We start from the raw sequence: 243,793 nt of genomic DNA, 5'->3' as shown, positions 1-243,793 counted from the left end.
ACTATTTTATGTATACTGTGTTTTTTTAAGTTTGTCTAAACCTTAATTGATAAAGGTTTGAAGCAAGTCTTGCAGGTGCAGCTGTAAAACAAAGAAGGGGGAGATGTGGGAGAGAGGCAAGTTGACATCGGCCTGTCAGCTCTGCGCAGCCCCTGAGAAGCAGCAAGGCTTTGATGAAAAACAGGCTTTGGGAGTAAGATAAGAAACTGCCAAGTTGTGCCAAGGTGGCAGGGAAAAACTGCAACACTGAGCTGTGGAAAAGTTACCGCCGCGTGAACAGCACGTGAATGAGAAGTTGATTGTCTGCACAGCGCGTGTTAGAGTGGTCTTATGCTGATAGAAGAAAGGGTAGATAGCTGTCTAATTGCTGATTTGCTAACTATGAAGTAAGAGCTTTAACCATAGCATAAGTATGTACTATTGTAATAAAAAAGGGTCTTTCTTTTTGCACTTCATGGAGAGTCCGTGCCTCAATTGCCACAGCTGTCTTCAATAAAAATAGTCTGATCTGTGGAAAGTCCTTCTAATGAACTGCGTCATTGTCTTAAGCAAAGTTGAGAACTGATTGCTGTTACACTGTCAAAACATGGATGTCTCTGTTGGCTGTCAGTGTACAGATAATTGCGGGAGTGTCAGCTCTGTGCAGCTGTGGGAGATTCAATACTTAAGAGCCAAATCGACATCGGCTGGTCAGCTCAGTGAGAGAGCTCAGCCAGAGAGCTCTGTTTGGGGAGCTCGGCGAAGGTGGAGAGCTCTGCCCAGAAGAACTCTGCTTGGTGAGCCAGGCAGGAGCTCTGTCCTGCGCTGGCTTGGAGAAGCGCCATCTCTACTCTGCGCCAGCCTGGAGAAGCAGCAAGGTTTGGAGGACAAACAGGCCTTTGAAGAGAGATACCAGGCTGTGCTAGTGCGGTGAAGAAAATGACGGGACCGAGACTGCCTGTGTGGTATGGAACTGTTTGTGGGATAAGAGTGTTGATGACCATCTAGCTGCTGATTTGCTTATGATGAAGTAAGAGCTAAGGTAGCGAGAGCATAAGTATGTACCATTTTAATAATAAAGGATTTTCCTTCTGCACTTCAATGGAGAGTCTGTGCCTCAGGTGCCACAGATAATATTATTCATATTAACATTACTGTAGCAGTTTTGGAGACCTAATCAAGAGTCAAGGCTGACTCATTTAAAAGGTGCAACATATGAAGTATATTTGCTACAAAGATCTAACCTAAGCATAAGGCCAGAGATAGATATGGATAGTTGGATAAGCTTGGATGATTAGTATGACCAAACCGGCCATCATCACAGCAAAGTGAATACTGGACCATATGTAAAAATATTAAATTATATTAAAAATCAGAGATGACAGGTAAGCTTTGAGGGTTGTGCAAGTAAGGAGAATATTTGGATTTGATATGGCAGAGAACAAGAGTCATGGACTGAATGAAACTAGACAGGTGACATGATTAAAATAATAGGCTAAGGAAATTATATCTACATTGAGAATAGATGCATAGAAAACAAGACTGCATCTTTCCGCTTCTCAAGGATGAAGAAAGGCCTTTTTAGCAACCAAGTCATAAACTGGGATCCCAGACAAGAATCTTAGCTGCATAAATAAATAGGAAAGGCCACAGATTAGAGATGTTGTATGACAAGATCTAGATAGATCAGAGAAGTAACAACTGAAAAGAGAGGTCTGAGTTGAAGAGTTAGCCCAGTTACCAGCCTGAGTAACACACACTGTGCTGATATTTCACAGGGACAGAGAAAAAAAGGTGGCAATGGAGAACCTGAAGGGAGATTGATGTTGTTTTACCTGCAGAGCTAACAACTAAGCAAACAGAAAGGGGAAAAAAAAATACTTAACCAGCTACATTTTCATTTGGACAGTAGAGAGAGGTCCAGAATAAAGAATTTTCTGTTGGAAGCAGTAGCTGAATCTGTGTTTGAGGATTTAGTCACTCGCAGAGAAACAAGGTGTTGAGAAAGAAAGAGGTGAATATTGTGGGACACTCCTTCCTTTACCTATTTTCAACCCGCTAACACATGCACACATGCACAAACACACAAGCTGATCAGGAGTTGAAGAGCCCAATGCTGAAGGAGTGATTGAAAAACAATAAATTCTTTCTCCCATTCTCCCTTATGCCTACTAAAAATCAGCCTTGCTGAATCTTATTTTTGGATAAAATCTTGTCTTCTGAATAGAAAGGACAAAATGCCCACTCTGTGAATATGCATGCTCTCTTTTTAAGTTGTAGGATCTCCAGTTTAACCTAACAGTTCAAAGAAAGTACTGAATGGAGTCACAGAAATACTGTGAAATTAAGTCAAACAGAAAGAATAGGGGGGTTTTATATATCTGCATTGGTTAGGAATAGAACAAAAACCTCATTTTTGATAACATCTCTGCACAAATTACCATAGAATTGCTTTAATTGGGCAATGCTGCTGAAATAAAGCTGACATCCTTTCTGGATATTTATTTTACGAAGATCCCAGAGCAGCTGATAAAGCACAAGAGAAGCTTTACATCAGTAGCAATAATCAAGTGTCGCCATCATTGCACAACTTTCTGCCGTGGGATCATAATTACAGTAACACCCAAAGTATAAGTTAGCCCATCATATGTCTCTCTGTGATATCAGGGGCAGTACTGGTCTGCATCCTAGGGATATACCCCTTATTAGAAGTTTAGCTTTGAATACAGTTTGAGATCAAATCCACTCAGTGATCCACACAGCATACCATAACTGATTTTCTTCTGCTTTCTTGAGATGTCTGGATGATGCAGATCATATAGCTCAACATGTTTTTGGTAACACAAGCTTTACACAGAAAGTCAGCCCTCATCTATGAAAAAATCATAGTAACATTCAGCTAGATCACATTATATCGAAAGGCATAAAACAAGCAGCCTTTTCATCTAGGCAATCCAATTCCTTTAAACACACCAATAATAAGTTTATCTACATGGCTGTTGCCAAAATCAAGAAGCAGAGTAAACTTGAATGGGTTGAACTCATGATAGATCTGCTACAAGAGCCAGACAGCATGATTCAAGCTTGTCTGGGCATCTTCAGGCTAAGGAAGCTATTGCTGTGCAGACATCCCAGAAGACAGGCTTCTCCATGAACCCTGAAGCAAGCTTCTTCTTTTCTAGTCTCCCCTGCCTGACAACACCACATTAATGGTCCCCAGTTTCTGCAGAAAGGCCCATGAATTGTCACCCTGGGATCCTGGCACACTAAAATAGCTGCTGGGAAAAACAAAACAAAACAAATCAAAACAAAACAAAACAAAACAGAACAAAACAAAACAAAACAAAACAAACATTTTACCGAGAAAAGCCCAGCTAAAGGGCCCAGAAGAGACTGATGAAGACACTTTTCCATGCCTTTAGGTACCTACTTAAGAAAAGAAGAGTAAATCCACAATGTAAGCATTCTCATGCCTTGGAATAGTTCTATTCAGGAGACAAGCTCTATACAGATTTTGAAGTTGCACACTTTTCCCTTTGTTCATCTTCCATCTTTTGAATGGAAAAACTTTTATCATAAAAATCATGCTTGTCACATCCCTAGACCTGGAAAACTCTTCTGCAGTTGAACTACTGTGAATAAATGTGGTTTATTCCCATTACCTCATCTGAAAACAAAGAACATGTTCTCTTTTTCAGAGAACATGGCTCCCTGCACAGTCCCTAGCTTACGTGCTCACCTGCACGTACCTTGCATTATTCAAAAGAGTTCTAGAAGACACATTCCTCAAAAAAATTGAAGAGTGAGAGCAAATGAGAAAATGTTATAGCCACTTGTGTGCCAATACTTAACGCTGCTGCTGTGGCTGAGTTTAGTTTAATGGCATTGCCACATCCCAGCAGTCTCACATGGAGGCAGCATGTGTGGGGCTGGCAAGGAGCCATGACTCTGTGGTGCAGACAAGACTGAATGACACATCCACAAATTAAATGCTGAAGGGCTTGGAGAGGGGATGTTTGCTTGTTTGTTCAGTATCGACAAGCATAAATGGAAGAGAGCACACACATCTCCTCCTAAGGATCATGATCCTGAGGCTCCTATGATAGCTGCATGGCATCTTAGTGCTGCAGTTTGTATGACTCAGTATTTTTATTACAAAATGGGAATGTAAATGAATGGGATTACCCAAAGATTAAAGTGAAGTCCACATTGGATGAGCATGTTGCTGTATCAGAGTTGAACTCCACATTGTTCCCCTATGTCTTGCAATTTTAAGTTTGAGATCAGTTTTTAATTGATTTTAAATCAACACAAAACAGAATGTTGCTGCTGTTATGAACAGCACAAAACACTTATCTAAAAAAGTCCAAGGCATCAGAGGGGATGAGTTACAACACACACTAGTAGTGAGTCAATTATTTACTGTATAGCAAAGGAGGAAACAGTACTAAGAAACAAACCATTGCTGAAAAAAAGATGTGAATAGAAGCATTTCTATGCTACATACAGCTTTTAATCAGGTTTTAGACTTAAAATAACGATAATTTCAATTGTAAAGTCACTGCTTTACTTTTTTACTCAGATGGAATTCAAAATAGGGAAGAATTTAACACTTTCTAACATTTCTTATTAGCTTTTTGTCAAAGGGACAGAATATGTTTGATTATAAAATGATTGATTGGAAATAACAGCAAAAATGAGCTTTTCCATGGTAGTAACTATATTTTGTGTGAATCCGAAAGAAATGTGTTAACAGTGTAAAGATACTGGGAGAAGACCTATTTCATTTAGAAACCTGTGTTATCAGAGAGAAAATAAAAGCAGCACATTTTATATTAGGTAGTACATCATCACTTAATAATTAATTACTTAATTACACAGTATATCATTACCCTGAGAAAGAAACTGTTTTTTCTTGATATGATAGCTGAGAGAAGGATACCAGATCTTCATATTCAATGGGTTTTTTCTCATTTTCTTTCAAACTGTACATGTTTTTTCAAGAGATGAGTGTTGCAGTGTGATACAAAGAGAAGGTCTTTTTGATACTGGATTTTCTGATTCTGACACGAAAATGAGCAGCCAGTGTCAGCTGTGAGCATTGCATCTCTGTTCAACAGAAGTGTACTGGGTCTGGCTGAGCCGGAATTGGTTTTCCCCTGTAGCAGCCCTCCTGGTGCTGTGTTTTATGCTGGGAGCTGGCAGGGTGTTGATAGCACACTGGTGGTGTGGCTACTGCTGAGTGGTGCTTACACAGCACCAAGGCTCTTTCCGACATTTCCCCCTTGCAGTGGGATGGGGTGGGCAAGATCTTGGGAGGGGACACAACCAGGACAGCTGACCTGAACTGACCAAAGGGATATTCCAGACCATATGACGTCTGCTCAGTATAAAGCTGGGAGAAAGGAGGAAGGGGGTGGGGTCACCCTTGGTCCTCCGAGGCAACCACTACATGTATTGGAGCCCTGCTTCCTGAGAAGGCCCGACATCGCCTGTTCATGGGAAGTAGAGAATAAATCTGTTTTCTTTTTTGCTTCCACGTGCGGACCTTTGCTTTGCTTTGCTTATATTAAAACTGCTTTTGTTTTACCCACAAGGGTTGGGGTTTTTTTTTCCTATCTTATTTTCTTTCCCCTATTTGCCCTGTTGAGAAAAAGAGGGGACAGGGGGGAAGTGACAGAGCGACTTGGTGGGTACCTGGCATTTAGCCAAGGTCAAACCACCACAAGAAGGGATTAAGGTAGTGGTTGAAAATGAATCACTAGAATCCGGAGCTGTCTAATCCTAATGTTAGTTTAGTCTGCTAGTTAATTAGATACATCATGTCAGCTGGGTAAGACTGCTCTCCTGGGGGGCCTTCCCACTACATGCTGTTGTACTGCTCAAAGCACAGATGAAGAGGGGAAGGTGACTTGACTCTATACCCCAGAAGATACTCCCACTCTCAGCCTAGGAACAACTACAAAAGCACAACCAAAATCCTGATGGAAATACAGCAACTAAAAGAACATGAGCCTACAGCTTTCATTCCCCGGAAGTGAACACCTCCTATTTTTTATTTAAAATACTTTTCTGGAGAAAGGAAAAAAAACCACATCTGACAACTAAAACACTGCACAGCACTCAGAGCATCAAGAACAAAGAGGTTACTCTTTACTAAGGGCCCTCTCCCGTGGTCAAGTATCTGTCTCAACGGAAGGGCAAAAAACTCAGAGTTTCAGACCAGATTGTGGCAATCCATTTCAGCAGGGAAAGAGTTGTCCCTGGGACTGTCAGCTTGAAAACTTCTTTAAATTAATCTCTTTCCTGCTTTTATTGAATCCCATTGTGTTAATTTGAGCCTATTTCAATTTTAATTTGGATTTATTCATATACTCCAAAATGTTCTTGTTTGATCCCAGTTTCATATTACTCACCAATTTGCTTAGAATATGTACCATGTAATGCTTCGAGCTGTTAATGAAAATAGAATATCATGTTTAGAACAGATGTTTGTAGTCTCCCACTCTTTTTCCCAATGTTACGCTCAATCATGACTCTATTTGCAGCCAGCATTAAATTCTTAAATGTAAAAATTTAAAAAAAGCAACATATCACACCTTCAATAAAAATCTATTTTATCTACATCGCTGTTGCTTCACTCATATTGTGGAAGTGGAAAGTCTCACTAAAACTGAAATATGTACTCTCAAAAAGACAATCTAGGTCCATTGCTTTCTTTTATCACATTAAACATTGCAATTTCAAAGGAAAGAAATTAATGACCACTTAATTCATTGGAAGTCAATAGAAGCAGCATGAGCAAAAGAACTGCAGGACTCGCCTTTTGCTTTGGGGAAATTTCTGCCTTTCTACCTGTGCTGCCTGTAATTTTTCGTGTATTTTCCACACACCTTTCGCTTATTATCCCTATGTGCTTTGGTGATTATGAACCTTTGTGCTTTAATGACACACTCTAACAGTGGGGCGGTGGGTATGTTCCATTACATCTAAAGGTATTCCTTTGTCAGCCAGAGCGGGTGGCCAAAATCCAGGTCCTGCACATCCATCCAGGATGGAGGAAGGGATGACGAGGCAGGCGGCTGGCTTATTTTTGATACACAACTCCAGGGCAACCGCCTCCACCGGCGAGACCTGCGAAGCGTTGCTTCTCACGGAAGGGAGGCACAGCTGGAGGGACAGAGGTCCGGGGGCACCTGGGCGCCCTCACGCAAGGACCTGCGGGCGCCACCTCCGCTGGGGGCAGGCCGCGGGCGGGGCGGGCGGAGGAGGGGGGGCGGGCGGCCAGCAGGGGGAGGCGGAGCGGCGGCGGGCGCTGCCTCCCGCCGGGCCGGGGCCGCCCAGACCGCGCGTCTTTCCGGGGCGGGCCCCGCCCGCCGCCCCTCGGAGGTCGACGGGAGCCCACGCCGCGCCCCTGCGGGGCGGAGGGAGGCGGCAGGCGGCCGCGGCGAGGTGGGTGTCCGCAGCCCCGGGCCTTGCCGCCAGCCTCGCCCGGTGCGCGGCGCCCGCTGAGCGCCCCCGGCCCGCCCGGGTTAAGGCCTGCTGGTGCCGAGCGCCGCGCCGGGCCGGGCCGCGGGGGCCTCCCCGGCGCTGTCGGTGCAAGCGCGGCGGGCGCTGGGCTTACGGGGAGAGCGGGGACACGGCCCCGCGCCAGGACCAGGCCTGAGGAGGCCGTGCCGGAGGGCGGAAGGCGGGCGGAGGGGGGCAGGGGGGCGGGGGCGAGCGGGCAGCCGGCACTGGCGAGTCTCTGGCGCCCTCTTGTCTTGTAGTGGGCTTTGGCTCTGTGTAGGCGGCATTACTGATTTAGAAAATAGTATCAAAAGAAAACATTCTCATTGCAGGAGCTAATAGGACGGCCTCTGGATACACTCTTTACCCGATTTGGCTCGCCCCCGGCCCTGGGGGGCGAGCGGATCATTTAGCTGAAATGTTTTCAAATGGAGATGTTTAAAACAGGCTTTTAAACTCTTATCACAGTTTTACTTTATGATAATGTCCCACTGTGTATGCCAGTTCTTTAGTCTTCGGGAATGGTCTCGTGGCCTTTACCGCAACCTATTGAATGTTTTCTAGATTGTCTGAAATTTGGAGTATGAGCCCCAGACCAGAGTCTAGAATGGATACCTCTGGAGGGATTGCTAAACAAAATTTGTTGCACTTTAGGATGAAATTATAATTTTAATCTTTTCTGAGATGGAATGCAGTGGGTTTGTGGCATTTACCCCAGATTACTGCAGTTTGGAGGAGAAGTTGTATAGAAATAGGCATTGATTGATATATAACATCACCTCACAAGTGGTATTGATGACATTTCTGAACTTTGAGTTGATGTAAAAACCTGATTCTTCCCTAAAGACCTTTACAGTTACGTGTGTTTGCAAAAGAAGTTCAAGATTTTCTTCTATTTTGCATGCCTCCTCTGAAAGGCTGTTGGTGTAAAAGCCTTGCAGGATCTCAACAACTACAGAATTTGGTGTCCCTACTTAAGCATGCTCCTTGGTCTCTTGCTGTGGCACTGTATTTCCTTGTTCAGCATTTCCCTGGTAAGTAATCAAACTGACAACAGCAGACTGCCAGCAGGTTTGCTTTCCTTGATGACCATAGCTGGTTTTGAGTGGGGGACAACAGAAGGCAGCTGTTTTAAACTACCACTGACTTGGGCCGTCAGCACATATTCTTACACTTGCATCTGCTTACATTCCCCGTTCTCTTTTAGTTGATATTCCTTTGTCATACTAGAATGAGGATCAAGTGGAGGGTAGGAGTCAGTTTACTAGACACTTAGAAAGTTTGTTTAAGACAAATAGCTATGAAAATGTCGTTTTCTAGCTCTTTGTCTCAAAGAAACTTTGTAAGTGTCTGTTAGACTGAATGTCTAGGACATGTTCATGTAACGTTTTCCGTGTTCCTGATGTGTTGCTTTTACCTTGGAGAAAGAGGTGTGATTTGTCCCGGCAATCCACATCATCTGTCAAACCCAGGTTAGGGTTCCAAAATCAAATACTACATGAATATAAATTGTATACAGACAAATGCCTGCAAGTTCATAATAATTTCATCTTTCTGTATATGCATACAAATCCATAGAAAACAGGACATAATCCTGTCCAATATGTTAGTGATTATGCATATAAAACATTCAGAACCATAGAGCAAGAGTATATTGGTGACTTGAAGCTGAGATTATTTAAGAGTAGCATTAAAAAGTACACAGTTGGAGAAAAAATCAGCCATGCTTGTCTTTCCTTTATTAGTGCTTAGATAAAGTTTATAAAGATAATTATCTCATCTAAGTAATGGCTAGTTTTAGTGTCACATTTTATTTTTCCAGCAGATGAGGATTTATTAGGTAATGGAAATTCTATTGACAGGAAATGAGTCCAGTTTGGCTTTGCAAAATACAGCATGGGCCAAGTCCAGACTCATATGTGTCATTTGTTAAATTATTCTGTAGCACTGTAGTATAGGGGAGGGTGAGTTCTGAAGTTTGCAAGCATCCTTCTTTACATTTACATATTAATTTTGTTCCTCAAACAAATCTTTATAATTACTTGGGGTAGGCTAAAGAGAGCTCCAGGGTAATCATGTTGAAAGATTTTGTGTGTGCTTTTAGTGTTTCAGTTTCTTCATAACAGAAGACATATATGATACAGATGTGAGCAGGATGTGAATGCCATGGGGCATCTGTGTGACACTTTCTGTCAGTGATGAAATTGGCATGGAAATGACCTCTGAGGTTGGAGCTCTGCATTCCAGAAACGTGCTCATCTTAGCACAGGCCAGTGTTTGGAACCCGCTTGTTCACACAGCAGTAGTGTGCGTGCACTAAACACCATGTGTCTCTGGGATGATGTTCAGACAAATCGAGCTGCTGCAGTAGAGTTTAGAGTTGCCTGATGAGTGATTGGATATTCACTTTCATCAGCTCCTGATCAATAACAACTATACTTAATCCTTCACAATATTAGAACTCTTCAGTGTTTGTGCAAAACCACTGCTATTTGGTTTTATCCAATAAAATAAGATTAGTAAATTCTACTGATTTAGAAGCAAATCTCTATGGGGGCAGAACCTTAGTTGTAGTCTGGTGAAGCTGAAGTTGCACGGTGTTTTAGCCCAGGTTAAATGCAGCAGGTCTGACTGATGATGCTGTCTGGCGACTTCAGGAGTGTAGGGAAGTCAAGCTGTATCATCTGTACTGATGATGCCATCTGACAGTGTCTCACCCTCCCTCAGGGCTAGATGTCCCAAGACTGCTTTATGGTGATGGAAGAGCAGAGCATGAGAGACTAGCATAATTTTATAGATCAGGATTAGTCCTTTGAGTCTTTTTGTAACTGGCATTACAATATGGCCTTAGTATCATTCTACGCAGGTGAATAAATTGACGACCAGAACTCTGTTTTCCTTATTTTTTTTATAAAAACTTTAAGCTGGTCTCACACTACCTCTGGAAAAAGCAGACTCTTACTTCAGTAGGAGTAGTGGTCAATGAAGATTTCCTCCTGAGTTCCAGAGACAGTGTTGCTTATAATTATTTGAAATTTGTAAGGAAGTAAGACACTGTGCTAGCTTGTTTCTTTTTGTGAGATCTTGAAGCCTAGGTACTGATATTGTCATATTCATTGCCCTTCAGTTAATGTTTTGGTAGGAGTTGTCCACAGGAGTCAAATTTACCAGAGGGTGGAGGGATCAAAAAAGGCAGTATAAAGGAGAGAACCAGACCCATTTTATACACGTATGTGTATATATGGGAGAATAAGATATGTGGAAATCTAGGCTTTATTCATTTCACTGTTCACAGAACAATTTGGGGACATTTTCCTTGTTTTGAAGGCAAAAAATTTGGCTTGCTAGGTTAAAAAAATTGCCAGAGTGCAAACTATTTGTTCTGGCATTTTTATCTTGCATGTGAGCAGTCCGACATGCTGCAATTTTTTTATGCCAAAAACGCATCCATTCTGGGCAGCTATTTACTGTGGACATAAAAATTGCTAAGTATGACTGAGTCTGTTTACTGTCATCCATATTTGCATTTTTCAAAAAGGTTCCAAGCTTATTTTTGTGCTTATTATGTAAAATCCCAGACAATTAGGCTTCCACCTTGCTAAGTAAAACCAATGTGGTAGCTGCCAAGGACTATGACCAATGTCAGTGTGTGCCGTGCCAGTCACCTGCAACTTTGCAGTGACAGCAAGCGTACCACTCCGCCCCTGCAGCTGACTCTTACTGGTATCAGGCCTGACAAGTGCAAAGGATGAATCCTTTCTGTCCCAAACTGAACAGTAAATCCAAAGCCTGTTTGTTGCAAAATACTGTATTTTAGACAACTTAATTTTTACGTGGTCAGAGAAAAAAACCCTGATTCTTTCCTAGCATCTAAAATTTTATAATTAAGGCTGTAATTTTCAAAGTGTAATACCTTTTCTTTGAATTTGCTGTGTTGAAACTTCTTCTGGAAACATGGCAAGTTACCCTTACCAGAGTCCTCTGGAAGAGAAAAAGGTGTCTGACGGTGCAGTAAGGCTGGTGGGGCAGTGTCATGTCACCCATTTGTTTTTTTCTTGTGGTTGTTGCTTAGAAACATACAGTTAAGTAGCTTTAAGTTCAGAGTCCGCTGCAATGTTTTGTTCTTCCTTAGAGGTTATGCTGGCTAAGCTGTCTCTCTTAAAAAAAACCTGTGTAATATTGGTACTGAGGAATGCACTAGGGTCTTTTTTTTACTGAACATCCTAAAACATGCTTATCAGTTGCAGTGTAGTTCTGCTCACACTTAAGTTGTTTAAACTTGTGCCATAACATTGTGTGTTTGTGGTTAACTGTAGTTAGTTGAACTACAGGTAAGTCGTGCCTGAACAGAAACTGAAGCATTTTGGCTTTATGTAAAAGGGACTTGATTTTCCTGGTGTAAATTCTGATGTCGAGTGTCACATCTGCTGATAATCTCCGTGTAGACACCCTTTTGCTTCTGCTTTTTGCCTTTCAGTCCTAAAATCCCTTGTAAAGGTCCCATTAAGACACAAATTTGGAGGAAGCAGTGTTGTTATTAGTGTTATTATGAATAGGTAACTTCAGGACTCCAGTATGGCACCCTTCAACATCACTAAATTTACTTTAACTCTACCAAAGAAATCAAATACCTATAAACGTCTTCTGTAAATTAATTTGCTGTTGTAGGAAGGACTCAGGGCAATGTGAATGCTTTTAATATTACCAAGTTAAATCATCTTGGATGCAGCTTTTTATTTACTGCAGAAAGCATTGTATTAATGTTCTGATTAGGTACAGATTAGTTTTTGGATGGAATAATTTTAAGTAAAATATGTCGAGCACTGCAGCAAGATTACTGAGGTTCAAAGCACAGCACTTCTTTGCTTTTTTTTAATATCACATAATTCTTACTGGCATCTATGCAGTTGAAACGGCATAATGCATTTATGTCAGAATTTGTGTTAGGGAATTTGAAAGAGGCATTTCAGCAAGAAAACAGGGTTTTTTCGAAAATGGAACTACACTTTTTGATCTATGCAGTGTTTCTGGCCTGCTGCATAGTAAACCATTTTTCTGATTAATGTGTTGATAACGTGAACATAAACATCCTGGAGGGATGGTTTGATTGTGTTTTAGAACTGCGATTGAAGTATCACGTCTTAACATTAAATTTCATGAGCTATAACTTGCCACAAAACAATTAAACATTTTATTATTGCTTTAACAGGACAATGGTGCTTTGTTTTCTGAGCAGAACACTGCAACTAGCAAGACATTCATCCAGTCCACTGGGGAGACAACTCTGTTCAGCCAGCACAAATAAGCCAGTGTTGACTTTATTCACTAAGGTAAAAGTTGTTTACAGAATAAAGCTAGGCAAGACCGTGTATTTATCAGCTTTGATATACGTGACTCCCAGATGAAATGGCTTGGCCATGCTTTTTGTCTCCTTTAAATTTGTGTAGTATTGGGCATTTTACTTTGGGGGTGTCTTTTACACCAGGCTTTGCAGCACAGTCTCATTGTAGCAAGGAAGTAGTTACAACCAACAAATGAAGGTTAGTTGTGGCTCAGTGATGCTGCAGTCCATTTACTAGTAAAAATTGTTCTCTAACTGCCAGTGTTTCATTCGGGAAATGGAAAACAAAGCTGAGTTGTTATACATAATCTGCCCAGGACAGGCATTGACAGCCAAAGTAGGCTCTTCAAAGTGCTTGTGTTTAATTTCAGCACTACCTGTGAGACGGAAGATATATCCAAGTAGTGCTAGTAGTGCACAAAGAAGTAGATTGTGCTTTATTGCTTTATATTTTTTTTGCTTTATTGGCCGTGTAACACTCATGGGGATAAAATGCAGGCAAAGGTTTGCCTGTGGCATGAGCAGATAGGATTCTTAAGTATGTTTGGAAAAGCAGGAATGGCCATTTGTGAACTCTCACCTTCCATGAATTATCATCAAGAGCCTATGTTATCTGCAGAGGTCTCCTGCACTTTTACATAGGATGGCACACAGTGAGCTGTGCTGCATTTATATGGTTGATGTAGCCTTCAAGAGGGGATTAACTAGAAATGCAAAGCATCGAGAGTGTTGACATCAGTATGGTGGTCCTGCACAATGTTTGTTCATTCCATCCCTAGCTGTAAAGGAGTGTTTAAACTGTGTAACTTATGAATAGGTTAAAAAATAGAAGGGTCACCATCTGTTTATTAATCAGAGCAATGCATGCTATAAGAACTGTACTTTAAAGTTACAGCTCTCTCTCCCTCTGCCTGATACAGCATCAACTCATTCATAATCCAAATGTGATAAGGTAGGGAATAATGAGCTTACCTTTGGGTTAATAATTGGAAAAAAGCTCTTTGTATGATTTTTGTGTCTTAAAATTTCTAACTAGTAAGACACTGTATGAAATCACATTTTCTAATAGCAAAGTTCAGGTAGTTCTCTAAAGTGGCGTCTTGTTGCATGTGTTTTTAACTTAAAATGTTTTTCATGACTGATATCACTGGCAATTGCAAAGCAAAATGCAGACTACTTAAAAATAAATCTAATCTGCACTCTTAGTTTAGGCTAACTCCTTTTTCCTTCCTTCCAATTCTTAAGAATAAGGAGAGAAGAGGAGGAGAAGGCAGGAGGAGGCTATGACTTCTGCAGCCACTTCAAACTGATAGAAGCTAGCACTGCCAAATGGCTTTCCCCTCACAGGCTCCTTTTATGCCAACACAAGCATTCATGCAACAACTGCTCCAGGTTAAAAGAAAAACAACTCTTTTTTTCTTTCTGCATGGTTACTATTAACTCAGATCAGTTCTTCTGTCTAGCTCTACTGTGCAGCTGTTTTGAGTGCTTATGCCAGCACAGAAGTGACATACAGCACAGTGACAGGAAGATGGGTCTGCTTCCTTCAGCATCAGTGCCAGCTTAAAATGACCACAAAACTGCAATTTAAGTATGCAGTGTAAATGGCAATTATCGGTAGAAATAAAACTGTTCCTTCCACCACATGTATTGTCTAACATAATCTAGCTATCAGCACAGCATATGTCACTTTGAGAAGGAACTTTTACTACGTCAGCAGTAGGAGTCCTTTTTGCCACTGCAGTATACACCTGAGAGAGGTTGTCCAAGACAGCTTTATCCAGGCAGCCCTATTACAAATGAACATAAAGCAAGTGATGACAGAGACCTACTGTTGCACTGTTCTGTGGAAAAATATGTCCTAATATAAAGTATTATTACTATAATAATATTGTAATGCTATTCTGTGTTTAAACAGATTTCACTGTTAGTTGAAATAGCTCCCTATCTGATTTTTAAACTAGTTCCAATCTTACTAGTACCGTGTAGTGCTTAAACTTGCCATCAGAGCAGGAGTAAAAACACATTCTTTGCTAAGAGTCAGCTTAGTTTGTCAAATGCTTTTATGTGACTGTTATGTTAGAAAGCTCTCCCCAGGCTAGGGGAACCGAGTATGTCCTACTTTAACTGTAAGAAGCCTGGCATGTTACAAAACTGGCGTTCAGGATTCTGGGATGTTCCTTTCAGTCCCTAATATCAGGCATATCAGTCCAACCAGAAGTGACAAGAACTAGCAAGAACGCAGCACTGTTGATCTTTAGCATGTTGCATAGGTTTTCAGAGCATAAGGACTTGTCTGTGTAGGAAAAACAGATTAGATGTGAATTAACATATTTAATCCAAATTAATTCACACGCAGGAAATAAGAAGTTCCTGTTTCAGATTAACTCCATGTTTAAACAAGCCTTAGGAAGACTTTAAGTGTGAGGGAGAGGAGAGGGTCTTTTCCAGCTATGAGGGTATTTTGTGGCAGACGGACAGAGCCATCACCTTCACCACTGTATACTTTGCTATGTGAATTGTAGGCCAAATTCTGCCATCACTAACACTGAAGGAATATGCCTTCATGTGAGTCACTTCCTCAGGTATGCACTGCTCTAGTGATCATGATGCATGATCAGCAGAAGTCAGCTGTATAACTGTAGTGGAAGACCAGGGAGTTTTCAAAAATTAGAGGTTTTCTTTGACCCCATCACAGGTCAAAACACTGCAGCTGTTTGCCAGTTCTCCCTGCAGGAGGTTACTGTTCTCCCAGCTCTGCCAGTTGGAGGATCATGCTTAATTCCTTTCAGGCAAAGTCAGCCAGGTTATCTTAAATCACCTTCTTTTGCTATTTGAACTGAACCAAGTGACTTGATCTGAAACAGATTAGAAATTACTCATGTGACTTCCTCATTCCCCTTCTATCAAGGGAAATTCTTCTATCAAGAGTGGTACCCACAGTTGTTTTCAGCTGGTGATGACTATGCATTGAATATTCATTGCTGCTGACCGAAAGAAGAAAGAAGTCATTGTGCATGACCTTCCACACCATGCCCTTGAATCAGCCTTTAGAAGAGATGTTGAAAACTGTTAATTTGCACCATGAGAAAAATAATAGCAAATGAGAAATTAATTTCTGTGGCTGAACAGTTTATTTTCTTTTCATCCATGCTGCACTTATACAGCAAAGATTTAGAAAACAGTAAGACAGGATGGTACAGGGGAGAGAACCCACATTTACAGTAACAATCACTCCTGTCTGTGTATGTTACTTTATAGTAGAAATGATCTGTGTGTTTTACTGTATGCTTTAAGATGGTCTGAATATTTTCCTTTAGAAACCATGCCCTCTGTGTGATGATGCAAAAGAAGTGCTTGAGCCATATAAGAGAAGGGTAATGTATTGCAATACTGTATACATTTTTTATATAGAAAGAACAGATAATCAGCATGCTTTCTTTGTAAAAGAAAATTGCTTGGATTTATTTGCATCCATTATTCTTTCAAGGATGACCTCTTCAAGATAATTTCAGCACTGATTTCCATAAAACTCATTATCCAAAAGCATTTTGCAATAATGCTACTCAAATAAGTATTGGCAGACTAAACCAATATACACCTCGTTCCAATAGTTTTTACACCCACTGCTTTTGTAAATAGTATTGCCTTGTCTGATAGAGGAGTTTGCAACTTTTATGAGGTAGGTAATGATATCATTTGGGAAGGATGTTAGTAAGTGGGACTTCAAATATACAAACTATATGTGCTTGAAATTTTTGCTGTTCTTCAGCCAGGTTTTGATCTCTTTCTTGAAGGAAGAGACTGTTAACAGAAGCATTAAGAGGTGTTGCATTCAGCTGCCTAACAGGCAGCTGTTGTGTTGCCAGCTGCATATTTGTTGTGGTTGGTGCTCACAGGAGAGTGGTTTTTCACAGAGGATCAAGAGTATTGTCCTGGACTAGGGAGAGAGTTCTTTGTGGACACGTAGCCAAGGATTGTGACTACATAAATTTTGTATCCACAAAATGAGCAATTGTCTACAACATGGAAGAACAAATCAAAAAGCACCAAACAGCCTTGCATTTCTGAAAAAAGTACCGATCAAAAGACAAGCAGGTAATTGTTTTTCAGTGTCCAATAGGTACTAACATTACTTTTCTGTCACAGTTTATTTTGCAGGAGGTGGATATTACCCTTCCAGAGAACTCGGCATGGTATGATAAATACAAATATGATATACCTGTTTTTCATTTAAATGGGAAGTTCCTAATGAAACATCGAGTAGACATTCAGAAGTTTGAGGACCAGCTTATGAAGCTGGAGTTGCAAAATGATGGAAACCAGTAAAGAAAATGCAGCTGCTCTCGTGTGGATCGGAAAGGACTGTGCAATATAAATTGTGTGAAAAAGTAGGATTTAATATCTGGCCTTACATTTCTTAGAACATACGGTACCAGTGTCCTAAAAACTTGAGTGACTTGTGTTCTATTTTGTATTAATCATCCACCAGCAGCAACATTTTCTGTACCATTCATTTGTTGCTATCCTAGGCTGGCTTTTCATTGATAGAATAAATGCTGCTCTAGAAGAGCAGGTAAACTGAAATGTGTTTGGATTGGCTTTGCATGGCAAAGTTTTGATAGCAGGGAGGCTACAGGGGTGGCTTCTGTGAAAACCTGCTAGAAGCTTCCCCCGTATCCGATAGAGCCAGTGCCAGCTGGATCCAAGACGGAGCTGCTGCTGTCCAAGGCTGAGCCCATCAGCGACAGTGGTAGTGCATCTGGGATAACTTGTTTAAGAAGGGGGAAAAAAGAGACCTAGGCAACTGCAGCTGGAGAGGAGTGAGACTGTGTGAGAGAAGGAACTCTGCAGACACCAAGGTCAGTGAAGGAGGTGCCGGAACAGAGATTCCCCTGCAGCCCATGGTGAAGACTGTGGTGAGAGGGCAGGCTGTCTCCCTGCAGCCCATGGAGGGCCCCACGCCAGAGCAGGTGAATGTCTGAAGGAGGCTGTGACCCCATGGTAAGTCCACGCTGGAGCAGGCTCCTGGCAGGACCTGTGGACTTGTGGAGAGAGGAGCCCACGCTGGAGCAGGTTTGCTGGTAGGGCTTGTGACCTGTGAGGGACCCACGCTGGAGCAGTCTGTTCCTGAAGGACTGCACCCTGTGCAAGAGACCTGTGCTGGAGCAGTTCGTGAAGAACTGCAGCCTGTGGGAAGCATCCACATTGGAGAAGTTTGTGGAGGACTATCCCGTGGAGGGACCCCATGCTGGAGCACGGGAAGAGTGTAAGGAGCCCTTGCCCTGAGGAGGAGGGAGTGTCAGAAACAATGTGTGATGAACCCCCATTCTCTGTCCCCATCTACTGCTGGGGGGAAGGAGAAAGAGAAAATCAGGAGTTAAGTTAAGCCTGGGAAGAAGGGAGGAGTGAGGGGAAGGTGTTTTTAAGATTTGGTTTTATTTCTCATTATCCTATTCTAATTTGATTGGTAATAAATGCCAATTTCCCAAGTCAAGTCGGTTTTGCCAATGATAGTAATTCATGAGTGGTCTCTCCCTGCCCTTATGTCAACCTATGAGCCTTTCATTATATTTTCTTTCCCCTGTCTAGTTGAGGAGGTGGAGTGATAGAGCAGCTTTTGTGGGCACCTGGTGTCCAGCCAATGTCAATCCACCACAGTGTTTCAAGACTGTTAGTACTTATAAGCTGTAAATCTGTAAGAGACTTCCTTGAAGAAGTCTTGGGGTCTATCCTAAGTGCTCATTTGAAATGGAGAAGAGGGCATTTACTGTTAATGAAAAGGACACTTGATTAAAGACAGCACACTCTCACTGAAGCAGAGTCATATCTGTAGAACAACATCACAACTCGATACAGCTGTTACATTAACCCTGAATAGTTTGTTTTTCTTCTAATGGGATGATCATATGTTGCACTTAAGTCTCTTTTATCTACTACAGCAGGCTTTGAGCTCTGTAGTACTTGAGTCACAAGAAAAAGTAAAAATAGAGTGAATTATAATTGAGCCAAAAGAACCAAATCTGTAATGAAAACAGCATTTATTAGCAAAGCATTTGAGTGTGATGCTTTCCCCATCATGAGAAAAAAAAAAAAAAAGGCAAAATTTGAAATAGCAAGATGCTTCTTGAATAGTATGTTGCAGCATAGCTTTCCCCTATTCACAGTGCTTTTCATCACCATTGACAGAACAGGACCCTAGAGACAAGAACTATACTTCCAGCAGTTCCTAATGCTACAGTCAAACTCTTAAGTGTACACAAGTTACTGTTAAATAATAGGTCTGAACTACCTCTGTATCAACAAGCAAGCCTTTTGCTTTCCTTCTATAATCTGAGATGGTTTCAGGAGGCCCAGGTTTTTCCTTACTGAGGTTTTGTAATAAAAGAACTGGCATACAGCACTTCTCAACCATAGTTCAAGTGCTTTTCTGAAATACAGCAATATTATCTCAAAGATATGGAGGACAGAGGTCATGTGAGCTTGCCCCATTTCCCAGTATACATCACTGACAGAGGCTGGAATAGCCACTAGAGAACGATTTGCCTTTGTTTTATTTTTAATAAGGCCTGTTTTGGGAAGAAAAAAAAAAAAGGAAGTTAAAAGCAAACTTCTGATCGTATAGGAGACGATGAATCCCTTGTTCCCTATTCATTCAGACTGTGGAGGTTTTCTTCCGTAGCCAGTGTCAGATTTTTTTTACCCCCTTTATTTTGTAAAGTGAATGATAACAGGGTTTTTATAATAGTTTTTGTCTATGGTGTGGCCTTTAACAGTGACATGGAGGTTTTACATTATTTCTAGCTGTGAGTGCTAGTTGCATATAATGTACAGAGAAGGAGTGGCTGCTTCTTCCAACTCTTCTGGTGTACAGTCAAACACAATCCTGCATTGTGCATGCCTCAATCCTATTTTCCTTGTCAACACAAGCAGCAGATTCATCTGTGTAAGAAATGTCATTGTAGACAAAAGTGCAAGCAACAGGCCTGGACTCCAGGGTGAATGTATGGAAACATCACTGACAGACACTCCTCTCCAAACACCTCCCTGTCCTTTCAAAGCGAAAACATGAGATATACTGCCAAACCTTCCAGTGGTATCTGAGAAGATATTACGGTTCTACTGTTTTAAGGGAGTGGAAGCCCTATTCTCATCAGTTTGGACACAAAGATAGGAGATGGAAACATGTCAGTATGGACTGTTGGCGGCACATCTCAAAGAAGGAGCTGTGCTATAATCATTTCCAGATAAAAGCACTGCAGGACAAGGTGATCAACAAGAGACTGACAGTTCATTTTGGACCGTAGGTGCTACTGCAGGTTTCTTGTTGCCAAATTAGGTTGTGTCAAGGTTGCTGAGGATTTTATTCCCTTCTCTGTGACCTTCTCTGAGGAATACAAAATACTGAAGTAAAAACTCCAGGAGGCCACCTTCTCTTCTGAAGCCAGTGGCTCTGCTCAGTGGAATAATAAGGCATTCAATGACTGTCTTCACATGTGAACACTTAAGAGTTCACATCTTCTAAGCAGCAGATCAGAGAAGTGTTTCAGCATCATCTTCCGTTTCGCTGCCATTATCAGTCCTAAAAATAGTCATATTAATTTTTGATCCCATAGGCAAAATAATTTATTAACCTCAATGGGATGAGAATTTTACCTCAAATAGTTAACTACGTTCCATTTCCTTTGACATGTGGGGAGACTGAACAAGTGCTTGTGTGACTTGGCATAACTAGCAGGTCTGCCACCTTCATTTTCCAAAAACAAGAAAGTATGAATCATAAGTAAATTTGAGGGTTTTTTCTTCTTTTTGAGTATAATAAATGCAGCGGGCTCCCAGCACATGCATCTCTCTAATCAAATGTGTTAAAGTATAACCTTAAAACGAGAAGGCATGTGCCCTGCTGAATATATATTTATGGAGGCATATGCAATTTTGTGAAAATTGGCAATTTACTCTTTTGACAGTGAATGTTGGCAGGAGTGCAAAGCTCCATAATGTACTATCCGTGAAATGTAAAAAGAGCTTGAATACAAGATGAACTTATCTCCTATTTCTGGCCAATTAAAAAGCACATACACAATGTCCTATCTTCTTCCAGTAACCATAAATAACAAATACACACCAAGCTTGCTTGCTTATATGTTCTACTTCTCCAACTATTTGTGCCTTTAAATTACACACAGTACAGAGAAGGGATTGTCTCATTTCTTTAAGCATAGCACTCCTAGCACAGCGTCTTCCCATCCAAACACACACACACACACACACACACGCAAGCACGCACGCATGCACCCCCACCCCCCCTCCTTCCTGTAATGAGACACAACTACACCCACTACTTCTGCGGAGAAGATGAAAGAACAACATGGGACATGTATTACTGGAATGTACCTAGATACTGTGGTGATCAGGGCATACCAAACTGTCAGCTTTAATTCAGGGCTTTACTATAGGCCATATATTTTCAACCTGTCTCCTGAAGAAATGAGACTTGGACTGTGTAATTATGTTATCAGTCCAATTCTTCCCCTTCCCTGCTCCACTTCCTCTCTGACTCCTTCCTAGGAATGTTTTACCTGGGGACCACTTCAACAAAGTGATCCAGCTGGTTGGTTGGTGGTTTTTTTTTCCACTATTACATTACTACAGGTTTCCTGAAGATCTGCTCCCAGGAAGGTGACAAATTTCTCCATCCATGTCCCCCAGTGGGGAAAAAACTGTGCTGAATGAAACCACCATGCATTTTGGCCAGCTGACTGCTCCCAAGCAAAGAGCAGAAGTGTAGCTCTGTACTGACTGTGACATTTAACATCTCTCATCCAGAAGGCATATGACAGCAAATATGCCAAGGAGCCACACTGCTGCAGTGGAAGGAAGTTTATGGGATAAAGGACACCAATCCACTGGTAATAAGTCTCTTTAATTTTGTTTCTCCCAAAACAGTCTGTTTAGTTGTAGACAAGTGCTTGATGAGCATCACTGCAAAGTTCAGGCACTTAAAAAAGTGGTCAGAAACCACCTTTATACACATAGAGTTGATGTCTGTATAGGTCTAGATGCATATTTAAGCTTTTACTTGAAGAGGTGACGCATCCATTGCAACAAAATCTCCATGGTGGTAAGGGTTGTCACTGCAGATCTGTTTGCAAGGCTAGGATCCAAGTGACTTTACTGATGTTCCCACTCCAGTGAACATCTACATTTCTGCTTAATTTAATTTGCCTGCCTTTTGTCAAGGTTTACTGAATGACTCCCAACAACCATGGCCCTAACCTTTTAATACACAGGTAGCACCTGTATGCAGCTTCCATTTCTACACGGAAGAGCACCTGTGTCACTGGGGGTAAACACACATCCAGGCGCAAAGATAGGTGGGGGTTTTTTTGCTCCACTGATGGGAAAGCAGATCAGAGGCAAAACTGCCATGTGATCAGGCTTCTAGAAAAATTTAAGTGTATCTTGGTGTTTTAATGTGCAGTTGTATGGAGAGAACACAGCAGTTTCACCCAAATACAGCAAAATCGATACTATCTCAGCCCTGCAATATTCATTTATTTTTGAACAAAAAAAGCAAGGTTGCTTGAGAAAGGCCATGAAACCAAGAATTAAACAAACAAATATATTGGCATTCAGGTTATTCCTTTAGGTTACTCGTTGCTATCTTAGGAACTTTAAGCTGTCATTTTAGATACAGCTTTAACTGATTTTCAGTGACTTTGACGTTTTCATTGACATCGGTGTGAGCTTCACAGGCACAAAGGTGCAGCAGGCTTCAGAAAAGCTGCTTCTCTCAGACTGCCGTGAAATAGGTATTTTGAGGTTCTAACTTGTGACAAGAAACTGATGAATTGTTTTTCCACGTTTGTTTTTTGTTTGCTTGTTTGATGTTGGTTGGGGATTTTGCTTGGCAGTTTGTTTGCTGTGGTTTTTTGTAGATCTAGCCTCGGGTCTCGCACTGTCCCCGTTAACACCAAAGACTTACCGGCGGTTTTCGCTCCCTGGCGGCTCCCCCCCAGCCTGGCGCTGGGCACGGGACGAGCCCCCGTTTAAAGCGGGCGCAGGGGCCGACCGCGGGGCGGGTGAGGCCGGAGGTGGCCGGGCCGGGCGGCGGCGCTGCCGGGCGGAGGCGGGACCGCGCTGCAGCCCCCGCCCGCCCGGCTCCCGGCGGAGGGGGAGCGGGAGGGGAGCGAGCGCGGGGCGGCGGGACGGGCGCCACTCGGGCGCTCCGGCTGCCTGGGAGGCACGTCCCGTGTTTGCAGGTGGCCGCGCAGGTCACGGCGGCGGGAGGCGGCGGCCCGGCCCCCCGGGAGCCCGTACACCCGCGGGAGGCGCGGTGCTGCTGGACGGCGGCGGCGTGACCGTGGCGGGGTGGCGGTGCCACCGCTCTCCGCGTTTCTGCCCGCGGATCTGCCGCCTCTCCGTGCAGCCATCCGCGGCGCGGCAGCCGTCCGCCTCCCCGCGCACCTGTCCGGTGTCCCGAGGGGGCGCGGCCGCCTCCCGAGAGCCCGGCTGCGTCCCTGAACTTCGCCAGGGCTCGCCTCGGCGCCCGTCCCCGCCGCTGCCTCACAGCGCGGCTGTGGAAATACGCCGCGGTCACGGCGGGGAAGGCCGGAGCAGAAGGAAAAGACGCGTCCCGTCCCCGCGAGGAGCGGGGCGCGGTGGGGCTGTGTCTGTGCGTGAGCGTCTGCCCGCGTGTGGATCGATGGCAACGAAGCCCCGTGCCGCCAGCGGAACCGAAGGCACGGTACGTGGGGTCGGTGGGGTGTTGACGGCTTCTGGTCGTGGCTTCTTTGCAGTTTGTTTGGCTGTTTAGTTTGTGTTTTGGAGGGACAGCTTGAGGGTCCGGGTAAATGAAGTAGGTGTAATTGGACACATGCAAATAGAAATGTCTGGCTCGGGGAGGAGGGCGTTAAGGTTTAATTTTAACTCTTATCATCAAAAAAAATCAAAACCCAGTACCAACAGTAAAAACGTCCAGCTGAAGTGATCTAGCTGGACTCTTTCAGCCAGAATTACCTTGAGGACTTTCCGGGATCAGGATCGGGGAAGAAGACAAGAAAGACAGTTTCTTTCTGTTACAGAGGTTGTGACAAACCCTAGCTATTTCTGAGATTCAGCCATGGAGTTTCGTATCTTTTTGCCTGGGGTTTTTTTTTGGTGTTTGGTTTTTTTCTTGTTTTAATAGTCACGTGTTGTATGGTTCTTTGCAGATATAAGGGATTATGAAACTGCTCAGTAATAATGCCTGCATATGTCAGAGGAGTTAAACTTCCAATGTCAACAAATTTTTAAAGTTAATTTTAACCCTGTGTTGCACTCATTTTCGGATGTGGGCTGTTGATAGTGCATACAGGAGGTATGCCGAGTAATGTCTCAACTCTGGCTGTACAGAGTAATTTAGCCATTTCAAAGTCAAGAAACCAGTGAAAGCAGAGAATATATATCTATTAGAAATTACTCGTTTTGTCAAGGATATTTACAGCTCATGCAATGCCCGTTGAAATAAACAGAAAAGCTCTCACTGCTGATGACTCATGTCACAGAATCACAGGTTGGAAAAGACCTTGAAGATCACCTAGTCCAACCGTAAACCTGAAGCCATGTCCATGGGCTTCAGACCAGGCTGCCAATGCACGATGTTGGACACCATCTGGTGCTGATCCTGGGCACAGCAGTCCTGTAGGTAACTCTCCTATGGTCCCCACGGTTTGTAAAGGGAGTGGGATAAAGTGGAGAGCGGCAGCTTGAAACAACTAGCGGGATTATGGCTTGCTTTATCTAAGTGTGTTTGCCAATTATAAATAGTCTGGGATGTGCGTTCTTCAGGGTTTTAAATGTCATTGACCTTTAATTAATTGCTGATGTCTTAGTCTCTTGCTGTCTGTTAGGCTGATGAAGCAGCCGACTTGCAATTTGTCTTTCCGTGTTAATGACTGTTGTGACAGTGTCTCGAGGTGTATGAGGTATGTTTTGAAACCTCCAGATGATGGAGTACTTGTGTGCGGTAGCTACAGGTTTACTTGGGCAGTAGACTCCTCTGGGAACATATGGATTAGCTGGTTGCCAGATTTCCTAGCCGGAAGGGACCTTGTCTCTTCTGATCTCTTGTGGCCTATTACAGGCCACAGGATTTCACAGGTAAATTCTGTATCAAGCCCATACTTCAGTGTGGTCTTCACTTGCCATTAAAGATGGGCTTCATCTGCAGCAGGAGTTCAAGCATGTTTCAAACTGCCTAGTGGCTCACAGGCTTGAGCTCTGAGTGGGTGAGTAATATCTACTGCTTCAAATGTCTGTAATTAGGATGAGAGCTGTTTTGGTCTATCAAAATGCAATTTTGCTTATTAAAACCCATCAGGGTAATTGTACTTCTTGTGGCATACTTACAGAAGGCAGAGCCGCCTTCTCCTCTTTGCATGACGATGAAACATTCTTGGGGGCTCCTCAAAGTGACTTTGGACTTGCCATTGGAATACCTTGGTTTCTGCTGGTTTCTTCTGCTTTCCTGAATTTGCCTGTCATGCAACAGTCAGATTCTGGTGGTGCTTTCTGTAGAAAGAGGAGAAAGTCCTTTGGGTCCCACTGAAACTCAGCCCTGCATAGGGTTGGGAAGGTGGGCTGCTTCTGCTATCCCGTGGCACGCTGCTGATGGCCATTGTGGCTTTCCGTTAGATGTAGTTTGTAAGGTGGTTCCCACAGTTTTCCCCCCTGGGATGAACCCTGCTGTAGAACATTCATCTAAGCAGACAGGGTGATGTAATACCACCTCTATATGAGCAGATAGTTAAGACTTATTGGAGCATGTGGAAATGGCATAGGGCAATGGGTATTACCGTACCCAAGAGAGCTCCTTCAAAGATAGCACAACTAATTAATGGAGATAGGATAGCACACTCTGTGTTGTAGCTGCAAATTTTCTTCTAAAATTCCTTCTTCCACCACTGGTTAGCAGCAGATACTGCGGATACTGGCCTTCAGGACCCTGCCTGCGACTAGTCTGTCTGCAGTGACTGGACAGTAGAGTGGAACACTATTTATTTTGCATCCTCTTTTGACACTACTGGAGCTGGATTAGCTTCAAATGTTTCATATGCAGTTGAAGATTAAAGAGGTAACAACAGCTGTGTAACACGGCCCTCTGGCAGAGTCCTGCCAAGCAAATATCACAACCTTGTGTCACGCTGTTGCAGGGGACAGCCCTGACTGTGTGAAACAGGAGGAGAAAACATGGAAAATAAGGGAGACATCAGGGAGACAATTCTCTAGCTTGCTCAGTTGCTCTTCTGCACAGCTAGGGGCCAGCATGGCATGTGGATGAAGTAGGACCTCCTGGAGAGAAAAAAAGCCAGTCCTGCTTTGCCAAACCTCTGGCTGCAGCACTGGGTAGAGATGGACAAGCTCAGGTACTAGCTGTGCTTTTACCATGGTCTTCACACATGCTAATTTATCCTCTGTATTAATGTGCCTACACTGTTTCTGGTGTCTCAGCTGACTCCTGTAACACTAGTTGTAATGTGTATGTTCACAACCTGCAGGGTTGCCCTGGAGAACATCAGAATGAGAAGCAGGAGAGAAAGAAAAAACAACACAGAAAGTGGGGAAGAGGAAATCTGGCATGTTGCTGCTGAAATATGTGGTTTATCTAAAAGGAAAATCAGCATATATCTGCTGTCTTCCAACACCTTCCTGAATTTGTACAGAGTATTACTTGTTCTTTCTCTGCAGTAGACAGAAACTCTTTCAGAGATGTGTGTAGTATTAGAAACTTCATCTACATTTGGAAACACAGCTAGCATCTGCATAGCTTGTTCTGTGCAATTATTTTTTTCTCCAGGTCCCTTGATACAAATTTTAGAAGGTGTGTTTTTGCCAACCTTCTGAATGGATTCATCCTCAGACTGTCATTGATTGAATGACATATTACCCTAAAGATGACTCCAGCTAGCCAGGGCAAGCCTGGAAGAGCCAGTGTGGGCATCCTTTGTTTAAAATAGAACACAGATTATAGACTGAGGAAAAATATGTGAGAGCATTACAGAGGTAGGCACAGCAGATTTTCACTGCTGAGGGGGATGTCTTCCTTCTGGAAGCTGGCAAGAAGAAATACTGCTGCTGCTTAGAGCCACAGTCTTAAAGGAAGGAAAAATATTAATGACACTGTTCAGGAAGGCTTGTCACAAAATCGAAGTACTGAAAATCACCAACGTGATAATACAAAGTAGAACGCTTATCAAGGAATTCTTGCCTTACCTGTATGTCATCCTTGCTCTGTCAGTCCACTCAGTGCTGTGCTATAGTTATTCCTCAGTTCCCTTACTATGATACACCAATTCCCACAGCACAGTGTCTTATATCTCTCTTTCTTCTGATTACTGAACCTGTTTTCAAATTAATCTAAAATAACAGGAAGGGGAAAGAATCTGGTATCTCTCGCTTTGCTCTCAGTTAAGCTTCATGCGAGGCACTATAGACCAGATTGAATTATTAATTACAATTATATTTTGTGTCTTGGATATATTGATGATATTTTCAATTCCAGATTGATGCCTCTCCAACTTCCTTTTTTTTTACTGCAGAAACAAAGACAGCAAAGCTCTTAAACACATGCCTATTTTTAAGCCTGCCAGCAGTCCCTTTGACTTAATTCAGCTGAATGGCCCAGTGTGGCCGAGGGGAATCGTTTAATATAAAATTCTCGCTGGCCTGATAGCAGTCTAAGTTGTGGTTATGTTGGGGTTTTGACAGAGGAGGAGGAAGGGAGAATGGGAGGAGCTTTTTCTTCTTAAAGACTCCCACGACTCTGGTACAGCTGTCCTGGGTAAACTCTCAAAATGGGGATTCTTGTTATGATAAAAATTCTATTTTGTGTCCTGGTTTAACCAGGATAGGGTTAAGTTTCCCCAGCAGTGGGGGGGGAGCTCTAGCCGGGTTATTCAGATACCATGCGGATGTCACATCCTGGCAGGTCACATTTTCCTGGCGCGGAGCGCGGTGCACTCGTGGTTTTGTACATCGTGCTTCAAACTGCTGTATTTGGTAGCTATTTTGCTCTGTTCATTGCTATCACTATTACTGTTATTGTTACTGTTGTTGTTTGTTGTGTTGCTATTGCACTGTTGTATTAAACCTTTCCTTATTTCAGTCTTGGGGCTTTGCATTTCACTCCCTTTGTGGGGGAGGGGCAGTGGCCGCGTGGTCTCAGACCCCGGCAGGGGCTAAACCACCACAATCTTGATACTTGCTTCCATCCTGAAATTAAAGTCTTTGGTAGGAGAGTAAAAAAATGTCCCCGTGGACATATCAGAACATTTTGGTTTGGCATTTCTAAAGTGAAATGTTTAGCTACCAAACTTTATGTTTGAGGTCACAATTAATCCCAGCACGACTCCATCTCGGCACAACAGGGTGCTCCTTGAGTCTCTTGAGTACCCTTGGTGTCCCCTCCCAGTAGAGCTCCCAAGGAGGACTGCCTTTCCTGTGGAACACTGGGATCTTACAGATTGATGGCTCCCAGAAACTAAATGCTTAGATTCAGGTTAAGACTTGAGATGAAATAACTCAGTAAGTTCTTCCCAATATAAGGATGTGATATCCTGTGGGAGGACTTCATGTTGAAAAAACCTCAGCTTTTGACATGAGACTCATTCATTCAAACTAGTTTTACCAGGCCTTGTTCATTCCCCTTGAAAAATCAGAGGAACAGCATTATAAGATGGAATTTAAGATGGTAACATCCACACAACACTTAATTGTAACAAAACCACATGTTAAATCAGTCTCAGGAATGTCTGCTTCTGATCTGGAGTATGTCTGCATCCCCAGTCTTGGCACTTCAGCATACTTCCACACTTCCTTCACCTTTTTTCTGCCTTGAGCTCTTGCGCTTTCCTGCTTTTCCATTTTGCTGGTATGTACCTTGCACTTTTTGTTTCCTTGCTAGCCTTCCCCTTCTAAAATGGAGGTGGTAGAACCAGTATATTTGCCAACATCATCATTCTGCCTTTATGTTTTCCTTCTTTTTTGCTCAGTGTCAGCCTGTGCACTCTAAACAATTCAAGACAAAGATTTTAATTGCACTTCTGTGTTTGTACAGTGCCTGGTGCCATAGGTCCCCATACTTGGACATCAGCATGCACTACTATAGTAATCATGGTGATATCTCTTTGATTATGTCAGGGAGATCAGTAAAGGAGATAAACTTCCATGTTCTGTATGTGTTTGCTATATTTCCCCTCATTTACAGATTGTTTTGCATTGTGTCCCCTTCTCAGAACAAACAAACAAAAACTTTTATTGTGTGGAGAAATGGCAAACACAAAGCGTGTTGTGCTTGGGGCTATTGAATTAGAGAGATTTTCAATGCCCAAGAAATTTGTACTTGTAAGATATGAAACAGGAATGAAACAATTTGGCATCATGAATTGACTGAGGTCAACATACCTGATTAATACGTGGCTCAGAGAATGGTGCCACCATCGGAATTTTGGGTTCTTTGATCATGGCAAGGTTTATAAGGCACCTGGTCTTCTGGCAACAAATGAGACAGGTGGGATGCAGCTGTCCCACAGGGGGAAAAGGATTCTGGGGCAGGAGTTAGCAGGGCTTATTGACAGGGCTTTAAACTACATATGAGAGGGGACAGGGAGATAACTGGGCCTGTTAGGAATAAGCTCAAGGGAAGCATGCCAAAACTTGACGGATGGTGGGCTGGTGAGGGCTCTCCCTCTGCCACTTCGTTTGAGAGAAGGGAAAGATGTTTAGGAACCATGGAAGCACCTGAGAAGGGTCTGGTAGGGAATGGGGCCCACACTAACAACAAGGTGTTGGATTCATTAGCTCATCTCAAGTGCATCTATACCAATGCATGCAGTATGAGCAACAAACAGGGGGAGCTTGAAGCCATGATGCAGTATGAGAACTGTGACATAGTAGCTATAACAGAAACGTGGTGGGATGCCTCACACGACTGGAGTGCTGCAATCAATGGCTACAAGCTCTTCTGGAGGGAAAGAGAGGGAAGGAGAGGTAGTGGAGTGGTGCTGTATGTAAGAGAATGCTATGAGAGCTCAGAAATCAAGTATAGTGATAACAGGGTTGAGAGTGTTTGGATTAGGTTAAGGACCAATAAAGCAGATCTTGCTGTGGGAGTCTGCTATAGACCTCCCAACCAAAGCAGTGAGGTGGATGAAGCCTTATATGAACAGTTGGGAGAAATCTCGCGGTCACCTGCCGCTGTTCTTGTGGGGGACTTTAACCTCCCGGGTGTCTGCTGGGAACACAACACAGCAGAGAGGGAACAATCCAGGAGGTTCCTGGAATGTGTGGAGGAAAACTTCCTCACACAGCTGGTGAGTGAGCCGACCAGGGGAGGTGCCCTCCTGGACCTGCTTCTTGTGAACAGGGAAGAGCTTGTGGGGGAGGTAAAGGTTGGAGGCTGTCTAGGGTGCAGTGATCATGAGATGATTGAGTTTTCATTCCTTGGAGAAACAAAGAGAGGGGTTAGTAAAACTGCCACCTTAGACTTCCGGAGGGCAAACTTTGACCTGTTCAAAAGACTGATTGACAAAATCCCTTGGGAGGCTGCCTTGAAGGATGTGGGAGTCCAGGAAGGCTGGACATACTACAAGAGAGAAGTCTTAAAGGCACAGGAGCAGGCTGTTCCTGTGTGCCGAAAAACAAGCAGGCGGGGAAGGAGACTGGCCTGGCTAAACAGGGAGCTTTGGCTGGATCTCAAGAAGAAAAGGAGAATCTGTGACCTTTGGAAGAGGGGCCAGGTCTCTCATGAAGACTATAAAGATGTAGTGAAGCTATGCAGGGAGAGCATTAGGAGAGCCAAAGTGCAGCTAGAGCTCAACTTGGCTACAGCTGTTAAGGATAATAAAAAATGTTTCTGTAAGTTTGTTAACAGCAAAAGGAGGATTAGGGAAAATCTCCCTCCTTTATTGGATGCAGAGGGAAACATGGTAACCAAGGATGAGGAAAAGGCTCAGGTGCTCAACACCTACTTTGCCTCAGTCTTTAGCAGTGGAACTGGCTGTTCCCTGGACACCCAGCCTCATGAGCTGGGAGATGGGGAGGGGAAGCAGAATGAGGTCAGCACAATTAAAGAGGAAGTGGTCAGAGACCTGCTACACCGCTTGGATGCACACAAGTCTGTGGGACTGGATGGGTTACACCCAAGGGTGCTGAGGGAGTTGGCAGATGTGCTCGCCAAGCCGCTTTCCATGATTTACCTGAAGTCATGGCTAACTGGGGAGGTCCCATTGGACTGGAGGGTGGCAAATGTGACACCCATCTACAAGAGAGGCAGAAAGGAGGATCCAGGAAACTATAGACCTGTCAGTCTGACCTCGGTGCCAGGGAAGGTCATGGAGCAGGTCATCTTAGTGCCATTAAAAGTCATATAATGGACAACCAGGGGATCAGGCCTAGTCAGCATGGGTTTATGAAAGGCAGGTCCTGCCTGACAAACCTGATCTCCTTCTATGACAAGATGACCTGACTATTGGCTGAGGGAAAAGCTGTGGATATTGTCTACCTGAATTTTTGAAAAGCATTCAACACAGTTCCCCATAGGATTCTCATAGAAAAACTGGCTGCTCATGTCCTGAATGAGTGAATGGTCTGCTGGGTCAAGCACTGGATGGACGGTGCCAGAGAGTGGTGGTCAATGGAGTTAAATCCAGCTGGTGGCCGGTCACAAGTGGTGTTGGGACCATTTCTGTTCAACATCTTTATTGATGATCTTGATAAGGACATAGAGTGTATCATCAGTAAGTTCGCAGATGACACCAAGTTAAGCGGGAGTGTCGATCTGCATGAGGATAGAGAGGCTCTACAGAGAGACTTGGATAGATTGGATCGGTGGGCCAACGTTAACGGGATGAGCTTCAACAAGGTCAAGTGCCCGGTCCTGCACTTGGGCCACAACAACCCCATGCATCGCTACAGGCTTGGGGAGGTGTGTGGAAGAGAAGGATCTGGGGGTTCTAATTGACAAGCAGCTGAACATGAGCCAGCAGTGTGCCCAGGTGGCCAAGAAAGCCAATGGCATCCTGGCTTGTATGAGAAATAGTGTGACCAGCAGAAGTAGGGAGGTGATAGTCCCCCCGTACTCTGCACTGGTGAGGCCACACCTGGAGTATTGTGTCCAGTTTTGGGCACCTCAATACGAGAGAGATATCGAGGTGCTGGAGTGAGTGCAGAGGAGGGCAACGAAGCTGGTGAAGGGCCTGGAGAACAAATCCTATGAGGAGCGATTGAAGGAGCTGGGACTGTTTAGTTTGAGGAGGAGAAGGCTGAGGGGAGGCCTCATGACTCTCTACAACTACCTGAAAGGACATTGTAGAGAGGTTGGTGCTGGTCTCTTCTCACAGGTAATTAACAATAGAACAAGAGGGAACGGCTTTAAACTGCAACAGGGGAGGTTTAGACTGGACATTAGGAAAACATTTTTCACAGAAAGAGTGGTCAGACAGTGCAATAGGCTGCCCAGGGAGGTGGTGGAGTCCCCATCCCTGGATGTGTTTAAGGGTGGTTTAGATGAGATGTTGGTGGATATGGTGTAGGGGAGAACTTGTAGAGTAGGGCTGATGGTTGGACTTGATGATCCCAAGGGTCTTTTCCAACCTGAATGATTCTATGATTCTGTGTCCTTTCTACATTGCAACAGAGCTGGGCTTCTGGGGGTGGGAAACAGGCTTCCTGATTTTCCTACATGAGGAGTGCCTTTTCCTGTTGTAGGGAAACATACACAGGATATAAGCTGATGGAGAAACTGATGGAAGATGCTTGTACCACGAGAGCAGACTATGGCTGTTCCTTAATCTGTTCCCCACAGACTCCCTTGTCTTGCTGTGATGGAGGCAGTCCTGCAACTTTGTGCGAATTTGAATGGAGGGTGTATGCCAGACTTCAGCTCCATGCTCTGAGTTTGTCTCCTCTCCCTGTGAGCCAAGGGAGCCTTCAAACATCATCCTGCTCCAGGACACCTCCACCACAGCTGCCTAGAAGGTGACCCTCCCTCCTTTCCGCCAGGTGCTCAGTGGGGCTGGAGCAAACTTGCTGTGCCTGAGGCTTTGCAGAGGCCAGAGGACTCACAGCATTGCTTGCAAGAAGCAAGCTGGCCCCTTATAAGAGGGAAGGAGCCTTGTCAAAGGAGCTGATCTGGAGAAATGGGCCAGGACTGGTGCTCAGCTGGCTTAGTGGTGAGCTGGTTCAGAGAGGTACGCCAGCAGAAAACTGCTTGTTTATTTTCTAATAGGACTAATTTGGGGATAATTCAGCACCCCGAGTTGGATCATTGTAAGTTACCAATGAAAGGGAGGGAACGAGAATCAGTACCATGGTTAAAGGGGGGGAGGGAAAGGAATGTAATCCTAACACGGCCATGATTTGGCTTAAAAAGGGGAACTGTAGCCCATGTGGTTTGCTGAATCTACCTAAAAAATTTTTCTCCTGGGATCATGGTGCTTTAATCTCTAGCTGCACCTTCCTATTCTTTTTTTCCTCTCAGTAGTGACGTTATTTAGAGTTGAGTTGGTGCATGCTGACAAATAGAAAGCCTGTTTGCAAATTTATATTGTGCAATGCAAAGTAATGACTAATAACATCATCCATATGGTATTCGTGGATAAGGTGGCTAACAACCTGACTGCTGAAACTTAACGAGCCTTGCCATTTCCACTTAGCTACAGAAAGCAAGACTGAGAGGTGACAGCCTCATAAGTCCTATGTATAGGTCACTCAGCTCTACAAACAGCAGCTGTCTAACGAAGTTGAACAAGCTTAGGCCCTGAGTTGGGGTTAGGCTGAAAGCGGCTGCGGTGTGTACATGAGCTCCTGACTTACTCCTCAGGCCAGTTAGATTTTATCTAAATAGGAGTGGAAATAGTGTTTATTTGCTGGTGAAAACCACAACTAGGCTTCAGGTCTTCTGCAAGGACAGTGTGTCTATAAGACTGGTGGGTATGGGTACATCCTCAGGTACCGGCAGGCATCTGCTCACTCTCACTCCCCGTGCTCAGAGCTGCAGAGAGACGCCAACTCTGTTTCAGAATCTGTATAGCTGTGCTAGCATGCAACCCAGCCCCATGTAATGGGTCCTCAGGGTACATTTAAGGATTTTTTGCAGATAGGGGCAAAATTGTTCTGCCTCTACTGCAGGCTGCATTGGAGTTATTACCTCATACTTGCCCACATGCCAAAAACCGGTCATACAGTTCTGGCTTGGTTGGGAGCATTCAGTAGAGGTTCCTCTTTGCCCTCAAAGCTTGTGTAAGCATAACCTCCTTTGTCATCATCCCTGCTGTGGTGTCCCACGATGACCCCAGACTGGAGATTTTCCAGGGTCCAGTAGCACCAGAGCAACAAGCAGGTATGCATATGCCCATGAGCACCATCCTACAGTTGGAGGTGTAGGGCATTTACCCTTTGGAGATCATGAAACCCTGCTAACCCTGTTGTCACATCTGGCTGGTCTAATGAAATGTACAGTAAAGAGATGGGGCAAAAGACAGCCCTGACCATAAACAGGAGAAGTGACCATTTTAACTGTAACCAAAATGTAATTTTCACATCCTGGATATATATCCAAGATCTGCAGCACGCCCAGCAACGTGTGCATATGGACACAACACTGAAATATGTAGACAGAGTTTTATAGTTGTCACAGCAGCATCAACATATTTGGAGAGGGTTCTCCTGCAGAGACACACAAGTTGGTGTCTCTGCACCTGGGACACCCAAGACTGGACAAAGCCATAAGCTGGTCTGAAGCATTTTTTGGGCCCTGCCCCAGCATACATAAATTGTTCTGTTATTGTGCTTTTCCTAGGGTTGTTTCACTCTGTTATTGTTGGTTCTTATGAGACTATTATAAGCTGATTTTTATTTTTAAAACAGGCCACAATTGTGTAAATGTTATTTGATATATCAGTATTGTAACAAATTCCTATCTAACAGCAATACATTCGTTATGTTTTGTTCTGAGAAGTGCTGATTATTGGCATGCTTGTTTCCTGAACAACCAGCTTTCTCTTCTAGTTGTCACTTAGTTTGATTTCCTTATACCACAGTTAATCGTTAACAATGTCAGACTTATTCCTGCTGACAAAACACAGTGCTTGACTTCATGATATCTCAATATAAACAGAAAGGACGAGGGATCTGTTTATAAAATAGATTATAGCCAAAAAATTTGTAACCAGTATGGACTGACAAAGAAAACAAGGCATACTTGAAAGAAGCGATGACAAAGGTGTCCACAGTTTATCAGTCTTTAAATTCAGTATTTCCATAAATGGAGATTATGAACAAATCTGTCCCTGATAGCTGCCACGTTTGGTAATACGCACAAATACCTGTTAGTCTTTTGGCTCATTTGTAAAATCATATTCAGGCCTGAACATTGAAGCTATCAACATAAGGTATCTGTGTTCATTTTAAGAATATCTCCATTCATTTTAATTAAATTAAAATGTTTTTTTGCAAATGGAAATTATTCTTCTGGGAACATTGTTCTTCTAGGCATGCAGATTTAGTGTTTTGCCCTTTTGTTCCACAATATCTAGCAGACTGAAACCATTTTTTGTGACAGAGAATAGCAAATGCATTTTTCCAAATCTTGACAAGTGGAGTATTTTCACTTCTCTCCAGGTTCTTGAGCTTGCTGCCAAAAATGATTGTATACTTTTCTTACTGTGTCTGTCAGAGCAGTTTAAGGAATGTCCTCTTCTTCATGAGGGTCATAATTCTGGGAAGACTGAACATAGGAGGAAGAGTTAGAGCAGATTGTCTCAACCACACATATTTTGTGTTCTGTGATGTTATGGTTTGAACTCAGCTGGCAGCCAATCACCACATGGCCAGCCGTTCACCTTCCCTCCCCAGTGAAATAAGGGAGGGACAAACAAAGAAAATTTGTAGGTTGAATATATAAAAAAAAGAATTTACTAATAGTAACAAGAAAAAACTGACAAATGTAAATCCAAAATGGGTAAAACGCAGCAGTAGCTTACCGAGCGTGGCGACAGGCACACAGCCCACCCCCCGCCAGCATCGAACCGACCGCACCAGAAAATCCCGCCATGCCAACGCGGAAACTGAAAACAGTGTGTGAGAGAGCACACGTCTGCCTATATACACTGAGCGTGATGTCACATGATATGGAACACTCCAGTGATCCATTGGGACCCAGCCCTTCAGCTGTGCTCCCTTTCAGCTCAAGGAAAGTTAACTCTATCCTGGCTGAAACCAGGACATGTGTAATGCATATTTCTTGCTTACCATGTTTTATTTGATATCCAGCTGTCACATCAGAGCAAGTTTAACCAAAGGGCATTAGAACTTGGTGTAATTTGTATAGGTTTCTGATCAGAATTTCCAGTCATTAAATATATTATGTGAACAGTTTTAAAACTCCATTTCCTCATGAGTTTTGTTAGAAAAGACAAATACTGGTGCACTGGTAAGAAAATGGTTTTCTGAAGAGGACGCCAGCCTCTATGTACATGTCTGCATTTCCATATCTGGTAAGATGGCCCTGTAAAGTTTGACAGGAAGGTGTTTTCACTTTGCAGCCTGCATGGGTGAGAAACAGCAGGAGCTGATGGAAAATGTGTAGCAGAAGCAATTGCAATTAGAAGGAATCCATGATGGTTACACACACATAGCTGAAGTAACACAAGTGAGTACTCTGCTGGAGCCAGAGCTCATCATGCGCTTTCCTGTGCGTGCACAGTGTGCTTCGAAAGCTCTTTTGTGATCCACAAAGGCAGCTGCTTTCTGGCAGAATTGGCCCTAGGTGTATTGCAAGCTGCTTCCATCTTGTTTTGAAGGTTTGTGAGAGTGGAGTTTTGGGAATGCATTTGTGCACTGGCAGCAGTGGCATGGGAAGTACAGTATCGCTACTCATTCACAGTGAAGTAGTGATTTCTCAGCTTGCTTAGGGTCTGCGGAAGAAAGCTAGCAATAAAACACAAATTTTGAGTAGGCTTTGCTAGATAAGTAATCAATATAACTTCAGCAAGTCTTCAGAAAGGTAATTTGCGTTCAACCAGGTATTTAAAAGAAGGGGAGGAATATTTCTAAACTACAGTTCTTCAGATGGCTCTGATAAAAAGTATTAGCATTTAATGCAGTCTTTTAATGCCAGTGATTAATTAAAATTAGTTTTTAATCTTGTCATTTTGCTTTCCAGGATTGTAACTCTTTCTTTTCTTTGTACTTCTGCCCCTTTGGATTGAATTTTGCTGTCTGCACTTCCAATGACTGCGCAAGGAAGTTTGCTTTTGTGCAGCCATATCTTATGTAGTCCCAAGGAACAATTTTAAGAGTTTAGAGTATTGTGCCTATAATACTTTTTATCAAAAACACGTGAAAATAACAATTCTGCTATCTCTGTGAGGATAATATTAGCAGAGTTCTCATTGTCTTTACATTGTGCCTACTTGAGTCTTAGCTTTGTGTTAAGAGCTCTTGTGGAGGCATTCCATACAATTGAATGGCGATTAAAACTAATTGGTTCCTGCATAAGCCACTGTAAAAATTTGAATAATAAGTTGAAGAAATTGTCTTTCTATATTTCTTTTTTCCTGCTGTTGAAAAACTGTCATGGAAGAGTTATTTTCCTCTCCCCTTTCTACAAGACTTTTCATAATAGCAAAGATCATTCATTATATGTTTTTAAAAAAATAAACAATGGGAATAAGAAGTGATGTGATTATTAAGCATCATTTATATCCCCAAAGTTTCAATGGTGCAAAAGCTAATTACAAGAGCACTTCCAGTATCTCAGATGAAAATTTTACTGAAACATACTGATACATAGTGGGTTTCTGGTCAAGAAGTAGAGATGATGTAAATTGCAGTTTTCAGATTCCAGATCTGAGCTTTAGGCTTTGAAAATCCCATGTGAATATTGAGCAAGGAGGTTACTCAGTAGTGTAACATGAGACAGAAAACGTCACAGCTTTTAGAAGCCAAACCAATGCATCTTGCCACCCTCGCTGTTGTCCACTGTGCATATCTGAAAGACTGCGTGGTCTGAATTTCTTAGTTTAGGAAGAACTTTAGGAACAGCTTTAGAAAGAACTTTTTGTTGTTGTTGTTCCCTGTTGTCTCCAGACAGCTCAATTCCATAGTGAGAAAAAATTAAAGAGTTGTGTAGGTTTGTCTGCTGCCGACCAACTCTCTATAGCAAAATCTTCGTTAGGCCCTCTCTGGTTTTAAGTCTTCTCATCTCTGTCTCTGTTTCCTTGTAGGACAGCTGAGCCTTAGTATTCCTATCTGAAAATACATTTAGAAGGAATTAGTTAATGCATGAAAGTCCAGACACTTTTGAAATGCATAGCCTTATCATTGGAAATTAATTCTGTGCCCGTTAGGAATAGTTTTTAATTTAATCTACCCATTATGAAAAATATGGAATATGGTATCAGAGGAAAAAATACTTACATCTAATTGCGTAAAACTTATGTAGCTACTTTTACTTAAATTCCCAGGTTGCCTGACATACTGTTTTACTTAACTGATCTTAACTGTTAGCCTTCTATTGCCCACCCCAAAAAGATGGCTCATGTGTTTAAGTTGAACATGATGACTATAAATAATTTGTCAGTGTTTTGTTTGCTCATTGTTTAATCAGAGAATCCCATAATTTTTTTCTGTTTTTTTCTTTAAGATGTATGAATCTGTTAAATGGAAATCCTTGCTAAAAATATTTTTATATTTAATTTCCATAACGGACTACAAATTGACCTGTGAGCCAGAAAAGGGAGAGGTAAGAGACACATACTTTCACAGATCCATGTGAATCTTCAACCTTCTATAGGAGAATCCTCAAGCTTTTATAGGAAGGGAAAAAAACCTGACTCATTTATCTTTGAAAATTGTAATTCTTAAAAAAAAAAAAAAAAAAAACAAGCAAGCTTGATATTAACTTAAGCAGAACTTTGGAGCAGAACAGAAAGCTTTTCTGCATCCTGTCTACTTACAGGAGTACATTTGCTAATGCCAGACTGAGACCTGGCTTTGGTTACTGACAGGAACCATCTCCTCATGCTAGATTAAGCAGTTGAATACATGCCCAAAAAGCCTAGGGTTTGGCTAAGTAGATAGGCTCATGCAGCGATGATTGAATTTGAATCTGTTAAGAGAGCAAGTATTCACTCACTGAAAGTCCTGAGCAGAAATAACCTAAGCTTTATAAATACAGGGTATACCATGCAGATGGCTGCTGCAGTAACGTGCAGAATCTTCTAGGCTCACATTTTCACGTACAGTTCTCTGGATTAAACACTTTTAACTTCAGGCAACAGGACTCAAATCAGTCTCTCACAGCCTTTTGAAAGGAACATTCAGGGGATGTTTTTCTTGTTGGGGAGCTTCCAATGGCATGAAGCTCTTTCGTTAAGTTTCAGATCCATAATCTTTGTTAGGTCTATAGGTGTGACCTGGAATTCCCTCCATCTCCAAGCAACAGATTTGTTTTAGGACTGTTAGATGAAGCTTGAGGTCCGACAGAAACAAGTGTGGTACAGGTCATAAGTGACAGTGGGATTTTGCTGCGTGTCTGTAGTAATTAGGCTTCTCTCAGAGAAAATAGGAAGCAGGTCAGTGGTGCTCTGCCCATGAAACTCATGTATGGACTGCCACTGCATTGTACCACTCCCTGTGTGGTGCAGAACTGTGGTGTGTGATACAGCAGTGCTCCCTGGACACAGTCATCCTAACTGAGATGGGGCCACTGTAATCACGTCTGTGGCTGGCCAGTCATCTGCAGTGAGGTTGTATGCTACTTCGTACTGCTTTTCATGTTTGTACTGGGTCTGGCTCAGATGGAGATAACTTTCTTCATAGCAGCCTGTAAGGTGCTGTGTTTTGGGTTTGTGGCTAGAACAGCGTTGTCAAGGCTTTTGCTCTCTTCCCCCGCTGCCTGCCCTCTGCCCTGGCCTTGCAGTGAGTAGGTTGTAGGTTTTTGGGGGACGGCTGACCTGAGCTGGCCAAAGGGATTTTCCATAGCACATAGTGTCATGCCCAGCAATAAAACCTGGTGTATGGGAGGGTGGAGTGGAGGTGTTGTGGTCCAAGGTGGCCATTGCTGGGCATCCGTCTGCCTGTGGGAGGTGGAGACTGACTGCCTTTGCATCACGTCTTTCTTTTTTTTCTTTTTCCCTCTTTCCTTCACCTATTAAACTCTCTTTATGTCTACCTGTGAGTTTTCTTGCTTTTGCTCTTTGTGTCCTCTCTCTCATGCCCCTGGGGGCAGGTGTGGTTGGGAGTGAACAAACCTGTATGGGCATGTGGCTGCTGGGCAGGGTCAGTCTACCACAATGCTGTACAAAGGGATTAAGAACAGGAGCATTGGGTGGGTAATAGTATTGGTCTCCCAGGAGGATGCCACTCTCTTTGCTGATGTTTTTTTCTTAATGGGACAGAAAGCAGTATGGATGATAATGTCATTTGGGTAAGGTAGAAGGCTCATAGTATCTCCTTGAATGCAGATGTGGAAGTCATTGGCTGGGGGTAGGAAGCACATGGGGATTTTTTGAGTCCTGTCCTATGATCCAGTGCCATCTAGGATCTTGCTGGCCTCTGCAGCACCTGGGAATCACCCTGGGAACATGAAGGCGAATTAAAGCTTTGACTTTCTTTGCTCTAAGTGCTACTGGCAAACACAAGCTAAAACCTGTTTCTGTTCTGTGAAGTGAGGTACTGGATGACAAGTAGTTACATAAATTAGTTAATTTGGATGCTGTCCTACCTAGTGTAAATATACATTTCCTAATGAGGAATAACTAAGTTCTCCCTTTTGTGTATACTGCAGTTACACTTATTATTTATAAAAGATACAACAGTTTTGAGTAACTGTGGCTATTTAATCAACTCATTTTTTGATTTCCCTATTGCAAATTTGCTTGGAATGCAAAAACCAGAGCCTTAATTCGCGTACTTTATATGAGGCTGCAATGAGAGAGTGACTGATTGAATCGGTGGCTTGGGCTGCATTAGTGATCTCTTTAAGCTTCATCAGTGCCTTCATTCTTCCCCAGTTTTTCAATGGGAAATTTCACCTTAGCTAGTTTCGTTGTTTTGACCTCCTAAAGCATTTGACATTGTCTCCAGTCCTAAAAACAGAGTTGCTATCATTAGCCAGAGGCATTTGTTGAATGAAAAATTTGTTGCACGGTAGATGAAGATGGCAAAGTAGGAGAACGAGTTAAAAACAACTGCTTCCTCAGATAAGGGAAGACTGAGAAGTTGCAGTTGTGTGCTTTTTCCTTTAAGAATATACTAAACCAAGAGATAACGGTTTGGTTAGATCACATAAAAGGAGTCCCCAAAGCTGAATTTCTGATGTTGGTGTCACCAAAGCCTAATGGAAATCACTCCATTTTAAACTAAGGTCTTAAATGCATTTTCTAGGCAACCCTTACCTTTTGGTCCCTCCTTGCTTCATTGAATGATATTTAGCTTCCTCATCATATTGATAGGAGTTTCTGGGGTCCTCTCTAGACATCCCAGTGTCTTCTCTTTTAACAGACTATCATCTTTCTTTTTCCCTTGGGTCTGTAAATTTGTCAGCACTCAAGGACAGACCTGGTTTCCCTTGAAAGAAAACTTTGCAGGCAGGAGGGGTAGTGCAGTGAGCTCCCAGAGGTGCCCCAGGGTGACTGGCCAGCGTGGCTGGACTATGGGTAGTACCTGTTTCATCATCAGGGTGTGCTAGTGCGTGTAGAGACTAAAACTGCAAAGCACAGAAAAGAGCAGTTCTGCCCTGCTCTGCAGACACACTCTGTTTTGAGTCCTTTGTGGTCCCATCCCTTGCCCTCCACTATCTTATTTTAGATGACCCCTGCAGTTGTCACTAATGAGTACCAATTAAACCTGTCTCTCCTTTCTTAGCATTTATCCCTCTGTTATTTCCTTATTAGCCCATCCCTCTGAGACTTTGTGAGTGAGGGTGTCTAAAAACTGGAGCACAAAAAATTAGACCACTTATCTTTTGCCTTGTATGTGAATTTGACTACTGATTTGTTTCTCCTTATTCTCAGTCTAGCTTGTCAGACTCGTAACCAAGACCTGTAATCTCCTGCTCAGTTGTACTGCATACTGAGAGCAGTGTTTTTAATTCTTCTTCCATGTTATCTGTGACTGTTCATTTTCTTTCTGACCCTGTCCTGCAGGCAATTAACTGTGGATTGCTCTAAATTTATTCTTCCTGATGTCCACAGCAGTCCTTGACACAGATTTGTCACCTCCTCTTTGGGTGTCTCCATGGAACTGAATTAAAATCCTCTTCAAAGTCCCACATAACTTTACCTCCTTGATACCTGTCTTCTGTAGTATGCTATAGCCACTTCTATCATCTGTTGACCATTCAGGCCTGCCTCATTACATTGTTTGACCGAGTCTTTTGTAGTCATGTCTGTGTTTTCATTGTGCTCCCATATGTGGGAAGCTGTTCATTACTTTGTCCTCAGAAGGTTCTTGTCTCTTTTCCTCCTGACCCTTCTGGAATATAAATGCCTGCCACAATGCCTACAAGGAAACTTGCTGACTATTAATGACACTTGAAGGGTAATTGTAAATAGTTAATATATTCCTGCTGGAACTGGGGGGATGGACAAGATGACTTCCAGAGGTCCCTTTCTACCGCAGCCCTTCTGTGATTCCACTTGGAAGAGCTATCCTCGACCACTTACCCAGTAGTTTTCAATCTTACCTCTACATAATTAGAGCTGACAGTCCATTTTAGTTAAGGAACAGCCCTATCTCGTGAATAATCACTGTAGCACTATAAAACATGAATTATCTAGATGTGAGCACATTTTACCTAAATAACTCTTCTTATTCTCCTCTAATTTACATTCTGTTGCTTTTTTATATTTGGATTATAAGTGCTTTAGGCCAAGGAGTTTACCTATTTTTCCTGTTTGGAAAGTTCTTCGTATATTAGCACAACTATTAACAAACAAACAGTAAATCATCTTTGATTATAAGGACACTATCAAGACAGACTAAGTAGCTGTGGCATTCCAGAGGAGTTTTGCTGTAATTTTGCGTGTGGTGTCCTTGTTATCACATGCTGATAGATTCTCGAAAGCCAACACAAAACTGCAGCTTCAGACCTAATCAAGGCTGAAGGTCTGCATGTGCACTGTTACCCACCATGCTGTCAGATAACAAACTGCTTCAAACCAATTGGGTATTTTGAGGCTCTGACTTCATATGTTACCAAGAGGAATGCCAAAGCTAACAAAGACTGATACACATTTCTGCAAGTGGTAGTTTCCTCTTACTGTCTAGAAATTTGAAAAGTCACGGAGGAAAAAGAGGATGTAGTTTAGGAAGAGTGACTTCATGTTAATGTATGTGTCCTACCCTAGGTGCCTAATGTTTTGGATAGTAAAAATGGCAGGATCTCATTTAACCTGAAAAAAGGATGATTGAGTTCTCTCTGAGCTGTTGATTAGTTGCTTTAATATTTGAGATTGTTAAGCAGCAGCATACAACAGAAGCATAACATTACTTAGAAATACAACTTTCGAGGCTATTCTGTTGACTTCCCAGCAGCCTGTTTTCATTAACTGTACTGCAAAAGGCTGAGATTAAAGTTTTTTCGCTGAGGGGGTTTGTAGCCTGAGGGTGTCTATAGGTGATCAACTGTAATATGAATATTCTCTATTCTGTGCGTATTCTGTAGAATATATATAGTGATCTATAAACATGCGAACACAGCTTTTCTTTTCTTTTTTTGGTTCACTTGCTTACTATAATAAAAAGATAAAAATCATTATCTATTTGCCTTCCTTTCTGTACTTGACAGTAATACTAAAATCAATTTTGACTTGGTACTGTTTGTACTAGATTAATTTTTGGAGGGGAATCCTTATGAACATAATGTTAGTACTGGTTTTAGGATTTAATATATTTCTCAGTTGCAGGCATAATGTTGAAGAATACTCACAGTATCCCTTGACTTTAACTTGAACTGTGGATCCCAGACAACTTCCAGAGCTGCACATTTATCAGAGTGTAATCAGCATTGTCAAGCAGAGATCAAGGGTTTTCTGGGCATTTGTAAATAAGGCAGAGGAGAGTGCTCTTTTATCTTACCTAGAGAGTTTGCAGTGGAGCCATAAAAATCTGTAAGAATTTCAGCAACAAACCTTTTCTGCAGTGTCCTTGCACGTGTGAAAAGACCAGTTTGTGGCCTGAGTTATAGATACTTTGAATTTACTGTCACAGCAGCTGCAAGTTATAATACAAATAGACTGATATGCCTCACCTCATTAAATGAGCAGTTTTGTGTGTTGTGTAATCCAGGTGGTCTATTAATCAAACCCTGAAACTTCTCCTCTTTTGTGTCAGTTTATTTTTGTGCATCGTATTGGAGCAGCCGCCAGAGAGTCTAGCACCAGAGACAATATGGGCTTTTAAAGTGGGATACAAAATCTTGTTCAGAGAAAGTCTTTCAGAAAACTGTTAATTAGTATAGGAAGAGGCTCTGTGAACAAAACAGCCCTATTCTCCAAGGAGAAGTTAAATTCTGACTCTCTCTGATATTTCCCACAATTTGTCATGGCTCTATAGATATGTGGAAAACAGCAAAATGTCGGCGTTTCTCCTCTAACCTGTGGTATATAAATATTCTCAGCCCTCTCTCTTTTCCTCTCTCTCTAACAAAGGAAATTGCCAGTATTGAATCTAAGCCTCTGCAAATTTCTTTTTCATACATGAAGTGTAGTGGTGGATATTTTTCTTCTCTAGCCTCTTTCAGTTCTGAAACTGAAGCTTCCTTTTGGGAAAGGGCTTCAGATCAGACATGTGTGATTTCATCCTGAAAGGAATCTGAGGAAGCATGTACAGACAGGCTGGCACGGAAACTGGAGTTTAAGCTTAGCAGCAGTGAACATGAACTGTGATCAGTAAAATTTCAGGTCAAAAGCAAGGCTCTGCCTATAGATGCTTTGAATTTGACTCTAACATTTGTTTCACAACTGATCTTAATGGGATCCTGTGCCAACATTTGGTTGTGGTGTTTGGAGCACAGTGCAGGATGTGTGTGGTATGTGGTGCTCTGAGGTGCAGCCAGTGAAAGTGATGCTAAATCGTCCTTGTAAGTTGAAACAGTCCTGCTACTGTATAAACTAACTTACTTTTACACTTCAGTTGTACTGACTATTGCTGCTGTGGCGGCCTAGCCTCTGGAGAGAGCAAGTTCAGCCTAGTAGTTAAAAGGGGAAACTTGGCAGCCAAGGCTTCCTATTTCTGCCATTCCCATTCATTCTGTGTGCAAGTGGGAGAAATCCAGGCAGTACTTCATTTCACCTTGGTTTTATTATTTGTAAAATGAAAATGACTGCTTTAAAATAATTATTTGAGTAATATTTTAGTACTGTTATAATTTGCTAGAAAGGCATGTTAGATTTGCATGCTGCATATAACTTCAGTAAACTGACAATAGCAGCGTTGTTTGTCTGTGATGGTTGAAGGATCAGATTCTGTCAGGATGTCTTCTAAAGTTGTACCAGCTATGCTGATTTACTTCAGGTAGCCTGTATGACACATCTGTTGGTAGATTATTCCTTTTGGCAGTGATCACCAATCACTAGATATTCCTTAATGATAGCCAAAGAGAATAGTGATTTGTCTTTTTTCGAGTTTTGCATTTTTGTTTCCTATGATGAAGCAGTTACGCACTTCATTCCGCTTCAAGGTGGCTTCAGTCTTCTACGTAAAAGATTGTGACTAAAGCTTCACTTCAGAAAGGAGTTTGAAAAGGTCATTAACAAGGACAGAATAGTGTTTCTTGATTTTGAAGCCCTCACTTTATTTTCATAGTCTTACAAATTTATTTTCCCGTCCAGAAAAAACTTTGTTTTTTTTTTTTTCTTCCCCTGAATTCTGGTTCGGCTTTTGTAATTGATGAGTTTCTAATGGTTGATTGCCATTTCTTTGTCGTCCGTTTCTCTCTGTATCTTCCTTGTTTTGTTACCTGCTTTCTTTACTGCTTCCCCTTATCTTCTTCTCTGCTATCCTTGGTGGTCTTTGAATCCACACTCCTCAGGGCTTCTTAGCATCAGCTACTACTAGCATCTTTCACTTCTAACTCCAGTAATGCATGTTGGCTAGGTGAGCAGTAGAACAAAAGGCTGTCTGCAGAGCCTTTGCACTGCGTTTTTCATGCTGACAAAGAGGTTCTTCAGGTGAACATGGCACTCACCCGTAAAGCTAGTTGCATATTCAATAAATAACAGGGGATAACACTGTGGTCTTAATGTCTTGGACTCTTGGAAGCAGAGCTCTGGAGCAGTATGCAAAGGCTGTTAAATTACACCTGGAAAAATAAATAAATGCAAGTTGAAATAGCTTATAATTTATCTCTGTTGTTAGCTGAAATGAGACAAAAAGTCTTTGAAGGTTGAGGAGAATCTGACAGTGAATATCAAAGGTAGCTGACACTAATGATCTGCCTCTTTAAGAACTCAAGATGCTCACAGAAGGGTATTGATGTGTTTTTTGGCTCCAATGTGCACACTTTGTGAGAACAGACTGGCAAGATGGAAACCTACTCTGGAACACTGAGTAAACCTTTTTTGTAGTATATGCTAGTGCCTTATCCTGTCAGAAACACTGTGGTAAGCAGAATTTATTTCATTATCCATTGGGGAAAAAAATTGTCCTCTATAGCTGTCTCCTTCTGATAAAATCCAGTTACGGATCTGTGGACCGTTCTAGACTGAGGAGTAGAAATATGAACACAATGTCTGCTTCATTTAATGTGGTCATAGATCTGGGCAACCCTCCATAGAGAATTCACTATTATGTATGTAAAACTCCAGCCATCTGCGGTAGGTCTGTTCACTTTGAGAATAGGTAAGACTCTGTTGTCACAGAGTAGGGATTTGGTCAGGTAGAGAGGAAGCCAGTAGATAAGGAAAGCTCTCCCAGCAGACCTCCTTTTTGTCAAGAGGGGCATGTTGCTTGTTATACCACCTTTGCCCTGAACTGCTGGTAGGCTCCAGAACTACGGGCTTTTTCACCTGAAGGGGGGAACGTTGCATGTAAGGAAGGAATGATATTCTCTCTCTAAGGCTGTCATGAGCATACACTGAATCCTTATATGAGAGGGTTAGGCTTTTGGTTTGTAGGTTTAATTATTTTCTCTCAGCACATGCGCAAGGTGAATTTGTCCCATTGCAGCATGCAAATGGAAAGCTTGGTGCAGTATTTGTCATGTTATCAAGGTCAATTATTTTTCTTACTGCATTTTGAATATGAATTCATAAAAGATGACATTTTAAGTAGTGAACTGATTCTTGAATCTCAACCTTACAGGCCTCTCCTCTTGTGTCACCGTCATGATGCATACTCCAGTACAGAGGGCAGGAGAGCAGAATCTCCTGCTCTAGCAGGTGTTACCAAAAGTATTTGGGTACTACTCTACTGTGATGCAGCTTGCCTAATGGTCATTCAGCACAAATTGTTGAAGTGTATGACTGATTATCCAAAGGGAGATGATATTTCGAAGAGGTCTTGAGTTGTTTTGAGTTATTTACAGGAACAAGAATAACACTTATAAATCCTAGGCTTTAGAGTTGTAAATAAGCAGTAGCATGCACATGGTGTTTGGTTACATCTGGTTATGGATCTCTGACTGGAAGTTTGTCGTAGCTCTATAAAGAGCCAAAAGTGAAGTAATTAGCCTTGCACCATGTGCAGAGGTAAAAGTATTTGCATGCTTGTATTGCCTGTTCTGGCTCAGTAGCAGGAATAGAGCCATTTCGTTACAACTGTAGGTGTTGGATGAGGAACCAATGCTTGCTCTTTTACACTGAGTAAACAGTTTTTCTAGAACCATTAGTGTTTTCACAGAAAGTTAGGTACATGGCTTCTCCATATTCCACATGACATGAATAAAATACCACTGGCAGAAGCTATAAATTAATTCAGAATGGTCATTAGTACACAGAAAAATCTAAGGGGAGTTATGCTAGTTTGGTGTGTTAAGGCTGCACTCTCCTAGGCACCTTGGTCCCTCTGGGGAATGTATTTAACACGGAACATAAGACAGCACTAATGAATATAGGGGAAAGCAATAATGGAAGTAGCTGTCAGCTGTTAATTTTTGTTATTTAAGAAAGACAAGTTTATATCATATTAAAGATTTTTAAAGTGTTATGCAATAATACAGGAGTGTTTAAAAGTGTACGTAAGGATGCTGTGCTGTTGCTGACAGCATTTCCTTAACAAAAGAAATATTTTTCTTTCCCTTTGTGTTACGTTTTATGGTTTGGTTCACTTTATCAGTGCTACTGGCAGTTCTCCAAACCCTGCACTCCATCCAGAAGAAACAGCCAAAACGAAGCTGTGCCAAACCAGAACTAATTCAGTGTTGGTTTGTTCAACTTCCTTACAGGTACAATTTACAGTATTTAGCAAGCACTCATTCATTGACATTCACAGCAGTGGCTTTCTCAGTATATATACTGAAATTAAAAAAAAAAAAATCAGGAGAGGCCTGTAGGAAAGTCTTGGACCTTAGTACTACCTGTGTCTTAGATATGATCTGAACCTGAATCTAATCCATGATTTTGGGTCTGTTCTGCTTTGCCAAGGGAGGAGAGATTTTGGAATTTTTTTTTGACCAGACTCCTTCCAAAAGCTCATTTTTCTTGTGTTTGATAAGATGGTATCACTTGTAATGTTGGGGGAAAAAGATATTGCTCCCTTAAATATCTTTTGTTCTACCCCATGTCTTCATCACCCTGCTGCTGTCAAAAAATAATAGGGTAGGAATATGGATCAAAGGCAGCATATAGTAAATTCTTTTTGTTATTTTTAGTAATAAAAATATATCTTGAAAAACACACTGACAGGTTTTGTCACAGTTTGAGAAACTAGTCAAAATATTTGTACATTCACATCTGAGCATTTAGTATCTGTGGATTATTATATTTTATTTATACAAAGCTGTCTGAGCTAATTTAAGGTAAGGAGGAAATATACTCAAAATGGATACATGGAACTAAAAAAAGTACCTCTAAATAAAAGTATGATACTTAATTCACAGATTGCCTGCATCTTTGTAATCACTGTGACAAGTGCTAAATGGCACTGTGTTATACCTACTTTTCACATAAAGGGTTATGCAGAGATGTGTCAATAGTGGCTCTAGTCCAGTATTTGTTCATATAGAAAGTAGCAATACTTATATGAATAATTAAAAACTATCTTCCAGCAGTGTGAAATAATTTTATTTTTAACCACTACTCAGAATTGTAAATTGATGCTGATTTTCTTGTTATTTGTTCCCCTCCTTATTTTTTTAAGTGTGTAACCTTCGATAAAGAATGAATCATTGCTGTTTCTAAAATGTTTTTTCTTAACACACACCCGCACCCCCACACACCATACCCCCCCCCCGCCCCCCCCCCCCCACTTATCTTTAAACCATACATCAAAATACTTTAAACTGATTTACAGGATGTCTCAGTGTAAAATATGGGGAATATTCTTGATTTCCCATGAAGTCCTGATCCTCATTGAGCTTATTTTTTTTAGAGGCATGGAGAGGGTGTCACGGATGAAAGTATTAACACGGTAATGATTTGACAGGAATTTTAGATTTATTAATAAATAACAGCAATTGATAATTCACAAAATAATTTAAAAGATGTTATGAACCTAGTGACTTATTTACAGATTCTAGGATGACAAGATTCACACTAACTTACTTCATGGTATCTTAATTTATACATATGTACATGCTCATATAGAAGCACAAAACGTACAAACACACATACAGAAACAGAAGTATTTGGATCCAGTAGAATGAACACAAAACGTACAAACACACAGAGATAAAAGTATTCAGATCCAGTAGAACAAAGTATGTACCCACACACCAGTAAGCAGAGAAAGAGCGGGTGAAAGAGAAGTTAGCCCAAAGTAAAATTTCCGTCTTCTCAAGTTTAGAGTAAATACTCACAATGCCTTGGCATTCCTCAACGGGCTTGAGACTCGAGTGGATTGACTTCGCCCTGGCCTTTGGTCAGTTCTGGCAGCAGATGACACCTGAAGGGTTTGGTACCTGAGAGGCGTCCCAGCTCAGGGGAGGTGCTGGTCACAGGCCTGCTGTGATCCAGGAGAGCTCACAGGGTCTCCCTTGTGGTCACAATTTATAGAGTCCAAGATAATTGACTTTTGTCAGATACCTTCTGGTGCCTTCCAGCAGTTGCACAAGAACTTGATGAATGTGCAACTCTGTTATTGTTCCCATTTGACCACATCCCAGGCACAGGTGTGCCAGGCCCTTAGGAGTTGATGGGCCATTATAACCGTTTCCGAGCAATCGGGATGGGCAGGAGCCAGGCTTGTTAACGTTATCAGTCCTTATCTCCACAGACTGGTGTATAGCTTGGGGGATGTGGGTGGAATCACACCTAGCACCAAGCAGCCCAACAAGCAGGGGTGAGGAGGGGTATGAATTGCACCACCACAGAGGGGAGAATAGCTTGGATAGTAGCAGATTTTTAGTACACGCTACCAAAAAAAAGTGGCATTCTCTCTACATGCAGACACAGTGTTAAAGGAGAAAAAAGAATGCATTTTGTGTCTTCCTCACCTCCTATGCCTGAAAATATTTTTATTAAACATCTGGGGAGTAGATGTGATATTTCTTTTTAGTCTCCTCTTGTATTTTTTATTGTCACTGAGGGTTCACTGAAATATTCGGAAATTGGAGTAAGAGTTTGGTCAGCCTCTGCTTGCAAGAACAGGGAAGAGTGTCTTTCATAGACCTTTCTGTGCCCTTTATTTTTCATTACAAGCTATTCAGATTTAAGAAGTGCAAACCCAGTGTTTAAAATCCTTCACCTCTTATTTGTTTGGGTTTCATCTTTAAAAAGTTACAGTCAAAGTAATTTGCTGAGGTTTCCTGATTCAGAAACAGAGAAGTCAAATGTCTAATATTTCTAAAAGCAGAGATAAATACTTTCACAGTGATAAAGCTGGGTCTCTCTGTGTGAAAAAAGAGACTGAGTGCACGAACACATTTTCCTGTCATTTGTGCATCTTTTTAATGGGCTGAAATCCATACTGGCAGCCTCGTGTGTCAGCCCAAAGTCTGGGTAATTTGTCTTGCCTCACCTCTGTTTTCCCTGGCAGCGTTAACATTTGTCATTACTGTAACAAGGGGCAGAATCTTTCAGTTGTGTTAAAAGTCTTCTGACTTTCACATGTAGCTTTTGAAAAAGAAAAAGCAAGGGGTAACTTTTTAACATAGAAAGATTTGTCAGAATGCTTTCTGTGTTTGCAGAGACTACTTTCCTTGTGTGATGAGGTCAGGCAGTTACATCTTTCAGAACCCAGCTCATTCCTTCCCAACATCTCTGTAAGATATTAACTAAGCAACAGTAAAGATTAACAGGAGTTGCATGTTAGAAACATGATGGCAGCAGCAAGCTTGACAAGAGGCTAGTCATTCCCCTACCTGTCCTTCCAGCTAATTGTGTCCTCCTCCAAGATGACCAGTGTGGAGCTACCATTAAGCTGAAATAAGATCAGCAGAAGCTGCAGAAGCTGCAAGTTTCATTGTTTTTAATCATTCACAGGGAGAATGATTAAAACCAGGCTGGGAAAAGGCAGCATGGTGGAGGCCTGTCCCCCCCCTCCTGTGGTGACCAGGAGATTTCCTGATGGGAAGGCAGGGCGGGGGAAAAAGTGGAGAGATAAGTGATCTGTGTTGCAATAGTCACAATGTCAGAGGTTTAATTTTTCCTGGGAAATTCTCCTTCCTAGCTGGAGGGTTATGGGAAAGAGATTTCTACAAAAAAAAAAAATCCTTGGATACAGTGTAAACTGAAAACCTATTTTTCTTTTTCTAGAACTAGATGGTGAGAAAGAGACAGCTTTACAAATGTTTTCAAACCTCTGTTTTCTCACTAGATGAGTTGATTGAGCTACTGTGTTCTTAGACGCCACCATTTGTAGCTCTTCTGTGTACAGCATGTATGGGAAATGGGTGGAAAGAATAGCTGGTTGAAGATCAGAGGGGAAGAGAAGATACTTACAGCAAACTGAGATGAAGTTTAAGCTTAAGATAGGAATGATCAGGGAAAAGAGAGGGTACAAAAGTTGTGTGTATCTAAAAGGAAAAGATGAAACACACTGAATTCAACTGGGAAAAAGCCCCCCCCCCCCCCAAAGTAAACCTGGGAGGAGGAGTGAGAAATGCCAAGGTGATAAATTGATAAATTACTTATCTCTTTCTGATTTAAAGAAAGAAGTTATTTACACTGTGTTGTTCAACAAGTTACGAAGAAGCCTTTAAACTTGGAATTCTTTTAAGGATTTTGACCATTAAATAAAGAGCAGGGAAGATGTCGATAGGAATGGCAACAGAGATGATTCTAGGTGCTTTCTGATCTTACTTTCCTGGAGTCATAAGTCTGAAGTTACTCAGTAGTCCTAGTCTTCCTGTTCACTAGTCCTGAGTATTGTATTGTTGATAGTACTTCGGGTTGTTTTTAAGTACGTTTCCCTTTCTGTGTGTTGTAGGGGAAGATTCAGGTGTGACAGTGCTCAGTGCTCCTCTCCACAAGAGATGAAACATCATTGCTTCATTTTTGCTCATCTGCTGGGTAGAGATGTTGTACAGAGCAGCTGTTTCACTGTGCCTTTAAATTAGGTGCTGACATTTACCAAGTGCTGGCCTATCAACATCAGGGGAGATAATGCTGTGTATGCTTACTATTCTTTAAAATAACAATTTTTTTTACCTTGTATCTGGGATTTTTCTCTCCTTCTTTCAAAGTGAGAGACAAAGAATGACACTGAGGATTATGGCTTGTTTTACAGTATAGACTTCTCATAGATATGCATAGCAACTTTTCATCTGAACTTTTTTTTTTAAATAAATAGCCACCTCAGAGTAAACCATTACTACTTGCTGTTCAGTAGCTTTTGCACTGCTTAACGTTGCAGGATAGGAAATGATTAAGAGTGCTATACCTGCTCTAGTCCTCAAGGTAGCTTATGGCAAGTGAAAATAGCTGTCTAAATTACAAATTAAAAACAACATAAAGGTTAACAACATATTCCTATGAAAAATTCTTTGGCCATAAGTAGTAACAACTCATTGTGTTGTCTGTTTGTTGTTAAATGACCTGTCAAAGTGAGTTCTTCTGGTTAAATTCCCATCATTCCCACCACTATACAGCACCTCCTGTGTTTAAATATATGAAAACACTTAAAATCAGGCTTTTAACAGCTGAAGCTATGTGTATTTCCAGTGCTTTTGGGATGTGTTCGCAGTGTGTGAGACAGCACAGATTCATTCAGTTGCTAGAAAATACACTTTGGAGCTTGCCCTCTAAATCATGCTCTAAGTTACTGTCATGTGTGCTGACTCAGTGGCTGGGTTATAAGGAAGGTAGAAGACAAATGCATTAAGTCCTAATGCATTCAGTAGTTTTCTGCCACTGGAAGTTATGCTGACAAACATGTACAGTAGGCAAGCTCCATACAGCAGGTGAGTCTCTCCATTTGCTGGAATGCATCTTTTATGGTCTCAGTTAAAAGAATAAAGGTTTTGCAGTCTTTTTCAAGAAAATATGTTAACTTTAAATTTCTTTTAATTTTGTAACTTGGAGCTGTCATGCAGTCATCTGTGTGATATGTACAGTCCTTAGCATGATAGATCACCTTGATTGCTACTGGATGAACAGTAGGCTGTAACAGTAGGTTCCAAAACGTGCTCTGAGGCTTTGGGGATGAGTTATGGACAGGGAAGAGACATTATGAAGAGGCTGAGAGAAAGCAGGGAGGACGGGTTTTAATTTGCTGTTCAGACTGGCTAACATGACTTGTTCTGTCGGGGTGGTATGACTTGAACAGCTCTGGTGTAATACTTTGGGTATGGTATGACTGCAAAATATCTAGTGATGAAGGGGGGATTTTTTTTTGTTTTTTTTTCTTTCTAGGTAGGAAGGAAAATGACCAACCTCTATAGACAATGATGCTAAGAGATGCACTTACTCTCTATGACAGAGAATGCTACATTTGTCTTTTGCCTTTTTATGGCACTCTTTCTGGTCATGCAGTTTTCTTAATGGAGTCACACATCTGATCCTTTCAGCTGAAAGAAAAACTGCAGTATTAATGACTAACAAGGAGGTAGGGCTTTGCATGTGCAAGTGAGAGCTTTAGGAATATAGTGGAAGACAGCTGTAAATGCTCAAATGATTGTGGCTCTACTAAAAGGATGAAAATTCTGTAAAGATGGAAGAGGGTAACAAAATTTGAAAGTGTTTAATGGAATAGAACAAGATTGCAGCTGACTTATGTGGGTGCATCACAGACATCTTTGGTTTATTTTTTTAAAATATTTTTTTAATACCAACACAAGCTAGGGATCCAAAAGAGCGTAAAAGTGCTCCCAGCTGGAAGAGTGTGCTCCATTGTTTCATCAATTCTGTCCTTTCTGGAGCACCTTATAACCAAACCCACTGAGCTGTTAGTTAAGATATCTGTGAGCTAGAAGTGATAGAAAAAGTTATATAGTAGTAAGCTGTTTCAAAATCCCGAGTTATTTGGAAGAGTGATGCATTTCACAATGAATTACTTTTTCTCTGTTTGAGTACCTCTGTGGGAATAAGTTTGCATGCTGTACAGTCTGTGTGCACAATTAGTCATTGCAGACAATTTAAAGGTACATTTTGCCAATTTTTTAAGGTACTTAATTTGTGAAGCAGTGTGGAGAAAGTTAAAAAAAAAAAAAAAAAGAATAAAGTTACCAGGGAAGCATATGTTTGTTTTATGAACTGCTAGCATCCAAAGGTCCACAGGGAGCTATAGCACAGGTATTGTCATTTTGGGTTTAGAGGAAAAGAAGAAAAATAAATCCAGGGTGATGCCCACTTCTTGATTTTGTTTTGCATGTATTGCTGTTCAGATATTGAAGTATGTGACTGTGGTTTGGAGAGCAAAGGATTTGTACACAGGATTTGTATTTGTTCTTTTAAAACTTCACTATATGAAAGAAAATGGGTTATATGCAGTCTACTAAGATATCTGAGAGAGCACAGGGTGCTGTTTCTGGAAGTGGAAGGTGCTCTGGTTTTAGGCATGCTAAACTTTGAAATCTCCTTGCGAAGTTTTCATACTAATTGTGTCAAGATTCTGTGAAAGTAACTGTAATAATAGCTTTGAAAGACAGAAATCACAGTTACTGATAGCTGCAGCATTTGAAAATTCAAAGCTGAAGACCAGACAGAGAAATAATAGTGATGTGGCTACATGGCTTCACTAAGGGGAAATCGTGCCTGACAAATTTGGTGGCCTTCTACAACAGGGTTACAGCATTGGTGAATACAGGAAGAGCAACTGATGTAATCTACCTGACTTGTGCAAAGCATGTGACACTGTCCCACATGACATCCTTATCTCTGAATTGAAGAGACTTGATGGATGGACCACTCAGTGGATAAGGAATTGGCTGGATATTCACACTCAAAATGTTGTGCTCAACAGCTGGATGTCCAAGCAGAGAGCAGTGACGAGTGACATTCCTCAGGGGTTGATATTGGGACTGGTGCTGTTTAACATCTTTGTTGGTGACATGGACAGTGGGGTTAAGTGCACCCTCAGCAGGTTTGCCAATGACACCAAGCTGTGTGGTGTGGTCGACACGCTGGAGGGAAGAGATGTGCCATCCAGAGGGACCCTGACAGGCTTGAGGGGTGGGCCTGTGCAAACCTCATGAAGTTCAACAAGGCCAAGTGCAAGGTCCTGCACATGGGTCAAGGCAATCCCAAGCACAAACACAGGCTGGGCAAGGAGTGGATTGAGATCAGCCCTGTGGAGAAGGGGGTATTAGTGGATGAAAAACTGACTGTGAGCCAGCAATGTGCGCTCACAGCCCAGAAAGCCAACCGTATCCTGGGCTGCATCCAGAGAAGTGTGGCCAGCAGGTCAAGGGAGGTGATTCTCCCCCTCTAGTCCGCTCTCATGATACCCCACCTGCAGTACTGTGTCCAACTCTGGAGCCTGCAGTATAAGAAGGACATAGACCTGTTGGAGCAAATCCAGAGGAGGCCATGAAGATGATGAGGGTGCTGGAGCACCTCCCTTATGAGGACAGGCTGAGAGAGTTGGGGTTGGTCAGCCTGGAGAAGAGAAGGCTCTGGGGAGACCTTCTAGCAGCCTTCCAGTACTTAAAGGGGGCCTATGGGAAAGCTGGGGAGGAACTCTTTGTCAGGGGGTGTAGTGATAGGACGAGGGATAACAGTTTTAAATTGAAAGAGGATAGATTTTGATTAGCTATGAGGAAGAAATTCTTTACTGTGAGGGTGATGAGACCCTGGAACAGGTTGCCCAGAGAAGTTGTGGATGCCCCCTCCCTGGAAGTGTTCAAGGTCAGGTTGGACAGGGCTTTGAGCAACCTGATGCCCCCCATGACAGGGGGCTTGGAGCTAGATGATCTTTAAGGTCCCTTCCAACCCAAACCATTCTATGATTCTATTGTATAATGTATAAGCCTATGTAAATTTGACTACCTATGTATCATCTAATCATTCTCTGTGTTTTGTAAAGGCTCCATTACACTGTGTCTGCTCATGCAATATGCAATAACTACAAAAGTATATTTCTTAAATGCTCAAAATTTGGGAGGGTGGATAGGGAAACAAACTTGGCATGCTGATTTTTTTAGTTCAGAGTCTCCATGGAGTTGTACATGCTCTCCTCTTGATTCTGTTTAATATGGGCAGGAAACACTTTTCCTGTAGACATTAATGAAAAACTTAAACTAAAATTCTCAAGATGCTTTTTCAGGTTTGAGGTGTCCTTTGTCACCTGGTAATTGGTAACCACCTCATCCGCTCAGAATTATAAAGAACTCCTGCTTGGGTATGTTTCTGAAGCTCATGTGAAAGGATTGGAGAGGACACATGCCCAAAGTATCAGACAAATGAGAGTATTAGATCCTCTCCTGGTAGAAAATGGTACCTCTAGGTAGGAGAGGATGGGTTTAAATTTTGTACATTGAGTAGTTACCTATGTGTTCACAACATAAATAGGAACTCTTTATTTGAGCTTATAATAATCTTGAGAAAACAGTATTTTGGGGGTGCAAAGTTACACAAATCTAAGTGAAGGAGAGATTTGTGCAATATTAGTGTAGGCATATGGCTCTGTACTCCTACTCAGACACAAACTTAATGCTTCAGAGTTTGGGTTGTCAGAAAAATCTTCTGGATACATTTTACTTGGTTTTAGTAAATAAATACTTGCTATAATACTGAACCACTTAATGCTTTCCTTGAGTGCTTGGAATTCAGTTAGTGGAAGAAGAAGCCCCCAAAAGGCAGCCCTTGTCCACAATGATTTCGCAAGTAACTTGACTATGTTTAGCCAACAAGATCTCTCTGCGGTTTTGTGGGAAGTGCTAAACAACCTTTTGATTTTACCACCATAAGTTCAGAGAAGTCATTTATCAAGGATGGGAATAAACAAATGGGTTACGAGTACTTGGTGCTTTCTTTTGCATCACACAGCTGAGTGCACTTAAGCTTCGGCAGAATTGAGTTGGGATGTTCTAGTAAAGCAATGCATTCAGAAAGAGAGGTACTGATAAGTTTAAGTCATTTCTGTTCTTTTCAAAAAGCTATGGTCAAGCAACAGTACAGTTCATAGTTTCCAATGCTATTCCGAAGCTCCATTATGATTTCTAAACAAAACCAAATATCAAAAAACTGTATGTCAGCTTTTCTTGTATTAAAACTTTAATAGTAAAAGGGTAGCCAGCTGTTCAAAAAATCTGTCTCTGTGGCTTCATGTTTAAATAGTTGCTTCGAGTGTGCTAGGGTAACGCGTCACACAGAAGTCTGTTCTTCCATAAGCTGGTCTAATGGTACGTTAAGTTATAACAAAACGTTCATCCCAAAGCCTTGAAATCTTGTGCCCTGTATCACATCATGATCCATTTCCTTCTTGCATTCACTCAGAGCTCTCTTATCAGTCTGTAACTTTGTAAAATGGTTGCAAGACTGTGATGTTTCAGGGTTTTTTCCTCGTGTGTCTTTTTTTTTTCTTCAGGCTTTTCTTCCTTTCAGTTCCTTCCTTTCCCTTTCCTTTCTTCTGGTATTACAGAGCAAAGGGTATGGAATTGGTCCCCTGAGAATGGAAATTTGTTGTCATTTAAGTACCCACAAAAGTTCATGCCGTAAAGCCTTTGCCAGTGGAAGAAATTATTTCTCCCCAACTGTATGTATGAATGTCAAGACATTACACTAAAACAGATTTCTCTTTTGGATCCAAGAAATCCAATCCTCAATGAGATGGAGACAAATAAAACTTGTACTTCTTCCTGTTTAAAATGCCTCTCATTTTGACTTTGAGTGTTTTATTTCTTTAGCTAAGAGTCAATACTATATTATAATATATTAATATAGTCAATACTGGGGAAGCTGATGGAGCAGCTCATCCTGAGTACCATCACACAACACATGCGGGACAACCAGATGATCAGGCCCAGTCAGCATGGGTTTATGAAAGGCAGGTCCTGCTTGACAAACCTGATCTCCTTCTACGACAGGGCGACCTGCTTATTGGATGAGGGAAAGGCTGTGGATGTTGTCTACCTTGGCTTAAGCAAGGCCTTTAACACCATTTCCCACAGCATTCTCCTGGCAAAACTGGCTGCTCGAGGGTTGGATGGGCACACACTTTGCCGGGTAAAAAACTGTCTGGATGGCCGGGCCCAAAGCGTTGTGGTGAACGGAGTTAAATCCAGTTGGAGGCCGGTCACGAGTGGTGTCCTCCAGGGCTTGGTTTTGGGGCCACTCCTGTTTAACATCTTTATTGATGATCTAGATGAGGGGATCGAGTGCACCCTCAGTAAGTTTGCAGATGACACCAAGTTGGGTGGGAGTGTTGATCTGCTCGAGGGTAGGGAGGCTCTGCAGAGAGACCTGGACAGGCTGGAGCGATGGGCTCAGGCCAACTGGAGGAGTTTCAATAAGGCCAAATGCCGGGTGCTGCACTTGGGCCACAACAACCCCCAGCAGCGCTACAGGCTTGGGGAGGAGTGGCTGGAGAGCTGCCAGTCAGAGAGGGACCTGGGGGTGTTGATTGACAGCCAGCTGAACATGAGCCAGCAGTGTGCCCAGGTGGCCAAGAAGGCCAGTGGTATCCTGGCTTGCATCAGAAATAGCGTGGCCAGCAGGGACAGGGAAGTGATCTTACCCCTGTACTCGGCACTGGTGAGGCCGCACCTCGATTCCTGGGTTCAGTTTTGGGCCCCTCACTACAAAAAGGACACTGAATTGCTCGAGCGTGTCCAGAGAAGGGCAACGAAGCTGGTGAAGGGTCTGGAGCACAGGTCGTACGAGGAGCGGCTGAGGGAACTGGGGTTGTTTAGTCTGGAGAAGAGGAGGCTGAGGGGAGACCTCATCGCCCTCTACAACTCCCTGACAGGAGGTTGCAGAGAGCTGGGGATGAGTCTCTTTAACCAAGTAACAAGTGATAGGACAAGAGGGAATGGCCTCAAGTTGCGCCAGTGAAGGTTTAGACTGGATATTAGGAAGTATTTCTTTACAGAACGGGTTGTTAGGCTTTGGAATGGGCTGCCCAGGGAGGTGGTGGAGTCCCCATCCCTGGAGGTGTTCAAGAGTCGGGTTGACATGGCGCTTGGGGATATGGTGTAGTTGGGAACTGTCAGTGCTAGGTTAACGATCTTCAAGGTCCTTTCCAAGCTAGATGATTCTGTGAAATTCTGTGAAAACCTCTCCTTAAAGTCAGTAGATTCAGACGTCTGCTGTAGGTGCTGGATCAGAGCTAGTATTTTATACCTATTCCAAGAGAAGGGAAGTTAATGATGGAAGATGATGAGGCCTCAGTGAGAGTTTTAGGAAAAAGCTGTTGCACAGGAAAAGCCAGTGAAAATTAAATACCACCTCAGTGGCTGGATCTAAAGGATAGGTGGAGAGCTTACCACCTGCAATCTAGATACTGCTTCATGTCCTATGGGGTAGAGCCATTTGAGCATGTGGAAACTTAATTAGTGCAGTAAAAGTGAAAACTTTTTTTTTATTATTACTTTTGGAGAATGTTTAAGGTATGTTAATGTGCTGTGCACCAAAGGTAACTTGAATGTGTAACTGGGTCTCTCACACCTGGCTCAGAATAGGGGCAGTGCTGAATCCATCATGTTAATTACAGGCCTTAGTGACAGCAATGTGTTTGCTAGGAGACTTATCATTTCAAATGCTCACAGTGGCAGATGTGCTGAAGAGTAATACCAGGACTTGATATCAGTGCCTCTTAAATTAGGAAAGCAAATGGCTGGCAGCTTCCTGCCGTGGTGCTCACACCACATCCCTACAGGAGCAAACAGCCATGAGTGGTGCTGGAAGTAGATGGAAGGCCTCCTGGTAAAATATCTAGGCTTTATATGCTGAGCTGGTCACCAGGAAAGGATGGTTTTCTTTCTTCTGCTTTTGTTACTGTATTGGATTTGCGCCTGACTAAACTCTCTACTGCTGAGCATGCCTCACTGTCTGCTGCTGTGCTTTGTTCCTGTCACACACTTTACAAAGATCTGGGGTTTTCCCAGTCTGGAGCTTTAAAAAATGCTGTCGTTGTTTTCAGGGGTTATGTGGCTAATGCTGTTCTTGGGCCAGTCCAACAGCATGTCACAGGACAAAGCTGCTGGGTCCCATTTGGTTGCAATAAACTTTGGAAGCAAACATGTCTGTTGTTCTATAACACATTTTATTGTATGGTGCCTAGGGATACAATTATTTAAAAATATAAAGTCTGAAATTTAAAATAGCATTTTTTTTATTAACTTCAGCCCTTGTGGAAAATAAGTAAATACATATTTTATTTAAGAGTTTAAGAGTAGAGTCAACATAGCGCTTAGGGATATGGTGTAGTTGGGAACTGTTAATGTTAGGTTAATGGTTGGACTGGATGATCTTCAAGGTCTCTTCCAACCTAGACGATTCTGTGATTCTGTGAAAAATTAGTTAACTGTGGGCAGAAACAGCCAAACCGAAATTGCCCGATATCAGTGGGGTTCCATATTACACTACTTTCTGTGTGTTGACATGCTTTAAAGTGAAATCTTGCAAAGTGTGTAAAGTTTACCACCCTCCTCAAGATGTAAACAAGTATTACATCTTCCTCTTGCAGCATTCAATTGTCTCTCATAGCACTTTGGGAGGGTTTGGTGGTGGTGATGTAGTTGTTACAAAGTAAATGCTGTTGACCAGGTTTTATGGATTCTTAACAAAGCTGTTCTTCAACATCCTTCTCCTGTCATCATGTCCCAGAACTGCTGTACCCCGATGCTGGTTCCCCTCTGCCTTTCTCACTGATGGCTTGGCTTGATGCCAGTGAGTGCTTTGCACCTCCATACTGTACAGGTTAGGCAGCATCCTATATGTCCTCCTGTATACTAAGCCACATGTAACTATCAGATGTAGGAGTTATTTCATCTTCTTGAGTTGCAGAAATTAATTTTTTCCTCTTGAGAACTTAAGGGTTTTATGTGCACCTCCTGCGGAGTTAAGATCTTTTTGCTGAAAGTTTCTATAACTTTTTATTTTCTTTATTTTTTAACAAACAGAGCAAGTGTACCAATTATACTGATCATTACATCTACCAAGGTTGTAGGCAAGATGGCATTTCCCATTTTGAGTTCTGGGCTTAGCTGCTGTGAAGTCTTACTTCAAAGAACAACCCTGGTACACACGAAGGATCACACAACAAGACTGGAACTGTGTCCAGAGAAAAAAGTAAGAGTAGCTGATGAGTTGAGGTCTTGGATAGTCAAATGCAGAACGGACAGGGCATGGCCAGATGCACGCCACAGGGAACAGGAGCAGCAAGTTGAAAGCCCAGAGGGTGCCCGCCCTTCAGGCATCTCCCATGGTGCAAGGTTCTGAAGCTGTAATTATCAGCTGATAGCTGCCAGCTGATTTCTAGAAAACATACTGAAAGAAGTACGGACCTATCCCCAGTGTTGGTGAACAGTGTCTAGGGCTACAGCTGGAACAGCCAGTTACTCCATTAGTTTCTTTATTCAGTAGCCTCAGTGGGATTGAAAACAGGAGGGGATCCATGCAGCTCTGTGTGGTGGAGTGTGAAGGGAAGTATCGAGAAACATTTAAAACAGTTCCAGCTATGAATGCCTTGGAACTGACGTACAGAAAACATCTTCACGAGACTCAGAATTAGTAAAATAAGAGTTTCAGGTGTCCCAGAGTGTCTTAGAAAGGTTCTGGTCATGCCATCTTCACAGTACCCTGTATCATTTCTTAATAGGTAAAAAGTTTAGGAAGTTTCACGGTACTCTGGAGTTGAGAATTTTGGTTCTTCTTTTGCATTTTTCAGTGGGAGGGTGAATATAAAAAATGTTTCTATAAATCCATTAACAACAAGAGGAGGATTAGGGAAAATCTCCCTCCTTTATTGGATGCAGAGGGAAACATGGTAACTAAGGATGAGGAAAAGGCTCAGGTGCTCAACACCTACTTTGCCTCAGTCTTTAGCAGTGGAACTGGCTGTTCCCTGGACACCCAGCCTCATGAGCTGGGAGATGGGGAGGGGAAGCAGAATGAGGTCAGCACAATTAAAGAGGAGGTGGTCAGAGACCTGCTACACCACTTGGATGCACACAAGTCTGTGGGACTGGATGGGTTACACCCAAGGGTGCTGAGGGAGTTGGCAGATGTGCTCACCAAGCCGCTGTCCATGATTTACCTGAAGTCATGGCTAACTGGGGAGGTCCCATTGGACTGGAGGGTGGCAAATGTGACACCCATCTACAAGAGAGGCAGAAAGGAGGATCCAGGAAACTATGGACCTGTCAGTCTGACCTCGTTACCGGGGAAGGTCATGGAGCAGATCATCTTGAGTGCCATTACAAGTCATATAATGGACAACCAGGGGATCAGGCCTAGTCAGCGTGGGTTTATGAAAGGCAGGTCCTGCCTGACAAACCTGATCTCCTTCTATGACAAGATGACCCGACTATTGGACGAGGGAAAAGCTGTGGATATTATCTACCTGAATTTTTGAAAAGCATTTGACACAGTTCCCCATAGAATTCTCATAGAAAAACTGCCTGCCCATGGCCTGGATGAGCGAATGGTCTGCTGGGTCAAGCACTGGCTGGATGGACGGTCCCAGAGAGTGGTGGTCAATGGAGTTAAATCCAGCTGGTGGCCGGTCACAAGTGGTGTTCCTCAGGGCTCGGTGTTGGGACCATTTCTGTTCAACATCTTTATTGATGATCTTGATAAAGACATAGAGTGTATCATCAGTAAGTTCGCAGATGACACCAAGTTAAGTGGGAGTGTCGATCTCCATGAGGATAGAGAGGCTCTACAGAGAGACTTGGATAGATTGGATCAGTGGGCCAACATTAATGGGATGAGCTTCAACAAGGCCAAGTGCCTGGTCCTGCACTTGAGCCACAACAACCCCATGCATCGCTACAGGCTTGGGGAGGTGTGGCTGGAGAGCTGTGTGGAAGAGAAGGATCTGGGGGTTCTAATTGACAAACAGCTGAACATGAGCCAGCAGTGTGCCCAGGTGGCCAAGAAAGCCAACGGCATTCTGGCTTGTATTAGAAATAGTGTGACCAGCAGAAGTAGGGAGGTGATAGTCCCCCTGTACTCTGCACTGGTGAGGCCACACCTGGAGTATTGTGTCCAGTTTTGGGCACCTCAATATGAGAGAGATATCGAGGTGCTGGAGCGAGTGCAGAGGAGGGCAACAAAGCTGGTGAAGGGCCTGGAGAACAAATCCAATAAGGAGCGATTGAAGGAGCTGGGACTGTTTAGTTTGAGGAGGAGAAGGCTGAGGAGAGACCTCATCACTCTCTACAACTACCTGGAAGGACATTGTAGAGAGGTTGGTGCTGGTCTCTTCTCACAGGTAATTAACAATAGAACAAGAGGGAACGGCTTTAAACTCCAACAGGGGAGGTTCAGACTGGACATTAGGAAAACATTTTTCACAGAAAGAGTGGTCAGACAGTGGAATAGGCTGCCCAGGGAGGTGGTGGAGTCCCCATCCCTGGATGTGTTTAAGGGTGGTTTAGATGAGATGTTGGGGATATGGTGTAGGGGAGAACTTTGTAGAGTAGGGCTGATGGTTGGACTTGATGATCCCAAGGGTCTTTTCCAACCTGAATGATTCTGTGATTCTGTGAATCTGAGAGGCAAAGCAGCAAGCCATCCAGTCACTGCAATGCCTGTTCTGGACTCTGGAGCATCTTAACATAGCTGCAGTGGGTTGGGGCTTAGTCAAAGGTAACTTAACTGCCTAAGTATTTAGCTTCTCACAGAGGTTTACCAACCAGTCCTGACTTCTGTTTTCCTGTAACTAAACCCCCAATAGTAGTTTAATTAAAACAGAGGTCTTTTGTGCATAGTGGTTTATCTCTATAAGGATCGTGCAAAGTAAGGATAACTGGAAGTTGGACATGTTCTATATTGAGAAACTTTATAAAAATGACTGCCTTAAGAGGTAGGATGGCATAAAAATAATGTCTAAACCTCAGTGATGGAAAGATGAGTTCCTGTTTTCCATTTCAAAAAACAAAGCATATTATACACTGTAATACTTGTTTAATAGGTTTGAAGCCAGTGAAGACCACCTTTTTCACACAGCCTCTGATAACTATATTAAAGACAACTTTTGAAACTGGTAATTTGTTCATTAGAGTGCAACAATTTGCATTCTGAGTAATGAACTAGGATTGATAGAAGAAATAAAGGTGGAAAATGTTTCTCCATGAGGTGCACCATTCTTCCAGATTGCAGTACAATGCAGAATTGTATCTATGCTCCAGATCTGCTAACCTGTCCTGAAGTAAAAATCTGTCCATGAACACAAGGCACTGGGGGCCAAACTGCTACAGTAATCTGCAAAAGTGATTGGTTTGTACCTGCAAAATCTGTTGGGCAGACTGAGGCGGTTGTGGGCCCATGTAGGAGACATGGTCCTATCAAGTCATGCAATATCACTACATGGCTTGGTTTCGTTTCTGGCCTTCAGGACTGGTTTGCCATTTCTACTTGGTACTGGATTGTAATTTTAAACACTGGGCTGTGGATAAAGTGAAAAAGAGAAATATTCTTCTGGCATGTGAAAGTACATAAATAGGAAACAAAAATGCATTTCCAAAAGCTGGGGCTTTTTAATAATGGCGGTGATTTTTTATATAATGCAGTATTTCTTGGGAAAATGTCTCCAGATGGTAGTGGGTTTTCATGCATGTTTTTTTTAAGTCTTGAAGCTGATTGATGCATGCTTGAGTTGCATTTCTTGAATGTAATAGAGAATCATGGGAATGTAGAATAAGAAAGGTGAATGGATTTCCAAGTTTGAAACTACATGACTATGAGACATGCAATATGTGCTATTCTTAGCAAAGATGCTGAAAAAAAGGAAAAGCGAGCAGTTCACACACAATCTCTACATGAATATTTGTTTAGCTTTTGGAACTCACTGCTTGAAGTGTAAGATCTTTTTGTGTCATGCACATCTAAGCCACTCACAGCTTCAGCAGAAAAGCACCAATGCTTAAAAAAGTCTACTGTGATAATTTAACTCATCAGCATGATAAAGCTTTATAGGTTTAAGAAATTAGGTCAGTTCACCACACTAGAAAAGAGTGCAACAAGGATTCCAGTTGTAGGTGCTTATTGTAAATGCAGATGGCTTCTTCTTTAAATTCCTTTGCAGGGCAGTAATGCTAGTTTTTAACATCTCAAATTTAAGTGTAATTCAATAAGACTAGCAGTGCCTTACTCACTGGCATTTGTTGAGTCTCATGGTTTCTCTTTGATACAGAAGTCTTAAATCTCTTGAAAAGAAATATAAGCATGGGAAAGAAGATATGCTATAAATACCTTGCAGCATATAAAGAAATATTTGTTGAGCTCAGTGGGGACATATTATTAACAATAATCAGCGGTTGATTAAGCCCAGAAGTAGCTTGTCTCTGAAACAAAGATTACAAGTGTTTGGTGGCATTTGTTTGTGGGGCTAAGCCACTTTTCCAAAATATTTTAATTAATTCATATAATGCTTCCAGATACCTCTTAACTATTGAAGCACTGGAAAGCACTCTGGACTTTGGAATTATTTTAAAAATGGGGGGAAAGGGCAGAGAGAGGCAAGATATTCAGATTATGTTGATTTATGTTTTAACACTGTGGGTAGCAGCCAACAGATCAGGAGAGGAAAAAGAGTGTAAGTTATTCCTAACATTTGCTACAGTAGCATCCTATAAATTACTATGGGGCAAAGGATGTAGGTTGCACTTGAATCTTCTACCCATCTCCAACATGACCCACAGATAATTTGCTTGAGTACACTGCATCTGATTTCATTCTGTAGTTTCTTGCTTCACAGTGACAGCGAGGTTTAATTTACTAACTGAATGTTTACTGCCTGCACCTTTTTTGAGGAAATAGCATAAATAATCGCAAACTGCTGTGATCATCTGCATCTGTAACTGTGTAAATTGAACAAGGGAGTAGACTTGTTATTATGAGACTTGTGCTTTTCATGTCTGTAAACCAGAGCTCTGAATGCAAAAGTAACAGGAACATATGTGAAACTTGCAGTGTTTGCTGAGGGATATTTACTCCATAAATCAGTGAATGAAGCGGAAGGCATAACTCACAACTAGGACACTCTAATCAGCAACTAATAGAATGCAGTTCCACTATGTCCTCCCACCAGGAAAATCTGCACTGACCTCCTCCCAGCATGGAATTTTAAATTTCTGAGGACATGGAACAGCTCTGAGAATTTAACAGCTTTTTTTTTTTTTTTTTTTCCCCACACACTTCTGGTACAAAGAAAATACATTCCATATCTTTACCTTTACTCTGATACCCATAAACCCATATATATATATATGTATAAACTGCTATATATATAACGCTAGAAAGTAATTTATTCTTACCTCAGGATTTTTCAATTTGTGATCATTTAACAACCCTGAAAATGGAATTTTTATATAGCTGATTGAAGTACTTGCACAAGAAAGTGAAGAGAAGAAACATACCAAGAACTATACACTTACCAGTGATGTTTGGAAGATAGTGCTGAAATTGGAAAGTAACTCTAAAAGACAGTTAGACTTTGCCACTTCCCATCAGAAGATCTCATGTTACGAAGGTGAGAAGAGGGAGTTCAGAGACTGCTACCACGGGCAAAGCAGAAAAACTAGAAAAAGGAGAAGATCTGGTTTAAATATTAAAATAGTAACACAGTCTTAAAATAGATTTTGGATAGACAAGAGACATGCAAGAGGAGTGGGTGTAGTAGCACAGAGAAGAAAAAAAGAGCTAATTACTAGATTTCTGCAAACATAGACACATCATGCCAAATTCAGCCACTTTTCTGTGAATTTTTGGGCATCTGAAATAAATGTTGATATTCTGGCTTCCCCCATTTAATAGTCCATCTCTTCCTAAATACCATCTAAACACATCTTCCTGCTTTTGTCCCTCATTTTTCCTCTTCTGTCAAGATATTTGTGACAGATTTTTCACCTCTTTCAGATGAAAAACCTTCTGACAGAGCATAATATGGGTAAATTGTGGTTAATTTTGTGGATATTAAGATTTACAGTTCCTTAATGTCAGCTTTGACATCAAATTTGCTTAGTATCTCTGTGCTTCTCAGGACAATTAATCTTCATTATTTACCACTGGGTTCAGTATTAAAGCATATATTATTTAATTCTTTAATTGTATTACTTTCACGCATATACACTGATTTTGTGTGAAAATGATTCTTCTGAAATCAGGAAAATATGCTGAAACTTCCAACTTTCTTTGGAAAAAAAGAGTTAGGTAGAAAGGTGTTACATATATTTGCTGTGTCAAAGTGGGATATCAATGCAGTACTGTACACAGAAATTTGAATTAACATCATTGCTGGGATACAGCTACATTATTCTGGTGTGCTTTAAAGCTTTGCACTTAGTTGCATCATCTGATGCATCAGCAAATGCTCTGAGCTCATCAAGTGGCTGATGGATGTGTTTGTAAAGGCTTGGACGGTCACTATATGCAAGGTAAACCCGCTGTTGTACTTATGAGGTCAGTGAAGCAACCAGAAAGAAAAATATAATTCTGTAGCATGGGTCTGTAAACATGGTGCTACCTAGGCTTTTTACGTTTAATGAAGCAGCTACTCAGATGCTGAATATTCTTGTTAAACAGTCTCAGCATGGATTTTAAAACTAAAATGCTGCTGATAGCATGGTCTCCTTGGAGAGTCGTGGCTCTTATTCTCTTAAAAAAACTGGTTTTTATGTGTTAATGGTTTTGAAATCAGCCATTTGCTTCATTTTCATTGTAAATGAGGGCCAGAGTCTGATTTCCTTCCCCATTCTCTGAACACTATATCCCCTGTGAGCTGTCTCATTGGCTTCCAGTTTGCTTTCTGGGGTATGCATGGTCTGAAAATAGCTGAAATAATCCTGTAAAACAAACACTTTACCAAGCATTTTCCCATTTTAGATGACTTTCTGAGAATATAAGTCCCTGTGTGAAAACTTGTGTGATACAAGTAGTCCAGCACTTGTATCCCCAAGTAGTAGTCCCCCCAAGCACCAGTAGTCCCATCACATCCTCACATGCTACAAAGTCTTACTGCCAAAGACATCCATTCAGGAGACTTCAGAAAGTTAGCACTGCCACTTGCTCAAATCCAGTGAGATCATATTACAAGATTTCTTTTAAAACCCAGAGTGGATTAATGTTTAATTTTTAAAGATTCTGTTTCCTGCTGCAGTACTGGTACTACACAATTAACAGAGGTGTTAGCACTTTTTTTGAGGGTTAAATGCAGTGCAGACAAACATGCCTGATTTTTCAACCTGTGAATTTTGTCACAGTAACCCATAGCATTTATGTGTGACTGTAGCCAAGTGTCTCAAGGCATGCTAGGAAGTCTTTCTCACCTTTTGCAGAGAGATTAATCCACCCCATACCTGTGCTGTTGGTGACCGACCTGGAGAGCAATCCTGCAGGCACATAGCCTGGTGTTCTGCCTGTTGAACCACACAGCCTCCTCTCACCAACAAGCACAACCAGTAAGGAGCATTGTACGAATGTATCAGGAATTTGTATTCCTCATCTCTTTGTTACCAGCATAACCCTTGCTTTCCAATTACTGTGGTTCAAAGAATCATACAAAATACACTGTAAGTGATGGGAGAAAGAGCAAAGCAGAGAAGACACAAGGCAAGCTGTGATTTCTACCTCACCTCCTGGCATAAATTATTACTGCATGGAGGCTATTATTAAGCAGGTCTGTGTGACAAAAGCCTTGCACAGGATTATTTGCTGGGTCCTTGCTCTGCTGTGGGTTGGTGATGGAAGGCATTTAGTAACAGTGGAGTGTGTTCACAGGGGATTTGGAGCTGATCGGCCACTTTCTCCTCTGATACATAACTTTTCCTGTTGGTGAACAGGGGCAGCCTTTAAGTTTAAAAGCACACAAGATGAAGATTGTATATTCCTTTGCAGCATTTGGCAGGGGAGAGACAAAAAGGTTCAGTCTTTCCATTTATCACACCTGACTTTAGGAGTCAGCGGAGAAAAAAAGCAGCGCAGAGCCCTGGCTTTCTGTTTCTGAGACATAGAGACGGGGGGATGTTTTTTCTCACACCTGCTATCAATCAATGCAGCAGAGTTGCAGACAGGGAGGGACGTGATATTTCCCACCACCCTGTCCTCCCTTCTCCCTAGATGGGGACCTGCTGCCCACCACCATGAGGATGAGCCGCTGCAGTCATTTGCCAGAAGTCCTGCCAGAGCGCCCACGCCCACCAGCACCTGACGGCAAGACCCTGCCTGGTGGCAGCGGCCCAGCCGGCAGCTGCCCGCAGTATGTCATGCAGGTGTCAGCCAGAGATGGGCAGCTGCTCTCCTCCGTCGTGCGGACGCTCGCCACGCAGAGGTACATGGGGGATGGTGGAACGGGCTGGGATAGGCCTCTTCCCTGTGTGGGCTCCAGTGCACCCTCCCCAGCTGCCATCCACAAGTCCCGTTCGGCTCTTGAAGGGAAGATGTAGCAGTGTGCTTTATGAAGGCTGACCACGGTGCACTTGTAATTAAACCCTCATCCAAACTTTATAGTGATAATGCTACATATGTAATTAAGCCCTCACCATTACTTCTTCACTTGGTGAAGAAGGGGGAAGGAAGCTGTCTAGGGATGCTGCTGCTCAAGTGCACCAGCTGCAATAATTTGCCCTGATAATTTAGCAGGAGGCTTCGGCAGGCACTGGCTGGTACAGGATGCAGTGTTTAGCCTGCGTGCTGCTGCCAGAACTTCTGCAGCACATTTCCTTCACACCTTTCCTTCACACTTCCCAAGCCAGCACACTGAGCAGCCAGACGAGCTGTTTGTAGCAGAGGTGCATGCACAAGTGTTGCTGTTTCAGCCGTCATCCAAGTGATTGAGAGTGGCTCTTTCTGCTGTCAGTTTAGAATGGCAGATTAGTGGTGAAACATACATTTAAACTATACCCTTCAAAACACTAGTCTGCTTCAGGTTTGCTTTGTTTCCATTAGAAGCAAGAAAGAGGTTGCTATGCCTTGGCCATATCCAGACTTGATACTTGGGTCAAAATGAAGTTCCAGTTCACTGGTATGAAGCTGGAAAGACTGCACGTGTCTGAAGTAGCCCTGGATTTTCACAAAGCAGCAAACATAAACTGATCCACTGCACCGATGTGAAGAGCGAGATAGTCAACTGCTGCTGCATGTGTTATGTGACAGCCTGAAAGGGCCGTTTCCCCTTTACTTGTAGCATCTTTTTTAAACCCTGTGCATTTTGTACAGCTCAGATGTGTGTGCAGAGCATGAAGCACAACTTCATACTGTTTCACCAGGCAGATTGAAAGGAGCAGACTGGCTTCTTTACACTTTGCTATAGTTACACTTAAGTGAGGTCTACGTGGGGCAGCCTGCAAAGAGCCAGAAGAGGAACAGAGGGAACATCTGTGTGCCACCATATACTATCTGCTAACAAGGTTTTTGTCAGTGACAGTAACAAAACCAGCTTTTCTGATATCACCTGAGGTGGTATATGAGGTAGGAAGAGTTTTTGTTTCCAAGACCTCAGCCAAGAGGCTGACCTTGTCAGCCCTGGCAGTTGGGGGGCTGAGTTGAAGCTACAGTGAAGTGGATCCATGGTTCGGCAGCACTGTGCTCACAGGCTGCTCCTGCTTTCTGCACGCTGCCCTAAGCCGAGCACCCTGGAAAGCCACATGACTGCTTTGCTCTTTCCCAAAAGATTCCTCTTTAAAATGGAGAATCTCAGTAATTAAAATCAGAGTCTTTAGGTTTTCACTGGCAGGAGGAGCATCTGTCCCCCTTTGCACTTTAGCACCCTGCCAGCAGGAAGGTGGGTGCTTTGGGAGAGTCAATACAGGAGAAATAGCCACAGGCAGCAATGCAGGAGGGATGTGTTTGGCACACTCCTCCTTTTCATTGCTGTTAATATCACTCATTGAGCTGCTTGTGGGGTGTGGTCCCAAAGAGAGTGAAACCCTCCCCAGGGACAGGAGCTTCCTGCCTGCACACACCTGCCTGAAGTTGCAGCCCTGCCTTCACACCGCTACAGGGCAAGGTGCTGATGTTTTAGATTCAGTAATCCTGTGCTGTTTATCACCAAAACCAGCTTACGCTATAGGTCAGGGGTTCATCACTAGCCTAAGAGATGCTACCCCATAGGTCAGGAGTGATGGCATAGATCATCACTAGAATAAGAGGTGCCCAGCTGAGGCAGGTTTAAAAATTCCCTGATGCATTTAGAGATTTCTTGAAGTGGCTGCTCTGCTGCACTTTGAAGAGGTGGGAAATACAAAGGTACAGGAGCACTTGGTTGTCTGTCTCTCATGTGCCACTCTGATGTTTTTCACTCTCCACGTTTTTCCCCCCACAGAAGAGGTATTTTAAACAAGAATACCAAGGTGCCTGCAGCCATTACCCCAGCAGCTTTGTGTACTAACTACAGAGCAATGTACACAAGCTGCAAACGTTTCCCACATTGTTAATTTGTGATATACAGAGAAAAAGCGAGAGAGACTACATCACAGCCCTGTATACTGACCAGCAATTTTCTCTTCTCCAGCAGTGCCTTCAATGACCGGCCGATGTGCAGGATCTGCCACGAGAGCAGCAGTCAGGAAGACCTGCTTTCTCCCTGTGAATGTACAGGGACCCTGGGAACTATTCACCGCAGCTGCCTGGAGCACTGGCTGTCATCTTCAAACACCAGCTACTGTGAACTCTGCCACTTTAGGTTTGCAGTGGAGCGCAAACCCAGGCCGTTGGTGGAGGTCAGTATATGGGGCACATCCTCAAAAGCTTATCTTTAATGAGCAAATCATGTTTGTTTTTATATAGGCATCGCAAAGCCTTTGCAGCTCTGCCAAAGCAAGCTGTGAGTTTTGGGCTTGGCAAGATGAGGGCAGGAGCTCAAGGAAAGGGCAGGAATAACAAAACCCTTATTTTGAACCAAATCAAGACAAGCGAGAAGAATGGGCTCAGTGAGTTTGCTTCACTGTAAATGTGAATGAAGATTTGAGGAACAGTGTGCAGCTAATTCCTAGTATACCAGCCAGCTTAGTAGAGGATGACAGAGAGGTAACAGTTTTTGTGGAATGTGAGACAAGAGTCAGTATTCAGCATGTTAAATATAGGTCAGGAATATATTTTTTTTCTTACTTTTGAGAGAGAGGTAACAAGCTGAGGAGCCTTTGAAACCTAGTTTCCATGTCAAGCCCACAAGAATGGATTGTTCTTGCTCAGTGTCTGGCATGTTCAGCCATTTGTGAGTGACCTTTTGGCCTCCTCTTGCCTGTGTACCAGACTCAACAGTGAATTGGACAATTGTTTCTCCCTTATCAATTAAAATTCAGTTTTTGCCAACTATAGATGCTATAGTGGCTGCATGAAGTTTGCCAGTAGGTTTTTTTTGTCCTCAGGAAACGAGGAAAAAAAAAAAGAAAAAAAGACAAAATCATTATCTTTATACTGTTAACGATCTTTCTCTTCTGCTATTTTAATTTGGAAAAACAAAAATTATGATTCGTGTTGGGATTAAAAGTGAATTACAAATAATAACATTTTAGAAAAGTAATGAGAAGCATCTTATTGTACCAGTTGGTGACACAGGTGCTTACATGCTGAGCTTGGGTTCAGGACAACATGTCTTTCCTGTGCATCTTCATTGTTTCTGTAAACTGTAGCAGAACTGTTTGAAGGAGATATGGTATTAAAAGTAAGGGAGCTGGGTTTGCATCTTGTTTTGCTCTTACTCACAGATGAGAAGATACAGGGTAAAACTGACTGCTGAGAAGTGGGTCAGGGACCTATGCAGAGAGAAAATGAGCAGTTATTGAAGGCTACCAAATTTTCTTTATGCTGGATTAAGTTAGGCATGTGCATTTTGTGTCTAGGCCTATCTTCAGCAAAAAAGAGATACATGACATGGTATTTAGCCCAAGACTGGTAGTCTTGTCAAGCCTTAACCAGCACAAGCCTAGGTCAGCTATGTTCATTTGCCTCTGGCTTGTTGTTTGGTGTTTCTAGGCAGGACTCCAGCCTCTCTCAAGAAGCTGCAGTTTGAGAAACACTGCTTTTGAGTGTTTTCAGGCTGGCTGCGACTGAGCATCAAAATCTTTATGACTGAGCATTCTCCAATGAAGATGATAACATCTTCATTCAGCCAGCTGCTCCAAGCCTGCGCCAAGCAGTTTTTGGTTGTGGTTTTGGCGTGAGGACGATGCCACTCTGAATTTGCCTTCTGAAAAGAAAGATGCTGGGACAGTGCAAAGTAAACTGTTCGATTTTAGAGTCCAGCTTCTTCAAGCTGTTCCCTTGCAACAGCTGCTCGTGAGGCTTGCTGTGCACAAATGGGACATGACATTGTTCAGAGCTAATAATGATTGAAGAACTTGAAAGCGAAGCTAACCCTGCCCATCATTCCCTGATCAATTGCGGCTTCTTTCTGGAAAAAGCAGTAGTAAATAGTAGCAACAACAACAATAATAATAATAACAGTTATAATGATAAAGCTGTCTTTTGTTTCTCAGCTGAGGACAAGTGAGAACCAGGTGCAAGAACATTTCTGAAACATAGTACACATTGTTAATTGATGTTTTTACTGCCTAATCTTTTCTTTCTTCTTGACTACTATACTCACAGTATTTTAGTGCAGTAATTAACAATTTAAACAAAAATTGCTGGTTGTTCAGCCATATCCCTTCCTCCCCTGTGTACATTATTATGGAAGTAGCAGAGGATTTCTTGCTGTGCTTCATGATTTGATCAGAAGAAGCTAGTGAATCCATAGGATATCTCCCTGCACCCCCCCCCCCCCCCGCCATGTTGCTAGTTTGCCATTAGTTCATTATGAAGTGAAAGCAAATGCTTCATAAAAATTTTTTGCAAGATGGCTTTTTGCCTTCTTTTAAGCAGTTGCCCATGTTCACACTAAGAATGCGGCCCCATACATTCAAGCAGGAGATCTTTAGCTCAGATACATCTCTACATATCAACAACGTAGATCTCTACATCTCTACATATCTATGCCTCCTGCATACATCATGCATAGGATGTAAAAATGCAGGGAGCTCACATTTGCTTTCTCTCCCTAACTTATGTTATGCACAGCAGCCTGTTTTTCCCTTGATTTCTTTTGCAAGGAAAAGCAAAGGAAAAATAGTATTCATCTTGACCTCCAGTTTGTCTTTTATCCCTCTTATCTTTTCTCCATCATAAGCTCCTCCCTGGTCAACTGAATTTCAAACTGTACTTTGCAAGGGAGACATTCCTTTATCTATGCCACAGGACATGTTTTTGTTTTCTGGGGGAGATGCGTCTCCCAAGAAATGTACAATCTGTTATTAACTGTTTGACACCCGAAACCCAACCAGAGAGGCAGAAAACAGTACAGTCTGTCAGACAGATCCATCCTCTCAACATTGCATTTGTGAAGCTTCAGACTTTCTTGATCCACTTCTTTTTTTTAACTCAGATTGTCTTCCCCAGAAGAACTTTGTTTCTGAACCACAAATCAGGCATTACAGTGGGGACTAAACCCTCCTTCAGTGTTTGAGGAAAGTGATTTGTCCATTGCCATCCACCATTTATGTCTTTTGCTTCCTAATGCATTGGGTGGAGGAGCTCTATGACTTGTTCTTTGTCAAGTCAGAGAAGGACACACCAGGGAATGCACACATTTCACCTCCTCCACAGGTGTTTTTCAGAGATTGGTCAGCCAAAAGGAGTGGTCCTCTTTACCATTTTTTGTCTCCATACTGTTGGCCTGCATGTGTCAAATGTGCCCTGTGTGATTTTACAGTTGTGGGTAAGAATTGCTTTCTGTTGAGTCTTCACAGAATTTGTTAAATGGGTGGCTAATGTGCTTCAGGTAAGTGCAGAGCCCACTCATGGCCTACCTCATTTTTGGCAGTTACACTGCCTTACTTATGGACTGAGCTAACTGGGAACTGTCACACTCCCTCCAGATGACCCTGCTTCTGGTGGGACTTATGCTCAGAGTCTGGGCTGATGCTCCTCAGCTCTGCCTTGGAACCTGGGACTTCCTCACTTCTCAGTCACTTGTGAACTTGTTCACAACAGCTGCACTGGAGAGAATGAGATATATTGTAAAAGAGCAAGAGATGGATTGTGATGAAAAAGGGTTTTTCATACCAAACATCACTGAGTCCTTCTGTTTGTCTCCCGTCTGGAGGGCACCCAGCAAGCTCTGGCACAAAAAATTGAAACCACCAACATAAATCAGATATAATCTCTTTGTCATAAGCTTTCTGTAGCATCTTTGGAACTGCCATTTGAAGTCACATTTTTGGTAGACAACATGTTGCTATGAGGCACTTGGCAGGCATCAGTAGAGGAAGTCTAGTCATTTCCCGTGATTTCAGAGCTCCTCCTTTAAATAAGGGGATTGTTTGGAGACATCCACAGCCCTGCAGTGAGTTAAAAGGAGTTATTTGCCAGTAATCCAAAAGATGCTGTCCATTTACACATTACCAATACATGCACATTCCCCTCAGTCCCAGGGCTCATGATAGTGCAAAATTCAATTCAAGAAGTACAGGCAAGGTCTGGAAGTACCTCTTTTACTGTGTGCTAGATGCACAGCAGCCGTGTACTGTCTGCTGGAAATTAGAGGTATGCAGGGCATGCTTGGGTGCATGGATGTCTCATTATGAGTGTGTATTAGGGATGATGCATCTCAAATTAAAAAGCAACTGCTACTGAGTAGCCCTTTTTCTCTCTCCCATGTCTTGGTGACCCCACTGCCAGTGAGATCCTGGCTACATTTGACACGGAGGACCCAGGCTGAAGCAGCAGAAACTCTAGACAGCAGAGGAAAGAAAAGTGCATAATATGGTGGTTGATATGCGTAGACATGATGTTCTTTGTGACAAAACTGGAAAGATCTCAAAGCAAACACGGTGAAGTCAAACTGCAGTAGTTTCAGTTAGTGACTTTTATAGACTTTCCACTTTTATATACGCTGCTTTTTTAATGCTGATAATCTACAGAAGGAAATCCACTCTAGAAATGTGTGACATGATTCATGTAGATGCTTTTGCTATGTTTCAGCATAAAGACTAGGCAAGCTTTATATGAGTATTATATGTCATCTTCATTTCAATTTCCATATTGCATCTACAGAAGCAGACACAAAACATGGCAGTACAACTGTATTTATGTGCAATAAAATGTCGTTAGAAAACAACTAGCTACAACATAAATATGGTATAAGAACATTATGTGACCATATAAGTCAGGCTTGTATTGCTTGTAAGTTATTTACATGTTTTAAACCAACCAGGATTTGGTATCTGTTGGTTCATTTTTTGCAGACAACAAACAAACAGAAAGCACTTAATTAACAATATAAAACTTATAAGGAAAACAGCAGAACTAGGAGAAGAAATAAAGTCAGGATAATCATCACAATATTGGGCAGAAATTAACTTTAGTTTTTCCTAATCTATTGCTGGTAAAGAAAAGTAAATCTTAAAAAACCCTAAAACCTACATCTATGCATGAAGTAGTTAAGATGAGCTTACATTATAATTTAAAACTTCCAGAAGCCTTACACTGAAAAACAAATTTACTTTTTGTGCAAGACTTTGAGTCATATTGGTTTTATCTGTTGGGATTATTTTTACTTATTTTCCTCTTCACTGATCAGTGAAGCAAGTCATTAGCATTAATTACTATAATGAAGAGACACACCAGATTTGCTGCACATAGTGTGTAGAAGGATCACTCTTACAGCCAGAAGGAAAATGGGGACTCTGCATAGTCACCACAAGGAAAACTTTCTGAATCTAAATTTGGAGTAACTGCAGCTGTCGATACAGCAGGTTAGAGCTGGGAGCAGATAACTTAAGTATGTACATCCCCCTGCCTTATGGACCCAAAAAGGGTAAAATAAGAAGGGCAAGGTGATGGAGATGCTTTTGTACCTTCAGCTGCAAAAATGCTCCCCCTGAGACCCAAGTCACACAGGAAGAATTTGAAGCACCCATGTAGATTTCCAGTAGAAGAATGAGTTAAGAAGGTATTGCAAAAATAATTAATAAACTCCCCAACACATACAGTTTTAAAAACATAACCTCTTCAAGATGCACCTTTTACACCTAGAATACCATATTTTATTCACAGAATCGCAGAATCATCTAGGTTGGAAAAGCCTTGAAGATCACCTAGTCCAACCATTAACCCAACACTGACCATTCTCCACTACACCGTGTCCCTCAGCGCTATGTCAACCTGACTCTTAAACACCTCCAGGGATGGGGACTCCACCACTGCCCTGGGCACCCCATTCCAACGCCCAACAACCCGTTCTGTAAAGAAATACTTCCTAATATCCAGTCTAAACCTTCACTGGCGCAACTTGAGGCCATTACCTCTTGTCCTATCGCTTGTTACTTGGTTAAAGAGACTCATCCCCAGCTCTCTGTGACCTCGTGTCAGGGAGTTGTAGAGGGCGATGAGGTCTCCCCTCAGCCTTCTCTTCTCCAGACTAGACAACCCCAGTTCCCTCAGCCGCTCCTCGTACGACCTGTGCTCCAGACCCTTCACCAGCTTCGTTGCCCTTCTCTGGACACACTCGAGTCATTCAATGTCCTTTTTGTAGTGAGGGGCCCAAAACTGAACACAGGAATCGAGGTGCGGCCTCACCAGTGCAGAGTACAGGGGCAAGATTACTTCCCTGTCCCTGCTGGCCACGCTATTGCTGATACATTCCTAATTCATTCCTAATTCTGATTCATTCCTAATGGGGAAAAATCCAGAGACCAAAACAAGCTGTTCTCGCTCCTTTGAAGATAAGTGAAATAGTTGTTTTATGTTCTTTACAGAAAGTTTTCCCAAGCACAAATCTTTCTCAGTACTGACAGCAAGAGTGCAAACAAGACCAACCTACCCACTGAAAAAAAAAAAAAAAAAAAAAGAAAAAATTACTTGTCAGTGAACAGACTGTGCATTCAAACCATCACATCTGTAACTGCTGTTTCCTCAATTTAAAGGACTAGTGATCAAGGGCAAAAAATGTTGAGGAAGGTTCTCAGGAGAAAGTAACTGAACAATCGGAGAGGAAATAGATGCTTTGGAAAAAGCCAAATGCTCTTTTTAAAGGCCTAGCAAGATGAGGGAAGTTCCTGTGGGTTTTCAAGGGTACAGCTATTTTTATTTTAGATAATGGTATTGGTGACTTTTCTTTGGATATCATGATTCTGCAATACATTTCTAAACTGCCTGGTTATTCTCTCTGCCCTGCTGGTAGCATTTCCTACCACCAGTAGGAGCCAGTCAAAGTTTGCTTTTTCTATGAAAAACAAAAAGTGCTAAGATAAAAGAGTTTTATTGCATCTTTTTGGAGAGCTGCTAAGGGTTTATTATCTATCATGTCTTTAGTTTCCATATATTTGAGCTTGTAGATAGGTCATTTGCAATGTGTTAAAATATGTGTTGCCAATAGCAAATCTGCTTTGCTTTTGATTTAAAATGCAAAACATTAGTTTTGTTGATTGATTTTCTTGAATGCATACATTTGTCTGCCTAATTGGGAATACATTAATCCAAAATAGAATGGGAGCTTTGATAAACATAAAGATAAAAGGAAATACTGCTTCTCCCAGAGTTCCACAAAATCTTTTTTCTTGACACATCTTGAAATCTTTTACCTGATACAAGCATCGCCTGAAATATAAACTAGAAGTGGATAGTAGCAAAACAGAATAGGAGTACAACAGACTAATATTAAAGAATACCATATTGTTTAATTGGACCTGCAAGAAATTTCATAGGTTTTTATAGCACAATTTAGCAAGCTTCATTGTTTGTTTTCACTATCAGAGAATTACTGATCCTGGCTTTAGACAACAAAGTTGTATAATCCAGAAGCTGAACACCACATCTACTGGCCACTGCATTATGGCTACTTGGTGGAGCATTCTGTACCAAACTCCTGTTTTTCAGCTGGCAAACTACCCAGGGTCTAGACTGCAAATTCAGTTACGGTGTGATAGCAACAGCCTGCAGTACTCTCCTTAACACTTAACTACCACCTAAGGTTGGTTCCTATCTGCACTGTGGTTTATTCTTTCTATAAAACAAAAAAAAAATTAAAGGTGTATCATACACCACACTTACAGTGAATAACATATTCTTTCCACTTACAAAAATATGCAGATAAAATTTATTTGCTATTTCAAAAAGTATCTTTGGCTCATTCAGACATCTACAATTAAAATATTCCCTGAAACCTGAGTTAAAATAAGGGTTAAACTTAAATAAGAGCAGACTCAGTTACAAAGAGTCCATAACATTAGCACTGTAAAGTTACAGAGATAGATCGTTTAGTTTCTAGCTGTAAAATTGACAGGCCTCTGTCTCAGGGACCAAAGGAACATCTCTGTGAGCTGTCGCTATGGCCTTTCTAAAAGCACCCACTGAAAACAATAACACTGTGCCAGTAACTGAATGTTTGATCTAAGCAGGAAAACAAAAAACTGAAAGATGAATATTTTTTCAACTGTAAAGTAACTATCAAATATTTGTTTTCCTTGACAAAACAGTAACCCAGAAAAGTTTTGAGTCACCTGAAATGTTTCATTGCACTGAAAACAAACATACATACCATTCTGGTCTGGGAGACTTTATTTTGACTTACATGTAGTTAAGCTTAGTTTCAAACCGTTTCACTGAAAAAAGTTAAAACAAATTTTTCAAGTAAAAAAATATTTGAACAGAACTGTTCAGATGGTTATTCTTTTTTTTTTTGACCAATAGATGGTCCTCCTGGTTCATTCAAGAGAAACACCCTAAAAAAAAAAGGCAATATCAGTCTTTCTTTGCTTAAAGCCCAAGGCAAAATGCTCCCATTGGTCACTGCTGGCATGAAACCAGAAATGACAATAATTGCTAGCAGTTTTGCTTGTGTACAGATTGCTTTCTTCAAGAATCACTGCAGAGCTATCAGCGTGAAAAGAGTGAAATGAACTGGTATGTTTGATGTGTAATAAGCTATTTTTAGTTCAAAGGGAAACACATTTAGGGAAGACAATCACTTTCATATCTCTGCCCCCCCCCCGCTTATCTTTAACTAAAAAGCAGTGTGATGGATTTTCTTAATACTGTGTGGAATCTTCTTTGCCGCTGGTATAACTTGAGCAACAATTATGTAAAATCAATTTTGCAAGGAAAATGTAGTGAACTGAAAAGGACTTCCCTGTAGAAACAGGTTGTAGCCTTAGGATCTGATCTGGAAAAAACTATGCACATACGTTACTTAGCATTTGTGAGTCATCTAATTGATGATAGACCTACAGAGGTAAGTCCTTCCAGGATTTGGCCTTTGGCAATGGTGAAGTAGCTTAAACCTGTGGAAGTGTCTTACAGCAGTTTTCTGCTGGCACCTCATTTTGGTTAGGTTAAATAAATTCTCAGTCTGAGCCTCTCCAGGGTGTTCTGACCCTTGGTTGCTGCTTGTTCTGATGATTTTCTTCTCCAAATGTAAGTCTTCGCTTTGCTTTGTGGATGCCTCAGCCTGTCTCCCCTTTCAGATGAGCAGTTCTCCAGTCTCCAGTTATGTTTGCTTATGCCAGATGAAGTAAACTAGTTAAAAGGAAACTGAGCCCATTTGCTCATCTCAGGAGTCTAAAGTTTCATATTATTTGACAACATCAAATAAAGATCTCTATACATTTGCACTGAAAGGGGATTTTGGACAGTTTCATAGATCTGGTTTTGCATGCAGTTTTAAATATCAGGCAAAATTTTGGAAGCCAGTAGTGGGCTCATAGACCAAAAGTCTCTCAGGGACTGTTGCAAATCCACATTAAGTTCCTGAGCACTAGAGTTTGTGTTCAGTTGAAGAAAGCATGGACACCCTCTGATGAAAGTCAAGAGATCAATTTAATCTTTCTAGGGCAGATAATTTAAATTCAACTCTGCTTTGTGAAACAAATCCTTGTACGTGTATTACACGTGTCAGCGTGAGGGGTGAAGGAGCCTCGGGTGTGTTAACAGTGTTTTCTCAGGTCCAACGTGGTACATCAAAAATCCCTTTCATAATGTAAGCAAGTTCCTTCATAAAACTGTCAGCTTTGGGGGTTTTAGTTTACACAGCTCTTCTTGGGAGGCTGTTCCAGAGCTGGATCCTCTGAAGACTGGCAATTTTTCTGATTCTTACCCTAAATTTATTTATGGCCAACTATTACCCATTTGTTCTTAAGCTTAAATGGCACTTTTCCTTCACCAATGCCCCCTTCAGTTCTCCCTTCTTTTGGCCATCCCCAAGATACATTTAGAGCATGACTTTGCTGGGATAAATGAGTCAAGCTTTTAAAATCCCCTCTTGTGGTGTGGACTTTCCGTTTTCCTGATGCCCTTTCTGTTTTCCAGCTGAAGTGATCCTGTCTGAGCACAGGAGGAAATCACCAGTGTGTCTCAGAGGGGCTTTTGCCACTGCCTGCAGGCTTAGGCACACATTTGCTGGGCAAAGATACATGTGGCCAAAGATGTTGCCCTGCCCAGACCAACTGCCACAGCTGCCCTTTGGGGAGTGCCCATTCCCTGGTGGACGGACAGTCTGGGTCATTTCAGCAACACCTGCCCCATTTAGCTGAGCTTGGCTGAGCGGAAAGCCCCTGTGCTGGAGCAGTGTGTATGGTCTGTACAACTGCAGCAGCAACACCCACTGCCAAAGAAATGGCGTAGACAGCTGAGGGAGCAGAGAGATATCATGCAGCCAGAGCCATTAGCTCAGGCTTTGGGGGGTGTTTTGCTTCTGGGCAGTCCCCATTTGGTATGTGTCACCGTGAGGGGCAAGGTGGAACCCCACGTTTCTGCAAGGGGCTGGATTCTCATCAGGTGTGTATTAGTTTCCAGACACAGGGTTCCTTTGCTTGTGTCAGTTATGTGCCAATATTGAGTTGTGTATCAGGTGCTGCACTGACCTGTTCTTGAATTCCTGCTTGCTGCCATTGCTAAAGTCAATTCATGACTTGTTACTCTGGCTCTCCACCTGGGCCATCCAGGAACAGGAATTACTGTTCACTGTAAGATAGCATTTGATAAAATAGTGCTTTGCCAGGCAGGTCAGCATTTTGCTTCAAACATAATCCTTTTCATGACCTCTTTTTTTTTTTTTTTCTTTTTCCCCAAAATGGAAATTATTACTGTGAGAGTCTCAATTTATTGCCGAAATAATTGAGCACATTGTCACATTTTAATAGGAGAGAATTCAGAGTGTCATAGTGCAGGTCTGACAGTTGCATCTGGCCTTACATCTCATTCTTTGCCAGCAGAGTAGTCCCTACTGTACTGCCACAATTAATCAGCTCAGCACTTTGTTGGGATCATTGTGTGGGTTTCAGTTTCACAAAAAGATTTGCTGACTTGTATATTCAGCTCTAAAGTAACAGTGCACATTTCCAAAACAGAAGACTGAAATCTAGAATCTAAACAGAAGCAGATTTAGAAACAGTATGCACTACTTCAGGAGAAAAATACATTCTGTGACTGAAATCCTTACAGACACTGAAATTACTTATTCATTGTTTTTGGATTCCACTTCAGAACTAAGTAATGAAATTTCTCCAGCTTTTAAGGTTAGACTGTAGAATGGTGGGGATTTTATTTGTTATTTAATACTACTCTTGTCTGTGCTAGACTTATCTAATATTTGAATGCTTGGGATTGATTCTTTGTTCATACGGGTCAGACAGGACATAAGGAGGACAGGGAGCCATCAGCCTGTGAAGCAGGATTTAAGACCATAAAATGTGGTCTTAATTCATGTGCATTGCACTGTGTATCATCAAAGTCATAGGACAGAGATAGCAACACATGCCTTAATGAGCGTGCTTCCTCACATGTATGTATTCTTGCTTCTTATTTAGGATCAATAAAGAGTATTTCTTGCACTAGCTGAGCTGCATGGATGCCAGAAGGACTCTGAAATGTTGCAGTGCACTCATCACTGCCCAGTTACAGGGGGGACAGCCACCACATAGCACTGAGATAAAGAGATACTGGCATTTTAAGGGCTGCCTGGAAAAGTGGTGAACACCTGCAATTCCCATTGAGATCAAGAAGTGCAGGTGCTTAGTTACTCTCTTGCAGGTCACCTTTTAAACAAATACTTTTCACAAAACCTTTTCACAGTCATCTTTAAAAGCAGAATCTCCACTACCAGGCACTTTTAGTTCTTCTCATTTTCCTGTCAGTTTCGCATTACAGGGATTACTGGAAGTTGAACAAGGTGAAGGTTGCCTGTCTAGAAGCAACCAAATATAACCTGAAACTGTTATGCATGCACCCTTGCGGATGTTTCTCTAAGTAAATGGAATGAAAGCCCAAGGAAAGTTGTGTGAGCCTTTCACATGACTTTATAGTGTTCTCTATAAAGTTACAATAAAATAAAAAGCTGTTCAAATGTGAACATATGTCTCCTTGTTTTGTACAAGCTCTACTGAAGCAAGCTCTGCTTGCAGCCTCTTCCTGTTCTCTCCCCCATACGAATGGGGTGGGGGGATGAGCAAGTGACTGTGTGGGTGCTTAGCTCCTGCTTGAGGTGAACGCACCACACCCGGTATTCTGGTATTTTAAATAATGTTGAGTTTGGGAGAATGCTTGAAAATGAAAAAAAAAATATTGAGCCTCCCTCTTTAACCAGTGTCTTCCATTACAACTTCTTGCTTATAGTAGCACGTAACAGTTATGAAGCACTTACCACTTTCTTAGGATTTTAGAAGTATTCAAGCAAATTAAAAGACTACATCCTGCAAAAAATGTTTATTAATATATTTTTGTGCTCTCCTAAATTTCTGAGTCATACATGAAAATGGATCTTAGGCTGCTGAGTTACTGTGTTGCAGTTAAACCTCACAAAAATCCTGTGAAGCAGGTAATTTATTATTTCCATCTGAGAGAAGGTGAGGCTGAGGCAGACTCATCTACTCATTTGTGTTTTTCTGCTAGTGCCAGATTAGTGACTACCTGTTCCTGGTTGCACTCAATTTCTTGACTGTTGTTTTACCCATATGAAGAAGGAGAAATAAATGCTCTATTTATTTTCATGGTGGGGGCAAAGCAGGAAAAGATGAAGCAGGATCTGAAAATAATAGAGGGGCAGGATACCTAGGTGAGAAATATTCATTAGCTGGCACAATGCTCTTAGCCTTACCTTCTCTTGTCAAAACTTGAGTCCTGCTGTTCCTCTGGGTCATTGCTGTAGCAGTGTAATAGGGAAGAAGGAAAAAACCTGAGGTATCTGGGAACAAAGGGCATTAACTGGTAAAGGGATGAAGTTGCCTCCCCAACCTTAGTTTCTGAAGCTAAAGAGACAGGACTTCTACTGCCCTGTATAATACACTGGAAGGAAAGAGAGTTTAAGGATGCATGAGTCTGTTACCATAAATTCGGTCTCAAAAGAACCCCCTAAGAATGAGTTTGAAGTTTTAGAATTCAGGCATTCTTTATTGCAGCACTGGAAGCATGGGGGAATCATTCCACTTAATGTGCATGCCGAAAGACAAAAGCACACTTGTTATATACAATAAAAGACATGAATATTCATGTAATTTCCGAGAAGTACACACCTATTTCCAGAGGATCTAATGCATCTGTTAATACATTGCGCAAGCCTACTAAAATTTGGGGAAGGGTCTCTGAGGGGTTTCCATGGGGGTTTTCGGTGGTCTGTGGTGGTCCCTAGTGGTTGTTGAAGAGGTGTCTTAGTGTCCTTTCCATGAACTCTGAGGTTTTTTTCATATAAGGCCTCATCTTGGCTCATTGCTCTGTCTGTAAAGTTTCTCAGCTTTGTTATCTTTGACTGCCACAGGTGTCTGTTGGTTTCTCTGCCCTCCCCAGGATGTACCCATCACAGCTGCACAAATTATGTCCTTGGGTACATTCTTGTCTGAGGCGCCTTACAGCAATTAGCACCAACTGCTTGCAGGCATCAAGCCTTATCCACATCCACTGGCACAGAGCTGCAGTGGCTTTGGTTTCTTATTGTGCCAATGACAAATAATGCAATAGCTCCATGGAGGAGCATGTTTTTTCTTACCTTCAGCATGGCCTCCGCACTCAGGTCCAGGGGCTTGGGAGGTACATGCCAGACTGAGAATTGATAGCCTGCCCTGTGCCCAGTTCCAGCTGTGAGAAATGCTCAGTTGCCAATTATCAACGGCTCAGACAGGATGCGGTGTGAAGCACTCTTTATTATGTTCTTGCAAGACCGGGTGCCCCCATCAAGTGAACGCGCCTAACAACCATCGTGCAATGGTTTATATCCCTTTCTCCCAACCGCCAGTTCCCTCCCCTGATTCCTCAGTGACTGAGTACTACAGGGTGTACAGGCTTCCCGAACCGCCTACCGATACGCCCCTTCATGTATGTGTTCATACGTCGCATGTTCATGGAAATGAACCTTGGCTTTCTCCAGGGCAGAGAAGTTAATATGCATGAGCTCATCACGCAAGCGTACTAAGATGGAAATGTTCGAAATTCAGGTTCACCGAGTCTTTCGGTATCTGCATCCATCTAAAGCCAGTTCCAAGTACCGGGTCATCACAGTTGAGGAAAAGACCACTTGTCTTCTAGCCCTAGGCCAGGGATTTCAATGGTTGTGAATTGCTCTCGTTGATTGCTTTGGTGAATCGCTCCTGCCCTTCCCATCAGGCTTATTATGCGAAAACAACATTCTTTCCCTTACACAGCCATGCCAGCAGCTGGGGTTATGACAGCCACTCTACTTCTGCTGTCCATTCCCAGCTTTGACTCCTCTGCTTAGATTGTGGACTGTCTGGGGAAAATGCAGTCCTGTGCAGTACATGGTGTGTTTGTCCTTAGTGGCTAGGGTAGTATGTACAGCTTCCAGGCTTGTTGCAGTTCCTAGGTGCCACAGGAAGAAATATTTGCTATTCTTGGTAGTACGATGCATATGGTTATATGCTCAAAGAACAAAAAAAATAAAAGGATGCTGCAGACCAGTTTCGACCAAATCCTATGGCTTATATTGGCAAAAATCGCAGGGCTTGGTGGCTTTCCTGTTCAAATATTGAGTGATGAGAGTTTTTTATTAAAAGGTCTCAGTTACTGAGTTTCTGTTGCAGGCTTACTTCTTTCACCTCTGCTATCTAAAATCCTGTTTATAGAAACACGGGCATGTTGGCTTGATAGATGTTCAATCAACCTTCATTTCAGCAGCTGACTTTCAGAAACTGTTTTGCAAAGTTAATATCCTTAGTAACCTTGTGTGCATTCAGCTGTGCTTTCATGTGGATATCTGAAAGCAAGTTTAAAGTGGCTTTGCCAATATTATAAGTAGAATGTAAAAAAAAATCTTAACATACAAAATATTAACAAACATTTTCTGCACTCCTGAGTTGTCAGGAGTGCATGTGATTCTTTCCACATTAAGAAGGGAGTTTCTCATACAGTTTGAATGCCAGGGGCTGTCTATGCAAAACACTTCCCCTTATCAAGCAACTTTTACCTCAGCTGAATAAATGATACAGTAGGTACGCATGGCTAGAGGTGCACGTCAGCAGACAGCAAGGGGGAGAATTTCTGGTGGGAGCTCTCTAGGGACAGCCAAAGCCATGTCCTGCATGTGGTCCATGTTCCCTCCTCAAAGGGGCAGGCCTCTGTTTTGCAAGCAAGCAGCTCATCTCGGGTAAAACATCCTCCCTGTGCTGACACTTGTTTTGTCTGCGTTTTGCCTGCAGTGGCTGAAGAACCCAGGCCGCCAGCATGAGAAACGGACTCTCTTTGGAGACATGGTATGCTTCTTGTTTATCACGCCGCTGGCGACCATCTCTGGCTGGTTGTGTCTACGAGGAGCAGTGGACCATCTGCACTTTAGTAGTAGGCTAGAAGCTGTTGGCCTCATTGCACTCACTGTCGCACTCTTCACTATTTACCTCTTTTGGACCCTAGTAAGTACTAGTTTTCTATTCAACCCACAGGAATAAGGGGAAAGAACTGTTATCGTAAATTCGGTCTCCAAAGAACCCCCTAAGAATGAGTTTGAAGTTTTAGAATTCAGGCATTCTTTATTGCAGCACTGGAAGCATGGGGGAATCATTCCACTTAATGTGCATGCCCAAAGACAAAAGCACACTTGTTATATACAATAAAAGACACACCTATTTCCAGCAGATCTAATGCATATGTTAATACATTGCGCAAGCGTACTAAAATGTGGGAAAGGGTCTGGGGGGGGGCTTCCATGGGGGTCTTCGGTGGTCTGTGGTGGTCCCTAGTGGTTGTTGAAGAGGTGTCTTAGTGTCCTTTCCATGAACTCTGAGGTTTTTTTCATATAAGGCCTCGTCTTGGCTCATTGCTCTGTCTGTAAAGTTTCTCAGCTTTGTTATCTTTGACTGCCACAGGTGTCTGTTGGTTTCTCTGCCCTCCCCAGGATGTACCCATCACAGTTACAAAAATTATGTCCTTGGGTACATTCTTGTCTGAGGCGCCTTACAGCAGTTAGCACCAACTGCTTGCAGGCATCAGCTAGCAGGCATCAATTCCCCCCTTTTCTTGAGACTTTGGACTCATAAATCCAAGGTCTCAATACTTAATATCCATGCCTTATTTTCATGTAGAGTTTGCTACAACAGCTACACCACTGAATCATAATGCGAGTTAAGATACAGATGCAGACCACTACTATTATTATTACAAACAGATTTTTAACCATACCCAATTCGGTAGCCATGAGGTAAGTTAGTGCCATGTATCGTCCTTGGTGGCAAAACCTTGGTCCCACATTTCTGCCAAATCTGTGGAAATTCTACCATTCTGATCTACATATACACAACAGCTTATGTAAATCACAGTTAATTAATCACAGACACCCCCTTGTGAGGCCAATAGAAAGTCAAGGTCATTCGATTTTGTGATATTACCTGAAATAAACTGGACACTTCAGTTTGTAACGCTTGTCTTCTATTTGGACTTCTTGTTGAGTAGTCATCTTAGCACTGCCCCACTGAAAGTCCGTACTCATTGTAATGTGTATGTAGCTCTGGCCTCGAGTAATGGTAATATTATCATGTAAGGGGGTATTGTCAGGCATTGGAATCCCCATGTACTTTGGTGTTCCTAGAGAGTGTTCTGATAAATGTGTATAGACCCAACAATCACTTCTATGTAGTATCCGAGTAATTTGTTGTGTCAAAATTAAAGAGAGATTCTGATTCCATTTTGATTCTGGCCAGACTTCACCCATGGCTATCATAATTGTCACAGACCAAACATAAAACTCTATCATGATCTCCTTAATTTCAATTTAAGAGGAGACTGCTGCTCCACTACCCATGGGGTGGGAGCTTTCTTGATTCTTGAATAATGAATCCAAGGGCCTTTGCCCCAAACCTTGACTGCCGTATAGGTAATTAACAAAACTTGAAACAGTCCTTTTTACTTTTCTGTTAGAGGTTCAGTGATCCATGAATTGACGTAGACCCAATCTCCAGGCTGGAAAGGATGTGCTGGTGTGTCAAGTTCCAAAGGTCTATTTGTCGCAACGTATTTCTGGAGCTTCTGTAAGGTATTCCCTAAAGATGTCCAGTAAGTTTTAAAATTTAGTTCTCCCATGAGTGGCGCATGGCACATGCGGAGCCTGGTACAGTCATCCATATAATAGCTCATATGGACTCAAATTACCCTTTCCATGGGGCTGGATTCTAATTCTCAGCAACACTAAGGGTAGGGCCTATACCCAAGTCATAGATGTTTCCTGACAAAGTTTCCGAAGTTGCTGTGGTTTATAAGGAGTGTGGTAATCCCAAATTGTTGCTCAACTGTTTCACAGTTCCATCAATAAAGTGAGGCCCATTATCTGATGACATACCCAAAGATGTAACAAATTGCGGGATAATTTCTTTTAGCATAGCTTTAATTATCTCTTTTGCTTTGTTGGTGTGACACGGGAAAGCCTCAGACCACCCAGTAAAGGTATCAACTAAAGCCAAAATATATCTATACCCACCTTTTCTAGGTTGTTCAGTAAAATCTATTTGCCAATAATCTCCATAAGAATTTCTTCCTTTGGTAACCCTGAATACTAGTTTATTGCTAGTGTTCAGGTTATTTCTAAGACAAATTTCACACTTCTCTGTAATGGACCGAACAATCTCTGTCATAGCTCTTCTCATAACCATTTTTTGAAGGTGTTTCACCAAATTCTCTGTTCCCCAGTGTACTTTATTATGTTCTTTCCTACCAGTTTCTCTCATCAAAGAGGGTGGGATAATTACCTGTCTGGTGGACAAAATGGCCCACCCATTCACCTGCTCCTTGGCCTGTAATTTAGTTATCAACTTACCATCCTTTTTATCATACTTGGGTGGTGTGTCTGGTAAAATTGTTTCTTTTTGGGGTACCAGGGCTAGGATGCCTTTTTCTGCAGCCTCCTTTGCAGCTTTATCTACCAATTGGTTACCCAGTTCTGGTGCTGTTTTACCTGTCTGGTGGGCTTCACAATGCATAACCTGCGATTGCCAATTGGTGTTGGTTTTTGAATGCTTTCCAGTAATGCTTGGATCTGGGGGGCATGTTTAATCAGTTTCTGGTGCTGATAACAACCCTCTTTCTTTCCAAATAGCCCCATGGGCATGGACTACCCCAAAGGCATACTTGGAATCTGTCCATATGTTGGGTCGTTTTCCTTCATTCAGGTCTAGTGCTCTCTTGAGGGCTATTAATTTGGTTTTCTGGGTGGACACCTTTGAAGACAAAGCTCGTGAATCTACTACCTTTGTCAACAGTGGTTATGGCATACCTGGACATTCGCGTTGCATCTTGAACAAAGCTGCTTCCCTTGGTGTACAGCTCCCAGTCCGGGCTCTCTAATGGGGTGTCCTTGAGGTCTGGTTGACTGGAGTAGATGTCTTCGATAGTCTGCAAACAGTAGTGCTGTGGCACTCCTTTTACTTGGTCAGTTGAGAGAAACACAGCAGAGTTAACAACTGAGGTGGTTTTAAGATGAATATTGTCCTGTTCTAGCAACACCACTTGGTACTTTAACATGCGGGTGGGATCCGGCCAGTGCCCCCATTTTTGTTCTAACACAGTAACCACCATGTGTGGAACATACAGATATATTTTGGCTTTAGTTGATACCTTTACTGGGTGGTGCGAGGCTTTCCCCTGTCGCACCAACAAAGCAAAAGAGATAATTAAATGTCTCAAAGTAAACTTGCGGGCTTCTGGGATTAGCAATGTGTTTTGCTGATCAGGGATATCAATTAAACTCAGACACCAGAGTGAAAAGAGCAGGCGTATTTTACTAGAAATAACTAAATAATATAACAGAATAATACAGAAAACATACAGTAAGAAAAGACAGAACAGTGCACTTAAACAAATAGGAAAATACAGGGTAATGCATCAAATCATTACTACCTGAGAGAGAGAGAATAGTGATTAAGAAAGATACATCACCACTTGCATACTTTACCATCATCCAGATCCGCAGTCGCTGGGGAGCCCCGGTTACAGCGAGGATTTGGAGAACCTTTCCCTGCAAGTGGGAAATCCTACGCGGTGCGTCCACCCGTAGGTGAGGCTTCCAAAGTCGCTGTGAGCGGGCCCAGCCTTATATACCTAAAAATCAGTAATCCAGAATAGCTGACACCTTTGTTTTAAGCGGAAATGTCTGGTTTTCATCTCACGTTAGGTTCCCCCCAGAGCCTGGCCAGGGCTTAAGGGAGAAGCTAAGGGAGTTTCCCTGCTTATCTAGTTAATTTATGAGCAAGGTCACAAGGCCAGACAACTGTTTCTGTGGCCTTGTTATCTTGCTCACACATAAAGAAATATAAGGATACATTCAGGATAGACATGTTTTATGATGTTTAAGCTACATTTTCTATGCATATTTCACTAATGACTACACACTGGGTTAGCAGTTTCAGTTCAGGGCCTGTTGCTCAGGCTTCAGTACTCCCACCTTTTATATCAGAACAGTTGGTTTGCTATAACTTAGTATAATACCTATTAGCACAATGGTTATCAGTTATAAAATGTACAGGATTCATCTATAGGTCAACTCTGGCGTGGGCTTATTGTCCAAGCCTTAGCACTTCACAATGCTGTTGCTGCTATCACTTTAATTGCTTAAATGTAGTTCTGTCGTTATCAGTTCAATCAAGATACTTATCGTGGGAATCTTTTAACATCTCATCTAGAGGTTTCACCAGTAATCCATAGTTAATGATCCATAGGCAGCACCATCCCACCACTCCCAGGAGCGCTCGTAATTCTCTCAGTTTTGGGCTCAGGTAGGTTGCAGATGGCCTCTTTGTACTGGATCCTAGCTGTCTCTAGCCTTCCAGGATTTCAATTCAAATCCTGGGCCTTGTCCTCTGACACTCGCTATCTGCTGATGCCCGGGAAATTCAAAAGGCTTATGGTCAGGGCAAGACAGTCTCTGCTGCAATCAAAATATCATCCACATACTGTAATACAGTTCTTTGGTGATTTTCTTTTCTCCAAATTTCTAACTCTTTTGCCAATTGATTTCCAAAGATTGTCAGGCTATTCTTAAAGCCTGGAGCTAAAACTGTCCAGGTATATTTTGATTTTCTCCCTGTTTCTGGATTTTCCACTCAAAAGCAAAGAGCTCCTGACTAAGGGGAATGCAGGAAAAGACATCTTTCAAGTCTGAGGCTGTGAACCAAGCATGTTCTTCAGTGAGGGTTGTTAACAATATATATGGATTTGCCATGACAGGATGAATATCCTGGGTTATCTGATTTATTGCCCTCAGGTCCTGGACCAACTGGTAATCCTTACTTTTGGCCTTTTTAACCAGCAAAATGGGGTGTTGTATTTTGACTCGCATTCTACTAATAACTTGTACTTTACTAATTTCTCAATTATTGGCACCAATCCGTTTCTAGCTTCCAGCTTTAGAGGATACCATTTAATTCTTACCAGGGATGATCTTGGTTTAAGGTCAATTCTTACTGGTTCTACTCTTTTGGATTTTCTTGGGACTCCTCTGGCCCATACAATAGGAATCACAGCGTCTTCTACTTCTGAAGGTACCTCCTGTAAGTCAGCTTCCCGCTGTAACATAAAGACTTGGGCATCCAAAGCTTTATTTTCAGGATTATGGATTTAGATTTTCCTTTTTTCAAAAGTGATTTATGCATTCAGTTTACTTAATATGTCCTGTCCTACTAGCAGCATAGGGCAATCTGGTATATAAAGAAATTGATGGGTTAACACCCTGTTCCCAATTCTAAACTTCAAAGGCTGGAAAAACAGCTGTTTTTCTTTCCGCCCTGTCGCACCAATCACTGACATAAAGAATTTGCTCATGGGTCTTTTACAACTATTTAGTACAGAATATGTTGCCCCTGTATCAACAAGGAATTTGACCGTCTCATTCCCCAGCTTAACTGAAAGTGGGGAGTTTTAATTCCTCAACATCTGGTCCCTGTCAATCCAAGTCTTCTGTATCAATCATAAATAAGTCTGCCTCCAGAATGGGTGCAGACAGGGATATCCAATTAACTGATTGTCTCTTTGGGCATTCATTTTACCAGTGTCCCTTTCCCTTGTAGATCACATACTGATCCCTGCCCACAGGGATTCTATTTCTCATATTTCTTCCTATTCTTCATCCTCTCAGGAACCCTATTCTTCCAGAGGAGCTTTGTGCTTAAGCAAATGCAGTTGCTAAAATTGCAGCATTTTCTGTTAACTGAGGTGTTGACATTCCAGACATGCCCTCCACTTTTTTTAACTTTCTTCTTATATCTGGTGCTGACTGACCTACAAACAAGTAGTCAACTACTGATACTGTTTATTCATCAATCTGCCTGCCCCTGTATTTAGATTCCAGTCTGGCTCTTGTGCTGACATAAAATGATCTGGACCATCCCTTGTATTTAGCTTCTCTTCCTCCTCCTGAGCTTTTTCCAGCACCACTCTCTTTTCCTCAGGCAGGACCCAGCAGATTCAACCAATCTATCCATTCCTACTGCTTGTTTGAGAGGGGCTTGTATATTCTGAGCATTTAATCTCATTTCATTTTCCTTCATGTCTAAAAACCAACATCAGTTGCAACACAGTATTATAGTTTATACTTCCACTTTTAGGCCATTTCTCCTGATCATTTAAAGTATATAAGGGCTATCAATGATTACAATATTCAATCAGTTTCTTTCAGGTCAATGATTCTCCCTCCAGATCTCCCAGTGTTTCAATAAGCAGCCTAAAGGACCAGTCTTTAGAATTCTTCCATTCTGTGATTGGACAGAACCCATCACAAAAATAACACACGAAACAAAACAGTACAATAACAACACATAAAATAGTACAATAACACAAAACAATAACCTAACACAGAATTACAATACATGGCTTAGTGTATTAACCCAAATGGTACTCCGCTATTTGTTTCCAGTTCCTTAAAATACATCCTAATGAAGACTTTTTTAAAAGATTATTTTTAGTTTGTTTTCTGCCCATCTTGGTTAAACCTTATCAATATACAAAGCCAAAACCCGTAATCCAATACACAAAGTCAGAAACCATGATCCAGTAAACAAAGCATGCAATCCAGAAATCATAATCCAGTAAACAAAGCACGTCATTCGAAATTACTAACATTAACAGGTGGGACTCAAACCCACAATTCTCCCAAAGGGGACTTCAACCCCTATACCAGTTTCAGACCAAGTGGGGCTCAAACCCACAATATTTTCAGACCAGGTGGGACTCAAACCCACAATATTTCAGACCAGGTGTCCTCCAAACTTTTGTCTGGTAGAACTCATCCAGGGGACTCGAACCCCTTGGGTACCCTTCTGGCCCAACCCTGCGAGGCTTTCATCACGTCTGACAGGCAGGCAACTGGAAATCCCAAAAGAATGCCTTTAATCTTACCAGGGGATTTGCTCCAAGCTCTTAGGTTTGGGGATCAGAGGTTCTCCCTGAGAATCCCTCGGTGCTGGCTGGAGGTCCTGCGATCCCACGGATCCATCGAGATTCAGAAGCAGGGTCCCATCTGGGGTGCCAAAATGTTACTGTAAATTTGGTCTCCAAAGAACCCCCTAAGACTTAGTTTGAAGTTTTAGAAGGCAGGCATTCTTTATTGCAGCACTGGATGCATGGGGGAATCATTCCACCTAAGTGCATGCCGAAAGACAAAAGCACACTTGTTATATACAATAAAAGACATGAATATTCATGTAATTTCCAAGAAGTACACACCTATTTCCAGAGGATCTAATGCATATGTGTCCCGATCCAATGTCAGGGGAGGTTTCGATATGATCCCATGAGCGAGATTAAACGAGGTCAAATGCCGTATACCCAAAACAGGTTTTTATTATTAAAAAAGTGAAGAGGGGTAGCAATAGGACAGAATGGAAGGAAAAGACAGAAATAAAGCAAGGATGTGGGATAGGGCTGCAAGAATAGTCACCACCATGAATCCAGCGGCATCCCATTGGTCCTCAGTCTTCAGTTCTTTGGTGGTGGGTGCACACAGATCTGGCTTCGATGGTGGATGCACACTGAGCAAAGTTTTCTGCTGCCTTTTTAAGTTTTAAGTTTTGTTGCATCTGGCTTCAGGGCAGGAACGTTTGCCTCTTGTCAGTTCACTGGCAATGCATGCATGGGGTCTGGCCTACACAATAGAGCCACAAATGGCTACAGGATGGGGCCAACTCAGCACACCTCTGCCCCTTTGAGGCTTGTCTAAAGAGTCTAGCAATGCAACCTCAAAGAAGTGGGGGTTGCATCCTTCAATACACTCCCGCTTCTCTGGGAGACACTCCCCAGACCAATTCACAGGCTGCAGCAGCTTCTCTTGGAGGTTTGCACAGACACAAGCAAGCTTTCAGACAGTCACATGGCATTTCAGTCTCTCACAGTATGTTAATACATTGCGCAAGCGTACTAAAAATTGGGGAAGGGTCTCGGGGGGGGGGGGGCTTCCATGGGGGTTTTCGGTGGTCTGTGGTGGTCCCTAGTGGTTGTTGAAGAGGTGTCTGAGTGTCCTTTCCATGAACTCTGAGGTTTTTTTCATATAAGGCCTCGTCTTGGCTCATTGCTCTGTCTGTAAAGTTTCTCAGCTTTGTTATCTTTGACTGCCACAGGTGTCTGTGGGTTTCTCTGCCCTCCCCAGGATGTACCCATCACAGCTGCACAAATTATGTCCTTGGGTACATTCTTGTCTGAGGCGCCTTACAGCAATTAGCACCAACTGCTTGCAGGCATCAGAAGAAATCAGAAAATTAGAGTGCTGTTGAGCAGGTGGATTACTGTACAAAGTATTGCTTACATTCACCTTCTGTACTGATAAATTTAAGTTACATCTGCAAGAAACCTCTTGGTTCCACACCATTCAAGTTCTCTGGAAAACCAGAAAGACTGTTTGTCTTTGGGGTCAGTAACTCCCAAATCCTAAACACCAGAGGGGAGAGCAAGAGAGAGGCAAGGAAGTAACATGGAAGGGTTCAAGACATACTACAGGAGAGAGTTTCATCAAAGATAACGTGCAAAAGTTGAAGGCATAGCCCACAAAAAAGCTTTAGGTGAACATCCTGGCTGCCACAGAGGCTTCAGATTTTATTCTAATCCAACAACTGGCCAGTTTTACAATTCAGAAACCTTGCTTGTGGGTGCATCCCTTGCTTTCGTCATTCCTTGTGCTCGTGGCACTATGGGAAGTCCATGGCAGAACATGCCTTATACCAAAGTCTGTAGAAATGTAGCTGCCTTTGCAGGGCAGATTAAATCGCTGCCTTATTCGCATCCTGTACCCAGGTGTGCTGTCACCTGTGTGCCAATCCATCCTAAAAGCCACTTGTTTTGTGCCAGGTTAAACTGAAATCAGTTTCTGGTCCCAGCGCACCAACAGTTGGCCCAGCAGAAATGAAGGGAACTTAGACAACAGCTGCCAAAATAAGTGTTTATCAAGCCCTGGTCTGGCAGTTCACTGAACACCAGAGGTTACTGTTGAGTTTGACATTTCACACCTCTAGCTTTGCTGGGGGAAGGAGAACAGAACTACAGATGCAGAGAGGGAACATTCACACTAATGCTTGTGCCATGGTGCAAGCCTTTGCTGCTGTGAGAGGAAGAGCTCATCTGAGCCTGTGCTGCCCTGAGTGGGAGCAAGACCACCCTCCCAGAGGTGCTGGTATAACCACTAATCCCACAGGGCCAGCACCCAGCTCTCCCCATCAGTTAAGGCCACACTGTATGGCTGACTCCTTCCAGCAGTTTTTGATCAGTGTAAGCTGCTGAGGAGGTGACACTTTAAGAACTGCATTAGTAGACCTATCCCACAGCAAGAAACCCCTATGCTGAGCCCAGAGTAAACTTGGAAAGAGGGAGGTGGTGGGGAAACACAAAACCCCCACACTATCTAACAACTAGCTCCAAGAAAGCAATGAAAGGCAACATCTTATTTACTTCACTCATAACAGTGAAACCTGGTCTCATCCATAGAGGGCTGCAGGCTAATTTTAGCAGTGCACAACAGTAGGGTAACTTGAAATTTCTCCTCTTGTTTCTGCTTCTGTTTTTTGTGACACAGCAGCACTCCCCTTTGACAGGATGGCCATTTACCCCGGCAGTGAGGTGGCACCTTTTTTCCTGCAGTACTATGTGTCAACATGTCTGTCAGGTATTCAAGTAAAGGTTCAAATTTCCTTTATGTGTGACTGTCTTAGAAACCCAAATGCTGTTCAATTTACCTAATATACATAATTTACAAGCTCCAAAATTGTTGGAAGTTGGAAAGGGTAGCCTGGCTAAGTAGTTGAATTTAATTACCCATGACATACAGACATAGACATATCTGACCTTGCTCATTAAGAGTTCTGCAGCATCTCAGTTAGTCTCTAACACCATCTATTGTATTTGCATTGTTAAGTGGCAAAACCCCCTTCTATCCACTTCATAACTTTTACCCCTTCAAAAGCATACAAGGAAATGTGTTATTTGCACATGAAGAATACAGTGGAAGTGAGCCTGATGTAAATGCATGCCTTGGTTGATTTAGTTGAAATACAGTTTAATGTCCACTGAGTTGGGGAAGGTATTCTACTTTAATCTATTATTCAGACCAGCAGGACGTGGATGGGCTAATGAAGCTGATGTACATTAGGGAAAGGCAAGGCAGGAAGCATTTCAAGGCACAATAACCCTCCTGTCCAGTATGGGGTTAATTCAGTGGGCAAAGCAGAGAAACACAGTGGGAAGGACTCTCAGCCTCTCTTTAGAGTACACAAGGTGTCCACATTGTTCTGACAGCAGTAGTACTGCATGGAAGAGGTTTAAGTATATCTGCAGATTAAGTCAACAGGTTTGAGTGACAGTGTTTTCACACACTTTCTCAAAGGGCAGATCTGCAGTGTCAAGGCAGAGATTTAAAGCAACTACTTCAGAAATAGCACTGAGGACCCTACCCTCAGCAGCCGGAGACTCATCAGCCATGCAAGAAAGCCCCAGCCTGTATTTGCCTTGGGGAGGCTCCACCTCCTCTTGCATGCAGCAAGGAATGGACCCACATGCAGAAGTGCTAACCACAAGTATTTCAGCAGCACCTGCCCTTTAATTTTTAGAAATGGGAGAATCCTGTACCACTTGCTTAGTCATGGCTGTGCAGGGAATATATTGAGTGCCGTGGGGTAAATTACACACCACGTGATATAATGCTCCTTTAGGCCCTAGTGATGTCTCTAGGAAATTTTCTACTCTGCTCATTCTAAACTTGTAAATAGAACAATGACTGGGTAAGTCACTGATTTAAAAAAGTTGTGATCAAAAGAAGGAACCTGGAAATAAGGTAGTTACTTCAACTTAGTATAAACAATACATGTCTGGTTAATGTTAAAAAGACTGATAGGAGAAGATCATCCTGCCCCAGGTGTCACAAAATGGATGATTTGGCTCTATAGCTTCCAGTATAACATAACTGCTGGTTTAAAACAAAGGCTAGCCCAGATTAATTCAGAGTAAGTTAGAAAGATACACACCCCCCTTGCTATCCTGTTGAAGGGGCAAACAAAGGAGTTTAGTGTGCCAAGGACCAATGTAAGTCTGGCCTTTGTTTAGTATCTCAAGAGTTTTGCATCTAGTGTAACAGTTTAGGGTGAGTAACCACGGCTCTGCTGAAATTCAGTGGCTGATAGCACTTGGAAACCACCTCCAGGCAAGAACCCATTGTAAACAAGCTGTCAAAATTCACTAGGATATGCCATGAAAATGCCTTAAATACACAAGCAGTTAAAGCCTGGTTTAACACACCCGTTCCTCAGAGAATCTCATGTGATGCTACTTGAAAACTCAACCTAAACTCTAGCTCACTCCAAAGCAGTCACTGCATTTTGCATGGCATTTGCCTTTGCAGGTGTTTTGGGTTTCCCCCCCGCCTCTTCCTTCTACCATTGCTGATACTGCAGGGCCTTTTTTTTTTTTTTTTTTTTTTTTTTAAGAGGTTTTTCTTGTTCTTTCATATACGATCTTCCACAGAAATGAAGATGCAGACTGCTTTACCTTCGGGGGAGCAGAGGAGATTGATAGGTGGTGAGTCAATTCATCTATCTGTTAGAAGAGCTGTCTTTGGGCAACTGCTTAGTGAACAGAAGCTCTATAAGTTTCCCTCATTAACAGCAGACAGCTGTATAAAAAAACCCAGAAAGTCTTTTTTTGTCCCTAGTAGGATTTTATGGAAAGGTAAATAATTTATTTAGTTAAAAGTACCCTTTTTGCAATAAGGAAAGGGTTTTGAAGGAATATACATTCATAGGCATGTATATTACTTAATATTCCTCCATACTTCACTGGCAGCCAGCCTGTTATTGCTGTACGGGTAGGAAAGCAACACAGCCCCTTTTGACAGCAGCATGCACAGCCACTTCTCTGCAGTCAACAGCATCTTCCACCCACCTGTGCAAACCAAGCATGTTGCTTCCAGCCTTTATGGCACCCTCCACCCTCTGAACAGCAACCTACAGAAGTGGCACAGGTGCATAAAAATCAGTGACAAATGGCCAGTTGCACATGAAGATAGAACAACTAACAAAACAAGGTTCCTCCTGTGCTCACTGTGTGGGTCCCTCCCGCCCACAGCTCGAGAACACAGTAATTGTCATGTGGCGCATTTCACCCAAAAGGTCCCAAGCAAGTTTACAGTGTTTTTGCTTTTCTTTTTTGTTGTTTTTTTTTTTTTTTAAAAGAATCTGCACATGTACATCATCTTACACAGACATAACTCTCACTGTACTTGGCTGTTACCAGAATAAGCAGTAAACTATTTTTAAAAAATGTAGGGCCAAGGCTATCTTTTATCTCTGTAGCAGTCAGTCATTTCTCTTCCACTATTAGCAGAACCACACTGAGGCTGAAATTGGTTAACTGGCAACAATAAGAAAAATTCAAAGATAATCTAAATTGAGATACACACATGTTGGCAGATGGCTCACAGTCACCTTGTTGCGTCTGTGCAATCTTGAATTTGATGCATTCAGCAATAAAGAATTACAATGTAGAACATACGACCCTGTTAATGTTTGCACACAGCTTAGCTACCTGCAAGCATTCACCATCCAGCCAATTACATTATTTGTCAGTTTAACTACTTGCAGCATGATAGTACCCCAAACTCTTCACATGGTAAGCAGCTGCCAGTAATTCTAGTTCTTGGGAAAGACAGAATGTCCAATTTTTCATGTTACAAAAAGGGAATGAGAGGTAGGCAACAGCAGAAGGTAGAGCACAGGCTGCTTTTCTTTGCTGTGGCAACTTGGGAAACAAGCCATCTGCATGGTAGGTCTCATCTTTGCTTGCCCCTTTTTGCTTATTTTTATCCCACCCACAGTCAGGCTGCTTATCAGCTTTTTGTACCACTTGAAGGCATTTCTCCCCAAACCTGATTCCTTGGAGGACCACTCCTTGGAGTGACTCTAAACACAGTACATCTCTCTTCTCTCCCCAGGTATCCTTTAGGTATCACTGTAGATTATACAATGAATGGCGTCGGACCAATCAGCGGGTGATACTCCTAATCCCAAAGTCTACCAATGTCCCCTCCAACCAGCAGTCCCTGCTGGGACTGCAGTCCCTCAAAAGGAACTCAAAGGAGACAGTCGTCTGATTTGGGCAGTTTCTGCACAGGTGCCGTGCACTAAAAATACTTTCCTCAAACTCACTGGGGCCAGACACTGTCCAGAACTCAGGAGCATGCTATTCTGATTTACAAACTCTTTGCAGAGGAATAAATCACTATTTCAATTCAAATCATGGATGCTGCAATCATGAGATCTGCTAAACTGCCAAACTTGTTTCTTTAGCAGATAAGTATGTATAATTTCATACAGTGTGCTACTTCTTGCATCATCAAGTGATGCAAATTTTTTTATTGTTTAAAATATTGAACTGTGATAATTGACAATGCAAAACAGGTTTAAAAAAATGCTTTGTTTTCATCATTTCTTGTTCCTACAGTGTTATTTCTTTAGGTAGCTGGACAGTAACGAGTGCTGCTTTTTCATTCCTAAAGCACAGCAATGGCATTCCCCCAGTTGATTTTATTTGAAAGTCCTTTATACCAATATTTTGGATTATTAAAATGTGTGTAATTAGTTCCACAAATTGGTATATTAATTAAACACTATAAAGGGACTAGAAAATTCTCTTAGTTGCCTATTTGGCAGGGAAGTTCCAACAGGAAAATTCTGCAGTAATAAATTTAACATGTGCAAAAGAAAGAAATTATACAAATTGCAATAATCTTCCTACTCAAAAGGATTCCATTACACAGCACTCAAAAAAATAACTGTACTTTTTCCACTCGAAAGCAACAAATTAGGCACCACATTTTGCGCTGAAGTGCACATTCTGCTGGTGTGAATTCAACCTTAGCCAATTTACTTTGCATTTACACCAGTCTGATTTTAACCCTAATTCTAAGACTTATTTTTGTAAGGAAAACTGCATACATAATGAGATCATTAGACATGTTTATGGAAGCTGGAACTTGTCTCAAAAATTAGCAATATTTTAAAGCTGCAGAATTTTCAGCTTGACAGGTAGATTTAGCAGACTAAGTAAATCCTGACCTCTCATTGTAGCACTGAGACTAAGACTCTTTTTAAGAAATGTAATACACAGCCTACTATGGTAACCAAACTGAATTTGAAGTGTAAAGACTAGACTTTATTACTGGGTGATACCTATTTCCCCTTGGTTTTATGCCCATTTCATTCAGCAATTCTTCACTCTCAGAAGACACACACACTTACGTACACAAAATTTCATTAACAAATGCTGCTAGAATTAGAAATTGATACATAGCCCCTTTGAACAGATGAATATTTTAGAAATGTGCACAGATGGCAATGCCACCATGTGCTTTGTTTTCCAAACTTTACAGGAACTGAAAGTAAAGAGAAACACATATTAAGAAGGCTAATAATTTATAATTCAGATAGTTCAAGGTATTATGGGTGTTTACCATCAGACAAGAGCTTATTTGATGTTGTGTGTGCTCTATGGGAGAAAAAGCTAAGTACATAAGACCAAATCTGTTAGCTTCTTTATTCTGTCTTTGAACCAGTCTAGCTGTAGTCATGTTATTTAACAATATTCTTTGTAACTGTCAGTTTCATGGGGATATAAGAATCAGCTACCTGTATAAATCAATAACAGCGCTATTCAGACATAGAACTAGTTTCACAGCAAGCCAATATATGTAAGAAAATCAAACCTGCAGATCTATACTCATTAGTCTGACAGTAAGGTCAGGGGATTGGTCATATGTTTGGCAGTGAATACTGGCTTCTCTTCCAGAGAAAACTGTACAAGATTGAGAAGACATGGGTATCACAAACTCTGTGATGGCCTAAAACCCATAGTGCCTTTTTTTTAAACCCCTTCCCAAAGGCAATTATCTGGACAGAAAACTAAACATGGACATAAGCAGAGAGTTCTAGGTTAAAAGAAAACCTACTAGCCAGTGAATGGCCCAGAAATAAAGCAAGTCTAGCTGGGTCAAGACACTGCCAGACACTGTTTTGATGCCTACACATTTGCTTTAGGTAAGCTTTCTTCAGAATTCTGTTACTACTTTTGCTTCTTTAGGAGGTGACGTAGAAAATTGGCCCACAAAAGAAGTGTTCTTCTTTGTTTTGTTTCATGAAACAAAAAACTAGGATGATGATATGGAATTAAGTAGCAACTAGGAAAACAATTATTCAAATCAAGCTGCAAGGTATTCAAATCAAGCTGCAGACAGATTGAGTGACTTGGCCCAGCTCATCTATGTTATGTAAAATTTCACTTTTTGTTTAAAGATGACTTAATCTGAAGAAGGCATAGTGAAGCAGACAGAAGAAAGAATGGTCCAGTTTAGCAAATACATTACTGCTATATTTTCTCTGCTTGCTGCAGAAGTACAGCAAAACTGACTGGTGAAGTCACTAACAATAATCTACCATGCATTTTCTTGAGAAAGAAGTGCCAGAAGAGATCCAGCCACACACTGATCCTTTTGCATTAAACCCATGGAAAAAAGCAGACTTCGTATTCTTCCTTGTTTTCCCTAAAACTTAAGAACAGGAAGGTGGGTGATATTCTTATTCCCATTTCTGTTCTGAACTAAAGACTTGCAGACAGAAGGCTCCTCCTGACGAGCATTACTTTTTCTTCCACTAGTTGAGGCTGTTGTTGCCACACCAAGTCCAAATATTAATTAACAATTTTAAAACTGGGTCATTGCAGCAAATACTCTACAACAGCAGCAATACTCACTTTCATTTGAATAGATGTGAAAGACAAAATTAACTGCAGCAGTAGCTACAGCTAGCAAAGCTCCTGGCAGTACAATGACATCTTTGTTACGTTATCTTTAGAGTTATCAGTTAAGCAAAAGTTAACTAATGAAAGGATAGAGAAGGTCTTTTTTTCTTTTTTTAAAATAGTGTCACTCAGTTTCCTTTTCAGCAACATTATGCCTTCTTCTCATAGAGCTGGTCTTGCCATTTACATTCCTTTTCCATGTAAGAAGTTATACAGAAGGAACAGTATTCAAGTCGGTATTTTAAGCTGCCAGTGATAAAAGCTGCAGCAACTTAAGTCACCCCAAAAAAGCTTCTAAGCTGCAGACATAATATAGTTTTGTTCCTTTCTTTCATGTCCTGCTTACTGATTGCCAGCCTAAGCATATAGATTTAAACCCACACAGAGTCCACTACTACTCTTTGTGAACAGAGAAGGACTGTGGTGGATGATGTGGCGGTTGGAGGCCGACTAGGGCACAGGGATCATGAAATAATAGAGTTCTCTATTCTTAGAGAGTCCAGGAGAGGGGGCAGCAGAACTGACATCTTGGACTTCAGAAGGGCTGACTTGGTCTTGTTTAGGCACCTGCTTGACAGGATCCCATGGGAGGCAATCCTGAAGGGTATAGGGGTCCAGGAAGTCTGGGCACTCTTTAGGAAGAAAGACTTAATGGCACAGGAGCAGGCAGTCCCCAGGTGCTGTAAGAGAAGCAGGTGACAGAGAAGACCACCCTGGCTAAACAGGGAGCTTTGGCTGCAACTCCAGGAGAAAAGGAGAGTTTATGGCCTTTGGAAGAAGGGGCTAGGCACTCACAGTGATTACAAAGATGCTGTGAGGCTATGCAGGGTGGAAATCAGGAGGTCTAAAGCCCAGCTGGAAATTAATCTGGCTTCAGCAATCAAGGACAACAAGACATGTTTCTGTAAGTATGTGAGCAGCAAAAGAAAGACCAGGGAGAGCCTCCATCCCCTGCTAGACGCAGGAGGAAACATGGTAAGAAGTGATGAGGAAAAGGCTGAGGTGCTTAATGCCTTCTTTGCCTCAGTCTTTAATAACAAGACTAGTTGTACTGAGGGAATCCAGCCTCCTCAGCCAGAAGACAGAGACTGGGAGAATGACCCCCCCGCAATCTAGGAGGGGATAGTCAGTGACCTACTGCATCACACAGACACACACAAGTCTAAGGGACCGGAGGGGATACACCCGAGGGTGCTGAAGGAGCTGGCTGGGGTGCTCGCCAAGCTGCTTTCCATCATTTAGCAGCAGTCCTGGCTGACCGGGGAGGTGCCGACAGATTGGAAACTGGTCAATGTGACGCCCATATATAAGAAGGGTCAGAAGGATGATCCGGGAAATTACAGACCTGTCAGTTTGATGCTGGTGCCTGGGAAGCTGATGGAGCAGCTCATCCTGAGTACCATCACACAACACATGCGGGACAACCAGATGACCAGGCCCAGTCAGCATGGGTTTATGAAAGGCAGGTCCTGCTTGACAAACCTGATCTCCTTCTACGACAGGGTGACCTGCTGATTGGATGAGGGAAAGGCTGTGGATGTTGTCTACCTTGACTTTAGTAAGGCCTTTGACACCATTTCCCACAGCATTCTCGTGGCAAAACTGGCTGCTCACAGCTTGGATGGGCACACACTTTGCTGGGTAAAAAACTGGCTGGATGGCCGGGCCCAAAGAGTTGTGGTGAATGGAGTTAAATCCAGTTGGCGGCCGGTCACGAGTGGTGTCCCCCAGGGCTCGGTTTTGGGGCCACTCCTGTTTAACATCTTTATTGATGATCTAGACGAGGGGATCGAGTGCACCCTCAGTAAGTTTGCAGACGACACCAAGTTGGGTGGGAGTGTTGATCTGCTCGAGGGTAGGGAGGCTCTGCAGAGAGACCTGGACAGGCTGGAGCGATGGGCTCAGGCCAACTGGAGGAGTTTCAATAAGGCCAAATGCCGGGTGCTGCACTTTGGCCACAACAACCCCCAGCAGTGCTACAGGCTTGGGGAGGAGTGGCTGGAGAGCTGCCAGTCAGAGAGGGACCTGGGGGTGTTGATTGACAGCCGGCTGAACATGAGCCAGCAGTGTGCCCAGGTGGCCAAGAAGGCCAATGGTATCCTGGCTTGTATCAGCAATAGCGTGGCCAGCAGGGACAGTGAAGTGATCTTACCCCTGTACTCAGCACTGGTGAGGCCGCACCTCGATTCCTGTGTTCAGTTTTGGGCCCCTCACTACAAAAAGGACATTGAATTGCTCGAATGTGTCCAGAGAAGGGCAACGAAGCTGGTGAAGGGTCTGGAGCACAGGTCGTACGAGGAGTGGCTGAGGGAACTGGGGGTGTTTAGTGTGGAGAAGAGGAGGCTGAGGGGAGACCTCATCGCCCTCTACAGCTACCTGAAAGGAGGTTGCAGAGAGCTGGGGATGAGTCTCTTTAACCAAGTAACAAGTGTAGGACAAGAGGGAATGGCCTCAAGCTGCACTAGGGAAGGTTTAGACTGGATATTAGGAAGCATTTCTTTACAGAACGGGTTGTTCTTTGGAATTCTTTGGAATGGGGTGCCCAGGGAGGTGGTGGAGTCCCCATCCCTGGAGGTGTTCAAGAGGCGGGTTGACATAGCGCTTGGGGATATGGTGTAGTTGGGAACTGTCAGTGTTTGGTTAATGGTTGGACTAGGTGATCTTCAAGGTCTTTTCCAACCTAGACAATTCTGTGATTCTGTAATTCAGTATTAATGAGTGCAAAGTGAGGAAGTTATACTACTTCTCCATAGCCTTTTCACTGCAAGACTAATCTTACCACATTACGTGAAACAACAAAGATGACAAAATTAAAATAAGGTTAAGTACTGGTATTTAACAAAATGATGATGCTGAAAAGGTACAAGATTCAACAGCAGGAAGCTATGTGACTGCTCAATTCTTATTGTGGTGAGGAGAATTAAAGAGGAAGCAGCAGTATAAACCACTTAAGAAATGGAGAAACTGATACAGAAGGATGTAATTGAAAATTTAGAAATACCACAACATTCTCTTCAACTGGAAGGAAGTCACAGCACAAGTAGGATTAAAGATGCTTCAGGTTTATCAGTTTGGGTTGGGTTTTTCTTGACTGTATAGTTCTGCAAGACTGAGATTTCAAACTCATTTACATTTCATTTATTAAAAACAGCTTTGCATCAGTTTCACAGTAGAAAGGCTCACAGGGCAATACAACTCAGTACATAAAGCGTATCAGGGCCAATATATGCAACTGGCCTTTGATGCGATGGATACCATCAGAGATAGGAAAAGCTACTGTGAGAAACACTTGAGCACTAAGAAAGCTAAAACATCTCACCCTTTCAAGTGAACGTTAAGTTTTTAAAAAAACTTAATTAAGCTCTTAATGTTACTGTTTCTGAGAGCAAGCTCCATTTAACACACATCTGGTTAATTAAACAAGCATCTTCCTTGGAAGCAGAATTGAGTATTGCCTATTTACTGGTTTGGGGTATTCAAAAGTATCTTTATAAACTGTTAGACAATGCAAGATGTACAACAGAGGCCCCTAGGCTTTATAAATATCTAGCAGGCCCATAAAACAAGCAAGCCTATAGTATGGGTATATAGTATGTAACATATCATGTAACTACATGATGATACCACACTGCGTACTAATTCATTGCTGTTATTCCCCATTTTGAATTTAATTTCCACATAAGAAAGCTTTTTCAAAAATCAAAAGTTACATCTCAACAACTGCCAAGTTTGTTAGTACTTGTGACTGCTTTCAGTTCTTAAATTTTTTACTCTTACACCTCATTTTGGCAACACTACAAACATCTTTTCCTCCCTTTGATGTTGAAAGGTTATAGAACTGATTGTGATTTTAGTTCAATTCTGTTGTAAGTGTACAAAATACTTCCCCAATAAAACTTGTTAATACAAAAGCCATGTTGACATTCTATCTACAACATCCCATTAAAAAACAGCACAAAACACACTGCCTTCAGAAATGAAATGCTACAGTTGCAGAGAAAACCAATTCCATGATTTACATTATGGAGGTCATACTTGCTTGCCAATAGTATTTTCTGTTCATAAAATGCAACAGTCAAACCAGCTATGAAAATTCACGTCCAAGAGTTAATTGATAACTGTAGGAAAATCCTATCAGTCAGCTCAAGCTGAAGTATGTCTTTATTGATGCCACCAAATGTAACTTCTCTTTCTTCAGGGTTAATCACACAGAGAACAAATCCTGTGTTTACACAAACCCATAAAGGGAAACCAGAGGAGAGCAATAAATGCACACTAAGCAAAGCATGAGACAAAACAGCTAGCTTTTGCCATAGCCTATGATGGTTCTAGTTGAATATTATAAATAAGCGCCCCAGTATTTCCTTGCGGTTAACCATCATATACCAGGAAAGGCTAAATAAGCATTCACATCCATCATACAGAGCCTCCATTCACTTTATAAAAATCATGTTAGTACCAGTTGTCCTATTTGGGACAAGAGCTTTAAAAGCTTTTATTCCCCATCAACTTCTTTGCCTGGAGAAAATATTTCCTAGTCAGTTACCATGTGGCTATTTGTGCAAAAGCTGCATTTTTATTTCTACTATACTGCTATCACCTAGACTATAGTACCTATACTGCTTACAGTACAATAAGAATATAAAAGGCACTGTTTCACATATCTGGAGTTTCCCCATAAAATACCCTTTTCACCCCAGAAACCCTCAAATTAGTATCGAAATGATACACTGCTAAGACAGTGAAGTGAGAAACCTTAACAAAATGGATGCAGGCCTCTCAGCAGGGTGGGCTCTCAGCAGGATGGGCTCTTGAGATAAGGGAGGAGCTGCAACTACTGAGTCCCAAGATAAGGAAGGGGGATTCAAAGAATGCTAAATTGACATGCTGAAGAGACCTAATTGGGTGAAAAGTCACGAGAGGAAGAGGACGCATCTTTAATCTTCATCCTGAAGACCCCCGCCCAAGACCACCAGGAGACATTGCGCAGGCACAACAGGGAGGGACTTGGGGCGGGATTTATGATAATGATTTCTCAAAACTAATTGTAATATCTCTCCCTATTCTCGGGATCATCATGAATATGTAAACACTTACGCTATAGAAAGGAGCTGCTTTTCGCTCCAAAATGTGCACATTTGTGGAGGAGCGATCCCCCGTGCACCCAGCGCTGAATAAACATACCTTCTTTATAACCTTACTGGTTGTAAAGTCGTGACTCCGCACGTCAACAGTTAAGTTCATCCATGGAAATTTAAGACAAAATTGCTTTTTACAGAAGCAGACAATAATTAGCATCTATTGAACAGAAAAGGTATTTACATTATTTATGTATTTATTTCTCTTTCTATATTTTGCTGTCTCCTTGGGCAAATACAATGTAGGTATACACAGCAGGGATTAAGAAGCCAGAGTCATGAGACAATTTGCAGCATAAAGCTACAATTGACTACACTGTGTAAAATAATTTGTACCACAGGACTACAGTTGATTACACTGGGGTTTATTAATGAACTTGTCCACTATAAGCAAAGAATGCAGTTTACAGGTTTACTGCTTTTGCTGTGAATCAACCCAAAAATGAAACTCTAGAGAAATAGGACCAGCTGACAGGAATGTGTACCTTGCCTCAAGAGTGTTCATCATTCGATACTAGTGCTGTACAAGCCAAACCACTTATTTCCTAAACAGATTCTTATTCTGGTTTTCACAGGAATGAATGCATTTGAGCAGGTACACTTCTGGTGAAGTGTTTTTCTAGTTGCAAACAGTAAGTTACTGAACAGTTTTCACCTGCCAGGATGATACAATTTGTATCTCTTGTCAACTGTGTAACAGATCATTATCAGATAATGATAATCCCTATCTGTTACCAACTCTACAAAGGACTGAATGTACCTAAAAACAATCTTCGTGTATTACTATAACAGCAGTAATAAAGACATACCAAAATTTTAATCACAAGTTGAACATGTCTACAGAGCTAACTAAGATATGATTTGCTTCTCTGGCTCATTACCTAACAATCTTCAGAAAACATGAACACATTTCATGTAACATTGCATATAGCCATTTTTCAGTGGTCAGATACCTTTACCAAACCCAGTGTGCCTCTGTAACAGAGACTGGTGTATATTATGGCAGTAATGGCAACAACTCAGTGTATTTTGAATGCAGTTCCAAACTAACAGGAACAAGAGCTCTCCTAGACATTGTGTGACAGAGAAGAAAAAAAATTACGATTTGTCATAAAAATTTGCATTTGTTGCATACAGTGGCACCATGCATACCCCTCCACAAGTTGGTGTTTTGCAGTACAGCAATGAAAAAACCACCCCACCTTGTGGTAATCAAAATGCACTTCTGGATTTCCATGCGGGAAGATGGGGAAAGTGTAGAACAGAAGCTGTTCTGTTCAATAAAGAAGAAACTTTCAGAAGTTATTATGGAATTCACAGGGAAGTGTAAGAAGTTTTGGGTTGCTTGGTTTTGGTTGGGGTTTTTTGGGTTTTTGTGGTGGTTGGTTTTCTTTTTTTTAATATTTGAGTAGCAAGATCTCCACCTGGTGGTAGGATGTTTCAGCTCTAAAGGTTAGAGTGAACACATGCACACACACTCCCCAGAAGGGTCATTTCTGTTTCCCATCACTATGCTAGTTTACAGAAGTATGTGTAACAGCAAAATAATTTTTCTAAAAATCGGCATTTCTCCTATTGTCATCCATCACAAGAGTGCTGATTTGCCAGAATATTCACAAGACTCATGTAAAAGCTCTCTTTAGAGAGAAAACTAGTTTCAAGTAGCAGCTCCTAGCTACACATTCAGGTACTGACAGAGCACTGATCATCACCCTGGTGACAAAAACCAGGGTCTACAAAAGTTATAACCAAGAATGCTTGATTATACTGGCAGGTTCCTACTATGAATTAAGAATTACGTTCCCAATGTCTACATACAAAGTATTTTTCTTTATTACTGTTTGAAGATACTAACAGTCCTATGGAACTGGCCCAGTCAAGTCTTTATGGGAGTAAATTGCTAGCCTGTGCTATTAGTTTTGAAAACAATAAACAAGGAATGGAATTAACCCTTTCCTACAACATACATATTTATATGGTATATGCCTACAGATACGTGAGACTACAATGAATAGAATGCCATTATTCGCACAGATCAAATTGAGGAGTATTCAAAATGTTACAGGATACACAGTAATGCTTAAGTCATGAAAGTATTTATACTATGTAAAATAGTTCAAATATAAACAAGAAATTAGATCAAGTATTACATTGTGGTTTAATGCAGTTTAGTCCAGCATTACTGTCAAAAGCAGCAGTCCCCCTAATCCTCATACTTCTGCATAACCATTGGCCACCCCTGCCTCCCCTTCTGCTGGCACAAGGTTGAAATGCCACCCTGTAGTTCACCTGAAAAGGGAACTTACTCAAGGTGAAAGACATATTAAAAAGTCTTAAATTTGTCATGAGGCTAATGCTAGAAAAAAGCTCAAATCAACTTCCAAAATTCTGGCCATACATTTAAAAGTACTTCTAGACTAAGACAAATATTCACAGTATTTCTGAATTTCTATTTATGTTATTATGCCATGCTTAAACTATTCAGTCTGGTACTTGTATGATGTTGTAAAACATATGTATGATGTAGTTAGTTCTTACAGTCCAGTAAGAACCAACATATCAGCAAAGATGCAGAAACAGTTATGCAACAGTTTGAATAAACCTCTAAAGAATTAGTTTTCCAAACAAATCTTTACAAGTCAATCGCCCTCATTCCATATACATGGACGTTTCGCCAGCTTCATTCAACTTTTAACTTAGTTCTAGGAAGAAACAAATTCCAAAAGCTTTACTTGATAGAAGATTTTATTCAAAGCTTTTTCAAACATTAAATTAGTGCAGAAGGGACAGAAAAACTTTCGACATTGACAAAATTACAGTTGTTTTCCATAAAAGTGCTGACTAAACCCCTAACACACTTGGTTTGTTCCTACAAATTGTAAGCAATTGAGAGAATCCACATTAAAACAGCCTTCTATTTGGTAAAAAAAAAAAGTAAGAAAATTTAAGCTGGTTACACTATCTTAAAAACACAACTAACATGTTGAACCCTCCTCCAGCATAAGCAATCTGAAAGGAAAGGAGTAGTACCAATAAGTTTTACTTCATCCTTCATCCTCTGAGTGCTTACATGATCAGCTGGACTATGTTTTTTTGTGTGTTGTTTTTTGTGTGTTTTCATTTGGTTTTGTTAGTGCACTCTAGGAAAAAGTATAAGAGAGTTAGAAGCATCGAAAATGCTTTCCCCTTCCCCAACAGCACCTAAATATAAAGAGGTCAGCAGCAACTGACTAGTCTCAAGTGGTGTAGTCTAAGAAAATTGATCCCCAAAACACAGCAGAATGTTTCTATTCCAGCTAGGTGTCAACAAAAAGAAACTAGCATATAAATCTGAGGGACAGGGACATCTTTTTTTAAACAGTACATTGGTCAGTTAGCAACATCCTGCAAGAAAGTTAGAGACTTTTACAACCTTTCAGTGGCGAAGGATATTAAGGCCATCAAAATCGCAGGTTAAAAATTCACAAACAGAAAAATATATTGTGCTTTTGAGAAGGCTCTGTTCCATAGCAAGCATTACCATGATCTGAGGAACCTGGCTGCTGAAGTTTACATGATCTCACAGTTTGTCAGATGTCCTTGGGCCTGCCTGTTGTGAATAGGAAGAGTCATATTTGAAAAAATATCTAGCAGTAAAAGATTTAGCAACTCAAAGTGGTATACTGTACATTTTTAATATATGAAATTATTAGCCTGGTGTGGTCTAAGCAAGAGTGAGCATACAAAGCTGTACAACCTGTTGTCCCCTGTAAGTAAAAGAATGCTATGAGAGGTAACAGAGGACAGGTACCAGAAAAACACAACTTAATTACTGTATTTGAATCTCAAGTCAAAAAGCATCGTTGATTTTAGACAGGTGGTGAATACTGCAGGTAGCATATACAAGTACTTGGACAGTTCTTATCGGAAGAAATCTAATCTAACATTTTTGTAAGTAAAGCTACTAAGACACACATTTTAGCTGAACTACACGATTCCAGAAACCACAAGAGCATCTGGATGCACTTCAGTACTTCTGCGTAACTGCAATAAAAACCTCTGTATTAAATGCCACAAAGTTATGATTTAGTTATAGGCCAAAACCCATGGTTGCCAAAAAATGCAATTTCTAACACAGCCAACTCTTCTTATTTTTTATCTGTTTACATACGCACACTCAATTACTGTTCTGTATTACCTCTTCTAACTGACTTTAAGATAGGTACTAACTGAAACACAGCAAAGTTTTAGGCAAAGTAGCAATGAATGTTGCCTTACAGGAACTTATGTCTGTTACATTTCCTTTTTTTTTTTTTAAGAACTGGTCAAAACAGTAAGGTAATGGATAAAAGTCAGAATGGGAACAATCAAGTATGTTATTACCTCAGTATTTTCCCTTATATTGCAAAACATTTTACATTGTCACTGCAAGTTCACACCTTTCCACTGACCTGAGTTGCATTTCTTCAGCATTTTCTCTGATAGTATCTTCACTGAGAGTGAAGGTCTCAAAACTTCAGGTAAATTTAAGTGTTCCTGCTTAAGCCAACTTTATCATAAACAATTGGCCTGGGGGAAATCTTATCAGGAACAGAGTTTAAGAAAAAAAAATGCTTACTTTAAGAAAACCTTGTTTTAAGAAAAATCTGTTTCTCTCCATCAAGGGAATACATGATGTAATATTTTTTATACTGGTTTTAGTAACATGGCTTATGCTTTCAATAAATTACTGATTAAATAAAACAAGCCACACCCAAATAGGTATGGTATTTTTTAAAAAAATTAATGACTTATATGTCTGTTTTTTCAACCTAAATAACCTTAACCTAAAACAAGATACCTGCTCTTGGTGGTCATTTTCCTCCTCAGATTCAGCTGGTTCTTCCTCAACTTCCTGCTCTTCCCCTCCATGTCTAGTTTTTTTAAAGACAGTGCTTCTCTGAGCAACCTCCTGCAACAGAGTTTCATTTTTAAGATGTGACACCTCTAAAGATCTGGTGCTAATCTACTCAAATTTTGAGAAATGGGGAGTTCTAGCTGTTGGGAAAGCTACTTGTACTGATTTTGTCTCTATACTTTACATGTACTGCTGTGCATAAACAGCATTCAAAACACCTTAGGATTAAATTTCTTAATGATTAAAAAAAGTCTAATGAGACTCTCATTAAGTTCTTCCAAAATTTGCTTTTTAATATATTTAAATACTTTCTTTCAATTGCAAGATATCTTAATGACTGTCCTACACAAAGTTTTAACTCTCGTCTTACCAGAATTAATGCCTCATTGCTTAAAGTGAGTTTCATGGTAACATTCCCCACCCCACCAGACACAATTTTAAGCAAAACTTATTTAAGAGGCAAATCACTGAAAAGCTTACTAAAACTTTTTCTTCGCAGAGCATTCTAAGGCACTGCCCAATTCCTGGCATGAGGGCAGTGTCTGAACAAGTCGTTCTTCTACTACTTAGGTTCAACATGGGGAAAAAATTTCACACGCTTCAATAGACTGCATTCCTAAATTGCAGTTAAGACAGACAGGAGTACAGTATGCTTAGTTGAAAAGCAAAAGAGAAAACTTTACTAAACACTCATGTGCATTCACATGTAAAGTCCTAACAATGGTTCTACCAGCATCTTTATAGGGGATGGCACCACAGAAAGGTAAGTTTAACCACATCTGAGGGACTTTACCTCTCCCTGAGAATTTTTCAATACAGCTTTCACATCTTCACCAGTGCCCCAAGAATTCTGGTTCTTCCAGATGAGGTCAGTGGGAAGGCTAGCAGTTACTCCAGCATTTGCAGCCCAGATCTGTTAAAAGAAGTCACACATGAGCATTATTTGCTAGTCTTATACATTTCCATGTTATTTATTGAGTTAATGTATTCCATTTAAGTGATACTGGTGAATCTCCTCCAGTTAAGAAAATACAAGTCTCTGCCTACCTACTTCCAAAGTTTCTTACAATAAAACATACCTACATTTTTTAATGCAGAAACTTTCAATTATGTAAACACACCTGTTTATGGTCAAAATTATTCCTCCATAGAGAAAGTAAGTTTCTGAAAAATCGTGGCTCTGTCTAACTTCCACCCAGTAAATGATACAGCTAATGCCCAGTACAAATATAGGAGATTATTTTCTGAACATGTACACAGAAAGAACAAAACTAAAACCCTTGCATCTTACTGACACACACAAGTTATCCTAAAGTCTACTTCAACTGAACAGCTGAAGCTTGACAACTTACTGTAACAGTTTGGCCTGCCTTTAGTATATATCGAGGTATATCTGTAACTAGCAGAAGTGTCTCCCATTTTTCGGATCATCTCCCAGCCTCCCATAGGTTGATCCTAATAAAAAGGAGAAAAAATTCTATCAGTAGTGATTTTGTTACACATGTAGGGTATTTTACATATAAGGCTGTAAGGCACATAAAATGTTCATTAAAAAGTTTTTTATCGCACGATCTTCAGCATGCAATTAGAATAATTTTAATTAAATTTGTCTTACCTCTTATTTCAAGTGAAAGCTTAATACATCCAGCCTGGTGTTATATTAGCTAATGTTTACCATTTGCATCATTTGTTATAGATCCCCTTATAAATATATAATACCTTTTTTGAAGCACAGAATGACAAGTAGGCTTCTTAGAAAACAAAATATTCCTGTCAGTCATTTTAAAATGTATCTCTACATACGCACACCTCCCACTACATATTCCTTTGCAAGACCTACATTACTTTCCCTTTCAATTATTCTTTTGCCCATCAACTACTTGAAAAGCACTAGGAAAATCTAATAGAAAAACACATACAAGTCATCATTACAGAATGGCTACTTCAAAACAAGAGTAGATCTTTAAATTGTCCCACCAACAGTTTCCAAACGTTAAACTGTTGCCACTGGAGTCTGAAAACAGACAGTTAAGATCATCTAACATAAACAATCTTATTTATCTTAATGGATGCTGACATTCAGTTGGTCATTGCAACAAAACCTACCATACTTAAAGAGAATTTTACATATTTTCTATCTATTTTTAAATACAAACTGTCAAACACTTGTGAAAATTCCCCAAGTATACCTTATTACACTGCACTACAAACAGTTGCTCTTGCAAAGTGCTATGTATGTCTATGCTATAACCATAAGCTATCCATGGCTATTGGTAACAGAACTCAAGGTCCTTCCATGGACGAATGAATGTGTAGTTAAATAAGAGGCAGGGAAATCCATGTGGTACACAAAGTAGGGAGGGAAATCCCATAAGCCTGAAAAACTCAAAAAGATAAAAAATGGCAGGTTCTGACTCACTAGAAGTAGTCTTTGATTTGCCTGAATTTAGTCATCTGAGAGCTTAGCTGTCTAGACTAAGACAGTTGTCAAGGTTTCTTCCATTCAGTAAATGAAGTCAGCACTCTCAGCCAAAAGCCCAGGCAGATAATTAAGATACATATGTATTACCATCTGGAGCAGTCTGTCCCTTCAGTGATTGGAGGAGACTGAAACACTTGGAATCAGACCAATCTTTGTCATCTAAAACATCAAGATGAGCTGGCTTTTAGTGAAGAATCTGAAGACATTAGACAAAGCCTATGTGTCACTGGAAACAAAGAACGCAGCTAACACTTCTACACACAGATGAGGTGCAGACAGCACAGGAGAAGGCAAGAATTACTTAGACCTTCTCTGAAATCAGGGCTGTCTGTGAGAAATTAGGTCTTGTAATTCTGGTGTCCTAATGAGACAGTGCGCAATTCTCTCTTCTCTCAGACAAGGCTCTAAGATATTATAGTCCCCACTCTCCAACCCCTCCTGTGATGACCTGCAGAACTTCATATAGTATAAGGCTTTTTTTCCTTAAGTAGAAGTTATAAGTCATGGGGGGGGGGGGGGGGGCGTGAGGGGCAGGGGGAAAATGTAGTGAATATAACAGCATCATTCTGAGGGCAACATAAGGAAAAAACTTTATTATTACTCAAATGAAGTACCACTTGGTAAATAGATATGTGTTTCCCACAGTACCAACTCCAACCTATTCACAGAATGAAGTAATCTGAGTAGCCATCATAAAGGTGGCTTTGACATGGGAACTGAGGGCTCCTAAAAAACTGTGGATGCAGCCAAGGAAGAAGGAAAACTCTGATTTAGAGAGGCTATATAAAAGTACAAGGGACACTGGCAATTTATTACATTCAGACATTTATTTTGCATCAGCATGTATTTCCTTCAGGGCTTTTTAAGGCAAAGAAAGTTCTTAAAAGGCTTCTGAAGTAGCCTAATGTTTGCTTGCACTATTTCCTATCAGTGACAACGTTAATCTGTAAAGCTTGACAAGGCTTTCGCTTGCAAGGCAGAAGTCTTCAGAGTGTTTTAACATTCTGGTGGATGGGCAACCTAGCAATAAAACAATTGATACGAAAAGCATTAAAAATCATTAGGAAGAAGTCATCAATGCAGATAACTGTATGAAAGCTTATTTTATGACACACTAGTTTCTTAATACCATCTATTATACAGTGGGTTTTAGCTCCAGGGTCAACATGAAGCCTGAAGGCTGAAAGGGTGTGAAGGATGTCTTCTACCTCTAATTGTAAATTCATGATATGTGTGCATTTTCAAACCTGTTTAGAGGTGTTCTTCAAGTGGATAAATTTTCCATCAACATCTATCTCCTCAATAGAGACATTTCCAGTGGCAGAAGCTGAGTGGGAAATGCAAACACTACAGCTGGCCTCAGATTCCTCCACGTCAATCCTTCTCCTCTTCCCTCTGGTTGTACACATACTACAACTCGATGAAGCCCGTGACGCAGTCATTCAGGAAGATGGGCTTGAAGAAAGTTGCAACCTATATTGAAGAAAGGAAGAAATACACATACATCATGCTTTGGTTTTATTTTTTCAACCTTTTTTTTTATATAAACTTTCTTCCGCTCTTCTCTTCTTCCCATAGAATTATACAGCAAACGGGTACAGGAATACAGTAAACAAAGCATGTTACATGAAATCAAGTGAAGCCTTTGGTACTTTTTGAAGAATTGAATAAAATGTTAATCAAACAGCTAATTACTGCTTTTGGACCATAGAATACTGATGGACTGCTACATTTAAGACTGTAAAGACATCTCTATGCATTTGTCAAAGACTGCATTCCTGGGTAGATGGCACAAGTAGGGAGACTTAAGCCATTGTAGGAAATTTTTGCAAAACCCAGTGGCACAAGAGCTTTTGCTGTTTCATCCCCACACTTGAGAGGAATGATCCTGGACCTGAAGGATGTTATTCAGAAGGCACTGAAGTATCAAACTACTTTAAGTGACACCTGCAATTTATCAGGCAAAAATTCTCAACATTGCTAAACTCTGGGGTCAGATGTGAAAAATGTAGCTAGCTGATAACCTGGGCAATCATAACAACTATTACTTTACTAAAATTATTCCATACATGAAGAAATTTGGCTAACAATTAAATAACACTGAAAAGAATATTAACCATGGCACCAAACAGATCTACAAATGACAATTCATTATGTCCTCAGTGCTGAATCTTAATAGAAGAATGGTATTTGTTCCCTTGAGAGCTCTTGGTCTGATACTCAAGCAGCTTGGTCTCCTAGAGACTTAGAAGTGTGTCAGACAGGAGGGGGCAAAACCAAACAGTGCCCTGGAAACTGTAGTAAAGCACCTAATCAGTGCATTCTCAGTAAGAACTGCCTTTTAACAGAATGAGACAAGTAAGGGAAGCACACAGATACCAGCATTTGTTGCTACATTATTTCATACTTCCTCTCTTCATCCTCCAGCAATTTCTGGTATACATTGATTTCATTATCAAGTCCCAGTTTAACATCCAGAAGTTGTTGGTAGTCACTCAGCTGCTCCTGCATCTGATTTCTCAACTCTGACATTTCTTGCTCATTCTTAGTGTTTTCGGATGGTTTTCCTTTTCCTTGGCCAAGTTGTCCTCAAGCTCACGCACTCTATCTTGCCATGCTCTAGTCTAGAAAGCATTGAAAACATCAGTGATGCAGAGAAAAGCTCACCCAAACCTCCATGAACTCTGCTATTCAGGTGACATGGAATTCAGAACACTAGGTAAAGCATCCTCCCCCCTTTCTGAATTCAAACTTGCCCATATTCAACTTCCTGTTCTCCACCCCATCTACTAACAAACATAACACCTTAAATTCGAATGAAACTTACAACATACTTTGAAAGGGAACTACCTGTTCCATTTTTTTGAGATCTAAAGATATGTTACTACACCTGAATTTACTCATGTCAAGAAAAATTGAGCTTAAGAGTCAAAGCGTTTAAGATGTGCTGGACAGGACACACAGAATCAAAGTGCAACTCAGTGTACTTCAGATCCTGTGGCAAGTCTCAGAGCTCAGTGCTGGTAACTCAAACCAAACCAGCAGTGGTAAGAGTTGTCTTCTTCCAAGAGAACAAAGCAAATGGAAAACAAAACTCTGCTAGTTGACTAGCACTAAAAAAGCCCCCACAGCACCAAAATGGGCTTTTTGGTGGACAATTACAGTCAAACTGGCAGAAGTTGATTTTGACAGCCCTGAAGTTAACAAACAGCACCTCTGCAAATTCAGAACCAAGTTCTCTTAACCTAGCTGTCACTCCTAAATAAGCAACAGAACACAGTTAATTAACTAAAGAATGAAAAAACTCCTCAGAAATGCCTGTTGACTGAATCACCAAAAGAAAGATGATGGCTATGTAAAGGCAGAAATAAGATCTAGACAAAACTCTCAGTCCAATTCTTGTGTAACCTCAGGCACATTTATTACATCACCTGATTTGTTCCAGAGACTAATTTGCCTATGTAACAGGAAAACTGGGAAAACTCAATACTAGTCTCTGCCAAGTTATTTGGAAAATTTTGAAATAATGTCCCCTGCATTTATATTCTTCACTTGAAATACACATGATTTTGAAGTCCTACAAGAGTTTGCTGTACAGGAGGAATACAATTCGAAGTGTATCACAGAAAGGATCAAAGCCAAATGTTACTCATATTTTTAAAAAAAATGTTTTGTTGCATTTTCAACTCATTAGTAAGTTACAAAAGCTCACTTCAGAACCAACTCCTAACATTTCTCATTTTCACTCTAGACTTTCCACTGCAATGCACACAACATTACTCCCATCAAATAAACTAGTACTGAACATTCAGCATGTCATAGGTCATGTCATACTTTTTTAGGTGTGAGCTATGTGCTCTGTGATCTAAGTATAACTAGTTTCTGCTCAAAACCCTGCTCTACAAATGCTCAAGTAGAGTTATTTGATATATTTTCTCAGTCTCACATTTCATCCTAATCTGGTAAAATCACTCTGTTTTGAGTGTTTGTTGTTTTTTTGGGTGGGTTTTTTGGGTTTTTTTTCGGGGGGTTTTGGGGTGGTTTTTTTGTTTGTTTGTTTGGGGTTTTTTTAAGAGCTCTAGATGCTAACTGGATCTAGGATGAAAAAAGACACCAGACAGAGACCGCATATTCCAGGTCTGGCTTTGAACGTTGCTTTGTGGAATCCTATGCTAGGCTGTCCAATTGCTACAAAACAGAACTAAATTGCTTAGAATGTCAGGAACTTTTAATACAGCGCTCTAGTCTAGAATTGTCCCATCTATGAGCAAAAGCTTCCACAAAAGCCAGTTAACAGTACTACCTTTCAAATACCCACTCTAGCAGGATACTGACAAAAAATTCAACTTTCTAGAAAGGAGACATTAAGAAATTTGGAAAAGTACCAAAATATAGAACAGAAGACAAATTCAAGTCATGATACTGAATATGCTCATAAGTTAAAGGAAAGTCCTTTAATATAAAAATCAACAACCATAATTAGAAAGACTGAAGAGCCACAAACAGCTTGTTACCTCTTTCTGAAGGCTGGAGACATAGGAAAACAGGCTATCAATTTGCGTGCAACTTTCATTCAGTGGTTCTCTTACTGAGTTGACTACAGAACTGCTCATCTCAGAGGACAGTCTAGCATTCTCAAGCTGCAGTAGATCAAGTTAAGACATCAGTTTCCAAGTAACTTTTAATAAAAGAAAAATAAGTCACTAAAAACCACACACAACACTAAGTCACAAAGTTCCTCTCTGCATCCCTCTTTCTTTAGGGATTAAATATGGTTGCCCAATTACCATGCTGGATTGCCCTACCTGAAATCACAATCCTCTCAATATTTATTCTAGGATTAAAAACTTAAAAGTTTCCCTTGTAGACATTACTGAAGTTGGACTGCTAAGTTCAGTTCTCATGCTGGCCAATGTTTAGCCTTATATATTTCATTACTGTAGCGCTGTTTTTGAGTATGCTTAAATAGAAGTTACCAATTCTTGAAGAACAAGCAAGTTTATGTTAATTTTCAGCCAACATAAGCAAATTGGTAGTACAGCACCAGTGCCATGAATCACTGCTTCATTCTACCACAACTTCAGTATCAAATAGTTTTTATTTTTTCAGACTGGCTACATCATTCCTGCTGAACACTACCACATCCACTTGAGCAGTACCACAGACTTACTGAACTTGCAGCTGCAGATGAAATGGAATCTAAAAACACTTTTAAAATAAGAGTCAAAAAATACAGAAACAGTATACCTGAAGAGAGGGAACAAGAAAGCCTCAATTATGAAAGGATTTTTAGACTAATATAAAAAGTATTTTTGGCTAGATCTTATTTAAGATAAGATTTTTCAAGTCAGATTGAAGCCCTGAAGATAAGCAACTGCGCACTGTTAAGACTATAAAGACTAAAAAGACTGGAAACTATTCTAATAAATTCAGTTTGTATCAACTTTGCTGCTGCAACATCCCATCTTGTTTTTAAAATACTAACTGCAACTAGTATAGTCACAGAAACCAGGTTGAGACATTAGAATACCTCCTGTCAGAAATGCTGAATCATAGTAAAGGAAGTAAGTTATTAAGTATAGCTGATTTCATCTTGATTATGCTTTCTCTCTAGAAGAGTAAAAAGCAGAAGTCATTTGGTGTGGTAAAACTTCCACATGTTTTGTACAGGGTCTGAGAACTCAGGATGCTGTCTTCTCAAAAAACTTATTAAATAAGTTTTATACAAAATATGGGACACCTTATTGATCATCAAGACTATGATACAGTTGAAACATAGTAACACATGAACTTTCCTTGAACTCATAGTAATCCTAGTACTAACCACTTTTTCCCCACAGTACACCTTCACATGGTGCTTCCTACTCTTATAATTACTGTACTTCCTGAGGATTAAACCTGCTCCCAAAGTGAGACCTGAAAATGCAAATTTACATTCAAAAGCATGGTAATTTTAAACCAAGCTCCACAATAAAATCCTCTGAAATGCAAGTAATTAGGGTATCTTTCCATTAAATAAAATAAAAATAATGTACATCAGACAACTGTATGAAAAGATGTTCTCACTTTGGTGTGGTTAAGTCTGTGCAAGCTGTTCTCTGAACAGATACACTTGTGCATCATTCTGCTCTCTCATTTCACAAAGGGCTTGGGTCAGTTTATGTTTCTATTTAGTTTGACACCCAGAATCAGCCTCAGCTGAGCAAGTTTTACGTTGCCTTATTGTTTCATTGATTTTCTAAGAAAAACAGAAAAATAAAATAACAGTAAATGAGACAAAACAAGTTTTAGAAGACTATACACTGAGCAGATAGTGACACAGATTTTAGCTCGCTAGCCTTGTTATCAGCATTAGATTAGCTTGACATTGAAACTTTCAGTAGAAACACGGAGCCATTTCCCCAGTCTGATCTGCATAGTACCTTATTTTGCAATAGCCAGTCATCAAAATAAGAGCTAGGATACCATCAGCATGTAAAGTCACGTTTCCTTCTGAGAGTTGTATGCATTTTCAACAAATAAACCTCATGCTTAGATTTTAGAAATATATCACCTCTTTCCTTAGGTATCTTCTATGCTCACACAAAATGAAAATACTGTAAAATTAAGCAGTCATTTTCACTAACCAACATTCTCCATATTTATTTGTATGCTTGCCTGTGGTCTCTGGAAAAAAGGATTCAAACATGAACAAAGCTGAAAACACAACTAGCAAGGAAATGTGCACCCAGAACAAAAGACAGTATGGTTAGGTACTTCCATTACTGCTCTAAGGTTCTTCCTGAAAAGTCTCAAGTACCACAAGTGAAAGGGAGGGTGGCAAGAAAAAACTCTGAAGGGCAAATATTCACCAACTTCTGTCTCCATTATTCTAAAGCATCTTATTAGAAAGTTCTGAAATTAAAAACAGTACAAGTCAGAGTCTGTTTTGAGTGTCTCTCTCATAAAGGGATTATGTGAGAAATTATTAACCTACTTTCTCATTACTATGAAAAGACCTGTACACTGCAATACTGTGGGCAGAATTTAACATGAAACATGAAGCTGTTTTATCACAAGATCTCTGAGTTACCATAATATTTCCTAGAAAAGAATTTGGAAATCTTCTAGATAGAATAGAGGTAAACCCGCCTCTGAATGGGAGTTCCGACAAGACTACTAGAATACTAAAATAATTTAGGTGGGGAGGGCCCTCAGAATGACCCTCCAAGTTGTCTTCTTCCCTTTAATAATGTGAATTCTTGAGACTAAAGCATTTACCTCCTCATACATAGTTTTATGGAATTCCAAGTCCTCAGTGAGAGTCTGACAACGGTTTTCAAGATCAACCTTCAGTAAGGTTTCATTTGCAAGCTGTTCCTTGGTAGCAGATAAAGAAACTTCAAGCTTTAAGAAACAGAAGAACCAACACAACGATTATGCAGCAGAACTCACATAACAATGACCTCAGCTACCTAGAAGTACAGCTCACTACATGTTATGGTTGAATTTGACAATCAAATCCAATATTTACACCTCTAATGTCTCTCCCCCTACCATTTTGCAATTGCCTGCACAAGTGAGTTCTAGGTATTTCACATTGGTAACTGCCATTAAAATGCTACTTACCGAATTTCCTTACAAAACTTCCAAGTTTTCTACATGGCAAATACCAGCTTCCTGGTCTCCTCAGCTTGTCATCTTGAGGTAGTGTTGCTTAAAAGCACAAATCATGTGTTTCAAAAGGTTAACAAAACTAGCATAAGACTTCCCCACCCCCCGCTTTGTTCTATCAGATGCCCAGAGATGGAGAGCAGAACCAAAACTGATAGTTGTCCATTATTCATTATCTGTATTTGTGAAGTCAGTCTCTCCCCAAAACAGTTCTACAATTTGACAAGTTTGACTCTTGACTTGCTTTCTTCAACATAAGTACCATCCCTTGCAATTTCAGAGTCTGCAATTTTAAAAGCACTCTATTCCACCACTAATGTTTATTAATAAACTGCACAGTACTGGACACAGACACCTACCCAATACCGCTTCCAGTGTTGACAGTGAACAGTAGTTTGTTCTAGTTGTGACCAGATGACAGGTTTTGCATCCATTTTTTGGCTACAAAGGTTATGGTTGATGGTTAAATATTTCTTCTTCTCACCTTTACAACTTTATCTTTTAGACCCTCATCTTCGGCCTCCAGATTTCTCTTATCAGCAAGAGCTGTGGCCAGCACAACTTCTTTAGAATTGAAGGCTGCTTCATACTCCTGAAGTTTGACTTGAACGTTAAGATCAGATTCTTTTTTTCCATAGCTGGAATAAATCAGAAAGGGTGGTAAGGAAGTCTAGAAATGTCCCCAAAGTAGACTGCTGACTCATAAACAAGGTGCATTAATTAAACTTGAGAGACAACCAACAAGAACATTTTGTCTTGGCTAAATTTACTGTTAATTTAAATCAACTTGGTTCCACTTTCTTATCTGATATAACAATAGCTTAATATTTTGCTGGGCTGTAGAGACCTAAATATATGGGAAACTCGGTGTCAAACAAGTCTGAGATGCATACACAGAAAGGGGAAACTGTGTGTTTATTAAAGGCACCTCTTGTTTGCTCTTTTGCTAGCCACTGTAAAGATGTCCTACCTTCACCATAATCTTAATAGTAAGAAATAAGTTCTCCCATCTGAAAGCTCTTTCCATTGGGCTGAATCAAGTAAATTATCTTCGCTGCCTTTTATCCAGCAGGAACTTGTGCATATCCACTGTCTAGGCTGCAAAAAGCCCATTCCCCATTAAGAGACCAACTTCTTAATGAAAATTGATATTAACTATTTATAAGCCAGTCCTCCATTAGCAGAAGCTTTACAGCACCCTTCTAATAACACATAATGGCAAAGTTCCACAGATCTGAGGCAAGATCTGTGACAGGGGGGAATGGAGTCAAGTCCTTCCTCGGAAAGGCAAGCGAAAACCTTCTCGGCCCCCCTCACCTTCCCAGTTGTCATTATACAATAGGTATGAGGCTTTGGAACTAGACGGCCAGCTGAATGAAGATGGAAACGAGGACCCATCTGGTGAGCCATCCACACCTTGTCCCTCAGCCCCATGACTTGAGACTTCTTCAATTAAGAAGGAAAGGAGGGTAATTGTAGTGGGTGACTCTGTTCTGAGGGGTACAGAGGGGCCCATATGTCGACCCATACCACAGAGAGGTCTGCTGCCTCCCTGGGGCTTGGGTTAGAGACATTAAAAGGAGGGTTACTGCTCTGGTGCGATTACTACCCTTTCTTGGTTATCCAGGCAGGTAACGATGAGGTGGCAGAGAGAAGTCTTAAGTCACTCAGAAAGGACTTCAAGGCACTGGGGTGGCTAACTGAAGGCTCGTGAGCTCAGGTCGTGTTTTCATCAATCACTCAAGTGGAAGGGAAAACCACTGAAAGAGGGTAGAAAACATATCTGATTAACACGTGGCTCAGAGAATGGTGCCACCATCGGAATTTTGGGTTCTTTGATCATGGCAAGGTTTATAAGGCACCTGGTCTTCTGGCAACAAATGAGACAGGTGGGATGCAGCTGTCCCACAGGGGGAAAAGGATTCTGGGGCAGGAGTTAGCAGGGCTTATTGACAGGGCTTTAAACTACATATGAGAGGGGACAGGGAGATAACTGGGCCTGTTAGGAATAAGCTCAAGGGAAGCATGCCAAAACTTGACGGATGGTGGGCTGGTGAGGGCTCTCCCTCTGCCACTTCATTTGAGAGAAGGGAAAGATGTTTAGCAACCATGGAAGCACCTGAGAAGGGTCTGGTAGGGAATGGGGCCCACACTAACAACAAGGTGTTGGATTCATTAGCTCATCTCAAGTGCATCTATACCAATGCACGCAGTATGAGCAACAAACAGGGGGAGCTTGAAGCCATGATGCAGTATGAGAACTGTGACATAGTAGCTATAACAGAAACGTGGTGGGATGCCTCACACGACTGGAGTGCTGCAATCGATGGCTACAAGCTCTTCAGGAGGGATAGACAGGGAAGGAGAGGTGGTGGAGTGGCGCTGTATGTAAGAGAATGCTATGAGAGCTCAGAAATCAAGTATAGTGATAACAGGGTTGAGAGTGTTTGGATTAGGTTAAGGGCCAATAAAGCAGATCTTGCTGTGGGAGTCTGCTATAGACCTCCCAACCAAAGCAGTGAGGTGGATGAAGCCTTATATGAACAGTTGGGAGAAATCTCGCGGTCACTTGCCGTTGTTCTTGTGGGGGACTTTAACCTCCCGGGTATCTGCTGGGATCACAACACAGCAGAGAGGGAACAATCCAGGAGGTTCCTGGAATGTGTGGAGGAAAACTTCCTCACACAGCTGGTGAGTGAGCCGACCAGGGGAGGTGCCCTCCTGGACCTGCTTCTTGTGAACAGGGAAGAGCTTGTGGGGGAGGTAAAGGTTGGAGGCTGTCTAGGGTGCAGTGATCATGAGATGATTGAGTTTTCATTCCTTGGAGAAACAAAGAGAGGGGTTAGTAAAACTGCCACCTTAGACTTCCGGAGGGCAAACTTTGACCTGTTCAAAGGCCTAATTAACAAAATCCCTTGGGAGGCTGCCTGGAAGGACGTGGGAGTCCAGGAAGGCTAGACATACTTCAAGAGAGAAGTCTTAAAGGCACAGGAGCAGGCTGTTCCCGTATGCCAAAAAACAAGCAGGCGGGGAAGGAGACCGGCCTGGCTAAACAGGGACCTTTGGCTGGATCTCAAGAAGAAAAGGAGAATCTATGACCTTTGGAAGAGGGACCAGGTCTCTCATGAAGACTATAAAGATGTAGTGAAGCTATGCAGGGAGAACATTAGGAGAGCCAAAGCACAGCTAGAGCTCAACTTGGCTACAGCTGTTAAGGATAATAAAAAATGTTTCTATAAGTTTGTTAACAGCAAAAGGAGAATTAGGGAAAATCTCCCTCCTTTATTGGATGCAGAGGGAAACATGGTAACTAAGGATGAGGAAAAGGCTCAGGTGCTCAACACCTACTTTGCCTCAGACTTTAGCAGTGGAACTGGCTGTTCCCTGGACACCCAGCCTCATGAGCTGGGAGATGGGGAGGGGAAGCAGAATGAGGTCAGCACAATTAAAGAGGAGGTGGTCAGAGACCTGCTACACCACTTGGATGCACACAAGTCTGTGGGACTGGATGGGTTACACCCAAGGGTGCTGAGGGAGTTGGCAGATGTGCTCACCAAGCTGCTTTCCATGATTTACCTGAAGTCATGGCTAACTGGGGAGGTCCCATTGGACTGGAGGGTAGCAAATGTGACACCCATCTACAAGAGAGGCAGAAAGGAGGGTCCAGAAAACTATAGACCTGTCAGTCTGACCTCGGTGCCAGGGAAGGTCATGGAGCAGATCATCTTGAGTGCCATTACAAGTCATATAATGGACAACCAGGGGATCAGGCCTAGTCAGCATGGGGTTATGAAAGGCAGGTCCTGCCTGACAAACCTGATCTCCTTCACAGGTGATTAGTGACAGAACAAGGGAGAACGGCTTTAAACTGCAACAGGGGAGGTTTAGACTGGACATTAGGAAAACATTTTTCACAGAAAGAGTGGTCAGACAGTGCAATAGGCTGCCCAGGGAGGTGGTGGAGTCCCCATCCCTGGATGTGTTTAAGGGTGGTTTAGATGAGATGTTGGTGGATATGGTGTAGGGGAGAACTTTGTAGAGTAGGGCTGATGGTTGGACTGGATGATCCCAAGGGTCTTTTCCAACCTGAATGATTCTATGATTCTATAATATGCAAATCCTGTGTATACAATAGTCTGTGCCATCACTGAAACTGCACTGGTGCAGAGGTACAGGTGTCTGTCTTTATGCAAACAAACACACACAAGCTTTTCAGATTACCACTCAGATTAGGTTTTGTGTTGAAACAAAGAGGTTCACTGAACAGTCAGAATTCAATATAATTTTTAAGCAGGTATTCTTTATTAGCAGCACTGGGGATCACTCCACCACAAGTGCCACACCTACTAACAAAACACTCTAATATATACAAAAATCACACATTCATCAGATTTCCTGGAAGAGGCAGTCTTATGCTAATGGGTTCTCAGAATTCATTTACATAGCCTGAGCACGCATAGTAAAAATAGAGTGAGGGTCTTCTCCCCTCCTTAGTGGTCCACACAGCCTTCCTCACACTGTCTGTTAGTTAACTTGAGGTTTCCCGTGTCCATACATGGTCATAGAGTTACCTCATCCATCCTTCAGCTCCTGTTTGTTTCAAGGGCGTTAGTTTAAACCACCTTCCAGTCGCTTATCTTGGCATTTTATCAGGCACTTGTCTTACATTTTTAGGTCCCTGTTATCAGGGATGTACTCAGGAGTTTACCAGACTGTCCAAGGCCTGTTTTATCCCCCCTAGGCAAGGAGTTACAGGTTTCAAAACATTTTATAAGTGGGTAAGACTACACAGGGTAGTGAGGAAAAGAGTGTAAGTGAAATTATATATATTGCAGTAAAATACGGGAAAAATAAATGCTAGTAAAACACAAGTGATGGTTAATGTTAAAACGAAACGTTCTATTTTCCTGGTTTCTCTATATTAACAAGGTCAGGAGCTCTTATAATTTTAAGTATACTTGCAGCCACTTCCCTTCAGTGTCTACACAAGCAGTCAAACAGTTTCTAGGGGTTTATTCTCTAAAACAGTATATACAAAGTCAAATGAGAAAAGGAAAGTAATGCCACATAAACACAAACCCACATTCTTCAGCCTGAATTAATTATCCACATAATGCTACAGTAGGCTGCTATCAAAAACAGGGGAAAAGAAAACCATATTCAGGAATCAAAATGACTGCTGATGTTACAGAATCAGAATCACAGAATTGTCTAGGTTGGAAAAGACCTTGAAGATCGTCCAGTCCAACCATTAACCTGACACTGACAGTTCCCAACTACACCATATGCGCTGAGGGATATGGTGTAGTTGGAAACTGCCAATGCTAGGTTAACGGTTGGACTAGATGATCTTCAAGGTCCTTTCCAACCTATATGATTCTGTGATTCTGTGATTCATATCCCTAAGCACTAAGTCGACCTGACTCTTAAACACCTCCAGGGATGGGGACTCCACCACCTCCCTGGGCAGCCCATTCCAACGCCCAACAACCCGTTCTGTAAAGAAATGCTTCCTAATATCCAGTCTAAACCTTCCCTGGTGCAACTTGAGGCCATTACCTCTTGTTCTATCGCTTGTTACTTGGTTAAAGGGACTCATCCCCAGCTCTCTGCAACCTCCTTTCAGGTAGCTGTAGAGGGCGATGAGGTCTCCCCTCAGCCTCCTCTTCTCCAGACTAAACAACCCCAGTTCCCTCAGCCGCTCCTCGTACGACCTGTGCTCCAGACCCTTCACCAGCTTCGTTGCCCTTCTCTGGACACATTCGAGTCATTCAATGTCCTTTTTGTAGTGAGGGGCCCAAAACTGAACCCAGGAATTGAGGTGCGGCCTCACCAGTGCCGAGTACAGGGGCAAGATCCCTTCCCTGTCCCTGCTGGCCACGCTATTTCTGATACAAGCCAGGAGACCATTGGCCTTCTTGGCCACCTGGGCACACTGCTGGCTCATGTTCAGCCGGCTGTCAATCAACACCCCCAGGTCCCTCTCTGACTGGCAGCTCTCCAGCCACTCCTCCCCAAACCTGTAGCGCTGCTGGGGGTTGTTGTGGCCAAAGTGCAGCACCCGGCATTTGGCCTTATTGAAACTCCTCCAGTTGGCCTGAGCCCATCGCTCCAGCCTGTCCAGATCTCTCTGCAGAGCCTCCCTACCCTCGAGCAGATCAACACTCCCACCCAACTTGGTGTCATCTGCAAACTTACTGAGGGTGCACTCGATCCCCTCGTCTAGATCGTCAAGAAAGATGTTAAACAGGAGTGGCCCCAAAACCGAGCCCTGGGGGACACCACTCGTGACCGGCCGCCAACTGGATTTAACTCCGTTCACCACAACTCTTTAGGCCCGGCCATCCAGACAGTTTTTTACCCGGCAAAGCGTGTGCCCATCCAAGCCACGAGCAGCCAGTTTTGCCAGGAGAATGTTGTGGGAAACAGTGTCAAAGGCCTTACTGAAGTCAAGATAGACAACATCCACAGCCTTTCCCTCATGCAATAAGCGGGTCACCCTGTCGTAGAAGATCAGGTTTGTCAAGCAGGACCTGCCTTTCATAAACCCATGCTGACTGGGCCTGATCATCTGGTTGTCCCGCACGTGTTGTGTGATGGTACTCAGGATGAGCTGCTCCATCAGCTTCCCAGGCACCGAAGTCAAGCTGACAGGCCTGTAATTTCCTGGATCATCCTTCCGACCCTTCTTATAGACGGGCGTCACATTGACCAGTTTCCAATCTGTCGGCACCTCCCTGGTCAGCCAGGACTGCTGGTAAATGATGGAAAGCGGCTTGGCGAGCACCCCAGCCAGCTCCTTCAGCACCCTCGGGTGTATCCCATCCGGTCCCATAGACTTGTGTATGTCTATGTGATGCAGTAGGTCACTGACTATCTCCTCCTGGATTGCAGGGGGGTTGTTCTCTCAGTCTCTGTCTTCTGGCTGAGGAGGCTGGATTCCCTCAGTACAACTAGTCTTGTTATTAAAGACTGAGGCAAAGAAGGCATTAAGCACCTCAGCCTTTTCCTCATCAGTTGTTTCCATGTTTCCTCCTGTGTCTATCAGGGGATGGAGTCTCTCCCTGGTCTTTCTTTTGCTGTTGACATACTTATAGAAACATTTCTTGTTGTCTTTGACTGCTGAAGCCAGATTAATTTCCAGCTGGGCTTTAGACCTCCTGATTTCTGCCCTGCATAGCCTCACAGCATCTTTGTAATCATTGTGAGTGGCCAGCCCCTTCTTCAAGAAGCTGTAAACTCTCCTTTTCTCCCTGAGTGGCAGTCAAAGCTCCCTGTTCAGCCAGGGTGGCTTCTCTGCAGCCAGCTTCTCTTACAGCACCTGGGGGCTTCAGATAGCACAAGCAGCTGCGTTTAAGTGTGTAACACAAGTTCTTCCACCTTGAATTTGATTCTTTTTTCTCTCTGGGATACACAGATTTCTCTAGTAAGGACAGTAGCATACAGAAGTTCTAGATGCTTCTAATCAAACTCTGAACGTTTTACAAGAATGGACAGATTCAGGCTCAGTAAGGCAACAGCTAGCATATTCTTCTTCAGTTTTCACACTTCTCTTTGCAGAAGTGAAAAAATCACAACTGAAAACACTAAACTGTTGAGACTGAAAATTGGATAAAGATTAAGAACAAAATTCAAAAGTGTTAAAGCATTAATACATTCACTACTTTAATCACTGTACTGCTTAAAAGAAACAGCATTGCTTCTCAGCAAAATAAGACTAATTTAAAATCAACACAATTTTAAAAGGAGAGACTCTCAAATTTAAAAGATGCTTCTCCCATATTATATGCAAGCATGTGCAATTAACATTGTGCTCGAGAGGTGTGTGCAAAAGGCTTGCAAAAAAAACACCTGTAGAAATAAAATTAATGGATGTTTTAGCACTACAGCCACAAGATGGCAGGCTTTACATCACAGATCCAGCACTAGCTAATCCTGCTCCTGCTTAGTAACACCACAAAGTGGTAGACTGCAAGAACCTGTGACACATACGCTCTTCTATACTCAACTGTATTTTTCATTTCTCCTGTTCAGTGCTATCCAGTCCCTCCATGGCATTTTACATATCACTTCTTAGACCCAACAGTTCAGATCAGTTGGGTCCACAGCTCAGACAAAAGCACAGAATTTAGGTTTTGGCCACATGGGCTCCTACTTCCAGCTCTCTGCATTATTCACAGGCCTCCTGTAGGAACTGCAGCACACAAGGAAGCAGCACAGCAGAGGAGGAAAAGAGGAAAGGAAAGGTGTCTTGCTGTGGTATGTCTGTAATAATCTCTTCATCATCTCTTGGGAAATATGAGGGCCCACATCATCAAGCCTTTGTTGTTTGATCACTGCTGCAGGAAGCTTTATTCAAAACACTGAGAAACTGTTTCACACAGGCTCTCTGGCAAGACTTCCTGCTGAAACCAAGTCTCTCAGGTTGGATCCTGAAACTTGAAAGTTGCACATACACAGGGCCATAGTGTGCCACCCCTGACTCTGCTCCAAATTATCCTGGACTCTGAAACAGGAAGACTCCCCATATACCATAAATTTACTTTGGTTTTCTAATTCTTTTAATGTAAACACCTCTATCAATTACAAACTGGTAGACACCTGAAGATAAAGCTCTTGCAATTGGGGTGACAGAGAAAAAGATGTATAACATGGACTAGCAACAACAATATGATTAAAACCCAATACCTAATTTAGTCATACAGGTAGTGTATTATCAGTTACATCAGTCCCATTCCTTGCTTGTTTGCAACAAGATAGGTTGCGAAGCCATATTACAATTTCATGCAACTGAAGTCACAGTAGCAGGGGAAAAGAATTAAAATTAAGCACTGTTTGTTGTTAGTGTTATGAGTTGTCCAACGATGAGACAGCTCATCTGAACACATTCTCAGAAGGAAAACAGAAATTGGAGCTCAACACTTCACACTCTGAAAGACAGATGAAATCTCAGCAACTCAGTGTCATCCCAGTCCTAAAGGAATGGGGGAAAGAAGTGAAACAAGATCAGAAAAACCTCTGTGACTTACAAAAACACACACCAGATGTGTACAACATACACTTCCCCTTTAAACCTAATTTTTACCAGGAAGAACTTCAGCCTCTTGACAATAGCTAGCTTTTTCCTCCACAGAAATCCAAAGCTAAATTTCAAAACAACAGATAAAAAGCTCAAACACCTTCCTGTGGCTGTGTTCAGAAATTAGCCAGAACTGTACTCCTTCAAGTAGTTTGGCTCATAAAAGAAAAATAAAAACAATGAAATAATTGCTGACTTGCAGCTTCCTCAAAGCAGCAGCTTGTTTTGCTCTCTTTTGACTTCAAAGTGTGTGGATCATCTTAGCCATAGAACTGTAATTTATTTTAAAATAATGTAGAATTAGGATCTGCTCACAAACCAGCCAGTTCCCATTCATTTTCACTGTACTTCAGGGAAAACCTGCACTTCAGAGATTTCGCTCACAACATGTAACTCAATACAGACACTAAGGACTGTAAAGAACTGTCTCACTCCTACCTAGCATTACCAGCACAGCTCTCACTGATGGAGTTACAGCCATGTATACTTTAGAAATGGCTCAGCACACACTGCAACAAAATAGTGCAATCTGTTTTCCCCAATACCCTCCAACCACTCAATCAACCTGACAGCAATAAGCATTCTACAGTGCCACTCTCTGGAGTACATATAACCCTGATAGCTGCAGTACATCTGCTGCAGTACATCTGCTGAAATATAAAAATAAAAAAACAAACTATACTCATTAATGCTTTATTTTGTTTAGCTAGCAGTCAGTTTTCCACTTTTTCCCCCTACAGCAGACAAAACAGTAAGGCTATGTTTTGCAAGGAAGTGATTTACAGTAACATAAGAAATATCTGTCTAAAAGCATTCAAGCTTTTGTATATAGATCAAGATGACAAGAGTAATTGGACAAGCTTGCCTTTCCTGTAAATAAATATACGTAATTTTGTTTCAGCTTGTCTCATGTCACCCATTTTATTTGACTGGAGACAGCTGCTGAGTGTTTGAAATCAACACTAAACATTCATCATCTCTAGCCACCTACTGCTCAGCAGTGACCCTTCCCTGAAGAGCTCAACCATGGGAACCCTACTACTCTAACCACCAACCTAGGCAGAACCTTTACACGTGCAGTGCATATATATCAAGTCACTGCCCATTACCATGTTGTTATTACATGTCCATGTATTTGAGACCACCATTAAACCTACAGCAAATTGTTTCTTGCACTGTTACATCCTTGTTTCATCCACTGTTACATTGCTTGGAAGACACTCGTGGATAACTTACATTCTTACATTTCAATTGCTTTAATTATTGTGCAACAAGTCAATCACTCCTCTCCTTACTTCTCTAGGCACTCTCTACAGTAGACATTACAACAGTTACAGATTTCAGATTGAAGCTCAGCTGTTCCCCAGCCACCAATCTTCACCCAACCTCCCAAAACCACCTACAATAATGAAAACATGTTTCAAAAAGTTTCAAGTCAGCTTCCTCAAAACAGCTTATCTAGCTCATTACAGCATACCACATAAACATCACAGGAAACCCTGGAACAGCTGTTACAACTTCACTTGCATTAACACAACATGGTTCTTGTGAGTAGTTGCTCTTGGTCCTAGCTGCAAAGTGCCACACACTTGCACAGTAATTCAAGACACTGGCTGATACCAAGGTATTGCTGATATATAGTTTACTGCCTAATCCCACTGCAGAAATTAATTTCAGAATATAGATAAGATCAACTGAAGATACAAAGCAAGAGAGCCAGAGAAATAGTATCTTAAACACTAAAAATGCATAAAACTAGTTCCTTGTCACAATTACATTTACTATAAATACTTACACTCTATAAAACAGTTGATGATCAATGACCATTATATATCCTTTTCCAGTAACTTCAATAAACCACATAATTTCTCTCAAAGTTACTTTTATCACATTGTCTCCTCTTACAGGAGAGCAGATTTACTTCAGTACTGAAAAACTACCACAGCGAAATCTCAGCCTGTCAAATACAAATGTAAACAAAGAGTTTCCTAAATGAAGTAGCATTAACATCATCAACTCATGCTTCCTAAACACAACGACTACCTCGCATGACAAATCAGAATACTGACAACTCCAGTCAGGGATTCTGCCCTGCTCTACACTTAAATAAGTCCCCATAATGAACATTCACCTCACCAGTGGAAGTCTATCCTGAAACTTGACCCATAAGCAGACTGAGTAACACAACAGTAACAATAAGCCTGACTTACTGAACTGCCCTTGTTGAACACTGTAACACAGAGATAACACAGCTGTGTCAAACTTCACAGTGTAAACCATTGTTACATTAATTGCTCGAGTTACACATCAGGATTTTTCCTCCACCACCTTGGCTCTACAGTTCTCCCTGGTTTGCAGCTATTGCAAATGATGAAAGAATGATAGAGTTCCACCCAAAAGCAGAAACTTAATCCAGTCTGTAGGATGCTGGAGTGACGGAGCAATTTAGAGCTCTACTCTTGTATCTGCCACTTAAATGACGACATGAAATGCCTAAGGATCATATCTTTCACTACTTTGCCTGCATTTTCTATTTTGCTCTTTTCTAAAGGAACATGACATCTGCAGTAATCTGAAGTCTAAGGCAAGGCCACACTGCTCTGTTGTAGGAAGGGCACTACCTAAAATTAACAGCTAGGAGTTTGGTGTTAATTGCATCATCACACACTGAGACTTTAGCTGAGGATTCAGCTATTTGCAGGCAACTACCTGCTTTCACCTTCATAAGCAAGTCCAATAGTTGGAAATCCATTTGCACAGACATTTTTTCTATGCAACATTAAAGCTTACATGCCCAGAATGCCTTTAATCCTCCACTCACAGACAGATCTTCATTGAAGCCATAATTCCTCACCTCACCACCATCAATTTGAATCTAATGATAACCTGATACCCCTATTTGAAAGGACAGTCTCTGTAGTAGTCTAGCTACCAGCCATGGCTATCCTGCTATAGTGATGAAGGCACACTGCACTCTTGTGAATCCCAGCCATTCTCCAGCACCACTCTCTCTAGCCAACAGTGCCCATACTACAGCACAGTGACCAGGACTGCAGCTAGTTTCCCAGCCAGATCAGTTTCTCATTTCAGTTCACTGTGCAGTCACACAACACAGAAAATGGGCGACTATGAAAGTAAGAGCAAGAATCCTGAAGTTTCCAAGACCAATTTCGATTAGCAGCATGAGCTTAGACTGTTAAAACTATCACTCACGTCTTCTAAAGCCCTTAAATGCAGAAACACAGCAATCACAATTGAGCATACTATTTGAAGGAAGGAAGTAGAGGAATGTCTCTACAACAGCTATCACCAATGGGAAAGCATACAGTAAAGTCTTGCCTTATCAGGAAAGAGAAAATTAACTGGAAATACTGTCAAATTGGTAAATTGTTTCAATTCTTTCACAAATTAGGGAAGAGACAAGACCGCCTTCTTCACCTCCTAAGAGCTATCCAAGAGTTCTATATGCCTAAACTCAAAAGTACATGGATTTTTTTCCACAATACAGTCTTGAGATAAGAGATTTATTTTGGCTTATCTCCATTCATCCTGTCACAAGCACCCTTTTACATTCACAATCATGCATATCATTTCCCCATCCCTTCCTCAGAACAGAAATAGGGAGATTATTTTTTTTTTCATCTCACTTTTTTCCTAGTTCTTTAAGATCTGAAATATCCAGAGAAGCCTTCATACTTATTTAGCTACAGCAGTACCCAGTGCATGGCAGGCACTCTAGAAGTGAAGTATGCAACAAGTCCACTATACATACCAGTATCAACTACAGAAACAATGCAGTTTTTCTTGAGGGATTAAAAATGTGGACAGAAGAAGCTTCTAGCACTTAAATTCAGAAAATCACACCATATATATGAGACTGAAGCTGGAAAAAATCAGAGAATCCAACAAATAGGTGACTGGGCCTTAAAATTAATTTTGATAAAAAAAAGATAAGGAAAGTCCTACAACACTTTGAAAGTAACTAGAAGCTTGAGTTTGATGCACTAATCAAGCAAGGGACTGAAAGAGGATGTCTGGTAATAAAATAAATGGATAAAGCACTTCAGAAGAATGTAGCACTAACTAGAGAAAGCATAGTTGCATGTGTGTCTGGGGAAACCTGCAAAAATATTCAAACAGCACAGGAAGGCCAGCTAGAACACAAATCATTTTGCCCAACTTCAGCCAACTAAGCGGTGAATCATCTATGCTCCCTCCACAGACCCAGGACATCCTGAGAGCAACTTTTCCCACAATTTATCTCCACTGACTCTAAAGGGAACCAAATAACTAGCCACCACTAATCTGACTCTTATGCTGGGACTACCAGTTATACCCAAGTCAAGCAAACAGTTTGCAGTTTACAAAACAGTCCCAACTGTGGCAGGTGCACCTGCCCAACAAACATAGAGCTTCTTGGCTGCTGAAGTGTAGCAGCTCCTGACTCTTTGTTCTTGGGGCTTCACGGTAGTTGGGGCTTTTGGCCAATGGGAGCCGCTATTGACTACAGATCAGATTCAGCCTGGGTATAAATGCAGTCCCCTGGGGGAGCCATTTTGAGTTTGTCCACTGGAAAAGCACGCTGCGGTTGAGGACTCTCCCCTTGGGTCAGGATGGCGCCCAAGGAAACTCCTCGAGGTGACCTGGGTCGGGACGCTGTCCTAAGCAGGTCCTCGAGGTTGAGAGCCCTCACTTGTCAGGTGAGTGAGAGCGTTTTGGGTGGTCGTTAAACCCTAGGAAGTTGTTCTGTTCTCCTCTCACAGACATTCAAACCTGTAATTTGCAGAAGGCTAGTTAATGGTGTTGACAATAAATTTTTAATTTTTGGTGGTTGCTTGTTTATTTGAGACCCTCCATAACACCAACTCACCCCACTACTTTCCCTTGCTCTCAAGTCTTATCTGCAGGTGCTGGTACTTCTCTGTTGACAGAAAAGGAGATAGCAGAAGTGAGCATCTTTCTACCTTTTTAATGATCCAAGTTAGCTCGTTAAACAACCAAGACAGTCAGAGCCACAAGTAGGATGGTGATGAGAACGCAAGGCAATTGTTTGCTTCCATAACAACACACTGCTAGATTGGCTCAGCTGTGCATCTGCCAGCAACCTTTAACAACCAAGGATAGATGAGACAAACCTCACTCCAACCATCAGCATGAGTATTTTGCAAAGAAGGGCAAGATAAAGTTTATTCTGTGAGAATCTAACAATGACACCAAACATGCCAGAAAACTCCCTGTTTTTTTTCAGGTGGCTCTGTTAGTCAGATCCAAACTACTACAGTTACCCTACCCATATTTAAACTAAAGTCAGTGCATAGACCATGCTGCACTTCAGCTTTCTGAAAGGGCAAGGAAAATTCTGTTAAGAGAACACACGTTCTCATCATACCTTGCAAACCAAGATCTTTACGACTACCAGTACTCCTGTGCACCCTTGTGCAAAGCATTTTAAGAGTATTTGTCAGGTTTTAATATTACTTAACAGCTTTAAGAAAGATGCCATCAGGGAGTGTGCTCTGAAACAGGTGGAAAAAACAAACTTTATTCTTAAGACTCTGTAAATAGAATTACAGATAAGCTTAGATATCCCCAAGATATCCATCTTAAAAATACTCTGAGGCAATTTAAGAAACTGGATGTCATAGTAAGGTCTGCCACCAAACAACAACAAACAGCCACATACAAGTTTATGTAGAATCTAGTAGCCATAAATACCATTAACTATTTGTTTTACTAAACTATTCAGGATTTCTTGTCCTGAACTATAATTTGTATTCTGTGTTGTACAAAGATGATCTGCTTGAGACAGGTACTGACAGACTATCAAGCAGTAAGAATCACTCTTCATAAGAGGTCATAGCTGTATAGCACAAGAGCAATTCCCTGCTCGCCCCCAAATCATCAGGTTTCTGCCGAGTATCACATCACAGGAACATGTAAATAAGAATATGAAGAACCTCCACGTTGACATTATTAAGTGACCCAACTACAGCCACAGAAAGGGAATCTATTATAGACTGATTGCACCTCGAGCCTAATCCTCCACATACACTCTTCTGAGAAGCTGACAGAAGAGCGTATCTTTCTCCATAAAGTCACCAAGAGATGGAAACTCCTGGTTTGACTTTCAAGTCATCATTTTCGTGCTCATCCGCAGCTACACCTTGCTTTCCCCGCAACTGCCAATAATCTCTTTAAGACCTTCATGGGGCACTGAGAAGTAACCACAAGAACAACTAGACTCACTAATTAGAAGCTCATGGTTTGTTTCTGTTTAAATAAAAAGAGCCCAAAAGATATTGGAGCTGTCTGCAGACACATGAAAACATCAGTATGCTGGTTCACACATGAAATATCTTTTTATTATGAAAAACAAGGACTGAGAGTGTATTTAACTGAAAATCAAAATTAACTGGTTATACAAAAGTAAAGCAAGATTAATAACTCTGCTCATTTCTTTCCCAACATCAACACATTGATAAACTTTGTGGTCCCAAGAATGGTAAGTGGAACCTAACTACAGAAAAAAAAGCCCAAACAGAAGATTCTCTTTTGCTAATGGAAAATGACAGCAGCCACAGAAATAAAATTTAAGGTAAACACAAGGAAGCAAAACACATAACTGAATCAAGTCAAATGTGTAAGCAGCAAAATCGAGTGGCAGTTGGTGCTGGTCTCTTCTCACAGGTAATTAGCAATAGAACAAGAGGGAACAGCTTTAAAGTACAACAGGGGAGGCTCAGACTGGACATCAGGAAAAAATTTTTCCCAGTGGTCAGACAGTGGAATAGGCTGCCCAGGGAGAGGGTGGAGTCACCATCCGATGTGTTTAAGGGTGGTTTAGATGAGATGTTGGTGCAGGGGAGAACTTTGTAGAGTAGGGCTGATGGTTGGGCTGGATGATCCCAAGGGTCTTTTCCAACCTGAATGATTCTGTGATATCAGGCAAGAGTTGAGATCCTAGAGCTGTGTCATAAAGCTTGGAATCTTGAGGCTATCTGGTCACAAATCTACCTTCTGTAACATCTGAATGTGCAGCAAAGTGGCCAGAAATTACAGTGATTTTTTGTTTTAAGTAAACCCTTCTTGTTATCTACTCATGTATTTTCGTATATGAAGTTAACATCTTCCGGAAAGCACATTTAAGAGCCTAGGCCCCTAACAGCCACTACACAAACTGTCATCACTGGGCATTTTTCATCCTGAAGCAGCTTAAGCCTTACGGACAGAGTCTGTGCAGAGGAGGGTAGTGGTGAAGGAGCAGCCCGACTCAAACCCCGGGGCCTTCCAATCTCAAATTATGTCAGGGTGAACTCGGACGAAGTTTCGAGGGTGCCGCCAACACCGCTCCACCCGGAGGACTCGCCCTCCGAAGCGATGGGCACACGGCGGCGGCTCTTGGGCAGCCGGGCGTCCGCCACCGTCTTCCCCAGGGGCGCAGCTCGGAGGCGGCGGGCACGGCGGCGCTCCGGGGGCCGGGCCCGGGCCGCCGCTTCCCGCCGGGGCGGAGCGGAGCGGGGTAGCGCTGCCTCCCGCTCACCCCCTCAATGCCGAGGCGGCCGGCGCCGCGCTGCCCCCGCCCTCCCGGCGGGTAGGAACGGCCGCCACTGCGCGCACCGCTCAGCTCGACCGCCGGCTCCTGCGTGACCCACCCACCACACGCGTGGGCCACCCACTCGTGTCCCCGCTCACCAGCCCAACAGCTTGTCGTAGTCGGCGCGGATCCTGCTCAGTCCGATCCGCAGCCCGGCCCGCTCCCGCGCCGCGTCGTCCAGCACCTGGCGGGCGTGGCCAGCTCGGTCTCGTTCGCAGCCCTCAGGCCGGTAGTGACCTCGCAGCCGCGCACCCGGTCCTGCTCGGTGGCCTGCTGCTGCAGGGCGCTCTTCGCCTCCAGGCCCCGCATCTTGTTAATGGAGACCGCCAGACGGTCGTTCAGCCGCCGCAGCTCCTCCTGTTCCTGGAGCCGGGAGATGCGCGCGGGGCTCAGCGACGCAGCGGCAGTGAAGCCCCGGCGCCGTGTCCCCACCGGCATGGCGACGCCATGGCGGGGCGGCAGGAGGGACGAGCACGACCTACAGGGGAAGCGGAAAGGAAACGAGGAGAAGTAAGCAGGAGGTGCCACGGCGGGAACAGAAGAACCAGGCCGACACCAGACCGGTGGGGGCCGAGACACCGGAGAGGCGAGCGGTCAGCAAGGCGGCCGCGGCCACCATCCCAGCAGCTCCGCCTCACCGGCGGGCTCCGCGCTGCGACCCAATGTGGCCGCTCCCGCCAGCCCTCGCCCCGGCTCCCCGCCGCCAGCTGAAGACTAAATTCCAAACCCGACACCGCCCGCGACTGCCCTGCGGGGCGGCTGAGGCGGCGGCTGAGGCGGCGCGGGCGCTGCAGCCCCCGCCTTTGTTGCCGGCTCCGGACAAAGGGAGCCGGACCCCGCCCCTGGCTCGGGACGGGCGTCCTCAGTAGCCCTCCAACCACGCCCGGTGGGTCCCCGCAGTGTGAGGGAGTCACAGCGGTCGCGCTGTCCCCTTGTGCGGCCCTCCACCACCCCTCCAGTACGCGACGGGTTCCCCAAGGCCGCCGGCCTGTGCCCCCTTGCCCCCAGCGCCCCTCGTTTGCCGACCTCCTCGCCGGCCTGCAGCGACTGCTCGGCCCGGGGGAGGTGCTCTCATTCGGCAATGCAGCTTCTGCCTGCGAGAGAAGAAGTGATTTTGCTGTGCCAGGTATTTCCTATTCCCAGTTTACTCTTCCATTCTCTGTAGGCTGCACACTGTAATTTGAAAACGATGCTTGACTGCTGATCCTGCATGGGCCTGAGTTGCCTCAGATGAGTACTCTCATTCCAATATTCAAAATGAAATTATTGGGATTCAACCCAGGTTAGCATTTGAATATTCTTTATCTGATGTTAGTCTGGCTCCTGAAGGTTTATTTAAAGTGAGATGTTGTGTCTTTAATCACAAGTTGAATGTGAATTCTTCAGGAAAAGTATGAATCCTTCAGTCCTATGAGTGCAATGAATGAAAAAGTCACATTCAGCACTATCCCTTCACAAGTAATTAAGTAGGCTGCATCTTCTGGAGGTCAGTTTACATTAGGACCACTGGGCATTGTCAGCTCAATGTTAGAAAGTAGAAACTGGAAAGAGGAGCACGGTGAACAGTTCAAAGTCTCGACTGTAAACCCAACTGTCCCTCTCACAGAAGGTCCTGTAGAGAGGGCTTGTCAATAGGAAAACACTAAGATTTCCCCCTACTCATGTTTCTTCAAAGTCTTTTAGTAAGGTTCCTTCTAGAATGAGCCATGACAAGATTCCAGAAACTCAGTAGTTTTCCACCAGACATGAGATCACCCCTATGGGAGGTGGGTGCCCCCTCTCAGTTCCTGGACATTCATTCTCAGTTCAGTTAGCTTAGCAAAACAATTTTTGCAAATTTCCACCGTTAAGTGACATCCCCTCAAAGGAAAAAAAAAAAAGAGTATTCCAGCCACAGGAGTGTGTATTACTAAAGGTAATTTAGCTGTAGCGGGGAGCTCCTGCTTTTTCCCACATGGTGCCTTTGTTGACACCAACCATTATCTGTTTCTCCTTTTTCCTCCTCTGCCTGTTACTACAATTTGTTCTTTTCCAGCCCACTGGAAAAATAGCAAAGCTGGTTAAAAAGAGTGATAGCAGCTGGGAAAAAAAAAATCTCTATAGGACCTACTGCAACATAAAATTGTCAACAAAGTAGGATTATGGTCCAAGGTAGTTTTACACTGCAGCTGGCACTAGAGTGAAAGGATCTGTATTCACAGGCAGTACAAGAGACAAAGTTTGTGAGATTTTATTGGTGTACAAACTGAGCTCTCTGCAGGTGTTTAGTCCTGGCCTTGATTCTGTCTATTCCAGGATTTACTTTAGTGCTGGGTTTTAAAGTCACTGAGTTTTCCTTTAATCATAAAAATATATATTATTCTTCCCTCCACACCCCCCAGTATTTGTTTTGCAGTTAATGTGCCTGAAGCCAAGCTTTTTTTTTTTTATTCCCAAAAGAGTTATGCATAGCATGTGTTTCACCTCCCAAATTAAAAGGATATATTTATAGTCCAAACTATTTGTAAGGAGGCCTTCCTTTTTCCTCAGAAGCTGCAAGCTTTAACTTTTTGTTGTTGAAACTACTGCAATTTAGCTTCCCAGCCTATCACATGAGATGAAATTAGATGTGTCTTCCTCAGCAGAGTAGGCTGGCTAACACCATAAAAATTAAATGGAAACAAATACTGTAGTAGTAGGGGCTGGCCTGATCAGTTTGCTTATTATAATTACCCAGTGAAAACAAAATGTTTATCTTGCCAATTCTATGCTTAATTTCCACCAGTGTGTGGTTTTAGGTTGTTGCTTCCATTTAATTAAAAAATAAATATTGATGTAGCATTTCCTATATACATTTAAATAAATATATATATATAAAATAGTGGAATCTATTAAAATCTCATTATTAAAAATATAATATTTTGTGTGGTTTCAATGGGAAGATTAGCTTCTATATTGAAGTTAATCTTCACTAATCATGCCATCAGATTTCTCTGACATTTGCTTACGTGTGAGATTTCTTGCTGCTACTTGTGTGATTGAATTCATTTTGCTCTACTAGGCTGAAAAAGAAATTAAGAAAATAATTTGCCTTCAAACTGTGCCTCAGTTGATGTCAGACACTTTACTTGTGAAACTGAGGATCAACATTGTTCCTCTTTGCTCTTGGCAGCTTTGGCCTGATAGATAGAGTGTGCGTATGTGATATACTTCCTTTGTATAGAAAAGCCTGTAAGTGCCATTGTTATATCAGCCAGAAGGGTATCCTGGTTTCGTCTGGGATAGTAAATTTTCTTCCTAGTAGCTGGTACAGTGCTGTGTTTTGGATTTGGTGTGAGGATAATGTTCATAACACACTGATGCTTTAGGTGTTGCAATGTAGCGCTTATCTTAACTCAAGGATTTTTCAGTTTTGCCAGCTCTATCAGCAAGCAGGTGCACAGGAAGCTGGGAGGGAGCATGGCCAAGACAGCTGACCCCAACTAGCCAAAGGGATACTCTATACCATAGAACATCATGCTCTGTACAGACAGTGGGGGGAGTTGGCTGGTGGGGGGGTTGCTGTTCAAACATTGTCAGCGGGTGGTGAGCAATTGCATTGTGCATCACTTGTCTTTTCTTGGGTTTTATTTCTCTCTTTTTTATTATATTTTCATTACAATTATTACAGTATTTTATTATTGTTGTTCTTATTATTTTATTTTAGCTGTTAAACCATTCTTATCTCAACCCACGAGTTTTACCTTTTTTTTTCAATTCTCCTCTCCATCCGACTGGGAGGGGAGAGGAGTGAGCGAGCAGCTGCGTGGTGCTTAGCTTCTGGCTTGGGTTGAACCAGGACAAGGGGTCACTGCTCAGAGGCACAAGGCAGCCCTGAAGGACTCTCACACCTCCAGACTGCTGCCCAAGGGAACCTGGAGTGTTTTCTCTACCTCATGAAACCAAACCAGAACAGAGGAATGTGATGTTTACCGTGTGGCTGACAACCTGACTGAAAACATTTTCAGCTTATTAAGTATGACTCTGGTACACTTTACTGCTCTTAGAGCTAATATTTGAAATACACACGTACTTTAACACAGCTTCAAAATACCACTGCAGCTACAGTTTAATACCTTTACAGTCAGCATAAATTGTATATATCAGGCATGTGCACATCTCACAGACACAGCAGGCTACATTACATTTAGACTCGCCTCCTCTAATCGTGGAAGGAATTTCACTGACTGAGACATTTTTAAAGAAAAGCCTTCCAACATGCTCCATTTAACAGCAAAAGTTTTCTTTGTATGCTGACTTAATGTGGGAGAGAGGCAGGTCGACATTGGCCTGTCAGCCCTGCACAGCTGTGGGAGAGAGTCAAGTTGACATCGGCCTGTCAGCTCTGCGCAGCCCCTGAGAAGCAGCACGGCTTTGATGAAAAACAGGCTTTGGGAGAAGGATAAGAAACTGCCGAGTTGTGCCAAGGTGGCAGGGAAAAACAACCGACAGCTGCAACACTGAGCTGTGGAAAAGTACTGAACTGTGAGAAGTTACCGCCGCGTGAACAGTGCATGAATGAGAGGGTGATTGGTCTGCACAGCGCGTGTTACAGTGGTCTTATGCTGATAGGAGAAAAGCTTGATAACTGTCTAATTGCTGGTTTGCTAACTATGAAGTAAGAGCTTTAATGAGAGCATAAGTATGTACTATTGGAAAAATAAACGGCCCCCGCCCTGCAGAAAGAAAGAAGAACACTGACTGGTTATTTTGGCCGCTACAACTTAAATAACCAAATTTCTAGAATTTGGAAAAGTTTCTGGGAAATTAACATAGATTCTGTAATTCTGAGTACATGAGACATTTTTACTGTTGCGAACTTTGTATTGTTAAAATATATTTTTTAATATGTAAATAATAATTTGTATTTATACCATATTTACTTTTAAAGTGGACAAGAATCATGGTGAATACATTCTGCAAATGTGTCAGTACTCTGAGGGTTATGTCAGGGATTCAAATATGACTCTTCTATAGAAGAAATGGACAAATATTTTAGCTTCATGTTACCTAATCTGAGTATTTATCAGATAATACTGTCTGTTTGTTTCCACTTGGGGAATGTCCGCTGAAGAAGAGTCAAACAGAGTAAATGCTGCAGTCTGTGCTTTCAGGAAGCAGAACAACAACAAAATATGAATACAAATGTTTTTCTGTAACAGCAAGAGTTACAGAGAATATAGTTACAGTCCTGCAATATGTAGCAGGGCTGTTGTTCCCATCAGCTACATTCAGTGTTAAACAAGTGAAACTTCACTCAGTATTTTCATAATGTCAGAGCATGAAACAAGCTTGTACATACATGACACCATACCAAGACCAATCCAAAGTCCAATTAAGTTTACACGTCAGTGCTGGGAAAACTCCCTTTCAGGAGATCCTCTTTTTTTCCTCTGTTATAGATACTACAGTATGTAATTCAGGTAAATCATCCAAAATATTAATTTCCTTGCTTATCTAGTGCTGACTAGAGATCACTTCTGGGGGACAAAACAGCTAGGAAACAGAATCTTACTTTATTTTTCCCTTGAGATGTTTCTGCAGCAGGAGGCGGGAGCACAAGGTCACCTGCAGCTGTCTAGAAAGATAGCAAAATTTGCGGGCTCCTCACATGAGCACATGGGATAATAGTAATACTCAGCCCTGTTTTTTGGCTTCAGTAACACAAAAATGTGCCAGTGAGATAACTGTAAGAGCTGCCTGGTCCATTTGTTTCTAATTGCAGCTTTGTATAATAATAACTCTTGTATTACTTTTAATAGGTCCTCTCATGTATAACTTGAAGCCTTGCCTAAAAAATATAGTTAAAATATTAATTTTGTACAGTATCTCACCAGGATTCAAACAGAATTATCAATATTGCTTGCAGGCAAATGATATGAAAAAAAAAACCAACAAAAAATTCAGTGATTCTTTTAGATTACTGTTTAAGGTACTGTAGAAACTCAAATTTTCATTTCTGCTGACTCTCACACTTAAACTTTTCTTAGAAAACTTTATTTAGTGTTCTGTGGTATCTCTTCCTCCAGGAGAAACAAAATTGAATGCATAAACATATTTGGGATGCAGCTGCACTGTATGTGCATGCCTATGACAGGCTGCAAGATCGATGAGAGCAGGGGCAGGAGAAGGGAACATAGCCTGGAGAAGCAGCGCAGGAAAGACAGAAGCAAAACTAACGATCACAAGAACTGCAGTACTCCTCGATATTCGTTATCGAAACCACCACTCTTCCGTTTGCCTTGCTTAAGCAGTTCCTAAACAGTGCAGGTATGGATGTTTAAAGGAATGCTCACATGGGGGTGGGTGGTTGATTTTAGCTGAGATAATGTCCAAGGAATAATCTACCTACACTGCTGAGGTACTGTTACTGATTTAATTTGAGCTGATTTTAATGATTTTTGGTGACTTAAATAAGGAATGATTTAGAGTAACCATACAAACAGTTATGCTGCTACAAAGTCCTTTGTAAATTCCCAGGCTAAGGCCGCATAGGCTGGTAATAATCATTAACCTGATTTCTATTCAAAGAATAAGACTCATGATGAGGTACCATTGTTAGACTGTTCGGTAGCGACGATTTATTGCCCTGTAGACCAGGTGTTCTAAAAGTTACATTGTGAAAGGGCCTCGAAGCATGTTAAAATCACCATGGGAGCCAAAGTCCTTGAGTCAAGGACATTGGAGGGTCTTTCTTTTAGGTCAGTAGTCCGTGGTGGTCACAAAAGCAGCCCCTCGACTCATTTCAGGACTCAAGGGCGCATGACCGGAAAGAGGTGGGAATAAGAAAATGAGTTATGGGAATTATCATGTTTATGTATGAGAAATTGATTAGTATGTATTACTGTATCCTATATAATCAGCATGCTACATGAGTTAGGAGTGCGTTGTTGGTGAGGCAACTCCCCTACACACCCCACCTGGCCATTAATAAAGGAGTGTCTGCTTATCTACATCACACTGGTGTCGATAAGTGCTTTTATCTCATTTTGGTGACAGTTCCCTTAGGGGAGATGTAGTGACATGACTTAGTCCTAACTGAAGTAATGTCCCCCAGTGATTGCAAAACCCCAAAGGAGAAAGAAACTGCAGATGGTAAAGGAGCAGCAGAACTGATACTTACATGGCTCCACATGAAGATATGATTAAGCTCATAGAGCTTCACATGAAGATATGATTAAGCTCACTTTAAAAACGATTGGGCAAAACTAGAAATGTTGCATTTGTGCAGAACAGGCTATAAAGCAGATTACAAATACAGGATCTCCTTGCTACGAATACAATTGTTAGCACTGATGCCTTATGCTGGACAGTTTTGCCAGCTCTGTCAGCGAGCAAGTGCACAGGAAGCTGGGAGAGAATGTGGCCAGGACAGGTGACCCCAACTAGCCAAAGGTGTCACCCAAACAGGATAAAAAAACTTATCGATAAGCATAATGGACAACCAGGGGATCAGACCTAGTCAGCATGCGTTTATGAAAGGCAGGTCCTGCCTGACAAACCTGATCTCCTTCTATGACAAGATGACCCGACTATTGGCTGAGGGAAATGCTGTGGATATTGTCTACCTGGATTTTTGAAAAGCATTCGACACAGTTCCCCATAGGATTCTCACAGAAAAACTGGCTGCTCATGGCCTGGATGAGCGAATGGTCTGCTGGGTCAAGCACTGGCTGGATGGACGGTCCCAGAGAGTGGTGGTCAATGGAGTTAAATCCAGGTGGCAGCTGATCACAAGTGGTGTCCTCAGGGCTCGGTGCTGGGACCATTTCTGTTCAACATCTTTATTGATGATCTTGATAAGGACATAGAGTGTATCATCAGTAAGTTCGCAGATGACACCAAGTTAAGCGGGAGTGTCGATCTGCATGAGGATAGAGAGGCTCTACAGAGAGACTTGGATAGATTGGATCGGTGGGCCACTGTCAACGGGATGAGCTTCAACAAGGCCAAGTGCCTGGTCCTGCACTTGGGCCACGACAACCCCATGCATCGCTACAGGCTTGGGGAGGTGTGGCTGGAGAGCTGTGTGGAAGAGAAGGATCTGGGGGTTCTAATTGACAAACAGCTGAACACGAGCCAGCAGTGTGCCCAGGTGGCCAAGAAAGCCAACGGCATCCTGGCTTGTATTAGAAATAGTGTGACCAGCAGAAGTAGGGAGGTGATAGTCCCCCTGTACTCTGCACTGGTGAGGCCACACCTGGAGTATTGTGTCCAGTTTTGGGCACCTCAATATGAGAGAGATATCGAGGTGCTGGAGCGAGTGCAGAGGAGGGCAACGAAGCTGGTGAAGGGCCTGGAGAACAAATCCAATAAGGAGCGATTGAAGGAGCTGGGACTGTTTAGTTTGAGGAGGAGAAGGCTGAGGGGAGACCTCATCACTCTCTACAGCTACCTGAAAGGACATTGTAGAGAGGTTGGTGCTGGTCTCTTCTCACAGGTAATTAACAATAGAACAAGAGGGAATGGCTTTAAACTCCAACAGGGGAGGTTCAGACTGGACATTAGGAAAACATTTTTCCCAGAAAGAGTGGTCAGACAGTGGAATAGACTGTCCAGGGAGGTGGTGGAGTCCCCATCCCTGGATGTGTTTAAGGGTGGTTTAGATGAGATGTTGGTGGATATGGTGTAGGGCAGAACTTTGTAGAGTAGGGCTGATGGTTGGACTGGATGATCCCAAGGGTCTTTTCCAACCTGAATGATTCTGTGATTCTGTATGAGTCGGGGGGCTGCTTTTGTGACCACCACGGACTACTGACCTAAAAGAAAGACCCTCCAGTGCCCTTGACTCAAGGACTTTGGCTCACATGGTGATTTTAACATGCTTCGAGGCCCTTTCACAATGTAACTTTTAGAACACCTGGTCTACAGGGCAATAAATCGTCGCTACCGAACAGTCTAACAATGGTACCTCATCATGAGTCTTATTCTTTGAATAGAAATCAGGTTAATGATTATTACCAGCCTATGCGGCCTTAGCCTGGGAATTTACAAAGGACTTTGTAGCAGCATAACTGTTTGTATGGTTACTCTACATCATTCCTTATTTAAATCCAAATCACCAAAAATCATTAAAATCAGCTCAGATTAATAACAAATCAGTAAGATTTCCCCCCTTTGAAAGTTTTGAATAGCATTTCAATACTTTCATACCAGAGTCTACAACATTTCTGTCTCACCATATGCTGGTGGAAGTCTCGGGATTTCTTGTATGATCATGCGATTGAATGCAATTTTTCTCTGGATTTGTTTCTTCAAGCAGGAGTAAATCAACATTATCATCAGGAAAACATCCAGCAAATAAATAATGTACCAATTAATGATTTTATCCATGAACTTAAATTCCAACCCAATCCACTAAAATTTAGTCTATCCAATCTTCTGACATATCTTCTCGGACTTTTTCAGTATCTTCCTTAATTTTTCCAGGTAAGCCTAGGTCATGTTCTACATCTTGTGTTACATTTGGGATAGGTATACAGCAATGTTCTACTCTAGTTTTGAGCAAGAGCATATCTAGTGCCATTCTGGTTTGCAAAGTCATTCCTGAGGTTGCCTGTAATTGTAAATTTAATTCCTTAAATCCTTTCCTTGTGACATTTGCCAGTCTTTCTACTTGTCCAGTCAGTTGATACAGCCATTGCCTGTTTCTATATGATGCCATGGGATTCAAAAGGGATTCTAGACCCAGCCAATTTTTACTCCCATCAAGGGTTCATTCTATGTTTCATCTGTCTCTGATTTTTTAACCTGCTTTAATTTAAAATTTTCTAAGGAGCCTTTAAAGGGATATTTCTTCCAAATTGGACACAACATTGGCATACCTAAATTTGTTTTACTTTTCCATCCAGGGGCATATGTGTTGTCCGTGTTCCGTCACTCATTGCCCAAACCAGATGTCCTGGGCTCTGAATTGCAGATCTTCTACAGATAAATATTGTTCTTCCTTTGGGTGTATAGGTTTTGGTTAAATTAAGACCATCTTTAAGTCCTTGGGAAAGACACCCATGTCTTAAGACAGCAGCCAAAGGAGGAATTCTCTGTATTATTAGGTCTACATTGCTGCAGTTATATACCTCCTCACATTTCCACCAAGACACTAAATTTTTGTTTTCTCTCAGTGTGCTTCCTTTATCATTTACTGATGGAAAGGCTGCAAAAATTGTCCCATCCCAAGTAAAACACCAAGGAGTTCTAGCCATATGTTGTAGCTGAGAAAATATAGTCATGCACCATATAGAATCCCATTGCTCCTCTTCCTCTAGTGCAGTCTGATTGGTTTTGTCACACTTCCATTCCATGATGTTTCTGCTCACATTATTTCTAATTTGTTCATCATAAGAACACCACCCAACAGTTCAATATCTTCCCATTTTTGTGAAAACACCATTTAACCATTTTCCACAACCTGCTTTATTTCCTGAGGACTTCCACTGTTTCCTGATATTTTTCACTTGTTCATACCACTGAACACCAGGTTTTGTGTTCGCAATGAGTAGTCTCATTTTTGTGTCTTAAACTGGTCAAATTCATGGTTAAAATTCCCCATGGAACAGATTCATCTACTGCTCTTGGTATCGGTAAACAAGCAGTAATTTGTGTTACGTTCCGCAAATTGGCAAATTCCTTAATTAATCCCAACATCAAATTTTCTTCTGGTGTTTTCTTTGGGAGGTATATTAGCTGTTCTGTTTCTACCTGCCTTCTATTCCTCACCTTCAGGTCTAATATTTCCTCATAATTCTCAGTCGTGTTTTGTCTTTTGATTGTTACCTCTAACCAGAATTCCACCAGCATTAGTTTCCAGATTAAAATAAAATCTAAAACAATTTCCAATCGATATATAAAGTTAAGTATATTTTAGAGTCAGTTTTGAAGTTCCTGGATCCCTACTAATGATCTTCCAGGAAGGGGGTGCCTTCTCCGCTCTAGTATAGTGTATCCACGCATCTGAGTCTGCGATTTTGATAGCTGTAAAGGTAGTCAGCAGTATTTGAAAGGGTCCTTTCCAGCAGTCTTGTAAGGGTTCAGGAGTCCACGTCTTCATGTAGATGTAGTCTCGAGGTTGAAAGTCATGTACTGGATTTTCCAGGGCAAAGGTCTGTCCCACACTACTGCGTTTTGGATTGCAGATGGGGTTTTTCCTAAGAAGAGTAAATAATTATACGTATCTTGTTTTCCTTTTACATGCATATTTGGATTTGGTTCCAGAGATTCATATGGTTTCCCATATAGTAATTCATAAGGACTAACTGATGTGCCACTTTTTGGTTGTACCCTGATTTGCAACAATGACAGTGGAAGTGCCTGAGGCCACTTTAAATTAGTTTCTTGACATATTTTGCTAATTTGCCTTTTTAGAGTCTGATTCATTCTTTCTACCTTTCCGCTGGATTGTGGCCTCCATGGAGTATGTAAATCCCAAGTAATTCCCAGAGTTTTACAAAAACTTTGTAGTAGTACTTCAGCAACAAAGTGTGGGCCTCTATCTGAAGACATCCCAATAGGGACTCCAAATCTCAGGATTATTTCTTGTAGTAACCATTTTACAACCTCTTTTGCCTGAGTAGTATGACAACGAAAGGCTTCTGGCCATCCTGTAAAAGTATCAACCCCCACCAGAAGGTACCGATACCCATTTTGTCTAGGCAACTCTGAAAAGTCTACTTGCCAATAGTCTCCTGTTCAGTTCCAGATTTGAGTTTACCCATTTGAACCTTTTTTCTTTAGTACTGGATTATTTTTCAAGCATGCTTTGAATTTTGCAGTTATCATTTTGGCAGTTCCTAGCATCTTAACTGATACTACTTGTCTTTTTAAAAGGGTTACCAAAGCCTCTACACCCCAATGACATTCCTGATGTTTTACCTGAATTATTTCTCTCATTAGAAGAGGTGGTATTATTACTTGTCCATTAGACATCACCCACCATCCAGCTAAAATTTTCCTAGCATAAATAATTGCCCCAATTTATCATCTTCTTCTGAATATTTAGGTTTCTCCCTTGGGAAAACTACTGTCTGGGTTGGAATCAATGCCATTTGTGATGTTATTTCTTCCGCTGCTCTTCTGGCAGTCCTATCTGCTAAGTTATTTCCTCCGATTTCTTTTGTATTCCCAACCTGATGTGCTTTACAGTGCATGATTGCTACCTGAGTTGGTTTCTGAACTGCTTGCAATAATTGCGAAATTTCATCCTGACATTTAATATTTGCTCCCTGAGAGGACAATAATCCTCTTTCTTTCCACAAGACTCCATGGACATGTACTACTCCAAAAGCACACTTTGATTCAGTCCAGATGTTTTTCTTCTTTTCACTTAATTCAAGATCTCTAGTTAAAGCAATGAGTTCTGTCTTTTGAGCTGAAGTGGTGCCAGACAATGCATTTTCCTCTACAATCGAGTTGTCTGTTGTTACAGCATATCCAGAGTATTGAACTCCACGTTTCACAAAGCTGCTGCCGTCTGTGTATAACTCCCAGTTGGGATCTTCCAACAGTGTGTCCTTCAAATCCTGTCAACTGGAGTACACATGTTCAATGTTAGTCAGGCAGTCATGCTCCAGCTGCCCTTCTTCTTGTGTAGAACTTAAAAAAACTGCAGGGTTTACCAGGTTAGTTGTTTTTAAAACCACATCATCTTGTTCAGTCAGGACCGCCCAGTACTTCATCATTCTGCTTGGGGACAACCAATGCCCCCCTTTTGTTCTAAAACAGTTATCACCATATGGGGGACATATACTGTTATTGTTCTTCCCAAAGTCAATTTCCGGGCCTCTTGAATAAGCATTACTGTAACAGCAACTGCTCGAAGGCAAGCAGGCCATCCTTTACTCACAGTATCCAACTGTTTGGAAAAGTATCCACTGGTCTCTTTCAACTTTCTGTTCTCTGGGTCAGCATGTTGTCTTTCATAAACAAACAACAGATGTTGTCTTTCATAAACAAACAACTGGAAATCTTTGGTTAAATCTGGAAGTCCCAGGGCAGGTGCAGACATTAGAACTTGTTTTAAGTCTTTAAAGGCCTGTTTCTGATGCGGGCCCCATAAAAAGGGAAAGTTCTTTTGAGTTTCATACAATGGCTTAGCTATTTGGGCTTTATTTCTGGATACCTTGTACCCATTTAGTCCGAAAAAAAATTTAAAAGTTCTATTGTAACCTTTATGCAGGTGGATCTTTCTTCTGTAGCAATCAGTATGTCGTCCACATATTGCAAAAGTAAGTGTCCAGGCTTTGGCCATGTAACATCCTGTTTCCATACTTCAAGTTCCTTCACCAGCTGACTTCCAAACATGGTCAGGCTATTTTTTTTTAAATCCTCGGGGTAGTCTCGTCCATGTCAATTGCATCTTTTGCCCCGTTTGTGGATTTTCCCAATCAAAGGCAAACAATTTTCTGCTTCCCTTCTCCAGACATATGCAAAAGAAAGCATCCTTTAAATCAAGCACTGTAAACCACTGTTGGGTCTCTTTTAATGTTGTCAACAATGTATATGGATTTGCCACTACAGGATAAATGTCCTTAGCTATCTGATTTGGTGCTCTTAAATCTTGTACTAACCTATATTCATCTGAAGGTTTCCTAGCCAGTAAAATTGGAGTATTATATTCAGATTCACATTCGTCAAGTATTTTATACTCCAGAAATTTGTCAATCCATTTCTTAATTCCCCATCTAACTTCTGGTTTAATCGGGTACTGTTTAATCCTTACTGGTCTTGCACCCTCCTTCAATTCTACTTTCACAGGTGGTGCTAATTTTGCTTTGCCAGGTTTATCTGTTTCATATACTGTAGAGATTACTGCTAGATCTACTTCCTGCAGAATTTCTTGGGGTTTTATTCTTTCTTGTATCATCAAGATTCCTCCTGTCTTTGACTCAGGTATTTTTAGAAAGAGTTCCCCTTCCTCAAAAACAATTTGTGCATTTAATTTGGACAACAAATCCCATCCTAACAAGGGTATCGGACGTTCTGGTACATACAAGAATTCATGTGTAATTACTTTGTTCCCAAATTTTAAATCCAGGGGTTGTTTTTTCTTCTTTCCCTGTTGCTCCCCTTATGTTTGCTGTTTTCATTCCCAATTTCCCTTTACAGGTATTCAATACTGAAAATGTTGCTCCTGTATCTACTAAAAACTTAGCTTCTTTTTCTCCCAGCTTAACTACAACCAGATGTTCAGCTGGGTTCTCCTCTGGTCCCCTTCATGCATCTAGGATCACTACTCTTGCTGCCTCTTGCTGACCACCCCTCATCTTTGGACGTTCTCGTTTCCAATGCCCTTCTTCTCTGCAATAAGCACACTGATTTATTCCTAGGGGTGCATTAAAATCTTGGTTTCCAGAATTCACAAATCCTCCTCCAAAGTTCCATTGGTAGGCCACTTTTCCTGATCTTCCAAAAACATATAAAGGCCACCAATGATTATAATACTCTATCATTTGACTTTTATATAAGTCATCATGTATTTCTCCCCAGTGTGCTAACAGACATCCTAATGGGGAACTCTTTGGTACCTTTTCATCAAAAGCCAGATTACCAACACTCTCACTCTTGAACAAATGTGTTAGTTTAGATGTCATTTCAAAATATTTTAAAATTCACACACACACAATCACTCAATCTTTTGCTTCGTTCTTCTCCAGCTGCACCCCTTGCAGGATAACAGAACCGCGGATCCGAAATCCACACTCGCTTCATACTTACTTGTACATCTCAAACTCACACAAACATCACCAATTTTTTTTCCAAAATACAAACAAAAACCTACAGCATATAGGTTTTTCCAATACCCAAATTTGTCCAACGCCGCAATAGCTTTTGCTTATGTCTTATGGGCAGATGCCTAGGATCCCAATCCAAATGGGTACCCTTTGAACAACTCTGAGCAGCTTTCACCATGTCTGACATGCAGACTTTCCAAACCAAACCAAATAAGAAGTGTCTTACCAATTCCAGGGGACGTCGCAAATAGCCTTATAGATCAGGGATCGATGGTTATTCCCGAGAATTCCTCGGTGCCAGTAGGAACTGATCAGGTCCCTGACTCCTCCGGTCTCTTTCAGCAAACTCCCATCTGGGTCACCAGAAACTGTCACCAAAATGGGATAAAAGAATTTATCGACACCAATGTGATGTAGATAAGCAGACACTCCTTTATGAATGGCCGGGTGGGGTGCGTAGGGGAGTTGTCTCACCAGTAACACACACCTGACTCATGTAGCATGCTGATTATATAGGATACAGGAATACATATTAATCAAGTTCTCATACATAAACATGCTAATCCCTGTAACTCATTTTCTTATTCCCACCTCTTTCCGGTCATGCGCCCTTGAGTCCTGAAATGAGTTGGGGGGCTGCTTCTGTGACCACCACGGACTACTGACCTAAAAGAAAGACCCTCCAATGTCCTTGACTCAAGGACTTTGGCTCACATGGTGATTTTAACATGCTTCGATGCCCTTTCACATTGTAACTTTTAAAGCATCCTGGTCTACAGGGCAATAAATCGTCCTTACTGAACAGTCTAGCAGCAAAACTGGTTGTATGGTTAGTTTTAAATAAATACAATATCTCTATGACTACTTAAAACATTACACCACTTTTATAAAAACTGATATCCCAGTGAAATTCCATTTAATTGATTAGTCCTAATCATTCCTTATCAAAATTGCCAGAAATCATCAACTCAATAACAAATCAGTAACAATCAGTAACACACTGAGTATATATACGGTTCTTAGCCACATGTAAAAGCCTTACATGTACCACTACAGTGTTTCCTGATTAAGCACTAGAAATTACATTTAGAATTACAATATGTTTAGAGATTTCTCTAAGCAGGACAGGTAATCAGTGTTTTTAGGTCACACCTTCCTAAATTTCATGTACTCTCTTAATTTTCACCTGGGCAATTATTTTACTTGGATCATTGTAAAATTGTTTTACACTCATCATTGGCTGCCTTGCACATGAAGTTTTTTTGGAATCCTAAAGCTTAGGTCCTCATGGTTTGGATATTAATTCCAAATGGCATCTCACAAAGGGCCAAATTCCATCCAGGGATAAATTACTGCTCATCCATGCCAACTTTGATGGGATCTGCTCTGTTCAGCAGAGGAGAGGATTTTATAAAAGGCTCTTATTTGATTCTGCACGCATTTGCAGAAGTAAATTCTGTATACTTCTCTTGAAGCATTATTGAAATGGCAAACAGTGTTAACTGCTGCGAAGAGGACAAGAGTACCGAAAAAGAACTTGAGTTAATATTCTTACAGATAAAAACTCCATTTTAGAATTACTAGACAGAAATCTTATCTCATGAATAAAAAGTGCTATACTTTGTAGTAGTCTGTGAGCAGGAAAAAAAAGTTTTTGATAACAAAGTCTTTTTAAAAAACCCCATACTTCCTATAGGGTCTTGTAAAGCAAGTAGTGTAATACAAATAAGGTAACTGATACGAATCTGATATGCTGGCTGCAAAAGAAAACTCCTATGCCTTTCTAGAATTATATTTGCAAACTCTAAGAATCCGTTCATCTTCCAACCTTCTTGAAGGCTTAAATAGTTGCTCAACTGGTTCAAAAAGTTCAAAGACATCTGAATAATTCTTTCAGGCCTTGTGCTAAAATTGCTTCAACATCTTGCAGAGATAACATAGTTCTGAAAATACACATACAACTAGACAATAGTGAACCTGCAAGATATGCTCTCCAAAGTTCTGGGCTAGGGACCTAAAGAAACAAAATCTGTGGCCTTCTTCCCTGCCTTTCAGGTTGTAGCTTTGTTTTCTTGCTTGTGATTTCCACTAAATATGCCACTGCAAAACACCACTTCCTTTTCTGAATTCCAATATCTAAGCATATTACGTGAGAGAAATATCATGTAGAGCAAGAACCAAGAGGGAATAAGGAAAGTAATTTATTTTATATTCAGTGTGTGGGATAAAATTCATGCTCCGTTTTGAATCAACTGCCAAGCATTGGAAGAGACTACCCTAAACACAGATACCTTAAAAATGTGAATTGTTACTTTTTTTTTTTTTTTTTTTTGCATTCTTTAGGACAGAAAACTCATTAATCCTTCCCCCTCTCCTGGTAATTCCTGCATAATTACCTGACTAAGCTTTAAAGTTTAAAAAATAAAGATCTACAACCAAACATCATAAAACTGCTTTCAGAGAACTGACCTGAAGTCACAAAGCAATACTAATACATTAGCTTTTTTATTACTTTTAAAAGTAAATAGGATTACTGCTGGTTTTGATAAACACATGCAACCTGTGCAAACTTAACCCCATGGCCAGCTTCTTTTGAGCAAAAGCTGTTTCCATGCTTGTCCTTTGCTAGGAAACACTTGGTGTAGGAGCGACACTTAGAGAAGAGGAGAGATGACACACTTTGTCAGCATTTTTCAAATTAGGTTTGGCTAATTTTTTTTTTTTCATTTTCCTGTTGATGCTTAGCCAAGGGTATGGTGCATGTGTCCCTATTTGGATTTCAGTCAGCCCCCAGCATCACTCCAAAACAGAGTTTACTGTGTTTAGCTCCAGGTCATGCTGCTAACATCTCCTTTACAGATTTTAGACAACAAAGTGCTTTCTCCTCGATTAATCTTCTTCTGGGGAAGCTTGGCCTCCCACCACTCATCAGATCCAGACTTCTTCCTAGCTGCTTCACATTCTTGAGCATCTGGAGAGAATTTCCTTCTGGGATGTAACTGCTTTGGTCTTCAACCTGAAACTCCAGAGTCACTGAACCTAACTCTTTCCTATGTCTTTTCGGTTTAACAAAATACAACCAATTTCTCTCAAGCCTCCTGAATGACATCTGGCAGCTTTCAAATACTCTTAGCCCTGTGACCCTTAACATTTTTCCCTTTCTCCAGCAATGGGGGATAAACTGACTCCCAGTTGAGGCTGAGCTCCACCTCCTTGAAGGTCCAACTCTCTCACCGAAATACTCTACAATAAACAGGGTAGAAACTATTGCTCTGATTTGAAACATTTAAAAATGACTCATTGGTCACCCATTCTGCAGGTGAAGTCTGATCACCTTTAAAGACAACTGGAGCAAACCCTTGGTTGTACTTGTGTAAGGAAGAGCAACGATGGCCAGTCACCATGCTCCATGAGTAGCAGTATTCTGGAGAGAGCCATAAGCATGCAGAAATGCAGGAACAGCCATACTAGTGGCTCAGGTAACATAGAGGTGACATTTTTCTCACATAGTTCTCTCCCCCTCCTCTCAATAATAGTGAAATCTCTTAAATAAAATTACTTTTCCTAACACAACTCTATAGATAAGGAGGGTCAATCACTGGGTTATGAAAAAAAAAAAACCAAACAACCCCCAACTTTTTATGAAAAAAAGCTTTCTCAAACAGCCTCAGTACTTCACAAATACCAACAACATTTTCAACTCTAAAGTTCTTCTGAACAAGAACAGAAAGCATAGTAATAAACCAGTTTATTCTTCTAATTTTGTTTCACTGGAAATGTTTTCCTCTCTTTTCTGCCCAGTGCAAGATCAAAGATTGATAAATAAATGAAAGCAGTAGCACAGCCTTGTTTCCTGTGGTGTGACCTGGTAACATACACAGCAATGAACATCATTCTCAGGCCACTTGTATGTACTTCATTGCAGCCTCCGGCTTTTGAAAGAGGTTCATTAAATCATACTGCATGGTGTTCTCAATTCAAAGGCTAGAAGTATTGCCTGTTGAACTGTTAGCATCTAACCACTTTATCTTGATCTGAAAGGTCAAGGCGCATCTATCTACTTTTAGTAATTTTTAGGAGTTTCTGAACCATGATGAACACATGCCAGTTTTGAAATTGCATGTAATTACATCTTCATGGAAGAATTCCCTGCTTTTGCCCATTTAAACTCATTGTCTCATAAAAATAAAATATTTAAAAACTATTTCTCATATAAAGTAATTTTACAGAGATGGTTTAGCAGTATTATTAGTTCCAGTTCACAGCTAGAAGGCTTAAGATTAGCTGGAAGGCTTAAGATTCCCTAGACAAAATTGGCAGCTCCCAAAAGCTCCAGAAAAGCCAAAGGAGTATTGTGTGCTGTTCTGTATGCAGTTCTGGGCCCCACAATTTAAAAAGGATGTTAACAATTTACAAGGAATGAGTCCAGAGGAGAGCAATAAAGCTGGTGGAAGGGCCAGAAGGCATGTCCTGTGAAGAGTGGCTGAGGACTCTGTGTTTGTCTAGTTTGGAGAGAAGGTGGCTGAGGAGCAACCTCATTGCTCTCTACAGCTTTCTGAAGAGAGGAAGTAGACAGGGATCTGCTGATCTCTTCTCCCTGGGATCCAGTGATAGGATGTGGGGGAGTGATTCAAAGCTGCATCAAGGGAGGCTCAGACTTGATATTAGGAAGGATTCCTTTACCAAGAGGGTGGCCAGACACTGAAACAGGCTACCTTGAGAGGCTGTCAATGCCCTAAGCCTGTCAGTGTTTCAGAGGCATTTGGACAATGCCCTCAATAATAGACTAACTCTTGGTCAGCTCTGGAGTGGTCAGGCAGGTGGGACTAGATGATTGTTTTATGTCCTTTCCAACTGGAACTATTCTAATCTATTCTATTTCTCAATTTTTTAAGGGCTTGCTGAAGGAGCCTACTGAATTAACTCTTAGAAATTTCTTGGTGGGGACTATGATTTCTGAGGTATCTGCAGAGTGATATATTAATTACATGAACAACCTCTTTCATATCTGCTTTAATCTCATCTGTTTAACTCCTCACATAATTGTTTAGGTGAACTCAAAATTATTTTAAAGCTTGTCTTCTATCCATACTCCTCTATTCTCTATGGGGTTGCTGTACAGGGTAAATTGCAGCAGGCCTGTGTCTCCTTTCCACATGTGAAATAATTTCTCTGCTAAGGATTCACATGCCTGGGGGCTGCTGGAAAAAAGTAAACAAAACTGAAGCAGGGAGGAAGGAAGGGAGGAAAGAAAATGGTTTGCTGAGAGGTCAGGCTACTTGACATACTGGTTATACCATATATGCTTTTCTATCTATCTACAGGAAACTCACAGGGGCGTTAACACTGCCAGAGGTAGCTGCTGAGCACCGAAAATTCTTGAGAGTGGAGGCAGACTGTCAGGACAGGGAATGTAATGCAAGAAAAAAATAATCTGTTTAGTTACTCGACTGTAAAGGGTACTGAGTCCTAAAGCCCCCTCTTTTCCTGCTTGCTTGGCACCCTCTTCTTTTCATTCAGTCATTCTGGAAAGTGCAAAGACGATTACAGCTTTATAGGTGTAGTGCTCACGTATTCATCTGGTCTACTCTTTTGACTAAACTGGGAGCATGCAAGCCTGCAACTGCATCAGAAATTGAAGGAACCCAAGAATGTCTTCAACCCTCTTCAACCCTCAGAGGAAAGAGACTGAGATGTTAAATTGTGGTACCAGATACTGTCAGACAATTTCTGTCACAAATTTCAGACAACTGTAGTCAGTATTCTCTTACTCCCAGCTATAATTATTTTGACAAAACAGTAGTTCTAATCCTTAAAAAAAAAGGAATGTGACACTATTCTCCTTCCACATGTATGCATTCTGATTTCTTCAGACATAGTAATCCTAAATTTAAAACACTAAAATAGAGCACTATACAATCAATAATTCACTGCAAAATGACAACCCGATCACATAAAAGGTTCAATTTACCTCTAAAGATTTTGTTCAAATTAACAAATGACTCTACTGAAGCATCATTCTTTTGAGAGGTACTGTAGATGTTCTTGCATAGAAACTAATCTTGAATGCCTTTCATTGGGGAAAATCTGGCTAATGTAAGCAATTAAGCAGTTTGCAGAAAATAGTTCAGAGAAATAACATTAAAAATCAAAACCAAATAAAAACAGAACAGGAGAACATGTTACATGTTTTCAGAGCAGGGAAACAGACTCACTTAGCATTAATAGCAACAATGCATTAGCTCATATTTATTGCCTTTCGTAGAAAAAAAGATTGTATCAACCATAGATTTTTATCCACTTTTCTAGGTAAATATAAATGCAAATTTTTTAGATTTGAGACCGTTTAAGAAAAAATAACGTTATTTGGAAATCAGTATTTCTATGTAAACAAAACTAAACAGATAGTAATTATGTAGAAATCAAAGCCCTTCTCATTTGCTTCCATGGCAATTTTGTATTTCTATTAATAAGTACCTACAGCTTTGAAGCCAGCTTCTGTCCGTTGGATTTAATAGTTAGTCTGATACAAAACAGAATATGAAGATACAGCAACTTGGAATAATCCACATTTTTTCAAGAGAGTAGCCTAAAATAAAGCTTTATGATATCATATTTAAAATGACAATAATAAAGTATCTAGACAAACATTACAACAGACAAATTTACTTGTATCATGTAGGGCAAAAGTCAAACAGGTATCCAGGATATTAAAAACACTTTCTGGAAAACTTATAGAACACGCAAACCCTTGCAAAATTAAAGATTTTTTTCTTTAGATTTCCCACTTGCCACCCTCCAGCTTGACAACTTAGTATTTACACAATGAGGAGTTGGTGAGAATTGCAGGACAAAATTGAATGACAGCTCTTCTTAGATGTATGCATCTGGTTTGGGCTGACAGCTCTACAGGGAAGGCATTTGGATGGCTGGAACCAAATGCTGTAATTTGTGGAATTTATTTTATACCTTCATCTTATTCTTCACTTAAGTCTTCAGCACACTTTCCCTGGTAGACCGTGAGAATCTTCCTGCATTTGTCTCCTTTTCTTTTAAAAGGTGTCAGGGACTGTAGATCAGAAATTCTTCCTTCAGAAAATATTAGTTCACTGTAGTAGGCTTGGGAATAATTTATCCCTGCTACAGAGGAGTTAAGAGTGTTTATTTATGTATCACTTAGGCAGAGAAATAGGAGTGCTGCTTAAATAAGATAAAAAAAAGTTAAAGTGGATCACAATAATATCTTCTAAGGACAAGAAAAAAATTAATGGGGTCACTTCCAGCAGATGTAGGGGGAATAGGAGAAAGCCATTAGGACTTTAAAAGGAGACAACATAGGATTGGGCTGCTACCTATCTACATGTACATCTACATGGACATTGTTTTTCCACCAAAATCTTTAGTCCAAAATATTTTGGGTTCTCCTATTCTTTACCAAGGACAGCAGGTCAACATTAAGGCAAGTTTTTTTGACTTTTCTCTATGAAGAAAATAGCGCATCAACAGTTTGGTGCAATTTTATATGCCATTTAAACATTACATACTGTATCATTCCAGCTTCTTTAGAAGAGGAATAAGCAGGTCATGAGTTTTCTGCATGCAATAGCAATCACAGTTGCCCAGTATCTGGAAACATGGGAATGTATGAGGATATCAGCAATTAACATTTCCCAAGGCATTTATTTTTTCTTGGAAGCTTTCTCTTTCATCTCTATTGCAAAGTCTTTCCTGGTACACCATAAGTGTTCCAAAGCCTCTGTATATATTTCAGCAAGTTCTGAATGCTGAATGAAGGTGTTCCAGTGGTTGAAGGCTGTCAGTGGAAAACTCATCAGTGGTAACTAAACAACAAATATAAAACCATTACTGTAAATGGGTGTACTATTGTTTGGAAAAAAACTTGATAGACAAATGAAAAATTTGGAGGGCAAAGTAAAAAGGTGAAACTTCTGGGATGACGTTTTAAACACAAATGCTCACAAATGAGCTTCCAAGGGAAAAAAAAATTCTTTCCAGGGAAAAGTTTTCAAGATAAGAAAGATTTTTCTGCATTTAATGACACTAAAATGTTGGTTTGCTTTTCTTTTTTAAAAAAATAACTGATAAATGAATCTCTCTGTTCAAGGAAAAAACAAAAATTGATCTAAAAGGTAGTATCTAGAATACTTAACTTGTGTGTAGAGTCTCCTGTTATAACTTTGGATGTGTATTTCTCATTTTCATCAGTATTTAGGTCTGGATGTTTGTGATTCTAGAAATGTGTTTGCCTGGACCACGTTAAGTCTATCACAGTTGAGTGTTCCTTCCTGAAAAAGTGGCATCTATCAATACTGCAGATAAGGAGATGAGAAAGCTTCAAATATGTCCTTTCTAAATATTGGGAAGCTTTGTTCTGCAAGAACTTCCTAGGGCCTGACAGGTCACGAATGAGATCGGATGCAGTAGGTCCAAATTATCAAGAGGCCACAGTTGCTGCAATGATTGCCACTGTGCAACATGCTCTCCAGCTGCCTGGTCAGTACAAGAAAAGGTCGTCCTAGGAAACTGCAGTCATTGTCTCTGCCAGGTTCCTGAATCCCTTAAACTATGATGCAAAGGCTCTAAAACTGGATATTCCCAGAACCACTTAAGTACCACAGTAGTTCAGAAATAGACTTTATCTTTGACCTGTTGCTGACCAGTAAGAATTAGGAAAAGGAGTGCAATACCAAGTAAGCTCAAATTCACTGAAGGCATGAATACAACTCTTGTTTGTACATTGAAATAAACTTAGCTTAGAAAAGTGCCTCTGGCAGACCTTTCTGTGTCAAAACTGCAGCAGCAGAGAATGGCGTAACTTAAAGGGATACGTAATGAGAGTTGTCATAGCGAAGTTTTATGACGGATTAAAAAAAAAAACCCATCCTTTGAAAAACTCATAATTTTATTACCCAGTCTACCCCTCCACATCTTTGACAAAATACAAGGAATTCAACTTCTCCATAAGAGCAATTGTCATAATTAATGTAGTCATCTCCTTTACCCATGACCGTTATACCTTATTACTGCTGTTTTCCCCTTCCTCTCCTTCTTCGGCTCCTTGTAGATCTTTCAGAAAACATAGTCCTTAACAAATAAATTTGTAGAATAAATAACCTTGCATGTGCCAACTACCTGTCTCTAGTTGTTTCTTGTTAAGTCACACTTTTTTTTAAAAAAAATTATGGTCAAAATAAAGAAAAACAGAATGAAAGATTTAGACATGTTTTAGACAGTAATAAGCTTCAGGACAAAATGTCCTGCTAGCACTATGAAGATGAACAGACAGAATAGCAAAGCATTGCTGTCTGGTAATGTTTGGAACGGGATTCAATTTGAGTTGCTGCAGATACCCAGCAGCACCCTGGAGAATATGGGGCAACTATTAAGCTGTGTACAGTACAAAACCACTTTCTGATCTCATTATCACTACCTTTAAATTCAAATTATTCTTCCTATCTTCTTTCCAAGACAACATAGGAAGCATTGGGTCATTCCACTCTTGCTTGGGAATTTTGGCAAATAGCAATTAATAAGCCTGGAGGACATAAAAAGCAAGTGAGATCATCTACTTGGAAGGGGAAGGAGAATCTGCAATACTGTAATTAGTGATGCTTACATGATCCACTATAAAACTGAATCATTAATAAATTAATTTTCCCTGTGATACCAAAAAGCACTGTTTTCTTACTTGAATTTGGGTGATAAGGAACAAAAATGCCTTTGGTTACAAACAAGCTTTGTTTTCAAACCACAGAAAGTTTCCCCCATTCTCACCGTCTGCTTCAGCCATGACAAAGATGGCTTATTACGCTGCTACAGCTCAAGGGATGGAAGGTGATATTTGTCCTGACACTACACAGTCTACATTTGCAGTAAAGATGATGCCTCAATCCCATCTGCCCATCAGAGAAACTTAAGAACAGAAACCCCAACCCTTGTATTTGCATTTTTGTCTGTAAAACATCAGCTACTAAAATCTAAATGGGTAGGCCTATCTGTTCCCAGACAAAACACAGCCAACAAAATCCAGTTTGACAGCAAGCCATAGTCTACTACAAGCGCCACAGAGGTGCTATCTCTGCAAGTGCTAGCTCAGGACAGACTAAAGCTGAATATGTAGGAGCTGAGAGAAAAAACCTCTAGCCTTACCCATGCTTCCTACTCTTGCAGTAGTTCTGTGGGAAGAAAATAAAGAGGGAGGAACGAAAAGTTGTTTCATGAGGAAGATGAAAATGACCACCACTGTATCCCTTTCAACACCTTCCAGCAACCTCCATTAATAGAGAAAAGAGACAGATCTATGGCAACACTCAGGAATGTCATAGTCTGTTCTTTCTCACCCTTGCACATCTACATCAGTCCCTTTGAAACTGTGGTGGCTGAAGCTCCAGATTCCAAAGCCCAGCTACAGCACTGCCCATGCTCAACCCAAGGCTTGCTGACAGAAGCCCCAAACTGTCACACATGGACTCACGACGTGGTCACTGCTGGGCTGTCACCACCACTGTCACACACCAGCACAAGCAGATGCATCCCACAGAAGAGTGCAAGGGCCTATGCCAGGCGCAGAGAAGGGAGGATCAGCCCCACGACCACTAACAAACTAAAGCTCGGCTGCAGCCACTACAGTGGTACACAAAAACTGGTGCTGCTTAATGCAATCTTTTTGATACCAAAGGTAAAGAAAAAGAAATTACTGGTGTAACAGGAATGAAGACTAGTTGCCCATTGTTCTGAACAGGCTTCCTTCTGAAAGGACTCTGTTGAAAGCCAAAGAAAATAGAAAAGACAGACAAAACAGAAAATAAGCAAAGGCAAGTTAGTCAGACACTGGAAGGAAGGAATGGGCACTCTATCATCTTCCTTTTGTTAGAGAAGACTTTAAAATTGTTTCAGTACCCCTTACTTGGGAAATCAACACTAAAAATATTAACATTTAAAAAATAGTGCCAGTTAGCAGCAAATCACATCACAATTAAAAATTACTTAAACTACCATTAACATTTCCTGATTCTATCCAGAAGATTGTTAAGATATTCCCAAGCAGTTCCAAAAACTAGGATCAAATGGTACAGTCGCAAACTAATTAAATAGTATAAAATTCTGTTTCCCTTACATGAGCTGTCAGTTTAGTACTCTGGCCATCACAGGTTTGTCAGGAAGTTAACAAACAAATCAAAACCTTTTGTTATTTCAGCAAGAGCAACTACTGTGAGTGAAGGCATGCTTTACATCTGATGAGTAACTTGTTAATAAGGAGCTCTGGCACATGAAGAAAAAATAAGGAAAAGTCAAAACTCAAATTTAGTAAAGCATACAATGGAATGTGCTATATGTTTAACAACTCTTTCTTCAAATATTGTAGTCTGTTAAATACCAGCTCTTGACAGTACTGAATTGCTCAGTATTATAACTTCATTATGTTTTAGTAATATGCTTTGCATCTGAAACCCAAGGACTCCAGGTGAACTAAATTTATGTGAAGTTTGTTGTTGGGTTTGAAAGTGAATTCATTAGTATTTCAGAAATATTTTATGCTGGAAAATAGTGTCTAGTCACAGAAAACACAACTTACTAGTGACAAAGTATTTTAGACATCATACATATCAGTGTCGCAAATGTTCTTCAGTTATATTAAAAGCAACATTCAACATAAAAGTCATCTTCAATTGAACTTACAAACTACACAAGTCTTTTGCATCAAATAAAAAAAAAATCATCTTTTGCATACTGTTCTTTTCTTAAAGAGTCAGCACAGAAAAACTTCAGAACTTCTGCAAGCCGCACATTACTTTATCCTACCACACACGTGAGAAGCAGCATGGAAACAAGAACTGCAAGGTAAAGGGTTCATACCTGCATGTAGAGTCTACAGGCCCTTGAAGGGTACACAGCTTAGTAAAAATCTCACTACTCGGAAAGCATTCAGCTATGTTTGTTTTCAAACAAAGAGATCTGTAGAAGTTGGTTGTGTGTCTAATCATGGAAAAAGTCTAGACAGAACAGGTAGGAAGCTCAAGCCACTATTATAATAGGAAGGATTAAACTGCTGCAGAAATTTAAAACATACATTGCTCAACAGTGCTTATTTACAAGGTTGTCATTCAAAGGTCATTGACCATTAAGTTGATTTCATAAACCAAACTTTTCACAGGTCTTAATCCTATGAACACTGATAATCTTGTCAACACGCTGCCATATCAAGGACACACAACCTTTTATATCAAGACTAACTTTATACTGTTTTATGTTCAACTATAATGAGGAGCATTGCTCACATGATGACTTCGTGAGCTTCAAAAAATTAAATATGATATATTTGGTTAAAACATAGCTTTAATTCCTAAACCTAACATGTGGCTAAAAAAAGTTCCTAAGGAACAAACATGGTGATGCAGAGCTATTATCTAGAAAAATCTTAACAGTTTTGAGGACTCAGCAAACAAATAATAGGACAATTAGCATCTTTCATGATGTTAAAATTTAGCTAAGAAATGTTCTTAGCTAAATTTTCTAAGTCATGTTCTTCAGCATCAAATATTTCCCATGTTTCTGTATCTTATGAAAACAAGAAGCCATGGGATTGTAAGAAAGGCTAATTTAATGTTTTATAGAGACTTTGTTATCAAGAACATTAGTAACTAGAAGATCTCCAAATCGTAAACATTATCAATTTCAATAATCTCTTCTGATTCCATCTTTGCTTCATGATGCCCCTCCTGTAGGTCATCCAGGGATGCCAGAGCCTCATTTGTATCACTAGCAAAAGTCTCACGAGATGCATCATCATATTCTTGCAGGTTAAGCCCTTTAATGGCTTTTTTCATCTTCTTTCCTAGAACTTGTATTCTCCTCTTCTTAGCAGCTTTTTTGTTTTCATACTCCTTTTGGTTTTCCAGATAGAATATTTCCTTGAAATAAAAAAAAAAAAAGTTTGGCGTATTCATTTTACTAGTGTTTCCTAAAGAAAACAAAGTATAAATTCTTTTAAAATTACAAATACTGTTCAATAAAATTTAACTAAGATACACATTATTGATAGTAGAAGTATGAGGATAGACTGCACTTAAGGAAAATGCCCCAGAAATAACTTTATTACATAATTTCTCAGCAATCTCAAAGCGTATGTAAATAAGTATCACAAAGTTTTCATTTCAAGTTTGCTGATGATACAAAACTGGGGGGAATGGGTGGTAAATCAGAGGGACCTGCAGAGAATATATGACCAAAGGTTCTATGACAACTTGAGAAAACTTTCCTCCACAACTGAAATTTGAGTTCAGGTCTCATGATTTTTACTGTCAAACGTCTGTAAACACCATTAACATCTTCTGTACTGCAAAATATGACTGTTACAAGTTTCCTCCATATTTCAAGGGGGAGAATGATGCTACATGTCTTTCTTTCCCTGCTTATTTTTTAAAACTAAGCATACAAAAAACATTAATGCTTTTTTCCTCCCCAAAAGCTGCAAGTGCTAAGGGTATGCAAATCTGTGAGAGCTGTATACACAACCACCTCCATGATGACAGGATTACACATACTTTTCCCACAGATTTGTATGACAAACAATATCTTGCACCATCAATCAAGTTCACTGAGTGAAAACTGCTGCCTCATTAAACACTTGTCAGTATCAGCAAGAGAAGAATGAGACAATTACAAGGACATGGAAGAGGGGTAGAAGAGCAATTTTTTTGAAGATGGGTAGAAGAGCGATATTTTTTTTTTGTAATGGGGCTAAGTGATCAAACTTGCAACTTTTTGTGAGCACTGAAAGGGGTTTTTTTCTTTTTTTATTCGACATAAAACAGACAATCACAGTTGTTGATTTGTTTCTCAATTCCCAGTACAAGATGCTAGGATGGTTTACAGAGCAAGCTGTAGTCACCTGTAAGCAAAATAAAGGAGTTTTTCTTTTAACAAAAAAATGTTAAAAGTGGCAAATACCATGGAAAAAACCAAGTTGTTTTAACTGAATGAGGAAAACACCATCTCAGTCTATTTCATACCCTAAAAGGAAAGGCAGGAATATTTACAAGCTGACAAAACTAATTTGGTGAGCACCACAGATGAGGCCAGTAAGCAATTCAGATTAGGTTCAGACCAGTATCTGACTTAATGGGAAATACTGTCTGGTGCTACAGCTGGAGCTGTATAGGACAAGAATACTCTATTAAGAGAACACCATTCAATCTATGCACAATGATGCAGAGGTCCAAAGAGAGAAATAAAACTTAAAATCCAGTGTTTATCTCTTCAGATGCTACAATCTCATCACCCTCAACAGGTTTTTGTAACTGGCAATACATAAAAGGTGTTCTCTCTGCTTAGTGTGAATGGCAATTCATCTTTTTTTTTTTTGCTTGTATTCTGAATGTGAAACACTGGTTTCTTTGGAATGTAGAGTTAAACTTGCTAGAAGTTATAAGAGAGATTCAATCACAATACAAAAATGTACTTTGGACAATCATTTGCACTCTTGACAATTTTACCTTGATTTGTTGTTCTTTGATGCTAGGTGTGTTCTTCAGCAGGTTTAAATAAACGCCCCCTGGTGTTCTTCTCCTAGTGCCGTTCTTAATAGTGACAGAGTAAATCAGTAATAGCAAGCTTTTTATGTAAGTGTTGATACAAAAATAACATCTAAGACAATCCTTTGTACTGAGACAGAATTAAAAAAACCCCTAAGTTCTGCTGTGTTACATATTACGTAAAAGCAACCCTGGCTATGTTTTATTTGTGACTGAACTAGTTATAAGAAGGTCAGTAATCAGCTTTCTACATTTGGACAAGTAAGCTACCAGGTTACAAAAAATTTGCTTTAGAATACAATACCAAACTTTTCAACTACATACAAAATCTGATGTTGGTAGTGAAGAAACAAAATGCTAATAGTATTCTAACTACTTTCATAACTATCTGCAATGATGTATATACTAGGTTAAATATTCATAACGTTCCTTACACATAATCCCAGTAAAATGTCAAAAATGAATTCCATAAAATTATGTAGATCTCGGGTTTTAATTGGGCTCAGCAATTCTACAAGTCATCTGCATACCTGCAGGATTCTGCACTTGTGCTGAAGGCATACGAAACACAACATGTACTTTAAAGTTTTTCCCCACAACATATTAGTTCCATGCTTCAACAGTTTTCCGTGTAACAGCAGTGGTGCAATGTGCTATACTGAAGCATGAATGGACTCAGCTACGAAACCTCTGTAAATTATAAGCACTAATTATCATACTATTATTCAATTACCATTCATAATATATAAAGTTGAACTGTTACTCTGTTACTCCAGTGCTCTGATATTGTATTAAGCCTAATACTTTTCTGCTAAATAACAAAGTAAAATACAATACAAAAGTTCTAAGAACAGATAAGGTCAATTTTTAAGTATATTCTTGAAACAGCAGATGTCACATTCTTTTGTCATTCTATCAGCACAAAATCCCAACCAAGATAAACAGTATGATCTGTCTTTCAAATGGTGTAGTCTGATCTACAGCCAAAGGAACTTGTGCCACCAGTTGTTGTGGCAGGTGCACCCGCCTAGCTTCCTGGCTGGTGAAATAGTGGCCATTGATTTATTTTTTCATGCCCTTGTTCACAGGGTTTTACGGTAACTGAGGCCCTCAGCCAGTAAGGGCTGATAATTGACCATAGATCAGATTTGGCTTGGGTATAAATGGAGGGGACCTGTGGGAGCCATTTTGAGCTTGCCCCCTTTGAAGCAGCACACTGTGGTCAAGGACTCTCCTCTTGGGCAGCATCCCAACCCAAGGAACCTCCTTGAGGTTTCCCCTCTGGGTCAGGACGTGGCCCAAAGAAATTCCTCAAGGTTGAGAGCCCTCACTTTTTAGGTGAGTGACCAAGCATTTTTGATTGTTGTTAAATCCTAAGAATATGTACAGTAATAGTTTTTTCCTCTCATGGACATTTGGATCTGGCTTTTGTGAATGATTGTTGGAGTGCAAATTGACTATATTAAAATACATTTTATTTTAATTATTGTCTGTTTATTTTGAAATGCTCTGCAACAGCTATGTCTTTTCATCTCCTTCATAAATACTTTTTAGTAAGTACTTTAATTTTTCAAGACAACAGACTGCTTCTAAGACAAGTTGCTAGCTGGAAAGTTGTGGGTCTTCTTTTTTTTGGGTGGTGGTGTTTTTTCTTTGTGTGTGTTTTTTATGTTATTTTTGTTGTGTTTTTTTTTTTTTCCCCCCTCCTCTGTACTTCCAATGATGGAAGATAAATTATAGCCACATGCCTGAAAGTACTTATTAGCTCCCTCCCACTTTTTTTCTTCTGAACTTTTGCACTGAGGTTTATTATTTAATAAAAACAAAAAGGTACTGAAAAATTGATAAGCTAATCATTAAGTATAGGATTTTTACCATGCTATGTAACAGAAATCAGCACTCGGTTTTGCTCTACTGATACACAAGCCAACGGTTCTCTAATAAAGGTAACAGATTCCCTTTTGAAGGTTACTCTTCAAATGTGGTATTAGAAATGCTCACTATAGAGTATGTTCACCTCTGATGGCAAGCTGATTAACCCAGTAGAGGTCAGTGCTGTCAAACATCCACCTGACTTACTGAAGCAACAGTGCCAGAGGCTTCACCTGGATCCTAACATTACAAGCTTTTATTCAAGCTTCAGAATGTTTCAGGCTCAAGTCTAGGGAAAAGATCCCAAGGGAAGGCACAGTAAGAGATACAATGTTATCACTGCAAATCAGATACTAATCTCAGTTCAAAAACTTGGGCAATTTCCAGGTTGGTTCATTCATCTCATTCTTTACTCAAATACTGCTGGAAGGTTACGTATTTATTAAGGGAGTTTCATGGCAAGGGAAAGCCATGAAACTCTGGTAGAACCTGTTCACTGTGAAAGGTGTGGGATAGTACTAGGTAAATATTCTACAAGTTTTGTGTATGCCCCCACAAACCCACAATATCACATTTTTCTTACCACTATGAACAGTCCACCATTTTGTTCCACTTCAGCTGTTTCCATAAGCAGTTCGATAGCTTTTCTTTTGCCAATTATTTTCACTACTCGGGCGATTAAATCTTTCTTTGGCTCACAAAGCCTGAAGGGAGAGAAAAACAAAAAGACGTATTTATTGTCAGTGTAATTTCTTGGGTAGAACTGACCATGGAAATTCCATGATGAATAAATCATTCTGTGGGACATAAAACTGTTCTAAAATTAAAGAGTCTATACATTTAAATGTGTTTCAATGGCTTATTGAATCAGATTTCAAAATATTGACCAAAAAACTATCCTTCAGAAGCTAAAGCATGCATTTAAAAAATCTGTTTCAATGAAAATGCACTGAGTGATTTCCCTTGTGTGAAATATTAAACCAAATAAGAAACTGCAAAGATCTGTATAAATCTCTGAAATTGAAGTATAAAAGTCTGCTGTGCATTTAACAGTTAAAATTACAGCACCTTTTACAGTCACATTAACAATTAACCAGAGACAACATTAAGTATAAAAGTTCCTCTGTATCATATGCCATTCAGACAAACCTACATAATAATCAGGCTGTTGACTAACCTATGATAACCTACAAAATGCAAACAAGAAAAAAAATATTGCACTGAGTTAAAATGTATTAGTCTGTTAGCAACAATATCCTCATACAGAAAATGTCATTGTCAGTCTCCATGAAGGGAGCATCAACTCACTGTGCCCACTGGAAAACACCATAAGCCCACAAATCAATGCCACTTGCCCAGAGCAAGAGTTTATATGATAAATTCTCAGTTTTTAATAATAAAGCTTCTCATTAAGTGCAGTCCCAAACACTACAGCTCAGTGGTTTTACACTCTGAGGACCACCAGACCACCATGATTACCAAAATTTCTTGAAGATCACTGTCTAGACTAATTGCTTCAAGTGACATTACTATGCTATAAAGTTGCATATGTTACCGTGACTGCATAATAGAAGGTGTCTGACCACACATGTGAACAACTATTTAGAACAACCAGGCTAGCTTCACGTGCTTCAATTGTATGACTAAAGTTACCTGAAATTAAGTGTTGAAACTTGTATTTTAGTGACAATTGTCCTAATCGTGAAAAGGTTTACTGAACTCACTTAACTTTATACTTTGTGTTTAATCTCACTGAGTACAATGAATGACAAGGCACTAGAAGGTAAATGGTTTCTTAAACATTTAAAGGATTGTTCGAAATTGTGAATTATTGGAAGAGATGGAAATTTTCTCAAAGATGCAGAGAACCTTAAGATAACCAGGATTCCTTAGAGATCTGGTTAGAACTTCTGTTAGTAGCAGTGGCAGCTTAAACAATTAAGTGCCCACCTAGTGTTCATTCTGGCCCTGCACAGTCCTCCTGTATGTGTGCTTTAACAAGCAGGTGTACACTGCAACAGGAACTGAACGAGGAAAAGAGCAAAACATGGCACACCATGGTCAGAAAAACTCTTTGATTTCAGTTCAGTGTGGGCCAGCACAACAATAGATTATGAATCCAGGCACAGATGGCACAGCACAGATCAAACAACAGTGCTGTGATGTGTGTAACCACAATCCTGCTGATGTAGTTCAGTGTCACTACTACTATAAACAATTAAAAAAAAATGGAGCCTCTGCCCTGTTTTGATGAACCTCAGTATAACAAAGAAAAATTTATTACAAGATACATGCTCAAGATGTCAAATTCATAAATGAGAAGCTACTGAGAACTGATAACAGCATTAATAATTGTCTAATTACTGTATGTCAGCATCTGGCAATACTACGTATCACATGTAAGAAATCAACAATGATCAGTAAACCCAGGTTTTATTTAAATGTCAAGCATTTTCTTCCCTTGCAGCACTGAAGGAGGACTGTGGCAGTTTAGGTCAATCTAAGTAAGAATGACTGCAGTCACATACCCTTCCTCACACCATCAGTCCAGTGCTGCCAATACCAGCTCACAGGAAATTCTGCAGCACATTGGTTCAGGAGACAAATCTGTCTGCAAACTAACTCTTTAAAAAAAGCAACAGGCTTTTTGAGAGGTAAGTTTTCTGACTCAGCTCAGTGTACAGAAACTAAATAACAGGATTGTGAAAAGAATTGTATGGTGATAAGTGTGCAGATGGCTGGAGCTTGATAACCCAAACACTGGCTTCCATAAATTAGTACAGAACTGCAGCTCAGTTCCACAACACAGAAAGAGACATTGATTTCAGTACTGGTGTCTAACCTTGGCACAGCCCTTAGTTACAACAGCAGCAAAATGTTTTCTTCAGACAAGCATGTTCCACATAAGGAGTATTTCAGAAGCTGTGCTCTCCGGAACAGTACACAGTCTGAGTAATCTACAGTTTCAAGGCTTTATGATTTAGCCAGATTTTCATGGTGACCACAGGTGTTCATTGGTGTCCAACTCCAAACATGCATCTTTACTCATGGGGTATTTCCTAAAAAAGCTACTACTAAATCTGTATTATGAGAAACAATATTTTTCCTTGCCACTGTTCTCAAATAACAAACCATCTTGGTGGATCTTAAAAAAAAAGTATTACTGGATGCTTCTACAAGATACCAGCCATAATGCTGCATTTTAATCCCAGGGTTTTGAAAACACACACAAGGTGCTCATGCTTTTTGTAATCTGGTAAGACATTTTACATATTTAGCAGTAAGAAAGCTTCCCCTCCCTTTCTTTTCCATCAACAGTTTACCAACACTTAAAGAAATGAAGATATACTGTTATTAAACTCACCGATAAGCAATTTCTCCTGCCACTTTTTCCTCTGAATCTTCTTCTGTTATCTCATACCTTCCTTTGTATTTCATTTCTTGTCTTTCACCCAGTCTATCTTTTACAGGTCGCTTTCGTTTGAGAAAGCCTTGTCCGTTTTCTTCTTCTGCTGGCAATGGTTTCTTGTCATCATGCATATATTCATCCAGTTCTTTATCTAAAGTCTCTGCCTCCTTTTGCTGAGCTTCCTTTATCAGCTTTTTAGCCAATAGGTAATTGTAAGTCTCAGACTGCCTGCTTCTGTCAATACTACCATCCATGCCTAGAATCCCAAGTTCAGTAGCCACTGCATCCTGATTCTGCTCCTGGAGCACCACACCCCAAATGTTGTTAACCTTCTTGCCACCTAGAGCAGTTTGCTTTTGGTGGCTTTGGCTAAATTGAAAAGGCTCAGATTTAGCAGGAGGAAAGTTGAAACATTTCTGTCGTTTTCGTTTCCACAGACAGTTGTCATCATCAGATTCAGAAAAGCTTTCATCACTTGAATCCACACTTTTGGTTGTCCGATAAGGAACACTTGGTGTACATGATGAAATGCTGCTCTGGAATGGTCTGCCTGAATCACTGCCATCATGCGATTTCTGAAATGAAAAAGTGTATGTCTGTTAAATTAATTACTCTTGCAAATTAAAAGAGCTATCAAGTTACATCAAAGATTTGATTGGCTAGTAAGCTTAATTCTGACTCATGTGACTGACTGGGCAGTCCTTCCTGAGCATTGTTTGGACAACTGTTGACAGGAACATCCTATGAAACTTCTGTATTTTGAATGCTTGTGCATGAAAGACAGCATGGCTGCTATAGAAAACACACACCAGGAGTCACTAATCTGCTTAACATAATCTTTGTTGAATTAAACTAAAATAATTACAAGGCTGGAAAAGCTATTAAAATTCCAAAATCAGACAAAGACACAACATGAACAGCAGTTCTAAGAAAGACAAAAAAAACCAAACCACCACAGCAACTTACCAGAAGTTTTTTTAACAGCATAGAAATTCATATTCTCTCCAGAGTCTAAAAAGAGTCAAGACTAGTGATCTGCAACCACAATACTGTTCCCCGACTCAAGCGAGAAGAAGAAAGCGACCGAAAAACCCAAAGCCAAACTCACAAAATTTGCATGCTGCTCAGACTTTGAGAAGCTAACAGTGTATTGTGATTCTCGTTCAATCAGGCCAGCATATAACCAGCTGGGGACAGTAGCACCTTATAGAAGAACTGGGGTTTTCTTCCTTTAAACCAACAAGACACCACAGACTCACTAGGGCTTCTTATGAATTAGGGACAAAACCTGTAAAGATTTCAACATACTTTACAAAAAAAATCCCATTGCTATAAAAATATTCAAGAAATGCTGTTTCCCCATACACCTCACAGATAAACTAAAATATGAAAGCCAGACCTGCTCAAATCTGCCTAATGTGCAAAAGCACCATGGGTAACATAACCCATAATTTTTAATCCCAATTGTCGGAAACTTTTGGCCACTCTGTGCAGAAAACGTTTTCCTTACTCAGAATTCCAGTTTTCCCTCGCTGATTTCTTATCATAAAGTTATACACTATCCAATGATCTTTTCCTTCAGTTTCATGTGAAATAAATATTCTCTCTTTAACCTTACTCTTTCACCAACATTATGACACCATTTCTTCCTCCTATTAGCAAACAGAAGTCTTCAACTTATTTTATCACGTTATGAAATACAAACTTTTAATTTAAAATGTATTCCATAATGCAAAACACTAACAACTCCATAAATTAAAAAAACCCACGTCTGTAATAACTTTTGTGCTACACGTCCCAGAACTATATTGCAACTATATCAAAATAGCTGAAGAAAATAAAAATCCTTACATATACAGTCTTATACTCTGATTCATCTCTGCTCACACATCATCATAAATTCCTCAAAAACTTCATAACACACTCTAACGTGAAAACAATATGAGACACTTGGAAATAAACAACATATCTTCAGCAATTCACGGATGCAGAGTGGTGAAAACAAGGGAAAGCCGTTTATACAACGGCCTATTTGTATTGTTCTTGAAGCGACCAGCGGTACCGGTGAGCGCTCTCCTTTGCTCACCGAACGCAGTGCACAGCAACAACAAAAGCCTCCCACACTCCGCGACAGCAAGTGGTCTTCCCAAGTGAACGGGCCCCGGAGAAACAAGACGGTTCCCGGGCCCAGGACACGGAGCGAGCACTGACTCCTGAGGAAGGGCCCCCCGCCCCACAGGCGCCAAGCACCGCCCCGGCTCAGCCGCCCCCGCTGCCCAGCGGGCCCGTCCAGCACCTCCCGCCCTCCGGCCGGGAGCGGGACCTCACGGGCGGCAGCAGGGCCCCTGCGGCCTCCTGCTGGGTTCTGCCGGGCGGGGCCTTCCGCAGCCCACAGCTAGGGGTGGCGCGGCTCCGGCTGGAGCCCGGGCCTCGCCGCCGGCCACCCCCCCTTCCTCACCTGCTCTGGGTCCTCGGGGGAGCCGGCGCCGGGCATGTCCGAGTCCGAGTCGGAAAGCTCGCCGTCCTCCACATCGCCCTCCATCCTCCGCGCCATTTCGCCGCCGCGACGTCCAAGAGCGGCGACTGGCGGAGAGGAGCGGCGGACGCACGCGCGGTGCTCCGCAACCCTCCTCTCACCAATAGGGACCGCAGGCGGCAGGGACGGGGGGCGCGGTGCGTGTCGGGAACGCGGGCGGGCGGGGACAGTCCGCGGCGCTGCGCTGCGCCGCCATCTTGTCCGCGCGGGGGTGGGCGGGAGTGCGGCGGCCGCTTGAGGTGTCGGCTTGCGGGCGTGTCGTCTTGTCGCTGCCGTTGTTGGACGTGGCCGGTGCTGCACAAAGAAAGACGTTTAGATGGAAATCCGTCCCCGTCGGCTTTGCCTAGTGCCCGGGGCGCCTGGCAGGGCCGTACGCACCCGTCGTGTCAACGGCCGCGGGGCCGCCCAGCGCCCTGGGCACCGACCGCGGCGTGCGGCTCCTCAGCACAAGGGGCAACAACAAGAAGCTGTTGTATTACAGAATTAGTGAGATGGTCCGCTTTGATCTCTACAACAGATTCTTTAGGTATTTCTTAACAAATAGTGGAAGAAAAGCATTTCCTACTTAGTGTCACTCAAAACCGCTCAGGAAGCCTGGGGAAACGCCTGTCCTGCTAGTCAGCAGGGACTAAGTGACCTCCCAGGGTCCATTTCAACTTAGATTACTGTGTAGCTCTATGTTAATGTCATATGACTCGGGAATAAAACTATAAAAGCTAAAATACCACTCTGAGGGTGTGCCTATGGAAACAGGGTGCTGAGTATTAGATGATGGTGTGATTAAGGGATCTGAAATGGAGTTATTTTTATCACAAAAAAGCAGTCCAAGTCAGGCAGGTAAACTTAAAGCAGTAGTGAAAGGACTCGTTGATACAAGGAAATGATCACCTGCTTTGCAACTTATTTACTTACAGCAACTTACAATGATTTCTGAATATTGCTTAATAATCGCTTGCCCTGACTGTTCTGTGGAAGCTTACCAAGGGCTGCTGTGTTCATGAAAACAAAGCAGTTTACTGTGGAAACTTACCAAGAATTACTGTGTTCAGCAAAAATATGTTTCTTGTCCTTGGAAAGCAGATGTGCTCTAACTAGTTTAGTCTTTGTGATGGATAGCCATACATGGATGGTAGAAATTGATACACTGGTACTTTTAGTTAAGATAGAATGAGTAAACCAGCTGGAACCACTTTTGTTGTTCAAGAAATTGGGTAAGAGAATCTCTGCATGCTCCGAGGAAAAGTACAAGGTGAAGAAGACCACAAGCCTTCCTCCCAAAGACCCCCGAAGACGACCACCAGGAGGCAATGCGCAGGCGCAAGGATAACATAAACTGCTGACACCAGCCTTTTGAACTAACCCAGCCTTACTCATGCATATGTATATTTGTGTTATGCAATCCAATGAATATGTATATCCACACTCTATAAGTTTTTGGTAAAAAGTGCTGGGGGTGTGCAAGCTTTGTGGAGAAATCCTCTTGCACCCCGGTGCCGGAGTAAACATACCTGCTTTATAACTCCCTTCGAGTTGTAGAGTCTGTTTCTGCAAATCACTCACCTCCCCCCCCAAAATAATCCCAGACTGATTAGAATAAAGCACAAGATAGAGAAGTCCTGCCATAATTTCTAGGGCTGTTCAGAATCTCTTAAGCAACTAAAGTCTGATCATGGAGTTTAAACAACTTACTTTCCGTGAGTAATGACACATAAATGTAATGGTATTTGGTGGCAGAAGAATAAAACAGTGGAGATGTGAGTGAGAAAGTGATGAATATACATAACATTGGACAGATGGACCAAATGCCCAGTATTCTCAGCTGGTATAAACAGATGTAGATAATTATCATCTGAGGACAGGTCTGCAACTGTAGAAATTCAAATACATTGCACATTTTACAGTATTACATCTTTGCTTGTGGAGACGATGAAGTGTTATGCTCACATATATCAGGAAAAAAATTCCATTTGATTGTAATTTATTCACAAATTGTCATGGATACTGATTCTTCAGTAAAGGGAAATAAACCATGCTACCACATTTTGTCTAAGAACAGATGTTTTTCCCAGTTAGTGTGCTACATAAATGGAAAGTGATACAGAGATTGCTGGCAGGCATCCTTCAAACTGGACTTGAGAAAATGAGCATTTACTTCAGTGATAGACTTTGATGGTCAATGGTCAACTTCCCATTTGGCTATGCCAATTAGGAGTTCAAAGGAGGTCCTTCTGTTGTTTTAGCTCTGATTAATACCAGATAGATCAATTTATCTTATGTCTTTGTTCAGTAATTCATATATTTCCTTTTGTAATTAATATATTCACAGTCCCTCAGCTGTGTATGCAAGGCAGTGCAGCAGTGTGTAGTGCAGCTTAGAAGCACTTACTGTGTCTCGGGGTGGAATTTGAAAATCTCGAGTTAGGCGCTGAGGTTTCTCATGCAGTGGAGAGATGAGCAGAAATCTGTTACTAACACCCAAAGCAGGGAGCTGCCCAGATCTACCTAATGACAACTAAACCAAGGGAACGGTCCTTACTGTTACCTGACATCTCAGACTACCGTGAGGTCTATTGCTATTGGCACCATGCAGAAAAACAGTGGTTCAGTCCTGCAAAGTCAGATGTGTTGCTTGCCTAGAAATACAATTCCCTGCAATGCTTAAGAAGCCTCTGACAGTTCCTGCCTATATAGATATTGTACCCCCACCCCCCCCCCCACCCTGCATTTGTGCCATACTGTTATAAATCTAGATTAAGCTCAGGTTAATGTTGTTAAAGTACTAAGTAGCTGGCAGTGTGGGATGGGATGTTTTTTAGAGCTTCAGAGAATCTTCACAGAAGTTTGATGCAGGAAACAGAATCCAGTTGTTACTGCCTGATGGATAGAAAGTTAGTGTGATGCTCCTTTTTGATGCAGGAGAAAATTAATGCAAATTAGAAAGGAATTATAATTAACAGTAATACATACCTTGATCAACTTCCACAACGATTGCAAGCTAAATTCCTCTCCATCAACAGCAGTACAATATCTGTGCATATATGCATATAACAAATTATTCTCAAAATATGAAATTAGATCAAATATTCAATGCGATATGAATATATCAAATATCTGTCAAACACAAGGATTCCACACAAGAATCCAGTCACACAACATATGCTGTGCAAATTGTACCATAAAACATCTGACATATCCCATCACACAACACACAATGTGCTAACTGCGTCATAAAAGTTGTGCAAATCTTCAAAATGACAAGCTGGAGAAGCATTTCCATGCCTTCACTTAGCATTTGGCTTTGTGTGACAGGTGACACAAGAATTACATCAGGAGAATGATCCAGCTGAAAACTGGCTTAGCCAGAAAAGAGATTGTTCTTTAGCCAGGTCAATTCCCTGGATTTCTTCAACCAACAGTGACAGTGCAGGCATGGATAGCCAGGAGAAAAGAAAAGCAGTCAAGTCTACCTCTTTTGGCAGCATGTACATTCATCCTGCAGGTAGTGTCAGTAAGGTGGTGAAGTAGACTAAAGTGCTTCATTGATTTCTAGCCACAGAGACTTCAGAATGTTTTTATTCCTTTCTTCTTGAGTATACAGCACTTGGATGGAGTTTTTCAGTCTTCAAAGCTCTTGTCCTCACTCCAGAGACTGTCCCTTTCCCAGGGATCCAAGACGACCCCATCACTTAGCCTGCTGGCATTTTGAGTGGTATTTATTTGTTAAGTGTTTTTTCTCTAAAACTGTGTGTTGTATAGCATTTTTCTCTAAAGCTAAAAGATTTTCTGAGCAGGTGTGAGCTGTTCATTTTGCCTAATATCAGGATAAAGATTATCATTAGGAATGTGGTCAGGACCATTTACGACAGGAACCCTTAAACGCACACACTTTCCTTCTATCCTTAACTTTAGCTGACCTTAAGAGAATATAGATTTCTCAGTTTTGAAAACTTAAAAACCTCAGTATATGTTGTTATTCTTGTGAAAGTTCTCCAAATGGAGAGCACTGTGCAGGTGTAACAATAAAATTCAGTACTAAGGTGCTGAGACCTTGCCGTTCCTTGTCCTTCAGAAGTATACAGCATGCAGGAATGTAAAATCTGAAACGAAAGAATCCTTGGTTCAGTGCATCTGTTTAATAGCAGACAATTACTTTGACTGTTCTTTGAGGCAACTAGCAAACAGTGAGCGGGAAATGCTTCATAAGGATGATATTCATGGGATTGTTAGTCCAGACTGTGACACAGCAAATAAATCCATATAGTGGAACTATGCTGCCCTTTCAAAGTACTAAGCAAGTTAAGGCTTTCAGAATTGCAAAAATATGACCAAAAGATACTCAGGATGACAAAAACTTTAGGAAAGCAGGGAACTAATCACTCTACTCCATACAGTTCTCTGTGTAACTATTACACTCGGTGGTGAACTTTCTAACGTGTGTGGTTCTATCTATATTCATAACCAGGCTTCAGATTGCTCCAGGCTATTCCAAAGTCTGTTGCAGTGTGAAGTGTATCAGCCTTATCTAAGAGTGTTCATTTTGCCATTTACATTCTCAAGGTTTCATGACCATTTCTTTACCTCAGCAGCGGGTTTGTTTTTTCTTTTTTGATTTATGAAGTTGAAGGGGAATCACTCCCTTACAGTGCAGCAGTATGTGAACATTTTACAATTACTAAAACCCTCATGGATATCATGCCTCACCTTACTGAATCTGTTATCCATTAGTATATAAGGTAGTTTGAAAGCCAGCCTCCCAAAGTATACTTCTCTATGCTGTGTGCACATATGTCTGACTTTTATGCATTTTTAAATGATAATGAAAACATTCTTTTAAGAATATAGTAGCATTTATGGGGGGGAAAGTGTAGATTTCTTTCTTTGCTCACTAACTACATACAGCAAATGCTGTATACTTTAAAGGTGATTTTCACAGCCTCATTAATTTTCCATAAAGGGACCCAGGGTATCATCAGAACAACACTTGGGTCCCATAGAGAAAGTCTACAGGTAATATACTGAAAACATCCAGAAATCTATGTCATAATTCAGATGTATTTTCTAGTGTGTAAGGAATAGTACACATTCTGCTCATCAACGCAAAACTCTCTGGCTTCAGCGGTGTAAGATTTCCAGACAAAATATTGAGTTTGACACCTTCAGGAAAAGTGGAGTGGATAGCTCAGTTGCCTTATGCTCAGTACTGTACAGCTGAGCCTGGACACCAGTGGCACCTTGAAGTCATTGTCTCAGCATGAGTCACTGAGATACTCAGGCAGTTGGAAGATGTATTGGTGAAAACTGGTATGGAGGAAAAGTGTACTACCATTTCTTTGAATAACATCAGTGGAATGGATTTATCTTCTCACCCAGGATGTTCTGCTTCAGTGAGACATACAGGAGTATGTAAAGCAGCCCAGGTGGTTAGCTTGGAATCACGTCTTCAGTCCCACTGTTCAAATTTTGCATAAGTCTGTTTGAAAAAAAAAGATGAATCATGACAGGCTTAGTCCCCCTGTCAGATACAGCATTCATCTTAGTGGTCTGGAAGAGATGACAAAGTTTGCGGATGACACTAAACATGCAAAATAGTAAGATAAGGACTAGTTGTGAGTAACTGTGAAAGGACATCCTAAGACTTGTGTTTTAAGGACCAGGTCAGGAAGCTCAGTGTAGATAAATGAGGAGGAATGCCTGTGGGAAAAGAGACATAACACAACTTGACATACACAGCAGTGGATGCTGAGCTCATCATTATGATATCTTGTCGCATGAAAACACAGTTCAGTGCTCAGGTGTAGTTCAAAAACAAATCACAGAATCACAGAATCATCTAGGTTGGAAAAGACCTTGAAGATCACCTAGTCCAACCATTAACCCAACACTGACCGTTCCCAACTACACCAGATCCCTCAGCGCTATGTCAACCTGACTCTTAAACACCTCCAGGGATGGGGACTCCACCACTGCCCTGGGCAGCCCATTCCAACGCCCAACAACCCGTTCTGTAAAGAAATGCTTCCTAATATCCAGTCTAAACCTTCCTGGCACAACTTGAGGCCATTCCCTCTTGTCCTGTCGCTTATTACTTGTTTAAAGAGACTCATCCCCAGCTCTCTGCAACCTCCTTTCAGGTAGTTGTAGAGGGCGATGAGGTCTCCCCTCAGCCTCCTCTTCTCCAGACTAAACAACCCCAGTTCCCTCAGCCGCTCCTCGTACGACCTGTGCTCCAGACCCTTCACCAGCTTCGTTGCCCTTCTCTGGACACGCTCGAGCAATTCAATGTCCTTTTTGTAGTGAGGGGCCCAAAACTGAACACAATCATCGAGGTGCGGCCTCACCAGTGCCGAGTACAGGGGTAAGATCCCTTCCCTGTCCCTGCTGGCCATGCTATTTCTGATGCAAGCCAGGATGCCATTGGCCTTCTTGGCACCTGGGCACACTGCTGGCTCATGTTCAGCCGGCTGTCAATCAACACCCCCAGGTCCCTCTCTGACTGGCAGCTCTCCAGTCACTCCTCCCCAAGCCTACAACAGTCCTGTCTTGAAAGACGACTTTAAGTAAAATACAGTAGATTATACGTGAAGTTCATACACGGACAAAAATCAGTTTTGCAAGAACCGGCTACTCCAGGCACTAACTGAGACAGAAGTCCCAGGAGAATGCTGTTTGGGAGAAAAAAAGAAGGTAGTTTAGTGTAAATATGATATAAATTCTACTGAGAAAAGCTCTATGACATATGCCATAGCAGATCAGTTAAATGACTGAAGAGTCTCCCTAAACAACATGCATTTAAAGACCAATCTATACTAGCCACAGAGGAAAGAAAGACTCAGGCTGGAAAAAGGAACAAAATCAGAATAATGAGATATTTAGTAGTGTGATTGATTTTATGCCCTGCTATTGTCTCAAATCATCCATGTCTACGGTGTAGCAGTAACAATTTGTATATTCAACAAAAGTTACCTTATTTAGGTCCAATCCAGGATATATCATCAGGATATATCACTTCTCTGTGAACCTGTTCACAATTGGAACAATAGAAATCCCAACCACCTCAATCAGTAATCCTCCAAATAATTGGGTTTGCCATCACTTTTCTTATGCATTGCACATATTTATGGTGTGTGTAATGCATTCTGATATCAGCTGCAGCTATTTCCTTTTACAAATGGGGAGGTTCACTACTATGTATTCAGTTTTGTGTCCTGATGTGTCTTTAGATGAGTCTCCAGTGAGTGCCCATGTGTCAGGCATTTGATATTGAAATGATCCATTCTTTACCCTCTGAGAGAATGCATGCAAATGAAGAGGCGTGCTTTGTACTCTGCTGCAGATAACTTGCTCATCAAAGACAAGTCCATTCCAGATCTGACATCCATGAAACGGTTGAGTAGTGAAGGGTAATAACAATGCTTTGAGAAGAAGTTCTAGGCATTATATATGCTGAACAAACACATTTGTTGTCTGAAGCATTTTATCTCCATACAATTTGCAAAGCCTTCTTCAGAGTACGATAATTCTGTCATAGGAAGGGATCTCCAAAGCCTCCAGTAATCACTGCATTTGTGTAAACTGTGTTAAGCCTGTCTACAGCAGTATGGGATCTCTTTGCACCACTTCTGGTCACGGTGAACTATTTGTCTTTGGAGTAAGAGAGTGAATCAAAAGTCCCCACAGCAAATGAGGCAGGTGAGCTAAATAGCTGAAAAACTACTATAACACTTCTCCAGTTTTCATTTCAACATTTCTTAGCCCTAAAAATCCATACTAGGAAGCAACAAGAGACATGGCATTTGAGAAAACAGTATTCTCTTACTGATTAAATTTCCTAAAATATATTCTACTGTATGTGTAGTATTTTGGCAACTTAAATGTAGAGTGTTCAGCACTCATAAGAAAGAACAGACTGATGTTGAAGAAGGTTATGTGTGTAAATGGAGACCTGATTATTCAGCCTTTGTCTCTCAAGAGGAAGTGGAGAAGATAACCTACCACAGTTGTTTTTTCTTCCCATATATGTCATTTACTTCAGAATGATTTACTAGCTTGCCTAAGCCATGCAAGTGGGGGAAAGTTATTTTAACTGATAGTTCCACCCTTAAAATGTTGAAAATACTCTACCTACAAATTGTATACAGAGCTATAAACAAATGCAGGAGCTTTCTCAAGAGTAAAGAAGCAACAGCTTCCTCCCAATCCCTACAGTGGATGTGATTTTTAAAAAGATTCTATGTAGTTTTCTGATAAAAAAACTCAAAACAATATTTGTTTACATCTCTGGTATCATTTGATTTTGTGATGGCTTACTGAAGTCTTAGCAATACAGAGCGCTGTTCGCTCTGATTTAAATTTATTGCATGACTAAATCCCTACCAATACTAAAAAATGCCCATGTCTCATTCTCTAGTGCTTTGATGTCTGATTTTAGTGACCCAAATTGCCAAGCACCTTGCATCTTTCAGGACAGTCTTTTCTACCTTGCCTCATACTTCTGTTAATCTTGTTCATATGCCATTCTCGTTTTTGTTTTTTTCAGAGACCTACAACAAACTTTCCCCAGAGTGAAGTGACCTTATGCTTACAGTAACTCAAATGTCACATGGTCCTTGATATTAGACATTCCTAGAAACACAGAACCAAACTTCATGACCAGCTTTCTGTATTAGGCTAAATTTAATATTAATTCTAAAAGCAGTGATATCATATCACATATCTGCTAACATTACAAGATAAACTTTCAGTATACTCAGATGTTTTCTGCTACTCATAGCATATTGAATGCTATGCAAAAGTTCTTTCTATATTGGCTAGATTTTATGCGTAATAATTAGCTGTTTCCCTTGCTAATCAACTGTCTTTAATTGAAGGAGAAAACTAAGCTCAAGCATGAGTAATCATGGATACCACCTGTCTTAGCATATTTACATATGGCAGTTTGTTATCTAGCAAAAGGTTAAAGGATAGTAAGGGTATAGAGGGCTATATGGATGAGAAAAGTATTCTGTCTGTAACTTATGGAATACAAAAGAGAGTGGTGTTTTAGACAGTAAGATGGTTGTTACTAGAATACTGGCCATGTAGGATGTCTGAATGCAAGAGAGATTGAGAAGACATATGAGGCTGAATAGGAGCCGAAGTTCAAGAACTTTTAGTGAAAGAGAGCAAAAAGGGAACAGAAGAAGATTATAAGCAAACCTGCCACCTCTCCAGTCAAAGAATCATCTTATGCAGGTTGATATCTTTAAAGAAAATTATATGACATGGTGCATAGTTATTTACAAATACATAATAAAGAAAGCACAATGAAAGTATGCAGCAACATGTAGGTGCCTTCCTTTAGAAATGTGCATACGAAACCTTGTTGCTGTCTGATTGTATTAGCCTTATGACTGCACAGTCCAGCCTAAGCTTCATTTGTTGAAATTTTTGTAGGCACCTGATTTTAATTTGAATTGAGTTTCAGAACCTCAGTTTTCCACTCAAGTCACACATAGCACAGAGCAATGTTTCAGATGCTCTGAGCGTCTTTGGAAACTATTAATTATGTATCACCTTCTAACAGAACTGGCGAAAAATTAGCTCGACAGGTTTCCTTTGGTTTCTTTAATTGCTTTTCTCATTTCCAGCAAACCTGCTCAAAGCAGAGATGTTCAGAGAAAGTGATATCCTTTTTCCCACAATTAGTACCAGCAGTTGCTGTCAAATGAGACATCTGTTTAATCAAGTAGCTTCTGGAAGCTTAGGGAATGCTAAGTGTTGGGACAGGTTATGCTATAAATGACCATGTTTTGGACTAAATTTAGTTTCACTATGAAGTTCCTGATAAGCTCCAGTTACTAGCTGGTAACAAGAAAAAAGGTCTTGGGTAGAACCATTTGTTATTGTTATCTATACCGCAGAGCAATAGCCATCTCCATCATGCAACATGAGAAAATATTTTTGAGTCCAATCTGAATTTGTACTCCACATAGTTTGGCAGCTGTAAAAATAACTTTATGCACAATCTGAGATCTCTGTGTTTTCAGTGGAGGTGGCATTAAAGCAAACAAACAGGAAAACCAGCCTCCCACACAACACCTGAGTTGTAATTTCTGAGCAAAAGTAGCTGTAATGGACAGTTTGAGCCCCATGGAATTAGAGAGCTCCTAATCATTTGTCATTTAATATTTTGTTGAATACTGATTTTGCATCTTTGTTCTAATGGTGTCTCTGGATGGTTAAAGCATTGCCATTCATGTCTTTTCAGGAGTGCAAACAAAGATTATATTTCTGTTTAATAACTGTTCAAGCCTAAAATTATATAGTCCAAGTAGGATTGTTCTTGGCACAAACTGTGAGAGCTGACAGCATGACACTGATAATCAGTTGTCCTATAGAGGCCTCCCACATCCTTTGCCATGGTAATGTAAAAAAACTTAAGTGAGAGAAAATAAACATAGGAATTCCTGAGGGAAACTATTTCTTATAGAGAAACTGTATCTGCTATCCATAATGATCTTTGTTAAACCTGACACTCACTACATTGAGTAGTTTAGGTTCACTCTACACTCTCATTTTTTCCTAAAATTTCATGTTTCAAAGTTCAGTGCAGCATCATGGATACTGGTTATCCAAATCTGAAACAGAAAACCAAGCTGTTACAATTTGATCTACAGGTACCTTCCAAAGATGAGTATGGATGTTCCATTTCCTTAAATAACAGAAATGAACTAATTGGGTTTTCCAGGCATGTTGGTGTCTCATTGAAAACTGAAGAAGGAAATATTTTGACAAAAAAGGCTCCAAATCAGCCTTATGAAAACTGAAGAAGGAAATATTTTGACAAAAAAGGCTCCAAATCAGCCTTACCAGACATTTACACTTAAAAAATGGTATTTTAAATCTACTGAGTATGAAAAACTGTTCTCCAATAGCAGCTAGACGCAGGCAACAAATAAGCAACAAAATTACTCCCAGTTCAAGAATACAGGAATTACTCTGATAGTCTACTTAAATGCCTTAAATATAGAAAACAGAATGCAGAGACTAAATCAGGACCCAAACTCTGGGATTTTTTAATCCAAAGTTTTTGTTCAGGCCAAGAGACAGCTTGAAATGAATTGCAGAAATTCACAGCTGAAATTCTGCAGTAAGGGTATTACAAAGCCATGTTTGCTATTATGCCATCCTGTTTATCATTCTGAATGCCCTGACCTGTAGAGAGTCTCTCTTTTGCAGAAAAACTTTGGATAAAGCCTGGTACACCCTAAATCTGTTCAAACAAGTCTATGCTATAGGTCAGTACTGCTGTAATGTTCACAAACGCTCTTTTAGTTCTAGCCAACGAGGTTGAATGAAACCTGGACAGTGCCTAAGTTATACATGGTTCCTTATCATAGGAAAATTGTAATTTTTTCACATCTTTCTTAAAACAGTCATGATTTCTCCTGAGTGTGACTTGTCACACTAGAGTCCTTATACACATATTTTAGACTAGCCCAAAGGATGCTAGATAGGGAGTGAAAACCTGGCATAAGCTAAAGCCAGGGAGTTTGAAATCAGCATATTGTGTACAGGCACAGACAGATGGTTCAGACTAGGAGCTTGAGTGCTGTGGATCTTCTAAACACTGATCTAGCCCAGTATGCTGGCACATGTTAAATAATCACTGCTTCTCTACACTGTTGACTATTTTCATTGCAGTTACACTGAAATACTGCTGCCTGCCCCCAAACTCCTGATGCTTCCCACCATAACCCTCTCATCACATCTAAAGGAGGTGTTCTCCTCCAAGTCAGACAGAGCAGGGGGCTGTGGTGCTGCTCCAGACTAATTTGCTTGATTCAGTGATTCTGGCACTGGTGAAAAGAGTCATGGTAAAAAGAGACTGCCTGAAGACAGAATTTTCCTTGCATTTTCTGTCCACTTTTGCTTCCCACACACAGGAATAGGCTGGTAACTTGGTTATCTCCAGTGTTTCCTTGTAGTTGAACTGCCACCATTAGGCCACAGCCTGGAGAGCATTGGTTGACAGCCTTTCAGAGCATATGGGGAGGTTTGAAAGGCACAGTCACATCAAGAATGAATATGCAAGAGCAAAAAGTACTAGGGAAAATTACAATTAAAGCTGATTTGGCTGGGAAATCCTGAGAAACCTGCTCCTGACCATTAACGAGCTGGCTTCATAGATGGCAGAATGTAAAACATTACTTTTAAAAATACTGGGCAAAATCAGCTGTACCAGATTCCTCTCTGGCAGAAAGTTACTGAACTGCTACCTAGAAATAATAAGCAAGACAGCCCTCTGGAAACAAGAACATCACCAGCCAGAATTTCGGTTCCCTTGAGATTAATTTCCCACTTGCCTGCCTAAGCTCAGTTGCATGTAAATTTATAAAGAACAAACATAATTCAGATTTTCTAGAGTGGGAGGAGAAAAAGTCCTGATCACCTGTGGATTATCGGCCTAGAAAGCTGAGCTCCTCTGAGATCAGTAGCAACACCATCACATACTGAGGTGCTTCCCCATTCCTGTAGGATTGTTCCAACATTGTAAAACCAAATGCAAAAAACAGTCTTTAATGATACTCATTCTGTCCTCGTCCTTGTTTATAAGAAGTATATGTGCATATATAAATTTATGTATAAATGTACATATGCATATACATACATACATGCACTGTACACACACACACACACACACACACACACACACACACATATATTAATATATGATCCTCAGGCTTTTTGGCACTGTGATACAGAAATAGATCAGCTTTACAGAGGTGATCAGCCACCAGTTTGTCCATTGCACACAACCACCTCTCCAAAGTGTTTGCTATGCATTTGTCTAGCAACTAAAAGCTGTTGCCACCTAGCAATATATCATCTCTGCAATATCAGAAAAGAGTAACTTCATTTTGCAAATGAAACGTGAGAAAGATTAGTATTAACAGGGAGCCTGTGTCAAAAAGAGCACTACAACAAAGCTTTCCTTTTTCTGGAGCAAAGTCTTAATGATCAATCCATCATGTAGCAGGGAGTGCAACCATAGTAATTTTAAATACCTAAGTGATAAGCAAGTGTGTATATCACCTATAGAAAGATCAAAGGATGAGACAAGACTTGAACAATTAAAGACTATGTCCCTTTCAAGGGATACTTCCTCCCACTTTTCAGCACATTTGCATGCAATAGAGAAGGGACAAGAGCTTTTAAATGCAAGTGTGAAATCAGGGTTAATGAGCAAAACCACTGAACATCAGATAGCCATTCATTATTTAAGAGTTATCCTAGCACAAAGGTCCACCCAGTATACATTTTCTTCATGTGCCTATTCTGATGATTAGTTGCTAAATTGCTCCTTATTTTTGAGACAGTGCATATTTCAGTATTGGTTCTGTCAGAGGTATATGGACATGGCATTTTTGTAACAATTACTGCAATGTCAGCCCACCCTGCAGTGTATATGCAGGTATTCACCTTTGTCAGAAGAGCTTTCTGATGTGTGCCTGCCACAGCAAATGGGATGAACCAAGAAGGAAGGAGAGGCATTTAGTGGCAAATCTGTGCTCTTCTTTGCATCTCGTGATAATGCTCTAGAGAGTTCCAGTATTTCACATATGATCCACCACTTCTTTTAAACGTTTGCTTGCTATTATGAATGAGAGTACATAAAAAATATAGGGGATTAGTTTTTTTTTTCCTCAGTTGGCAATCAGCATTATTTGAAAAGGAGATGAGGACTTCATTTTTCTTCCCTAATTCTGTAGCAGTTCTTTGCATCTGTGTTCTTTTTCAGTGGACAGAGATCGTGTTGCAAAGGGTCAGTGATATTTTTGACTGTTAAAGCATTTTCAGAAATAAAACCAGTTGTCAAGTTCATCATCTCATGATCTAAAGGTCAACCTCTGGAGCTGTAGAAGCGAAGAGCAAACTGTCCTGAGCATCCTCAATAAGCAGAAGTTAGTACTGAGGAACAATCATTGTGAGTGACAGAAAGCTTGCAAATGTCACAGCTATTTCTGCCTGGCTTTAAATATTTCTTCTGTTTGTGTATATTACTGTACACTGGTAGAAATGTTACAAAGGGAATCCATAGTAATACACGTATCTGAAATAAAGTTACAGACAAAGAAATAACCTTAGCACAGATGTTTTTGAAGCCTTGCTGAAGTCAGTCTTGTTACCTAGAACTGATCAACTGCTACAGTTCTCTAGCATGAAACTGATTCTTTCTTTATGCTGTGAGATACTTTAATACTAATGATTACATAACATGTTTTAAGAGTTTTGACTATTTAGCCTTCTAAAGGTTTCAAGCATCACAAACATGTTTTCTAGCCAAAAATGAATAGTCAACACCTACTAAACAAAAAGGGGAAAAACCTAAGCAAACAATGTCAGCATTAAGATTCCTTAGAAGATGTATAGAAAATGCTCCAAGCATAATGCAAAGTACAGCCAGCTCAAGTTTTCTCATCTGAAAAGACAAATCTAGTTTTCTTACCATGGGGTGAAAGCCTGAGAACAGGATAATCTTTCTAGAACAAGAGAAGAAAGGCTGAATAGAGAGACAAACTCTTATTCTTGTTACCATGGGAGGGGTGGAGAGATCCTCTCTCAAAATTTCAGAGGGAACAAGAAACAGGGTTAGTGTAGGGACTATTTTCAATGTGTATAAGTGGTAGATTAAAATGTTAATTTATTTGTTGGTTCCATTTCAGCTGAGTTTCCATTTCAGCTGAGTTTCCATTGCAGTTGAGATGCAAATTAGTGCTATTATATCAAGACAGAGCAGTTAAAGACAGAATTAAATGCTCAGTCAGAAAGAGAAATCTCAGGACAATAAACTGAAGGAATTACATGTGCTACCATACCCTAATTAGACGAATAATGTCTGGGCAGGCTTTCTCTATTGGAGGTGTGTCTCCAGCCTTTGACTACAATACAAGCACCTTAGGTTATTAAAAAAACAGCAACTGTGCATTTCTACCTTATTTTGCCTGTACTGAGAGAAAAAAAAATGTTGCAAGAAACTTGTTGTAGGATCCCTTCACTGGAAGAACTTCTCCATGCTTTGTGAGATTAGAAACATCTTAAAAGTAACAGTTTCCAAGCTGAGATAAAGGAGCTCACTCAGAAGCACAGGGATTGACTTGGAAGGTAAATATTATGTTATTACATCATTAAGGCAATTTGAAGCCTCAGCAGCAGCAGCTCAGGCTGGTAATATACGGAGTTCCTCCTAAAACAATTGTAATACATGTAGGCAGATTCTTGGAAAAGATGTGCAGAAGTCATGCCAGACCAGTAAAATCCAAAACTGAATTCATGACAAGACCAGTGACAGCAAAGGGTTCCTAATATAGAGTCAAATGAAGTTATACTACCTTTTGCAGTGCAGATAAACACATTTTACTGAAGGTACCCTTTTGTCAAAATGGATCAAATGAATAATCATTTTTCCCTACAAAGTTAAACTTTAGAGTCAGTAACAACATAACAGGAACAGGGACACTTGCAATCCTAGTCTGAAATCTGCCAGAAGTCAGCTTCAGACATCATTTATGTAATCACTTAGCTTGGAAGTACCTCCTGGTATTTTGTTAAGATCTTCAGGCAAAAGTCCAGTTTCCTGAAGTCTTCACACTGTGCTGAAAATAATTTTTACCAATTTCTCTTGATGTCTTTAGGCACTGTTTAATGAAATCAGGTATGCATGAGTTCATATTTGATTTAAAGAGTTGACTACAAGAGGTAAGTAAATAACACCAGGGATACACATCTCATGTATGAAAGGTTGGCACAGCAGTTAGCGCAGTTCCTTATAAGAATGTAAAAAGTTAACAATATAGTAATGTCTTTTTCTATGCTTATTCCTCAGACAAAAACTCAGGGGACATAAGAAGTAGTTTTTAAACGGCATTTTAGAGACAGCCTCTTTGAAGACAGTTGCAGAACCATTTCAGAAAGAACAGTAAAAAAAAGGTATCAAAGTTTATGTTATCAGCTGTTCTCTATTAAATCAAGAGCTATGAGAGGCCTTGAAAACCAAAATGAAGTAAAGGTACTACCATTACTGACTACCATTAACTGCTTAATATTTTTCTATCCAGTAAAAGTGAAAAGCAAGCAGTTGAGGTGACAGCGACTGCTATGTGCATTCAGATTATGCAAGTTTCCCCCTCCACAAATGTGCATACACACAAAAGGAAGACACATAGAGACACATACGTCCTTAATATTAATTACAACTTGGAAAAAAAATATCCAAGCAGATATCGCATAATTCTTCAGCTCATATCAGCTACTGGGTAGGGAAGAACTACTGGAAGAACTTCAACAGAGAAGTTTCTGATTAAACACTCATCTCAGCCATGCTCTCCTTGATGTCTTTTTCACACACCTCCATTTTTCCTCTTATGAAAACCAATTGAACTAACAAAAACGCTCTGAAAAACTCTTTGAATTCAAAATATTGCCTCCAAGTATGCCCAAAACTCATATAATCAAATGGAACAAAGCACAATCCTGCTTTCTGCAAACTGCAGCTCCTCTCTGTTATTTGTATTACTGCAGTCTCATGAGACAGAAACCTCAGCACTGTATCTCCAGGTAAGGCTCAAGGGAAGATCCATCTCTGATTACAGAAGATTTACTCTATGAAGTCAGAGTCCTACCAAATTTGTAAACACTTTTTCATATATATGAAAGTAAAATGTGCAGTATCATTTAAACCAAGTTGAGTAAATAATGGGAAATTACTCCTCTAATGCTGCAATGGATGGTTCTATACTTTTTGCAGCAATGAGTGACTTTGTTTAGGATTCCTCAAGGCAATCCCTCTTTACAGCCTGTTGTTTACCATTTACTGGCTGCATAGTTGTGGTGGTTTGACCTTGGCTAAATGCCAGGTACCCACCAAGTCGCTCTGTCACTTCCCCCCCCTTCCCCTTTTTTTCTCAACAGGGCAAAGAGGGGAAAGAAAATAAGATAGGAAAAAAAAAAACCCAACCCTTGTGGGTAAAACAAAAGCAGTTTTAATATAAGCAAAGCGAAGCAAAGGTCCACACGCGGAAGCAAAAAAAAAGAAACCAGATTTATTCTCTACTTCCCATTAACAGGCGATGTCGGGCCTTCTCAGGAAGCAGGGCTCCAATACATGTAGTGGTTGCCTCGGAGGACCAAGGGTGACCCCACCCCCTTCCTCCTTTTTCCCAGCTTTATACTGAGCAGACGTCATATGGTCTGGAATATCCCTTTGGTCAGTTCGGGTCAGCTGTCCTGGTTGTGTCCCCTCCCAAGATCTTGCCCACCCCGTCCCACTGCAGGGGGAAAATGTCGGAAAGAGCCTTGGTGCTGTGTAAGCACCACTCAGCAGTAGCTACAACACCAGTGTGCTATCAACACCCTGCCAGCTCCCAACATAAAACACAGCACCATGAGGGCTGCTACAGGGGAAAACCAATTCCGGCTCAGCCAGACCCAGTACAGTAGTGTGCACAAATTTCAGACAATATTACCTAACTAGCTGATTTGTTTGTGAAATCCATTCTGTTTTTCTTGTCCTAATAAACATGTCAAACAGAGAAAATTTGAGACATATGTTTAATTAAAGCAACTGAGATTGTCATGGTTTCTCCACCTCATCACAAGTTGAATTCACAGTAGAAAAGACGCTAACTCCTCCAGGATTTTTTGGAAAGAATTTAGTTTGTGGAGATAAGGCTAAACAGTCTGTTCACCAGCAGAGTATATCCCAGTCTAACAGGATGTTAATTTGGAAAAGGCATTATTTAGAAATACTTTTGCTCCTTAGGATGGAGTTGAACCTCTTGGAGGGATTGTAGTAACCTGATGTTTTTCATCCGTGCTTCCACTGGATGAAAGGTGATCTGATGTTTCTAATCTGCATTTAATTTAGCTGAAAAGTTCAAAAACTTTTCAGTTATTTGCAGTTATAGGTCATAAGTATTCATCATGTAACTCTAAACTCAATGCTGCAAATACCTGTTTAAATATAATGAATTCTTGAAATATTACTAAAGGAAATTGGAAAAACAGCTTGAGCAATGAGTTGTGACTTGCTTGGTGCGTATCTGGGATGCACTTACTTAACTTTTCTATTTTTGCCCCTGAAATTCTTTTTACCTTGTTTTTTGCCCCTTTTTTGCCTCTGAAATTCTGAGAGCTAAAGTATTTAACTTTAAAAAAAGTAAAAATCAAGCACTAATAATCTTAGAAGCTTGTTAGCAAAACATTGTGAAGTTTATAACAGAATCATAAGTGGCAGCACTGAACTTGTAAATTCAGTTGCTCCCAATACAGAAAAGTTGTCAAGCACATTGCTTCAAAGGCAGACAGTGTACCAGGGTGTTACACCCTGAATGTGTCTGAGAAACAGAACAGCAAAAGCATTTACAGTGTTTTATTTTTCAGCGGGATTTGTTCAATTACGTACTTCTTGGTTGATAAGTCAAAACACTTAAAAAACATATAAATATACAAACACACAAATATAAGTAACATAAATAACTGCATTAGGAAAGGACTTTTATGACACCAGTTAGTAAAGATGAGTATTGGTCTTAAACTCTTTCAATGCATTTGCATATGCAACTGTGAAATCCTGGTGAAAATGAAATCCTTTACAGTAGTCATAAACTGAAAGAGATGAATATGCACACAGGCACAAGAAGTTCATGGCTCTTTAACTGCGGCCATGCTGAAACAATCTTTTAAAGAAAGAGACATATGAAGCTGTCTCCTAGATCTTCATAAGGAGTTTTCAGGTTTGTTAGACACAGAGAGGTTTTAGTTTGAGTGGTTTTGTATGTTTGCTTTTTTTTTTTTATTTCTCACTATCCTAGTCTGTTACAATTAATCGGCAATAAATTAAATTAATTCCCTCAAGTCCAGTCTGTTTTCCTGTGATGGTAATTAATAAGTACTTTCCTCATCCTTATCTCAACCCACAAGCATTGCATCATATTTGCTCCCCGTCCTGTTGATGGAAGCAGAGTGATAGAACAGCTTGGTAGGCACCTCATGGCCAACCACCACAAAAACAAATCTCAGTCCTGATCTCACTGAGAACTCTCATTTGATCAGCAATTGGCAGTTCAATATTTTCTCTCTCGTACTTCTTTTATTATTATTCACAGCATTGCTGTCCATTGTGACTGTAGCCTGAAAGGCTGCATAGTAAAGAGTTTAGCTGAAAAATTCTGTAAGACAAAAAGATGTTCTGGAAATACAAAATGAAGTGTCTCAAATAAATGTTTGGTTTCAATAAAGTAGTTACTTAATGTTAATTGCTAGCTGATAAAAATATGTGAGCAGGAACGAAAAATGAGCAGGATCACTCTATCTAAGAGTTATACAAGCAATAAAGTATTATAATCATTGTAACATGTTAAAACTATGGATATAATGTTTGAACTTGGAAATAAATAGGTAATTATTAATCCATTGAACAGGCCCTGTAACAATGCTGACCAAGAATAAGTAATTTGTTAACAGTACAGATATGCTGCAGATCAGTGAAACATGTCCAACAGAAAACCAATTGCAAATTGCCAAAATATTTCATTTTTTTTTCCAATTCATTCCAGTACTTGTAAAACAAATAAGTGAACTTGAAAAGTTTTGAGATTTTTGTCATGGTTTATGTAGACTGATCCCGATAAAGTAAGCACTGACTTGAACTTATGGTGCTGCACTGTTATGAGTATTTCAGACTGTCCAAGTCATAGAGTCTAGTCTCCTAAGTCAGAAGATGACACTGATTTGTGACATTCAGGATGGTATACTCCCTAAGCTGCTAACTGAAGACCTATGGATTTGCAATGCTTCTTTTTTTATTGTTCTTACACCATCAGCATTAAAACAGTAATCCTTTGGTAAGGAAGTAGTGGATATATTCCTAGATACTTCACAGTTCTGGATATTGTCAACAAATAGCCTGCAAGGCTATTGAATTCCTTTGAACTTCAGATTTTCCTGGGAGTATACCCTCCTTTAATAGTCCAGCTTCCCATTGCACATCAAACCTTTCACTATAAATTATTACATTTTCATAATTTTATTAGATCCTATCCAGTTATTCCATGACTGTGTGTATGTCTTTTTCCTATTGCAGTTTTAATGACTGCATCTCATAAATTGGCCTTAAGAGGCTTTCTGACTGCCACCATTTGACCTAATGTCTGTATTTTCTGTAGTTGTTAGGCTTTTTTCCACCACATGTTTTCATCATAGCCTGTGATAAGTTATAAGGCAAAACATTTTGATGAAACTGCATCTGCAGTTAGCATTCAGCTCCCCTGCTCTGATCTCTCTAGCACTTTGGGGTGAAAGGCTGGTCCCATGCATATGGCTATTTATTTTGGCCTTCCTCATCTTGGTGACCTCTGGAAGAAAAGGCCCACTGTACAGAATGCTGTGTATCAGGACTGAAAAAAGGCAAGACACAGCTTTGTTCGTGTCAAGGTCTTGGATCTCTTGAGTATTATGCATGCTCGCAGAACTGAATATTGCTTGAAGCTGGCTTTGAAGGGAGAACAACGAGATCTTTGATATATGGACTGGACAACGCTGTCCCGTTACACTGCCACTTTTATGAGCACAACAGCATAATTTTCTCAAATGTCTGAGTGAGAAATAACAACATTTCAGTGCCAAGCAAGATAACGTCTTCACACGATTTGCTGGGCCATTCAGAGTTCGATTATCAGAATAGAAGTATACCTGTTCGCTTATGGGAGAGAGGGAAAAGTTGTGCTACTCCCTTTAATGTCCCCAGTTCTTGTTATATTTTTGTTACTTCCATCAAAGACTTGAGACAGAGGAACAAGCTGAAGTAAATATCCACTGTTCCTAAAGGCATTTCACAGCAGTTTCAGGATTTCTAATTCTTGATTGCTTCAAAATGGAAGTCCTCAGCAGACATATGGCACAGTCTCTAAACTTGCCTCAAAACGCAACTGTTTTCTGGTCCTAAATGCTTCAGAGTGACAAAACCCTGGTCAGTTATAGTCCACAGCTGTTTGTAGAGCACACTTATGGGGGAACAGGGAGAACAGAGACACAAAATTACTCATTCATGCACTCATATTTCCCATTCCCATGGTATTTAAGTTTCTCAGTTCTCTGAATCAAAAGGATTGTCACTTTTCCAGGCTTTAGCTTAGCTGGAAAGAGTTGGATGAGTCTGTGGCACCAAGAAAGTGGGAATGTAAGCCAATCTCCATTTTGGCTTTGGATGTGCACATGAAGGGAAAAGTACCAGAGAAGTAAACAGACAAATTGGTGGTAATATCAGTAGCTCTCTTTTTAATGCTTTTCAGCATTTTTGGTGGAATTTCCTAACATAGTGTACTTCATGTTCTGATGGAGAACTGTAAGAAAATACATGTGAGTAAAAGATCTGAGCTTCATAATAAATTAATATTAATATAAAATAAAGGTAAACATGAACAGTGCTATGAGTAGTTTCAAACACTGTTGTTGGTTTAGGTCCTGTAGTCACTAGAGAACACAGAGAATGAAACTGTGTGAGAAATGTGTTCATGAAGACCAGTTTTGTTAAGCTGATGATCTGTCTTTTTTTTCTTTTTTTTTTTTTACAAGGTATAGGTTTTGAATTATGTATCAGTTTGTCCTAGTGGAAAAACCATGCCACAGAAAATTAGTTCTGATCTTTCTAAGTAGGCTGGCTTTCTGAAATTGACACAGTTCAGAACTGGAACAAGAAACATCTTATGAACAATAATACTAAAAAATCTGGGAAAATTATGACACATGTAATTCAAATTAATTATTTTAGTAGTTGAAGCATTTACCAATTAAATACCAAACAAGCTTCATATAGCAAAAATTGCAAAAGACAAGTATGCACACTTTGGACTAACAGTACAGGAGCTGGAAAGAGACAATAACCCCCATAATGCAAGACATGAACTAGTTGTTCTTTCAGCAGTGAACAGTGATAATTCAGAACTGGAACTTAAAAATATGATGAATGTCAGGTGAGAAAGATAGACCAACAAGCTTTAAAGAAAAAATTTGCAAAGAAGCAGAACATTCTATGTTCCTCTGTACCCCACACTGCTAACCAACACTCACAAACCAACTAATTTGAACCAGTCCATTTTATGACATTACACATTTGTGCCCTGAAATCCTTAAACACTTTCTAGGTAAGTGGTATCACAACAGGCCTCTATCTGTGTGTTGTTTTTGGCACAGACACAGAGCAAATGGTAGGGCTGAGGAGAAGTGTCCTCTGTTGGCACTCAAGCGGTGAGAGAGCAAGAAAAATAAATAGATAAGAGTAAACCCAGAGAGTAAGCAGATAAGACCAGAAAAAGTTTATGGTAAAAACAAAAACAAGAAGGAAGGTAAGGATAAACAGAAGCCACTGAACAAAGAAAAGAAAAATCACTTTGAACATTAAAACACAGGCAAAACATGATCTTAAGATGGTTGTATTTCTATCCAAGACTATTCCTTTCAGGCTTAATGGTAAAATCTTGGTGCAGGTCCACATCTTTGCAGGTATCCCCGAACTATGTGAGTCCTTTAAGGATCCTTCTGTGAAGCACCAATAAAATATTTACAAAAGCAAGATCCAGAGCCCAACTACAAATTTTGACCTGTAGTGCTGCTTGGTAGGCAGCTACTTCCAACAGGATGGACAGTCAAAATACCCTCACAGAAGAATATCCATCCTAAACTACTCTCCATGTCAGAAATCTTTAAGAAGCATCAGTGAGATGACAAGCTCACACTCAGCACAGAACAAGATAATGTAAAACATCTCCCTGGGTCAGATTTTCCCTGTACAGAAAAAGGTGTATTTAACATTTCTGCAGTGACACCCATTTTTCTTCTGGAAGTGTCCTGCTGTTCCTGTTGACTTGTTTTCCTAAAGCTATAGTGACCTTCTTTCCCCAGCAATGGATCTTAACCAGCTCCTACTGGATGCATTACTCTACAGCCACCGATTTTAATGTCTTGGCACAGCAGTTGCAGTTATGGTCCTTTGTCTATTGCTACCTTACCTACTCAGCAACTATGATATTGAAGCCTTCCTTATTACAGAGGAGAAGATATAATATCATATGATACTATGATATTACAGTATCTTTGTAATACCAATTATGGTTAATGGGAGGAAAAAAAGGAAGGATTTTTATAGTAATGTCCATTCTTGGCATATACTCAGGAACAGTCTACAATGAATTTATTGTTTTGCACAGATATTGAACCACAAAGCAACATCTGATGAGCAATCTGTTATTCCACATCTAGATAGTCTTCCAGTGGAATGAAGAATACAACTCTTCAAAGCTGTAGTGCAGGTGCTGAGCTCAGGAGTGAAGATGCAAACCTACTGCTGTTAAAATCAGTCATTCCATCAGTCAAGTGTAACTCTCCCATTGATTTCCTCATAGGATATGACTTGTGCTCAGGACCACAGATGAGGGCAAAAGTTCCACCCAGGTTGTACTGTCCATAAAGAGCTTCTCACTAACAAGAAACTGTTATATGTTAGACCTCTGTATCATTCCAGAGCATTTAATATTGCTCATTATTTAAAAAAATGGTATATAGAACCAGTCAGTCTCATTAGGGAAGAAGGCAAATGTACATCTTCAAGCAAACCTCAAGTCCCCACTTACTCACTTTTGTCATATGACTGCAGTGTGCTGAAGCTGCATGTGTTGGTAATGGTATGGAGTGTGAGAAAACAGTGTCTGTAGCCCTCCTTCAAGAAAGAAGAGACCTTAGATGTTTTCAGGAAAACAGTGCTAGAATATATCTTCCTTCCAGTAACTTTCTTAACAAAGTAAATTAGTATTTCTTTTTAACAAAATTCTTTTGTGACAGCTAAGCAGTTGAGATCAACCCTGACATACTCTTTCCCTGTAGAACACTGAAAGATGTAAGGAGGCATGGAAAAAAACAAAAAGAACCCACACAGAAGACATCTGTAGGTATCTTTTGCTTTTTAACTCAGAGGCTTTGTTGTTGGTGGAAAGATTTTGACAAAAAATAACAAGGGGACAAAAAGCCCTTTAGATTCAAGACTGTATTTAATTTTGAGTGTTTAGCTAAACCTATAGGGAAAAAATATTGAAAACATAGGCAACAACTGGCTTGTTTTATAGGTAATTCAAACATTTGATGCTGCAGCTTTTGGGAATTCATATCTCAGTGACTCAATTCAGTAGATTTTTCTAAGTGCTCTAAACTTGCCTTAGACCATTCTATGGTAAACCATGCTGGAGTAGCTTTTGAAAAAAAAGATGGGTTGCTTCTTGTCCTTTCTCTGCTAAAAACAAAGAAAAAAAACCCAAGAAAAAAGAAAGTAAACTTACTGTGGACTGTATTGAGACTAGACAGAATGCTATTGACTAACGCAATGCTGCAAGATGTTTCCTGGGATTCATCTAAATCACATCAGTGTGCACTCATCAGATTCAAACAAACTATGATCAAGTTAAAAGTAGAAGGGGAGTGAGAAACTTTACATTATGCAGACATTCTAAGTCTAGGTTTCTGACTGCCTGTGGATGAAGACTCCAGACTGCTTGGAAGCAACTGTTCATTAGAGTAAATTAAGTAATTAAAATGTTTCAGTGAAAGAAGTCTCTTTCCCTACAAGCCCAACCATTTCTGCTGTTATTTTCTTTTCATCTAAATGTGAATGTTTGGGAATTCAGCCTCCTAAAGGATTTGAAACTGTGGCTGTACGGAAGACAGGTGGAATTTATTTCGTATCAGTCAATATAAGTTGTGTGGTGGAAGTAGAGCTAAAATTAAGTACTCAAGCTATTTTAAAGTGGGACACTGTCCCCACAATGCAAAGAGAAGTGCACTTGCTCGTGAACAGGATTATGTGCAAGACACATCAAAAGCATCAATGGATTTGTTGGCTGTGTGGTGCTTAGAGGGAAACACAGGCAACAAAAGCTGATCAGCATATTTAACACATTTCCAAATCTTTCCTGTGCTGCATATTGACATTGCAGTAGGAACACAGTATCTGTCCATGATCTCTCTTGTAGATGCTGACTGTTTTCTATTGAGAAATATGGTCTTGAAGATTGTTGCTCCTGCTGACTTCACTGCTATTACAATGCTTTATTTACCAGATAGATTTGGAATTCTTCCAGTGTTTGTTTTACATACCTTCTGTGCCAGCCAGTACAGGACTATATTGTATAGCACAAGCATTTGAAAATAAAGATGTTCTCCAAAAACCTCATAAAAACAGTTTTGCTTAGAGTGAGAGCAGAACAGAGCACGGTCCAGTCTGTGTTTCATCCAAGATGAGGCTGTCCTTTTTGAGCTGTTAGCTGTCACTTGTTTTTTACATAGGTCCCAACAGCTGAAAATCAACATACTATTGCAATAATAAGGTACAATATAGCAGACAAATACATGGAGGGGAAAAACCCTCAGAGAAAGTACTTTAAGTTAACATCTACCATCCTTCAGGCAGTGTTAACTAGAAATAATTCCTGCAACAGAAATATATATTTAGAAACGCTGAAGACAGCAGGTGCTTATTACTCAAATTAGTTCTGGCAGTCATTTTTAAAAAGTAACAGTAGGTAGAGAGGTAGATAATTGCCTAGCGATATCCTTGGTGAACAAACACTTAAATGCATCATCTCCATTTGGTGTATAAATGCTACTTTCAGCATTAACAGGAGTTATAGGCAATTCAAATACATGACCTTCTTCTAATCAGCCCAACTGTATTACTTACAAGCTCTGGGTTCACAGCAGTGTTGGTCACTAGCCTGCCATTAGATGTGACCCACACTGGAGCATCCTGAGAAGAATGCATCCTGTGGGGAGGACTCATGTTGGAGAGAGTTCATGGAGAACTGTCCCCTGTGAGAGGGACACCACATAGAGCAGGGGGAAGAATGCAAAAGAGTGCTTCCCCTCCACCCTTGGAGGAAGAAATGGCAGACTGACTGCATCCCCCAGCCTCTGCCCCTGTGCTGCTGGGGGATTATTGGGAACAAAACTGAGCCCGGGAAGAAGGGTGGGGGGTGGGGGTGGGGTGGTTTTAAGATATGGTAATGCTTCTTACTGTCCCATTCTGTCTGTTAAGTGTCGTTATCATTAGTGTTTTGAATTAAAGTGATGTCCTTTTTCTTCCCCTAAGGAGCCTGTCTTTTGCCTGTGAGCATTAATGGGTGAGCAACACCTCGCTCTCCTTTATCTCCATTCATGAGCCTTCTGATTCATTTTTCTTATTCCCAGCACTGGGGGGAATGGGTGAGTGAATGCTGTATGGTGCTCAGTTGCATTCTATTCTATTCTATTCTATTCTATTCTATTCTATTCTATTCTATTCTATTCTATTCTATTCTATTCTATTCTATTCTATTCTATTCTATTCTATTCTATTCTATTCTATTCTATTCTATTCTATTCTATTCTATTCTATTCTACACTGTGCTGTGATGTGCTGCGCTGTGCTGTGCTATTCAGCAGTCATTTCTGCTACAGCCAGGTTTGCATCAGGTCTGTAAGCCAGTGTAATTGCCCTGTATGATGAAGGTAGAAAGGTGCCATTGGTACTATTGGCACAGTGACCACTTCTCCAATGCTTTGGAGCTTGTCAGCTGAGCAAGTTCTTAGGTTTAGAAATCATCCTTCTGTAAATAAATCAGCTGATATTAACCTAAATTACTCCTTAAGGAGAGAGAAGAAAAAAATAAAATTTTCACTGTGACTAAGGCAAAAAAAAAGTATTAATTTCAGTGAATATGAAGTCTTAACAGAGACTTCCAAGACCATCCTGATCAAATGACTTCTTTAAATTTCTCACACTGCCAAAGTTTATCTGTGTTCCCTTACTCCTACTGTACTGTAGACAGCAGACTTAAAAACAGCTAGCTCTTAGAGTGATGGCTGAGTGACCTACCCCATGCTTTATGGCTTTTCTAGGTATCACACAGAAGATCTGGGGAAGACTTGTTTCACAGAGTCCCTTTTAAACATCACAATCACAGATCAACAAGAGTAATTTCCCTTCTATCTTCTCTTTTTTACTTTAGTAAATAATTCAGAAAGATCCAGAGAAAGGTGTCCATGCTTCCCCATTTTTGGTTAGATAGCATTATTTCCCCTTCGGCTAATAACTGCCCAGTATAATCATTGATCAGATAGTTTTTCTTTGCAGTGTTACCTGCATTGGACATAAAACCTTTCTACCACAGAATTCCCACACAATGTGGCTTGAGTGTTTGGATCAGACAAGCTTGTATGAGTAATGCCATGGGAATTTAGAGCAATGTCCTCTCTAGCTAGCTGCTTTTCCAGTCAGAAATTACTCCCTAGAGTAAAACCAGAAAGGAATGCATATATATAAGAAGAGTCTCTATATGTTACCTTGAAGTACCACAGAAAATGAGTCTGAATTATGCTATAAATGGGGGAGGAAGGAAGGATAGGAGGAACTGTGAAAGGTGTGTTATCCTGCCTTTCCTTGCCCATTCTGCAGCTCCGTCTGAATGATATTCAGCAAAGGTATTTTTTAAAAGAACAACTTAGGTTCGTAGAAGTGATTTCAGTGTTAGCTGTGCTAAGGTTTCTTTCCACTCACTGGCACAGCAACAGGATTATTTTACCCAGCACCAACATTTTGCTGGGCAGAAGCTCCCATCACTACTTTCCTTCTTTCCCCATTAGTTGCGATAAATGTTAACAGCTTCAATTCTCTAAAAGACACAAGAAAGTCCTTAAATTGAAGACACAGTTTTGAATAAACAGCCTGAGATAGACTTGATTTCCTAAACCACTGGAACTTCCTGTACAACATATGAGGAGAGAATGATGTTATCTGCTGAATATCAGAAGTCCTGTTCATAAGAATATTTTCATTAACTGGACATTCATACAGGGCCTGGATTTTGAAACCTCCAGTAAAAATACGCCAGAAGCTTTTGCACTGTTACTGAGGCTAAACTCCCTGGTACTGGAATAAATGGCTTTATGAGGGATTACTAGCAGGCAGTGTTGCAAAGCTAGAAAGTTTTCTGAGCCTATTTTGCAGATGGAGAACTTGTTTTTTAGATGTGAAGCAATTTGCAGTACACAAACATGTCCCATGTGTGAAAGTCACTCTGATATCCAGTGAGGAATCCATTCAGTCGCCTATGAAGAAGGAACAGAGGAACACCTGCATGTTATTTATTCAAGTATTCACTATGAATATTAATATGAAGTGTGGGTATATATTTCCATATGGAGCTGCAGGAAAGTTTCAATGAGTTTTTGTTTGCTCCTGGACAGAGAATGAAGGAGAGTGGGAGGATATGTACACCAGACACCATGCATGCATTGCTAAATAAGTGATAAGAGGTGAGAATTTCCACCCCAGAAGCCGGATGATTAAGAAGCATGAAGTCAGCAAAAACCTGTGGGACCAGAGGAAAAACTAAAGGTGGGCAGATAATGCTAATCAGCTGATATGGTGAACTTAAAAGGCAACAGAAAACTCTGCTGTGTGTGCACCCACCACCGAAGCACTGAAGACTGAGGACCAACAGGACGCTGCTGGATCCATGGTGGTGACTATTCTTACAACTCTGTTCTGGATGCTTGCTTGATTTCTGTCTTCTCCTTCCATTCTGTCCTATCGCTACCACTCTTTTAATAATAAGAACTGTTTTGGGTGTATGGCATTTGACCTCATTTGTGTCTTAATCTCGCCCTTGGGATCATATCGAAACCTCCCCCAACATTAGATTGGAACAGTATGTATGGGAAGGTGGATGAACTCAAATCAAGTATAAAATATAATGTGGTATTAACATTATATTAACATATATCTTTTATCTAGATAACTTTATCTCTTTTGTTCATAAACAATGCAATAAAAAGATAACTAATTTGTCAATAGAATGTAATTATGTGTTTTACAGCAGCTTTTTTTTGTTTCTTGTTTTCTCACTAATCACAGGATCCTAATTTATTATCCACTTGAGAGCAATTTCCATCTGGATGCACTTTTTTCATACTGTTCCTCCTCACAGCAAAGATTTGGGCCTGAGTATCAGTCAACCAAGTTTCATCAGTGCTAGGTCAGAATACCAGGCCTGAACTTTAACTATAACAAACACAAAGTTTGTAGTAAAAAGTGAACAAAACATGTAAGCAGAAATCCTAAGCTAGTGGTCATTTTCTCAATACAACTAATGGCTGGGAAAATAATCTTCACTCCTACCATGTATTTTTCAGAAAAAAATGTCAAGTTTTTAGAGAACAGTTACAAATCTAAAGTATTTTTGGTCAATAAATAATATAATTCACTTCTGTTATTAATAGGGCTACTCATGAAGCTGCAGTTTGGATACTTCTCTAACACTTTTCAAGTATCTTACATGGGATACATTACATCTTACAGGAGATATCAATCACACCTTTCATCAATTTTGCAAGCTTCCCATCCTGAAGACAGCATGTGAGGAGAAAGAGACAGTGACCTGAGTAAAGCACAGGTATTTTCAAGATGGGCAATGAATATGAATTCCTGTATCTACCTGGAGACAGGCTCTACTGCAGTTTGCTGCTCAGTCACCAACATTCACTACAGGGCAAGAGACCCAGGCAGTCCCCTGCAGACTCCCTCAACCTTATCAGAACCACTGGTTAGAGGCACAAGTAATTTTTAAATACCATTCCTGTCTGTTTCCAGGTCAGCTTTGTCCATAAAGAGCACCTGCATGAGTTTAAATTATCATGTACTCCTCATATATAGAGTCTCAAGAGGCCTAACACAGAAAAAGCATCATATCCTGAAATAAGAGAATTAGACCCTCATCTCACAAAGCCTTCCTCCCTGTTCTCCAACTATTACCATTTACAGCTCCCAAAATATCCAAGCAATCCAAAATACTTTACAAAAGACAGAAAAAAAGTGTAGTTTTTATCATTGAGAACTTGGAGTCTGGATGCACAAGAGATCATACTGGCTGGGTTTTTAATCTTAGAAGTGTACAGAAATTTTGCAACCTGTCAGAAGTTATCAGAAAAGCCTGTTCATGGGACATTTGCTTGTGTTTGGCCTGATCCAGTATCTTCTTCTGTTAGCAACCGCCAGTGGTGAGCTGCTGAGTCCTTAGTCCTCTTCAGGCGAGGACTGCATCTGGAATGATGCTGTCAGTGTGCTGGGGAGCTGCTCAGGCTGGAGGTATGGATTCTTGTCCTTCAGGCTGTCCTGGAAACCAACAGACTATTTTTTGCAAGCTGACTATTGCAGTGATGTAGGTAGGTTTCCTTGATTCTGGGCGGGCCATGAGGTAGGTCTGTGTTAGGCAGTCAGGGTGCCATACAGAGGGAGGAATTGGGATGGTGACACAGATGGCACAGGCTCTCCAAGTGTTGGAGCTGTAGTCTCTGGAGGTGTCAGCTACTTTTGCTGTGCTCTGAGCTCTGTTAACCCTCGGAGTCAGTGAAGTAGGATTTGTTCATTTGGATGAAGCACAAGATGCCAGTAATTTGGACTTGGAAAAAATCAGTGCTGAGAAGCAGGCGCTTTTTAATATCATACAGGTGGCACAACCTAAAGGGAGATTATGACTGTGGACTCTCAGGATTCCATAATACGCAAGGAAGGACATGCAGGCTTTATCTCCTGAATTTTTCTACTTTATTACAGATTACCACAAATACCACAAAAGTCACCACTAGCAAGTATACCTATGATTAATGAAGTGAACACAGATTACTATCAGCAACAGTAGCATAGTATCAATCAATAGTATAGCAACAATCAATGGTATAGTGACAATAAATATTATAGCAACAACCAGGAACAGCAACAACCAAGTAGGAATATACTATTATAGGTTACTACAAACTTGTCATTAGCGAAGCACACTTGTCAACAATATAGCAGCACTTATATGGATATATACTACCGGTATCAAGTGGATTAGACAGATTTCAGCAGGGGCCAAACCATCCTGGAGGGGAAGACAAACCAGTCACGAAGGGAGACCCAACCATCCCAAAAGTGGGAGGAAAAACCGACCTGTTCCCAGCAGTGGTCTCAGAGGGGGACCATAAAGTAACAGGCAGAAGGCAGTCTCTCTCTTCAAAAATGATCTGTAACACAGGGTCTGGAGTTAGCTGGGCATCCCCCATGGGAGTCCCAGATCTCGAGGAAAGTTTGTGTGGAGCATTCAACCTGTTTTGGAAAAGAAAAGTATGTGCAGCATGGGTAATTCTCAGAAAGAGAGGCTTCATTTTGGATAAAAATTAAGTCCTTTTTATATCATGGAGACATAAGAAGGTGTAGGCCAGCACCGATAGATCTGTGAATTTGTATTTCACCTGTAACAGCCACTAGGTGATGATGTTTTCTGTTCTTTCAGACCAATTTTATTTTTCTAGAGTGCTTCCACTTTTTTAGATAAAAATTCGCTGTTACAGTTCCTTGTTTTTGCACTTATAGATGATACTTTAGGATGTCTCTGGTTTCTGGGTACCCAGTTATACCTCAGAGAGGCTAGCTGCACTTTTCAAGGATGCTTCTGGTTCTCAGGCTCATAGCTCCCAGCCTGGCAGGCAGTTTCCCTGACAGTATTTTTCAGCAGATATTTTCTTCTTGTCAGTAATTTCCCCTTTCTAACCAGTCCACCTTTATGGCTGCTCACATCAACAGGCTCAGTTCGCTGTCACATAGCTACTGGAGTCACTCTGCATGCAGGCTCTGGTCAGCTGAGCATATAGATACATTTGACACAGCACAACTCTGCTTTTCTTACTCAGATATCAAATGACAAAGTGAAGGGATAATAAAGCCATTGTCAGATCTAACAGCTTCTAGGTCAACATAATAAAGCAACACCAAAAATTTCTCTCTTTCAGCTAAGTTGCTTTGTATACCCCTGGCAGTCATGGTATATGTGAAGCATTGCAAGGTATTCTGTGAAAAGCAGCAATTTAAATGTTAGAAACAGAATTAAACGGAAATAATTAATATGAGTTAGCAACAGCCCTTGAACCTTTCCCTTAAAGAGGTTTTGTAAAGGGTATGATCCTTGCTGTTAGCTGCCTCCCTAATGAATTGGGGGAATATAGAGAAATACAAAGCACAGTAATGATGGTAGGTTATGATCAGTGATGGCACTGTGAGGAAGTAAACCACTGTGATGGTAACTCTGTCAAAGACCGAGGCCAGACCATTTGCAATAACTTTAGCTGTGGATGTACGTGCGGGAGTTAACTTGCTAAGGCTGGATGTGTGTGTAGGACACAATTATTAATTTGATTCTCCAAGATGGCTTTACAGTCCCACAGCAATGTGAGGTGACGTGCCTTAGGAGTGTTGGGTACAACCAATGCAAACTGGGAAGTTTGGCTTGCTGGCTCTTTATTTTTCGCCCTTTAAGAAAGGGCTTTTAGAAAAGACTGAAGATGACAGTGAAGGTCTGTTGAAGATTCCGCAGTTCATTTATTACTTTATCAGTTTTCTCGAAATAGTCAAAATATGTAAACACTTGCATATAATTATTGTACTCTTAAACCACATTACCTTACACTGTTGTAATGATCATGTTAAGTAGGAGCATTAACTGTTTCTGTTTGTGATACATTTGTCTAGTTTCACAGATGTTGCATTGAGTCATTTATCTCATTTAGAAATTGGACTAAATTGAACTCTAATCATCATATTGGCCTTCAAGCTAATGGCTAGTCCCTCACTTCAGCCTCCCTTGCACTGGCTGATGATAGAAATAAATTTGCCAATTTACCAGAACATTGCCAAAGTTTAAAACCAAAACTGAAAACAAGGAAATCATATATTAGGAAACTTGTCTCATAATATATATAATATTAATTTTAAATTCAGCCTACATTTCTACATTTTATTTTGAGACCACTGAGGGTAAAGTACAAAAATATGCATGTTCAGCAAACAATTGAGGCCAAAGAGACAGAATAGATGTATTGGTGAGGTTTTGGTAGCAAGGGGGCTGCAGGGGTGGCTTCTGTGAGGAGAGACCAAGAGATGCCACTGTGTGACACAGCTGGTTCCAGTCAGTTCCAAAATGAATCTGCCGTTGATCAAAACTGAGCCCATCAGTGACACTGGTGGCAGATCTGTGATAGCATGTTTAAGAAAGGGTAGAAAGCACTGAGCAGCAGCTATGAGAGAGAGGAGTGAGAAAAATGGAAAAACAGCCCTGCAGACATGAAGATCAGTGAAAAAGAAGGGGGAGGAGGTGCTCCAGGCACTGGAGCAGAGATTTCCCTGCAACCCATTAAAGAGTCCACAGTGAGGCAGACTGTCCTGCTGCAGCCCATGGAGGTCCACGGTGGAGCAGACACCCACACCGCAGCTCGTAGAGGACCCCATGCTGGAGCAGGTGGATGTGCCCTGAAGGAAGCTGCAGCCCCTGGAAAGCCCACACAGGAGCAGGCTCTTGGCAGAAGCTGTGGCCTGTGGGGTACCGGCGCTGGAGAAGTATGCTCCTGAAGGACTGCACTCTGTGGAATGGATTTACACAGGAGCACTTCTTGAAGGATTGCAGCCTGTAGGAAGGACCCATATTGAAGAAGTTAATGAAGGACTCTCTCCCATGGGAGGGACCCCATGCTGAAGCAGTGGAATGGCATGGGGAGAATGGTGTTGCAGAGATGAATTGTTATGAACAGACTGAAACCCCCGTTCCCCATTCCTCTGAGCCCCTTGATGGGGAGAAGGTAGAAGAGTCAGGAATGAAGTTAAGCCTGGGAGGAAGGGCATGGTGGTGGGGAGGAATGTGTTTTATTCTCCTCTGTTTTTAATTGGCAATAAATTAAATTAATCTTCCCCAAGTTGAGTCTGTTTTGCCCATGACAGTAGCTGGTGAGTAGTCTCCTTGTTATCTTCACCTATAAGCATTTAATCCTATTATCTCCCCCTATCTTGCTGAGGAAGGGGAGTGAGAGGGCAGCTTGGCAGTGAGCCAAGGTCAACCCACCAAAACAAGGAAGGAAAGATAATAAGGAAAGGAGCAGAGACAGATCTATTAAAGATTCATTCAAAAACATATGTGTGTCTATACCTTTTGGGTAAGAAATTTTGCAGATGGCTACATATGGGCATCAAAGGATGCATTTGCTCCATCACTGGTACTGTATATCCTCATCTTCTAGCCTCAGTTTTAGGATATTCTCAGCTTAGAGTGGCATTTTAAATTTTCCTTTTTTTTTTTTTTTTTTTTTTTTTTGTTTGTTTTTTGTTTGGTTTTTTTCTTCAATTCATAGAAAGTTTATGGCATTTTCCTAGTACTTAGGGGCATTAGGAAAGACAGGAGCTGTATCTGACATCCCATCCACTGTACGGAGCACAGAGACACTCATTGCCAGGAATAAGTTCACAGTCTGAATAATTTCAGATAAAACTTTCTGTGTGCACTGCTGTCTATGTCACTGAGAGGAAGATATACACAGAAGTATCAATGTCAAGAGATATCTATTTCAGGAAGAGTGAAAAGGGTGTAGATGTAAGGGGAAGAGTACTGTGAACTTGATCAAGTTCACCAATAACTACATTAACAGATTTAAGAGATTTCCAAACCTTGAACTGTGCGAGTTCTATCAATCTCTGAATCATTTTACTGCAAATCAGTTTGGTGCCCAAGGCTTTATGCTGTTGGTTTAATGCTCAGCAACACTCATTGTTAGATCGAGGGCTATTAGCTGCTACCAGTTGGATTGCTGCCTTTCATGCTTGATAAAAACCAGCCACAATGACCACGATTAAAAAAAATAAATCCAGCAGCATCAGGAGCAACACCAACTAGAAATGGGCAGGTAATTACAAACATCAAGTGCTACAGTGACACCAGGTGGTGAAATACTAGCCTTCGTGCTGCAATTTCAAAGTTAGATACCTGTTCTGACACTTCTCATATCTCTCCTATTCTGCATTTTCTTCTCTTCCCACACAAGTTAGTGTCAGTATCACTGTTAGAGTGTATTTTCCTTATCAGTATATTGCTTTTTCTACAGAAAGCATTAACAAAACTCTCTCTCCATACCCCCTTTCTCACAAAGAGAAACAGAAGTTTAACATTTTCTGTTCTCAGTAGGTCCCTTTGTTCCTGCTTGTATCATATGTCAGACAAAGGTGACAAAACTCACCAAGAGTAAATTTCTCTTTAAATTAAACTGCTGAGGATTTTTTTTTCTTATTTGGGAAGTCTCTGCTGTTTCTTCCTCAAACAGTCTAGAGGTGTACATCATTTTGAGGCAGAGAGGAGAGCAATAGCTCTTTGCAATTTGCCTTAAGGTCTTACTACACTGATTTTATTAACAGCTTTTCTTCACTGAGCCCTTTGTTTGAATATTTGTGTCGGCCTCCCCCCAGTGACAAATTATAATGTATATGCACAAAAAATGGTTTCCCACCTGGGTAATACTTACTTAATGCTTCTATGTTCTTAGGTCTATTTTAGTTCAGCCACTGCTTCCTAGAGGCAACTTATTTAGAAATGGTACCAATATAACATTAATACTAGAAAAGCTTGGTACTGTCATTGCACACATAATATTCGATTACCTGATACTACTATCTTTCTTAATATTACTATTCTACCTCCACAACTGTTTACTCACATTTATGATACAGTATCTTCTTCAGTTGCATTATAGTAGCTGTGTCATGCAGCACATGGCTTAATAAAAAAACTATTCTGACTTGCAGAATTGGATTGATCTGGGAATTTTTTCCCAGTTGTTAACAAGATTCTGACACAAATTTTCACTCTAAAAGCACACTTAAAATACACTTAAAGTTGATACTACTCAGATGCTAATTCAGAAAAGCAATTGGGAGTCATTAATATGGATGTGAACAAACACATACTTTAAAAGTCTAGGTGTTAACCTAAAAAAGTTATGTAAGTATTACTTGCACTGATTGTAAATACACTGGCATACTAATCCGTTTAAATATCTAGAGAACAATGGAAGAATTGCCTTGCTTTGTGCCCCCTTACAAGAAGGGGAGCACATAAACTGCAGGTCCAGTAACACAGAATTTCTAGGCCAAAGTCTCTGATTTATTAAATCATGTCCTGATAGATGTTGATATGTATGTATGCATGCAAATTATGATAGGAGGTCTTGATTTCTTCCATTTATGTGGAAAATTATTCAGGATGAAAATGGAGGATCAAATATTTTTGTTGTCAGAGGAGCTTTCATCTGGGAACTGTCCAACCATTCACAGAGACTGCATGAAAAAATGATTGAAAAAATGCACAGATCCTGTCTTTGCCTTTAATTTTTAATAGGAAAATTGAGTTGTAGTTTTGCCAAGTTCCTATTGCTTTTGCCATATGAATGAAGAAAAATATGAATGAAAGGAAGAGAATAACTTTAATGAGGCTCATTATTAATACTCACTTCCCTTTCCTGGGGAATCATCCCATATTTCTTCTCTAGGCTAATAAGGTGTCAGACAGCAAAACAAAGGCCTGAGTGGTGCTTGTGAGGCTTACCTTACAGATACAGCAGGTCCAGAAAGAGTCATTTTAGCATCCTGCATTATGGATGAGAGTCAAAACAGTGGTAGTGTTTATTTTAATCTCTTTTTTTTTTTCTCTCTCTCTGTGGTGTACATAAGCAGAGATAATGGTTTAAATACTTGTTTTTCCTAAGACTCTAGTGCCTGGCTGTAGCAGATTAGGTGATCCAGTTAAAAGAGAGATAGTGAGAATGAAAAGGAGTGCTTTGGAAATAATACACTTTTCAACTATAGAGATGTAAAGCCAAAAGTGTAGAAGGGAACTAGGAAAGAGTCTCTGCTGTCAGGAGAATATCACAGATGGCTTCAACTCATTGACAGCATGAATTTAGATGAATGAACAAGATTTGCAGCTGAGCAATTCCTTGCACTTCACGGTAAAAGCTTCCACACCTCTGTGAGCCCACAGGTAGTGCAATGCAGTTAGATTTAGCTCAGTTTGGAAAGATACAGAGTTGATCTCAACTTACCCCTATTTTCTCTTCGCGCAGTTGGCCAGGCAGGGCGAGTGGACAGGGCACAGTCCATCTCCCGGGTCTAGATCTTATCTGAGCTAGTTGTCATCTTATTGTCCTCCATGAGTAGACTGAACCACGGTCTCCACTCACGTCAAAACCACCACCAGAAAGAACGTGGCAACCCAGATGGAGCTGCCAGGCAAACATGCAGCGGTCCGGGTCCCGGGCTGCAGGGAGTACCTGAGCCCGTCAATCCTGCCGGAGGGCAGCAGTGACAGCACCTGTGTGCGCTGCGATCAGCTGGGTGACCTGCTCAGCCTGGTGGCGGAACTCAGAGAAGAGGTTGAAAGATTAAGAAGTATTAGGGAGTGTGAAAGGGAAATTGATTGGTGGAGTAGCACCTTGGCACCCCTGTCCCTCACCCTCTTGCCAACAGGCAGAAGGAGGGGACCTAAGAGATGGGGGAGGCTGGAAACAGGTCCCTGCTCAGGGAGGCAGTAAATCCTCTCCCGACATCCCTCACCCTTCATGGTGTCCCTTCACAATAGATTTGGGGCCCTGGAACTTTTGAATGAAGAAGAGAAGGAGTAAGAAAATGAGACAAACAAGGAGGAAGACCAAGGTCCACCAAGGCCGGATCATTCTGGACCAGGTATTAAAACCAGTTCTAAAAAGAACCTCAGAAGAGTCATTGTAGTGGGTGTCTCCATTCTGAGGGGTGTCGAAGGCCCCATATGCAGACCGGACCCGCTTCATGGGGAAGTCTGCTGCCTCCCTGGGTCCCACGTCAAGGACCTCAAGGAAAAATCCCCACTCTAGTGAGACCCAAGGACTACTACCCTCTCCTGGTTTTTCAGGTAGGTAGTGACGACATTACCAGGAGATGTCCTAAAGCAATGAAGAGAGATTTCAGGGCCTTGGGGAAAGTGATTAAGGGGTTGGGGGCACAAATTGTGTTCTCCTCCATCCCTTCAGTTGGGGGGATGGATGAAGAAGAATACCGGAGGACTCAACAGATGAACTTGTGGCTCCAAGACTGGTGTTACTGGCAGGGCTTTGGATTTTTCAATCATGGGTTGGTATACAGGGCACCAGACCTTTTGGCATTAGATGGGAAGCACCTGTCCCAGAGGGGGAAAAGGATCTTGGGGCAGGAGTTAGCTGGGCTCATTGAGAGAGCTTTAAACTAGATTTGAAGGGGGAAGGGGGAAAAACATCAGCCCATCTGCAGTGCATGTATACCAATGCACACAGCATGGGTAACAAACAGGAGGAGCTTGAAGCCATGATGAAACAGGAAAATTATGATGTCGTGGTTATCACAGAAACATGGTGGGATGTCTCCCATGACTGGAGTGTGCCAATTGATGGCTACAAGCTCTTTAGGAGGGACAGACAAGGAAGGAGATGTGGTGGGGTGGCGCTGTATGTCAGGGACTGTTATGATTGCTTTGAGTATAAGTGTAGTGAAGACAGGGTGGAGTGTCTTTATGTTAGAATCAGGGGGAAGGCCAACAGGGCAGATGTTGTAGTAGGAGTCTACTGTAGGCCACCCACCCAGGACAGAGAGGTGGATGAAATATTCTATAGGCATATAGGAGAAACCTCATGATCGCTTGCCCTTGTTCTTGTGGGAGACTTTAACTTCCCAGACATCTGCTGGAAATAAAACACAGCAGAGTGGGACCAGTCCCTGAGATTCCTGAAATGTGTGGCAGATAACTTCCTGATGCAGCTGGTGAGTGAACCAGGTCCCTGCTGGATCTCCACTTTGTGAACATAGAAGGACTGGTGGATGATGTGGCAGTTGGAGGCCGACTAGGGCACAGCGATCATGAAATAATAGAGTTCTCTATTCTTAGAGAGGCCAGGAGAGGGGGAAGCAGAACTGCCATCCTGGACTTCCAAATGGCTGACTTTGTCTTGTTTGGGCACCTGCTTCACAGGATCCCTTGGGAGATGGTCCTGAAGGGTATAGGGGTCCAGGAAGGCTGGGCACTCATTAAGAAGGAACTCTTAATGGCTCAGGAGCAGGCTGTCCCCAGGTGCTGTAGGAGAAGCTGGTGGCAGAGAAGACCACCCTGGCTCAACAGGGAGCTTTGGCTGCAACTCAGGGAGAAAAGGAGGGTTCACAGCCTTTGGAAGAAGGGACTAGCCACTCACAGTGATTACAAAGATGCTGTGAGGCTATGCAGGGCAGAAATCAGGAGGTCTAAAGCCCAGCTAGAAATTAATATGGTTTCAGCAATCAAGGACAACAATAAATGTTTGTATAAGTATGTGAGCAGCAAAAGAAAGACCAGGGAGAGCCTCCATCCACTGCTACACGCAGGAGGAAACATGGCAACAAGTGATGAGGAAAAGGCTGAGGTGCTTAATGCCTTCTTTGCCTCAGTCTTTAATAACAAGACTAGTTGTACTGAGGGAATCCAGCCTCCTCAGCCAGAAGACAGAGACTGGGAGAACAACCCCCCTGCAATCCAGGAGGAGATAGTCAGTGACCTACTGCATCACATAGACATACACAAGTCTAAGAGACCGGATGGGATACACCCGAGGGTGCTGAAGGAGCTGGCTGGGGTGCTCGCCAAGCCACTTTTCATCATTTACCAGCAGTCCTGGCTGACCAGGGAGGTCCTGACAGATTGGAAATTGGCCAATGTGACGCCCATCTATAAGAAGGGTTGGAAGGATGATCGGGGAAATTACAGGCCTGTCAGCTTGACTTCGGTGCCTGGGAAGCTGATGGAGCAGCTCATCCTGAGTACCATCACACAACACATGCAGGACAACCAGATGATCAGGCCCAGTCAGCATGGGTTTATGAAAGGCAGGTCCTGCTTGACGAACTAGATCTCCTTCTACAACGGCGACCTGCTTATTGGATGAGGGAAAGGCTGTGGATGTTGTTTACCTTGACTTCAGTAAGGCCTTTGACACCATTTCCCACAGCATTCTCATGGTGAAACTGGCTGCTCGAGGCTTGGATGGGCACACGCTTTGCTGGGTAAAGAACTGGCTGGATGGCTGGGCCCAAAGAGTTGTGGTAAACGAAGTTAAATCCAGTTGGCGGCCAGTCACGAGTGGTGTCCCCCAGGGCTCGGTTTTGGGGCCACTCCTGTTTATTGATGATCTAGACAAGGGGATCGAGTGCACCCTCAGTAAGTTTGCAGATGACACCAAGTTGGGTGGGAGTGTTGATCTGCTCGAGGGTAGGGAGGCTCTGCAGAGAGACCTGGACAGGCTGGAGCGATGGGCTAAGGCCAACTGGAGGAGTTTCAATAAGGCCAAATGCCGGGTGCTGCACTTTGGCCACAACAACCCCCAGCAGCGCTACAGGCTTGGGGAGGAGTGGCTGGAGAGCTGCCAGTCAGAGAGGGACCTGGGGGTGTTGATTGACAGCTGGCTGAACATGAGCCAGCAGTGTGCTCAGGTGGCCAAGAAGGCCAATGGCATCCTGGCTTGTATCAGCAACAGCGTGGCCAGCAGGGACAGGGAAGTGATCTTACCCCTGTACTCGGCACTGGTGAGGCTGCACCTCGATTCCTGTGTTCAGTTTTGGGCCCCTCACTACAAAAAGGACATTGAATTGCTCGAGCGTGTCCAGAGAAGGGCAACGAAGCTGGTGAAGGGTCTGGAGCACAGGTCGTACGAGGAGCGGCTGAGGGAACTGGGGTTGTTTAGTGTGGAGAAGAGGAGGCTGAGGGGAGACCTCATCGCCCTCTACAGCTACCTGAAAGGAGGTTGCAGAGAGCTGGGAATGAGTCTCTTTAACCAAGTAATAAGTGATAGGACAAGAGGGAATGGCCTCAAGCTGCACTAGGGAAGGTTTAGACTGGATATTAGGAAGCATTTCTTTACAGAACAGGTTGTTGGGCATTGGAATGGGCTGCCCAGGGAGGTGGTGGAGTCCCCATCCCTGGAGGTGTTTAAAGAGTAGGGTCAACTTTTCGCTGAGGGATCTGGTGTAGTTGGGAACTGTCAGTGTTGGGTTGATGGTTGGAATGGATGATCTTCAAGATCTTTTCCAACCTAGACAATTCAGTTATTCTGTGATTCTGTTGGGTAAAAGCAGTCATCAAGGAAGAAAATGCAACCAGATGACTACTCTCATGTTAAGGTTACTAATGAACTTGGTTGTCAGGCTGGGTGTTTTGGTCTTAAAAGTTTTTAATAGTGCTGCTGATCACCCCACTGTGCCATGTGTAAGTAACACACTTAGACAAAGCAGAATTTGGGTCTTTAGAGTCCTGCAGCATGTCTTGACTTTGGAGTTGAATGGTAATATATATTGGGTGGAGACATTTAAGGTGAGAAATTCAATAAATTATTTTTGAAAGTGTAAGAAATTAACAATACAGAGATTCAGGGTTGTAAATGTGATTCTTAAAATGGCAAGTCCTTTTTCTACAGAGCTTACCATCGGTTATGAAGGGCAAGATAGAAGCTCTCACTTTCACATGTCAGAGCAATGACACTCTGCTTCCGTACCAGAGAGGAAGGAAGAAGCAATGCTGCATGTCCTTGTTCCTGAAGATCCCATCAGAACACATACTTCTCCTGGGATGCAAGTTGAAATGTCATATTTTTTCAGACTAGCTATCTAGCATTACCTCGCTGCACTTCCATAGCTAAAATGGAGAAAAAATATTTCCTTTCTATGCTGGTTACTATTGCTTTTGCAGCAAGACTGTGGGTATAGCTGCTTTTTGTTAAATGGAGGAGGCTGAGTTGCAAATAAGGAAAAATCGATCTAAAATCATTTAGGCTGCAAAACCAACTTCTACATCTCTTTTGAGTCGTGCTGTAGTACATGTCAACAGCAGATATGTAATGATTTTCAAACACAGAACTGTGGTTGAGTTAGATGAGAATTTCACTTCTTATCAAGTGCATCTGAATTCCAGGAGCTGGAATTAATCAGGATCATCTGTTGCCTACTTACAGCAGATATTAAAAGGACATTTACCAAAACTTGCAAATATATGCATATACATTGATATATGTGTGTGTATATATATACATATAGAGATATATATAACCACAAATATTCTTAAACAGAATGTATATTTATGACTCCGAAAGGACTACAAAACACGACAGCCTGAAGCTGTGGCGAAACTGCAGCTGACATGTAGAGTGATTTCCTGACCTACTTCCAGACATTGGTAAGAACAAGTCTGACTGTCCTCTCAGAGATATATGGCTAAGGACATTCCTCACCCCACAGACAGAAATGGGGTAGAGCTGAAGAGGATTCAGCTGCAATGGGAAGCTTGACAGGTCCCATCTTAAACTGTCGCTCCCCAGGCTCTGGGTGTCTGAACTCAGCTACCTCAGAACAGGATTGCACACTGCCTGTGCTGGGTAGCACCAGGGAGGGTTGGATGGTGATTCACATCACACAGGGAGAGTGTGATAGTAAGGAATTACAGAAACTTTCTCAACCCAAGGGTTCTACTTAGCCTCACCAAGTCCCACAGAAAGCTTGGCATTCAAGGAATCAGTCATTATCTGGTTTGAAAATGAGTAATATTTCAGTGCAAGCTCCGGAGCAGATCTGACTGAAGTTTCACTGTACTTTGACAACCTTTGATTAAAGACAGCATTAAAAGTATCAGAGACTAACATAAAAACCATTAACATTCACTCCTCTGGGTGCACACTCTATTTACATTTGTATTCATGTCTGTAGACATGCCTTAGATAGGAAAAAGTCACTGATTAGTTTGTTAAACACTGACATATTTTTATTCTGTCTGTAAGGAACTTTAAAAAGTTGCTTTGGATACTCATTGAGTTTTAAATCTGTTTTTAATATTTTGCTTGGAAAGATCAAATAAGCTCTAATCAATTTCTAAAATTACTGATTTTTTTCCCTATAAGATAAAATTTGGAGTTCAGTATCTTGTATGTTATTATGGTATCAGGACATTTTACTTTAAAGTTCTAGTAAGAAGATTTATAGAGAGTCATAGAAGATACTGCAGATACTAGTTTTTGCTACAGAAGTCCCTACCTAACTTAGGAAAATCTGTATTTCACAGTTCACTCCAAGCAATACTTTCTAAGTTTTCCTCAAGGTCTAAGATGTTACCACGGAACATTCATGTCATGAGGTAGTCATAAAGCCACTACAGAGCCTTCCAATTTTTTTAATGATCACTAGCTGGACTACATAAACCTCTAAGACCTTGACAAATAAATGGTGCCTCCTGAGAAAGGGAAGATACTGTATTTTGTGAGTTCAGTGTGGAAATGCTCAGTTACTTCTGAAATATTTCTACCTATGTTTTTAGCAGTTTCACAATAGCACAACTTGGAAGCACCGTTCCTGAGATAAAACAAAACAAACCAACAGCAAAGTCTCTACAGTTGTCATAGGGTGATATCAGACTACTGGAAGCAGACATCTTGTAATGAGTGGTAGCAGGGTGCTAGCACTGAAGTTGAAAGGAACATTGCAGAAGATATAGAGGTAAGACTGACTTTGCACATGCACTCCCTATATTATTAAATTCCAATCCTTGCAGGACTAGTGGCTGAAGCTGTGGGTTAAGCTGTGGAGGAGCCCATGGTCATTGTCTGAAATAGGTACAGAAAACAGATACGACGTGAACAACTTCTAAAGACCCAAGTACTAAGGTAATGTCACATCAAGTCATATGTGAAAGAGAGGATCACAAAAGAAAAGTGCTCTCATACCATGGCCAGTTTGTAGCCATTTGCAATCATTTGTGCTTATCTGGAGGACTGAAATCACAGTAAGGCTAAGTGCATCCATTGAGTCACAGGGAACTTAACAGATAAAAGATTTGTCCAAGAAGAACATCCGTCATAAGCTGGAGATGGAATTTGGAGGAAGGTAATTTGTCATTACGTCAGCAACAGGAAACTTCCACATCTGTTATCAAATCATCTGGGTAATTTAGTGGTAAATCTACTGGTGAATGCAGAGCTTAGAGCAACTGTTTTGCAAGTACCAGATGTTCAAGCAAGTTTAGGTACAGCAGCTTACATGTATACAAAATTTAAGATTTGAATGAGCCTTAAGAGCTCTCAGAAGCAAGTAAAGGTCCAATAAATACGTTCAATGGAAGAACAGTTTATGCTATTTTATGTTATTGTTGGCAGAGGAAAATTTCATATGGAATCTGTGATACTTGCATCTAGGTTTTGTAAGATGCAGCCCTTCATAATTATTCATTTTCACAAATTGTGAATTTTTTTGCAATGTATTTTGAAATATCAATATAACTGCTTGAATGTTGCAAAGGGTCAAACACAAGCCTTAATTTCATGAATAATGCATAAATTCTCATGATCCAGTACCAGAGATATTGGAGCTGTACAAACCTTTCAACAAGCTGTATTTTTGAAGAATACAAATGCATACAGAAACTGAAGAACCAAGTTATTAATATGTATGAAGACCCTCTGTTTCAAGCTAATAATATATATAGATTAAAAAAACCCCACAAAACGCCTGTGAAAATCTAAGTTGTCACATCAAATTGTAGAAACTAGATACAACAGTCTTTTGTCTTGTCTCAACTGATGGGTACTGCTCAAGACACAGATGTCCTTTGTTCTGTTTTGGATTCATCAGTGATTTATCTTGCCCAGCATATAAAATGCTCATACAAAAATGAGAACACAAAGACGGACCATATAGCAAGTTGTCATGCTTTGATTTTTTAAAATTTCTTGTTTTAAGGGCACAACCTGCAAGAAAGGGACATCAGGTGGCCTGAAATCTTGTGTAGACTTTCTCAGCTTGACCACAATACATACAGAAGTACGTGAACATATTTACCACCTTTTTGTCCAATAGCAACAGCAGAGTGGTTTAAATCCAGATGTGTCAGAAACAACATTGGCACTGTAACTAAAATTGTTGTTGATTAGCTAAATTAGATAAATGCTGGAGAAGATGATTACCATTAGCAAACCTGGAAAAAGGTCATAATCATTTTTAATCTAAATTGTGTCTAGAATTGAAGAAAATGAGAGGAGGAGAACCGAAGAGAAAAAGATGTGGTAAAACCACTTCAGTGCTCACCCAGACTTTCATGCTTAATTGCCTGATTAAGAAATCAGCTACATTTTCCTCAGCTGAACTACCATTTTTCAAACACACTGTATAGTAACATCTTCCTTCTTCTAGAGAATAATTTCTGAAACACCATATATTTATTTATATCAAATGTATACCAGTATTTTGCAAGAGTTAGGGTACGTAAGTTAGAAGTGAGGTATGAATAATACTTCAGTTGTAATGGTGGTATTGTTGGGTATCAGGGTGATTGATGCCTCTGTGCATACCTGGTTTGCTTTAGTCATCAGTTCCCTGAGTGGTCCAGAAACCAGAGGAAGAGGAAGAGGAAGAGGAAGAGGAAGAGGAAGAGGAAGAGGAAGAGGAAGAGGAAGAGGAAGAGGAAGAGGAAGAGGTCTTTTTCTGGTTAAGGGTTGCAGAGAAAAAGCTGAATTGCTAAGGTGTCTATAAACTTGCATATCTATTTATAATAAAGTAAAACCATCAGATCAAAGGTGATTGCATAAGTTAACATATTTTGTATTACTTACATGGTAGAAAGAAATCTCACCAAAAGTTCATGTTTCTTTTAACTGTACTCATGCTGAAGTTGTGATCTGTGTATGTTCAAACTCCACTTGAAACACAGTAACTGAATCTGGGTTTCCTGTTTTTTGGCGTTTCATCTTATCATAGCACATGAACTTTCAAGGCCACAATTCTTGTCATATAGGCAGACAGTATATTGCATGGGTCAGTTGCTGAGTAAAGTTCCTTGTGCATACTACCCCGAAAACTCTATGTTACTGAGTCACCTGGGGGCAAGATCCTTTTCTTGAATTTACAGGTGTAGCTCAAGGTTTTCTTGTTTACCTTGCAGAAGGCTATCACTTCAGCTGTTTTTTACTTGAGATGGCTCAATATCCATATTTGATGGGTCAGATGGCTCCTCTCTGCAGCCTGCTCCTTCCAAGAAAGCCCAAGTTCAGGCCTGCTTGCAGAGCATTGGCAGTACCACTCCCTCACACCAATTGCAACAGTTTAGCCACCTCCCAGGTCCTGGATCCCTTAGAGGTTGTGGAGTGCAATGCAGTGTGTGCCTAGAATATTTTCATTTGTACTTGTTCCTTCCAGACATACAAGATCTGCCAATTCTCTCTTGTTCTCTCTTGTATGTTTATTCTAGTAAGCCATAGGATTGATATTTTAGCACAGAAACGATATTGCAAACTTAAATGCAAACTTAAATGCAGGACACAGTTCTGGGTTATAGTCTTTTTAACCTGCATTAGCAGCCTTCACCTAGAGTTTCTAAGATGCATCTCAAGTATGACAGGGAACAGCTGGGGCTGTCAATCCCTTTCTGACTGGTTGCTCGAGTTGCACATTTCCATCTTGCTCTAAAAGCTTTCTAAACATATGTCTTCACAGCCTCTGTTCTTTGTTTTGTCAGTGAAATATTCAGATTTTAGGTGGTTTTGGAATGAAATGGGTAAAACTGTAGAAATTCAGTTCTGCAAAAGAAACTAAAAGTATGTGAAATGTAAGGTGTTAAATGTTTGTTTTATCTTAATTTTGTTTTTTATATCTGAAAAGAAGCGTAGTGGTTCATAAGATTTCTTCTCAAAGGTGGATGAAATTGGAAATGAAAGAGAAAACTTGGAGCCCAGCTAGCAGATACAGCCAAAAGATGCAGGAGTTCATGGAGAAAGGAGCCAGAATCTCAGCTGAGGGTGGCGTACATGTGCTCAGCAATGTTGGTGATGTTGCATTGCAGAACATGCTGCCCAACACCAACTGGAAAAGCGGCCCTGGTACATCAAAGTCCTTGACCCAGACTGAGCTCTGGAGCTGCAGGTGAGCAGGGGAGGAAGGAGAGGGTGTCCTTTCCCACAGGAGTTGTGTGCTGGTAGTGGCTCTGTGTAAAGGAATTGCAGAAGGAGGTCAGCAGACTGCTCAGAATCAGGGAATGAAAAAAGCAGATAAACTCCCCTAAGACCCTCAAGATACAAGATCCCAGCTGTATGAAGGGAGGGGCAGGCGAAGTTGCACTTATCAGGCTGGGAAATGCATGCTGCTTTCATGGTGCTTTCATGGTGAAGGCTGGAAGCTTGTGAATTTCAGCACCTGGAAGATGACTCTCGCTCCATGCGTTCATTGGCAGCTACAGAGCAGGTTTTGTGCCCTGGCAGCTCTGTCCAAGTGCAGTACCTGACCCAGCTGAGCCTGAACCCAGCAGCAGCATCAGGGCCAGGTGAGTGATAGTTGTGGGAGACTCCCTGCTGTGGGGAACAGAGGTTTCCTATCTGGCAGTGTGAGCTGCCATCTAGGGAGGTTTCTTACCTGCCTGCATCTGGGATCCAGGATGCAGTGACTTCTCATGGGCTCTTCCACAAGGGCACCAGCGATCCTGTTGGAGGAGCCAGCAACAGGGATGCTCTGCTAATTCTTACAAACAAGGGAGAACTGATCTGAGATGTGAAGGTCAGAGAAGCCTTGACTGTAGTGAACCAGTGAAGTGCTAAGGTTTGGACAACCAGCCCAAGCCAGAGTTGACCTATAGATGAATCCTGTATATTTTATAACTGATAACCGTTGTGCTAATAGGTATTGTACTAAGTTATTACAAACCACCTATTCTGATGTAAAAAGTGGAAGTATTGAAGCCTGAACAACAGGCCCTGAGCCGAAGCTGCTAACTCAGTATGTAATCATTAGTAAAATATGTATAGAAGATGTAGCTGTCTTGAATGTATCTTTATCTTTCTTTGTGTGTGGATAAAATAACAGGGTGGTGAAGACAGTTGTCTGGCCCTCTGACCTGATGTGTGATCTTGCTCATAATCCAATTAGATAAGCAGGGAAACTCCCTGAGCTTCTCCCTTGAGCCCTGGCCAGGCTCTGGGGGAATCTAATGTGAGATTGAAACCAGATATTTCTGCTTAAAACAAAGGTGCCAGCTATTCTCGCTTGCTGATTTTTGGGTATATAAGCCTGGACCTGCTCACAGTGACTTTGGATGCCTCACCTATGGGTGGACACACCACGTAGGACTCCCCACTTGCCGGGACAGGCTCTCCAAATCCTCGCTGTAACCGGGGCTGCCCAGCGACTGCGGATCTGGATGATGGTAACATATGCAAGTGGTGATGGATCTTTCTTAATCACTATTCACTCTCTCAGGTAGTAATGATTTGATGCATTACCCTATATTTTCCTATTTGTTTGCTTTAAGTACACTATTCTGTCTTTTCTTACTGTATGTTTTCTGTATTACTCTGTTACATTATTTAGTTATCCCCAGTGAAATACACCTGCTCTTTTCACTCTGGTGTCCGAGTTTACTTGGTATCCTTAATCAGCAAAACAACCAGAGATGGTGGAGTTCAGTAACCTGAGAGGAGAGATCAAGGACAATATCAGGAATGCAGTTCTGGACTTCAGGAGAGCAGACCTCCAGAGATCTTCTAGGAAACATTCCAGGTGATATGGCCCAGGAGAGAAGAGGCATCTGGGAGAGCTGGTTGATTTCAAGGATTGTGTCCTTAAAGCTCAATAGTAGGCCATCCTGACATGGGGTAAAGCAAAGGTAGCAGGAAGCCTGTATGAATGAACAAGGAGCTCCTGACTAAACTCAGATATAAAACCAGCTCATAGTAAATAGTGAAGCATTTCACCTGTTCTTTTTACTGTTGGAATCACATGTGTGAATAAAAAGTAAAATTTTCTGTACAACAGTAGTTGATATTGATTCAAAAGTTGTTTAAAATAATCAGGACTTGCACTTTCTATCATCTGAGTACTTAAAGAAGTTTTAAATTTGTCAACCGTTTTCCGATTTATAATTACTTGAAAACCATCTCCTTCTGCATGTGACAAGCATGTTTGTCTGTTTCAGGCTCTGGAGAAATGAATGTTAGTACTTAATGGTTTATTAGAGGTATTTTGAATTAGGTTTTGTACTCTAGAAAATTCTTAGATTAAAAAATTCATACATTGAGATTTTTGTGAGGCTCGAACAGGGTTGAAAAAATGATTAAATGAAAAAAGTTTCAAGAATTCATAGTAAGTGTAAAAAAACCTCAAACTAAGTAGGATTCAATACATTTTTCTGTATATACATTTTCTTGCTTATAAATTGGAGATCCTTCAAACAGTAATTGTGTAGTGCAGTCTACATTTTTTAAAAAAAACTGTCACAAAATATTGACTGGCTATAACTTCAAATACATGTATTGCATGTGTTTTATAATTAGTAATTCAACCCTCCTCTGCCTCCCAAAACCACACACACACCCATTTACATCTTTATTTAAAGCATTCTCTTGCTAGGATAAAAAACAGGAGTACAAGGGGAGCTGAAGATTTTCAGATGAAGAACACAAAGATTATTAAGCCATTTTGAAAAAGTCTCTGAGGAAGAATATTTTCTCCCCTCACTAGAAAAGGAAATACTCATTATAAGAAGAAAGTGGGAGAACAGTTTTCACATGCTGATGAACCTAAGATCTGTCAGTCTGAAAGAGCTGTTAAGTGCATGAGTGAGACTGAACCTGCAATTACCATTACTTTGCAGCCATTTGTTAAAGCAAAACAAACCCCTTTGCCAAATGGCCTCTTTCACAGGAGCTACTGGGGCTTCTGCCACCTCGCTGCACCCAACCCATGGGCTCTCATCCTCAGGTCTGGTGGGTGGAAAGATTCAGTTCATGGCTCCAGCAGAAAGGTATCTCCACCAAAAAGGGACTGCAGGGCTGGCCAGATTCATGACATGAACTGGCTCGCCAAGAGAACAGAGAAACCATGGAGCAGGATAGAAGGAAGGTGTGGCGCTCTGCTGCCAGATGTGGGAGTTCTGCTCCATCTCCAGTAATAGCCGTTACACCAGCTCAGCCATCTCAACTGATTGCTTCTTCAGGACTAGTTGTGTGGCCCAATTCACTGTCCCGGTGGGAAAAGTGAGGAATCAGTAGCAAAAGCAGGCTCTGATGATGTGAGAACAGAGATTGCTTAAGAGAATGAAGCCTGAGAAGCTCCATGGGCCCAGTCCCACTGCAGCAGAAGCTGTTAATTTGGATAGGCACATAAATTTGAAAGCCAAGCAAGAGATTTTTCATTTTTGTTTGTGGTGGCTTTAAGCAGTAAATTCTTGCTCCAGTGAGACCTGTGATACTCTGCCAGTGTCTCAGAGTCTGGAGGACTTGTGTTTTGGGATAAAAGCAAAAGTAAAAGGACTAACCATGCCTGTTGTATAGGTTCAAACTAAATTTCAGATTAATGTAGTTCATCCAAGAAATTACAAGTCTTCAGTTCATTGTGTATATGTCTATCAGTAGTTCTATGAGAAATAGTAAGTCATTAATGGAAATTTTCAACATCTTCTGGACAGAATTTGCTTCAGTTGCATTCACTTTCCAAAAATACCTCATTGAACACTTTTGTTGGTGTTAGCACATCTTATGAATACAGAGTTTAAAGCAAAAATTGCAGAGAATGAATTCTACGTGCCTGTTAGGAACAAAGAGAACTCTGTGCAATACCTGTCCAGCTAGAAGACAGCCTTCTCTCCCCAACCTTACACATTTTTTTTGTTGAAAGAAGCTCAGAGCCAACCACCAGAAAGTCTGTTGGAAAATTCCTTAAAAAGTCTAAGTGCTTATAGAAGTCATTTCCTTTGCAGAGCTCTGCAACCATAGTGGTATAGACGTGGCAGCTCAGACTAAGGGGATTGTGTGTCACTGTAACCCAGATTTGTGAAATAGTCTAGCTTTAAATAAATCCTTAAAATACTATGTGAATTCTGGGCAGGATCCCCTTTCTTTTGGTTTTGCCAGTGAAAGAATGCCAATGTAGAAACACAATGGAAGAACAGGGTCCGATGTTTGTTTTCTCTGGCAATGGAAATGGATGAAAACATTTCTTCCTCCAGCTGCCCCATCTGTAGTGTGCTGAAGTTTGCTGAGCTCTCCTCTGTGCCAGGATAATCTTTTGTAAGGCTGCACTGAAGTGACCCCATTTAAGACAGTATGTTTTGGTTTAGTCCTGTGCTCCATTTTATACCTCAGCCCTGCTGGGACCTGGATCAGCATGCCTTGGAGTGGGATGAACTGTGGTGGAAGGGCGACCTGTGCCTGGAGAAAACAATTGTTTTCTAAACAGCCTCAGCCACGACTGCCTTAACCTGATGTAGCAGTGTGTAGCCATGGGCTCCCTAGTGCTGATGCAAGAACAGGGCCCGGGATGTATCACTGCAGGTGGGAGGAAGAGTTGCCCCTCTTGGCAGCTGCAGGACTGTAAACCACACACCAGCCTGGTGATGATCTCCACACTGTTACACCAGGTTTCAGTTTGTATTTCCATTTCTTCAAGCTTCTGTGCTTGAAGATTTTTCTGAGACCAAGTTCAAATAATGCAGGAAAGACATATAGTTTCATTGAAATACAAAGATAGCCTGTGTGCACATGTTGATCCTTATCACCTTCATCTGCAAAAGAAAGGCAGACAACATCTATTGATCTATTCATATGAAATCTCCTACCTCTTGATACCATTCTGAACACATCTGAGGCAGCGGAGTGAGTTTGTACCAGAGTAGTACTTTGTATTATCTCTCTATGGAGTCAGTGGTGCCCCAGATTCAACATTTCGTTGAGTGGCAGACTAAATGACCATCTGAGGAAACTGTAAGAAATGGCATTTCATCAGTTTGCTGGCAAATGCAAAAGACAAAGTAATTTGAAGTAATCAAAGCAAATGAACATATGGATTGACCCACTAGGAAGAAATAACCATTTTGAAGGAACACCAAATGGGGCCAATCAGGGTGAGTCTTACTTTCCAGAGTAAAACACAGGAAAATCACTTATAAAGAAGAGTAAGTTTCCAGCAGAGGTTTAAATAACGCAATGTGTATATCAGCTAGCTAATTTGGTGGGAGACAGTGAACAGCTCTGCAGTAACAGAGAAGACCTCCATGCACTGCAGACAATCAGGAATCAAGAAAAATTTGGAAAATGGTCTTCAGGAAGCCACATCCTCATAATGAAAATAGCTACTCTTGAGCAGTCAAAGATAAACTCTTTTTATATAAAGAAAATCAAAACCTTCCACAAGCAAATTCTAGCACATTTTAGCTTTTCTGCTGGGCCATAGGGCTTTGCTTGTAGCTGGAATTGGTACTAATCAGCAAATCTAGAAACCGGCTTTTATTATAACAGTCATACCTCTTCATTCTAGGGACTTACACATTTAATTAAAAAAAATCAATAAAGGAAGAAAAAGATCAGTATTGTGGTATTAAATTTGTCTCTAAAAGACTAACAGATATGTTAAATTCTGATGTAGACAATACAGATGTGATTTCTGGTAGATGATTCAACAACAGCTGGAGAATCATGTAAGGTTTAATGAATTGCTTATGATCTGTAATGTACATCCAGTTTGGCTTAGTTGGGATTCTTTTCCCCTTCAGTTGTGCTACACAGCACAATCAGAAGTACAGTAACCAGCAATAATATCTGTCTTTGAAAACATTTCCAAAGCCACCTTGGAGTGAAGATGAAATTCAGTATGACATACTACAAAAGCAAGCTTTTCTTCTCTAAACAAGAAAAACATTACATTCTCAGGTGTCCATGTAGTACTGTGGAAATAGTCTTTGCAAATAGCATTTTCTTTGTGGAAAGAACCGTTTCCAATCTCATTGTGTGCATCGCAGGAAGAGATAAATTTTAGACTACTTAACAGTTCTTAAAAACAGAGCTGTGGTGCAGTACAGAGTTAGTATGCTTTAGAAACACACCAAACAGGTATTTGCCTAGTGAACACCATCTCTTTTTCTGAGTATTAATATCTACCTTTGCCAAAATGATGGTGTGGATGGGATGGCAGACAATGCTAACTGTCTCCCAGACAAATAAAAGTATACAAATAATTATCTATATTCATAACATTTTAAAAAAGAAAATCAGAAGCCTTAAATGACTTAAAAAATCCACGTATCTGGAATAATTTGTGCTATAGTTAAAGAAGACACAGATTTTTACATTGGACAAAGCATGTCTTACAGCAGTGATGGGAAAATCATTGCTATATCATATTCAGCTATTTGTATCCATATTCTTTCATAATGTGCAAATAATGTTTCTCCAAGTATATTGCTATTTTCCCTCTGCCTGTGTAGGCAATGTTCTTGTTCCAGAAAGGAACAGAATCTTTGACCATTTCTTTAACAACAAAATACAAGGTTGATAAATTTGTTAGGGGAAAATATATCTGGATTTAAGAGCCTGGGAGAGGCTGCTCAGCTCCACATCCCTGGGTCCAACCAGCAGCGAGGCTGGAGATACATTCCCAGCAGGCAGAAACACACACAGGTGATTCATTCCTAAGGAGCCTTTGATTTGGGTTCCCACCTGCCGTCCTGCCCCTTGGCTCCTTGGGACTTGTGTGATGGGCCTCTGATGGGCTGATGGCCCTGGGGTGAGCCTGGGAGCAGCCAGGGCAGGGTATTATGTCCCCCTCCTGCCATTGTCGCTCTGTGCTCCTTGATGGGTGTGCAGTCAAGCTTTATCACATAACCTAACAGAAAGCCTTGCAGACATTGTGAGACCACCCTCAGATTGCAAAAACTAGCTGATGTCACCAGTTCAAAGAGGTCCTGACTTTTCTCCCTTCCACCTCCTTTCTATTCCTCCTGCTTCATGGACACCCTATTCACAGCAATATAAAAAGATCAAGAGAGGTCAAAACCACGCTGGTGATGCAAACTACTGTCAAAATTTCAAGAATTGTGAATATCTAACATATCTGTTTTGTGAGAGAAAAAAATGCCGTTCAGCAATTTGCCAGACTGGAATCAAGGAAGATACTGGGATTGCCATTTCAAGACAGGCTCCAAGAAGTTGGAAACCAAGACTTCCTCCTTGTTTCTGTTTGCTTCATTACACAGCAGTGGATGTCATCCTTAGGCTGTTCATCTATTTAACTTCTAATTAATCTCAGTGGGATGGAAATCCATTTAAGAATCTGCTGGGATATAGGAAGGACAGGGGGAATATTAAAACTGCTCTAATATCTTCTTGTCAAAGTCTTGAATTTGCTTCCTTATTAAAAAATAATTTTTAAAAAAAGTTAGTGTTAGGCCTGTAGAATATATCCTGAATGTGAAGCAAAGTGGAAAATAAGCCAGTTGCAATTAACAAACCAGAAATATTAGACCCATTGATCTGCAGAGACCAAAGTTTAGACTGCTGTGCTTAGGATATCTGTGCAGGGGTTACATGGGCAGAATGATCATGATGAACCTTGCACTTTCTGTAGTACTGGAAATCTGTGTACAGCTGGTAAATCCTGTGCTGTGCAGCTACTGAAAGGATGAAGAAAAAATCTGAACATTCTGTCTTAAAAAATCCTAATCTCTTTTACATGTTGAAGTACAAACCCTGTTCTTGAGGTTTGCTCAAAGTCCCATTCTTTTAAGCATTATGGTCTGGGAAACAGCACTGCCTTACTTGTACAGTCACCAGTGGTTCACCAGTGCAGTCACATTTCTCTGCCTATTGCAGAATTTCATCATTCGCCATCATCAGCATCATCAGAGGGTGATGAGGACTAGACAGGTGGTTAGGCATATTCACATGGGATTGTCTATATCAGAACATGCTGTGACCCTGAACATTTGTCCCTTTTGGCTGAGGATGTGCAATCTCTTGTATCAGATGCTGATATAACTCCAGTGGTTTTGATTTTGGGTTTTTTTGATGCTGAATGGCATATTCATTGAGCCAGCAAAGATCACAGCCTCTTACAACACTGAGTGCTGTCTGTTCCTATTGATGCTTAATTCACAAGAGGTGTTCAGCATCTGCTGGGACCATGTCTGAAGGAATTAGAGCTCATTGCTGCAGTTTGCTTTAATTAGGATGTTTTCAGTGGAGGAAGCTAGCACTGGCAGGCAGACATTACCCATTTGACAAGCGTATGATCCAAGCTGACATTTCTTCTCCTAAAGGAACAAGTGAATACCACAAGTCAACAGAGCAAAGTTGAAGCTACACTGCAGCACTATAGCTGAGATAGATAGCCTCTTTTCAAGCTGCTACCCTTGTACCATCCAGGCAGCTCCCCCTTCCTCCACCCCCTGCCTCAAAATTGGGCTAATAACTGAGAAAGAATGGCTTAAAAAGAAACTATCTCCATGTCGTCTTTCCAGCATAATTTGCTAAGTCTAATTAATCATCCTGTCTGACCTGCACAATTACTGTAGTATTTTAAGAAGCTGCTAAAAAAATAACCAGGCCAGAAGGGATGGGCAGAATGGGAATCCTCCCCTGAATATTACTTCTATTATCATTATTTTAAAATCCAGTTGGTCTGAAAGACAGTTCTGCATTGCTTATCTTCTGTCCCATCATTACAGGGAAAGGCTGCTAGCAGGCTGCTATCGCACATATCCATTATAGCACAGAGAGCAGCTGCCATGCTGGGCCTCCAGGCAGCATATGGCAGGCACCAGCCACAGCAGGCTGATCAAGCTCTTAACATGCAGACAAATGGCATTTTTTCTCCCCATGTCTTTCTGTTAGTGCAGGCCTGTTCAAAAAGCTACTCTAAACAATAGTTTTAATGGTTTTGGTCTCAGTCCTGGATGTTGCAAGTGAAGATCACGTAAACCCTGGTGAAGAAGGAACTAGTAATTTTTCTGCACAAATAATGTCCAGCTATTGATTTCTTTGCAAAACATTATCCTGTCAAAGGCACAGTGTTATTTACAGTGCAGCTGAAAAGGCAGAACCCTCCTGAAATACCACAATAGGAAACACCAGTGAATCTCAGGGGTCGTTATTTTATTGGAAAATAGCCTGGATCGGACACCATGCCAGTGAATGATGTCCTAGGCTTGCAGTCAAAGGTACTGCAGTCCTAGAAGGAGATCAGTGGGACCACCTAGGGAGCACTCATGAGATCTGTCAGGCTCCAGAGGACATGAAGAGAGCAAGCACGGACAGGACCGGCAGCCTCTCCCAGCCTCTCCCAGCAGGTGGGAATTAAATCAGGAAGAAATATACCAGTTGCCTTAATCAAAAATTAAAGATTATATAATACAGAAATCTGCAATCCTGTCCTCTTAGTGTTGTGTGTTTGATGGACTCATTCAATCAAGTTAGACAAGGTGATAGACCCCATGGATACAGGTGTGGGGTTCCAGAGGCACAGCTCTTGTGGAGAGGCAGAGTGGCAAACTATCCCTATGGGACATTTACATAAAAAAACTGCAGAGCTGTGTGTCAGGAGCAGGCTGCTCTGCAATGGGAGGGGAGCTGGAGCTGAGGGTGGCATCATGCCACAGAGGCAGTGCCCTTCCCAGCAAGGACCCATTGTGGTGGCCAAGCTAGGAGAGCCGGGCATGACTGTTGACAGCAGTCTGGGTCAGCCAGGGTCCAGCAGTCACCAGGCAACCTCACAGAGATGGGGTAGGTCCAAAATCAAGACAGGAAGTCAAGTCAGTGTGTGATTATCAACAGCATACATCACCAGGCATGGGTATGGCTGCAACACAGCTTGGGCAAAGAACTCCAGAGAAAGGGAAGACATGCCTGGTGGAGGCTTCTCATGGCTCTTCCTCAAACAGCTCATTTCAAGGCTACATAGTAACACCTCAAGTGGTCTGGCCTTGAGATCAGGCAGGCAGACCTTGGGAATGGGCTAAATGTGCACACAGGGTCCTGACACACTGTAACTCAAACAATATTGAAGTATTTTCTTTGCTTTGATGCAGATCATGTAGCCTGAGCAAAGCGTTCAAGTGTTATTAACCAAAGTGCTTTGTCAGCATGAATGGGTCTTGTGGTGGATGAAAATGGCCACCTATATCTAGAGGATGCCAAGGTTAGATAGGAGGAAATGGAAGACCCCTTCTTGCAGTCAGACAGATATAAAAAGAAATGAGTGTTGTGGAGAGTCAAGACTTCACGTCTTCCTGCCTCATCATGCAAAAGAAGGTATATGCAGAACACATTTTCAGAAGCACTCAGAATGTTCAGTGTTATCCTTTCTCTGAAGTTAATGATTGCAAACAACAGAAGCAGAGGCAACCTTAACCATTCAGTTCCCTCTGAACAGTATTCTGGGTCACTTTGCAACAGATGTGACTTTCCCTTTCACTGAAAGACACCTAATAAAGATTATAATTTTTTAAAGAAACATAGTTAAAAGAGAGGTAGAACTGATTGGTGCAAAAGAAATGGGGAGAAGCTGATTCTGGTCCCACTGATTTCACTGGGGCTGGGACTTTCCAGCATTGCTACCCCCTGTTTCCTAAGGGTCTATAGTACTTTATGCTATTTCCTCTTCCTGCTGGGAAAAGGGACCAAATACTAGAAAGATTTTCCAGCACAGTTGCTAATTATACATTTTTAGCTCTGGATCTGATTTTGACATTTTCTGGAATTTTACCTATAATTAATTGGAAAGGTTTCAAAGCAAAACATCATAAAAAAGGTGAAGGCTAGTATTTTTTAATGAATGGGAAGGAGGAGGTAAGGCAAAATTTATCATTCCATTTCAATTGATTCAGGGACTGTACCCAGGGTGAATAATTAAAACTAAGGTGTTGAAGAAAGAAAAGAGTGAGCTGGAGGGAAGGAAAGCAGACTCATACCAAAAATGTGTTTCCTCTCTATTTTAATAATGTCTTTTTCTTTCTCTTCATATAGAATTCTTTAGTAACACTTTTCTCCATGTATCATGATAGCTAGTTTTACTTTTTTCAGACATTTTTCTTATTTATGATTACACTTATCACAGGCAGCTTTTACCCTGTTGGTCTTACCTCCTGTGAAAGACAACACATACTCAAAAAGTGATAAGCCAGGCATCTTTTCTGTTTTAAATAATAAGTCTGTATATGTGCGTGCGAGTGTGCACATATAGACTCTGTACACATCAGCAGGAATGGCTGTCTCACCAGCTTTCTCAGGGCTGGATGGTCCTGGTCCAGGATCTGTTCTTTTCCATTATGTGGTCATCAGAAATGATTTTCTACCTCCTGCCAAACTCCTCCAACTGAAAAATTACTTTTACACATGCTACTGTTGCTTCAAATGGGCAGGCAATTCCTTCTTCTGTCCCATAAATCCAGGCTCTGAATTATTTTCTTTTTTTTTTTTTTTTTTTTTTCTAATGGAAGCCTTCTGAGACCACAACACATGTTCAATCTCTATGCATGTGTGTATTTCAATTATATCAACATAAGAGCATAAAGGGTACTATGTTTTCTTTTACACCTGCATTTTTAAGTCAGTGCGGGGTTGCAAAGTGGTCACCCTAGGAGCAGAGGTACAAACCTCTGAACATGGTTATTGTGTGGTTTGGTTAGAATACTTGATGGTGTGAGGTATTTTTATCAGTTGTGTCTTTTGCCTGATAGGAAGACATTGAAAAAGAATATAGAGTGAAGACACATTTAGGTCTCCTCTGTGAATGTGTAACTCTAAAGGTTTTCTCCATCGTTGTGTCCCTCTTCTACGCCCACAGGAGTTGGTGGATGGCTCCCGTTGTGTTCAGTGAGTACTGGGCTGACACAGAAGCACCCTTACTCCTATGGGGGCCCATATCTCCAACAGGTAACCCAATGAGCTATTGCACTGATCATGGAAGAAGAGATACTTGGCAATGGATGTAACTGAGGTCCCATCTTCCACATCAGAACTGCAAAGGATGAGAACGTACTATGAGAGCAGACAAAATACCTAACAAGTTCTGGACATTTTGGGAAAGGGATGATATGGTATGCATACAAACTAAACAAGGAAATTTTTCCTTCCTTAAAGAAGGAAAAAATTACTTGCCCTTAAAATACAATAGTGAGTTGATTCTTCCCCAGAGAAGAATCTGCTATCTCTGTAATTATATACAGATGTCCTCTTGAATTTTCAGTATCGGCACTTCTTATGCCCTACCACAAATTCCTATTCACAGCCTATGTTGTCATATACAGCAGAGAGATATACATCAAAACCATATGTCAGTTAAACATATTTTACTATTTCTTTTCCTTCTGTCAGCTTTCAGACCTCTGGAGTGGTCTGGAAAGGAGTGGTCTCCTCTTTCAGGCATTAACCACCATTCGTACATGTGAAAGAAGGAAGAACTTGAAGTTAGAGAAGCAGCTGAGGCTTAAGTGAGGATGTCAGCTAACAACAAATCAAGTTTACAAACAGGAAGACCTGTTCAAATTATTCTGTCTGCTCCATGTGTTGTTATGCTGTAGTTACTGGCTAGTCTGTGTCTGAGGTTGTAGGCGGTGTAAGAGGAGTTTATATTTGAGAATGGACAAGGTAACATGCATCGGATCATCTAAGGAAAGGTAGTGAGTTCTACATGTCTTTTCTCTTTTGTCACAATCTCTACTTCTCCTAGAAATGCTATGGGTTTGGCATTTTGGCTCAAGGTTGTTATTTTGATATGTTTCAGTCCTGGTCCAAGAGCACCTCGCACAATCTCTGTAAGGTTTCACTGTATGGCTCCTCAGCATCAACAATGAGTGCTGAACTATGCAAGTGGAATATTTAAATAAGACCACTTCAAAACCAATAAAGATCTTGAAAGAGGTGTTTTCAATATGTGTTAAGGCCAGGAAGCGACTGTTCCCATGGGATAAGAGGTTAAAACTTTATTTCTAAATCATCTACATATAGCACACTGCCTAGGAGGACACTGTAATGTCTGATAAGGTGCTGACCTGAAAAACAAGTCACCTGTAGTTTTTCAGACATTACATATGTGTGGCAAATGTTTATTCACTTTCAAAGGAACTTCTTAGAGTCTCTTCTCTAATCCACAGCGATGTTACAGAGGACAATAATTTAGTTTAAAACCAGCACTCTGAAAGTCTTTCCTCCAAAATTCTTTCAAGTCAGCAGGACAATTTCCACTGACCACAAAGCAAAGACCTTGATCAGATCTCAATTTTCACTGAGTTGTTTTAGACTTTAGACATTATAAAAAGATATATTTGGAAATGGCTAAACACACAAATAATTACAATTAATGTGGGGGTTTGTTTTGGTTTGTTTTGGTTTGTTTGTTTGTTTGTTTATTTGTTTTGGGGTTTTTTTTGGTGTGTGTGCTAGTTTTAAATACCTAAAGAAATTTCAGTGGGGATGAAAATAAAGAAAAAAAATGCAGACACTCATTTAATCTCTTTCAACTGTTTCTTCAACTAACTTAATGCAATAATACAGGAATAATTTTAGTTGAAGGTTTATGTTAAATGCCATTCAACTGAATAAACGGATGGTTATTTAAGGAACAGATGCCCATAGGTCTTGTTTGTTACCCTAAGCTATTGATGAAGGCTTTACAAAGTCACGTGTCTTCATAATTTTGAAAATATGACCTGAAGGAGTCCAAGCCTGATCTCAAAGGATACAATTTAATCCAATTATAAAGAACATGAACAAAAAGCTGTTTGGAAACAGTTACTAATTTTTTTTTTCTTTTTTCATTTTGGGAAAGCAAATGTTGCACAGCTTCAGCACATCTGTGCCATTTCTTAAGAAATCTTGCCCAATTCTTTAAGGTTTTGTAATTCATATTCTCATAGTCTTAAAGCCAGAGAGACCATTAACTCATCCAGACAGTCCTACATAATAAAGCCCAGGGAATTCCATGCAGTTACTATTACACCGAGTCCAACAGCACAAGCTGTGGCCTTAAGCCTGCCTCTGGAACAGTATCTTGACTTGCCTGGACAGCTCTAGCTGATGGAGAACATGCCCCTTTCAGGATTAGTTTATGCAGTGATTAATCTTCTGCAGTGGTTAGTACATATATCTTATTTCTAATTTTAATGTGTCTGCCTTAATTTGGCAGCTCTCAGTTTTCATTCCCTGGAAGGCAGTACACTCCCAAAATGCATATGGTTTTAGGAAGAGAAGGTGACCACGATGTCTACAGAACCATCAGTAAATCACATTTCCCACAGAGAACTAGCAAGGTTTTCAATGAGCGACAAGGGATTTGTTGATGTATCTATATGATTAAGTTTTATTTGACTGACCCTTCATCTAAAGTCACAGTCAGTTCCAACCTTTGGCTTTTTTAAATCTAGGATGCAGTGTGCTGGAAAAGAGATACGATTCACTTATTATTAGTACTATCATTTACTGTATGGTTGGGTATTGGAGGCAAAGAGTAGATCTCTGCTTTTCAAGGCATTCACGTAAACCAAAATTTTATAATTAAAAATAAGTAACACTGAGAAACTGAAATAATACACTCATTGGAAGCTGCTGCTACACAGAAGAGAAAAATAAGAAATAAATATTACGGTGTCATTTATTTCATCTTTCTTGCAGGCAGGAGAAAGGAAGCATTTCAGGAAGTCCAAGACATCCAGGAGAGTCATACAAAGGCAGAGCTGTACTTTTCTCAAAATTAAGTTCCTTCATTGAATCACTAGTCTTTGTTGCATCTAAATAATTGTCAGAAAAGGATACCTGTGAGTACATGGTCAGTAGATACTTACTCGAAGAAAGTTACAGAGCAAATACAGCATGACCAGTCACAGTTTTTTGGTGCAGGGATTTGTGATCCCACTAGGGAGAGCTCATGCACCGAGTTCTCACCTCAAACAACTGTTGCAATGTTGTTGTGTCTTTTCCTTTTCTTACACCAGCCCTCAGGATCATAGCAGATGCATGAGGGCTGAAGCATGTACTTATAATATTTAAAAAGGCAGAATACAGAAGGAAATAGTTGGGATGTTTCTGCCTATACCCTTCTTCCTTTAGTGAGGTTTTCTGAGGTGCAAGATTTGATAACAAAACCAAAACAGAGACTGCATCTGTTGTGTACATTTTACTTTTTCTATAGGTCTTGAAGTACAAATCACCACCCCACTCATCTCTGTTCATTGCATACACAGCTTATACTGGGAACCAGTCTTCCTGTGTCTTGGTTTCTTATCTATAAAATTGGGATAAAGATACTTTTTGCACCTGCCCTTACTAGCTGGTTGGCACAGCCTTCAAAGCGGTGGCCAGATGTGCCCTCACTTTCAATTGCAGCTTCCTGTTTTTACTGTATCCTGAATAAGACATTATCTGAAGCATATTCCCAGCATAAAAAGGAAGTACTAACAATTGTTTGGGGAAGTTGTCTGTTCTTATAGTAAAGCTGGGCATAAGGGAAGAGAGTGTGATCATTTCATAATCTTGGAAAGTTGGCTTGCATTAAAGTACAATTTCCATCTGGGAGCTGATACTGCTATTTCTAACACAAGCACTTCTATAGCAAGCTGCTATTCACTGAACAGCTGTAAGGGCTGCTATAAACCACCAGAGGTTGCTATTACCAAATTAAAAAAAAGACAACCAAACACTCATACCCATTATATGAGAAGTAGGTCTTCCTCCTTCCCACATATATTCATATCTCCCAGTTTCTTGCCCCAGTTTTCCAATTCTCAAGCCAGGCCAATCTAGAAAGAAGAAAAAGAAGACAGGGAAAAGCAGGGATGTTGTGTCCCTTAACTTTTAGAAGTACAAAGGGGAAAGTTTCCCTTTCAGAATGTGGTCCTACGATGAATTGAATTGCTCCTACCTTTTGTTTCTTTACCTTCCTCACACAGACCCTGGTCATTCGTTATACTCTTGGCACATAGAGAAACACAGTGACCACAGTGTCAGGCCTGGGAAGGTGGACCTGCCAGAGCAATGCTAAAGCAATCCCCTTCCCCAGATCAAACAGCAACTGCATTTCCCAAGGCACAAATCTAAGAGAATCACAGCCAGGCTTCTTGGGCTACTTACAAGCAGCCCCCAGCATAGCTTACAGCAGACCCTGGGGGCTGATGCCCTTGGTAGCTGCTGTTGCCTGGTGGCTTTGCAGCTCACAGTCCCCCTAGAGCAGCTTGCCTCTGCAGTGTCAAAGCCCATGAAAATGGACCAGACAACTCTGTCACCCAGAGGTGGCAGTGCGAATTGCCCCCCTCCCTTGGCCTGCCCTGGGGTGCTGAGAAGATTTTTCAGCCTTGGAGGAGCAACCAGGACCTGCCTGTCTGATATGGCTTTGGTGCCCTATTTATATGTAGTGTACTTTTATAAAACTGTTTACAGCCAGGGCTGCATCAGTCAAATGCCTGTCTCTTGCCTGTACTCCATACAGATAGAAATGAAACCTCTTTGATTTCTCACAGTCAACAAAGACCAACTTCACTGGCAGCCTGATGGTTGGCTTTCTTGAAGGATTATGGCAATAGGTGTACACTTTGCTGCTCTCTGTTCTTATTCATCATTAAGGCTTAGGTGAGGAGGGGGAAGTGTCCTTATGAACCAAGAGGATTTAGAAGCACAAGTCTCCACCTTCTTATTGTCTCACTGTGTCAGTCACTCTTACTTATAGTCTGCTCACTCTTACCTGACTACTTGTACGTAATTGCCAACAGTAAGGACCAGGTTCAGCAACCTCCTCACTAACAAGCTAGGTTAGGCCACTGATAAAACCTGAGAAACTTGCAATTATGAATCAAATAGCAAACAAAATATTGCTTTTTGGCGAGGAGAAAGGGATAAGAGCCAGTGTAATTCATCTAGAGAAGTTATTCCTTTGTCAAAGTGAAATATTAATTATTTGAAGTCCTCCTGAGTTCTTGCTGTAGAACATCTGGAGCATCCACGTGCCTCTTTTAACACCTCGTAGTGGCTTCCTAGTATCAGATACTAAGGCACTATCATAACTCTTCTGGATAGCAAAGCCCCTCTTAAGCTATATGTCATCAATTAGTACCGGCTCCTAATAAATTGCTGTAGCTTCTCCAGCTTCTTTACCCTTACCAAATGTCTTTTGCAATATATTTTGAATTCCAAAGACACATGGTTCTGCACTGGATAAGGATGACAGCCCACCCTACTAAGAAGTATGCTTCCTCAGGCTTACAGATGTTACTCTGCATTATTTTTGCTTTTAACAACTGACCACTTTTAAAGTGGGTATATAACCAGTTTACATTCAGACATGCCCACTTGTGCTTCCTTTGCTCCTCTTCTCTTCACCAGACTGTTTTTCTGGTCTTCATAAGATCTGGATTTCAAGGGCAACAGGGGAGGAAGAATGATGGTGAACTTCTTTTTAAGAACTCATCAGTTTTATATACTGCATTAAAAATAGCTTCTTTTCATGTAAAAATCCGGTGCTCAGCATGTAAAAGAGAAAGCATGTCCTCAAAAGAACAAGCAAACAGAGAAAATGAATTCCCAAAAGTTTACAGACAGAAGCAAAACACCCTGTAGGTATCTACTGGAAAGAAGAAGAAATAAGTAGAAAAGGCTAACAGACAGACCTGAACATTTTACATATGTTGTTTTATTGTGTTTGGGAGGCATTTCTGTTAAAAATAAAAGAAAGTGGCATTCCACAGAGTGGAAAAACAGTAATAGTTTGCAGCGGTAATGGAACACAAAAATCTGGCTCACATAACCAGGCTTAAGTGAGCCTGTTCCTATTGTATCTCAGGGAATTGCTTCCAGCCCTGTGTTGAAAAAGGTACAGCTGAGAGGGAGAAAGTCTTTGCTTACAAGATTCTTATTAGTGGAAGGAAAAGACTGTTTTAAAATTCAGTTACCTGTGGGCTAAGAAACAGAAGTCTGCTTTAGAGTGATCCACATTTTAAAAAGACTATATATCTATTCATAAATAATACATGTGATCTGAGTGGGGAATCAACATAACACCAAGCCCTGGAAAAACTGTACTAGGTAGCAGAGCAGCTGAAGAGAAGAAGTAATCTCGTGACCTCACAGGAGGGATATGGCTCACCCTACCTGAGCAACATTGCCTTGATCTGGGCCTTGTTGCCCTGCAGAACTGATGACATTACCCTGAAGCTTGACTATATTGACCTGCAAGTGAGTCCTACTCCAGGAGGGAAGAAAAGTCTATCTGGCCTTGCAAGTATCTCCTCAGGAAAGAAGAGAAGAGGACTGTAAAATAGTGACTGGTGTTTCAGTCATTAAGTACCAGATATTACTCCAACTTCTTGGGCCTGCTTTTCCTTTAAGAAAATATTTTAATAGCATTTTGATAATGTCTCTGGGTTTAACTTTTTTCTTTTTTTTCCCCAAGTGGAGACAATGACCTTGTTGAACATCTGAAAAGTTAGTTCAATCTTTTCCAAGAAAGGGTAAGTGCATTCTTGAGGCACTCACTTTGTGAGTGACCTCCTTTGAATTTGAACTGAGACCTTGTGGTTCCTGATTAAGCCATGAAAAAAGGGTCACATACATAGAGGGAGAGAGCACATATCCTTGGTAAGCAAGGAAGATTACTGAGATTCACCTCTGTTTCTTAGTGGAAAAAGACTTTTTAATCATTAAAAAGTAAAGATATCTGTATCCTTCACTCCTCTCAGTTTATCTTAGGCAGCCTTGTACAGAGATAAGGCTGTCTGCCCTGACACACAAAACAATGTCTGTTTTCATGTTCTGGCCGTGGATTGTACCGAAGAGCTTTCCAACAGCACTGCAGCAGAATCAGAATGAACGTCATGAGTACTACCACAGGAGGAAGTTTTCAAATGCAGCTATCAGATGTACTCTATGTCAACAGACCTACGATCCCAATGCCTTAAGAAACTTTTTACTCTCAAAACTCCTACACTTAAGTACTTGGGAATTTCTCTCCTCCTGGTGCGTGTCAAATATTTCCAAAGTAGGTCAGCCGTGTGATGGTGAGAACTTACTGATACTCTCTCTACTTACAGGAATAAAAATGAATTGCTTAAGTCTCTCTCTTTATGGAAACAATATGTGCTGTGCATTTGGAGAAGAATAAAACCAGGTTTTGTGACTGATAACCTTTATTATGCTTTGTTTAATTTTGTTTAATATGAATCATGGAAGCCGTATTTAAATGGAACCAACTTTCTGTATTTCAGAACAAAACAACTCTGGTAGGTGCAAGTTTCCTCACACTGATCTGTGCAGATGACTCCCTTCAATGGTGCAAAGCTAGTCCAGCCTCTTCTCTTTCAGTCTTGAACACCATGCAACTGTCATAATAATTTTTCAAGAGGCACTTCTGACAGCAGCTGCCCTCACATGATGAGTTATTGTCACATAACTTAGTAAATCATAGTGGTTGTAAACTTCCAGTGGATGGTAGGAAGCATGTGTATCAGAGCCAAGGAGGGAAACATATCTAGTTCTTGGGCACATATCTATCTTTTAACAGACCTGGATTTGAGTGGAAATTAAATGCAATATTTACATGCAGAACTGATATCTGAGAGGCAAGGTGAACCTCCAGGATGTGGGGTAAATGGCAGACTGCACTGAAGCTCTTCTAGCGGCTGCACTCTGTGAGAGAAAAGGGGCCATCTTCACAGATCTCATGAAGCTGGGGAAGATCATAAAGTCTTCCCCTTTCTCTTTTACCCTTTTGTGAGGAAATGGTCAGAAGGAACTGTGGTGAGGCACTCATAAAATGTCCAACAATATATGCAACCTTACGAGATTTTGATCTTAAAATAAT

General features: G+C 41.2%; 3 protein-coding genes and 1 long non-coding RNA gene across 7 annotated transcripts; 1 reads left to right on the top strand and 3 right to left on the bottom strand.

Moving 5' to 3' along the window:
- The first annotated feature begins 7,318 nt into the window (after nt 1-7,318).
- Nucleotides 7,319-117,141, top strand: MARCHF3 (membrane associated ring-CH-type finger 3). Of its 3 annotated transcripts, XR_012621737.1 has the most exons (11): nt 7,319-7,431; nt 8,406-8,522; nt 12,698-12,818; nt 13,750-13,781; nt 16,150-16,206; nt 16,979-17,025; nt 69,634-69,844; nt 72,026-72,233; nt 87,189-87,398; nt 88,900-89,014; nt 117,093-117,141. XR_012621737.1 is itself a non-coding variant. In XM_074813317.1 (9 exons), exons 3-9 carry the CDS (start codon nt 12,702-12,704, stop codon nt 87,432-87,434), a joined length of 918 nt encoding a protein of 305 aa, XP_074669418.1. In that variant the 5' UTR covers nt 7,319-7,431; nt 8,406-8,522; nt 12,698-12,701; the 3' UTR covers nt 87,435-87,622. The 3 variants fall into 3 exon arrangements, 2 of the variants coding, with proteins under 2 accessions (XP_074669418.1, XP_074669419.1); XM_074813317.1 differs by lacking the exons at nt 88,900-89,014; nt 117,093-117,141 and having other exon boundaries at nt 87,189-87,622; XM_074813318.1 differs by lacking the exons at nt 7,319-7,431; nt 88,900-89,014; nt 117,093-117,141 and adding an exon at nt 100,430-101,933 and having other exon boundaries at nt 7,723-8,522; nt 72,029-72,233.
- Nucleotides 45,157-49,902, bottom strand: LOC141918581 (uncharacterized). The gene is made up of 2 exons (XR_012621725.1): nt 49,830-49,902; nt 45,157-46,175 (listed from the first exon to the last, which is right to left on the bottom strand). It is a non-coding gene; the product is annotated as an uncharacterized LOC141918581 (long non-coding RNA).
- On the bottom strand, nt 111,065-140,769 carry LMNB1 (lamin B1). Its single transcript, XM_074813316.1, is given in 12 exon segments — nt 111,065-112,017; nt 113,248-113,358; nt 114,098-114,217; nt 114,657-114,690; nt 114,692-114,759; nt 117,034-117,259; nt 118,194-118,332; nt 118,335-118,410; nt 120,301-120,426; nt 123,924-124,077; nt 140,211-140,307; nt 140,310-140,769. Coding segments are annotated over 12 exon segments (1,422 nt in total). The 5' UTR covers nt 140,551-140,769; the 3' UTR covers nt 111,065-111,987.
- A 22,992-nt stretch (nt 140,770-163,761) lies between these two features.
- PHAX (phosphorylated adaptor for RNA export) lies at nt 163,762-177,332 on the bottom strand. Of its 2 annotated transcripts, XM_074811627.1 has the most exons (5): nt 177,151-177,332; nt 174,648-175,267; nt 171,867-171,987; nt 169,373-169,456; nt 163,762-167,788 (listed from the first exon to the last, which is right to left on the bottom strand). In XM_074811627.1, exons 1-5 carry the CDS (start codon nt 177,244-177,246, stop codon nt 167,519-167,521), a joined length of 1,191 nt encoding a protein of 396 aa, XP_074667728.1. In that variant the 5' UTR covers nt 177,247-177,332; the 3' UTR covers nt 163,762-167,518. The 2 variants fall into 2 exon arrangements, with proteins under 2 accessions (XP_074667728.1, XP_074667729.1); XM_074811628.1 differs by lacking the exon at nt 169,373-169,456.
- Between the last annotated feature and the right edge of the window lie 66,461 nt (nt 177,333-243,793).

The sequence above is a fragment of the Strix aluco genome, chromosome Z (genome assembly GCF_031877795.1).
Source record: "Strix aluco isolate bStrAlu1 chromosome Z, bStrAlu1.hap1, whole genome shotgun sequence".
NCBI classification, from domain to species: Eukaryota; Metazoa; Chordata; class Aves; order Strigiformes; family Strigidae; genus Strix; species Strix aluco.
This window is presented reverse-complemented; position numbering and strand designations above follow the sequence as displayed.

Excerpts from the sequence above, each read along its gene's own strand:
- MARCHF3 (XM_074813318.1), top strand. The coding sequence starts at position 12,702 with ATGGTGCTTTGTTTTCTGAGCAGAACACTGCAACTAGCAAGACATTCA. Across the intron at positions 12,819-13,749 it reads TGTTGACTTTATTCACTAAG|CATCAACTCATTCATAATCC; the intron begins GTAAAAGTTGTT and ends TGCCTGATACAG. Across the intron at positions 16,207-16,978 it reads TTGAGCCATATAAGAGAAGG|TTTATTTTGCAGGAGGTGGA; the intron begins GTAATGTATTGC and ends TTTCTGTCACAG.
- PHAX (XM_074811627.1), bottom strand. The coding sequence starts at position 177,246 with ATGGCGCGGAGGATGGAGGGCGATGTGGAGGACGGCGAGCTTTCCGAC. Across the intron at positions 175,268-177,150 it reads CCCCCGAGGACCCAGAGCAG|AAATCGCATGATGGCAGTGA; the intron begins GTGAGGAAGGGG and ends TTTTCATTTCAG. Across the intron at positions 171,988-174,647 it reads GCAGGAGAAATTGCTTATCG|GCTTTGTGAGCCAAAGAAAG; the intron begins GTGAGTTTAATA and ends CTCTCCCTTCAG.